The 250,596-nt window shown below is 41.8% G+C and overlaps 8 protein-coding genes across 34 annotated transcripts; 3 read left to right on the forward strand and 5 right to left on the reverse strand.

The window, feature by feature from the left end:
- Positions 1-481: 481 nt before the first annotated feature.
- Positions 482-60,837, forward strand: AGPAT5 (1-acylglycerol-3-phosphate O-acyltransferase 5). The gene is made up of 8 exons (XM_083831460.1): positions 482-941; positions 18,605-18,674; positions 18,882-18,997; positions 24,529-24,618; positions 32,949-33,039; positions 42,352-42,513; positions 56,445-56,568; positions 58,275-60,837. The coding sequence occupies exons 1-8, from the start codon at positions 723-725 to the stop codon at positions 58,498-58,500; spliced, it is 1,098 nt and encodes a 365-aa protein (XP_083687586.1). The 5' UTR covers positions 482-722; the 3' UTR covers positions 58,501-60,837.
- A 35,179-nt stretch (positions 60,838-96,016) lies between these two features.
- Positions 96,017-106,298, forward strand: TMEM14A (transmembrane protein 14A). Of its 3 annotated transcripts, XM_083832446.1 has the most exons (6): positions 96,056-96,259; positions 96,579-96,698; positions 98,136-98,221; positions 100,986-101,087; positions 104,604-104,691; positions 105,687-106,298. In XM_083832446.1, exons 3-6 carry the CDS (start codon positions 98,146-98,148, stop codon positions 105,724-105,726), a joined length of 306 nt encoding a protein of 101 aa, XP_083688572.1. In that variant the 5' UTR covers positions 96,056-96,259; positions 96,579-96,698; positions 98,136-98,145; the 3' UTR covers positions 105,727-106,298. The 3 variants fall into 3 exon arrangements, with proteins under 3 accessions (XP_083688573.1, XP_083688572.1, XP_083688571.1); XM_083832447.1 differs by lacking the exon at positions 96,579-96,698 and having other exon boundaries at positions 96,017-96,259; XM_083832445.1 differs by lacking the exon at positions 96,056-96,259 and having other exon boundaries at positions 96,543-96,698.
- A 1,039-nt stretch (positions 106,299-107,337) lies between these two features.
- Positions 107,338-118,949, reverse strand: LOC310898066 (glutathione S-transferase). Of its 2 annotated transcripts, none has more exons than XM_083832442.1 (7): positions 118,793-118,949; positions 115,923-116,028; positions 115,011-115,062; positions 114,617-114,749; positions 113,082-113,223; positions 110,212-110,343; positions 107,338-109,363 (listed from the first exon to the last, which is right to left on the reverse strand). In XM_083832442.1, exons 2-7 carry the CDS (start codon positions 116,007-116,009, stop codon positions 109,241-109,243), a joined length of 669 nt encoding a protein of 222 aa, XP_083688568.1. In that variant the 5' UTR covers positions 116,010-116,028; positions 118,793-118,949; the 3' UTR covers positions 107,338-109,240. The 2 variants fall into 2 exon arrangements, with proteins under 2 accessions (XP_083688568.1, XP_083688569.1); XM_083832443.1 differs by having other exon boundaries at positions 118,784-118,923.
- An 819-nt stretch (positions 118,950-119,768) lies between these two features.
- LOC310898067 (glutathione S-transferase-like) lies at positions 119,769-127,801 on the reverse strand. Its single transcript, XM_083832444.1, has 7 exons — positions 127,099-127,801; positions 125,917-126,030; positions 124,851-124,902; positions 123,209-123,341; positions 122,516-122,657; positions 121,517-121,648; positions 119,769-120,142 (listed from the first exon to the last, which is right to left on the reverse strand). Exons 2-7 carry the CDS (start codon positions 126,001-126,003, stop codon positions 120,023-120,025), a joined length of 666 nt encoding a protein of 221 aa, XP_083688570.1. The 5' UTR covers positions 126,004-126,030; positions 127,099-127,801; the 3' UTR covers positions 119,769-120,022.
- A 5,469-nt stretch (positions 127,802-133,270) lies between these two features.
- Positions 133,271-166,783, reverse strand: LOC310897482 (uncharacterized protein). Its single transcript, XM_083831132.1, has 15 exons — positions 166,562-166,783; positions 163,040-163,146; positions 161,626-161,677; positions 160,832-160,964; positions 158,590-158,731; positions 157,499-157,630; positions 156,625-156,767; positions 146,064-146,115; positions 144,125-144,257; positions 141,557-141,663; positions 140,888-140,939; positions 137,416-137,548; positions 136,945-137,086; positions 135,769-135,900; positions 133,271-133,557 (listed from the first exon to the last, which is right to left on the reverse strand). The coding sequence occupies exons 2-15, from the start codon at positions 163,124-163,126 to the stop codon at positions 133,432-133,434; spliced, it is 1,566 nt and encodes a 521-aa protein (XP_083687258.1). The 5' UTR covers positions 163,127-163,146; positions 166,562-166,783; the 3' UTR covers positions 133,271-133,431.
- Positions 166,784-167,984: 1,201 nt separating this feature from the next.
- CILK1 (ciliogenesis associated kinase 1) lies at positions 167,985-192,466 on the reverse strand. Of its 23 annotated transcripts, none has more exons than XM_083832432.1 (16): positions 192,329-192,466; positions 190,953-191,044; positions 189,915-190,015; positions 186,265-186,618; positions 184,578-184,632; positions 183,692-183,813; positions 181,648-181,727; positions 180,320-180,452; positions 179,699-179,870; positions 179,036-179,203; positions 176,355-176,651; positions 175,123-175,313; positions 174,481-174,632; positions 173,868-173,996; positions 172,037-172,150; positions 167,985-171,567 (listed from the first exon to the last, which is right to left on the reverse strand). In XM_083832432.1, exons 4-16 carry the CDS (start codon positions 186,363-186,365, stop codon positions 171,413-171,415), a joined length of 1,869 nt encoding a protein of 622 aa, XP_083688558.1. In that variant the 5' UTR covers positions 186,366-186,618; positions 189,915-190,015; positions 190,953-191,044; positions 192,329-192,466; the 3' UTR covers positions 167,985-171,412. The 23 variants fall into 23 exon arrangements, with proteins under 23 accessions (XP_083688558.1, XP_083688543.1, XP_083688563.1 ...); XM_083832417.1 differs by lacking the exon at positions 192,329-192,466 and adding an exon at positions 191,274-191,418 and having other exon boundaries at positions 186,265-186,444; XM_083832437.1 differs by lacking the exon at positions 192,329-192,466 and adding an exon at positions 191,274-191,418 and having other exon boundaries at positions 186,265-186,450.
- On the forward strand, positions 191,527-207,800 carry FBXO9 (F-box protein 9). Of its 2 annotated transcripts, none has more exons than XM_083832440.1 (13): positions 191,527-191,866; positions 195,616-195,693; positions 196,668-196,826; positions 197,458-197,515; positions 199,409-199,508; positions 200,029-200,159; positions 201,236-201,350; positions 202,021-202,139; positions 202,476-202,566; positions 203,506-203,601; positions 204,352-204,445; positions 204,939-205,093; positions 206,395-207,800. In XM_083832440.1, exons 1-13 carry the CDS (start codon positions 191,864-191,866, stop codon positions 206,501-206,503), a joined length of 1,308 nt encoding a protein of 435 aa, XP_083688566.1. In that variant the 5' UTR covers positions 191,527-191,863; the 3' UTR covers positions 206,504-207,800. The 2 variants fall into 2 exon arrangements, with proteins under 2 accessions (XP_083688566.1, XP_083688565.1); XM_083832439.1 differs by having other exon boundaries at positions 191,575-191,866; positions 195,620-195,693.
- Positions 207,801-219,238: 11,438 nt separating this feature from the next.
- Positions 219,239-228,517, reverse strand: GCM1 (glial cells missing transcription factor 1). Its single transcript, XM_083832411.1, has 5 exons — positions 228,295-228,517; positions 226,401-226,653; positions 225,248-225,360; positions 224,107-224,235; positions 219,239-221,352 (listed from the first exon to the last, which is right to left on the reverse strand). The coding sequence occupies exons 1-5, from the start codon at positions 228,394-228,396 to the stop codon at positions 220,789-220,791; spliced, it is 1,161 nt and encodes a 386-aa protein (XP_083688537.1). The 5' UTR covers positions 228,397-228,517; the 3' UTR covers positions 219,239-220,788.
- Positions 228,518-250,596: the final 22,079 nt, after the last annotated feature.

Here is a 250,596-nt window from a genome sequence, read left to right on the forward strand (position 1 = left end):
AATAAATAATTATGTGTGCTTGAGTTTAATGTGAAACTTCCTCTCCGGCAAAGTTATTACAGAGTTGTTTTCTACGAGACTCCGTGCGCTTTCTTTAGGGCAGCTGGTGCAGCTGCTGTTATGGGGTTCACCGGGAGCCAGAGGCCGGGGGCAGCGAGGCCACCCCCGGGGGAGACAGAGCTTCATTTACACCGCGCTGGGCTTAAATGAGTGCTGATTACAGCCGATAAGCGGGAGTGCCCCGCCTGGCAGCGCACCGCGCCGTGAGGGACCAGCCCCACAGGGGTGCCGCGGCCATTTCGGCGCGGGGCTGCCGGTGCCCGCTCCCCACCCGGCCTGGCAGCGGCGGCGACAACGCCGAGCCCCGTGCCCGTGCCCGTCCCCGTCCCCTGCGGCCGTGATAAGCGGGGCGGAGCCACCCCGGTGCCCGCCCGGCCCGGAAGCCCCCCCGCGGCCGGTGAGGGGCCGCCTTCCTGCCGGCGCCGCTCCTCCTTCTCCTCCTCCTCCTCCTCCTGCGGCCGGGCAACATGGTGGCGGAGGCGGCGCTGGGGGAGCCGTGAGCCGGTGCCCGCTCCCGGGGCACCCAGCTGGAGGCGGCCGCCTGGCGGGCGGGCCCGGCCCGGGGCGAGGGGAGGGGAGGGGAGGCGAGGAGAGGAGAAGGCGGAGCGGGCGATGCCTGAGCCCGTGCGGGTGTGTCGGTGAGGCCGGGAGCGAGCGGGAAGATGCTGCTGTCGCTGGTGCTGCACACCTACTCCATGCGCTACTTCCTGCCCGCCGCCGTCATGATGGGCACGGCGCCCACCTACGTGCTGGCCTGGGGCGCATGGAGGCTGCTCTCCGCCCTGCTCCCCGCACGCTTCTACCGCGAGGTGGACGACCGCCTCTACACCATCTACCAGAGCATGGTGCTCTTCTTCTTCGAGAACTACACGGGCGTGCAGGTGAGCCGGCTGGGACGGGACCACTGCTGGTGGCGGTGATGGTGGTGGTGGTGGACCTGCTGTAGGGTCCCCCGTGCCCACCCCGCATCCCTGCGAGGGGCCCGGGCGGTCGCTGCCAAGTGAAATCCCTGGGGAGGGAATCTGCTGCTGGCAGCAGGTGCAGGCTTCGGCCTTTCCCCTCCCAGCAAAGCCTCCGAGACCGTGAGGAAGACTCCCGCCCGCGTCCTGGCCCAGCGCCGCCCGACGATGCTCTTCGAGTGATGCTTTTCACGGCGTGCCGGTGTTGTGTTCGTTTTGCAGGTCGGAAGGCAGAAGGGACGTGACAGCAGTCATGCTCGGTCAGCACCCGAGTGGCAGCCTCCTTTGCACGCTTGAACCGCGCGGCCTGTTCCGCGCACCTGCGGTACTGCACTGAGAGTTGATAAGGAAATTGTAGCTAACCATAATTGCACTTCATGCATCTACAGGTTTCTAATAAATAGATTCTTCACCTTTAGATTATTACAGCTTCACAGTTCTCTTACAGTTTGCCCGCTGCCAGGTTTCGGTCCTTAAATTTTGGATCAGCCGTGGACAGCGATTACCCAGTACCCCAGAAAGCGCAGTCCAAAGTTTCAGGTTAAGAAGACAGAACTGGAGGCCTCTCTTGCACGACCAGGGGTTCATTTGGGTGCAAGTAATAATACCTCACTTAACAATTTTCTCATCACGTTACATATTTGAAAGGGCTACACATTTATTTGCAATTTGAAAGGTAAATAAGGAGACTTTTAATTCTGTATTTAGAAGATACTCACTGTGCCTCAACTTGATTTTCAGTGTTGCTGAGTGTACAGAAGTGTATTTGAAGTTAGTGTCAGCTGTATGTGCTTGGGAGTAAAGAATAACAAGTGTTTGCTTGTTGACTGGCGTGTTACAGAGCCGGTACAAATAGGTCCTTCTTGATATTTCCAGTTAAGTTATTCATCCACTGACTTATGAAATGTTTCTTTCAAACTCAGGCTGGGTCTCCCCTGGTTTCTGCTCCCAAGCTGCAGTTGTAGGCCTCACTTAATGGAAACCCACAAAGCCAGCTACGCAGAGAGCAGAATTGCAGAGTTTGACATCAGGATGAATAGGAAGGATACAAAAGGGAAGTGAGATCTTCTTTTAGCCTTGATTACTTTTTGACTGACTCAACTTGTAACTCATGTAACCTCACCCTTGTATCTTGTCCAAATTTGTTAACTTGTGTTGTGATTTACATCTTTTTATTTTTAAATAAAAAAGGGAAGGGGGAGCAGTAGTTCACAGGTTAAGCACTTACTGTTTTATCTGCCTTATTTCTTTGTCTAGCATCTTTTAATGCAGGCATTTTGATGTGTAGTAGCACACTTTGGTAATTAGCTGCTGAAAGCAGCAGTATAGTAGTTTAATTCAACCCCTTCAAAGATTGAGAGCAAGAAAAAAATCAAGATATAAATTGTAACAAGAAAATTGTTCAGTTTTCCTACTAACATTGTGCACAGAGTAGCAACCACTTTAAACTTGTGATAAAAAAACGTTTTCATAAAAAATGCCTATCGTGTAAGGGTACAGGATGGGCAAGGATAACCAAAACAGACAAAAAGGCAACCATTGTCTGTCCACCTTTGTTTTCTTTGGTTACATTGATAGAAATTCTTCCATACAAACAGAAGAGAGAGGCACGTACAGGTGATTAGTTAGAACAACATCTAAATAGAGATGCTTTGTCAGAGTGAGCAGCAGATGATATTAGGAGGAGAGGAGGTGATGCAGGCAAAGCTGAAATAAAGAATCACAGAAACAAAGAAGAAGGTTCACAAAACCAACCTGGCACATGTTGTAGGGTAAGTGAAATAGTAACTGAGACTCAAAGCTAAATAAAAACATGGAAAGTGTGATGCATATGTAGGAAGGTAAGAGGAAGAACCCTTAAGATTTGTGTTTCATTTAACTGGAAGAGATCTCCGATATACTTAGGGAGGAGAAACAGGGTGTCCTTTCAGACCTACCCATGCAAACACTGAACACGTTTAACTTGAAACTCACGGTGGAAAGTTAAGCATGTGCCTGAATGTTTGAGATTGGGATGGTAACCTGAGAGCTCCTGTGAATTGGCTGTTTTAAGGCATGTAATTAAATGCAGAAGCGCAACATCATTATATGCAATCTCCCCCCCCCCAGAATATAAGAATATTAACTTTAGTAGCTCCATAAAGGCAGTTATATGGGTTTACGAACATTAAGACATCATAATAGCCATAGGAGGGAGGAGTTCAGCATCTCTTTGGGGTCCGTTAATTTATTCAGCCGATTTAAGTTTGTTGCAATAATTTTTGTAACTGGATAAAAGGGAGGCCAACAACTTGATCCACCAGGATACCAGGACATACTGCCTAGTCTCACTGAAGTCATTAGGGTTACACAGACGCTTAAGTGATTTACTGAATCAAAGCCTTAAGTGACTTTCTTAGCACTGCCACAGTCTCACCCTATGCAAAAGAAAAATGTCTTTAACATTGTGTTCCGTTCAGCATTCCTTGTATTATTATGCTTAGAATGTTTGTGGTTTTTCGATACGATAACACTCCAAGGCTGTTGTGAATAGTTGAGATGTCTGACCTTAAAATAATAATTTTGTTGGAATTCCCATTTTTAGCGTCAGTGGAGTGTTAATAGACTAAAAGTTGGTTTGGATTTTGAACATAGATTATTTTTTGACTGAATGAAATAGTGAAATATCTTGATTTTTTAAAATTTATTTTTCAGGAAAATGATGTATCTGTGCATCAATGGCTTTTAGTCCGTAGAGTATCTAATCCTATCTTTCCCTCATGACCATACGTGCAAACATTTTTTCTTATTTTGTACTTGACTTGGGTGTTTTAAGCCAAGTTTATTAAAACAAAAACTCTAGTTTGTGCTAGGAAGACGTTTTATCTTTGTAGCACATACTTCAGTTGTGAAATGTAACCAGATAAGGTGATACTCTGAACTGTGTGTCAGGAAGTCTTGAAACAGTAATAATTCCTTTTCTCTTAAGTATTTGGCTTGAGATATGAAATAATTACAGAGCAATAATTGCTGTGAACCATTTCTGAGTATTTATATTCTAAAGAATGGTTCATGAAATATCTAAAAGGTTTTTTTTTTCATTTTCTCATACTATAAATACTTTTTAAGTTTTAGTCAGACCTGTTAATTTTTTCCACCAAAAAGATTTGTTTTGGAAAGCCTGAATAGAACTTGAGCTAAGATGGAATCGGTTTAGGTTTTCCAACAATATTAGAATTCTGTAAATGAATTACCAAAAATAGTCCTATTGCTAATCATCATGCAAGAGTTGGCTGTAGAAAACTGAAGAACCAGTATTTAGAGTAGAAAAAGCAAGCCAGAACTTGCCAATCCTGAAAATTGGGTAAACCGTACAAAAACATTACAACTATAAAGTGAAATCCTGCAGTGTTCTGGAGATTTGTCAGTGCAATTGCAGTTTGGCAAATATCCATGCGTTTTATTAAGGAGCTATAAATATATATAAAATTAATCTATACGTGGCATTGTGACAGTACTTTTCAACAACCTCCAGGATTATAAAGTCATAGTAATGAAAATCTGTAAAGGTGGTTTGTTAGGAAGTGGAACAGGGAGAAGGGCCCTGTTTTGGCCCTATGTTGCTTTGGATGGAAATGTAATTACGTTGAATCTCACCTGCCCTGCTGTAAGCTGCAGGAGTGCTACAGTATTTTCTTCTAGGATGAACATATATGAGATGCTTGAACTCTGTAAAGTGAGTAGGAAGTCTTAGAGAGCAAAGGGTGTTAATTTTACCAGCGATGAGCCAAAGCAGTCACTGACATAGACAGGTGCAGTTCAAGTGCATTGGAGGGCTTGCAGTTGCTTGTGCTAATTGTAGATTTGGCCACAAGTTTCCAAATCCTCAAGCAGCATGTGAACAGTGTGGTTGTCTTACAGCTTTTGTCTTTGCTGTGCTAGGGAAGTCCAGACTCTTCTATTTCATACAGCACAGACAATAGACGATTGCATCTTAACACAGAATGTGAAAACCAAAATGACTGCAAATATGCCTATGATTAGGGTGTTTGAAGGGCTGAAAAGACTAGTAATTCAATACGATGAGTGCTATCATCTCTCTATGACCCTTAGCATCTTATCCCAGTTGCTGTCAGGGTGATGAAATTAATGCCTATTGTGTTTGTGCACATGTTTCAGATCAGCTGGGATCAGAACGTTCTTCAACCTTTTTTGTTGTAATTGTGTTTGATATTTTGTATGGAGTGGCAGTGAAGAAATAATAAAGAAATCATCGCTTGGACTGCTTCCTAAAGGATCATTTTCCTTCTGAAAGATTTTGACAATTGCATAAAATCCATGGCTGAATTAATGTGCGTGGATTTTGTTCAATGCTTGTGTCAGCTTTCTCGCCCTACCCCTACTTCCTTCTGAAAATGAATTTTTGGAAGTGGTGCTTTCATTAAAGGCATTATGAAATTCTATTTTTCTTTGTCATCGCAGGGCTCTGGGAGGGCTGTGAGAATCAGATGCAACCTCGGTGTTGTTTTGCATAGCTGTGGTGTCTCTAATAATTACTTTAGAAAATATGTGAGATCCCAGCTACACAACAAAACATGCTTACTGGGCTGATACTGAAGCTTGGGCTGCTGTGTAGTGACAAGGTTGAGCAAATCAGAACTTTTCAGGGACACTGTTACTCAACTCTGGACTATACTGTGCTGCAGAGTGGAGCCCAGGCCCCAAGTCTTGGCTTCCTGGGAGGCCTGTGAGGAGAGCTCAGTGTGAGGTTGGGATGTGGATGCTTAGTGTCGTAGCCTTTGGGTTATTTGCTTTGGAAGTGAGAGGTATGAGGTCTGCACTCAGCTTTATTCCCAGGACAGCAGCTTTGCCAGGCTGGGCTATCTTTGCTGCAGGCACTCTCTGCTTTCCCGTTTGAAGCTGTTCCAAGGTGCAACAGGTAATGCAGAAGGGCCCAGCTGGGGAATGGGAGGCAGCAGAAGTGTAAGGGCAAAGCTGTAGGAGGCTCACGTCACAGAGGTGCTTTCTGTCCCTAGATACGTCAGGGGCTGAACCTCCTCAAGATGAGGACCTGGGCAGATGCCACTACCAGAAAGTTAAAAGGAGGTGCTGCTTTTCATCCTTCTCTGGTTGTATTTGCACAGAAGGTGCTGATAGTAGCACTTCGTGATCCTAACTTTGTAAATGTGCGCTTGAGGTCTCTGAGCTCTCCACCCAGTGTGGGCAGCCAGCCCGACAGCTTTGAGTGGGGGAGTGCTGGGAGGCACCGGAGCTGGGAGGCACAGCTCTGCCGGCAAGGCCAGGTGGGACAGCCTTGGAGAACTGTCATTTTGGCGATCCTGCTACTGGACCTGGCTTATAGCACACTGTGGAAATGGTATCACGGAGCAGCAGCAGCTCTGGTTAGGCGATGTGGCCACTTTGTGAAACTATGTTAGCTGGTGAGTGGTTAAGATAAATCGTGAATTATTTATGGTAGAAATAAGTCTAATGGTAGAAATAAGTCTTGGGGGTTGGAACAGTGCTGAGATTGAAAAGGTAATTGAGAATGTAGCGAGGTGAATCATTTCTGTGTGGTAAACATTTGAAAGAAGACCTGCTTTTTATAATGAAAATTTTTGCTGTTATACTAGCTCAATGAAGGCAGTTTACCCTGGCTCATCTCATTAGGGATTTTGGAAAGCAGCTTTCTCCAGGCGTATGTGTCTTTTATAGTATTACAACAAAGTCCTATCTGTTATTGTAGCAGAAATTAAGTGATACCTGCTAAGCCTAAGGGATGCTGCCTTCAGATTGAGACGGATGTCTAATTTTAGACTCTTACGTGCCACTGTGGTGTGAGGCAGCAAAAATAGGTACATTAGGTATGTAAGCTTTGTGCTCTTTCTTTTTTAGATATTGCAAAAGACATATTTGCATATATTTTAAATTTTGTTCTGACTGCATTTGGCTAGTGTTGTGAAGCTAGAAGTCCTTGGAGGTGGCAGTTCTTTTGGGTATCAGCAAGCATTTTTATTTGCTGCAGCTTCTGGCCCTGGGGCAATCTGGATAGAATATAATATGGAGGGACTCCTTGGTCATTGCTGGTCCTGATCTCCTCCTGTCCCCCTGATACATGAAAAATAAAATCAATTAGTTACAAATTAGTTCTATTAGCTCTTTCAGAAATCACCTATCAGTTACCCAAACCAGAACTACCTCTGTTTGGGTTCGTAATACAGAAACTTTGTGTGGAGATTTGCCTGGCATATATTTTCTAATTGGCAAGTCATGAGTGAATCTGAATTTCATATCAGCCTTATCTAATACTGTCTGCAATTTAAAACTAAAGTATATATTTTCAGTCTAAAAATAGCTATGTATACCTAAGAAAATCCTATAAACATAAGTATTTGCCAGGTAAGAGGAGCTAAGGAGTCAGAAGACGGTTTGAAAGCACTTACAAAATTCTGCTTTCAGTTACTTAGCCAGTGAGTTTTACAATACTGTAGTTTGATATTAAATTTTTTCTGGTTTAAGATATTCAAATTAAAATAGATTTATATTATATTCAGTTCTTAATGTAAGTCATCCTAATTTTGCCTGAGCTGTTGTATTTTGAAATACAGGTGGTATTTATCACTTCTTTCTTAACCTGCATGAGTTTTATACACCTTCTTTTTGAGTTTAACTCTGTTTTGGTAGATTCTGGGCCATGGAGTTTTACAGTGTTCTTCCATGCCCTTTCCTTCTTCTTGCATAATACATCCAGATGCTTTATGTAAGGGTGACTGTTAATTGAGAAGTTTTTCTCCTAGTACTATACCATCAGACACTGCTCTTGCTAAGAGAAGATTCTATTCATAGTTAAACATTTGAGTCCAATTATTTCCAACTATTTACCTCAGGCTTACAGGGTGTCTTTTTTATTCCTCAGTTTTACTTGCCTTAGATAAAGTAGGCTCAGATGTCAAGGATTTTGACATTACAATTATGAGGAAGCATAACTTCTCAGGGGAAAAATGCATTCTTTAATCTTTGTTCTGTCAATTTGAATTTAAGCTCTGAAGAGATTTGGGATGAAAAACAGGGAAATTATTTTCTTCATTTCATTTCTGTCACTTACTACGTGTCATCTTCTCTGTTACAGCTCCTCATTGTGGGTCTAGGAAATCATGTACTTCATGCTAGTTTGATTTTTTTTCCTTATTCTTTTAGATATAAAACTAGCTACCTGTGATTTGGTTGAATTTCTGTATTTGAGCACATATCTAAACATGAAGAAAAACAATATGACTTGTAACTGTATTGTGGTAGTTGCAATAATTTTTCCTCTTGAACTCACAGAATGACTTGAAGACTTGCTTTGTCCATTTTCTAAAGCTACTTGGGAATCAGAGGGCATGCGTGTTTCTCTTGTGTAAGCAAACATGGCTCACAGTACCAAGCACGTGCTGTGGTGGTATGCAGAGGTGTTAGAGGGATGGTAACTGTGGTTACTTTTTGAGGCTCACTCAAGTTTACTGTGTTCAGATCTGGAGCCAGATAAGTTGCAGCTAGTTCAGACACCTCCCCTCGTGTTGTCTTCTGCCTTGTCTTTACCTTTTCTTGAAAGTCTGTAATGCTTAAATGATAAATATTTATTGAAAATGATATGTGGAAGAGCTTTTGGAAATCTTATTCCAGTATCACAAGCAGAGAGCATGGAGTTTTTTTCATCTTACTCTTTCCCACACATCTTGACTCATTGATAACTCCACGCCAGTTCAGCCCGTACTTGATATAAACACTTGTATGAGTTTTACAGATAAAAATGTAATCAATTCTTCCTAGAAGTCCTTCACATTTAGAAGCAAAAATCCTATTATAAAGAGCTCTAGCTAGAGGAACACTGCAAATAACATTGCTGCCACAAGGTTTCCTGCTTCTGGCTGGTGAGATGCGCAGAAGATTACATTTTCAGAACATGCTTAATGTATCAAGGCATCAATAATTGCTAGGTTTTTTGTTTGTTTGGATTGGTTTGTTGTGGGTTTTTTTTGGTGGGAGGAGGGGGAGGAGGCGTTATGTACTTCCCACTACAGAAGAGTAGCAAAATATATAACAGCTAAATTGATGTGGGTCACTTTTTCCATTCTTTTAAGAAAATAAGAAAATTCTGTAGAAAAAATCTCCAGAGGTGCCAAAGGATTATGAGGGAGAGTGTTGCTCTCCTAATGAAACAGGTAGAATACTTCCATGCCCCCCCGGTTTTGCGTATTACCAAGATGCCAGATGTTCAGGACAACTCTTCTGTAGCAATCTCAGCTTATAAATAATCTCCTTTCACATATGTTTATGTATTTGAAATGTGCGCAGTACTTGTGGTTTTTGTTGTCTTAAAAAAGATGTAATTATTGGGCATTTATGGTAAGAATCATTTAGATGCTCTAACTTTGACTTTCCCAAATGATCACTGACTGTAATTGTGTGTCACTCCATGGTCTGTGTCATAGAATTGCGTTGTAATCAAAAGCAGGCCAATTGCAGAAAGATCCAGTAAATGATTTTGGCATTGGAAGTAGGTTTTATTGAGAATGTAGATGCCAAAATCTGTCACCAGTGCTGAAACAATTAAGCTATGTGGGTGCCTTTTTAATGGTTCCTCAGATAGCTAAGGAGTCCAGGTATGAATGAAATAATTGTGCATGTTTTAAAGCAAAGTGCTTGAACCATATATAACCCTGATCAGAATGCAGAAGCAAAGCTTCTGTATCGACAGAGTACTTTCAAATATGCTGGCAGAACTGGGGACCTCAAAAACAGTTTTGTCTCTTACTTTCTATTAAAAAAAAAAAAAGGAAGAAATGGTGATATTTCTCTTTAACTTAATGAGTGAAAGCACAAACTGTACTCGTGTGTTCCATCAGTTCAGCTCCTTCTACATACACATAGCCTCACCACTTTGAAAAGCTGATTTAGCAGTGTGTTTTCAGAAGAGAGAATCCGCCGTCCTTAGATGAACCTTCTAAAAGCACTGAGCAGTGTGTTAAGGCACGATGGGATTTAAGATCTGCATCTGCTTTTGGTGCTTTCAGTGGGCTATATCCGGGCAATTCAAAGCTGGCAGACTTGGTAGTGCAGGTCTTGTGAATCCTTTTCTGCAGCACTGAGCTCTCCTAGAAGCCAAGAGCTCCTTTGTCTGGGTTATGGTTGAATCAAGTCTGGCACCATTGCGTAAATAAATACAAACTAGCAGAACTTGCTCAATATACTATTTTGACAACTTACTCCCTCTGAAATTACTCTTTTGTTCAGGTTGGATATCTCAATTATTATGCATGTATCATAGAACTTTGTGCTTCCACCATGCCCCTTTTAGAAATACACTGATAACCAACTGAATTGCCCTCTGAAAGAGGAGTTCCAGAACTATACACATCAATCTCTAAGTGATGTTAGACTGGTGTGAATAAAGGTATTTATCATGTTATGTTGTAAATCACTACATGAGGCTTTGAGGAGGACTATAAATAAAGTCAGGTAATGCTTCTGTAGGAGTAAGTCTATAATGTCTAAGAACTCTACATAGCATCTGTGAAAGATGCAAGCAGATAAGAATTGCAAACAAATCTAGTCCAGTTAAACAAAAATGATATTGCCCGTCTGTTGACAAGTGTCTCCTTCCTCTTACAGGACTGTGGGATTTTTGTATTAAATAAGTATGGTAGTTGTTATTGCAGTTACTTGATTTCTTTTGGTACAATGATGGCAGTGAAACTACCAAGATTTTTCTTCAGACCAACTGCCTGCAGCGAAAATTACTTAATTCATTGTATAACTAGAAAAAGTAGGCAACTAATTTTTATAGCCTAAATATTTAAAAGTCTTTTTCATGCTAAAATACAAAAAAGTAGTCAAATGCACACAGAATAAGACTCTGAAGTTTTATTTTTACTGATACAGATATTATTTTATTGAAAACATTAACGTACGTTTTCATTAGCACACTAGGTAGCTGCATTTCCATTCAGGTTTCACTGATTCTGATTGTTTGGGAAGGAGCTTTCCCTTAATTAATGAGTGAATTCTAGTAATCTCTTTAATTCAACGGAGAAACTTTAAAGCCTTTATATTCAGCATCAGAACTATGCTGCTTCTGTACATGTAGTTGGTGCTGTGCCACTGAATGAAGCGTAACTGCTTATGTTTATAACAGTTCATCAATTTAGACCATCAGACCAAAACGTAGAATGAAAGCAAAAATGTACAGGCTTCACCCTTAACGTCAGATGGTATGATTCAGTCATACATAATAATGTTCCTAATATAGTCTTATTGCAAAAAGGGAATAAAATGGCAACAACTTCACATTGTGCTGTGGTTTTGGAGTTCTGGGATTTCTGGTGCGATCAAAAGAATGATTTAAAGAACAATCTATGAATTTCATATAGAAATCTCAATGTGTCCCATAGCTCAGTCTCTTGGCAGTGGTTCTCTTCACAGAACCCCAGTAAAATAAATAGCTGCAGAATACTTGAGTGAGCTATCTGCTCCAATAAAGTGGATTGCATTGGGATTTTATGGTTTGGTGCTGAGCCTGAGCAGCTGACTTCAGACTTGATCAGTTATGTTTTGAGTAGGTAGTCTCTTTGACTAAAAGACGTTATGATGTATAATTATAATATGACCATTACCTAAAAATTGTATGTGATCTAAAGGTATTTTTAGGAAGAAATATATTGAAAGGTAAACATTTTGCAGTGCTAGAGATAAAGCAGCTGACAACTAAATTGTGCAATTTTTCTTCTTTCTCATTCAAACTTTCATCTTCATGCATTCCCTTGAGCTTAGATGTTGCTTATGAAAAATATTAAGGACAGTGCAAAGTCTTGAGTCTGTAAAATGGTGGAATCCTTCTGTTCAGTGTTTGGGGGAAGATTTGTGTCTTTATGGTGTAGGCAAGTGAGACCTGTATTTGTTAAATGAGAATAAAAGTGCTTCCCTATCTTCTGTGAAGAAAAGCTAACATTTTGATATGCTTATAGTAGGGCATCTGAATACCTGAGAAATTTGTCAGCACCAAGTACAAGGCCCCCAGTTATGTCCTGCCTTGAGCCTGCTTCTTGTCAAACAGGGTAAATAGATCCTGTGATCTGAGATATTTTGTTTAGAATCACAGAATCATTTTGGTTGGAAAAGACCTCTAAGATCATCTAGCCAACCTTTATCCTAGCACTGCCAAGTCCACCACTGAACCATGTCACTAAACTCTACATCTACACGAAGATCTCCAGGGATGATGACTCAACCACTTCCCTCGGCAGCCTCTTCCAATATTTCACAACCCTTTCAGTGAAGAGATTTTTCCTACTCTCCAACCTAAACCTCCCCTGGTGCAACTTAAGGCCATTTCATCTTGTGTTATCACTTTGGTGCTTGGGAAAAGAGACGGATCCCCACCTTGCTACAATCTCCTGTAAGGTAATTGTAGGGTGTGATAAGGTCTCCCCTGAGCGTTCTTTTCTCCAGGTTAAATAACCCCAGCTCCCTCAGCCGCTCCTCGTAAGACTTGTTTCCTAGACCCTTCACCAGTTTTGTTGCCCTTCTCTGGACATGTTCCAGGGACTCTATGCCCATCTTGTAGGGAGGGGCCCAAAACTGAACACAGTACTTGAGGTGCGGCCTCACCAGAGCCAGGTAACTTCCCTAGTCCTGCTGGCCACACTATTTCTGATACAAGCCAGGATGCTGTTGGCCTTCTTGGCCACCTGAGCACACTGTTGGTTCATATTCAACTGGCTGTCGACCAATACCCCCAGGTCCCTTTCCACCAGCAGCTTTCCAGCCACTCTGCCCCCAGCCTGTAGCATTGCATTGGGCTGTTGTGCCCCAAGAGCAGGTCCTGACACTTGGCCTTGTTGAGCTTCACAGAGTTTGTCTTGGCCTGTCGGTCTGGCCAATCCAGATCCCTCTGCAGAGCCTTCCTACCCTTAAGCAGACCAATACTCGCACCTAACTTGGTGTCATCTGCAAACTTACTGAGGGTACACTTGATACTTCCATCCAGATCACTGATGAAGATATTGAAGTGGCCCCAGTACTGAGCCCTGGGGGACACCACTAGTGACCGGCCTCCAACTGGATTTAATTCTATACACTGCAACTCTTTGGGCCCAGCCACCCAGACAGTTTTTAATCCAGCAAAGCTTATGCCTGTCCAGGCCTTGAGCAGCCAGCTTCTCCAGGAGAATGCTGTGGGAAACAGTGTCAAAATCCTTACTGAAGTATAGGTAGACCACATCCACGGCCATTCCCCCATCCACCGAATGCGTCACCTTGTCCTGGAAGGAGACTGGGTTCATCAAGCAGGGCCTGTCTTTGATAAACCCATGCTGACTGGGCCTGATTTCATGGTTGTCCTGTAAGTGCTGCATATGGCACTCAAGATAATCTGCTCCCTGAGCTTCCCCAGCACCAAAGTCAGACTGACAGGCCTGCAGTTCCCTGAGTACTCCTTCTGTCCCTTCTTGTAGATGGGCATCCCATTTGCTAGCCACCAGTCTAATGGGACCTCCCCTGATAGCCAGGACTGCTGATAAATGATGGAAAGCTTAAAGGACTGCTTGTGTCATCAGGCAGATTTTTAGAAGAACAGAGAACTTCCCACAAGATACCTGTAGCACTAGAATTTGAGTACTGTTGCAGTAGATCTTAACAGAGCAGCAATGATGCAGAAGTCAGCTTGTCCTGGATTATGCATTGACTTCAGAAGCCATATCTAGTAGTTGCTTTTGGAGGTTTGTTGATGCAAGCTCCACCCTTTTACCACAAAATTATTTCCAGATTTTTTGACAAAAAGATGAGAAATGTATCCTAGGATACCAATTATTCTAATAAGCACTCCAGTTGTAGTAGAGCCCAGCTCACACAGAAGCTCTTGTTCCAAAGAGCATGCAGTCCAAGTTACTAAAGGAGTCAGGAAGAAATGGCAAAATGGAGAGAACTGCATGTTTTGAGGGGAGCACAGCTGAATACATGAAGTTTGTATAGTTGTTTTAAACGATTGCTGGATTTCTGGAATGTTCTGTTTCTCTTGTCTTCCTCCAGGAGAGGGAAGGAAAGTTCTGCTATTACCATATTTCTGTTTTAATCCTTTCTTCCGGTTGCTTTTGGCTGTGTGCTGGAAGCTGAGCTTTATATTTTATATTCCACCTTTTTCTCTGCATTGTGCCCCAGTGCACATCAGTTCTGTTGCTGAAGTAATAGCAAAGAAGGGAGCATTGTCCTGCAATTCACACCTGGTTTCCATGCAGAGGAATGAGGGGAGGGAGGGCCGTGAAGTCTGAGGAGCCAAGAATGAGTGTGCCAATGCCACAGGACATCAAATGAGATGGCCCAAGTTTTTACCACCAATAACCATCTGTGTTGCCATACTGCCAGTGAAGCAGAGGTGTGAGAACTGCTTGCATGATCACCCACATCCAATTACCACACTGAGGTTATCTCTTTGCCAGGAGTTTGATGTGGTCACCAGTCAACCTGCGTGCAGGTCTTCTGATAGTGTGATTACTTTTCTCTCTTGAGTTAGTTTGTCATGGCCTTATTTACTGAGACAATATAGCTAGGATGTGATTAAATGAACTCTTTCATTTTCTTTGGTATGTGCAGATTTCCTAATCAAGAAATCAAAATCTAATTCCACCTTGTTGCTGTGCAGCCTTGTCAAATTACAGTGTATTCAGGTGTGGCTGCCATGCAGGACTGTTTTGCATAGCTATGCAAGCTACTGCACTTGCACAGCCCTGGCTGAATATATTGCACTGGATACAGAAGCTGGTGTCACCAGATCACCCTGGAGCCCCCATTTGCATACCTGGCTCAGCGTAACGTTGAATTAGTAAATTCCCCCTTCAGGAGGGCTTGTGGTTACCTCCTGCTTGTGCATTAGAGCTTTGCCCTTGATGCCTCTGAGGCGTGTCTTGTGCCTGCTCAGCATGTGAACAGCTGGGTCCCAGCCCTTCCACAGAAGGGAATTCATTTAACATTCTCCTTCCCTTATCTGAGACCAACTGAATTGGTCTAGATCATCTTTCAAGGTCCCTTCCAGTCCCTAACATTCTGTGAGTTGGGTTTGATGGCACTGCTACATAAACAGATGTGAAAGACCCGTATCAACAGCAGTGGTATTACCTGCTATTGCGAACTGGGCTGTGAAGCATCCAAAACATGACTAAACTCGCAAATTTTAATGCTGTATACCCAAGTTATGTTTGCAATGGAAGACTATAAACCCGCATGCTGTTTTCCCTCAAATCTCTGTTTAATTTGGCTTGCTGTGTTGCTCTTTATTGTGCTTTTTTTTTTGAAGAAAATGAAAGAACACCTATTCAAATGGATAGGTTCCTCACTTGCTTCATTGTGACAGACAGAACATTTTTCCTCTCAGTCTTTCAAACCGATCGGTAGGTAGAATATATATGTATATATGCTGTGACATATCACTCGGGTGCTTGCCTGCACTGTGGTCCCTGGATATCTTCTGCACCAGCAGTCTGAAAAGGAGTTGGTTGCTCTTGCACAGTCCTCGGCCGCAGGGAGTTCTGTGGAGTTACAACTACAAGCAACAGCAGGGAGTCAAAGTGTTTCTGGAGACCATTAAGAAGAATATTGCATCACTTCCTTCTGCAGCTATAATGTAGGTTAGGTGCTCTGGTTCACCTAAAAGCTTCAGATCGCCAGAACTTGAAGGCATGCCCTGAATGCTTCCCCTGCTTATCCACCAGCAAACGAATTCCAGAGAGGAAAGAGGCAACATTTCTGCAGGATTCAAGGCTCTAACTTTTAACCGTCTATAAGTATGGTCTGCAAAAGTTTCCAGAAACACAAGGCTAAAACAAACATGCTTCATTCTCAGAAGGAAAGTTACATGACTGTTCACGGAGTAGGGGTGTCCTGTGATAGCTGAAGAAATCTCTAGACAACGAAGGCTCAAAGTTGCCACTCTTCTCTGGCTGTAATAATAGCTATATCGTATAATTTCTAGCCCGCAGTTCCTGGCCGTGAATGTTGAATATGTGAATAGCTGCTCGCTGGCTTTTAGCGAACTGTATGAGCCTTTTGTTGAGACTGCTGAACTGAACGATGCTGTGGTTAAAGCTGTGGCCTCCTCTTAGACTGAGCCATTCAAGCAAGCAAAATAGTTGTGGTTTTTTTTTCACTTTTTTTTACTCTTTCTTTCACTTTGAAATAAAATATCCTTTCTTGTGTTTAATGAGAACTAATTATAAATAGGAGAAGATAGATCCTTTCAGTTCTGTACAACTGCATGGCTGTGTGTTTTATCACAATTGAAAAATTTTGGTCTGTTACACATAAACATGTTTTGGCTGGCTGTTACGGTAAGACTATGTCGTACACAGAAATCTACTTACAGTAACAATGAGAGGGTGTTCCTCTGGGATTAAAAAGTGAACCACATCCAATCCTATTGAAATAAAAAGTAATACAGATTAACTGTTACATTTGGCAGACACAATCTTATATGTTTTTTTTAAGGGAATATCTGTTATATTTGTTTTTACTGATGTAATAGTCACAAGTGAGTGCTTTGAATTGTGGTTCTGATCACACAGATTTTGACTTTGTACACAAGAGAAAGCAGAAATTTTTAGAAGTTAAAATAATAAATTAAGTATTTCAAACCATGTTTATTTTTTTGTGTGGGCCAGCTCTTCCAGTGTCAAGGGCAGATTTTGTTTTCCTCTTGTTCATATTTTCTTACCTTTTATGAAAGCACAGACATCAATCAGGACCTTCTGTTGTAGTGACCTGTTGCATTGGGCCTTTTCACTTCCTCTAAAGCAGTCTTTGCCAGGAACTGCACAGTGGAGTCTTAACTGAAATTAAAAAACAGTATTTGTGGACCTACTGCATAACATCTCTGGCAGTATACACTTCAAAATGAAGCTTTCACTCTATAAGTGAGAGTAGGAAGATAATTTTTTATTTCAATGAAATCTTTGTACCTGAATTGTAAGAGCAGATCCTTTGATGCTACCTTGTACTAAATAGCATGTGGTAGCAAGACTGTCAGAAGGAAGGTTATAAATTCTCCTTGAACTTTAATGAGAAAATTACTCATACCGCTTTTCAAAATCTTGTTTGAATTTCTTGGAAACTGTTCAGAATATACTTGTCAACTGGCTGGTTACAAATAGTTAGTTAAATGTATTGTACATGCATTTTCTGGAAAAGAATTCAAATAAGTAATATCCTCTTATGTTCTCCGTACTGTATGCTGGATGATCTCTTGTGCACATATTTACTGAATATCTCAAATTGCCAATATATGGTTTCTTGCCTTGAAAGCAAATCTGATTATCAGTGCAGCTGCAAAGAAGCAACAGCATGATTGTAAACATGCAGCTTTTTGTGGGGTGTTTGCCTAGTGTTACCATACAAAAAGTTACCCATTGGTATAACAGGTTAACTGGCACATTTTCCAGAGCTGCTTCTAAATGTGCTTGTAAATGTGCTGTAAATGTAAATGTAAGGATCAATTTGAGACTCAGCACACTAAATGATTTTAATCAAGATCTGAGTGTTAGTTATATCTTCCTGATAAAATATCCAGACAGTCCCAACTGGGGAAGTAGTGATAATAAGTGGGTAAACCTCCCATATAGCGCTTTTGTTTTGGTGAAACCCATCACTTCGAAGAAGAATATGTCTTTAATACAGCTAATTTCTACAAACAAGGAATACAACCCATTAGTATTGAGAGGGTCAGGGGGTAATGCTATCTGGAAAATGCTGATTGGAAAACTAAGCTAAATTAGATAATGGAAGTGTTTATAATACACTGCTGTACAGATTCTTCAGTTGAGAATTGAAATGGTTAAATTCAGCTTCTCATTTTATATCTGAAATAAATTTGATTGAATTAATCCATTTTCAAAGCTGTTTGGATTGAATTAATCCATTTTCAAAGCTGTTTGGATTATGATTACTTCTTCTGCATCATGCTCTTAACTGTGCTCTCAGAAGGCTATTTCACTCCTAGGTAGTTACTTTTGAGGGAGGAAAACTGCAAGGTTAAAAAGGGATCTTTAAAGTAATGGAGAAGAACATAATGTAACAAAAGCTGAAGACCAACTTAATCTTTTATCCCTGCCCCACCGGTCTCATATTTTTGTTCATTCTTTGTGGTTAAAATTGTGGCAAATGGTTGAGATTTTTTTCTTGATCTAATCTAGGAAAGCATACAGCTTTAAATTGAACTGATCTAATAACAAGTGCCTGGCTGAAGCATATGCTATATGTTACTGATGTGATTTATGAAGTTAAATGATGGTTTTGTCATGGTTCCTTTTACCTTTAATTGCATTAGAGTAGGGATCTTGTGGTTATAGGTTGGCATCAATGGATCCCATTGTAAGGCTGAGGAGTAAGAACAGAACAGACTTCTTGTGCCCTAATTAATTAGTATTAACTTCCTTGTTGATTGCATGACGGGTTCTGATAAATTAATGGGGTTAATGGTGCTGGCAGTTTTCTTGGAAAACTGGTAATTACCTCACTGGATCTTGTCACTGACTAATACAGTGAATATAAACAATAAACTAACACTTTTTTTTTTTTTTTAGGTAATAATCTATGGGGATTTGCCAAAAAATAAAGAAAATGTAATATATTTATCAAATCATCAGTGTACAGGTTTGTGTGTTTTTTTTCTTAACGCTTCTAAAGATCTGCTCATCCTTTTGCTCTGTCCCTTCCTAGCCTTGCCCTAATGAGCTCTTAATTAGAACTTCTAGTTCAGAAAACTTTAACGATATTTCGGTATACAAAATGTGCTTTTTGTTTTATCAGTGTCAGTTGAGAACTGGTTTAACTGAACATTTTGGACTTTCGTCTTTACAGTTGATTGGATTATTGCGGACATGTTGGCAATCAGGCAGAATGCTCTTGGGCATGTCCGGTACGTTTTGAAAGATGGGTTAAAATGGCTTCCATTGTACGGGTGGTATTTTTCACAGGTAAGCCCATTCATTTTTTCCTTGCTCTTTGTGGGTCAAATATATATGATGTACGTGCCTTCTATTTATCATATGTAATGGGAAGATGGAGTTCTGAGCTGACAGTTGTTTGAACATGAAAATAGCTTCTTTCATTCAGTGTAGTTAGATGTGTATTGTAGTTGAGATACTGTTATTAAAAATCAGTTTACTCTTCTAAATTAATGCTTTTTATGGTCAGTATTTAGTACTAGAATTAAAGCTGTACAATCTGTTAGTAGCTGTTTCAGAATATTCTAATACTTTGTTCTTTTTACAGTCCAAATGCCCACTTGGCAGTAAGTGAAAACAGACTTTTTTCTATGGTTTTTTTTTCGGTCATGCTTCAAACTGTGTGTAAATTCACATTTTTAGTGTGCGTATTTATTTATTTATTCATTAAAACAATATAAAAGAGGAATTTAGGATGGCATGGAGGAGAGGCAGATCCCAGCCTCCATGAAATTGTTAATGGTTTTGCCTTGGGCTTCAGTTAAGCCAGAACTCTGTAAACCTAAATGAGTCTAACCATATTCCTATTACTACTTCTTACTTTCTCCTCTTCCTACGTTATGCTTCTCTTGTTCCTTTTAGTTTGAGAGCTCAACCTGATGTGACTCAAAGTCATACAATTACAGAAGAAACAGTGGGCCATGTTGATTGTACAGACGACATACTGAGTGATCGTGATCTTTAATCTAAAATGATGGAGAACAATGTAAATGACATTTACCTCTAAACTCCTCTCTGAATTTGTCATGTCTATTCTTTGCTTTTTCTGGAAGCAGGACTGTTTCTATATACAAATGAAACAAAATGTAGTTTAGGTAGGTGCTTAATTGTTAGAATAGAAATGGATTAAGTTTTGGATAACTGCTCCAAAGTGCCTGTTACACAAGATTCTTCCCCTTTGGCTTCCATCTTTGATCTTTACCTGTTCCCTGAACATTAATCTGTTTTCCTCACCCTTCAGAAAAAAAGGGAGAAACCTTAGAAAAATACTCTTGCTAGAATACTAAGACTTTGCCTCCAATAAGCTACTGCATAAAAATGCTACTACTATTGGGTTTAGAGAGTAATGGTCAAGGCGGGGTACAGATCCACAGACTGCCTCATAGGGGATGCTGAAGACTAGGAAGTGCCTCAAACAGTGGCCTTTCCCAGCAATCAAGATGTTCCCTTCTAGCTTTGCTGTAGGTGCCTACACTGAGTGCAAAGTCTTGAATCATGTCACCTAAAATGCCCATCTCTAGAGAGAGTGGACTCTCTCACTTTTACTTCAGAGCACAGGTAACGGTTGAGGTTCCCACTTTCAGTGTGTAAATGGTTAGAGTGTTCCTCTAGGTACCTACCGGCAGATCCAGGTTCAATGCTATTTTCAGCCTGACAATTGAAAATTTTTGTTGTCCTTTGCGTGAGTGCCATAGGCAGTGAGCAGGCTGTAAAGCTAGGCTGGAGCATGTGTGGTTGACATCTTTTCTTCAAAAATTGCAGTGTTTAGAAAAGAATATGCAGCAGAGAAAAGAAGAAGACCATATGTGATTTACTTTTATTTGTATAGGGGTTGCTCTCCCAGTTCCCTAAATAAGTACAAAATATCATACCTGGTTGTACCTCAGTGAAGGTATCCACTGGGAAAAAATGGACTTCTCTGTTGTCTAATAATAGTCTCCACCAATGACTTTAGTTCTCTTCATTTTTCTTCCACTGAAGAGAAAGAGACCAGTCTGTTGCATGGAAATATTTTTGCTGTTTGTACTTGCCTGTAGTCATTACATTTGTGGTGATTTAAGTCGGAGTTAATTAAAATACAGGCAGGATATCTATTCCATCTGCTATCGCTAGGTGTCCAAAATTGTTTTTTTCAAAATTTTGGAAAATGACTATTGCTATGTGGAATATCCGGTGCTCTGTTTTCTGATTGATATATCGACTGTTAACAGAAGGTTCCTGTGGAAATTAATCCGTATGTAGGCTACACTTTTAATCAAAAAAAAAAAGAGAACCTGTTCGGCGTCATGTTCCTCAAAATATAAAACTACTACAAGATGTGGGGGCTATATATATCTATATAGATAAATAGTTAAAATTATATAAAATTAATTCAGTGACACAGATGAAAGGCAGCTTACTGACAATGGTGATGCGTGTGTTTGAATTACGGATACGGGATGCAGCAGGACTGCAGCGCAAGCTAATAGGTATTTTTATTGTTTTTATCACACCAAACAGTGCAAAAACATAAAACACTTCCTGCCCTTCCTGTTGATGTTCTGTCAGTGATGTCACTTACACTCCACTAAAAGTTTCCAGAGCCACGTAGTTACGACATGCTCACGGAATTCATATTCCCTACCTCAGGTAAACATCCTGTTTGGAAATAAACGTGGTCTGGATGTCCAGGAGAGCAAAATTCAGGCACAAAGGAAGTATATTTGTAAACATAATCCATTGTTGACTGAGAGAGGGGCTTTTAAAGTACAGCGGAAAAAAATCAAAAACTTAAAAACAATACTTCCAGAAATGTGTTTTGAAAAGCGTTCATATATTTGATCTCTTACTGAAAAGGAAATGCAATACAAATTGGGGAATTTGAGCTGTATACAATTGCATAACTGACATTCTTCTTTGGAGGCAGATATCTAATAGCAAAGAAAAAAGGAAAAGAAACACTTAAATTAACCTGTTATGTTCCAGGTTTTATTTATTAGGTAGATGGATTTCTTTTCATAAATCTGGTTTTATTATTTTTGGGTGGATCTAAAATTTGCTTTGCCCTATCTTTCTGTGCCAAAATGCAGCCAGCTCTTATTCATCTTATACCACCTGGTGAGGCTAGGACATAATAGCGATAAATATTTTTGATATCCCAAAGTTTGCTTGACTTTTTAACATAGGAAGTAGGTCTTTTCTGTTATTCAGCATCAGCTCATGTATGCTTTTGGTTGTTACTGAATTTTATCTGATTATTTAGCTAGTGTGGCATCTTGCCTCCTTAGCTTTGTATCCCTGTGCTGCAGGGAAGCTGACATATATGTAGCTGGGTTTTGTGTAGTGAGCGGTGATCTTAAAATATGTAGTTTGTCTGTCCTTGTGTTAAGTGTCTGTATACTCATATTGACATGAGAAGTACAAATGTATTCCTGAGCAAGAAAGAAGTCTGAGGTGGGGACACTGAGATTGTCTTTGGTGTTGGGTGTCCATGAGCAAACTGTACAACAGTAACTTGATTTCTGTACGTTCACCAATTTAAAAAAAAAAAAGGAAAAGGTGGTTCAGTACTTTCCCATTTTACTGCAGCTGGTTAGTAATTTGATAAATAAGGGAAGACTTTGATAAACGAGGGATGGCTGGAATCAAAGCTTGACCTAGCTGAGCTCACACAGAACAATGACTTACAAATTATGTGGGAGTCTTATACAGTAGACGCATTGTTTCTCATACCACACTGAGTTTGCCTGTCCTGGGAGCAGTTGTGGTGTCACTTTCCAGCATAAGACTTCTACGTCCCTTTAATGCTGTCAGATCTTAAAAACAGCCTTGCATATGAAGTTTGTAGATAGCGTGTGCCTCTGTTTGCTGCACAGCTGATGGAAAATTTTTCTGTTCATGACATTATCTATCCAGGGCTGGTAAACTGCTAGCGTGCTGGGGCTGATACAATGCTCAAGCATCTGCTTAAGGCCAGGCTCAATGGACTGGGTGGTTCTGTTCCCTGCATAGTTCTGGTCTCCTGCCAGCCATAACCACACAGTGGAGCATTGCAGCTGCACCTTGGAGGGAAGCACAGATAATAATGCTAAGACAGAATATTTAATATGGAGTTAATGCACCGTTGACTTTCTTTCCTTTTCACTGCAGCTTTTGGAGAACAACTTCAAAGTCATGTCAAATATCACTATCTGAGCAGTTGCACAGCCATCTCTCCGCACCATGGAAAGCAAAGGCTGAAAGAACATTTTGTAGCCTGCTCCTCTGGCTGCCTCCTCCTAACCCTCAAGCTGTAGCCCTGTCCATGACACTCAGATAAGATGGTGGCTCCCCACACGCACATGCATCCACCACAACACCCCTGTTTCTGTAATGTATTGTATCTTTTCCTGAGATAAGATATTTGAATGAGGTTCAGCTCCTAGAAGTTTAATCTTATTGTCACCTTTCTGTTAACAGCATGTAAAAGCACAAACAGACACGAAATTACCTGATAAATCCTAATGCCAACAGTCAGGGTGGGCAAAGAAGAGTATGACTGAGTTAGCAATTGAGTTAGAGAATCCTTGAAGAAGATATCACTTAAAAATGAAATTCTGTTATTTGGGAGCATTTTCTTTTCTTTTTCTTTTTCTTTTTCTTTTTCTTTTTCTTTTTCTTTTTCTTTTTCTTTTTCTTTTTCTTTTTCTTTTTCTTTTTCTTTTTCTTTTTCTTTTTCTTTTTCTTTTTCTTTTTCTTTTTCTTTTTCTTTTTCTTTTTCTTTTTCTTTTTCTTTTTCTTTTTCTTTTTCTTTTTCTTTTTCTTTTTCTTTTTCTTTTTCTTTTTCTTTTTCTTTTTCTTTTTCTTTTTCTTTTTCTTTTTCTTTTTCTTTTTCTTTTTCTTTTTCTTTTTCTTTTTCTTTTTCTTTTTCTTTTTCTTTTTCTTTTTCTTTTTCTTTTTCTTTTTCTTTTTCTTTTTCTTTTTTTTTTCAGAATTCATTGTAGCAGTTTTTCATTTTGGACCATGTTTGTTTACAACCTGTAGTAGCTCAGCTGTAGATAAAGCAAAGTGATAGAAGAGGGAGGTATAATGAGGCAGATTTTACTGAAGTTTTTGTGATAAGTTGTGTGGAACAAGTCATATCTTTTCCAGGAAATGGTCTAACTTCTTTTAATGGTTTTCAGTAAAAAATACTTTTATAAAATCCTTTGCCTTACACGATTTTGGTCTCAGTATTTAATTTCATTTAATGTTTAGTTCTCTAGTAAAGTACATGAAAATGTTTTCAGGGCTTGTGATAGTTACTTTTGTGCCTTTCATGAATTCTGTATGTATAGGTACAATACAAGTAACTGCAGTATTTACATTAGTCACTACTTAAGAGCAGGCACATATGATTGAAAACATTGGCCAGTAACTACTTGTATGTGAGTGACTTCTGCTGTGGGATTTCCCTTGATCTACAAGTTAAGCTCCTTGTCTATGTTTTCAGGAGTAAATCCCTGGGGTCAGTTTCAATGCCATCTTCCAGTCAATTATTTTAACACCTTTAAACAAGACACTTCAAGTGTCTTACAATACTTTTTGTACATCTGATCCTCATATAAACAGATTTTGTGAACTTATGTACAAATATAAATTTAGTTTTAAGTGCTTTCATCCTAGGAGAAAATGTCTTGTGGGCAATTTGCAGCATGAGTCATAAGGGTGAATGTCACTGTCATCTTGTTTGTTCTTTTATCAAGTATTCTACATTAAACTATTTAAATATTTAATCCTTTTCTTTTTTTTTCTTTTTTTTTCCTTTTTTTTATCTCTGTTAGCATGGAGGAGTCTATGTAAAAAGAAGTGCCAAATTCAATGAAAAAGAAATGAGAGAGAAGTTGCGGACCCAGATGAAAGCTGAGACTTCGGTAAGATTATACTTTTCTTTCTGCCCCCCTTTCCTCATTTCATTGACCATTTTAGTGGCGAGGGCTTATAGGAGAAACTAGCCATGCCTCACATCCACAAACTACAAGACAGAAGTCATGGATTTGTTTTCTTTCTGTATTTTTACAGGTTTGGCGGTTTTTGTTTTTTTTTGTGATTAGAATGATCCCTCTAATTAAACTCCTAGAAATTAGACTAGTCCTTTTATGAATGATGCAAATTTCTTGATTCTGTCTGTAGAGGGCAGGGAGGATCTGATTGAAATCTTAGAACCTATAGTAACTACTGCAGTAACTTGCTTCGGCAGCCACTTCTAGTGTCTCCTGTGTTTCAAAAGAAAACATTCTGACTATTGTAGCGTTGCTTGTCAGACTGGTATTTTTGTATAATACCAGTTGTTTGATCTTCTGAAAGTCAAGAATCATTCCTATTAAATCTTCATTAGTCATCCCAATGATCAGTCCACTTTTAGTGGCAGTGACATCTTAGAACTGAGTAACTTTGTCTGCTACGCTTGGAGGAGAAAAAAAATCAAAACCAGAAAAACGGCTCATGATAATTTTCTATTTGAAGACTCATTGTTAGTGCCAAGTGACTTTTCTCATGACTCCCTGTATGGTTTGTGGCTCAGTGGTTAGAATCACTGCACTTTGCTTCCATTACTTGCTGTGCATTAAAATGTTTTTTGCCTTTTTGGCTAGGCTTACAGAAAACAACTCAGCCAGCCATGATATAGAACAGTTGCACTTTCCTTTTATTTAAAATGATGTGATTAAGACTTGCCACTCCAAGTAAGTGGCAAATCTCTTAAAGATGAAGCTTGGGTACAAGGAATATATAGATTGTTTTGACCTTCGTAATAATCTTTTTTGTTTCTTCTTTTTTTTCTTCTTTCTTTTGTAGATAGTATGTTTATGTTTGCACATATCAAACATGTTGAAAAAGTAAACCGGTCTTACGCTTACTGAATACCTCAAATGAGTAAAGCATCCCCACTTAAGATAGTTCAAGACAGAATGAGTTTGAGCACTAGGATTTAGCCTGAACATTGTGAGCTTTTTTGTTTTTAATTAAGTAAAGTGGATCTATTTCCTGTTTTTAGACTATAAGTTACAATGGCCAGAAATACATTACGACAACTTAAGTTTTTGCCCTGAGTTTTTGGCTAGCATGAAATGACGTCAGTTCAGTAGAATTCCACTTGTCCTTTTGGGGGGCAGCTCTTCCCAGTACACCAGTAAATAACATACATCTTCTGTAACAGAGCATAAAGAGGATAAGGAGACTTTTTTGGTTGTTGATATTTGCATGACCCTTCTGTAAAGAAGCTTAATTCTCTACTGGAGCATGCACATTTTGTGTTTATAAGTTCCAAATCTTGGTTTCAGTCATATACACAAAATGTAATCTTTATTAGATTATATCTCTGTGGCATTGTACTCTATGTTTAATAAATACTTCTGAAGTTGTTGGTGTCTTAAAAATATTTTTGCTAGTAGAAAATAGAAATTCAGTATACAACACAGCTTAACCACTATATATTTTTAGCATAGTAGTAAAGGTGAACGTACAAGTGTTATACATTGTATCTTCATGAAATGCGCTTAAAAAGTGTATAATTTCTTTGGTTTGTATGTTTGACAGGAAGAACAAATATTAAATCAGTATCTCTCAGTGTATCATCTGGGGCTGTGTTAGCCTGGGAATCTCTCCCTGAGGAGCTACTTGGATCTTCTGTGCTCCAGAGGTCATTGGCAGTTGCTTAGCTCATAAGAAGCATAGGTATATCGGGACTTGTCCATCTAATAATGTCCACAGGGAGAAGATGGCCATATTCAGTAATGATCATTTGTGCCAGCATTACCCAGAAGAGTTCTGGGATGTTGAAAAGATTGCTTTACATAAGTTATTTTCTGTGTGCAAGTGGAAAAGATTCTGCTTTCTGTAAAACTTGCAGTGTAATTGAATAAGCAAAGACAAATAGTAGGATGTATGAAATGTGTTTGAAGTCACTCCCCTAAGCAAAGTGCTGGTTCAGTTTGCTTTGGTTATTCCGGATGAAATCTCCTGGCAGGGTGTTTTCGCACACAGGCCCGTTGATTTCTTGCTAGCCAAATATGCAGCTTCTGGTTGAGTCCGGTTTTCTGTGTGCCCTCTGCATCCCCTAAAATGCAGGGTTTCGTTGTAATACTAATGTTTTGATTGTGATAAGAGTCTTGATTTGAACTCTGCTTTAAATCACTCTGCTTTATAGAAACATTTGGATTTATTTTTCTTAACGCAATCTTAGGAACACATGCCTGGAAACTCATCTAATTCTGCATCTCTTTTGGAAACCTGTAACTAGTGTACAGTGTTGCTCCAATGCTATAAATTGGCTCGACAGACTAATGCATGATTTTAGCCTAATTGAAAAGTAAAGGGAGGTTGAAGCATAAACCTTTTCTTTAAAGCTGCTTCCACCATGAGTTCTGCTTTTCATGGTGGATGTCCGTGTTTGATTAGTAAATGAAATAACTCCAGAAGGCTTTTTTTTTTTTTTTTTTTCCCTCCGGAATCTTCTTTCTTCTTATTCTTCAGTTGTATATGGATTGAAAACCTATACCTAACCTGTCTCAGATAAGGCCAAGTAAACTTGGGACCACCTGAGTACATTTAATTTTTGGTGTAATTTGGCTGCCTGGAAGTTCTGTGGCATTGGAAACAGGGCACAGAAAGTGGATGTGCTTACCAGGCCGTTGTTGCCATTTTCCTCCTGTTATCTAGGGTAGCAGCACGGAAGAGAATAGCGCGTAACTGCTGTTAAAGAGCATTGTTTTAAATCTCCTTTAGGCAAACCATGTAGGGAGGAACCTTTAGGTTTTACCAAAGCTGTCAAAATCCTATTTACTGGGAAAATTGTTTGCATCTGCTGGGGTAGAAGTTACAGACCACTGAGCTGTCATTTGAGGGAAGACTAAACTTCCTATAATCCACTTTATCAGAGAATTTAAATGTGGATGCCGTAAATGCTCTTTAACCTGTAATTAATACCGAGAGAAGAACATGATAACCTTTGTCCTTAATGCATTATTCATGAATAAACTTTGCAGTTCTGTCTTGCTGGGCCATTCACAAGCAACCATGGTGCTTTTAAAATGAAGACATTTTAATCAGTAAAACAAGTACGCCTTGAACTTGTCGGCGCAAGAATGAATTGCTGCAGGCTTCCTGTGAAAACAAGTAATTTACTACTCTGAATTTCTATTAAAATTATACACTGGATGGTGCAGATCAGAGTAGACTTTTCCTCCATTTATTGAGCAGCTGTGACTGTTTGGTTGTTCAATATGTGCGTGGTGGAGGTTTTTTCCTTTAATGTAGTGTTGGAGAAAAGTTTGCCTTTCAGCTGCTAAGGAAAGAATTATATGCCAATAGAGAGAGATGGAAGGGAATCTGTGTTAAAGGTCACTTGGTTATTTACAGTTTCTCTCCACATAGTGTTTAAACAAAAGAATCCAAATGATTAATGTTCAGTCTGTCTGGAGCCATCCCTGTTCCCATTAAGAAACCTAAGATGTGTAGGAAGGCGGAACCAGAGTCCGCTACTCTACTTAGCACAGCAAGCCCTTCAGTTGCTTTACTGCCTCATTTCACTTGGTTCCTTTTCTTCTTGTGTTAATAATGGAAAGTAAATTAGAGGTGGAATGCAAGCAGAAAAATAGGACTGCCTCTTGACCTCTCACATTCACAGTAGGATTGGGTCAGTGATCAGGTATGCCTGATCTCATGTTAGGGCAGTGGACTGCATGGTACAATTTTTCACCTTTCTTAGGATTTCTGCCTGCCTTCACCAGCCCCCATTTCTGCCCTGCTGCTCACAGGTGTTCCACCTTGCTTCCAAAATACAGCGAGGCAGCAGCAGCGGTTCAGCTATTAGACATGCACAAAATTGACAACAGACTGAAACTCATTTGTTCCTGTATTGTCTTAGTGGAGACCTTCAACTACTAAATTTTTCTATTTCATTCTTTCGTTTTAATTTTCAACTTACCGTGTAATTATACACACAAATGGTTTGTTATTGGGCCTTTCATTGCTAAAACTCACTTGAAACTGTGTGGTTTTGTTCAAAATGGCAGAAAATCTGGCTGATGGTTAACAAATTGCAGTCTTGTGTCTGGTTGTGAGAGCAGAGACTGTCACACACTTCGAAGGACACTTTTGTGTTAATGTTCTAATGTAAGCCATAACAAGGATAAATGCATTTCTCGGTGTAACAATATATCCAGCAGGCACTTGATACACTCAGTCTGCTTGTTTTATAGAGAAAGTTAACTCTTCTGAACAGCAAACTATTCCATTTGAAATGTAACTTGTGTGCCTGTTTATCATGCCTGAAGAGGAGGATATCTGCAATGTGAGATGGGGACACAGCCCAGTACGGCCAGTGTTTAGCTGGTTACTGTGTGTCTTGTGTTTGTAATTCATTCAGCAACAGAATAAATCTTTGTCCTGAGAAGCAGTGCCAACCAAACAGCAGAAACCTGAAGAGGACAGATACATTAATACAACTGTTATAAGGCTTGATGTTAATGTTATAAGGCTTATTTTGTCATATGGTTACTACTTTGCAAATCCCTGACAATTTATAAATCCTGTATGTCCTTGCTTGCTTTCATAGAATAGCTAGGGTTGGAAGGGACCTTAAAGACCATCTAGTTCCCATCCCCTTGCCATGGGCAAGGATTACACCCACTAGACTTTCCTCACGTTGACTTTTGTATTTTGCTCAAATTATACCAGATATGCTTTCTCACACCACATCTTTCTCAGTGATTGATCAGTGTTAATGTTTCTCATTCGGTTCACCAAAAGCATATCATTTAGGCAGTGGTCTAAATCGATTCAGATATGAATCCATCTAGTTGTCTGGATGCGATAATGAAAATAAGAAAACTGAGAAAATGCATTGTTTAATATGATTTTGAATATTATAAATAAAAATATTTCATTATTTTCCCTTTTCACCCTCCTGAGAACAGCACAGCAAAAGCAAGATATCTTTAGTCAGTAATACCACTTCTTGATGCCCCATGTTCTTCTGTGGAGTGGCCGCTACTCTCTCTGGGGACACCATCCAAAGCTCTGTCCTTGGTCAGGTTTTCCCTTTGGCATCTCTTCTCCCTGTGTGCTTACAGTATCTGGGCTGACTTTGTTCTGTGTTCCAGGGATTCGCATGTAGCTTCATGCCCCTTTCCCCTGCTCCAGCAATACCAGCTCCTTTTCTGATGCTGTTCTTTCTCAAGGTCTTCCTCAGCTGTTTCCTCCCCTCTTTAAGTGCTGCTTCTGTACCATTGCTATTTCTTTTTGACTGGCAGAACTTGACAACACTGGAAAAATGAACAGAGTTGCTATATGCATGAATACAGTTGTCATATGTTCAATTAATTTGTAGAATAAGGGGCAAGTCCACTGACTTTACACTGAAGACTCCTCAGGTAACCTCTGCCTCTTTTCTGGCCTTCTGGTTCAAACCAAAATCAGTAAAATTCTACTTAGGTGAACCCACTCCTTGTAACTTTTGAATTGATCAGAGACAGTGTCTTGACACTTACCTATTATACAGAAATAGGTACAAAAAGTGTAATATAACTCTGAACAGAGGGACCTATTCTGCCAGAGTTAAAATTGGTTTATCAATGAATTGGGGATTGTGGCAGTGCTAAATTTTGTGTGTCATTTTCAACGCAAGCACAGTATTTTGCATTCACTGCAAGAAACTGCAGGTGGTGTTTCTAGGCAATTAAAATGCTCCTACAGTTCAGCAGCTCTTAATTCAAGTTCAGGAGAGCTTATTTAGTTATTAAAATCTTAGAGATTTTTAGTTCTTATAATCTCTGGAAACACTGCTTAAGGATTTAGCTTCTGCTGCCCAGTTGTGCACATAGCTTTCATAGGCTGGATTGCACTAACAGAATATCTTTGTATTGCACAGCACTGTCCATGAGAAGAAGTAGGGCACCTATTTACATTCCTGAATTTTACTCAGGTAAAGTAGTCCTAAGGAGTTGCATATCAGCTGCATATGCTGAATTTAAAGCATAGGCCACTTCTTCGTCTTGTTGATGTGCTTTTTAATTCAGAGATGTTCAGATTCTGATCAATGAACTTGTTCAGCTGCTTGTGTTTTAAACGTTTACAAGAGCAATTAAAATATAATTTCTACCCCTGCTTTGTATTATACATCTAGGACTGGGGTAAGTAGCTTCTACACTCTGTTGTGTAATCAGCTTTCAGTGGCCGAGTCACTGCTTTGAAGGCTGTTAATGCTGCTACATGTCTTTAAGTGCTGATCTCCATACCAAGAAAGGTATTTCTCTCCTGTGTGCTTCACTTTCTTTTCTCTTTCAGTTATTACACGTTATAGCCACTATTCTACACTTTGGAGCTGAGCATTCATGCTTCAGCGAGGGAGGAACGATCCTCATCTTGGAGTACCATTTTAAGGATCCAAATTACATGGTTTGAATATAAGCACATTTATGAAAAGAAAAATGCATCTTGATTTGAATATTATGCCCTTTTCAGCTAATGCTGAAAAATTCTACTTTGTCACTTAAACATTTTCAACATGAAATGTAGACATGGCGATGGGGAAGTGTAAATTGTGACTGGGTCCGAGGATTCCTGTACTCATCCCTGTAATCAACCCTGTACTCATCCTACTGTCATATTAAGGAAAAAATGCAAGCACCTTACCTCTTAAAACCATTTTCTTTTGTTCTTTTTCCACAAAATCTGTATACATCTTGCCTTTCTGCTAATCCTTAAATTCTTGGACTTCACCTGCCTCTGCAATCTGCCAGTTTTCCTCCTCTGCAAACATGCTGTTGCAAGTACAGCCTTTCCTCTAGCTCTATTCAGAAAGTCTTGTGGCTCTTCTCTTTATGCCACTCTGCTAACACTGGTTTAGCCATTCTTTTTTTTTTTCCTCTCACCTGCCAGATTCAAGGTTATGTACTCAATTTTCCCCTTTCTTGATCACATGCTGGCCTCTCCTGTTGGTTAACTTTCACAGATTTTTCCTTCTCCACGTTTTAGTGCATCTTTCAACCTTCCTCATTGCAATAATTCTGGAGAGTTCGCTTGCTAGGTCTTGTCTTTCTGCATTCAACCTTTTCTGTAGCTTTTCTGCAATCATTACATGCAAATACCAGCACACTGATGTTTTGTGGGCCAAAAGCACAACCTGTTTCTCTCTTCTGAGCTTTTATTTTACTTTGCGTCTTTTCATGACGTACACTCCTACTTGTCCGGGTCTTCATGTACTCACTGGTAATCTTTCTTGTACTGTTTTGTAAATCCACTATCTCATTTCTTTCAAATATTTCTCAAGACTCATTTCTGCAAAGATAACAAAGTCTAGGTACAGTAGGCAAGATTTTACTACAAACGTGTCAGTTTATGTTCAAATCTATGCTAGTGAGTATTTGTAGCAGTAGCTTTTTCTTCTGCAAATGAACCCTCAGTACAAAATTTTCACAAGTAAGTAATGTTTTACATCAACTTTGTATGTAGGAGATAATGCAAGGGGAAAAAAGAAAGAGGGATGGAAACCTTTGTTGTGTTTCGAAAGCAAATGGAAAATTCCTCAAATTAGAATTCCTCTATTTGGGTACCTAATTTTACACTAGACATGCAAAAACTTTGGGAAAGTATAGCTGTATAATTATTTGGAAACCCGTAAAAGCAGTTATTGCTGAATAGTCAAGCAAACTAATTTACTTGGGAAATTTAACCTTGCAGATGCTCATACATAAAGGAATGTGACTTTCAAGATGAAATTTTGCTACACTATCTAAGTTCATAATATATGTAATGTCTCATACAGTGAGATGCATAAAGGCACATGTCTGATCTATCATAATTTCAATTAATAATATTTCTAATTAGGAATAGAATTAAATGTAGAACTCAATATAAGGAAAGATATAGATGGAAGATCTATATTGAACCTTGCTCTTGTTAACGCATGCTGTCTCCCTTCTGCAGTCACCTGGACACCTATGGTATACATTGAAAGAAAATTATTTTGAAATCCAAACAGAGAGCTAAGTTTTAAGAGCTAAGAAATTTTTAGCTCAGATATTCTGATTTTTCTTTGGATCCTTATAGATAACTATATCTTAGCTGGACCACCAACAGATGGTGTGAATTAAATACAATATCTTATCAAGTAATGTTAATTTATATAAAAGGAATCAACTTGCATTCATTAAAAGATCTTGTTTGTTTTGTTTTGTTTTGTTTTTGCTTTTTCATCCCACAGATGTATTTAGTGATTTTTCCAGAGGGGACTCGTTACAATCCAGAAATACCAAAAGTCATTGCAGATAGTCAATCATTTGCTGAAAAAGAAGGTAAGCAAAAAGTTTTTGAATTCTTTTGTTATGGTGCTAGCATGTGTTATATAAAACGTTATATAATTTGAAGATGATCTCACCTTAACTGGACTGTTAAGCCTGCCTGGTTGATACTTAAGCTTTAGACTAGAATAAGTCAGTGTTCCTCCTACCACAGAGTAAGATGAGAGAAGCTTGTATACAGACATTTCATGCATTTTACATTGTACAGGAGCATTAAGTCTCAAGGAAGTTCTCTTTAGTTTCTATCTATATGTATTCACAGACACTTCTTTTCCTACTTTTCAGGGACATAGGAATCACCTACACTGGATCAGGGCACTACTGATCTATCTAGACTGACATTGTAACTCCAATTGCAGTTGTTACTTGACATAAAGGATATTTTGAATCAGGAATGTTGTGCCTTAAAAGAAAGTCTTCCCAGCTCTTCCTTTTTAATTACTATTAATGCCACAATTTCTTTTGGGGTTTGTTCCTCTTTCATCTTCCAGTCTTACCCCTCCTTGGTTGAACTTTATCCTGTAGTTGCATTGATGAATGCTGACATCATAACTGCAGGTGGAATTTCATCTTTGGAATGGCTTGCAAAGGCTCCCAAGCTTTTTCGTTTTTCTCACATCATATGCACAATACGTAGAAACTTTTAACTCCAACAGTTCAGTCAACATATTTCCTGGTTTTGTTTTTTCCTGTTGACCAAAAGTGAAATAATTCATCCTGAAGGTAAACAGAGAGTAACAAATAGGTCTGGTAAATTCATTTCTGTGACACGCTGAAATGAATTCAGAAGTCTGTGAATCAGCCTGTTGATATCATCAAGCTATTAAGTATTGTTAGTTCTTGTCCAAAAGGATATACGCTTTTCTTCTCCTCCTTGGGAAGAATGGAATTTGTTTGCGTGTATGTGCAAGAGAGCTTAAGTCATAATGTATTTATTCATCGCTTCAGTTTCCTGTCGGAAATGAAAGTCAAATGTTTCATTGAGGTTGGCAGTTCTTTGAGAGTTCAGAGGGGGTGTTTGATATGAGGTGGGTTTTTTTTTTTTCCTCTCTCCTCCTTTTTCAGGGAATAGAAAGGGATCTCACTGTCGTTATTATTTTAGTAAACCTCTTAATTATATTTCCGCAATCCACAAAACAGTAAAAAAATGCTTTGTGCTTTCAGAGCACCTGTTTGTTTCTTCTAGTGCTTTTCTCCAATTATGGCCTGCTTTTGTCTTGTAAGGGTTACTCCTTTTAAAAATGCTCACAACAAGTATTTATTAAACAGGAAACTTCTTCTGTTCCAGCGTAGAATCCTCTTGATCTGCTTTTCCTCATTGCTGAATTCTTTCATTGTTATTGTTCACAAAAATTTGGTCTCTCCTCAACTTTTATACGGAGAGGGTGGGAACTGTCCCTGCAAGTTAATGGGAAGATTGATACTCACTTGAATTAGGGCATCCCTTGCACAAGAGAAGCAGGGATGGCCAGCCTGCCTGACGCTAAAAGCCACATAACAAAATATTCTTACGGCTAAAAAAAAAAAAAAGCCACAAGGCACAGACCACGTACGCTGGGGAGCTCCAAGGACAGGAAACTCCAAGCGGCCGCCGGCAGATGACAACTACTCCCCAGAGCCCTGCCATGAGCGGTGCTGGCCCCAGCTTGTGGCTTTTGCTTGGCAGCCCCAGTGCCACCACTGTCCTGGCTGCTGGCTGCAGACTGGGGCTTGGTATGGGAGCTGTGACCGAACGCCTTGCCCCACACATCATATTTTGTACAGTTTTGTGAAAGGTAGCAGTGCCCAGTCAGATGAATGAGGATGCATTGTGATTATAGCTTAAAATTTGTACTTCAGTCATTGTCAAGAAACAAAAAGTCTGATGATTTTGTCTTGTCTTTGATATACAGCATGGTGCTTCAGTGTTGGCTTTACAGACACACAGGGGATTATTTTTTTTTTTTTGGTATTTTATAAATTACATTGTGAAATGTGAGTAGGTTTTTTAGCAATTTTTTCCTACATTTTTGCACATTTTATGTGTTGAGGAAATAGTGCAAGTGTAATATTGAAAAAGTGGTTTAATTCCTAAGAATTAAACTTTCACTTGATGTTATTTTCTCTGACAGATAGGACCAGAGATATTGTACGCAAAGATAACAAAGCTATTCCTAGAGCACAAGCATAACTCATGTTTATCATGCTGTCTGAAATCTGAAATACTGTTTTTGACGTCTGTGTATATGTTTCAGTAGTTTTGTAGAGAGGAAGTATGAAAATATTGCATGGATTTTGTGTTTATTTTTACTCTCCATGGGCTGGATACTCTTCCAGAGAAGTTTCATCAGTTTAAGCAGAATTACTGATCTGAATTTAATTACCTGACATTAATGTGACCAGTTGATGAATTGCAACTCATATCTTGGTATTCTTTTTAAGAACATATCAGTCATGGATACAGTCACTGCCTCTTACAGGTGGTCAGAGGGCTAGTTCAGTAAAGCAAAAACCAACCAGCCAAACAAACAAACAAAGAAACAAAAAAAACAAATGCTTAGGTCGACATCCAAAAGCTTATTTTCATGTTGCTGGTTGCAGCTATTATGTCTTTCGTCATTGATATGAATATTTAAATAAATCTTATCTGTCTATGAATAGGATGAAAGGATATCAAACAGCAAAAGAATATAAAGGTGATTGAGGCCCCCCTTGAAAGAGAGGTAACTTTTTAAAAATACTGATTATACTTCATGTTACAGTTTATTCTTGTCTTAAGACTTGGGTTCTACACAAAATATTGACTCCTTGCAAAAGCAAATGGATTTCTTCTTTCTGAAACACCAGCAAATCAAACACACACAGTCTGTGAGTGAAGAAATTGAGACAGTGCTATAAAACATGGAGAAACCTCTAGGGAAGGAATAGTAAGCCTATAGTAAGCCTATACTTGCTTACTATTTTTAGAAGGAAATAAAGGTACTGTACAATAAAAAAATAAAATCCATGATCTAGTATTGCAGATTTCTCATTAACTACCATGCCAAGTTCTTGTTGAATGTACTGCCAGTTTTGTGATTTTTTTTAAAACCAAGGAATGCCAAAAAACATCTATAAAGATGATGAAATTAGGGCATTTATGTTCCTGGTTTTCACAATGGAGACTGACATGTGCAAACGCGCAGTAATTGTTTTCAGTGAGATGTAGAAAGTTGCTTACTGCCGGGGGTACTGATTATGTGGTAATAAATGGAGACTGTTGTCATCTGAGGGTAATGCTAGTACCCTCAGAAAATGAAGATTATTTATTCTACATGTTTTACAAGTGGTTGAAAATTCTAATCAAATCAGATTTTTACCCAGAATAGAACAGGCAGCATTTTAAACTGAAAATATATTTATTTCATTGTACTGGGGAAGGAAAAATGTGCTCCTTGAATTTTAGAAACAAAAATTACCCCTTAAAACTAAGTTGTTTGGGATTAATGCAGGAGCTGCTCATAAAACAAATTAAATCCTGTGGAGTTGAGAAATTTATTCCAGCATTTAATTTTGTTGTCCAAATTCTAATATTTGCTGGGGTTTCACAGCCGCAGCAAACCACATAAGCAATGTTGCTAGAATCTCTGATGAAAACATCTGTCAGGTTTTCACATTTCTGTCAAGTAAATGAAACCCTGCACTTCCAAGCCAATGGAGTCAGTGCCATGGGCGTGGATTTGAACATGATGATCCTTCTTGTCCTCTCATGATGGGAAATAGGTAACCACGTGAGATGATTTCTTGAGTGATTGCTGCTACGATGCTCTCTGTTTTTCTGTTTTTCTACATGGTTGGTTACTCAGGTTTCCAATGGGATATCTCCTAAGATTCTCATAATCAAAGGAAATGTTTCTCCCTGTAATGTACTGAATAACTAAAAATGTGAAGGCATGTTTTACCTCTTGTCTCCTGAGCCTTCCAGTTTCCACTACTTAAGCATACAGCATCTTAGAGTTTGCTTTAGTTTTTCCACTGTAATTAGTCAGCTAACATGATCAATTGTCATCTTCAAAATCTGTTGGGATCATTCAGTTGACATATAATGGTGACCCTTTATATAGTAGAGACTATATCTAGAGTCTGGTCAGCTGTTTTAGGCATCTTAAAAGTGTCTTGGTTCTTCCACACTAACCAATGGGCTTGAGTTTTGAAGTCTGGGGAATTTAAATTTGCGGGTGGCACTTTTATTTTCTTAGGGATTTAAGTTTAATCTTGTTGTAATATTAGAAACGGTATTTATTTATTTATTTCAAACCGTAAATCTTTCAAGGCATATTACTGGTTCTGGACTACAGAACAAAATTTCTACACAACCCATAAAATACATGATTTTTTTTTCCTGTACCAGCTTCTGGTATAAAATTTATTTCATTTATATGCTCCCACAATATGTATGTCTAGATTGCTAATAATTTTATAGGAGTTAGACCTTTGTAATGTTCCAAACAATGACAAATTTCTTAGGTTTTGTAGAATATGAACTTTATCCAAATGTTAAGGAAATGGTATTTTAAGGATTTGAAAATGAATAAGAATAATCCAAAGCCCTCCTACTCCTAATGTTGCTAACTTCTGAAAAGTCAAAGAGAACATGATAGGAAGCTTGGAGAGTTTAACTTGACTTGCTGTTGCTGAATGAAGACAAAACAATCTTCCCAAGTGAAAGGCATTTATGAAATTTTGTATTAATGTTTGATTTCTAACAAGGGTCATTTAATCAAGCAAATATTTCAGGTATTCATTTATCATCTCCCTGGGTTTTATGCATAAAAGTGGCAAATGTAAACATTTTTTAATGCTAAGCTTATCTTGCCTAGTATCATGCTTTCTACTAAGATGTTTGTGCGTGCAGGATATGCTTATCTCAAAATTGCTTTTACAGGTCATGTGAAAAAGAGGTATTTCAACGGAGCTAATCGAAAATGTTTCCCTTCTAGATCTTGGCATTGGTTTTAAATTGTATTTTAAAGCAATCTGAAGTATTTAATATCCAGAATGTTATTTGAAACTTTCTTTAGAAAATATCTTTTGTTAATATTTTTTCCACACGCTTTGATGTAAGCAAGCTTGGCGTAAAAGTGAAATGTGGAAAGGAGAGTAACATCTTTTAAAAAGTCATGTGTGGGGGTGGACCTTGAGTAGCATTTGAGAGCCAATACCCTTGGATTTCTGCTATGAAATGTTGTCCTTAGAAAATTAAGTTTAGGAAAGAAAGAAGCTATCTTATATTCTTAAAAACTTCTTTCTGGATACACCCATTATGGAAGAAGGTGTCCTGAAGCGTGGTGCCTCCTGTGTTGTGCTGTGGGATGGTTGTGCACAACTATCCTGGCTGGGGACCTGTGGCCAAGTACAATGTTGTCTGCTGGTTGGGTAGCAGATCATGCCTGAGAATACTGGAAACTTGAACCTTGCTACTGTGTACCTAACTTTTCAGTGGGGGGGGGGGAAGATGTTGTGTTTTGGAAGTGTTTTCTTATGTGAGCACATTTCTTCTGCAGCTTTCTTGGCAGAGTTCCTTAAAATCTATTCCATGAGAGAGGGCGTATAGGAAGCTAGAGATACTGGCAGCTTGGGAGAGGAAGCTCCCGCACGAAGATTGAGCACTCCACCATACGTAATTTTATACGTCTCTCTGGACCCTGGTTTCAGTAACTAAGCCACTGAGGTCACTCCAGTAGGCTGGTAGGAACGTAGTGTTAGGTGAGTGTGTAGGACACCCCAAATAACTGCAAAGCTTTCAGTCTAATACTACCCCTGTGTACACACATGAAGGCACAAAAGGAAAAGAGGAAAGAAAGACCGAGATGGTATTAAGCTTAACCCACTGTTTTTCACCCTATTTCAGTTTTTGTCTTACCATCAAGTAACATAGTTTCATAGGGGGAAAGAGACCTCTCAGATTAATCTGACATTCACTTTTAGAGAGAATATAACTTTTGTTGATTAAATGTGGCAGTGCTCATGCAATACACAGGGTATTTATAATTTAGAGCTGGTTGTTGTTTTTCTTGATTGTTTTCTTTTCAAATGAGGTATGTGCACATGTCAGGGTTAAAAAGATGACTAATGGTGGAGTCTGAAAATGTAGGTGGCCTGCCTGCACTGACCAGCTCTATGAGCTTTTGGCTTGGATGAAGGAAAAAGAAAGAGGAATCTTCTCCATAGAATTGTACTCAGCTATTACGTGTAACTTTACCCTGAGAGCTTAGATAAATCATGTTTTGTTTTTTTTGCTGTCATTGTTCTTTTCTGTTTGCATGAAGGATTCAGTTCTGGAGATGTTAATGATTTGTCTCCTTAAACTTCCCAGATTAAAACCTTACTTCCTTTTGTTCAGAAAGTCTGCAACAAAACTGAAGTAATTTTGCATCTTGTTACAGTCTAGTTAATGGTTGCCAGTTGAGGTACCATTGCTCACGCTATTTCTTTGGACTTTTGTATTATTTTAATGATTTCACCCTTGATATATTCTCTCACAGATCTGCATCAAGTTATTACGTTTTGGGGTATTTTATGTCTGTTAGTCATTTAAAAATCAGCTAACATAGAAGAGCAAAGCTATAGCATTTTAAGGTAGAGTATTACTTTATTAGACATTTAGTTTGTTTTCTTTGGCATTTAAAATAAAATCTCATGACCTCAAATACTTTGACAGAGAGTTCTAACTTAGTATTGCACAACATTAAAAACAGTTTAAGCACAGTGTGTTTTGTGAATTGGATGCAGGCCGCTTGCCAAGGTAACTATACTGTAACTACTTGGGCTTAAATTCTGTTATGTTGATTTTAGCAAAGATCATCAAGTAATTGCAAGAATGTGTGCTTAATGCTTTTATAAAACATATTTTAAAAGGATGTGTTGAACTCCTGTTATTGCTGCATGTTTGTCATACACTGGAGCTGTACTAAATAATGGATTATGGACTTTCTTCATTGGTTTTAGATAGATACATACTTTTTTTGAATCTAAACCTTCAAGAGTTCCCTTGTAGCACGTAACACAAGAGGGGCTTGTTTTACAATTGTACTTCACATATTGTCACTGACCATCTTCACCACAAAAACTCTCCATGAATTAATTCAAAAAACTCAGCACTGGGTAGCCTTCGACGTGTGTTTTAATTTGTCTAGAGGATTCAGTTCCCATTAAAGCCTTATTTCTCCTTTCTTTCCCCACAGTACTAGTATGGGTAGGGGGAAGATGAGTTGGGCAGGAAAGGAATGACAGCGTTTTTTGGATAAAATGAATGTGTTGTGGGATTTGGATCAGTATGAGTTGTGTTGGGTAGAACGACTATTGCTAACACAACACTAGAATATTCAGTGCTTGATTTACTGAGTAAACGTTTGGAAACGTAACATAATTAGCTGTTTGATGTGACAGTTCACAAGCTAAAAAAACCCTACAACCATGTTATGCTTCAAAATATTTACACAATCCACACAACATTTTGCATAGATAGTTATCCCCGTTGCTGGTAAAGCTTAGAACGGTGACTTCAGAAAGAGTGCTAGCAAAAAACCTTTTATCTCCCTGTTTGAACAAACACTTTCTTAGCAAATACTAAGAAATCAAGATAACGATTTATACTGAAAATTTCAACTATAAGAATCTTAGAGCTGCTTAGAAACCAGCATTATTTTAAAGTGTTCAGTAGATACTTACATAATTTTAGATCAGAGTACACTTTACCCAACAAGAAAGGAAGAGAAGTTCAGTACAAAATCAGGACATACTATATTGCCTTTTGTGTTGATTTTCCAAGTGGCAGTATGTCTAAAGCAATACCACAGTATTTTGATTTAGAAAAATAGTCCGTGTATCAGGAACCAATAGCACCAATGGGTGGATCTTTAAAACATATTGAAGAGTAAAACTATGAATGATAAGGCTAGAAAGCAATAATCACAATCATATTCTGATACTTCTCTTTGAGAAAAATACACATCTTATAGCCAAATAGTGATTTTTTTTGTATGCAATGCCTTTTTTAGAAGCACTTTCAAATGAATGTGGAATAGCTGTGTTGAGATCACAGAAAGGTTTGGGGTTTTTTGTTTTTGTTTTGCAATTCATTGTATATTAAAACTTTGGAAATTGAATAAAGTTTATACTTTCAAACCCTCTGTGCTTGTGTATTCTAAAGTGTGTTTTCAGTGGAAGCAATCAGCTGAAGCAAACATTGAAATGAAATACTGTTGTGAGGGCTTGCGGATTGCTGTTAAACTTGACAGTTTTATGTCCATGGTCTGGATGGTTAAGGTCAGCAGTGGATTTCTGTGACTATGGTTTTGTTAATAAGTCAGTTTAATAGCTTGTTGGCAGGGAAATTGAGAAGGTTTCTTCCATGCTGTTGACTCTGTGCTGTTTTCCCTCTGCCCTGCTTAGTTTTCTGTTAGGATGGTTTGTTGAGTCAGCTGGTGGGAGGGTGGTGCCAGAGCAATATGGGGTTAGTAGCTGACACAAGCATGCACAAAAGAGTAGTAGTCAAATGGCTGCAAGGATAAAGTGGAATTTCCCATTTTGATCAGCATTAAGTCATTGCATAGTCTTGAGTCTAACTGCTTTCTGTCATCTTTCCTCAAAGAGAGGACCGTCACTATGTGCCACTAGAAAGAGGAAAGTGAGAGCTGGGAAAAAAAATCTAAAATAGAAAATAACAAATGTATTGAAATATCTGATAGCGTGGTAGCTTTGGAGAAACGTTGCATCTTGTTTCAGCATGTGTAGTTTAAAACTGTTGTTTTATTACTGTGGGACAGTATTAGGATTCAGTATGTTGATGGAATTGGTTTGTCCGTTGGAAGTGAAACGCCGGATGAACATTGGGCATGTTTAAAGATATCTGTGCTTATGCCTCATTTACCAAACCTGTTTCTGAGACAGGCTATCAGGAGGTGATGTTCTGTTTGATAATTCTCAGCTAATTTTTTTTTCTCAATTGGACAAACATAAACGATGAGGAGAAATGCTTTTTCAGCACATATGAGCCATGTTAAAACTATCACTACTTTTAGAGCAGCAGCTGTACTGAGGACTCTTTTGTTGAGCAGCCTGTCTGTCATTAACGTCCTGTAAGATTTGTTTCATCTTCTACATGCATTCAGTAGAACAAATGCGATGTGCACACATGCTCTCTCTCAACTGAGAACTGGAGATTAAAAATAATCCTTTTGTGACTTTGAGTGGGGGTGCCAAGGTTGTTGGCATGATGTTCCTTTTGTGAGTGTAGCCCAAATTACTTTCAAACCCTGTAATATTTTTTTTCTTTTTTTTCCCTAGGACTTGCTATATTAAAGCATGTGCTAACACCACGCGTGAAGGCAACTCATGTAGCCATCGACACAATGAAGGACTATCTGGATGCAGTTTATGATGTGACTGTAGCATATGAAGGTACCGTGGACCACAAAGGGCAAAGAAAACTGGCGCCATCTATGACAGGTGTGTTGATTTATATTAGACATGCTGCAGACATGTGCTTGTTGATATACAAAAAACCACCACAGGTGCTTTGCAATGCTCGGAAGATAATCTCCACAGTGCTCTAGCCATCTTACCGCTCCTTGGTAGGGCAGTGTTGACTAGTGACTCAGCTTTATAATACCTACCCACAAGATCTACTGCTCCTTCTCTTCCCTACTCCTCACAGAGAATATATTTATGGTCAAATTCTATCTGCAGGTAGTCTTTGGAGTTCAAATGATCTTGAATCCATAGGCAGCAGGTGGTGTTCACCTTTGTGTTTCTTCTAGCACTGGCATTTGGCCTGATTGTAAATTCTCTCTTTCTCCCTGCTTTGCTACATGTGTGCAAATGTGATATAATTGCTGAAATGCATACATTTTAAAGGGAAAATATGTAGTAATATATTTTATTTGTAATTTTTCAAGTTGCTGAATATGCCCAGCAATTTGATAAACACTCAAAGCATTTTATGCAAGTGAGCTTTACTTGCTGTAGTACTTTAACCACTTATAGCACTTTAAGAGACTGGGGAAAATTAGTTGTACATACCTTCAGTTAACTCACCAAAAAGTTAAGTTCTGGAGTATCTGATGGGGAAAACTGGGACAGAAGGCTTTGGGGTTTGATGGGTTTTGTGCTTGGTGGTGGGTTGTTGCTGTTTTTTGTTGTCATTGTTTTGTTTTAAATAATTCAGTTACCTGCACCATCACTGGAGGGCCAAATAGCATCTTTCATTCCGTTTGTAGTTGATGGATCGCTCAACCATATATCTGCACAGCTGTCTGTTGCTAGCTGGCTCACAATGATACTTTCAAGTCTTTTGCACTACTGATACTAAGGGGAAAATATGCCACATTAGTTCACCCTTGTGGGCAAGGGCTCAGTGTTGTCTGAGGGGCTTGCAGGTAACTTCATAGCTAACTTCATTGGCGGATATAACTTCTTGAGGTGGTGTAAAGTTCATATGAACTCTGTCCAGGTGCATGTTCCTTAGAAGTTCTGGAATTGTCTGTTTTTACATTTTCACCCTATTTAAAATTCTGAATAGGTGAGAAATATAACCATTAACACCATGTATTAACTCAACACTTGTGTTGTTCTGTTAGTTCTTAGGATAGTTTTATGGTTAAGTATTGAAAGTGCTTTTTATGATTTAACATGTTTTCTTTTAGACATTTTTTTATCATAGTTTTGCAAATTTTACGATGTAAAGTTCATGACTTTTTTTCAAAATACCTTATGACCCTATTACAGACTCCCTAGAAGACTGGCAGCCTTACTCTTTTCCTGTCACCCAAGATTTCATTTAAAACAAATAGAATTATTTCCCCTTCTTCCCTGCAGCATATCTTGTTTCATGACTTGATTATTAGGCAGTTTCAACCACTTTCATGCTGGACTTTTCACTGCCTGATGGTTAATTAAGCTATTAAAATATCATTACTTATTGATAAAATGGCAAATGTTCAAATTCTTTACGAGCCCTCTTCACCTATTGAATTTTTGCATGAAAAATAGAATGAAATTGCATGAAAAATGAATTCAGTTTGCATGAAACATGGTATAATTATGTAAACGGAACTAACAAACTGATTTTCCCTGTTGGCTGCTTCTTGTGTCTGGTGTCAAGTGGTAATCAGATGGTTTTGGGGTGACCGCTCCACATCCAACCTTCTCAGGACTCCACAGCAGGACTGCACATCCCTCATGGGTGTATCAGCCTTGCTGGTAGGGCTGGGATAATTACTGTCTCAGACTTTGGTAACAATAAAGCTAGTAAAGCAGAATGAAGTGAAGCCAACCAGTTGTTATCCATTACAGAGTAGATAAATGAAATATCCATCCAGAACATTCCAAGTTATTGTGGCAGTCAAATGTATTCCATATAATATAAATTATGTAGATTAAGGACACTTTATAAATTACAGAGCGGAACATAGCTGTCATTCCTTTAGACCCTCCAGACACAAAATAGAAGAAAAAATAATTTATGTTCTCAAGACTCACGATCACTTCAATATTTGTTCTGCAACAGCCCTACAATTGGTCTGTCTACGAATATACTACAATAACAGGAATTGATTGTTAGACATTTAAGATTATTTATCATTTTTGCTCTGTACAGTACTACGACGAGGTATAAAATGCCTCTCTGGTGTGCAATTCATATGAACATTTCATATATGTGTCAGTGCTGAATGAAAATTTTGTTTTTCGTGCTCATCAGAACAAAATGGTAGTACGATCCTGGGGATTTTTAAAAGATAAGGTTGACGTGTCTTTTTCAGTCTAGCAACTCTGATTGAAATTTATTGCATGGAAAACAAACTTCTGATAAACTCAACTTTACTTGAGGACTCTGTTTTCCATAGTATGACATTTCCCATGTGAATGATATCTGAGTTCCACACAATGTGTTTCTTGACATGCATTTTGCTTTCAGTTCAGTAAATGTCAATTCTTCAGAAGAGCCGGTGTCACTTCTGGAAAAAAAATAAACAAAACAAACAACACCAACAACAAAACTACATACTTTTCCAGGGATTGGCTCTTGGCTACTGTCTTCAGTAGTAAACAGAGCAGGTTAAAAGGAACATTTTAGTGCCTGTAAGTTGTACTATCATGCTCTATCAAGGAAATAGGGTTAATAAGCTGAACTGAGAAGAAAATCGGAGGAAAAAGTAATTGCATTTTAAATTTTGTAATGTGGAACTCTTAGTTTAAATAGCTTGTCTTCGAAAAAAAATATTTTTTTTCACTCCAGAAAGCTTCGATATCATAATATTTACTTGTCCAATGGGACCGAAACAAAACATTATATACTAGCAACTGGGAAGACAACATTCACCATCCTTTCTGCATTAGTGCTTGGAGCAGTGAATGCCAGGAACATTTGATAGCATGCTGCCTTTTAAAACAGCCAAATTGTTATAGTATATTCTTTCAGATGTGTTGAATTTTTTGTCAATATTTATTCATTTCATATTTAGTTGGCACTTTCCAACTGGAAATTCTGTTTTAGAAGACATCAGATTTAATTAGTGGTTGTAGACAGGGATGTTGCTTTTTTTTAGTGCTTCACTTTCAATTGTAGCTAACGGTTGCATTTTGTGTTTTGTTTTGCTTTTTCCTACCATTTATCTATCGTTCATTCCTTTTCTTTCCAACAAGTTTGGATCTTGGTACATTTCCAGTGGAAGTTTGTCCCACACATGGCAGCCTTTCTGAAGAATAACACTTTCCCACAGATTTCTTCCCTCTCTTAGTGCCGAAGATGGTTTGTCCAGTTCATTAATGACAGACCATGATGGACCACTTAGGGAAGACCACGCTACCAGACTGCATTAATTTGCGATCATTAGAATAAGATCCATATAATCATATGAGCACTTAAGCACTATTAAGATGCAATTTAGGCTTAAATGCTGAAAGTACAATTTAGAAGGAAAAAGGAGAGGGAGAAACACTTGTGCTGGACTTGTTGATAATACTTTACTATACTATCACTAAATAAAATACTACCATTCTGTTTTTTGGGGGAAAAAAAGAAAGAACCTGATTTTCCTCCTTTCAAATGAATGTGCTGAGTGTTCACATCCAGCTTTGCCTGGTGTTAAGGGGTAGGTCTCACGGGACGTGGGAACTGTTGTCATTCTTGCACCTGAAAGAGTATTATGTACACATTTACATCTTTATTATTCTGCCTGAAGCCTGGAGGTTTTACCATAAGCAGATGGTATTTATCTGGCCTTTGTAGAAGAAAGCGTGTGTGAAATAGCAGCATGTGACAATGATAAACATTGAATAAAAATAGCAAGTACATGTAGACTCCGTCTTAAAGAAGTCAGAGGAATTCCTGAGAATTATTGACTCTGCTGTATATCAATTCCAGAACAAACACTTTGAAAGCGCGTGTATGTGTGTGCATTTCTGAAAATCGGTACATCACTTTGATCGGTATAATTTGAGGAGGTCAAACTGGTCTAACTTCTCTGGGGGAAATTACGCTTTTCCAAATGCCTGTACTTTTGTTAGGACCCAGTTAGACGCTGAAGTACAGAACAATAGCAAAGAAACTGGAGCAATAGAAACCAGTCTTTGTCTGGACTTTGGCCCAAATTTGATCGTATCTATTGTCTTTCAATATCCACAGAATGATAACAAGCACGTGGTTATAGAAGTGCTGAAAGAATTGAAAAAAAAAATTTTTTTTAAATGATAAACAATAATAAGAATATAAACCAGTCAAAAGTAAGATTTATAGCGATGAACTGACTAATCTGTTCAGATCTCTGCTAGCTGTCATCTTATTGCACAAAGAAATACTGAAAATTAAATGGTAATTACTTTAGAGCAATTGAAAGGATGTAAATTACAACTGAGGCTGGACATCAGCGTTGGTGAAATTTGTGTCAAGTATTAGATGGCTTTTTAACATTTATAGTAAATTTCATGTCATGAACTTGTCATACTGCATCTGTTCAAGCAAAAACTAACTGCGTTTCATATTTCATAATGTAATTTTTCCATTGAAATATTTGGAGCAATTTTGATAATAACCGGCAACATAGTTCTAGTGATATTCTGTCTTACAATTTTTCTTTAAAGGAAAACCCTGGTTTTATTAAGTATTAAAATATGACACGTTTTAATACAATGATTTCACCTGGTGCCATAAGGAAAGTAAATGATCAATCAGTTTTAAACTGAATGCATTTTCACTTGTCTTCCATAGGACTAGGACTATAGAACCCTTGTCATTTCCTATTAAAAGTAGTTTGAGTAGCATGAAAGCCTGTCTGTTAATTTTGGGATGATTTATTTGAAGTGACACCTTGAGCACAGATTTGCATTTGTGCATTGATACTCTGCAGATAAGGGCTGTCTTGGTAGATGAAAAGTCTTTTACTACTGTAACAGTTACATTGTAGTTCTGTTTGAGAATAATGACATTTCACCAAACAACAGCATCATTTCATGGGAGTACGGGCCTTGCTGTAGGTCTTTATAGGACTCCAAAAACCAGAGAAAAGTCTAACTGAGCATGAGTGCCAGAATGACTAGCACCTCTGTTTATTTACCTACCTCAAAACAAGAATAGAAAGGGATTTGGAGTCTCTGGAGCCATTTCCTGTCTCCAACAACAACCCAACTTGGATGCCTGAGGAGGTTTTTTAAGAATAAGACAAGCATAAACGATACTTCGTCTCCCCAAATGACAATCACTTGTGGATGCTGCTTCTGTGTGTTACTAGCAGCCCCTGAATGGGAGTAGTAACCCCTCCGGTGTCCCTGGGAGCCCAAGGAGTTTGTTCATCTGATCATAAACTAGGACCTTGTACATCTCCATTATTTTCAGGCAGCTCCTGCTGATTGTAGGTATCTGTAGCTTCCCTTTGGGAGTGTGTAATCAGAAGACACACAAGCATCTTCTAACTTTCGCTCCACAAAGAGGATTTTGAAAGTATTTACACTGCAGATTTACAGAACTGTGCTGCGCCATGGGCTTCATGCACATGTGCAAGGAAGCGTTCAGCTGCCCAGGCAGCATTTATGTACAACAGCTTGAGGAACTCCTGCTCTTTATACAGAAGTGTATTTAAACCCTGAGGATAACAAAAACAACTTTAACTTCTTCACACTGTCAGGTTTGGCCAGAAATATGTTGCTGCTTGGAGAGCCTGTGTTTATTCGTGCTTTTTTGTATGTGCATCAGAGTCCTTTTTTTCTACAATGTTTGTGGTACTGTTCCCTGTTTATCAAAACAGACTATCTGAAGAAAAGGGAAAAACATCAATACTAACAGTACTGGCATAGTTCCTAACAGATCCTGTTTATTTGCTAGAGATCATTGTTCTGAACTGTTCCAATCCTTGTATCTTTTCTTGCTTGTATGTGTGTCAAAACTGTTTTTTCCATTCCTGAAACTTCAAAAATGTTCCAAGGAAGATGCAAATATCCATACAGTGAGCCTCATAAATCTCCTTCTTTCCAGTTACCATCTGTGGAACCCTTTAGATGTTATCCACAGACCTAATCTGATCCAGGCTCTGTTGCTGGCAGCCTATTGATCAAAACTTTCATACTTTTGTAGGAAACCTCCTGCTAATTTGGCCAACATACAGTATTCACAAATCATTATGGAGCAGCACAAAGGCCAGAGTGCATCTGTTAGAATAACAGATTAAAACCACTCAAAGATTATTTCACTGAACTATGATGTGCGAGGACTATGGGTCTTCATCAGACACCATCTTGTGTCAGCAGGACTGAGTACAGTGACACTCTACTGCTCACCAGTGCTAGTACCCGTACAGAAAAGTATAGGCACCATTTTCTAATAGTAATTTTTAAAGGTTCTTTAGATCCGGATGTCTTTACGAAGGGAGAGAAGTATGGTTATTTACAGTTGAAACTGCAGGATTTGTTGAGATACAGTTCTTACCTGCCGTCTTCAAGATCTTTCGTCTATTTTTTCAAGTTTTCTTATCTTTCTCTCTGCTTCCCTTCTCCAAAATGAAAATTCAGCCTTTTTAATGTCTCCTTGTTTCGAATGCTGGTGCTTTTTATCCTTAAATGTTTTAGTTGTCCCTTTCTGCAGTAGCCTTCTCTAATTCCACCACATCCTCCTTGAGATACAGAGACCAAAATTGCAAACAGTATTTAAAAAGTGGATTCAATCTTTTTATGTAGCTGCAAAGTGACACTTTTGCCCTGCTCTCAGTGTCCTTGCTGATGCTGCCCAGTATTTGGGGGAATCTGAGGCATCTGCTACTCAATTGAGAGGATAATTTCAGAGAATGGTCACTGACCTCCCAGATTGTAACCACCAAGTCCAAGCTAAGCATCATGTAATCAGAGTTCCAATTATTTTCCCCCGTAATTATTTAGGCTGAGGCTCAGCTGCTGCATTTTTGCCCCATTTGCTCAGTTTGGAGGTCTTTTAGGTGTTCCTCACCACCAGCCTGGCATTTGACTGCCCGAAAGAGTTTAAGATCTTCTGAAAAACATCTAAAAAAATGGAGATTTCACTGTTTGCCCCTTCTTCAGCTCATTGGTCATGATGAGGAATAAAACCAATCCTAGCATCAGCCTCTGGAGAACTCCAGTTGCTGTTTTTTTCAGTCCTGAAAGTGATCATTAAGTCCCTCCATTTGCTTCCTCTCCTTTAAGCAGCTTTCGATCTATAAAACATCATTTTCCCTAATCCCATGGCAGCTTAATTTCTCTAATAGCCTTCAGTGTGGAACCCTGACAGAGGCTTTATGAAAATTCAAATATATCATGTCCACTGAATCCCCTTTATCCGCTTGCTCCTTGACACTGTGGTAGAAAGCCAGCAAATTGGTGAGACAGGATTTCCCTTTGCAGAAACCATGCCAAACCTTTTCCAACAGACTGTGATTATCTCTGTGCTTAGTGATCTTATTATAGACTGCTATCTTACCCGGGGATGTAAGACTCTTTGGTTTGTATTTCCCAGCATCATCTCTAAAGCCCTCATTTGTAGAAGGGAAACCCCCCATTTTTCTGGCACAGTGGCTGTTTGCGCTGATAGGTTACACATCTTTGTTTCTGAATTCCACATTTGAGAGCTTTTGGATGAATGCTGTCTGATTTTAGTGACTTCCTGACATCTAACTTGTTTATTTAGTCTAATAATTTCTGTGTGTTTACTTATTGATCTAGTTCCTTTGAGCAGTGTGGTACAAAGAATGCAACGGGCGTAGGAATCAAACAATTTCAGCAAGAAAGGGAAGTCTGAACAGGTATTTGAGCTTCTCTTACATGGTCTTATACGTTACCCTGAGTGCTGCTCTTCGCACCTTTGTCATCCAGCAGTCCCACTAGTGCCTTAGCCGGTTTACTGCTTTTGATGTATTCAAAAAGTACAATTATTAGAGCATCCTTTGGATTTTTAAAGTTCTTTTTCAATTCTCTTAATTTTATATTTGCATTTGACATGAGCTGATTTATGGTTTTCCTTTTCTGGACAAGCTTTCTATTTCTCCAACAGAAGGTAGGAATATAGCAGTAGCATCCTAAATTTTCCCATTCAACCATGCATGTGGGTTTCAGACCACTTTTTTCTTTGTTTGTTTGTTTTGCACATGTTTTATGTGGGTTTCTAAGTTTTGCTGGGGTTTGGTATTTTTTTAACAGTCTCTAGGCTGCCTTCCTTTCAACTGTTTCTTCTGTTGTGTTTTGCCACTTTTCTTTTTCTCCCTCCTATTTTCCCCCCCAACTATACAGTTCCTTTAATTATGTGTGTGTGTGTTCTACACTTATTTAGACTCTCTACAATGCTGAACGTAATTGTACTGTCTTTGCAGACCACTTTTCACTAATACTGTGCACAACTCAAGACCACATCAGGAGTGGCATCTTTTCTTGTGGGTTCTGCAAGTAATTGTTACAGGAAAAAAAAATATTTTCTTTTCTCTTTCTCTCTTTTCCCCTCTGCGCTTCATCCTGATGAAGCATTGATACAGTTCAATCAAGGTAGCTGGAATCACACTCCTGCTGGCAGCCCTGAAATTGCAGCGCTCAGTCTGGCTTAACACTTTCTCAACACTATTATCAAGCTTATCATCCATCACTATTATCGAGCTTATCATCTTTTTAATAAGATGACCTCGACATAATTTAATATATCTAATAAGTATTTTATTAGAGGATACACAGTAATTTAATTTTGCTTGTCGTCTTGTACTGTCTTTATACTATTACTCTTTATATAGTCCTTCACACATACTGCCATGCCCTTGCCTGTGCATCATGCTATGTCATGCCAGTAAATCTGGTAGCCAGTTAACATTGTGTGCTCCTTCAAGGTCACTGGGATACCTGCTTCATAGGGATAGTCTCTTGAGGACAAGAATTCTCGTCCTCCTGTCTTCATGTTTAGGCTTCTTGTGTTGGTGTAAAGGCACTTCTGAGTTTTGCTCTCACACTGAATTTTAGTTGCATCCACCTCATCTTATGTCAGCCTAAATGGTTGCTTTTCTTGACCTTTTACTTTTCCCAGCTTCTATCTGAAGTATCTAAGACCTTTTCAGTTGTCATTGCCACCACCCTGGCTTAATTAAGATTCATGGGACATCCCAGTTTTCTTGTTTCTAAGGGTCCTCCAGCTCCTAACATGCTTACTCCCTCCGCTGCAATCAGAGGCTCTGATCTCTGCTCACATCTCAGCCTCGCATGCGGGACTGCCGGTACTTCTGGGAGTGCTTTTCTCCACAGCCAGGCTTGTCTCCCAGTTTGAAGCCTGAATTTATCCTGCACAGCATCTCCTCCGTGCTTGCTTCCATCAGCAGCACCAGCAGGTGTGGGTGCTGCCAGCTCCTTCCCTGGTCCCCCAGGTTAACCTGGCTGAGCAGACTTCACTCTGCCCTCAGTGTTTGCTTTCCCGTCTAGTGCTGTTTTGTTCCACCACTGCTTTATTTTGTCATAGCAGGCAGGGAAATAGTTTTGTGGCAGCTCAACTTGAGGTGATGGAAAGCATGGAGCTGAGAAACAATGCAGCACTTAAATTTGTGTTTGTTTTGCCGATCGGTTGTTAATTTGGTGTACAAAATAAATGAAAACAGAGAGATGGGATTTCTTTCTTTAAAGGAAAGATAATTTACAAACTGCTTTGGTAGCTTAATGTTTAGGTCCAGACAAGATGCTTTCTTCACTTTTTAAATTTCCAATTCAGAGAAGAATATGGTTTTGCTGTCACGGTTTTGCCTGTAAAACCATATGCAACACAACACACAGTGTTTTGTTACTGAAGGAGGTGCATCGTTATGTGTTTGAAATATTAGTTCCTTAGAGTAAAAATACATAATTCAGATTTCAGTTTCCTGTGATACCACTTTCACCTTATTGCAAACATTACTAAAGTCCATTAAAATAGGAGAGAACTGGGGCCTGTTTAGGTGGACATGACCATGTCAGGCTTCAGTTTGCCCTTTCTTAATTTTGGAGGACTTTGGCAATAATTATGAAGCAATAAAAGAGTGAATGTGGGAGGATGAAATCTGAGCTACTTTAGTGCTGTCATATTTAAAGTGCCTGTAAAAATAGACTTCAATAGTACTTGAAAACTGGAATGTCTGAGTGCAACATCACTGTCAAGACAAATGAATTAGGGTGGTGGAATGAACTGTGATATCATTAAGGGAAAGGTGTTGTAAAGTCATTTATATATTCCTTCTCAGTAGCAGGTATGTTTATGTTTTGGAGCTTCTCTCTTTCCCTCACCTTCCCTGGTAATGCTGATAATTGAAAAAAAAAATGAATTAATTGGCTTTTGAAGGTGAAGACTTTCAAACTGACAGAATTTTGTGAAAGTCCCAGCAAGCAAAATGTGGCACGCAAAATATTTGTTGGAAATTAAAAAAGTCTGGGAATCTGATTGCTTTTCTGGAGGCTGTTGCATCCCTTACATTAATCCTAATTCTGCATTGATTCCTTCAGTCCTGGGTTAGTGTGTATTCTGTCCCACAGGAGGAGGGCTGGAAATCCACAGTTTAAGGACAAAAATGCACTTTTTTTATTTTGAATTCTTTCCTTCTGCTGTGATTGGTCATTAAAAGCATGATAAACATTCTGCACTTGGATCCATTATATAGCCAGATAATTTCCTAATAAAACTTTCTATCTCCCATATGAAAGTCAGTCCACTTGGCTCCCACACAAGTTGTTGGGGTTCATTTCGGCCAAATCATGGTTGGTTCTTGATTGACTAACACTGTCCCCAGTATGATGTTTGATTATAATGCATGATTTGCACTTGTGTTTTGTCTTTTGAAGGAAAATTCAGTCTTACTTGTTCCTGCTGTTAATTATAACAAATTCTGGCAAGTTCAGGGATCTGAAAAGCCTATCAGATGTTGGCCTTAAGGGCTAGTGTGCCTGAAGTTGGATGTAATTTGCACATAATAAATTGCTTCAATAAGATTTTGTTTCTTAGCTTAATTGCACAAGTCTTTTGGGAGTTAAGCTAATGTGAAATTGAGGGTCATGGGACCACCACAAACCTTTAGAGGCTGTGGTAATAAAATCCAGCTGTTTCTTCAAAAAAAACCAACCTCTCAATAAATTGTTCTTATCCACTGGTGTTCTTAAGCGGTTGCAGTGACATTATGCATCTAAAAAAATGGGATTAGTTGCATTAGACCCTGAAATGAATTGGATAATTAAAGACTAGTCAGATTCCCTGACTAGCTTGATTGAACGCGTTACGACGTCATCTGCAGATGTACTGCATGTCCAGGTTTTGGATAAAATATGCCTCGAATCGATGGGTGAGAATATTGGTCCTCTTTGGGAAGCACCTCTAGCTGCAGATCACACAGTACTGAGCCTCAGTTGAAAGGCTGTGGAGAAAGGCATTGGGATTTACGTAAGTGGGAAGTTAAGAGGAGGTTTTAGGATCTTCATGTAACTGGACTAAATTTAAACTGACTGAAGAAGACCAGCAAGTAGTAAGAATCAGGTTGTACTGGAATTTGGGAGTAGAAAAAAACAGCAACAAGGCTTAGGATTTTGTGGAAGGGTTTTTGCTTTCCAGGCAGGTTTGTAGAGCTGCTGCATTTCAGACTTTTGTGGGGGAAGGTGTTCCTTTTGAAATTTCTATGCTTATTCCATTTTTGTTAGCTTGAGCTTATTGCTTATATCGTACTCTGTTGCTATCTTTAACCAAATATCAATAGTTTTTAAGAAGCATAACATTAGGTTTTAAAATATCACATGGCTATTAACAATCCTATTAGATTTTTGTTTGGTAATTTTCCTTAATAATTTATAACTGAGATTATAAATAACATCAAGAAAGAGCTGTTTGTTCCTGTACAGATCAACCTATTTGCTACGAAGCAAAAGAAACGTACACTATACAATGCAGAGAACATTTTAAGTATACTCTAAAGCTAGGTCTGCAGCCACAGCTGAATATGCACAGCATAGATACTTTGTATTGTGCTACAAAAAAGACCGTATCATTTGGCTTCCAGGCATTTTTTTTCTATAATACAGTTTTGCATATTTTTAGAGTGCTCCACATAATAGGTAATACGACTCCAAAGAGGATTTATACATCAGTGAACATTTTAAGCGTTTAAGACATGGATAATATGTCCAACATTTTAAAATATTAATAGTATGCTTTTAGGTGCGCATAGAGTGAATGACCTTCATATGGTGGTTTCGATAGTATCCTCAGAGAAAATCCTTTCTTACCATTAAAAAAGCAAGAGGAAAAAGCTGTTTTCAGATACGTGAACTTTGATTTCATCTTGGTTAGGAAAAACATTGTGCATAAACCTGAGGACAGTAGTCTACACCTACCATCGTTTGGACTTTAAAATACGTCACTTGCCTGACATCTAATAGCTGTAGCTATTAAATGGCTTTGCCAAAAACTTCAAGGAAAGTGGTGTATTCAGTGACTGTTGGGCTTGTTGTGCCATAGCTAAGAGGTGGACCTGGTTTTGGTTAGAGCTCTCACCCATTTCTTGACTTGATGGTGCGTGGGCTGTGTTCTCTCTGCATGCTGAAGTGCAGTTCAGTGAGAGGCTCTCTCTGCCTGAGGACTAGACAGAGCTGCACAGAGCACCTTGCAAATTTCTGCAGCAAAATGCCCTAAGACTTTACTGATCCTGTTATCTCTTCTCCTGCCATCCCCCTTTACAAGGACACAAACACATTTGCATGAACATGCTCTTAAAATTCCTTAAGGCAATTTCTCGTGTATGATAAGGATTGCTTTTACAGCAACATCCTTAAAAATGGAATAATCCTGTAAAGAAGGAAAGAAAATGGGGAGACATCTGCTTTGGCGGACAATAATAAAGATGTACATGCAGTGACAATTATTTTTCACAGTCATTCTTCCAGATACCCCTCACAGTTATAGGTCAAAGTCCACCGATGTGAAGATCCTAAAACCTCCTCTTAAGGAGGTACATCTGCACTGCTGTCCAAAAAAATGTCAACAACCTAAAGGGACCACCCAGTCTGCATTACATTTGTTGCCCATCTGTATTGTTGGAAGGCACTTTGGGTCCCTTTTCAAAATACGAAGGTTATCCAGATTTCCAAGTACTTCTGTGCTCACATCATACATCTTTTTCTATTGGGGTGCTATTGTTAATACAATACCCCTTGCTACTGATAGATGCAAATAATTTTTAATAGGCAAATATTGGTGGGTTTTTCATGCCACAAATATTTTTTGTGGGCAATATTTTTACCTCCTGTTACTCGTAAAATACCCACAAAGTAATTGGCTTAATGCTTGCTTGCTAAATTTTTCTAGGGAGAAATTGAAATGGGGAGAGGAGAATGCAACAGGGCTGTGTTTAGCTTTGTTGATTCTGTATGACAGAAGAAAAATGGAGGTATGCAAACTGGAAAGCAACATTTTATTCTGAGTCTTTTGCCCTATTGCATACTTTAATTATAAGTTATTACTTAAACTGAAGCCCACTTCCTCCTGGAGATGGTTTGGGAAATCACTGTTGCTCAGATTTTGTCATCCAGGAGCAAACATAATTTAGGTTTTAAAAAAGACAAGGAAAGAGGATTGCTAACTCTGATCAAAATTGCAGGCTGGATACCTTTCTCACAGAGAAGTTATGGCATCCCACGCTGCAGAATGAGTTTTCATGCTGGTCTTTTTAGGACATTTTTCCATGCTGCACCTGATAGCAGGCCCTTTTTAACAGCATGTAGATCAGACAGCTTCTAAGTTGAGTGAAGTATTCAGGATCTAAACATAAAAATGGAAGGCTTTTGAAAACTGAAGTTAAACTTCCAAGACACTTACAGCTGTGAGGTCAGACTTTCAGCTTATTTTAGATTAATAAATGCCATACAGTGTTTCTGTAACTCCATCCTGTTGTTTTGCTCTCTTTCAGAGTTTCTTTGCAAGGAATGCCCAAGAGTTCACATTTTCATTGATCGAATTGAACTGAAGGACATTCCAGAAGAACAGATGTATATGAGAAGGTGGCTTCATGAACGTTTTGAAATAAAGGACAAGTGAGTAGCAATGTGCAGAACTTTCTGTTTCAAGAAGTTTGCGTTCTCCTTTTCCATTAATAGATATGCCTATGATTTCTGTGTTACCAGCAGTGCAAGCTATAGGGCTCTCGGAAGACAGGTGGTGTTGGTACTCCTGTGCATATTTTGTGTAATGCCTTTGTGATTAAAGCTTTTGCTGAGAAGGTTGGGATTCTGGGGTTTTAGGCCTTCCTTAGACTGAATAGCTGCAAAACCACGTTCTAGGCCAGACTCATCTGAATAGTTTCTATTTATATTCCTGAGTCTGAGTCATGTGCAGCCAGAAGCGTAAGATTCCCGAGGTAGGCAAGCAAGCAAAAAGGAGTTTGGTTCTAGCCTAGTCGTCAGTGTTACGGTTATACCTACGAACCTTGGTTAGTCTTGGCCTAGTCTCTTTTGCCAAAATTGGTTATGCATCTTCTGTCAGAATGCATAAGAACTTCTGTAATCCACAGATCCCTACCTTCACTGGGGAGATCAGGTGAAGTACAAGTTTTATCTATCCAAGCCACCTTTGAGTCATGGCAGAAGTACCTGGCTCCCTCCAGCACCACCGGATAAGGTCACTAATGAGCACAGCAACAGGACCTAGGGAACGAAAGTGAAGATGTGCCTGAATATGGGATTTAAGTATTTGTTTGAGAGATGATGGCTTAATTTGCCATGTCTGAAGTCCAGTTTAAGAGAGCTGAATATGTTTATTTTCTAAATCCCTGACTGCATGGTATGAGTTAGAAATTTGACAGGTTTTCCAGGTATGTTCTGCTTTAAGATTGTTCTGGCATTCCATGGAAGCAAATAAATGGACGAGTTTGACCTGTGATCTTTGAATCTATGTAAAAGTTAACATGCCTATCTGTGAACATGGCACTATTAGTAAAGTGACTTAGAGTTTAGGATCAGTAGGTAATTTTTCTTTTATTCCCTTCTGAGAGGCGAGAAAGTACAAATTTCATTTCATAGACAAGGAACTGATATGTAAAATAAAAGGCTGTCCAGCATCCCAAAAGTAGTCTTCTAGTGAAGACCAGCAAAACTGAACCATGATCATCTGTGTCTCATCATAGACTCCTGTTGACTGGTATACCCTTTCTGGGACCAAAGTAGTCTGTCATGCAAATTTAAAGCTGCTTAAAACAGAAATCTAGAATTGTCAAATCTATTTATTACTGTTTATCAAAAATAGAAAAATTGCTACTAAACCTATGTTGTCACATTTTACTCTAGCGTGATTGACTTCCAAAATGTTTTAAGTCTTGTGAGTCCTGGTTATTTATTAGCTTATTTCGCCAAGATACTTTACCTCCTACTTCAGTTTCTATTGATTAACTGTATGATATTTTATCTTACGATATTGCTTGGTACTCTGGTCTTATTTGCTAAATTCTAAATATGGAGGATAATTTTCAACCTTTATATCCAATGTTGAAATTATTCCCTAAGGAAAATCTGCTTATATTGCTCACAAGGGTTCAGATTGAGTACTCTGATGCATAACATCACTTTGAATGCATCATATTCTTAGAGCATGCTGATTGATTAACCTTGCTACAGATGAGCTGCTACTTACTGTTAAATTGTTTTTTAAATAACATGATTAAAAGTAGTTATTGGATGAAGTAAAGTTCTTTAAAACTTCTTACTCTAATGCGTAAATTTGACGATCTACTTTTCTCCACTTACAGGTTACTAATAGAGTTTTATGATGCAAAGGATTCTAAAAGAAGAAATAAGTTCCCTGGAAAAAGTGTTCATTCCAAACTAAGCCTCAAGAAAACTTTGCCATCCTTGCTGTTTTTAGGTGGCCTGACTGCTAGTATGCTTCTGACAGAATCTGGAAGGAAACTTTATGTAAAAACATGGATATATGGGACTTTAATTGGCTGCCTGTGGGTTAGCATTAAACCATAAGCAGATGTTAGTCTCCAATCAGTGGGATGTGCTGTCTTTTCTTGCACATTGCACCAAACTTTTTCCTGAATTTATAGTAAAAAAATAAAAAAGTGTAAATAAAGCCTTATTGATTGAACATTGGAAATAATAGAATTTGTGACTTAAGCCTCTGTGTGGTTGGTCTGGGGAAAATAAATCTAGTTTTTCAAATTTGCTACTGATTTTTGCTGGAATAATGGCAGATAAACTGAGTCATATGATAAATTGCTTTCCCCATGAACTAACATCCATCTCTATCTGCAGATTCGATGAAGTATGAGTTGTGCATAAGGGTGTCTTAAGTGGACCTGTGAATGTATTTACAGAGATTAATTTAGGTTATATATTTATTCCTCTGGTATTCATGTTGAATTTTCATTACTCTTTGGTGCATTGCAGCAGTCCAGTTGCACCTATCTCAGCTGTATCACAACTAAAATCAAAACTTGTTTTTCCTTTGGAATTTTGCTTTTCAGTTTTAGCTAAATACTGTGTTCTTGAAAAAAAGGGACTAGTAAGCTGGCAAATCATGAGATGTTCCCTGAAGCAGAATCAAACGTTCCTGAGAACTACCGTTCATGGGGAAGAAGCTCTGTTTATCTAGTGCATGATTTTTGATTATATTGCAGTATTAGCTGATTATTTTACATATGAAAAACATTAAATCTTACTGAGCAGATAGCTTATTTTGCGCACCCTGTATTTGTGCATAAAAGGAATGTATGCAGTATACTGAAATGTTAAGTTTTTATTTTGCAGCCTAACCAGACTGTAGCCTACCTTGTGTCTGCATTGTCTGTAGTGTGTCGGGAGTTTTGGCTGAGCTCACAGAACTGTAGCGTCCATGTGCCATAAGCAGCAGCGAACACTCAGAAGTTTCCTGTTACCTCACAATTTTCTGGAAGCAAACTGTGCCATTTGGGTAAAGCACAGTCTCACTACAGCTTCAGGAGTAGGGGTTATGGTAACGAGGAACCTTCAGGTAGCCCTGCAAAATCTGAAGCATGTGCCTTTTCCTACTAGTCTGATTTAGCCTGATGTTTCATAATCTGGCTATCGTCTCAGTGTTGTAATATCACACACCAGGTTTTCAAGTCATCCTAGGCGATGCAGACTTCGGGTGGATTGAAGTTACAGGGGTTGAAGTATAGGACTTGCACTACTGTAGTAGCAAAAGAAATGCATATCTTTTCAGTATTTCACCTGCTTGAAAATATACTTTAAAAAGCAAAATCAACAAACCCTTACTACCAGAAAGTCTGTGATTCACATGGCTGATATTTTTGTTGGGGAAATGCCGTTTCCTGATATCAAGGGAATAGTCTATATGTACAGTGATGGGGTAGGAAAGAGGATGTATTTTAGCTTCTTCCATTAAGAAAATCAGACTCCCTGTATGAAAGAAATAGAGAATATTTTTATATCACACTTGCAAGCTTTAAATGTGCATCTCTTTTTAGCTTCAGTATGATTTGTCTTGCATTAAAGCCCATCATGAATTAAAATATGTCTCTTAAAATTATAACAGTTTTTCAGATTCCATCATTGCCAATTAATTGGAGATACTGCTTTTTCTGTGGATTTTGTTGTGGTTTTTCTTATTAGAATAGTTCCACCTTAAAATCATTCGGTACAACTTTCAGGTTGCAGTTCTGTGTCCTTCCATAATGGATTTTGTCACTGGAGTTATTTATATCGGTGATTGATTCAGGATATGTTGATGAACTGTTTTAAAAACAATGACTGGGAACAATGTTGAAAAACAGTATTGTTATGAGGCTGTGAAACCAGAAAAAAAAGCCATTTTATGTAACAGCCAAATGTGCTCACATATAGTTCTTCCTATTCTCAGCTGACTGTTTCCAGTGGGTATAACCAGAAGGCAGTGTTTCTGTGTTAGTTTGATTTTGAATCATGGAATGAAATTTTACTCTGACATGATTACATTTCTTTGTAACAGCTAAGAATAACATTTAATTACACATCAAAAATAAATGCAAACAGCTTAACTCATTTGTAGAAAAAGAAATGCTGTTTTGGAGAGCCTAATTACCACAAACTATTGGACCTCTCTTGCTGTTTAATTACCAGGAATATAATTGACGCAGTGCAACAAACAGGATGTTTATTTTGAACGTTACTCTCTATGTTACTCTTAATTTTTTTTTCCTTGCAATTAATTTATAAATTTTTGAAACTGTAATTTGCTGATGTGTTTGGCGTTGGGAGTATCACATGCTATTTCTAAATATGCACTGATATTAACTTGAAATATTTCTTCATTAAAATAAGAAGAGCCAATGCTCATTCAACTTTTCTGTCGTGTCTACTTGTTCTTTTTTTTTTGTTGTTCATTTTTTTTTCTGCATTTGTATGTTTGTAACTTGGGTTAACAGGAACCCTTCACAAAAGAAATGCTGTGTGTGTGGTTTTAGGTCCTTGATGGAAGGGTTCATATGAGAAGGAGTCAATGAAAAGAAAACAACTTTGTCCTAAAATGTGTTAGAATCGATTTGTGCTTTAGGTTCTAACCCAACTAACATGCAGCCTGCTGGAGTGGACTAGCTTTTTCACCTGCACCAGTTGTTCCTTATTAATAATGGTTGTTAAGGTGCAGTACCACAGTGCTGAACAGGAATCCAGCAGGCTCTGCTGCAATAGGTCTTGTATAGATAACGCTGGCAGGCAGCATGACCAGGCTGGGCAGAAGCAAGGGATGGGAAGAGGTATTGCAAACAAATACATGAAGTGTATCTCACTAGCAAATGCCATGTAAGTTTTAGTGATGAATTAAACCTGAGGAGCGAAGTACATTCTCAAAAATGTATTATTTTTCCAGCTCTATCAGTGCACCTAATAAAAGAGATTTCACTCCACACAAGTATTTTCTTATGCATCAACCATATGTAAACATTTTATATTCAGCAACACACACCACCATGCACTGGTTCCAGGGTTTTGTACTTGGGGAACTTTTGTACTTTTGTGAAAGGGACTGGGCTAATAAGGAAGCATTAACTTAAATAATGGAGAACATAAAAAGTAAAGTGAGACAGAAAACTAAGGCAGTGATTGATGCTATGATGAATAAATGAATGAGTAGGACACGTGAGGGGAAGATCAATCGGGAAAGAAGAGAAAGGTCAGTCAAAATCAGAAATTTCTCCAAAGCTCTGTGCTCGGTCTTGGCTTTGTAGATGCTCTAAACCACTGCAGTCTTTTGCTAACTCATCTGAAGCATTTTTGTAGTGAAATACTTGGCTTTTCTCCATTCAGTAGAATGTAGCATACCTGTAAAAACTGTTGGCAGCAGCATATTCTTAGTACTTAAAAGTTGGCCTCTGATTATTTTGGCATTTTAGAGTGCATAGACTATATACTCACCTTGAGGAGGAGAAAGATATCTATTTTAGGATTGGATAATGAAGGGGAACAGGAGGAGGTTTGGGATTTTGGGCTTAGTGTTGCTAAAAATGAGAGACTTCTCCCTTCTCCAACCCCCAAATAAAAAACCCTTTTAATGGCACAAATTTCAGGTCAACCATACTCAGAAAGGCAATGGAAAAACAGTTAAGGGGTTCAAGATCTTGTCACCTTCTTTATAAAGTCTTTATAAAGGCTTTTCCTTTGTAAATAAGGATAACAGCGGTTAGGTCTAGGTCACTTTTTAGCAAATTGGCTCTGATGACAGGGCTCGGAGTGAACACAGTGGGGTTTCTCTTGTCCTCTCTCTTTTCATGTCCTTGTCTGTCTCATCAATTTGCAGCTCTGTGGTCCCAGTGAAGCTCTGTAGCATGTTATAAAATTTGCTAAGCATAAGAGAAAAAAATAAAAATATTATTTTAACTTTGTATAATGGCAAAAGTCATGCAGCTGAAACAAAATATGTAGCAATCCAGAGAAGGAAAAGCAGCAATAACCTAATGCAACAAGATTAGAAACATCAGCTCCAATCAGGCAAAATCACATGATTGATTCCAGGGAATATCTGTTTTCCATGTGGGGACAAATTTCCCTGTCTGCATGGCAAATGTTTCTCCTACCAGTCCTCTTTCAGTCCCAGGTCTGTGCCTCCACCCTTGATTGACTGGTCTACTGTTTTCCTGATGAGGAGTCCTTCATCACCAGAGCCTGATTTTTCAGACACTGCTGTGAATCTCAGGTTTCCTCCATTCTCCTCCCTGACCCAAAGTATTTTTGTATTTGTATTCAGCTCGATAAACTGCTAATGGTTCAGTAATTATATACCAGTACAGGCGCTTACCTCCTTCAAGCTACATTCTCCTTTTGAGGACTGGCATTGGGTGAGCAAAGCCTCTCTCCGTGCTTGTGATGAGGCTGAGATCTGTTGCTAGTGGACTAGGACAGATTTTGCTGTTGAGGGAGGTTATTTGTAGCTCTGCATTGGATGTGCTGGATGGGTTTCTCCTCCACCTCCACTGGAATGTGCTCTTCCATTGACAGGCAGTCTGCATGGCCGTAAGTAAATACACAGACTAGAAGCTCCCTTTAAAAATGATGTTCCTGACACATATTTGTAATATGAAAACTTTGTTAGTTACGCTTGTACAAATCGTGTTTCACAGCCATTATGCTTCCCTTTTATCTTGTGTGGGAATTCAGCGTTTGAATGACATTTTGATGCCTCGTGTTTGTCTTCCCTGCATGACTAATTCAAACCAGAATAGCTCTAACCTGTTTGCCTCATTGGGAGACTAGCCCAAAGATAACACAGAGGAGACAGATGCTGAGAGGGAGAAGTTGCTGTTAGCTGGCTGGATTGTGGGGTGGCATCCCAAACTCCTGCTCCGAGCCACCAGGCTGCCCACAAGGCCTGTGTAGTAGAGGGGCCCCTGAAGTCCCAGTCCCATCACCACATGCCGAGACAGGAATCACCCAGAGCTGCCAAGACAAAGGGTACAAGAGAGAGGCATGTCCTAAAATCCAGCCCTCTCGCGAAAGTAAGGGTAAGTCAGTCACAGAAAACATTTATTTGCAAAGTATCCGGGACTGGTGCTCTCTCAATCCTCTCCTGGCCTGAGGGAGACCAGAGCCACAGTGCTTCCCCACCACCCCAAGTCCCTAGCGAGGCCATGGCAGGCCTCTTTAGGTTGCTCTGGCAAAGATCTAAAAAGAAGTCAAGGTCTGTAATGCTACCATAACTGTAAATGGTGACTAAGGCACGTGGAGCTGTCATTCAGATGCTGCTCTGGGGTGTTTTCGTAACCCAAAAATGAACAGCCCAAGGGGCAAGTTGGAACCAAAGATTTTCCCTAAGCATGGTAGTGGCTGTATCCTCAAGGTTGTGGTTACAAAATGAGGAAAAGGGGAAGGGTTCTTCTCCAACGTGCTGTTCGTGTCTGAACGTGAGCCAGCAGTGTGCCCAGGTGGCCAGGAAGGCCCATGGCATCCTGGCCTGCATTAGAAACAGTGTGGCCAGCAAGATGGGGGAAAGGATTGTCCCCTCCTACATGGCACTGGTGAGGCCACACCTCAAGTACTGTGTTCAGTTTGGGGCCCCTCACTGCAAAAAGGACATTGAGTTGCTCAAACGTGTGCAGAGAAGAGCAAGGAAGGTGGTGAAGGGACTAGAAAACAAGAGTTATGAAGAGCAACTGAGGGAAATTGGAGATGTTTAGTCTGGAGAAGAAGAGGCTGATGGGAGACCTCACTGCTCCCTACAACTACCTGAAAGGTTGCAGTGAGGAGGGTGTTGGTCTCTTTTCTCAGGTAGCAAGTGATAGGGCCCAAGGAAAAGGTCTGAAGTTGCACCAGGGGAGGCTTAGATTGGCTATTAGGAAAAAATTCTTCACAGAGAGGGTGGTCAAGCACTGGAACAGGCTGCCCAGGGAGTGGTGGAGTCCCCACCCCTGGAGGTATTTAAGAGACGTGGATGTGGCACTAAGGGACATGGTATAGTGACGGGACACTAAAGGTAGGTCAGGTAGATCAACCTGTAGGTCAGGGTGATGGTTGAACCTGGTGATCTTGAAGGTCTTTTCCAACCTAGATGATTCTGCAATTCTGTCATTTTTGAAGCACCTTTGTTTAGAACGAGCCTGGCGCCTCAAGGGCACCAGCAAATGCCACCTTGTCACTGGTACGCCTGCTTTGGTCCCATACTCGCTGCACCAAGCCCCTCCTCCCCACCCCATCTTCTTTAGAGACTCCCATGAAGGCTGAAATTGCCAAAGTGATTTTGCATTTCTGGATGCAGTGAGCCTCTGACCGTGTGCAGCTGTGCAGCTATTCCATCCAGTTGGGACCACGGGGGAAACTGAGCGAGGGAAAAACTAATTTGCATTTGGCCAAGATGTGGGAGTTAATGTTAATGATCTCAAAAAGAATCAAGTGCTGTTCAACATCATTAGGCACAAATAAAAGAATATGCAGACTTCCCAAGACTGAAACCTGAAGTTCAGGTATTAAATTAAATTACTTTTCATGCTGCATGCTTAATACAGCCTGGTTAAATTTTTTCACTTACACTTTAGCAGACATTGACATCCCTTATAACACTGCATTTTTAGTAGAAACTTTATTGGCGTTGCCCTTATACTAGTTTGCACTCAGGTCTTTTAAAGTCCCATTTGATGAATAGAATATAAAAACGTACCTCTCCTCCATATAATCTATAATAATTTTTGGCTTCTATAGACTAAGAAATATTCACTTCCTGTCACATGAGGTATATGAAAAAGTTGTTTTGACATCAAAGTGCTTTAGTAAATTCCCCTTGACCACAAAGAGTTGCATTATTGTGGTCATATACTGATAAAAGTTGAAAAGACATTTTTAAAAGATATGTTTATTATTTTGTTTTGTTTTGTTTTGTTCTGTTTTTCTTTTACAAGGAGGGAAGATAATTTAAAATGCAGAATTATTTCTTTCGGAAACCACACAGATGTAGATAGGACACAACTGCAGTCATAGGCCTACCTGCTCTTCTAACAGAAGAGAAATAAATACAGGTGGATGACATAATCTACATTGCTGTTTAACAAGACAGAAAAGTAAAAATTGCTGAAGAAACTGTGTTTCTATTGCCCAGAAAATGACTGGTATTCCAAACAGCTGACAAAATAATTTTGCATAACAAGTAGTCCTACCGCCAGTACAGGATGTGTTATTGTTTTCTGTGTTTAAATAGTAATAAGAGATTTTGTATACGTATCCTGATACTGTCAGTTGTATTCCTGTCCTGTGACAGGAATGCAAGAGATGCAAAGAGTCGCAATATTTAAAAAACATCCTCTTCTGCACCGCCAGGCTGGAAATTTTTAGTGCCTGTTTTTGCTTGCTTGTCCTCGGCAGCCTCCCGAAAAGCTGCCAGGTGCTTTCGGAGCAGGCGTAGAGCGAGCAGATGTTCTTGGCAGCGCCACGCCTGTGAAAGAGGAGGTGCCGGCAGGGACACGTGCTGTTACTGAGAATGCCGGTCGAGGTGACACAAGCGAAGTGGCCCACCAAGAAAGTGGGAAGTGGATGCTGAAGCCAAGTGGTGGGACCACGGCCATGGTGAGCTGACAGCATGCCCCTCCGAGCAGAGGGGACTTCAGAGCTAGCGGCGGGTGTCAACAGCACAACCATGTTCTTCCACACACAGTTATGGCTTCTGTCTCCCTTCTTCCTTGGAAGACTGACTTAAAACTAAGCCTGGTTTGTGGAAGAATTGAGGACCTGAATGTGCTGTAGAAGGCAATAGAAACATACCAAGTGCAGCTACAGCAACAGAGAGGTCTCCTGGTAGAGCAAATGTCTTCATGTACTTCATGCTCTGATCGGGAAATGCTCTAGGCTCTGGTCTTCTGTTTGTAACACGATGGCAATGCCCTTCCTTACATTTCAAGGGTGTTCTATGAACGCTTTTATTTTTGTTTTGCAAAGATTTGGAGCATTTTTATCGAATTTACCCTGACGGCATCAGGAGGAAATGTATAATTCTGTCATCATAACCAGGTTTGTTTAATGTGCATTCGGTAAGGTATGGTCAGGCCTTCTGAGTGAGAACAGCTCAACTGTTCCTGAGCGAGCTCAGGAAAGCATGCACAGCGAGGCTGAAATGAGATCCCTCGCATCCTTCCCCTGTGCGCAGTTTCCCAGTTGCCTTGCCAGACTCTGCTCTTCACCTTCCCTCGGTCTTCTGCTCCGATTTCCCCCAGCCTCCCTGCACTTCTGCCTCTCCCAGTGCTCACTTTGTCTGCTCCAAGTCTGCCTTTCCAAATTATCTCCTCCTCCTGGACTTCTCGTCTCCTCTGAGTTCAGTTCAGCTGACGTCTTCATGTAGCCTGGATACAAGCAGGTTAAAAATAGTTTATAAAAAAAGTCACCATGCTTTCAACTCCAAATATCTGGACTTAGACCTGCTCTGGCCTGAAGCAGTGAGGAATTGTAATAGCTAGGGAAGTCCTGGTCCTGCGGCCCCAGCCCTGGAGCATGTCCCATGCTAACGAACTCACCGGAGAATGAACCCCGCAAGCTCTTGCAGGCTCTGCCGAGCATGTGTGAACGACAGCTGCTTTGGTTTTCTTCCAAAGCCATGAGAGTTGGCCAAATTGGGACAGACTTTTCGCCGAGATTACAGAAAGTCCATCTCAGCAGTAAGGTTACTTCTTTGTCCCGTTCCAAGTCCTCCTTCCAACAAAAAGCTCACAACAGCTTTTCAAAGAGGATTGCCAGAACCCTGGGAGGGGGACTTGGGCTCTTGTTTGTCTTAAACCTGGCTATGATTAGGTAAAAGGACGCTTTCAGAAATGTTGAATTGTTTTGGATGAAAGCTTTGAAGGGAAATCAGCCTTCAACACATACCTGGCAAGGAAAGCTTTGATGTAAATATGTTCTGATTGGACAAAGGTATGTGCAGTAAGCCCGGGATGCAAAAGGCACGATGTGTTGGGCAGCCCTAACCACAGCTGGCATACCAGCCATGTATGTAACCTCCACCTTTCCCTGCCTCAGCCTCGAACTTTTCGGAAATGTGGACACAAGGATCGGCGTGGAATCAGTTGTGGTTTGGGTCAAGTCTGGCTTATTGTTTGGTTTCAGCTGGGTCCCTTCAGTGAGCCCATTTTGTTGCTGTACATAGCTGAGAGTCTCCTGTCTGGCACTTCGGTCACATGAGCCAGACCCCATAAAGCACCAAGACAGCCTGGCCACATAAATGAGGTTGTAAAGGTTTGTGTAAACCAAAGGACCAAAGCAGAGAGTAGCAAAGCCATGTACAGAACAACTAAGTAAGTGTTTCGCTTCCTCATGTAGGTAAATCGTGTATTTTCTCCCCTGGCTATTAATTTTTCCTGAGCACATCTTCGTCTGTCCAGCACCACTGTGTTTCTAAAGCCATGCTCAGAACTGGTCCAGGTGAGGTCAGCAGGGCTACCACCAAGCTGCCTGCCTGGTGCTGCTGACTTCTGCCTGAAAATTTGGTCATTTCATTATAAAATGCCTTAGAAACAAGAGACATAAGGAAGGGGGGAAGAATGCACCCCGTAATTAAAAAGAAAAAGGTTTTCTGTCATTAAGCAGACATTTCTGCCGGACCCAGTTGCTTGGTCATGCAGCATGCCTGTACTGCATGTTCAGCAACAGGCACGTAGCTGGCACGTTCAGGCTCGTGGGGCTCCTTTTTGGGGTTTCAGCATCTTCCCCAGCTCCTAAAACAAGCAGTCGCAGCTGGAGTTTGCATCTTTATGCTGTGCGAGTAGGTCGTGAGAGGCGGTGCTGCAAGACCCCAGCGCCCTGCCAAGTCTCACGTCCCTCTGTTCTGGTTCAGAGAGGCCCTCTGACACCACCTGCGATCTGAGCGAGCCCACGGGGTCTGCAGAGGAGCAGAGCCAAGGGGCAGCTCCCTGCGAACAGCGAGGGTCTCGGTAGGCAGGCAGCAAGGACGAGCCGAGAGGCTTGTCCAGCGTTAGGACCGAATTTGTTCGCAACAGCAGCCGCTCGGTCAGCATCTTGGATTAAACCCCAGGGCTTGGGCCCAGCTGACCCCTGCAGCTCTTATTCTGGCAAACCTCCTGCGCAGAAGGACTGGAAGAGATATTAACATTGATAAACCGAGGGGTGAGTGTTGTCAGGAGGTAGCTGTTACCCTGCAGAAAGCAGGCAGGGAGGCTGAGCACACTCGGGGCCATGGTGCTGCACCTCGCCTCTCGTGGGGTCTGCAGCACAGCAGCACGCAGACACACGGGGGGATGCACGTGTGTCTGAGCATGGTGACTGGTGGCTGCCCCTGTTTTTCCATGTTTTTCCAGACAGGTTTTCACCGCAGAGAAAAGCTCAGCGCTGACTCTGCGAGGTTTCTACCGGAGCTTCTCCCCTGGGCCGCGCACAGCGTGGTGGCTGCCCCGGGGTGGCTGCTCCCACAGTGCTGGGGAGCGGGGCCTGGGGGCAGGCTTTGCCTGCTCTCTGCAGCAAAATTGGCTTTCCCACTGCAACATCAAGGTTCGTGTGGAAAACAAGGCCTGGACCCCCAGCACCACGCCGGGAGAGCACGAGTCCTGGGGGGACGGGGTTAACAGCCTGGGTAAGACTTTGACTACCCAGGCAGGGACTATAACGTAAAAAAGGTAAGGGAGTCAGGAGAGAAAATGGGGCTATAACGAAAATGGAGTGTGTTACGAGCGCTGCTGATGCCAGGCATAAATCTGTCGCTGCGGAATGGTTTTGGGAAGGGGAAGTGTGCGCTCACAGGGCCATGGCCCCGAAAGCAGCACAGAGCTAGCGTTTACCACCATCTCGTGGCGAAATGGAAGATACCAGCTCCTCGCCTTCTCCTCCGATGACCTGGAAGGGGAAGGGGCAGTGAGCTGATCCTCATGTTTTAGTGTCCTCCCAGCACAGGGGCACCCACCGAGCATCGTTAACAGGAGGGCGATGGGCAGCTGGGTGCCGTCCGTGCCCAGCCCGGAATGGGCCCGAAAAAGTTCCTCTGACAGAGCTGCACTCACCAGGCTCACAAAACTTTACAAAAAGAGATGAATTCCAGCCTGAAAAGAAAAAAAAAAAAAAAAACTGGGGCAAGCTCAAAGTACAGATTTGCAGCAGCAGACCAGGTTCGCAGCGAAAGAAAGGATGGAAATAGGTTCAGAAGACAGAATTGGAAGGGAGGGCAGAGGAGGAAGAGGGCTGCCCAAGCAGCAGGGAAGATTTATGATTTCCTACTGAAAATATGCGAAGCACTTTCTGAGCTGTGCTTTAGCTGTGCTCAGAGAGCAGTGACAGTAATACGCCTTAATGCCCTATGCATTATGTAGGAAACTCACTTAATGCACAGCGGAATAATTTCTACCCTGGAGCTTCATTCCAGCCCGATCATAAATCACGAAAGGTCTCCAGTGTGTGCCGCAGGGGTTAGCTAGCCGCAGTCTGAAGCAAACGGAGGGAGCTGAGTGAGCACAAGGGCGATGCAAGCCCAGCGGTGCCTTCTGAGTGCTCTCAGGGAGCAAAGTGGGTACCTAAGCCAACGCTCACCCTGTGAGCTGGGTGTTTTACACCTGCTTTACCCACACAGAGTCGTATCTTGGGTTTGATGTATTGACTCTCCTGTGCTCTACACGAGCAAACACCTTTTTTTCCTCCCAGTCTCCTACTTCACAGCAAAACCAAGGAGAGGAAGAGCGAGCCCTGTAGTCTGCCTTTCATCTCCTCTATCAAAAAAACGTGGCTTAGTCCTCCCATTATTTTGCGGGATCACTAGCGTGGGCTGTTCTGCCTCTGGATGCCATGCCAAGCTCCCTGCATTCCTCCTCTCCCTTCTTGGCTGTCCTGACTAGAAAGAAGGAGTCTGATTTTAAATCCGTGGGTGGTGATCAGCAGGCCTGGGAGCTACATCTGAGCAGACAAAGCATTTGGCTTCGCACTCGTCTCAGATAATTCGAGACATCCACGATATTCACAGCCACAGCTGACCTGGACTCCCTTGGAGGAGATAGAGGAGCCCAGACCCTCTTGCTCCTCCTTCCTGGGGGCTGTTAAAAATGATAGCTGAGCTGCCAAAGCGCCTCGCCCAGGCAACTGCAACGTGTGTGTGGTTTGGATTCAGTGTCTCGATGTCCTCACAGAGGGTATCCTGCCCTCCTCCCTTTTGGGGATGGGCTTGGGGAGAGATCTGCCCTTTTGGAGGGTCAGTTTTCTCGGCCTCTTTGTTTTCTTGACATCCAGCAGGTGTGGAGCTGCTTGTATTGTGCTGAGGAGAACAACAGAGGCTGTTATATTTAGCAATGCTCCCATGAAAAAGATTGGTCTTGTTAGGCAATGTCTGATGTATTTCATCTAAATGCCACACTGTGATCCAGAAATTTCCATTGCCCAAGCAAACAAGCAGCCTGGGAAGCGTAATTATGTGCCTGTGTTTGGAAGGAATAACCTAAACCACGGTGAGGCTAAAGATACCAGAAGCTCTATTCTTGTCTTACTTTGGATACTTCTAAAATGCACTTTAGGGCGGTCAGTGGTGTGCTGGTGGGGTAACCAAGACACCCCCCAGGTCTCACCACCACTGCCAGAGCTGAAGGCCCCCAGCTTCTCCACAGCATTTGGGTTCAGCACGTCGTTCCCTTGGGGTTCAGGGCAGATTGCTCCCGCCCAGTCCTCAACAGACTTGCATTAAACCCTCAAATCACTGGACAGCTGTAAGTTTTATTTCTCCTCTCAGGCAAGATCACTCTCCCTGTGGTGTTAATGATCTCCTGAGCATTCCTGGTGTTTAAGTTTCCATGCCGAGCGGTGCGTGACGAGAGCGGAGCTGGATTATATTACATGATATTAGCATTTCTCCAACTGATAAAATGAAATACCTGCAGTGGAGCCAGGCTGTCCGAGCATCCTGGTGGGTGCTCAGCAGCACAGCGCGCGCAGCTGTGCATATTTCTGTCTGTGCAGCCCACGGTCAAAGAAAACCGAGGACGAGCAAATGGAGGAATTTGTCTTGTCCCACGTTAGAGGACTGGGTGCTGCAGAGGTTTTTTTGCAGAGCGACTTGAGGCCTGTACTCTCAATGAGCTGTGGAAGGGCAGACAAATGGAAAAAAATGCAATTGCCTCTCAAACACCGGACTGTTGTTACAGCTTTTGTATTAGCTAATACGCCTACTGCACCCTGTAACCTGCTCTGTCTCCCCGCTGCACCCTTATCTTTGGGATCTTACACGTGCTTTTACTGCGTACAGAGCACATAACTTACATTGCCAACAGCTCGGTTTTTATCTGGTCGTTATTAAAAGCCGGGGGAAACAAATAAAAGACATTATTGGCTCTGAGAAGCTCTCTGCTCTGCAGGCAGTCAGATGAGATGACCTTGAGAGCTCCTCCATCGCTGGCTGCTGCAGCTATCGCTGCTGCTGAGAAAATGAGCCTGAACAAAATGAATTCAGCACACAATTTCGTTACATTTTTCTGCACTTGTTTTTATCTAAAAGCCTCCCACGCTCTCAGCTTTCAACTTTGTTTCTCTGCTGCTCAGTTGTCCTAGAGGTTTCTAGCCCCTTTGCTTTGTGTTGCCTTCCCTCTTTCTGTTTCCTCACCCTCCTTGTGGTTTCTGCATCACCGTTCTCCTAGCCAGACACACGGTGTATTCCTGTGTGTGCTCTGTTCTGGTACCCCAAACGTCCTTGCTGTATCTCTTGGTGTTACCCTGCACCTCCCCTCTGTACTTTTTTGCCTCCCTCCACTTTGGGTTACCTTTTTCCCCATCTGTTTTTGCCTCGTGCTTTAGTATTCTGGTTTATATATTGTTATTTGATATTTGGTCTGGTTCTTTTTTTTTTTTTTTGGTTGGTTTGTTGGGTTGATTTTTTTGTTGTTGTTTTGGTTTTTTTTGCATGTAAAAATAACTTCATGTCTTTAATCTTCTCTGTTATGGTCTCACTATCACTTACACTCCATCAACTTCATTGATTTAAGTGGCATGAGAAAGAATAAGAGGATAGTAAAATGTGGAAGAGATCAGGACCCAGACAGTACAAAGCGGCAAAATGAGGAAAGGAAAGGAAAGCCTAAGATAATCATTAGGGCAGATGCAGGTCTTGCATAGGGCAAACTCTGCCATGGGTATGGATTTGCTACACCCAGGAGCAGCAGAGGACCTGCAGGCACTCCACAAAATCACCCGAGCTTTCCGGAGCCAAGCAGCCGTCAGTTTGCCTGCACGACTTTCCAGCTTCCTTGCTGAAGGACAGCGAGTTCCTCCTCTAGCCACAGTCCCACAGCAGGCACTAGGAGTGAATTTGGGGCTGCAGATGCCAAGGGACGCTCCTGCTGTGCAACCTGCCTCCCTGTTCCCTTGTTCCCCAGCAGCCAGACAGCAAGCTCTTCTTTTTCCCATGTCTCTGGGCTGTGAAACCCAGTGAACATCTGTCCCTTTGTTCGGTGAATCTGCTGATGCATTTTTATTTTTTTATTTTTTTTTTTTAAGAGAGAGAAGTATTTGGACTGGGGAGATGATTTCTATTTATGAAAGCAGCACTCTCAGTCCAGTCCCTGGTGCGAGGCAGTTTGTACAGCACAGCAGCACCTCGCATCAGCTTTGTTTATTCCCTGGCTTGTACTCGGGTCAGCGGGACAGCCTCTTAATTGCCAGAATGTGCAGAAGAAAATGTGAGAGCAAAATTAAAGGACCAGACCTAATAACAAGGAGTGTTCAGGCCAGGCTGCCAGCTATCTCCGTCACCTTCCCGATGGCTGAACTCGCAGGGCTGGTAATGCTGCGAGCAGCGTGACGGCAAGGAGGGGAAGGCCTCCAAGCAGCAGTTCTTCCTGTGCAGTCATAAAAAGCTGCATCTAATCCATCTTTATTTAGTTGCAACGATTTAATATCCACAACACGTTCATCCTATATAATTCCCATTAGTTATGTTCAGAGCTCTTTATGTCTTCCCTTTCAAAGGCCCCAGGCCACAAGGACGAACGTACCCCCTCACTGTTTCCTCAGTTCCCATATACATAAGACCGTTCTTTTCTGGCTCCAGTTGAAGGACAATTTGACAAGTGCCCAAAGGTTCTCTCCCATGCACTAATTTAAAAATCAAAACAAAAAGCAAAAGAACAACGAAACAACAAAAAGAAGGACCATGCCCTGGATCTCAGACAGCCCCTGGATGCTGGGGAGATGCAGAATTACTGAATCACAGAATCGTCTAGGTTGGAAGAGACCTCCAAGATCACCGAGTCCAACCTCTGCCCTAACACTAACAAGTCCTCCACTAAACCATATCACTAAGCTCTACATCTAAACACCTCTTAAAGACCTCCAGGGATGGTGACTCAACCACTTCCCTGGGCAGCCCATTCCAATGCCTAACAACCCTTTCGGTAAAGAAGTTCTTCCTAACATCCAACCTAAACCTCCCCTGGCGCAACTTCAGCCCATTCCCCCTCGTCCTGTCACCAGGCACGTGGGAGAATAGACCAAGGCAGGGCTGTCTATAATAGACCAGGGCACAGCTGTCCCCAGTGGTGACAGGAATTAGTGGGGACCTCCCTGTGCACTTCACACTGCTCCTAACACACAGTCAGAATTGCTGTAAATGTTGAAATTGCTGAGAAAAAAAAAATGAAATTGCTCTGTGCCTGGCTAAAGGGTTTAGGGAAAGTGGCTAAAATGTGGAAGTGTATTAAGTCACATCTTTACAAATTGCATGATATTACAAATTTCTCAAAACAGCTGCACTAAAAGTTGTCTTGACAGCATTCCCAGTGAACATAGAGTAATTTTATTTATTTTACCTCGAGCAGATTATAACAGGCATACGAATATACCGTCTCTTAAATGGAATTGTCATCTCTTTCAGTGAAATAAATTACTCCTTTGCACTTTATAATGGATACATTTTTCATAGCAGGAATGTTTAAGACTTGATACCTCTTTCATTTTCCTAATGGACACAGGCAGGAGTATGGCTTCCTCATGCTGCCCTGGGGACTCAATATTGACTTACATTTCGTTGTCCAGAGCTGTCAAGTCTGTAAGTGCTGGCTGAGCTGCGCCTTGCAGTTTTGCCTTAAGCTTTTCACCTGTCTCTGTGCACGTCCTTGCCATTTCCCTTCCCTCCATCAGCTGAAGCTAGATCCCACGCCCTGGCCGGCAGTCCCCCAGCACCTCACTCCTGCAGCCCAGCAGCCTAGGTCCCTGGAGGCTGCCCATGGCCAAGTGTCTCAAGGAAGGTAATGTTTTCTCTTGTTTGCCTTTTTACAGAGGAAAAATATTACAAGATTTGCGTAGATTTGTGTAGAGGTGGCTCCCTGAGTCGCTTGGTGGGTCCCTCCATGCAGACCAACCCTTGGGAACTGACAGACCCTTGTTCTCCACCCTGCTCCATCGCAGCTCCTGCTGGGAGCCCGGCGATGTCCAGGCTGCAGAAGGCACGAGGCAGAGAAAGTGAAAAATGTGGACTGATGGGGGAAAAGCAGGTGTGAAGTGGAGAGAGGTGAGATAAGCCTAATGAAGAAAGATAGGAGGTTGGGATATGAGCTAGGGAGCCCAGAGAAGGAGGTAGGAAGAGTAGGATCCTCAACTGAGAGCAGGTTGTTAATGGGAGAGGGGTGCCTGGGGTTTACATACCAGTGTAATGAGATAGGATCTTATTAAAGGAAAGATGAGGTTGGAAGGATGTCTTCTTTAGTGCTTGTGTACAGCCCACCCCAGGTATATTTGCAGTCCCTGGTGACAAGCAGTGTTCTCTCCTCACCTTGGTCTTTCCCTGAAGCCTGAGCAGGCCAGAATGAAAAGGTCCCAGCCCAGGACTCTTTTTGTGCTGTCGCTTTTCCTCCCTGGGTTCTGTTTTTTTCTAAGCTCAGTGCTGTTAGATGTTCCAGCTGCGGTGATTTTTATCACTCTCCTATCAGGCAGGAAGCCCGATGCTCCATCAGCCTTTCAGCTGTGGACTGTTTGATCAGGTGCACAGAGGTAGCAGAGAGGATTCAAATAACGCTCCATCCATACAATAGCTATTGTTTCCTCTATCTCCCGACTCCAGAGCTAGAAAAGAAAGATGTTGTTTCCCATCTTTGCTTCTGAAAGCCAGGGTTTTCAAACAGCATTTTGATCTGACTTCCACTGACTGCCACGGCAGTGGGTTCCCAGCTTGCGCACAAAGGGCACTCGCCCTCCCTCTCCTACATACTTCATTAAGCTTCAGGGCCTAACTCATTGCTGTTGCTCGTTTCAAGTTGTGAAACACTACTGCTGCCAGGTTTATAATGCCTCCGTGCAATTTTTGGAAACGAAAAAGTTCCCAATGTTTTTGAAAACTTTGTTAAAGTTTCGTTCCTGCTTCCCAAAGCAACGTGTAAATCATAGAGAAATAGGCCTCTGGTATTAATTTCCTAATCAATCACTTATACCAAGAAAACCATCTCTCAGTCACGTCAACATGACTTAAAGTATGTCTCCAGAAACCAAAGCACTGACCATGAGAGCAATGGGCATGACAGCAATGGACAAGGAGAGAAAGCGGGCAGATAAGCCCAGTGGTCTTGATTTAAAAGCTGTGTGGATGTGAGATGTCTGCATTTGATTACTTTAAAGAAACCCATTCCTCTCATCTCCTCTCCCCTTTGCTCAGCCTATGGCAAGGGAGAAAATTCATCCCTGCTGTTAGCCAACTGAAGTCATCCTGATCTCGCTGTTTTTAATGCTCACTGCTGTGCTTTTTGTATTTATATGAAGAAATAGCAAAAAGAAAGAAAGAAAAAAAAAGGACGGAGAGAAAAATTAGGCAGAGTTACAATAACAAGTGAGATACCAAGCGAAGATTAAAGCAAGACACAAAAAGTTACAGCTCAGCATGGGGTCAAACACACAGAAAAGCAGCATTTTATCTTTAACTCTCCTCTTCCCTCTGTCTATACATTGTCTCATTAGGCAGTTTGTAATGAGCTTGACATCTCACAAAGGTCTGATACACTTTAAATCTTAAAAATGGAAAATGGAGGAGAGATGAAAGTTTGCTTTTAAATAAGGCGGATATACTTCATGCACAGCACATGAATTCCAACTAACACTGATGTGTTTGTGTAAAATACAGACACACTCCTGGGATCTGAGACCTCAGCTGGGATTCTTCCCCCAATAAGTCAGTGTTAATATCGCTGGACTTCACAGCTGTGTGCCTTTTTTCTTGTTTTATTTTTATTTTTTTCTTTATTGAATTACTGCCAATGATGGCCTGTCCTGTGGCACAACTTGAGCAGGAAAGTTGTCTTCCTCTCGTGATGGGTAGCTGTAGGAAGCACATGAGTAAGGGGCTCCCACTTCCTGGACCTCTGCTTTAATATTGCATTCCCCCCATATAAAATTCCCTTTTTCGCAGTATCATCTCACCCTTTCATGAGTTTCTCAAAGAAAAGCAGATACTTCTCCTCTCTGTGAGAAGCTCAGTGCATGACAGGGCACACCACAAGGAGCAAACTGAAGCTGGTGTGGAAGGGACACTCGCTTTCTGCTCCTGCTCTTGGTGAGACGAATACTAAGCGCTAAAATTTGCCAAGGCTTTGCTTATTCATCCCTGTTTTATATATGTGTGTGTGTGTGTATTTGTGTATATGTGTTTTTGCTTGCAGTTATGTGTGTTCGTGTATGTGTTTGTGCTTGTAGGTGCACACATGTATATAGGTAATGCTTTAAAATCAATAAGGCTACCATCCCATTGAATCTTCCGAAGTTAGGGGCAGAGAAAGAGTAATTTTCAGAATTGTAACTTCACATTGACACATCTAAATCTTGTCTATGTTCTCTTTTTGTCTGGACCTGAATCTCAATTTCTTAGTATCCAAGGTATTTATTTTACATGGTAACACTGCGTGGGGCTAAAGCCAGGGATAGAAGTGAATTTTTCTCTCATCTCCCTGACACTTTTTTTTTTTTTAAAGAAGAATAAATTGAACAGGTTAACTGACAATGGAAAATGGCAAAGTTTCAGGGACCCATTACGTTAATGAATAATGGCTAGTAATAAATAGTACATTTTGTCTTCCTCTCTCTAGTATCATCATCATTTACTCTTCCAACTGCAAAGTATTCTCACTACGGTCATGAAGAGCCTTGCCAGCAATAAGGGCATGCTGTATGCACACTTGGGGATATCTGCTGTATGGACTGCAGTACAATACAGAGATATCCATGTAAACCTCAGTTTTAGAAGTAACCGGTTACAATAACTCTGTGTCCCACGGTTGCAAAGCTCATGTAATAAGGAAGGTAAAACAGCAAGGTCGTGCTCACTGCTCGGTGTACGGTACCACTGCAATTGCTAGTGAAGGTGTTTGTAGCACAGCCCTGTTCTGCACAAGCACAGAGTAGCAGTCAGGGTCAGGCGTAAAACGAGGAGGCCATAGCTGGAGAGCTGCCACCTACATGCCAAACACTTCTGTTTTCTTCCTGAGGTAAAATTCCTGTGTTGTCTGGTTACAGCTGTGTTTGTGAGCTCAGCTAAGGACATCAGCCCTGATAAACGCATCAAAGCGGATCAAAGACAAGGCTCCAAATACGGATGTTGGTGGCAATACAGAGATAATAAAAGTAGATGTGTACCCAGCTTGTTGGAGAGGAAATACAGTCGTATAAACACGGCACTTGTCTTTGAACATAAGGTGGCCATCTAATCATTTAATAGACTTGCTTAGGAGAATGCCACCCTGCTGAGACATTTTAAAGATATTGGACGGCAGGTAGGATTTCTCCATGTGTACCTCAATAAGTCTCCAAATACAATGAAACCCAATCCTCATTAAAGGTAGGTTACACAGAGCACTGAAGTTTTAGTCTTGTCAAAAAGAGATGGCTAAAAACTCCCTTTAAATAGAGAGCTGCTGCCCTTCTTCTATCCAGCAGCCCCAGGTGAATAACAATTGTGCCTTCCTAATACCCAGGCCTTTCTCTCACGTGGCTTCCTTTACCTAGAGATCTTGTGGAGCCTCTTCCTTTACCTGCCCATTTCACCCACCATCATCAGTGAGCAGGAGCAGGCTGCAGCCACCATCCATCCAGCACAGGATTCCCCTCTACAGTGGCCAGCAACAGATGCACAGGAGCACAACGAGGACCATTGTAGGCTGAACTTTCTCCCAATACATCTTCTTGACCTTCAGCAAACACCAATTTAGGAACTTCCTGAGGTGAGAATTTCATCCAAATCCCTGCATACCAATAGATATATTTTCCATTAACTCATCTAATCACTTCTTGAATCCATTAGTACTTTTGGCCTCCACAAAATCTTTCACAATGTTATTATATACTCATGGACAAGTTTTGTTTGTTTTTAAACTTGCTGCTCAATCATTTTGTTGAGTGCTCTCTACTCCTTGTATTCCAAGAAACAGTGACTAATCATTCTTTTTTTAGCTTCTCCTCAATATTTGTCACTTCATCGGCCTGCAGAGCACCCGGATCCAGCAACTCCTCACATCGCAGAACCTAGACGATTTAGTCCTTCCTCACAGTGTTCTTCTCTGCATCTTTCTCTGTTCTCCTACAGCTATTCTGTAGCAGGGTGGGTGGAACTAAACAGAGCATTCGGTAACCCAAGACACAGGGGCACAAAAACCAGGACGATGTGTTCCTGTTGGCCTATTTCTCCAGCCTGCCTAGGTCGCTCTGAATGGCACTCCTGCCCTTGAGTGCACCAGCTGGTTTGCACCACCCCACTTTGGTGTCATCTGTAAATCTGTTGGAAGTGCCTTCCTTCACCTCCTCCAGGTCATTGATGAAGATGTTAAAGAGGAGAGGCGTCAGGACAGACCCTTGGGGTGCCCCACTTGTCACTGACAAGTGGAGGTGGAGTCCAGGTGGAGGAGTACAAACCACCAGCAGCTACCTGCTGATCCCAACCATCCAGCCAGTGTCTTTCTGGACTAAAGGATCCTTAAAAATGTACATCTGAAGTCTTAGGAAAACGTCATAAGCAGAGGTTTGGCAATCTGTTTCTGTGACTGATCAGCATTGGTTCATGAAGGTCTGGGGCTTTAGTTATGCTCGTTTTGATCATTATCACTAATGGAGGAATTCATTGGAGTAATTTTCACCTTTGGTTACCCTTATGTTCAGCAGAGAGAGAGAAAGAGCGAGAGCCTTTCTCGGGTGGGTGTAAGCAAGGCATTCCACCCACTCTGATACAGATGGGATAAATCTGTGAGGGCTTCCTTGTCTCCACCAAGGAAGGAGCCCGAGCAACTAGTTCAGTATTAAACGTCTAAGCTGAAAGCAGCTCAAGTCAGTGAGATGAGCCATACATGTGCTGTCTTTGTATTTTAATTCCCCTTCTATAAAATGGTGATGCTAATGCTTCCTTGTTCCTCACAGCTATTTAAACCATATGTACTAATGTATTTTGCCTGGTGCCCAGAATAACAACCGTCCTTTTAAGCCTCCCATTGGCTTCGTGCTACCACTATTCATGATGGAAGATGGAGCTTCCAGAACAGATTAATTTTGAGCACCTGCACACAAGCTAAAAAAAAACACTCACATAGAAGAGGCATGAAAGGAAAAATAAGGCAGTGAATTTCCATAATTTGTCATTCTCTCAACCTTTTGAACTGCTGCCAACTTCAAATCTAGATTGGCATATTTCTTATTTTGCTGTTTTTAACAGGAGATAATTATAGCTCATTGTTCCACAGCTCACTGTGTAAAATGCTGAGCAGTACTTCTGTCCATTCTCCTTGGCTCTAAGGAACTTTAATTACTTTTGATTTTGTGTCCCAGATAACCACTACTTAGCAGTTAAAAGTTCATTAAAAATGAGGCCAAACATAGATGAAAATGCCAACAAAAACATGCCTGAAAAGATAGATGAATAACATGGCATTGCCAATAGAAACACATTTTCTCACACTACATTTTTAAACGTATCTAACGAACATTTTATAAACTTTAAGTACATTTGATGAAACTGACTTTCTACAAAGTAATTGTACTAAGGATGGAAAATTTAAAAATGTAAATGATACTCTAAAGTAGCAAACAAAGAAGACACATTCTGCAAATATCCATGAGTGTTTCTTCCATGACCTAGAGTTCAAATTTCTCGACTGTTTTGCACACTATGGAAAGAAGCTTAACCTATAAAGAACAATTAAAATGAAGATGGAAAAAGCGTGTTTGGGTTGCACTCCTGCACTTTCCACAATTGGGAAAGCAACAGTTCCCTTCGGTTTTCCTTCTTTGGCTGTGAAGGCAAATGGCTAATGCTTCCAAAATGTTTCCGTGCTATTCCATGACATCAAGTATCTCAATGAAAGGAGGCTCCTTCTCCCATTCTTTTAAGTCAAACTCCAAATGAAAAGTACATCATTAGAGATCATTCTTTTAGAATTTCCTCTTTTTTTTTTTCTTTTTTTTTTATTTGAAGTTTCCCACATAGAAAAGATGCTCATAGCACCTCTTATCTCAGCTTGAGCTCAGTAGCATACTGAGATCTTCCTCTTTTTTATTCTTGTGGATTGGTAGAAAGAAACCAGTGCCTTTCTTACTAGCAAGAAAACAGAGTGGGTAAACAGGGCGCCAGAATCTTAGATTACGACAGAGATTCATCACTGCCAGATTGGACAAAGATCAAATCATTTCTTACTAGAAAATCTATAAAACAGTGAAGCAAACTTGGATGCACAAGAATGACCCAGTCTTATCAGCCTCAGAAACAGATTGCCAGCCTCTACTTATCACATTTTCACATTCAGATGCAAATTTCTAAGTATTCTTTAGTCCAGAATGAAACCAGAACTCTTAACCAGCTCACAGCAATAAAGTCTAGCTCTCTGTATTTAAAACTAACTCCAAAATACTAAACATTTATAGTTAGTGATGGAAGCAGCCTAAGAAGCTGGTAGTCAGGGGTGGCATACAGGCAGCAGGGGAGGAGGGAAGCCCGCACAGGGTAACAGCAGTGTGCCTCTATGTCAGCAGGCACACCTCACAGGCCAGCATGTTTGTGGAGACACACTCTCACTAGAGCCTGAAATAATTTTTGGAGCACAAAGTAGGGCAGTTCTAAAAGAGATACGGGCTCAGTATCCACCCCTCCACTAGGGTACTGGCTGGCAGGAAAAGGATACAGATAACCACTGATGTGAATATCTGTTAGGAGGGGAATATGTTTTATTTGCCAGAGGCAGCAAAAATCCCCATGAAAACTGCCGGTTCCCCATTCCTAACAGTTTACAGCATTGTTAGGGATGTCTTCCAATGAGAACCTGATGGTTCCTCAGACATACGAAACGAGCCTCTCTGTTCATGTTATGCTACGGGCTGATAAAAAGAGACAAACATCAAGTTCTTCAAGAATAAAAGAAAACCAGAATGTTTTCATTAATCCATCAGAGGCCTGACATTGCACCAAGGACCACTGACTAAATTCATATTTATGTTACAGGGTTGGTTGGGAATATCTGGACTAACATTGATTGGTCATTGTTTATATTGGGAAAATGTTATGTAATAGGAATGGCTAGGCACTGCATGGAGAACCAAGCAGGGCACGATGTAAATCTGTAAGGAAATGGAAAATCACCCATATGTTAATTATTTATTGTGGAGGAGATGAGATGTTTGAAAGCATGCAACTTCTGCTAGAAGTGCCAGGAGCTGAGCTCATAAGTTCCCTGTACCTTCAAAGCTTTTTCTTTCCTAATGTCATGGAAATCTGAAAATGTTTTTACATTTTCTTCTTTACTGATGCAGAACTTCAGCAACCCAGCCTCAAACTGCTGTGCTTACATGAACCAAAACAGAATAAGAAAAAACTTTCCTGGTGACCACAAAATGCCAAACAGAAGAGAAACAAATCATGCATGTACATATGATATAAAAATGAGGATAGGAATTATATCTGGCTATGTGGTCACCTTGATAATTTCAACAAAGAGCCTTTCCTGTTTGGTTTTCAGGCAATGTAGTGTTTTTCTCTTATTAAATAACTTAAATGATTTGTGGTCCTGTTTGTATGTTATTTCCTCCACTTTAATCTTCACAGGATCAGTGAAATGTTAGCTCAGGGATACTTGTTCTCTGAAGCACAACAGGCTTGGTCAACCTGTTGTGCATAAATATCTGAAAATACATAGACGAATTGACTTAACAAAGGCAGTACAGTATCTAACTTGCCCATTCCTTCCTGTCCCAAGATAGTAAAGATTAGAGACACGAGACACATTTATTATGTTTTCCATATGCTTGAACAGTTGTCATAAAAATGCAGTTCTGTTAAGTCAGTAGATTTAAAACCAAGGATACTTTGACTCCCTGTGCTTGGCCATCACAAACAGGACTTCCAGGGAAGAAAGGTGATCATGTTGGCAGCCAAATCCCACTGGGTTTTCTTCCTTCCTGAAGGACAGTCCGGTAGATGTGCAATGTAAGACTGAAATAAAAGGGGTGGCTGTAGATTTGGTAAATTGAGACAGTCCTGTTACTTGTTCAGGCCCTAAGATATATAGAAATAGCATACATAGCTCCTGTAGTTACACAGCACCCTCCATCCAAAAAAAAAAACAAACCCTCAGGCATAGGTGAATGCTTTCACACACTGCTGAGAGCCCGAAGGTCCCCAGCTGGAGTCGTGGGGCCATGCTCTGTGCAGATATAGGGACCAGCACATGCAGCTGGAGCTGCAGGAAGCAGCAGCAGCAGCAGCAGGTGGCTGCTCTTAACTACATCAGAGCTGGCTGAGAACCAAACATCTACCCTTAATTTATAACAAGGCCTGTGACATCTTGAACAACCACAGTAGATCGGGATGATGGCCAAGCCAGCATTCCCAGTACCATACAGGAACCTGATACACTTCGTGTATCAATTAAAAAACATTCTTTGGGCTTCAGTGTCCCAAACCGCGCAGCCCCAATCAGTCTCCCAGCCCTACCTGGCCGGGCAAACTGCACCAGGAGTACATTGGATTTGAAGACACCACACAAAACGTGTGTTTTCATCCTCCTTATGCTTGCTCTTCCTGAGACCTGATCACCAAATTTGATCACTCACAGGTGAAGGGCTGACCTGGGACATCCATCATGTACCTGACAGTTTTAAAAGCTCGTGCTGAAGGAAGAACACTAGCCAACATTGATTTGAGCTTCTCTGGAGCAGCTGAAGGGAGACCCTCTGTCAGCCCTCAGTGTCTATTCCAAAGCTGAGGAAAAAAACTGCTGACCATGAATCAGCTGAAAGAGGCACATCCATATCTTTGCCTGCACACTACACAGAGCCCCTGTTTTTACCCACTGTTATAGCTAAGATGGCTGAATTACAAGGTCACGTATTTTGCTGAAGGCCATATCATGAGTCATTTGATTAAAACTCTGCCCTTCCTGGCTCTCAGTCCTTTGCTCTACTCATTAGTACACACAATGTAATGAAATGTTGGAATATCCCCAGAAGGGAGTCTTGCTTAGACCACTTCCTCTGTAGTTCACTACCAGAGACCTCAGTTCTTGGCTTGGGCAGCTTTCCAGCTGAACTACATGATGCAAAATAACATTTTAAGTTAAATTTCAAGTGGGATAATGAGCAGATACAGAACTTCAAACTACAAACATTGTTCTAAATTTAAACAAAACAGCAAGAGGAATTTTAGAGAATATTCAAGAGAGTAAACAGTATAGAGGCTAAGCATATATGTAGTGGACTCTATTTGCCTTTCCTATTACCCATCTTGACAAGCATTCTTTGATGCATTTAGTAGCTTATGACCTCCATTGCCTTTTTTTTTTTTTTTTTAATTAAACCTTTTACCCAACTCTCTAACACAGGATAAAATGAACGCTAAAAAGCTGGTAAAATTAACCAGCTCTGTTGACTGCTGAGAAATTATTGATAACATTAGATATTTTATTAAAGTTGCATTAAAACTCTTCTATTTAATAAAAAATTAAGGAAGGCTTCATTTTATAAACTCATAGGGTGTTGGAATGAAAGATGTGATAGTTCCCATGTAACCTCATAAATTCTCTTGTTAGTCAGTCTTGAGTCTATGAGCTCTAATAAAATTCTCATGAGAACACAGTATCCGTCCATAAAAACTCCTGAACCCCCCATGGGAATCAGCTGGTTTAGAAGGGTTCAGAGGTTCAAGCCTGTGGTTTATTTATTAAAATTTTCTCAGTAAATATATCATGGTATAATAGATAACAACCACACTGTTCTGTGCTAGTAACATCCGTCCTCTATAAAATATATGAAAAGTGAGCCTCAAAAATAGGAATGGAGAACCTTAAGTTAGGAATAAATGCGGGTGCATTAGACCTTTTCTCAAAAAGAGACTGAAATCATAAACAAGAGTGAGAATTTTCTTCCTTAGTTTTCTCCTCAAAACCACAGAAGCAGCTCAAATCTTGCTCTATGTAAAGCTACAAAAGGGGATATTCAGATGCCCTGATCTTTTAACAGACCGGGCTGAGGTTAGATGCTTATAGTCCCAAAACATGATGATGAATTAGAGATAACATAGATGTAGTATTAGATGCATGAATCTGATTAGGAACACCATGTCAGTGCTAGAAATCAAAGCATTTTGTATAGTCTGTGGTTCTCAAACAACTTTACCTTTACCTCCCTCCATAAAGCCTCCAAACAAACCCTAAAAATGAGTATTGCAAACTCCTTCCTTTGGAGCCAGAGAAGAGCTGTAGGAATCTGTCAGACAACAGTAATTTCCGTAAGGCAATATAATACTCAAGAACTGCTCAGATACCATCGTAAAGGGTTTGACAGTCAGAGAATCATGGAATCATAGAACAGCTTGGTTGGAAGGGACCTTAAAGACCATCTAATTCCAACACCCCGCCATGGCAGGGACACCTCCCACCAGACCAGGTTGCCCAAAGCCCCATCCAACCTGGCCTTGAGCACCTCCAGGGATGGGGCATCCACAGCTTCTCTGGGCAGCCTGTGCCAGTGCCTCACCACCCTCTGAGTGAAGAATTTCTTCTTTATATCTAATCCAAATCTCCCCTCTTTTAGTTTAAAGCCATTACTCCTTGCCCTATCAGTACACCCCCTGACAAAGAGTCCCTCCCCAGCTTTCCTGTAGCCACCTTTAGGTACTGCAAAGCCGCTATAAGGCCTCCCCAGAGCCTTCTCTTCTCCAGGCTGAACAACCCCAGCTCCCTCAGCCTGTCTTCACAGGAGAGGTGCTCCAGCCCCTTGATCATCTTTATGGACCTCCTCTGGACACATTCTAATATATCCATGTCCTTTTTGTGCTGGGGGCCCCAGAACTGAACACAGTACTCCAAGTGAGTTCTCATGCGAGCGGAGCAGAGGGGAGAATCACCTCCATTGACCTGCTGGCCACGTTTCTTTTGATGCAGCCCAGGACACGGTTGGCTTTCTGGGCTGCAAGCGCACGTTGCTGTCTCATGTTGAGCTTCTCCTCAACCAAGACCCCCAGGTCCTTCTCCTCAGGGCTGCTCTCAATCCATTTTCCACCCAGCCTGTGTTTGTGCTTGGGCTTGCCCCGGCCCAGATGCAGGACCTTGCACTTGGCCTTGTTGAACCTCATGAGGTTCACACAGCCCCACCTCTCAAGCCTGTCCAGGTCCCTCTGGATGGCATCCCTTCCCTCCAGCGTGTTGACCGCACCACACAGCTTGGTGTCATCGGCAAACTTGCTGAGGGTGTACTCAATCCCGCTGTGCTGACAAAGATGTTAAACAGTGCTGGTACCAATACTGACCCCAGAGGAACACCACTTGTTACTGATCTCCATTGGACATTGAGACATTGACCGTGACTCTTTGAGTGCAACCATCCAGCCAATTCCTTACCCAGCGAGTGGTCCATCTGTCAAATCCATGTCTCCAAGTTATGTTGAGAAAATTTGCTTAGGTTGGATTATAAAGTTCTGGTTTCATATTTCAGTGTACTTCAAACCCTGTGGGACTGCAATTTTATTAAAAAAAAAAAAACAAAACTCTGTATCTTTCTGGAAGAAGCCAAACTTCCCCTGTTTGTGTGTGCACATATGAGCATATGTAACAGAGCCGGTTTCCTCCACACTGGCACACCCAGTAAATGTTTAAATGGAAATGTGTGTGTGCAAAATTCAACTGTTCAACATATAAAGTAACAATTAAAAATCTCTCTAAATTTCTTAACAGAATTAAGAGTTTAACCCTAGAAATTGTGCACACTATTATTTACCCTTAAATAACTCCAGATTTGCACATTCCTGAAATCTGAGGGCACAGTACCTACGCACATCTGCGCATCTTTTCTCTGGAATACAGCTGGCTTTCACATTTGCCAAATGATTTATACCATGATGATAAGAGAGTAAGGGAATACAACATTCATTGCCTTTTGCAAGGTAGAAACTAGATCTGAAGTCCATTACAGACCACACAAAACCCTAAGGCTTTAGGGAAAGCTTCTCCTTGCATTTTAGCCCCAGCAGTAATAGTGGCCTGTAATTTACATAGCACGTCTTTTGAAAAATCTCCAATTTACAAAGATTTATGGGGGGTCATTTCAGCCAACAGTGAACTGCAGAGATGGGGGGAAGTAAGTCTGTGACATTCAGCTTGGATATTGGGAGACATTTCTTTTCAGAAAGAGCAGTCAGGCACTGGAACAGGTTGCCCAGGGCAGTGGTGGTGTCACTGTCCTTGGGGGTGTTCAAGGAAAGGTTGGACGTGGTGCTCAGGGACATGGGTTAGTGGGTGATAGTGGTGGTAGGGGGACGGTTGGACCGGGTGATCTTGGAGGTCTTTTCCAACCTTAATGGCTCTGTGATTTTATAAAGGGATAGGACACAAAAGTGAAAGACAAAAGACCAAGAACACTGTATTGCCTTGACTAATGTAGAGGATAATACATGTAGAGGACTATACATTACGCCACTGGATTATCCTTCAGCTTGAAAAAAATGTCAAGAGATCCTAAATGCCTACAGATGGTCAGTGCCTCCACTGTCAGTCACCTCTGACAGATGGCCCTTCCCTGGTGCTGCTGTGCCAAGAGCAGTGATTAGAGACTGACTCAGAGGCACGAGCGGTGCCATGTTTCACAGCTGTATTTATGGTGTCACCCAGAATTTTCCTTGCATGTCTATCTGCAATTGAAAAATGCAGCCTGAAAACATACTGAAACAATAGCAGCCACATAGCTCGATCCCACACTGTTTAGACCACCACAAATTGCGCTGTGCTGCGAGAAAAGCTATTCATCAGTTAAATTAAGACCCCAGAACTTATCCTTTCTAGAGCTAACAGCTTTGTGTACACTTAATACATTACATTATCAATGCATCTCTCTTCCATTCCCAAAAGCTGAGGACTCTGTTATAGATCAAATCATTAGTTACGCCATTGGCCAGTAATCACAAAACCCAGGCCAACTGCTGACAAACCAAATCCATAACTGGCATCGATACTAAATTAATCATGTAACACGTGGCATTTGTTAGCGCTTTACTATGTTGTACACAGTCTGGTTATTTCCTGACTCCAGTTCCAGTTTCAATCTCAGCTCTTCATTTTATGTAAAACGTCCAAAAAATAAAATGATCCAAATGTCTGTATTACCTTGGAAAATGTAAACTGTGGGAGTGTGAAATGTAAATTCTTCACCATCCAGTAAAGCACCAGGCCCAGATGGCTGCTCTACGGAGTTTTTCCAATGATCCAATTTGCTGCTTCTGTCTCATTGATGATCCCTTTACTGAGAATCATAATAGGTATTCAAATGACATTTAGTAAAGCAACTGTTAATTTTATTTTGGGATTCTGGAGCCTGAATGGAGTCTGGAAATAGGTTTGCTTGTCCACTTGTTACCTTCAGCCGTGTGGGATGAATATCAAAGCCCCTTCTGGTTTGAGCAGCATCACCCATGTGCCTGAAGCCAGCTGCTTGGCTTTGTCCCATGCTGTACCTCCCAAGGACGGCTATGGACTTCACTATGGACCCAGTAGGGAGGCACAGTCCCCCTTTGCAAATGGCCAATGCAATGACAACTGTGAAGATAAAGATGTGTCCGAAGCGTGTGGATTTCACACACCAAAATGTCTGGTCAGCATTTGCCCAAACCGGTCGTGTTACAGATGATGACTATCAGCCAGAAGAAACAGGAATCAAGGGATTTACAAAGAGACTTGACATAAAGCTGGAGTTGGGCTGAAAAGAAGTATAAAAGTGTGAAAACTCTTAACAGGATGGAAAGGGGGTGCGGTATGTTTTCTTGCAGAGCATTGATACTGAATAAATTCAGATAAAGAACAAGTTCATGTTCAGCGATTCACCTCTAAGCACAGGTGAGATCCCGTACGATAAGGTGAGATCTGCACGCAATATTTGTCTCAAAATATTTATTTTGAAGTAAGGCATTATACATCTGGTTATTTCTCACCTATTTCCCGTGTGTTTATACACTGATGTTACACGGCGAGCTTTTGTAATTCTTAAACATGTTGACACTTCAGTCAGCACTCAGTGTTGCCACCTTGTTTTCCCTTTGAGCTATCTGTGAAAAGAATAAACTGGGCTGGACTTGGAGCTCAATTATCACAATCTGACAGAGAAGAAAGTCAGCCCCATTAAGTTAAGCCCTGTTAAAAAATTGAAAAATCAGAACCTAGCAGTGTGAGTGGTTTTTCCATGTTGCAGGGTTTCAGTAATCATATAACTTTTTTTTTTTTTTTTTTTTTACATAATTCAGAACTTCCTTTTTTTTTTTTCTGTAAGACGACAAATCTTTTCAGTCGTACCCATTTAATTGGCCTGGCCAATTCTCCTTCCTTCCATAGCTGTAATAACATACTCTAGTATTCCCCAAAGCCTGTTTTGCTGTGCATGCCTGGATATGCTAGTCAGTACTAATTTGCTATAACCCTGCTGTCCTGATTTTCCCAGACTGCACCAATGCAAGCAGACAGTTCAGTCCTGAGTGTGGACTTTGTGCTAGCATCACAGCCCCGAATATAGCACAGCACGGAAACACCAGCAGCGATAGCAAAATCTCTGTGCATCCTTGCAGTATGGATGTTGCCTAATCAGGAAGGCTCCAACACGGACTGAACAATGAATTTTGAACAACTTGGTCAAAGGAAACAAAAAAAATAAAATCAATTTCTTGGCTGAGATTATAGCTGGGTATCCCAGCCAAAGATAATTGCATTTCGCAAAATTACAAACCTCACATGAGGGTTTATAGTGGAAAAATACTGACAAGCCATTGTCTGCAATGTTATATTCACAATGCTGTAATTACAGCTTTACCATAACGAGTGTAACTCTGTGGTCAGAAAGATGGCAGGAATACAATATTTGTCCATGGAATATTTCTTCCTTCGTAGATGTTTGGCTTGAAATCTGGAGTTTAAGTCACAGTATTGTTGGCATAATTTTTCTCATATATCTATATTTTGGGGCTGTATACAAGAAGCCTTAACTTGGCTTCTCCTTTTAGGTGTACACATAAAAAATTACTTCATTTTTTCCATACTTGAACAATTGCTCATAAAAGTAGACATGTAAACCCCTTCTATTGTCTGATGTTTATAATCCCCCCTTTGCACCCACAGTGGTGCTCCCTCGGGTATTAGCCCCACTAGGATGAAGACAGCTTTCTTCTCTTTTTTTAAATTAGATTACCGCTTTTATTAGGCAAGATCCCCGAGGTCGCCCTGAGCTGTGCTTCTCCAGGCCTGGCTTGGCAGGAGACACATCCCAGCCCACGCTGCCTGATGAGAAGCACCATGAGATACCAGCCTTACACCCACCAGGGACTCCTTCAGCACATGGCTGTGGAAGGCTTCTGGCTCATTTGCACTGGAGAAGCAGCTAAAAAATCCTCAGCAGAGACCAAAGATCTGGCTCCACACTCAATCAAGCATGAAATATAGGATTGCCTAACAGACCCTGGTGTAGCTAAGTGTGGGATGAGCTTTGGAAGGAGGAAGAAAACGCTTGAACTGTTAAAAATATTACTCCTGAAGGGTCTAGCAAACAGTTTGGAAATTGTTCCTGGAGGCTGCTGAGCAGTGGGTGGTCCTCCTTCCTGGATGTCCCAGCTCTAATGATCTCTGAAGAGGAAACAAGGTCAGAATCTCACTGGGAAAGCAGAGGAACAAGAACATTGCTTTGAGGGCCCAAGGCTGCTCACCACTTTTTCTCAGTAGTACTTGTGTAAGCAATACTCCCAATGTTAATGTGATTAGCTAAAGGCAGAAGAAATACTCATAAATATAAAGGTTGGGATTCATGCCTAGTAATGTGTCTAATCTGGCACTCTCTCTCCTTCAGCTGCACTAGATCTTTTCCAGTAGAGGACTCTCAAATAATATATCCAAAATGCACTGATATCCTAGGGGAAAATTCTATGACAGCTTAAGAAATCTTTCCTGGGACAACTTCATCAAGTTCAGTGCAGACAGAGAAGGAGGATCCCAGGAGAAAAAGGCAACATCAGGAGGGCTACAGTTTAGTTCAAGGGGCCCTCTCTAAGTGCCAATAGTACGTGGGTTGTCCTAAAGCTACTTTTTTCCTCAACAGGGTACAAGGCAGTGGTAGTGGTCTAAACATCAGGTTTCACCGAGGTAAGAGAACCCTGAGATGTTACCTTTGAAAACAAAATGAAATACTAAGTCTCCTACCAACATCACATTTTTGCTCATAAGCCTCTGAACACAGTATCAGGGCCCTGTAAGAAACATGAGGGATGCCCTGGTGGGTCAGACCGACGTCCAGCTATCACCAGTATCTTTCCTCCAGTTACAGGAGATGCTATTTAAAAAGACCATGCAAGCCTGCCTGCTTCATGCATATCCCTCGTTCTCCTCCAGCATCCACAATCACTGCATTAGTGATGCTAGAGAGCACATCCCTACCCATTCCTTTGAGTATCTCTTTATGAACCTGTAGCCCATTTAATTCAGCTTCTTTTTCAGTCTGCTGACCTATCTGCTCCCCAAAACCTCTGCTAGCAGTAAATTCCACAAGTTAACAATCTGCCATATAAAATGCATTTCCTTCTGTCTTTTCTAAACCAATCTGCTATTGGTTTCAATAAGTGTCCCTAATTGTAGTAGTGCAGAACTTGGAGCATAACGGTCTGCATTCACCCTACCCACTGCCTTGATTTTGTAAATCCTGATCATATCCGCTCTCTCCAAACTGAAATCCTTAACAGTCCATCCGCCTTTCACTCCCCTCTTTCATGCAGGAGCAAGGATCCCAGGGACCATCAGCTCTCCAAGACTGCAATGCCAGAGCAGAAATGTCAACAGCAAGCGATGCCCTTTTCCAGTTTTCTGATGATTTATCATCGTTGCTTGGCATAGAATTCACGGAGTGCCAGAACTGGTTCAAGGGAGGGACCGAGAATGTGGAAGCCAGTGACTGAAATAACTTTAGTTATTGCAAAATCGCAGTTTGAGCCACTGTCTGTGCACCCCTTCAAAGCCAGGATCTCGCAGAGCTCTTCCCTCTGGGAGAGAGGTTGCATTTTCCTTTCCATTTTGGTGTGAGAATGCTCTGAAGGATGTCTATGATTTGGGAACACCTCCTCATAAGATCACAACGTTGTCCACGGTGGACTTGAGCAAAGGTAGAGCTATAACAGCGGCCATCAACTGATGTCTAGGAAAGAGTAAGGACAGGGGATGCAGATAAAAATTTTCGTCCTAAAACTTTCCTACCTTCAGGCTATTTTGCAGCTCATAGAAGCTGCCTTGAGGCATATACAGTTTTAAATATGCCTTGGTGCTCCTGCTAGAATTTGGGAAGGGCAAGGGATCCTGTGCCTGCGGGCTCAGGCAAGCTGTTGTCTGGCAAACTTGTGCTCAGTGTGTGAAGCTGCAAACAGCCCCTCCGGTACCAAGCATACAGCAGTGAGAGGCATCAGAGACCTGATTTCTACCATAGGACCACAAATATTGCAGGAGGGGTCTGAGAGCACACACACACACACACAACATTTCCCTTCTCCCTCCCAAGAAACTTTCATCTTCATGAGTTGCTTTCAGTCAGCTAAAAACAACACACAATGACAAACAAGCCGCTTCAAATGAGTCTGAAATCCCGTGGGGTTTCACTCTGACTCCCTGAACAACTCTTAAATCCACATATCTATTAAGAAAGATGGGAAGTGTGGGATATCTCAGAAGCACAGCACAGCTAGTGGTCCTAATCTGGATTTATTTAAATCCAGGATTCCCAAGGCACTGAAGGGAAAAATCCCCATTTCTTCAGGAGACACATTTTATCAGCTTTTGAGAACTCGGTCGGGAAAAGCAAACCACTGCGCTGATGAGAACCCAAGGCAGCTTGATCACTCACTCTTAACCTCTGCTACTGCTCTTTGACCATGCCTGGTGGGCAGAAAGCATTTTTTTTACACATCAAATCCCTGCGTATCACAATCACATTCTTCCATTTTGTCCTCCTTAAACCCTCCGGTACTAAATGTAGCTAGACCCAAATTACACCAGAGCCCTCTCCATAAAATCCTGTTGGATATTGTCAGCCTGCAAGGTCCACGTGGACATGTACCTTTATCGCACAAAATAAGGGACTGGAAAGGAGAATCGGAAACAAAGAGGCCCTTTTGGCAGCAGAGAGCCTTTAAATTAGAGCACCATCTCCACTTGATCCCACTGTCTATGTCATTGATAAAGATATTAAACAGTGCCGGTCCCAGAACACACCCCTGAGGGACACCACTCATCACCAGCCTCCACCTGGACATGGAGCCACTGATCACCACTCTCTGGGTATGGCCTTCGAGCCCATTCCTTATCCACTGAATGGTCCACCCTTCAAATTCATATCTATCCAATTTGGAGACCAGGATGTCATGTGGGTCCATGTTAAAGGCCTTATAGAAGTGCAGGTAGATGACACTGTTTGGTCTTCCCTTGTCAACTGATGCAGTCACTCCACCACAGAAGGCCACCAGATTGGTCAGGCATGATTTGCCCTTGGTGAAGCCATGCTGGCTGTCTCGGATCACCTTCTTGTCTCACATGTGCCTTGACATTGCTTCCAGGAGGATCTTTTCCATGACCTTCCCAGGCACGGACGTGAGGCTTACCAGTCGTTAGTTCCCCTGATCCTCTTTTCTACCCTTTCTAAAAATGGGAGTGATGTTTCCCTTTTTCCAGTCACCAGGACTTTTCAAATATGATGGAGAGAGGCTTGGCAACTACATCAGCCAGTTAGCATTAAACCTTACTTACAGCTACAAACAGTCTTCAGTGTTAATACAGGAAGACCAGCAAAAGCTATAAGCAGCTTATAGCAGGAGATGGGTCTTGTGATTCTTTCTGCCAGCACCCTAAAAACAGGTAGCCGAGCAAAAATGTTCAAGGAGAAGAAGATGAGCTGTTACATTTCAGCCCAAGCCCCTTAAAGTCTTCTTGTTTTATACAAAATACTTGTAAATCAAGTCAGAAGTGCAGCCTTTCTCTGGAGAGAGTATATACATTTGGACATGAGTGCAGATGGGTCTAAAAAAGGTATCGCATTATCAATACAGATGGAACCTGCTGGGCACTGGGCTGTAAAATATTGAGAAGCTTCCTCTCAATATTTTTAACCCTTTCTCTCTTCAGGTCTCATTTTCATGAAGATGAAAAGCATATCCTTGAAATTAAAGCGATTTACTTGCAAAATATGGAAGCTGTTTTTCCAAACCAGAGAGATGCTAGAAACTGTTCAATGAAACAGTTACGTTTATAATGGACAAAAACACGTATTCTCCCCTAAATTCATCCTTGTAGTTGGCTCAGCTGTTGTAAATGGAACTCTCCAAAAACAAAGCAAACAAATCATAACATAAAACAAAATAACCAAAACAAGCTAAAATAAAACAGCTGGAAGTAGACACCCAACAGGGAAAATTTCAGCTCAAACTGGCAGTTAGGAACAACTGAAAATGAGAATAGAAAGTGCTGAGCAACATTAACACTAGCTTTGCTGCAAGCTCTGTTATACCTCACTGTTAGGACTGCAGGGTATGATTTGCCACGCTACCAACAAACTAATTGAATGAATTCTCCTCCCACTAAAAACCTCCCCCAGGAGAGGCAATGGTTTCACAACAGACAGTAGTTTAAGTAACAGCTTAGGGAAAACAATACCAAATACTTTTCATAATTGAAAGTGTAGGAGAACATAATAAGCAGAGTGCAATTATGAGAATTCAAATTTAGCCCAGACTTCAGGGCTATCCAGTCTTCAGTGAGGAGTATCATTGAATCAGTAACCACAACTGGTCATTATCCTGTAGGTGCCAAAAGACACTGCATTTGCTCCTCTTTGGAGCCACCTCAGACAGAACTATGTGATTTTACTCAGTTTAATCCACTGTTTATTTTGCTGTGCTTTTCAAGAGCCGCAAGTCTCAGAATACATCATAAAGAAATCCAAGCTATCTGGACTTCAGCTTCACAAATCCACTTCTGGTTTGCATTTTGGAGCCGTCCTGCCCTCAAGTGTCCTATGCTTGTTTTCCAAAGTCGCTGTACCTTTCCTCTTCCTTCCCACAGACACTTGTGAGATAAGGAGAACGGTTCTGTTTTCCACTGGGCAGACACACTTGGACAGCTCACATGGAGAGGGTTTGTGTCACAACAATTAAATGCTAACAGAAAAAACAAATGGAACGTTAGTAGTGGAAATTAAGTACGTTAACCCTAATGAGAATACCGATTCACTTTCCAGCGAACTCTTTGGAGCGGAAAACTCCCACACCTTTAAGCAAAGACATCTAAAGGAAAAACAAGATTTTGGCAGGGATTTTGAAATGACCCCTAAAGAAGGCAGGTATCCAACTCCGATTACACGGCATTGTGCATCTCTCCCTGTGGCCATGCTTACGTTCGACCTGCTCGCAGGAACAATGGAAGCGTGGGGAATGTCATAGACAGGCACCCCTGAGCTACCGCTGAAGGACACGTCCCGCACCGGTCGAGAACAGCTTGTTTGAGAGAAAGCTAAAGGAATATTGAGCGGGGTGAGAAAAAAAAACATACAAAAATAGCCCGTAGTGGAATGGCTCCAACAAACAAGGCTAGCAGATGAGGAGGGAATCCGCTAGAATAACCACGTCAAACGGCTTCATAAATGAGCTGCATGTGTAGCATCTGAGTCTCGAGGTTTGGGTCTGTCGGTTTCCCTGGACAAACAAACATCCTCAGCATCCTGCCTGCGTGTCTGCCCGCGCGGCTCCATGCAGACAGCCCTCCAGTTTTAAGGATGCAGGCCAGGGACAGGGGCTGGTTTGGGCAATTAACACAGGGAGGAAAAGCCCTGTGTGAAGGGCTGCGGGCAGAGCAGGGACCAGCCTCGGTGCTGGGCCGCAGGGTGGCTCTGAGGGGGGTTCAGACTTAAAATCCCAAGTTAAACCCCTGCCACTGGAGCCCACGCAGCCCAGCAGCCCGAGGGCAGGTCGAGGACTTCCACCAAGCAGCAGACGACCCCCGCAGAGCCGGGGGCTGCCGCTGAGGGGCGCAGAGCCCCGCTCCCCTCCCCGCCACCCGGGCTTTGTCCCCGCATTTTTTTTTCCCCCCGCTTCGGCCAAGCTCCCTCAAAAGGCCGCTCCCCCCTCACGGCCGCCCCGCCGCCATAATGGCGGCAGGCGCCCTCCTGCTCCCTCGCTCCTCCTCGGCCGGGCTGAGCCCCGCCGAAGGGCAAAAACCGGGGAAGGGGCAGCGAAGAGGGAGCTGGAGGGGCCCTGCAGCGCCTCACGCCGCCCGCCGGGAGCGGGGAAGGCGGAGCGGAGCGGAGGGAGGGCGGAGGGCGGCGGGACGAGGTACGGGGAGAGCGGCCGTGGGGCGAGCGGGCGGCGAGGGGGGCTCCGCCGCCTCCCTGCTGCGGCCGGCGGCTGCCCCGCAGGCGGCTCCTCGCCTCCCCGCAGCGGCTCCGGGGCTGCCGCGGGAGAGCCGCCGCCGCCAGCGGGAGCTCGGAGCTTGGGGCTGGGGAGGCCGAGGCCCGGCGCCGGGCAGGGCCGCTGCGGGGAGCGGGGCAGGGCCGGGGACCGGCGGGCACGGGGAGCGAGGGGGCAGCAGGGGGTGGGTCGAAGGCCGGGCTTTAGTCGTGGCCTGCTACAACCCTGCGTCTTCTTTCCCCAGTGGGTTACAGCCGACCGGGGCTCGTTCTGAGCTGCTTGTTTTGATATTAAAAGCTTGGCGTGAAATGACGAGTGTGTGCTTTTTCCTGCTGCCGTTTTAACACCAGCCACGGTTCCTCAGGTGGGAAGAGGTGTGCGCTGAGATTGATGTGGGAGAAGGGAGGGAAAAGTGGGGCCTTCCTGTGGATAACGCGTACAGCTAGTTCTGTGCATGACACATCATGTTTTTCAGTAGTTCGAAGGTCGGTTTAAGTGCCACCTGTGAAAAAGAGTTATTTCTTAACACTACTGCAGGACCCGTGAGATGCTCAACACAAACCAGGTGGGACGGCTCCCTTCCACCAGGGCTGCTGGAGAGCCCGGCGCCTGCAGGCACCTGTCCCCAGGCTGGGGAGCAGGGCAGGGGCCAGGCAGCAGCAGGGAGCAGGGTGAGGGCTGTGGGGCTGCTTCAGCACCTGCCAGCCACTGCCCCTCGTGGCTTTAGTCTTGTGAGGAGCGGCTGAGGGAGCTGGGGGTGTTTAGTCTGGGGAAGAGGAGGCTCAGGGGAGACCTTATTGCTCTCTACAACTGCCTGAAAGGAAGGTGTGGGGAGCTGGGGGTCGGCCTCTTCTCACAGATAACAAGTGATAGGACCAGAGGGAATGGCCTCAAGCTGTGCCAGGGGAGGTTTACTTTGGAAATGAGCAGACATTTCTTCTCAGAAAGAGCAGTCAGGCATTGGGACGGGTTGCCCAGGGAGGTGGTGGAGTCACCGTCCCTTGGGGGTGTTCAAGGAAAGGTTGGACCTGGTGCTTAGGGACATGGTTTAGTGGGTGACATTGGTGGTAGGGTGAAGGTTGGACCAGATAATCTTGGAGGGCTTTTCCAACCTTAATGATTCTGTGATTTAGGAAAAAAAGGGGTCAGCGGTACAGGGACTTAAAAGTGCTTCTGGAGAACAGAAGCCCAGCTTCAGACCAGGTGTCAAAATCTAAAGGTGTAACAAAAGGGGCATAGACAGAAATAGGTTAAAGCTTCCATGTATATATATATATGTAAAACGTCCTCCAAATGCCCTGTGTTAACTGTCTGGAAACTTTGGGTAGGCTCTGAAAACTTCCTATTTCATGCTGGTGTTGCAGGACCCATGACAATCCGCTTGGAGTACACTCCGTACATCCTGGTTGAGAGAGCAGTAAGCTGTGCACTCAGTGTATGTCCAGATCAGCCATGCAGCACAAGTGTAACAAATCTGACACTTGGGGTAGTGTCGAGCTTATTGCTTGCATATGTTTTTGTTTTGTTTTGTTTTGTTTTGTTTTGTTTTGTCTGGGAACAGCCTGATAGTAACATGCTATACCTAGATACTGAGCTGTAAAGAAGAGCATCCGTTTGTGAAAAGGTGACACAACAGCTAACAGACGCACCTTCAGCCTTTGAATGTTTTGACACAGTAGTAGCACAATAATTGAACACAACTTACAAGAGTGTAGTGTTATTTAGAACACTTTACATAATGATTATTTTACTAGGAGGAAGGAACCTGTCTGTCTTCAGTTTCAATATGTTTTTTCTCCAGGGTTGGGACCATGGCTATTGACTGGATTGGATTTGCATATGCTGCACTGCTGGCTGTTGGAGGTGTTGTAGGATATACTCGTAAAGGTAAATACTGGTACATTGAGATTTGGCAGTCTGAGTTTCCTCTCTTACACACTTTGTGAAAAAGAAGTGGTGAAAGGCATGGAACCTTTGCTGCAGTGAACACATCTGTATCTTAAATCCAGCCTGCAATGCTATAAATTAACAGAGTCTCATGGGATTTACTTGGGTCAGCTTAAGCATAAATGGTCACTTTTTTCTGTTTATCTAACTAATGAGTTTGTTTTCAGGGCAAATAGCTGCTGTCATGTTATTTTGACACTCAGTGTATTCTGGGCGTTTTCATTTCCTTTAATCATTTCTGTCTTAAACAGAGTTGATTATCATTGATTAAAATTTGTTTTCTTCAGAGTCATCCTGGATTGATTCGGAGATTTCCAGATGCACACCAGGGAGAAAACCTTTTATTTGCTTATTCTGATCTGGTGGTTAATTATGTCTTGAATTTTTAACAATGTTAATTTTCATTCTAAGGTAAATATGTAGGCTTTAGATTATCATGTACACATTTCCTGTGTTCAAGTCATTTTATAGTACTTTCTGTGAACTGGTCCAGCTAGTGGCGTACTTCCTGAGCTGAGCAGAGCATCCCAGCAGAGGTCGCAGTGGTACTGAGGACAGGCAGCCTGAGCTCCAGGCTCGCTGCCTGTTAGCTGCCCTACAAAGAGCACGCCCCAGCAGCACATCAGTCTTGTTCACCGTGGCATTGCACCAGGAGCTGGTATCCAGCTGGTTATCCATCATGATTCTTGGGATTCAGGATCACTGTTTCCCTGCATAGTTTGTGCATGCTTTGGTCCTAGAGACATTGTTTTATATCTTGACTTTTTGAAAACTCCTTTTTCCTTTTTTTCCTTTTTTCCTTTTTTTCCTTTTTTTCCTTTTTTCCTTTTTTCCTTTTTTCCTTTTTTCCTTTTTTCCTTTTTTCCTTTTTTTCCTTTTTTTCCTTTTATTCCTTTTATTCCTTTTATTCCTTTTATTCCTTTTATTCCTTTTATTCCTTTTATTCCTTTTATTCCTTTTATTCCTTTTATCCCTTTTATCCCTTTTATCCCTTTTATCCCTTTTATCCCTTTTTTCCCTTTTTTCCCTTTTTTCCCTTTTTTCCCTTTTTTCCCTTTATTCCCTTTATTCCCTTTATTCCCTTTATTCCCTTTATTCCCTTTATTCCCTTTATTCCTTTTATTCCTTTTATTCCTTTTATTCCTTTTATTCCTTTTATTCCTTTTTTCCCGTTTTTCCCGTTTTTCCCTTTTATTCCTTTTATTCCTTTTATTCCTTTTATTCCTTTTATTCCTTTTTTCCCTTTTTTCCCTTTTTTCCCTTTTTTCCCTTTTTTCCCTTTTTTCCCTTTTTTCCCTTTTTTCCCTTTTTTCCCTTTTTTCCCTTTTTTCCCTTTTATTCCTTTTATTCCTTTTATTCCTTTTATTCCTTTATTCCTTTTTTTCCTTTTTTTCCTTTTATTCCTTTTTATCCTTTTTTTCCTTTTTATCCTTTTTTTCCTTTTTATCCTTTTTTTCCTTTTTTTCCTTTTTTTCCTTTTTTTCCTTTTTTTCCTTTTTTTCCCTTTTTTTCCCCTTTTTCCCTTTTTTTTCCCTTTTTTTCCCTTTTTTTCCCTTTTTTTCCCTTTTTTTCCCTTTTTTTCCCTTTTTTCCCTTTTTTCCCTTTTTCCCTTTTTTTTCCTTTTTTTCCCTTTTTTCCCTTTTTTCCCTTTTTTCCCTTTTTTCCCTTTTTTCCCTTTTTTCCCTTTTTTCCCTTTTTTCCCTTTTTTCCTTTTTTTCCTTTTTCCTTTTTTTTTCCTTTTCCTTGCTCCCATCTTCACTCACTGACTGTCCCATTCACTTGTTCTATTCTCTTTTTACTAGTTGGTCAGTCCTTGTGGCAAATATGATTTTTTTCTTGGTAATGATTTCTATTTTCTCGTAGATTCTTGATTAATAATATTCAATATAACAGGACTGGGAGGTATATAACATCTGGGGTTCTGGATTCTTCCTTTATAATCATTTTGGGATCAGATTAATCAAGATATTGCCAGCTGTACTGATTCTACACTTTTATCATGTGGTACCACGTAAAATGCCTATTCGGAAACCAAAGTATATTACTGAAACTCTAAACTTCATGAACCAGTTTTATAATGGCACTGTAAGAAAATGTCAAGTTAATTTAAAAAGCTATATTTTCTTCTTCATTGCCATCTCATTGTTTTTTATATATATATATATTTAGTTCTTTATTACTTAGATGTAATGTTAGTGATACTATTTTTTTGTCCAGGACTGATGTCTGACTGAAAGGTTTGTGACTAAATGAGGTGTTCAATTTACCATTTATATATATTGACATATTATGAGTTTTCTATAATTTTTCAGAGACTCTGAAGTGCTCTAAGATATAGTAAAAATCACCAGATAGCTCAGAGAGATTACAAAAATGCTTCTGAAGGTATGTGTGGTAGAAAAAATATCCTAGTTCAGATTTGTGCTTCAAAGATTATTCTTCCCAAATTACACGTATTGCTAGATCCTCATCATCTCCCTCTAGGTGAGAAGACTTTGGCAGTAATGCTATGCAAGAGAATGAGTAAGAAGGGTTACATAAAAATTGCCTCTCTATTTGCACAGGGTGAGTTGAGTTGGCTGCACAGTGGCAGAAGCAACTCTGTTTTTAAAATATTTGGATAATGCTGTGTAGAGAGTTACTGTGTACAGACTGAGCTTCAAGACATTGTGTTGAGAAATAACATTTGAATGTTTTCTTGCAGGTAGTAAAATCTCCTTAGCTGCTGGTCTTACCTTTGGCTCTGTGGCTGGTTATGGAGCTTACTGTGTGACACGTGATCCGAAAAATGTGAAGATATCATTGTGTAAGTGTTTTACTACAGTAAAAAAAAAAAAAAAGGAGTTCACTGACGTGCCTGTAAAAGTCTCTTTGAGAGCTGTGATCATGCTTACCATGCTTGAGTTTAAATGTTAATTTTTAAATAGAGTTAGACACTTCAGCTTAGCTTGCAGAATTCAAGAGCTTAGATATGGAACTGTTTGCAAGATACGGCAGGTCATTCACACAAAACCAACAGGTGTGCGCTACCACCTGGCAGCGCCTCCTTTTATTAGATGGTTACGTAACACTGTACATATTGTGAAATCCAGCTGGGAAACGTGAAAGAGATGTCTCATTAGAGATACCTGTGTTATTATCTCATTATTATTATCTCGTTAGAGATACAGATTAGAATTTGTTTTGAGAAGTAAAGGTGGTGCAGGATCCGGTCTTGCATGATGCAGCATTTCCTCAGCTCTCAAACAAGGAGATGACATGGCTTTTTTCTTCACTGCCAAGAAAGACAGGGTACAAGCCATGCAGTAATTGCCATCCTAGCAAGCTTGCCGTGAAACCCACGTGGAGGCAAGGAACTGCAGTCTCTAAGGGGTATGGCATTCACCTCACATAACCAATTTGCAATAGGAATTATTGGGAGCTTGTGTCACTCATGGGTTTAGTACTGATGGCTTAGGCTGTGGTTTCCCATGCAAAAATACAGTTAAGATACATTTAAGCCGGATTGTGTGAACCCACAATCACTTTTTCTGACCGTAGTTAGAACTTACAGTAGAGTGTTTCTGCTGGCTTTATGCTTTAAACCAACCATTGCTATAACAACTTTCATTTTAAAACAAAGTTGAATAGCATTACTAGCAAAGTGCATTCACACCAACTGGGTTTTTAGCAAAGGTGGTCGTAGCATACCTGATCTTCTCCTCAGTGTCCTAAAATCGGATATTCTCGTTTTGCAGTCGTGATCTTGCACATGTTACTTATCCCACAGTTAAAAAACGTGTAAATCTTTTTTGCAGTGAAGACACAACCTTAAGTCTACATAAATTTGTAATCGTTCATTGTGACATGCTTTTAAGCATCATCCAGTATTGTACTTACATGGGTCAATGAAACGTTAATTTGGATACAGAATTAGTGGAAGAGAAAACAGAATTTACTAAATGTTGCTTGTTTCCCAGTTCCCTGATTTTGAAAGGACTAATATAAAATTTCTACTAACCTGCTCATGAACATCAGATAATATTAAAATATTGTCAGTGGCAAGCAGTTCGTGTAATCGTAGGCACGGGAGGACTTTCAACTGGAGAAATATGTAGTACTCATTTAATAGGCATTATAGCAATGCAGATTAGATAGAGTTTACTACATCTGCACTAGAAAGTTCTTAATGCGTAGAGTAAAAAGAACAGAGACTGTTAAAAGAAAATCAGAGTGTTTTCACTTACACTTAACCTCCTGAAGTGCCCAAAGCAACTAGAGCACAAATGCAAGAGGGAAATTAAATGCGTGGAAGAAATTGACCACTCTGAACACAGCAACCAGTAGGGTAAATTGAATTGCAGCGTAGAATGAAACTAGTACCCAAACCTTTAAAAGATAAGGACATTTAAAAAAATATCTCCCTGAAAAATTACAGTTATCCACAATACCTTTCACCTACTCAAGAGTCTCCTACAATAATGTAAGTAGTATTTTAGTACAAGACCTTGACAGTAGGGTTCTTGTGACTTGTCCTACATGCAAAGAGTATGTGGCATACAGACTGGAAGCAAATTTCTTTAGTTGTTTTATAAATATTTTTTTCAAGTATTTTTCCACTCCTGTGAAATGAAGTCTGTGCTTTCTTGAATACTTCAGTGAAAGTTTATGTGATTGCAGTAGGTGTAGAAATTGGGACTGCAGTATGCAACAGTTACTGCTAGTGAGAATGCAACTTGTTGCATCTGATATATTGAATTTCTGAGTCTGAGTTACTGAGTTGAATTTGGCTTTATCTATTGAATTTCTTTGATTTCAGCTGAAATAGTGAATGTCTGGCACTTTTGAAAATCATGTCTAAAAGATTAACCTCTTAAAAAATCACTGGCACGTTTGAAAAGCTGAATATTAGTAACTGGAAGAAAGAACATTACAGGCTAGACATGCTTTGTAGCTTCTAATTAACTGTAAATATACTCAGGGCTCTAGATGAGACACGCTGTGGAACAGTCTACTCTCCAGACGTTCCTGAGAGGATCAAGACTATGGGACCAGAAAATAAGAGAAAGGGATAATGGTGCAGGGTGCCCTTAGTGAGCGCACGTGCTTAGCTGGTAGAGTTTTCTAAGATGTGTGTAGCTGGCAGAGCTTGTCGTATAACGTTGGAATGAGTTTAAAACTGATTCTTGGCTACTGTGAGCACAACTCTGTTCACAGGAGATAGTGGAGCTGGAAGAGAGTTAGCAAGATGGTTTAACTGCTCCATAAAAATGGAAGAGATTTATACAGCTGTCATTACTTCAGCTGCAAAAGTGATAAAACATAGCTGCCTGTGCTGCCTCTCTGCCCACTTCTAGGAAGCATTTCAGGTGACAGTTCTTTAACTAAGCTAGCTATCTTTGCAGTTTTATGTATTCTTATTAGTCTTCTCATTTATGTAGCACTCTGCAGTCATTAACTCAATTTGAAATCCCCACGCCCAGTTGCAGTTCATTGCTACCTCTGTTTTTAGGCAGAAGAGCTCCAGGAAGATAAAATTCCTTTCATGATGTTTGTTCACAGAATCACAGAATCATCTAGGTTGGAAGAGACCTCCAAGATCATCCAGTCCAACCTCTGACCTAACACTAACAAGACCTCCACTAAACCATATCACTAAGTTCTACATCTAAACATCTTTTAAAGACCTCCAGGGATGGTGACTCAACCACTTCCCTGGGCAGCTCATTCCTCTGCTGCTAACACTGCATCCGATGCCCTCTTGGGCTGCCCACCTCTTGTCACTGAGAAGGACAAGAGAAAGGCTTCCATGTGGCAAAGGAGATGTTGATACCCATAATCTGTAGCAAAAATAAGAAGCAAACCTTCAAATCTAGTTTTTAAGGCTTAGCAAATAAGAGCTAGCATTCTAAAAAGAAATTAGATAAAGTTGAATGCTCTAGCTGCTTGAACAGCTAGTAAGAAAAACAGCTGTGTTGGTCTAGGGTGGTGGGTTTTATGAGACACTGTACCTGTAACTCAGCATAAATGTTAGTGTTATGGTGAGGATTCTTCCTACTTTGTTGGTATCCCCACGAATGTAGATATGGAGGGATACACTTAACTGTCTGACAGACTTGCTTAGTATCTGCAGAGGATTTAGCATTCTGCTGCACCTGGAAACACTATGTGCAGCTGAAGGAAGTCCTGCTAGTGAATTTTATAGACTTATTTCTCTGACCTACTATTTTATTAAACTGCACTTCATATCAAAACATAACAGTGACCTTTGATAAATCTCCATGTTCCTGAATAGTTCACTGGGAAAAGTGAGAACGTAAATATACTGACTTGTCTTTTACAGTTTCAGCTTTTCTTTTGACCATTATCATGGGAATGAGGTTCAAGAGGTCCAAGAAATTAATGCCAGCCGGACTAGTAGCATGCCTGAGGTAAACATCTATTGAGGATCTTAATGTAAAGATTACACTGATTTTCAAACAGTTTTCACCCAACGTCCAGTTCAAGCCAGTGTCAGTGGAAGTTACTGTTGTCCAGAAACTGTGAAAACTAAGTGGAATTAGTTTGGAGGTCACACTCCTGTTTCCAGTGAACAGCTCTTTCATCTCACGAGGCAGATACATCAGATACGGACTTTCTCAGCAGAGAAAGGAGATGTCTGCAATTAAATATTAATGCGTATCAATAAGGCTTTTCAAAGAACCTGAGATAAGCCTCAGTGTTTCCAAATAGACATGCGTAAAGCCAGACATCAAATGTCATACAACATCTTAACAGCTTAAAAAAAAAAAATCCACTTTGGTGTCGAAGTACTGCATTCAGAAGTACTGGAAGCTCAGCACCTGCTAAAACTGGGATTTTTTTTTTAGCTGCCCTAAGAACTTTGGTCAGTGTTACTGCAAATTATGTTTCTAACCATCCTGATTTCTCTACTGCTGCTTTTTATTTTTTGGCATTCTGAAAAACTAAATTTTCTGTATTTAATGTTTTGGAATTAAATTATGGAGTAAGTTGAAACATTTTTTTTCCCTATGGGTGAATAATGTAAATTTTTTTCAACTCTAAATCACAAACTATTTTTTGAAGGAAGAATAACTGTCGCTTCATTGTCCCCAGACTTAATGTAACTCCATTAATTGTTTTATTTGCAATGCATACAGGGAGGAAAAACTCAGATGCAAATTGTCAAGATGCAAAAGTTTTGAATCGGGACTTAAACTGGAAAATATTATTTTCTGTTGTGGATCTCTTTTCAAGCCTAGGCAGAGTGTTTCAGTGGACACTGAGCTGTAGATTGAGACATTTTGAAAGATTGCTGACTAGAGGCTCTAGTGTCAGGTATTTATAAATGTGCTCTTATTTTATGATGACTTTCATTGTTTATGCACAGCCATACTTACAGGCTTTGTCGTGCTTTCTTTTACAGCCTTTTGATGATTCTGAGGCTTGTTTTTATGCTGATGTAGGAGAATTGAGCAACTTGAGAATCGAAGTATGACTGTCACACCCACCTAACAAAGAGGCAGGCTCTCCGTACTTGAAAGACAAGTTTGAACACAAATCTTATTTTGCTTTTATCTTTTCTGTAAATCTGTACCTGTAATTTAATTATTGGCACTTGCTGGTATTTTGCAAGTTTTTTAAAAAACTAAAACAAGTGTTTTGCTGATGATGTGTTTTGATCTTCCATTTAAACAATCTGTTAACTCAAGGAATCTTTACCTGTAAGTTTGATAGCTTTCAGAGGTGCTGAGCACCCCAGGAAATTATGTTAGGCTTGCACTGTATCTCTGAGAGAACATACACATAAATATATCGTTATGCTAAAAAGATTGAGTGTTCTGAACCGTGATTTTGTAACTTCTGTAATTAAGTAATCCATCCTAATCGTATTGTCAGTTACTAATCAATAAAGATGTGTGCCTGTACTGTCTAACAGTAGAAAACCCACATTCCTTTCAAACACGTGTATCTTCTTCCACTAATTCTAAGTGTAAAAATTTTTATCAGTGTTCAAATAAAACATAAAAAGTTCAAAGCTTCTCTCAGTTTCTTAGGCAGGCTGGTGAGCCAGTTTGTCGGTGGAAGTCTGGTGAGCTGCTGTGTACTCACTGCCAGTTTAAAATATGTACTGTACCACGTGCCACTGTGGCACTAAGGGACGTGGTTTCATCTCCCTATTATTATAACATTACAAATATATATATACTTATATAAAAATAAGTATATATACTTATATATAAGTATTTATACTTATATAAAAATGAGTATATATTATAAACATTACTATAATATTAAAAAGGCCACGTATCTCTAAGCACATACATCACATCTTAATGCTGCACAAATCCAGCAGAACACCAAGCTTGTTGATCTTGGCAGGGGCCTAGGTGGGAACAAGGTGTGAGCAGCTCAAATGTCTAAGGAATATCTGACCAAAAAATATTAAAAATATATCAACAAACTAACCACCAGCCTTGGCCCCCACCTCTGAATCTTCTGCTAACAAATGCTGGTACCAGTCACCTCTAGGTGTTGCCAGGTTTATAGGTGATTGAGCTGGTGTATTACGGATTTCAGTTTGGGACCTTGGTACGTGCAATGACAGCCGGACAGGAAAGATGCGGTTTTTTAATCCTGAATTAGAACTTTAAGACAGGCTGGGGGAATTGGACTGCCGTGTACTGTAATTACAAGCTTCGGTGACCAATGCTGATTTGGATATTTGTACTGTAGATACAGAGGGTCCCACCTTAGATTAAGCTCTACGAAATAGTTTAGGCAACCTAGCGCTGAAATGTGGACACCATCCTGCAGTTGCCTGCTAGTTCAGATCCTGAATGTAATAGGATTTTATATTTTTCAGCATCTCCAGAGTTGAGCCGTTTACACATCCTCAGAATTACCCCGTGGGGACAAGGGCTAGACTCCAAACCCAACTGTAATCCAGAAGCTTTTGCCTAAATTTCTGTGCAGCCCAAGTAAGTAGTGATCTCAGCAAGTGTACTGTATCCCTAGAGGATTTGTGTCCGTAGGGGATTGAGCATCGTCGCAGGCAGAAATGATGTGCACTTCACTTGGAAGAGAGAAGTAGCGATATGATTTATTGATATAAAGTAATGATTTAACAAAGCTTATGCGACTTAAAGATTCAGTGATGGCAAGGTACACCTGATTATAATTGGACGATACACTTAGTTGCACACTTTAAAAGACACTATATACTACTCAAAGACACTAAACGAAAGACATTATACACTACATAGAGACTACATGAGGAGCTGGGTTAGGCGACGTTACATCAAGGAGATCATCCCGTTGAGTCTGGAAGTTCAGAGTGGGCCCCCTTGCTTTCTAAACTCCGTGAGCTGAAGAGGAAAGGAGCCTAGAGAGGTGTGGCTGAATCCACTCCTGGCCCCAGACTTGGTCAACAGTTTATGTCTAAAGGTTTATATGCATTACACAAACCCTTTATGCTACTTAGCCAGTGTAAAGTTTGATCACAAAGCAACACTACAGCGCGTTAGCATGCTGTTACTTTCCCAATCTGCTTACCAACCTATCTGTAGCAATAAGGGTCTTCTCTTAAGCTGCAGAAGTAACCCTTGGAGATGTCCCTGCTGTGCCAGGAGAGGTCAAAAGGCTCTCGGATTGCTCACTGTTTATGGGGTGAGATGATTGACTCTTGGTCATATTTGCATCCAGGTGTTAGTTTGTTCCAAATTGAGCTTGACTTGGACTTCCTTCTTAATTTGGCCAGCACTGTGGTTGGGAGGGGGATGCGTTGCTCAAATTAGCCCTTGGCTATTTGTCTTCTGCCTCTCCTGAATCCAGGACACAGCCATCATGACCAGACATCCATCAGGACTGCCACTTGTCATCTGCTTAGGCCAGATGCTCTGCTCAAGCAGGCAGCTGGGGAGGGTACACCACCACAAGCACTCACAGAATGCAGAGGTGATGCCCTGTGTCAGACCCTGCAGTGGTTCAGTAACTATTGCATTGCTTTGGAACAGAGGTGCAGCAGTTCAAACTGCTGCTGCCAGCTAGCAGGTGGTTTTAATGTAAAAATGCTAGGAGCTAATGTGGGCAGTGACTAGGTGAGGGGGTTGTTCCAGGTTTGTACCTGAGGTACATTGTGTGGCTCCTACACAAGTCAGAAAAGGAGGTAACTTTGCTGGGCTAACACTGTCTCTACGCCGGTTTCTCTGCCTCACCAGTCTGAGTCCTACTGAGAAAAAAATAAAAACAAATGGAAGGAATAGTTTATGGCACTATTTGTGACAGTGATGGTTCCTATGAAATTAGGGTAAAGAATCTGAAACAAGTTTTATCTCAACAGTGCTTAAAGCATTCACAAACTCTTTTACAGAACAGGAAAGCAGCCAGTGCAGTTCTCTTTACAGGTACTTGAGAAGTAACTGGGGAAAGTGAAATCTTACCGAAGTCAAGCAGCATTTTCCTCGCTGTGGCCATCCAGCCAAGCAACAAGAGGAGGAGCAAGGGCGTAAGTAGCACAGATGAAAACCACATCAGACTAATTAGACACATGTACTTTGATCTTTCAGTGAACAAAATCTCTTCTAAGAGATTCATGTGAGGATTAAAATAGTTTCTTGCACTCACCCATTAGTCACGAGTTCTAATTTATATTATTTATATAGTTTTTAAACTGTAGCTCTGAAAGTACAGACAGCGATTATATAGAGCAGGGGTACGTTGAATTTTGGAAATACTGCAATTAAGCAAACACAGAGTATTAGCATATTTTACTTCATGTAGCTGGTTGTAGTAAAAAATTGTGGTAATAAAATGCAACCTTGTGAAATCAACAGGTCCTACAGCCTTTTATCCCAATCTAAACCGTCTTCTCTTTCAAAGATTAATACTACAGCCACAGAATATGTCTACACAGTTTACACTTATAAGGCACAGCTCAGGTAATATGCTACGGTTATGTTATCTTCAGCAGCCACATGATTAGATATTGAATATTTTCCTCACATTAGCAATGTACTTGTCATCTGCTGGTGGCTTCCTCTGGCTGCCAGGCTGCAAGAATTTTTTGATTGTTGGAATGTTGCTTATTCTTCCTTTAAAAGCCTGTAACAAGAAACAAGAAAGCCAGTGAGAGCAAGGATATTATAATCCTTTATAGCTTAAAAATCAGTTGACTTGGATTTTTTACTTCTCAGACATGCCTGTTGAGCAGAGAAATTTAGTAGCTATTTATAGCCTGCTCAACACTCTGCATTTTCAATTATATATATAGATATAATTTATATTAAACACCACAAAAGACAAGAAAGAAGAAACTTAACAGATTCTGTAACTGTATATGATTTCTTCCAAATGTAACTTTGCTAGCAAAAGCAGAAGGACAGGAACTGCAGACATAAGCCATGGACCTCCCCTCCTGATGCTCACTGCTGTGCTTGAAGACCAGGAAGTAGCAGTGACAGGCCTGAATTGTTAAGAGTCGGTAGGATATTAGGTTGGATATTAGGAGGATTTTCTTTACTGAAAGCGTTGTGTGGTGTTAGAATAAGCTGCCCAGGGAAGTGATTGAGTCACCATCCCCGGAGGTTTTCAAGAGACATGTAGATGCAGAACTTAGTAGCATGGTTTAGTGGTGGACTTTAGTACTAGGTTAAATGTTGGACTAGATGATTTTAGAGGTCTTTTCCACCTTAATGGTTCTATGATCTTATGGTAAGTGAATTCCTCCCAGCTAAGAACAACTGGAGGCAGCAGAGCTGGAGAAAGGTGAGCCCCCAGCAGCTCTGGGGGCAACACTGTGTGTGGGTTCAGCTTGTTACAGTCAGTGGTAGATCAGAGAGCTGCCAGTAACATAGCACAATGCTTCAAAAGATTTAAACATCAATTAGCTTTCAAACCTGGGCTGTGAAATTTGCTTGTTATGTTCTGTGTTGAGATCAGATATCACTAACCTGTAGCTGAGGGAATGCAGACAGTATGTCTGGCTTACATTCTTCTACCATTAGAATGGCTTCCAGCAGTTGGATGTCCGCCCAGCTAAATTTGTTGCCAACAAGATAATCATGACCATGGTCTTTTAAGGCCTACAAAACATGAACAAATAATATAAAATAAAAATAAAAATATGCAATAATTTTTGCTAGATGTTTTATTACAGACAGATTTCTACAAAAATACACAGCACAGCCAATCCATACAAGAACCTATGAAGAGAGACAGTAGTAGGTATTCTCGTGACAAAAAAAAAATGAACCAGAACTCATGTTTCAGTGTGTAGGGGCCTATCACTCACTCTAACCTATCACCCCAGGTCGCTGTCCCACAAGAAAGACTTAAATCATAGAAGAGAAGCAGGACTGGAGTAATTGGAAGAGGTAGTTAGGACAGCTTACCTGTAGTGTACTTTGATTAAAAAAAAAAGAAGAAGAAGAAGAAGAAGAAGAAACAGCACCTAAATTTCCAGATGCTTGAACTGTCCCCGCAGGAAGCAGCAGAATATTTAGCAACCAACCAGGGAAATCTCCAGAGCCTCAGATTTGGCAGCACAGCCTGAACTGCTGCTGCTACACCCTAACAATGAGCTATTTTCAAAACCAGTGAATGCCCCAGTTCAAAATCTTAGAAAAAACTATGAATGCCTGTGGGGTGGAGGAGTTGCCTGGTTGTTTCCAGCCAAATGTGAGACTTCTGCTTACAGTCTGAAGTAGGTCAGGAGCGAAGGAACGCAGCCTTTGCACCCTTCATCCTGTACTGAAAGATTCTCTCGTGGCAGCCTGCTGATGCCAGAACCACAGCCCTCCAAAGCTACTAGCAGCTGTAACACACAATTTGCAGCGAATGTTGCTGCACGGGTTCAAAGCAGTTACCAGCTCTCCAGCTTACCCTCCTCTTGAAGACCACCACCCTCGAAGCAGAAGAAAAGGCATCTGTGCCTACGCTGCGCTGATGCTACACTCCATTAGGGAGCATGCACTGAGGCTAGGACGTCAGCCTGTGCCCCCAGAGCCAATTCCTTCACTGCTCTTAGCTACAGAGGTCTTACTGTCAGGACTGTGTAATGGATGGACTGCAAAGCCTGCCAAACCAACGAATCAATGTGCTACTTAAGCAACCGGTACAGAAGGAAAATTATTAATCATTCTGGTGAAATTAGCTAGGTTAAAAATCATGCAAAGCCTAGCTGTGTCTAACGTCAGTGAATAAGGATTATTTTAAAGACTTTCCCCCACTAAGCAAACACACTCGATATACCATAACAGTTGCCTGTGGCAACTGGACACAGGTTTGGAGAATAATGTTATCTCATTTTGCCTTTTTTTTTTTTAATAATTTTTCTTTATGTTATCAGTCCTCAAATCTTTGAAAGATTGCTGTGTGCGATCAGCCTCTCCCAGCACAGCACTCCACAGGTATGGCAATGGATCTCTGTGATTACAGGAGCACTGGCTTATGTAGTTGATGTGCAGTCACATCACAGGGCAGCCTCTGTGGGTTTTGCATGCACAACCTAAGGCTCTGATAAAGATGCACACAGAACTGCTCCAAGTCCTGTTCTTTTGTTTGTTTGTTTTTAATAGTACATGAAGTAACAGACAGTGTGGTTTGTCCCATGTGACACAAATTAGAAATTTCCCAAATAGGTGCCAGATGTTTTCATGCAGGAGCAAAGACATTAGAAAAATTGCGTTTTTCTGTGTTTCAGAAAGTTGTATAAACAACCCTCCGAAATAATTCTGATTTCCCCGAGCTAGCTCTCAGGAGCAGATCCCGTGATGAATTTGCTCTTGAAACCCCCATCTGTCCCTGATCTCCTCTATAGCCTCTCCCCATATTCCTCCTAGGGAATGAGGGATTGAGCCAGGCACCCACCCCAGCTCTGAGCCAATGCAGCTGTGTACCCTTGGCACGGACTTGGAGGAAACTGCTACACTGCGAGAAAGGGCTGTGAGAAAGTCTGCACAGCACAGTCGTACAGGGTGCAAACAGGAGCAGGAAAGTGAGACGGGAATCATTGCGTGTGAATTCAAAAAGGTTAAATGTTAATAAACACACAGACAAAAATAAAAGATTCTGAAGGGAAAAACAAAACAACAAAACGAACAGCAAGTTGGTAGGAAATGGCAACACCAAGGCTATGTTCCCGGCAGCAGTGGAGAATTCTTCCCCTCCTGACCAGCTCTTGCCTAGCCAAGGGGGCTCTTCATGTGCTTCATGAGTGCAGTAAACATACTGATGCTTTACCTCGTAGCTCATTAGAGGCCATCTCCTTAGTGTGTGCTAGCCAGTAGATAATTGCTTTAATGCTTTTAAGCTAGATGCGTCCTGTTTGCAGAGCCTATTTGTTGCACGCCTAAGGATGCCCTAAAAGCGATTCAGGAAAGGACAATGATAATCTTTAGGTGAATTCTATTAAAGCAATGGGTTTGAGAAAGATCACAGAATTGGGTCGTTAATTATAATGCACAGTCAGATTTAACTTTGAACAGCAAGAGCTTGTACACTTTCAGGCAGTAATTTCTGAAGGCTGGTGCAGGTATTTAAATGGGGCATTTGTGCAAAATGCTGGAAGCTACCAGTTACTAAGCTAGGTGTAAATAATTTAGGTCCACTCCTCCCTTATAACAAGTAGAATTTGCCCTCTGAGGAGTCTTAAGGACAGCAAAGATGCTCAGTATTGAGATCAGCCCAGTATTACTTCGTGGCCCTCTTTTCCCATCTCTGAATGCTATTTCCATCACACAGCCCCAGGTGGTGTGCCACAACCTGCCTTCAGAGCATATGGGGAGGCTGCTTTGTGGACTCCTGCTGATTCATCTCTTACCTTTTCATAAACAGGAAAGTATCTGGTCTTAGCTCGTTCAATGATTAAGGCAAGATTCTTTTCTCTCATCTCGGCTGACTGCAAAGGGAGCTGCATGATCATTCCCATCAGGTCTGTTGTTCCTTCCACATACATATCAATCCTGAAACATTTTAATTTAGCATTGATCATCTGAACATTCCATGTTGGTTACTTTTCTGAAATACAATGCTGAATGGATCACTGAGTATTATGCTTATTAGTGAATTCAGCGTAAGATGCTGGTTCATTTTCTTGTTCTTCCATTTTGATTCCAACTCAGGTTTCTTTCTTCCAAAGTACAGATCTTTATAAACAGACTTACAGTGTCCGCAACACAGTATAAACTACAGTAAAAGTGATGTAAAGTGGAGTTCACGTTGTTTTTCACTGATATCCTATTTATCTATGCTGTGGGAGAAAAGAATACATACGCAAACCACTCTACAGGAAAAAATAATTTTGAGGTCTAATCAGAAAAGGATCCAGACAACAAATGGCTGCCAATTGCCAGTTAGAATCACAGAATGGTTTGGGTCGGGAGGGACCTTAAAGACCACGCAGTTCCAACCCCCCTGCCATGGGCAGGGACACCTCCCACCAGACCAGGTTGCCCAAAGCCCCATCCAGCCTGGCCTTGAACACCTCCAGGGATGGGGCATCCACAGCTTCTCTGGGCAACCTGTGCCAGTGCCTCACCACCCGCATGGAGAACTGTTTTCTTCCTTATATCTAATCTAAACCTACCATCTTTTACTTTAAAGCTATTACCCCTTATCCAGCCCTCTGATCATCCTCGTGGCCCTCCTCCAGACCACCTCTAATAGATCCATGTCTTTCTTATGCTGGGGGCTCCAGAGCTGAACACAGTACTCCAGATGAGATATTACTGTTCATAATAACCCCCACAGTCTCTGGAGCTGTCTCTCCATTTTCACCAAATAAACCCTTTACAGTCAGTGGCAGTTAATTAGGTTAAGGACTTTATTCTCCATGATTTATTTATTTAAGAGTGATGACTTTTAGTTTTTCATTAGTTCTTTTGACAACAGAAAGTATCCACGGTTTACATGGTAAAGTAATATTATGAAACAATGGGTTCAACTTTCAGGGACATTAAGTCACTGAGCATTTCTTTATTTTATTTTTAAAGCACTTCAGTTTCTCCAGGCAGCTGTAGTTTTCCCTACTGCTTTCCAGCTTAAAAAAAAAAAAAAAAAAGCAACCTTAGCCATTACAATTGCCTCAAGGTCCTCCAGTTGCCCAGCAACTTAAACCACTTCTGCTCTGTGAGTTCAAAGGAGTCTGAAAGCAGCCATAACTTTCTCATTATGTTGACAACAAACAATCATTTCTCAGTCATAAAGTCTGCTTACCCAGCCGCTGGATCTGAAGGGACTAAGTGCTAGCAGATTATTTGCATGTCTACATGCAGACATTTCAAAGCAATACGTTTTTCATGTATGTTAAAAAGAGTGGAAAAGTATTAGTGAAGATGGTGTGTACTGTTACCATACCAGGCTCTCTCCTTCAGGTCCTTCCCATAGAGGTTGTATTTCCCCGCTATGTAGTTGAGGATGGCCCTGGTCTGCACCATCTTCATCCCATCGATCTCCACCAGGGGCACTTGCTGGAACAGCAGGGATCCACCTGGAGAAAAAAAGAAGCAAACTTCTCATGCTGCTGTAGTACTACGTTAATTCTCAGAAAGATTATCTGTAGCATACCAAGACATTTCTAATGCTGAGTGATCTAAAGCTTCTGCAATGCAACCAGGTCTCTCAAACCTCGTTACAGGTCACATCGTATTGGAGATCTTACAGAATTCTCCCCTCAGGCTAACAAACTCAGAAGTACTCCTTTTGTTATACTGGTCTGAGCTTATGTTTAGGGGACTGTTTACAGACTCACCATTGCGTAGTTTTTCTAGGTGCTCATTTGTTTCTATGAATTGTTCCTCAAACTGAAAAGCAAAGACAGAAAACGTGTAACTCCAAAGACAATGGGAAAGCGGCAGGGAGTCTGGTAGCTGGACTCTGAAATTTTTAACAAGTTATGCCTCTGATATACAGTAGTTACCCCTCTCTTTCCCCTTGCTGTTATATATGTTTGTTTGTTTGTTTTTTTACTTTTTAAATGAAGAGGACAATTCAATGAGGGCAAGACCTCTGTTTCCTCAGCACTCGTGATCTTCAGCTTCTCTGTCAGCAACACTCACAATGAATAAGCACCATTAAAAATGCCATTTATTTCCAATGGAATATAAAAAGTTTCTGAGAAAATAGTTTCAAACCACTGCATTCAAACAAAAAGTGAGTGTAGAAATTAAGATGCTTTAGGACAGCTTTCAGTTGATGTAAATCCAAGATAGCCCTCCAATGGCTTCAGGGCAGCTTTGCTGATTTATCCTCATCAGGTCCTGACCAACAAAAGAAAACCACTTTGTTTGGAGATTGTGAAGTTCTTCATGTGGTATGCATGATCCTTCAGTGAAGACCAATCATAAGACATGGGGAGTTCAGAATTTGCATTCAGAAAAATTTATAAACAGTTCTGGACTGTAGCAGTGATTTAAGATCTTCTCGGCATAAAGTATCAAAAAGGAATAAATTATTCTTTTTGTATATTAAAATCAAAGAATATCTTAAATACAGTACAAGAGTATGTCACTGAATCTAAGCATTCTGCATCACAAAGTGATGTTCTGCATATCTCTAGGCATAGATGTAATTTGAAAATCTTTCCAAAACAGAATCCGTATTTTAATCACAGATTAATCGGATCACTTTATTAAAATAATGAATGTTGAAAAAGGGTACAAACCTCAACCCCAGCTGCTGCTAACAGCCATCGGATTGACTCCATTTTCCCCCTTCCACAGGTATAGTGCAGCTTAGGTTTCCCCGCCATGACTTCAGAGTTGTTCTTTCTGACAAATTCAAGAAGATATATTAAATGGTTTACTTTTTTATTATTATTTTTATTTGTATATAAAATGATCCATTCCAAATGACTAAATACAGTTGGATGAATGTGAAACTAGAAGGGCAATCAAGACCTAGATATTTAGGCTTGATGCAACCAAGGTTCCTGTGGATTTAGTGGAGGTAAAAAAACATTAGGACACGTTACCAGGAGAACATGCAGCATGGAACAACATGGAATCCTAACAGAATAACGTCACAGTGATACAATCTATTCAGTAGGTGTTGGGTTTTGTGACAGCATCCAAGTCACATCAGACTAGAAAATGTACTATGTCAAACTGATAGCTTTGCAAGAACATCAAGCCCAAGATAGCAGTTTACTTTTACCTCTCTCATTATGAAGTTTCAGGCTCATATGTTGCTGTGCCTTTACAAGCATGAGCTTATGACAGCAATACATATTCCACCAGGCCTGCTAATATCCATATTTAACTAGTTGTTTTGACCATTAGCCAAATCACAGTATATCCATTATAGGGCACATGGCCTGACTTCAAGACCTGTTCCAATCTTATGGATAACAGTTAAACTCAAACAGGGATGTGTATCTTACTGTCTCTGAGAACTTAAGGTTGAAACCAAACAAGTGAGAACATGATCTCCGTTGGACAGATAAAGCCTGATCAATGCTCCCAGCAGCAAGGCCACCAGATAATGGCATGGGGATTAAACATTGTCCTTCCAAAGTCTCACTAACACCAGGTACAGACACATGCCGTAGTATGAACCTGGCAGCCGAGGGGAGCTTGTCTGGTGCAGAAAACAAAGTTATCACTGTACTCTTATCACTAATAAGTCCCAAAAGATAAAAACAGATTTAATAATAGGGCAAAATCACAGACTGATTAGCAGAGTGAATCATTAAGCCAAGGTTTCATCTCTTTCCAGGCACGTTCAATTACTCGTGTACAGACTTTACAGCACCCATCTAAGCCACAAAGTGGAAACCCTGGCCATAATACCAAAGGTGTCAATGAAGATGCACAAACAAACACTATAACTGTGAGTGGGGGGTCTGCACCTCTGGTCTTCTCCACTGAAGTCCTTTGTGTTGGGTGGTACCTTCAACACTCCCTATAAGGAACAGCCATTGCTTTGCAAAACTGTGGTGCCCCAGTCCAAAATACACTCCTCAAAATCTCTGCTCAGTTTACACCCACCCCTGGCAATACCTCCATTCCCCGACACCTCAGTCTCTTCCAGCAAAGTTCTCCTTTAACATAAAAATGTACTTGATAATGAAGACTTGATTATGTCTTATGTTTAGTTTTCATCAGTCTACAGCTGCTAGATACCTAACTAATACCTGAACAGCAACAGAGTGCATAGACAAGGCATTTAGAGAAGTGCCTTATTGCAACCACCTTCCCTACATGCCCTACACTACATTTCTAGTTCCCATAAGCATGTGAGTTACACTACACCACGTAAAAAGCTCTCAAACCTTGGTACTTCAAAAATACTTCATTCCTTAGTGCTCAGGAAGTAGGTGATTGTATCAACTCAGCTCCATCTGAGAGAAGAGCTGCACTTGGGCCCCTCACAGCCTGCAGAAGCACCGGACAAGGACTCCCACCTCCAGCATTTGGAGTAAATGTGAGAAATGCACTGCAAGGACAGGCTTGCTTAAGCAGAAAGAGCAAAGTTCCCTGATCTCAAAGCAGAGGAAGAGCTGGTAAAAAACACATCCAAAGCCTTGCTTGCCAGTGTCAGCTCAGTGCCCCACTCCAAAAAAAAAAAAAAAAAAAAAAAGCTGAATAGCTGAGGACATGTCAGTAGGAGAAAGTCCTAGTATCAACATAAGCTGTACTTGCCCATCATGTTTCCTTTCAGAGCCTGGCCAAGGGCTGAGTCTTTTGTGCAGGTGAGAAAAAAGCTTAGATCTTCCAGGAACTGCACTGCTTAGGGACCCAGCTTTGGGGTTTAGGCTGAACACTTACATATGGTGGCAAAGTACTGCGGTGATTCTGGTACTGCTCTGCAACAAGCATTCCTCTGAGAAGCACTGAGTCACAAAACAGGAGCAAGGTTGGTAAATTATTTTTTGAATAACAATAATGGACTTGAAGAGAAATCCTAAACCTTCGAGATGTCCTAGTGCATGGGACCTTCCTCAGACCTCAGCTAGACAGGTGCCAGAGTGACAGCTGCTACTGCGATCGCTGTTTTTGGTTTGTTTGTTTTTTAAGTACAGTTATTTTGTCTCAAACAATTCAGGCACTGGCCTTCCAGTGCAAAGCACATATGCAAACTTTTGAGTATGTTCGTAACCTGCCTGATCTTAAACTTTCTTCCTAACTGGATGTGGCCCCCAGCCAGCTCCTCGCAAGGCCCGGTTGCTCGCACACGGCTCCCACACAGCACAGCCTCCTAACGCTGTGCCCGACTCGCTCTGCAAGCTGTCAGAAGACTGTAATTGCTTACCAGTGTGGGGTTTCTACTGGGCTCCAGGCCAAAAGCTCGGCTTGGAGAAATATTCCTCCCACCACCTAAGCTGGAAGAGACGCTTGCAAGAGGCAAAAGGCGAATCACCCCTGGAGATTTAAAAACTTCTCCGCAAACAGCAGCTCAGCTCTACGCTCTCTGCCCACCCTACCGAGCAGCAGACCCCTCGACCCTGCCATGGCCTCTGCATCCGACCCCAAACTGGGCCCACGTCCCCCCACCCTGGTCCCCCTAGCCCACCGCCACCCTTACCCTACGCACTGAGCCTCTGCTGCGCCGACTGGTCCCGATCCCTTTCCCGATCGCTTTCCCAATCCTGAGCCCGATCCTGAGCCCGATCCAGACCCCGCCGCTCCGCCCCTGCAGCCAAGGGGACGGGCTCCGGAGGAGGGAGGGATGCTTCTGCTGCCAGAGAGCAGAAGCTCTCAGTTATGCCTGTGGGGAAACCTGTGGTTCCAGGCATGTGGTGTTTTTCGTCGAAAATCAGTAGGTGAGAGATAGCAGGAGTTTTATTGCCCGGAGGCTGCCAATCTCAGGCTAGCAGTGCCAGAGTAATCACTTTTAGGGCGTTGGCAGCTGCATACAACAGGTTGATGTGGGGAATGCCTGTTATGTATTCAACTTTCTTGCTAGCCTGGATTTCAGTGATTGCAATGCACAACTCGTAACTGAGTTTAATATAAATTAACATCAGTCAACACAGAGTTCTACATGTCAAGGTCCTGATAGCGTAGGGATATGGTTTAGTGGTGGAAGGGGGATGGTTGGACCAGATATTGGAGGTCTTTTCCAGCCTTTATGATTCTATGATTCTGACACCAGCCAGAGCCCTCCTTCCTCCATTGATAACAGTTTTTCAACTTTACAAGCAATCAACTTTTCCATTGAATGTGTGCAAACTGCTCTTAGCTGCTGCAGCAGGCTGTCTGTTAAAGGAGATATTGGTGAAGCTACCATACAAGAGTTTGAACAGCTAGTGACAAAACAGAAGTGCGGTAGGACCCCTGATCCCAACATACTCCAAGCCAAGGAATATTAAGTTCAGAGGAAAGCTGAATCCAAACATTTCGTCTCCATCAAGCCAGAACCTGCAGGCTTCACTCAGCTTTTTCCAGGAAGGGCACATTGCCCACTGTTTGGGCTAAGCCCCCTTCCTATTCCAGCAACTCTTGGGTTGCCGGAAAGAACAAGGGATCCCTTTAGTATATAAGTAGCAGCAAGAACTCATTGAACATACTTTTTAAAATGTAAAGAGTGAGACTTTATTTCAGGTAATCTCTTAAGCATTTAAGACAATTTGTTTCATACAGTGTAGCCCCTAGTTCAGTTAATGATTTTATTTCCTGGTGTGTTCTTGTAGATTCACTTTGAAAGTGTCTGCAGTGGGCTGAAGAGTAATCAAACAATTTTTACTATTTTCATTACTTTTACTTTTCTATTCTCAGCAAATACAGAGACAATGATATAGTTTCTGTGGGTTTGGGTTGCTGCTCAATGGAAAATTTGCATCAGTCTTGGTATATCTTTTTCTTGGAGGGGTAGTTTCCTCTGGCTGCCAGGCTGCAGGAATTTCTTTATGTTGGGGATATTGCTTGTTTTTGCTTTAAAACTCTACAAAACAAAAAGAAAACAGCACTATATTAAGAACAATGGTAACTGTCAGACATTTAGATGCTATCCTTGCTGTAAAAGTAACATCACAGGTTGATCCTGCAGATTATAGTAAAGGATTGTAGTAAACGGGGTTACGTGAGGCTGGTGGCCAATCACTAGTGGGGTTCCCCCGGGCTTCGTTTTAGGCCCATTTCTCTTCGATGTTTTTATAAATGATCAGGACGCAGGACTCGAATGCATACTAAGCAAGTGATAGTAATGATAGTAAATTAGGAAGAGCTGTTGACTTCCTCAATGGTGGAGAGGCCTTGCAGAGAGATCGTGACAAATTAGAAAGCTGGGCAATCCCAACTGCATGAAGTTTAACAAGAGCAAGTGCTGAATTCTGCACCTGGGAAGGGGCAACCCTGTCTGTACGTACAGGTGGGGGGACAAGTGGCTGGAGAGGAGCCCCATAGAAAGGGATCTGAGGGTTCTGGTCGATGGCAAGCTGAACATGAGCCAGCAGTGTGCCCTGGCAGCCAAAAGGGCCAACCATGTTCTGGGGTGCATCAGGCACAGCACTGCTAGCCAGTCGAGGGAAGGGATTGTCCTGCTCTGCCCTGCACTTGCGTAGCCTCACCTTGAGTACTGTGTGCTGTTTGAGGCACCACGGCATAAGAAGGACATAAAACTATTAGAGAGTGTCCAAAGGAGGGCAACAAAAATGGTGCAGGGTCTAGAGGGGAAGATGTATGAGGGACAGCTGAGGTCCCTTGGTTTGTTCAGCGCTGAGCAGAGCAGGCTGAGGGGAGGCCTCATGGCGGCCTGCAGCTCCCTCACGGGGGGAGTGGAGGGGCAGGCGCTGAGCTCTGCTCTCTGGGGACAGCGACAGGACCCGAGGGAACGGCATGGAGCTGGGACAGGGGAGGGTCAGGCTGGGTGTTAGGGAAAGGTTCTGCACCCAGAGGTGGTCGGGCACTGGGACAGGCTCCCCAGGAAAGTGGTCATGGCACCAAGCCTGCTGGAGCTCAAGAAGCATTTGGACAATGCTTCAGGCATATGGTCTGATTTTTGGGTGTTCCTGTGTGGAGCCAGGAGTTGGATTCGATGATCCTTGTGGGTCCCTTCCAACTCAGGAAGATATTCTATCATTATATGATTCTAACAGTATATGCTTCATCGTATTATCCCTTTAAGTGCCCTGGTGGCTCTAGTGACAGAAGGCCGCAATAACTATCAATATTTCTGGTTGGTTAAAATTAGTTGTTAAAAATAACATAAAAATCAAATAACTCTTCTTTCCTTACCCTCCCGCTCCCCCATATTTCTCAGCCAATTTAAATCAGTGGTTCTGCTTTGATTTATCTTCCATTAAAACTGTCTAATTACCTGCAAGAGAGGAAATTTGGCAAGTATATCAGGCTTGGACTCTTCTACCAATAAAATGATTTCAAGTAACTGCACATCTGCTCTGCTAAGCTTGTTGCCAACAAGAAAGTCTTGTCCGTGTCCTTTCAAAACCTAAAAACAAGGAACAATGACCAGAAACAGATGTAATTTGTAAGTGTGTGATTAAATATATCTTCATAGTAAGGTCCTACACTGCATGGAGTTGTCCTTGAAGCAAGGAAGTACAATAAGAACATCCATAGTACAAACAGATAATCTGACCACACTGTCATCCTAGGCATTATACATCAGTCCTTTCTCTTCTTCATTTTTTTTCTGACAGTTCAGGTCTACCCCTCTTGCCTTCACTTCTGTAGCTCTTGTAATTAGAGCTGCTGCGTTGAAGGCTAGGCTTCGGGGAAAACAACCATCACTGCACAGTATTTGCAAGTTGCTCAAATTCAGCACAGGGCACAGTAAGAGAATCTTGTTTTTTTTCAAATTATGGGTAGCTCCCTTACTTCTCACCTGTTTCTGTTTTGATTTTGTGAATATTGCACTGGGGGTTAGTGTGCCTCAGGTTCTCCAACACCCACCCAGCTTAGCCATCCTCCCTTTTTACCAAAGGACCTCTAATGCTTCTTTTGTATGTGTGGTACAGTGCCTCTAACGGTCAGAGGGTCTTGTACTTCAGAAGGAAATTTCATATAAAAACCAATGCTATCATGGCTTTTGTCTGTAATAACTGATATGGACAGCTGGGGATTTCAGTGTGTCCTGGGTTGTTACGGCTTTGCTTATCTCCCAGATTTGTAAGATCTTCTGTCCCCTCTGTAGTGTCTTGTCTCCAGCCTTGTCCTACTCCCGTCAAAACCATGGAATTTATATTTAAGTGCTAATTTGTCTTTCTGTTTTCCTGAATAAAAATTGTTTGTGTAGATCAGGGACAGAGTTTCAGGAAAATAGTATTAATTGTGCTGCTACATCTTTGCCCCGTACCTTCTCATAGACCGGGAAGTATCTGGTTGTGGCCTTGTCCATAACAGTTGCAAGATGTTCTTCCTTTTTATCCGCTGGTTGGAAGAAATTGCTCGTGATTAACTCATTCAGATCTGCTAATCCTTCCACATACATATCAATTCTGGAAAGGAATAAATCCAGTTGGTCAAGTCAAACACAGGAGAAGTCCGAGTAGCACATAACCAAAAAACTAAAGGGCTGCACTTCATTTTTCACCAGGGGTGATACTCCACTGCATTAACTTTTTTCAAACCTGAATACAGAATTGGTATATGTGTCATCTAAACCCATGTTAAAAATCTAATCAGACATGTTCATTTAAACAGCGAGTCTGTACAATTTCTATCAATTATCTTGAAATGTGTTTACCTGGGCTGATCAACTTGAAACATTTACAAATATTTGAGGTAAAAACATGGCTCCCCTATACTCTCGACTGCTTTTTTTTCTGATGACTGTATTGACCTCTGATCTTCACAAACTCCCTTGCACCATTCTGCCTATCTTAACTATCTGGTTAATTAGTCATCACCAACAGTCATGCTCAACACATGCTACATGAAAACTTGCTGAATCACCCCGAGTCTAAACATGATTGGGGATATTCTTGTCTTACACAGAGAGGTAGCATGGGCTGTAGTCTAAGAAACAAAGGTAGTACTGGTACATTACAGTGCTCTCTCCTTCAGGTCTTTCCCGTAGAGATTGTATTTCCCTGCAATGTAGCTGAGGATGGCCCTGGTCTGCACCATCTTCATCCCATCAATCTCCACCATGGGCACTTGCTGGAATAGCAGGTCTCCATCTGGGGAAAAGGGGACAAGACAAGGAGATATTTAGTCTCTGAATGAGCATCACCAGTAGATATGTGGGAAAGTAACCAACCCATGTTATTTTTGATTTGTGGTACTCCTTCTCACTCTCATGGTGTGGAAAAATCTTACCATGAAGCCAGGAACCATTTTGAAATGTTAATAACTGACTATTATAGCAATCAGCTTCCTGAAGTCTGTTCACCTCTGATGAAGGACCCAAATGCAGAACTTTCAGTAGCCAGTGAAAAAGGCAAGTCCCGCACTGCATTGCCCTAACTCAGATTAATTTTTTATTTTTATTTTTATTTTTTTTGTGGTTAATACAGATAGGAAGGACTAAAGGATCTGACCCATGATGAGCCAGTTTTTGTTATGTGCTATTAAGTATTTTGGAAACCTGAACTATTAAAGTGTTTGTCAATGTATAATGTTAATATACATGCTAATATTTATCTTCTCGACTACTATATTTACTTTATACAAAAACAAACACCTGTACAGGCCTGAAGCAGGGAATAATGAATGGAGTTTCATATGATTCCAGCAAGAGCCAAATACTTCTTGGTGTGAGATTGTAGCAGTGTAAGTCCCTTACTAGTCTGTAGAAGTCTCATTCTAGGAAGGAAGAAGTCAAAATACTGCCCGAAACTGCTCAGAGCAGCACATCAGAGTGTTTGTTTCATGGGATCACATTTCTTGACTCAGCTAACTGACCAGCTGTGTCCACCTTTGTATCCACTGCAAGGCAGGCATGCACAGAAACAGCTTGCTATTAAAGATATCTTCTTTTATGCTCGTGCCTCAAAATACTGCTGTGCTTTTTGAAAGCTGGCAGGTGGCAGAGGGGGGAATCAATTCATTGTTCCTGAAGGATAGCAGGACTGCAAATGCCAACCCAAGCTCAGATTTCTTTGAAAAGCCGAGTGGACTGGAATGGATGAGCACAGACATGTCTTTTGCTTTGGAGGAAATATGAGAATCAGTCCCACAAAGATGGAAGCTAAAGATAGCAAGATGAACAGTTGCCTCAGGAAACAGGAACATGTCAGAAGTACACGTTAAACCCAGAAATATGGAACTCTGGTTTCACACAGATTATAAAACAACAGCTTTGTAGGCAACCTAAAATGCTAATGAATTTCAAGATGATCTGATTACAAAAAAATATATTATCATATGACAAGAGGCAGTGGGTACAAACTGAAACGCAGGAGCTCCCATCCGAACATCAGGAAGCACGTCTTTACTGTGCAGGTGACGGAGCACTGGCACAGGCTGCCCAGAGAGGTTGTGGAGTCTCCTCCTTGGAGATCTCCAAAAGCCTCCTGGACATGGGCCAGGCTCCAGAGGATATGCTTACTGCAGTGGGCATCTGTGATACCACCTGTTTAATCCAGTATAGATTATCCTTTGAAGAGACATAAATTTCCTTAGGTGTCCTAAGACAAACAATTATCTAATTATCAGTATTATCTAATTAAAAAGTGAAGGAAACTTACTTGTCTGTAACTTTTTCAGGTCATCCTTTGTTTCCAGAAAGGCTTCTTCAAACTGCAGGGAATAAAGAAGAAAAGTTATGTTGTTACTGCATGTTTTAGCTTCTGCTTGTCGTGAGACAATGAGGGTTCAAAAAGCTGCACTGTTGGGAATTTTCTTAAAAATATATATATATATTATTTTTTTTTCTTAAAAAAGGTAAAATTTCTTTAAAAAGTAAATCAGGTTTAAATATATATATATATATATTGCCTTTGCCATATACTCTCTTCATCCTTCTCCTCCATGATCCATAGTTCTGTGCCTGTAAGATTTTGGCTAACCCTGAGGTGACCAGAAGGCACAAAGCCCTGTCTTCTGAGCAAACAGCAACAGTGATTCTTCTGTTCTCAGTGCTGGCAGGAGATGTTGCAGGGAGGGGGACAGGTAAATTTGCACTGCAACAGTAGGTCCATGTTAGGGTTCCTTTACCACAAGCTGATGAAAGGAGGGATGAAGAGAAGAGATCGTGCTGCATGCGGCTCATCACAGTGATGAAAAAAAACGCAGCTCTTAAAACTCACAGATCCCCACACTCCCTCTCCAGTTTGATATCAGAAATCATTGCAGATAAAAACAATGAATGGGTGTTTTATAATACACAGTACTTCAGGGGCAAGCAACGTTGTAATAGTCATAATATATATGCTATTTGGACATGGGGATTTAACTAGAGGCCTTCAGAAGTCAAAGTGCTCGACTGCTGTGATCAGTGATTAAGAAACTAAGTTCTGCTGCTATGGTTTTAAATGTTTTGTCTCACTGGCTACAGGGGAGGTGCATTTATAGCTCTAACAGCAGGCTTGGCACGTGATGCTTGGAAGTGAAACAGCAACTTGTCCCCTGCTAAGGGTGTGCTTGTGGTCATTGTTTGCTTGGTCACTGCTGTGCACTAAATGCAGAACCTGAAACTGCTGCTCAGTCTCATTTTTGATACAGAACAGTAAAAATGCATATTTACTGCATGCTTATATATACTTATATATAGTGCATATATACCACTTTTAGTATAAAAAACTATAGACAAACCTCAACTCCGGCAGCCGCCAGTAGCCACCGTATTGGTTCCATTCGGCCTCGTGCATTGACATAGTGCAGCCTTGGTTTCCCAGACATGTTTCCAAGTGCCAAATCTCCTACTATCTAGAATAAAGAAGTAAGAACTAAAATGAAGAAGGTTCAGAATGCTGTGCTTGAGTCTCTAACTGGTTCTCAAGCATTGGTCAAAGCTGTTGTTGGAAACCAATGCTTGATGATCCAGGTCTGTCATCAAATCATCAGAGGAGATAAAAGTTAGAATACACTGAGAGGTTGCACTGCATCATTTTGCCTTGAGATGTCTTTTATATGTGCAGGTGAGTGGAGCAGAACTGTGAACCTAGAGTGACCGGCCCGTGTCAGAGACCGTGCAAATCATAGACCGCATCCAGCCCAAAGCCTTCTGTTCTGACCAAAGAGCAGGGAGCGCGATACGCACTGCTCTATTTATTTTGGCCTCAGTTCAGGATACAGTTTACTATTTAATCAGGCAGACAATATCAGGTGAATGATTGCCTCAGTTTCTCCGGTAGCCATTAGACACCACTGTGAAGTGACAGGAAGAATTTTTCCCCCACATATATGCATTCAGTCTCATTCACAACAGTCCCCACTCCCCTCATTTCCTCAGGCAAGCGTCTGAAGGCATGAAATTTAATTTTTACCTCGGTACCATCAAACTGGCTGTCACCACAGACAGACCCAAAGTGAAATATCTGCTCAGTTCAACCCCAGCTCTTGCTGGAGTTTAAAGCAACAGCTGTCCCCAGGCACACGGCATCCACCCCATTCAGAACCAGTGCACAGCAAATGCAGCGAACCTGCAGGCAGTGCCCAGTTCATACTCGCGTCATGTTTATTAACACCGTGTCAACAACAAAGCTGGAGCGTTAACAGCAGCAAAAAGCAAACGGGTACAACAAAACATATCCCCCTTGTAAGGAGTGTGCCATCTTCTCTAAAATAGGAAGCACTTCATTCACACATCTGAAATCTAATTTTTTTTTTTCTTGAGTCTGTATACCTAGAAAGCAGTTGGTTAATAATTAAATATCTGATGCACATAACCAAGTTAGTAAAGCACATTCAGGAATTTAATCCACAAGATCAATTCACTGACTTTAGTTTCAAGTGCACTAATTCCCCATGCATGCCAAAATCCCCAAAGCTTACCTTGTACGGAGTATATCCCTCTCTAAGCTCTCAGTAGCTTTGCCGTGATTATAAAGGTTTTAGCCCCTCCTACAATTACAGACACTTCTCTGCTGTTGGGAAATTCCTATTTCTCGAGCAAAGTAAAACAACTAAGTCTAATCACTTCTCACCTACAGGAAATAAATTTCTGACTAATGCTGATGGTGCACAAATGTAAGACTCACGAGAGGTCATGATTGTTTGGGAAAACTATGCTGACAGAAATTTTGTGCTTCTTAATTTCATTGTTTGACAGTCTGCAAGCTAAAAATAATCAGAGCTGCCAAAAAGCTCCCAAGATTTAAAAAGATGCTGTGATAGCAATCAAAATTTTATTTAAATTCTTTATGATTTCATAGTTTTGTACATCTTTATGCATGTTGTATCAGCTACTTCTGCTTGAATCCTTCATAACCTTCCTTCTCTTCCTTTAGTGATGGGGGATATATCTTCAGGACATTTTTTTTTTCCTGATGAATTTCATTCCTGGACATAGAAGTGTTCTTTTTTCTGTTTCTGTCAAAGATATTTCTCTGATTTGACCTGGTGAAAAAGGATGTAGCTGATGACTGAGGAGGCAGCAAACAGAGGTTGGCATCAGAAGAGCAAACCCCTGTTTCTTTTTGAGAACTCTGTTAATTCCAAAGAGTCAACCCAGCATGAACTCCCTTGCCCCGTCCTGCTGTCTAATCTATCTGGTTTATACTGCTGTAGGCATCACATGCAAGCAAGGTCGACGTGCTGTGTGAAAATCTGCTGAATCACCCTGACTCTGATTGCGAGCGGGGATATTCTTCTCGTGTTACATGGAGAGGGTTATAACTGTAGTCAAACAAAGAAGTGGGATGTTGCAGTACAGGTCTCTCTCGTTCAGGTCCTCCCCGCAGATATACTTTGCTGCTCTATGGCTGAAAATGATCCCCATCCCACCAATTTCCACCACCAGTGCCTGTTAGACCAGCGTGGTCCATGCTTGACAATAAAACAAACAGAATTATTTAGAGCTGGAACAGAAGGAAGAGTCATTGAAATGGTCACCACATCAAAGTCTTGTCTTTTAGGAGGCGCCTAGTCGAGGTGAGCACACCACAGTGTGTGTCCCAGGGCATCCACCAGCCTCCTGCTGCTGCTGCGGTGAGACCAGCTGCCGGCCCTGCAGGGTGTCCTGCAGCTCTGACCGTGCCTCAGAGAGCCCCAGATGAGAGCAGTGGAAGCCCACCACAAGTCACCCACATTTTGCTCATAATTTGTTCATATTTTATAATGAAACAGAACTCTGCATAAGAACGTTTTGCTTGCTTGCTTGAGAAAGGACTGCTTTCCCTTCTAAGCTTCTGGGAGTGCTGACATTTGCTTTTAGCATTTTTTTTTACGCGCTAAGCGGTGTGTCTCCAGCTTTGTTGGACAAATATGACTTATCACCCAGAGCCCTGGGGTAACGCAGGAGATTGAAGGTTTCTCTGTGCAGACCTATGCACTGAGGTGTGTCTGGTGAAGTCTGTGCACATGCCAACTCACTCTTAGGTAGAGTAGCTGCCCAAACTTTTGCAAGCCTGGCTTTGGCAAAGCCCAGAACTGTAGGAAATATCCCAGAAGATCTAGAGACTGTTCCTACATGGGCTTTAACTCCACTGTACTAAAAGAATGCAAGGTAAGAAAACATGAACTTGAGCATGAAAGCTGATCACAGTGTAGACAACCTGTGTGAAACTCATCTCACCTAACCTTGTAGACACTTACATCTAGTCCATCTGTCTCGCCTCCTTTAAATTTGTCTGCATCCAGGTAGGCGGTATCCCTCACCAATCACTTGAGCCACAGCTGATATCCAAACCAAAGCCAGCAGTATGCACTCAGAAGGTAGATGGATTTCTATCTTGCATGCCTGAAGGCATCTGATCTCTTATGTTCTTCTAGGTTCAGACTGATCATCCGGGAGTTAAGGCTAGGGGAAATCTCAAATATACCCTGATGATTTAGGAGTGAATATTCACCACAGCTGCTGCTGATGACCACCAGCTTGCTTCCATTTGGTGTCTTCTTTTAAAATAGTAAGGCATAAATAAATATATATAATAATCACATTTTTTTTCAGACATGACACCAATTTCCTGACAAAGCATAGAAAAACTTTGTGCCATCAGACATTGTGGATTTTCCTCTCTACATAAAACATGTCAGAATTATGTTAGTTTGGTTTGGAGCTACGTTCAAAATTATGAGCCAATATTTAAAAGGTAAAGGAAATAGGTGCGCACACAAACTGTTGTGTCTTACTGAATTAACAGGGGAAAGAGGGCTTGTAGAGGAGGGAGCCTCAGCCGGGACTAATGAGACCTGCAGAGATATGCCCAGCCCTGCCTTGCTGAAAATATAAAGGGCAGCTCTGGAGTTTTCTATGATTTAAAACACTTGATCATTGTTTTTCCAAACCAGTGCTGCATGTGTTCGGCGCACTCACACATTGTGTCCCATAAAACATTTCTCCACGCTGAGTTACACACGCTGAACCAGGCTGGGTAGGTACGCAACCAGACTATCTTATAAACCCAGGGATATGTTGTTTACAAAAGATAGCCTTGCAGTTATCCGCAAGATATCCCCGGGGTATTACCTGCTCACCGTTGGGTTTATAGCTCTCTCTGCACATTAACAGCACGCTGAGCTCCTGGGAAGCACATCCGCTGCTTTGAGATTTTCTTCCAGTTCCCTCTAGCTTGCTCCCTTTCTCTCTCCTGCTTAGTTTGTAGCCTTAGATTGTGTCTTCGTGGCAACTTTCAAGCTGTCCTCCTCACCTATGATTGTTCCCTATTTTCCCCTCCACATTTCCAACCTCCGGACCTTTCTCCTCAGTGGATGTGGTTTTCTCCCCATGGGAAGAGTCAGAATTCAAAAAGATAAAGTAGCATCTCATTGACAGGCAGGCAATTTTAGGATTTCCAGAGTATTTAATACCTGAAAACCCTCTCCTTAGCATCACCTTTTCTCATATCTTCTCAGCTTTCCTCCAGACGTCACAGAAAGGATCATAATATTTATCGAAATTCAAGGTTTTCTCAGAACACCGCTAGTAATGACTCTGAAATCAGGGGCAAGGGGGTTAATTTCCTTTGCAACTGTTCCTCCAAGCAATAACATGACACAAAACATCTCTGCTCTCAGATCACTCATGGCCTATGGTGAACCATGTCACTGTGTGCCCTACAGGTCCCCACTATCCCAGAGGGAGAGAGGTCACCAACCTGACTGCTAGCTCTTCCCTCGGGAGTCAGGAGTATAACAGCAGAGAACCGATGGGAAATACAAGTTCTGTTTTGAAACCCAAAGTGGGCATGGAAAGAAAGACTTCTGCACCAGGTAACTCTGCATTTGTCTGCCTGCTCCCGACAGTGCCCCCCAGCCCCTTGCTCTGCGGAGCCCGTAATGTCCTTATGGCTCCTTGACATGCTTGTGCCCTCTGCCCCACGTTGCTTTAAACCAACGCATGTCCTGTGCCAGCCAGCTCACCTCTGTGGGATATGCGATTTTATCTGTAAGTGCACATCTCCTACAGAATTAGGCTGCAAATGGGGTTTGTTAGAGATTTTCCAGCACACTTATTTTCAGAAAATTAACTCTCTTGCTTAACTTACCTATAGGCTTGACAGCACTACGGGACATGCTTTATTATCTTTTTAAATCCTTCTTACAATAGTAATAAAATTTTACAGGATAGCTCCACCTTACACACACACGTGAATAGCTCACATAAGAACATATTCTACTTGACTTCTCTTTATGCCTAAAGGTGCACTTGAGTGCACAATTTGCTAGCACTGGCTGTTTGAGATATAACTGTAATTAGGCACAGCCTTGGCCTCAGATGAAGAAATACTGCAAAAAAAAAAAAAAAAAAGTTCTGGTGTTTGCAGGTCATAGCCCCAGGGCTATAGAATTATACTAGAGATATCGGTAAAAGATAAGTTGCCTCTGACAAAATGCAGAGCATGTTCTGTTAAAAACCCCACTTCGTCTTGCTGCACCCTCACAGAAGCGATTGTCCTTCTGTTTTACTGCTAACACAAAGAGGAGCTGATGGGGAGCAGGTGAGTGGAAACAGATTTTTATCACTCCAGCAGCACAGAGAAGTGTATGCTTAATTCAACAGCTGCTTTTAGCTGTGATTCTGTTACTGCTTGTTTCTGCAATGCTTGCAGGAGACAAAAATTTTGAGTTGCCTGTCTCTGCTGAGGAAGAGACCGCAGCTACACATAGTGGCACCACTCTGAAGGGAGCGTGTAGTTTCTGCTAGCTGGGAGAGCATGGAGGGAAAACAAGCCATCTGCAAACAAAGTCCATTCTTCTGTTTTCTCTCTATCAGATTCATTTTCCCAATCTTTTGTAATTTCCTTTCTTTCTACACTTTTGTTGTGGAGATATTAAACATCAGGTTTTTGCTACTGAATATTTTATTTTTTTAATTTTGTTGAGAGATTTTCATTCTCAGACCCATTTCTGAGAGGTGTTATATTAGTTCTGTGGGGCTGATGAGTCCATTGGGGCTAAAAGTTGGCCAAGGCCACTGCGTCGGACAGCGGCACGAGCTGCCACAGGGCTGCAGGCTGGGCACATCTGCTCGATATTCCCTCTGTGCAGGTGCTGCCCTGTCACATCAAGCCCCACCTCAAAGCAGTTTTTTTCTGCCGTGAGTGTTTGTAAGCCCAAGTGTTTTTGTTATAAGTTGGAGTTCACCGGGGAGGAGGTCTCTGGGCACAGGCCCAAGTGCACTAGCTTTCTTGTAGGGACAGTAAAAGTCATTGGTTAGTGATGGGACTTGGTAGGTCATGTTGATGTTGGACTTGATGATCCTGAAGGCCTTTTCCAGCCTAGATGACTCTGTGATTCTATGTCTGGTGGCATGAAATGGCAATGTGCACCACAGCACCTCAGCCACACAGGTGCACCCCTGGCATTGCTAGCTACTAACAATTTCACATACCTTCCCTGTAAAATCCAGCCCTCTGAGCATCCAGGAGGCTCCTCTAAGGCTTCCTGTGATTCCCATAGGGTTAGGTAGTCACCACCAGGTAGGATGACCAGTTTTTTTGGAGCCAGGCGCCGATGCCAGCCCTACCCTGCAACGGCTGCCACTGTCAGGCCCTATAGCTCAGGAGTTGGAGAAGCCATCCGGTGTGAAAGCCATGCAGGTTTGTTCCTCCCTTCAGCCTGAGCTTCTGACCCTAATACCAGACCAGGGAATCTTTTGGGTGGGACATTCTTCATTGCTCACATTGGACCAAAGTCACTTTTCAAGAAACGTTAAATAGTTTTTGAGGATAATGAGCACAACTCACTAAATGATTAGTGAAGTTACATGTAAGAGGGGAAATTAATAATAACAGAAATTTATGCAACCTTATTGCATTTTTAATGCGCCTGAGTTGTCCTAGCCATGAAACCTGCCTGTTCCCTGACCCCACGTCTCCTCTCCCTTCTTCCAAGTCTTGAATACTTGCTGGTATATATCTGCACTTATCTCACAGGTGCTTACAGGATTTGGTGGCAGTTGAATGCGGGGACGGGTTTTAGAGTTAGGGGCTAAATTTTTTTTTAGCATGACATAAAAAGAGCAGTCTGCAATTTTCAAGGAGAGCCAAGAGGGGACACTCAAAGCAAGGAAGGGTCAGTCTGAACAGCACCAGAACAGGCAGGTGTAGCACAGCTTCTGGAAAAGAAATTTTGACTTTGTTTGTGACAGTAAGTGGGATGGTGACAGGGCACAGGAAGTACCCAAGGAGTATGCCACAGAGATTTGGCTTTGGTAACAGTAGATGAAACTAGTATTAATTTGTAAGTCTCACACAATGCTGTAAAAATAATTCAACATAGGGAGTTACCCAAATTGCTGTTGAAGCTAGTCTATTTCTTTAAAGGATAAGTGATTCAGCGAATCTTCAGCTCTTTTTTCTTTTCAATGGTTCTGATTTTGAAGACTATTTTCATACTGAAAATATTTTATTCAAGTTACAGTCTGTCAAACTAACACCATATTGGTCTTTTTTCCAAAGCAATAAACTTCCCTACCCTGATAAATGGTTCTTTGCTTCCATGGTCCTTTGTCTTCATGTTTTGCCAAGCATTAGATACAAATAAAGACAAATCTGCTGTCACATTGTCAGAGTAATCAGAATTTCAGGTTTTATTTATTTATTTATTTTTACCATTGGTTGTAAGTACAATGCTATTTTACTGAGCTTCCTATTTCCTTTAAGGGGTTTGGTTTTGTTGTTGTTCTCCCCGGTATTTTGGGCCTTGCTGAAGGTAACAAGGCATTCAGTTTAGATTAAAAATCGACATCACAGTTGCCACATAATTGTCATCTGGTGGGGGCTTCCTTGCGCTGCCAGGCTGCAGGAACTTCTTAATTGTAGGCACGTTGCTCATTTTTGTTTTGAAGGCCTAAAAAATAAAAGCAAGAGAGATAAATCCCAACTAATCCAGCAGCAAAGAGTGCTCCTTGCACAGGACACAGGACAACTACTTCCCCCTGCTGATTGAAGGGATCCTAGCATTCATTTAGTGTGCAGATCTAAGCAGCTTCCTTCTGACTAACAGGAGAAGGACCTGCAAAAAGCCTGCTCTTACCAGCAAAAGCAGTGTTGGAGCAGACAATATCTAAAACTCTGCTGCCTGAAAGAAACTGAAGGTAAAAATTCAACATCCAGGGCATCAAGGATTGTTTTTAAAGGTCCACGAACACTAACCAAGCTCGTGTCCTTTTTCTTTTCTTTGCTGGTTGTGATAACAACATGATTTCCATGTTTACCACATTATGGATGTATCTGAGCTCTGTTTATATCTAGCATGGCCACTGTTGTCACATTGTGCCAGCTCTTCTAGGATTGCATGGGTGAGGTGAAACGGCTGGACGCATCCTTGGCTCATCTCAGTTGTCCACTAGAGGACGTGTCCACTATGCGTTGCACATTAGGGTAGACAAACTATTTACACAGAGCTGGCAGATGTGACACAGGCCTTTGGGGAGACCTGTTCCCTTCTGGGGTAGTGTCTGGAGGCCACAACAGTGATTAAGGCAGACTTGGGCATCTGAGGTGACAAGAGAGGCCTGTGTCAAGCCAAGCTTCCTGAGACCTCTTACTGTAGCAGCTGGAGATCCCACGGTTAGTTGAGAGATCTCACATACACGAGCACCACCTCTAACAGTGGGGCTAAGGGAGAGGAGCTTCACCGAGTGACAGCTGTTTCTTGCTGGCAGATGTATAAACATAATTTCCTCTTCCTTAAAAGCACAGGAAAGATAAAGGGGAATGCAAGAAGGAGCAAGAAAAGTAAAAACTGCAAAGTAAGTAAACATCAATTTTAGAAACTTTTCTCTACTGGCAGTGAAGGAATCCCTTACAACTAAGCCATGGCTTCAGCAAGACTGTGACCATGCCTGGTGGCTAAGATATTTTCCCAAAAGATGGGAGATAGAGGCCACAATTCCTGAGGCCCAAAAAACTGCATACAGGTTGTAGTATGGCACATGTTGCTGCCCACTTTGTGGCTGAAGCACTTCATTTTGTCACTCTAAATTCAGACTTAAACTATTGGGGTTGAGATTTGGGGAAAAGAAAAAAAAAGAATTCCCCTTCTTTCCATTCTCCTCCCTCTCCTGACACCTCTTCCTTATCAGCTCCAAGCAGAAAATCTAGCTGCTGTAGTCTGATGCTGCACTCTTTCTTTTGTTAAGGGCATTAACGACAAAGTCTGAGTGCATCCTTCAGGTTAACAGTTTCTAAGCACAAAGAAGAATGACCTTAATGATAGAATTGTCAACCCAAATTTGCCTGATTCCTGCACTGTTTTATTTACCAAGATTACAGGCACAAGAGTGGACTACTGAACAGTATTTGATTTTTCCAATCTCAGACTATTTGGCTCCACTGTATCTCAATTCTTTATGACTCCTGCAGGCTCACCCATTCACTGAGTTCTACAGTGTGCTGCATATCTGGAAGCTTCTCATTTCTGGTCAAATCTCACTGCGAAAGTGCCTTACTTCTGCTTGGTTTCATACTTTGTATATAGCACAAAAGCAGAGAATTGATTCTTGATGATATTGAGTTGATTTTTGAAAGAAAATGCTGGGTAATGCCAGGGCTTGAGTTCCTAGTCATACTGTAGAAGTCAGAAGTGGTGAGGTTAATAGGATCCCAAATTTGTAATTCCAGCCAGTACAGAAAATGACACGCTGCACTGTACTCTAACATGTTGATCTATATCACAGCCTTAATTTGTTATCTAATATTAGATAGCATCTACAGGCAGGAAGCAGGAAAATGAAAACAGGGCAGCTTACATCAGTGATCCCCTTAGGTCGACATTAATTCTATGGAGAAGGCATACAACAAAGGGAGTATCCCTCCAAGAGGTATCCCTTAACAGGGTTAGCCAGGGGCACAGTGTCTTACAATGGATCAACCAAATCCATTCCCCGCTGTGTTCCATATTAAACAAACATAGACAGGAATAGTCTGTTGAACAGCCCACAGAATTGATTTACATAGAATGGAGAGATGATCACTTCAGGATTGTCCCAAAATTAAAGTTGTGAGGTCGTGGTACTGCACGGTTCCTGAATTCAGGCATGTTCAGTGACAAGATTACCTGCAGCTGAGGAAACCCAGAAAGCACAGCAGGTATTTTCTCCTCCACTGCTAAAATGACTTCCAATAGCTGAACATCTGCCCAGCTGAATCGGTTGCCCACAAGAAAGTCTTGGCCATGTTGTTTCAAAACCTGTAGAATACAAGAGAAGAGGAACTGCAGATGAGAACTGGATGTACGATGCCCAGCAGCTAAGTCTCATGGCACAGCTGTAGAGCTGAACAGCAATTGTAATTGAAATTTCAGCTTTTAGTTGCAAGGCTGTGAGCCCAAGTCACTTCATCAATGTCGGAAAAAAATCTTGCAGTATACAAATTACAAACTTGGGTCACTTGGTAATGATGAATGACAAAAGGTACAGGGAAAATGGACAAAACCACAGACTCGAGTAGGCTATTAAGAGTCATAGCATTAGAAATAGGGATAATGGAGGAATTAAAGAGTAACTCAGAATTTATAAAATGGCCATTTAGATACTTCATTTCAGGTTATGTCCAATGTCCAGGAAGCAAACTTAAAAATGCAAAATTACAATAGCTAACCAAAGAGAATCTCTGCCTTTGGGAGCAAGTTATTATAGTCATAAGACCTTCTAGGATGTTCAGCCTTTATTATTGTTTTCCATCAAAGCTAGATGGATGTTACAAAAGTGAAAAATGTTGCCAGATGCCTGAGTCATATGGGTTTGGTTTGTTGTCTCTAAAAGTGGGACGTGCAGAAATCTAGGATTTTTTTTTTTTTTTTACTAAAGGAGCCCTAATATCATGGTGTTTTTGTCTCTCTAATTTATTTCCAAGGGATTTTTCCATTCTTCTAATGAAAATGCTCCAAATAATATTAAGTATAACTGAGAGGTGTGCTATGAACAAACAGAAGAACAGAACTTTTATCTCAAGGAAAAAAAATCATACATGCTTGCTTTTACTTCAGTGAAAATATTTGCTGTGTAAGCTGCAAACATTTTGCTTTCTTTGCTTTCTAGCTGTTCAAATACTACAGCCCTGACAACACAAGATAACAAACGGAAAATTTGCTGTAGCATTTCCCCTTCTTTGTGAGAGCCAAGAAAGCTGAGGGATCGGATCTAGCCTGCACTACAAGCATGTTCTTATTTTTGGGAAACTTTTTGACAATTGCAAGTACAAGATTTATACGCAGATCCTCACCATCACTTACCTTTTCAAAGACTGGGAAGTATCTCTTTGTTGCCTTCTCTTCAATTGAGGCAAGATTTTTCGCCTTTGCCTCAGCTGGAGAGAAAGGCAACATCATAACCATTTGCATCAGATCTGTTATTCCTTCCACATACATGTCGATCCTATCGGAGGAAGACAATAGACGAGAGCATGGGAGTTATTTCATCAGTTTTCTAATTAACTAAGGCAAATTATAGGAATTGTATACCACCACCATAGTGCCAATTTTCACAGCCAATACAAATACGAACTAAAATGACTAGAACCCTATTTCTGTTGAACAGGATTTCAGAAGCTTTGGTTAAAACTTAACAAAGGCTAGAGACCCTGTTCTTTATTGTGTTAGCCTTTCTCACGCCTTTCTACTGGATTTACAGGATTACATCTGTTGTATGTAATGCAGCTATCAAATAACAGATTGCTCATCAAGTGAAAGGAAACGTTACAGTACAGGGCTCTCTCCTTCAGGTCCTTCCCATAGAGGTTGTATTTCCCCGCTATGTAGCTGAGGATGGCCCTGGTCTGCACCATCTTCATCCCATCGATCTCCACCATGGGCAGTTGATGGAACAGCAGTTCTCCATCTAGAGCAGAAAGTTGAGGAAAAGCTTGTTAGTTCCTCCTGGACTTCCAGCTGTACAGGAGAATGCACTTCTTTTGGAGTGTAAATCATTGACAACTTGCCCTTATTGAACTCCATGCAGTAATTTAACATTGTGGGAAAGATCAAATCCTGCTAATAGGCATCAGAGTTTTGTAGCTGGGTCACCACAGTGCAGCTGGGCCCCTCGCTCTGCAGCTCTGCCAGAGCTTCGCTGGCTGATGGGAACTGGCACCCCCTGCTCCTCTGCACTGCTGGACCCTGGCCCTGCTGGCAGGAAAAGACTCAGCCAGCAGTTGCAGCCCAAGGGATCGGTGGAGAATAAAGAGCCATGTTAAATCTGAACTTCAAAAAAAAAAAAAAAAATCACAAGTTCAATTATTTTGAATACAGATCAGTTTCTTGGCAGGACATAAAGACCACTGCCCCTGCCCTGGTAGTCCCCTTTTCTCCCGGTCCTGGAAGGGGTTTGGCTGATCCTTCATCGAGGCAGCGCCGAGAGCTCAGCTGCCATAAAGGTTCGGCACAGCAAAGCCAGTCTTTTCTACACCAGTTTTCTGCTGGACTAATTCCCTGTCTTTGGAGATACTCCCTGCTCCATGTACGCAGTCAGGGCATCCAAAGAACAACCCTGCCTTGTTAAAATCAGAACAAAACTCTGAATTTGAGTAGGCAGCTGTCACTTTGTACTGCTGAAAGTTAATCATTGATTTTAATTGCTTGATCTTAATCTATTCATTGCACCGTATAAGAATTTATTTGCACAGAATAAGAATTTATTTTCATAGGCACTTTTGCCTACTTTCTCCTCCACAGAGCAGCTAAAATGCTTTGCTAACCTCAAATAGATAAACATTCTTCACTCATTCTACTCTAGAGAGTTCAAATGCTCTCTCTGTGGCAAGGAATAGCCTGCGTTTGTTTCTCAGAAACATTCACAGATGGATCATATGTTATCGTATCCAGAACACACTCCTGCAGACTGAGGAAAAAACATCACCTGTAAGAACGCCCCCATCTAGTGCAAACACTATGGAATAGGAAAAACCGCAGCTACGCAAGGATACTTTTCAGCAGAAAGATGCACTAAGTGGATAATAACATCTGACTTTCTGTCCCTCGACAAAAGGTGTGATGTAGCAAATGTGAGAAAAGTGAATGCCTGGTTTGTTTTTTATCTACAGAAAAGAATTTCTCTTATGACCGGCAGCAGGCTGCCTCCCTAACGTTGCAATGAAAACCACTTCACATAAGCCCTGCACAGAATATTTTTGCAGAATTTAAATCAGTTTGCCAGTCATTTTGCTGATTGTATTGTGCTGTGGGTGAGCAACCAGAAAAAAAAAATCATCTAGACCAATCTGTCACAGAACAGCAGTGCTTCTTGACGTCGGGGTAGCAACTTGGGCAACCTGTGGCCAAGCAGATTGAGCCAAGCTACTTGCTGTCAGGGCAGGGGTATGGGTCTGGCCAGGAGGATGCTCCTGACGTCTCTCAGCCTCCAAGGCAGCTGGCTGGCTGCAGACTGCATGCTGGAAACAGCCTCTGGCCCAGGCTGAATCCTTCACAGTGCTGGGGAACTGCTTAGATCGTCAGCTGCCATGGGCCAAAGTCACTCCTGGACCATCGTAACAGCGCGGTGGTGCAGAGCACAGCATTCCCCAGCAAAAGGTGTATTGGCATGGAAAAAAAAAAGAAGAGGGAGAGGCAGTGGAGGGTTATTCATGTTCAGCCCTGCCTTGCACAGCTGGCAACATGCCAGCAGTCCTTTATCAGGTTGACTAATATTTGTCTTTCTCCAACTCATCGTACCAAAGCCCGCCTTTTCCTTTGTGTTCTCAGGTTCTTAAGCTCAATACACATACATGTAGAGGCTCTTGATCTTCTTTGTAGTATTTCCCTGTCCTTTTCATTGCCACTTAATTCTCCTCTCTGGCTGTGGATAGGCTTGGATACTCTATGCAGGATTATACCACCCCATCTGGATTAGGTATCCCTGAGAAGGAAATTCAGATTTGGGCTTTCACTACCTGAGATACCGTATTTAGAGCTCTATCTGCTGTCTGTACACTGCATGGCTCTCCCACATCACCAGATTCCCAACCAGATAGACCTGCAGCTGTAATTCTGATCTTACTGATACTGCTTTTGTTGGGTTGCTTTGTTCATTTTAGCTTTGCTGTCGCTCTTCTTTGAGCACAGCTTCCCCTTTCTGTGTAGGCAGCCAGAGCACAGCCAAGTCCTTTTCCAGGTGTCTTAGTATGTCTGGGCAAGTTCAGCCTGATGCCTCTCTGGTGTGCTGGGAGGTTTCTGTAAAATGTCTTGGTCAGCAGGAAAACTGTGGGACAGGAGCGCTCTCTAGTGCCCCTCACAGTCCCCGCTCCTTCCCCACCCAGGCACCAAGGTCTTCTCCTTCCAGGGTGGCTGCAGGGGGCTTTGCTGCTGGGTTTCATCTGACCAAGTCTGAAGGGCTGTGGCTGGGGCTATGCACTGGTGTTTGGGAACTGGTCTCCTTTCTGGCTTGCTGCTTTGACCACGTCAGGCTTCCCGCTGGTCTCTCTTCTGGCTTCCTGTATCTTTTTGTCTGGGGGAAGCTTCGTGGCTCAGGTACATCCTGCTCAGCTGGCCTGACACCTTATTGCCATGTCAAGCCCTACCTTAGACATCCAAAATTCCTCCCTGTTGTTTGCACATGAGGGTATACGATGTAAGGACTCTCACTGGTGTGCTCACACGGAACCTACTACAAAAGAAAACTCTTTCCTAGGAATTTTGTTGCCATGCAAGCCTTTCCACCTCCCCAAGGTTCAGATCCTACACAGGATGGGATCACACATCCCATCTTTCCTAGTTAACTCTACAACACCTCAGGCCAGCTGGCACAGAGCAGCCACGCTCACTCAATTCAGCTCTCTCTGCCTACACAATATGCTGGTCACAGCTAAAGGACATCTTGGAGATGGGCCTGGCCAGGTCCCAGGAGCTGCCTCCGAGAGTGCTGTGTGCCCAGGACCCATACTAGTAGTCCAACAGAATAAATAACCAAGTTGTACATAGGAATACAGCGACCCAAGTTGTACATAGGAACGTTTGCTATCCATGCTCAATGTATTACTAAAAACACAGTCATAGAAGCTGGGACTTCTAGCTTACAGGAGTTATTTAGCAATGCAAAGAGCATGTTACACAAAACTAGTATTTTGGTGTGCTAGGTGTGCACCTAGAATTTTGCATTGGTTTACGTAAACCAATTTTAAACCACAGATTTAGCTAAATTGGAGCAATTTTTTGACAGACAATGCCTCAGGTATCATATTCTTACCTTTGACTAACTTTTCTAACTGTTCTTTTGTTTCCACAAACTTCTCTTCAAACTGGAGAAGAAGAGAGAAGAACGTTACACGGCTGTACTTCAAACCTTCTTCTGTGAGTGACTGCACATAACCACGAGCAGAACAACCCAACCAAGCCGGGCACGATGAGCTGGGTCTTCAGCTGCAGATACCCTGAGGATTCCCCACCCGTTCCCACAGCCGGGAAGAGCGGAAGGGCCCGGCCACTTCTGCCTCAGCGCACAGGCGCAGAAATAATCAAAGCACAGGCATCTACAGGAGGAAGACAGGTTGCAGCCAGTGCCAAGGGAAGCACGGGGTAAATCAGCCAACACCACGCCCAGAGCATGGAAGCCAACACCACCTTTTTTTTTTTTTTTTAAAATATACAACTGGAAAACTCAGATTCATTAAGGGTCTTTAAAAAATTCCCCATCTTTACCCATTGTGATTACTTCAGTGGACTCTATAAAACTGTAAGCTCCACAGAGTTTGCATCCCAAATACCAGCCACTGATCATGGTAGGTCCAATGCCACTGGCCAAATAAATTTCACCACCCTCCTCCAGTCACTTACACTCTGTGTGCATGTTAAATCGTTGCATACAGTGTCCAGTTGGAAACATCAGCCTGGAACAAGATGCCAAGTGTCAACTAACCTCCACGCCAGCCGCTGCCAGCAGCCATCGGATCGGCTCCATTCGCCCCCTTCCATTAATGTAGACGAGCCTGGGCTTCCCTGACATGCTGCTGAGCTCCTGGATCCCTGAAAAATATTAAGCTGAAAACAAATGTCTCATAAAGCTGGTGTAAGCATCATTATTTCGGGGGGGGGGGAAGGAAAAAAGCCTTTTATTTTCACTATGCCTACTGGAATTGCCCATCCTCTAATTTAAAATATAAAATGAAAGATGCACCAGGGATGTGACACAGCCTGTGCTAGGAAAGGAAAGATGTGCAGACTGGTAAAGCCTTTCCCAGAGCTACTAGGAAGTCTTTTTTTTTTTTTTTTAAATGATGCAAACACAGACATGCTTAAACAAGCGCTATGGATCCTGAGCTACTGGGGGAAGCTTGCTGCATTACAAGACAGTTATACAACGTCACTGAAAATCCTGCCACATCCCCAGGGTAAGTTATTCAGTTACCCTCACTGCCATAGCTCCACTGAAAAGAAGCACAAGATGTTTTATTGCTAGGCTGGAACTCATCTGGCTTTGTTTGCCAGATGTCGGAGTGCCTTATGAAGGTTCACCTGCCATCCACTTCTTTCTTGAAGTAGGATCATTATGACCATAACGATTAAATGGATCATTAATCTTCCCTTTATTCCACGAAACGGGCTGAGCTTCCTTGGTGGTCCCCTTGAACAGCCCACAGCCTGTTCCCTTGTTGCTTATGGTCTCCCTTGAAACCAGACCTGGAGCCTGGCTGCAGGCTTCAGGTGCCTCCCAGGCATCCCCCAGGGCACCAGAGCACTGCTTGCCCCAGAGACATGCACCACCCCTTGAGAGGCTCTCAGCAGCTCATGTTTCCTTGCCCTGATTTCTAAAAAATGGGACGAGCATTCCCCTTCACAAACATGTTAGTATCATACTCTAATGACCAGGAGAAAAAAAGCTTAAAAATGGGTAACTTAAGCATGTCCAAATGTCTCAGAAACCAAAGAGTAAAGTGCCTGATTTAAAAAAAAAAAAAAAAAAAGGCAAACAAACCAACAAACAGAAGCCTTTACCAATGGTCCCAGTTTTCCCAGAGCTGACAGCTGAAGCTGCAATACCAGGTCTGTGGCACTGTCATGATTACACCCACATAACGTGTCCCACTGCCCCCACGTAACATGTCCCCAGTCAGGTTCAGTATGCTCTAGTGAAGTTTTCTTTTACACTTCTTAAAGTGTTCTTAAAGTAAGGCATGTTCAGAACGCACTTTGCCAAAACTTGATTTCAAAGAGCAATCAGATTGAGAGCTCTCCCTTGAGCAATTCTGTTACGAATTAAGTCCTATCTCCACAATAAACAAGGATACCTTGGGTGACTTTGACATGATCCAAACACACACGAAAGAGAAACGACCACCTCCAGTTTTAGAATGCAAACAGCTGCTGCTACTTGCAGTGCTTTACCTGTAAAACAGCAGCTGCATCATTTTCTGCACATGTTGTGTGAACAGCATTTACTACGTGACGGTGCAACTTAGCTCTGTAGTTCAAGGCTACTGAACTAGTGCCTCTTCATTATCACACTTATCAGAAACATCACACCCATATCATTTCTGCACACATTGCCCCAACTTGGGATGTGCAGAAACTTACAGCAAATAGGGCTTTTCCTTTAACTATCAAAACCAACGTTTCTGCAGTGCCAAGTATATGAAACATAATCAGCTTGGAAAATCATCTGTTGTTTTCGTAACGAAAGCAGAGGGAGTGAAAAGCATTAGGAATCATTTTTATCATTTTACATGAACAAGAAATTCTATGCAAGATTTAAATTACATGAAAAGAAAAATGACAAATGGTCAATAAAAATCTGCCATCAGCTAAGTTTTTAAAAATAAATAGTGACTATCATCCATAAGTGGACATTAATTGTTTTAAACTTCTGATGTAGAAAAAAATACTTGTTTTCCTGGTAGTCTTCTGAATCTTTAGATCCACTGAGTGTGTCTCCACCGACTACAACAGGACCTCACACACGCAGCTCACACAGACGCCTACATTTCGGTGCCTGGACCTGGAGCTGAGTCTTGACCGGAGAGCTCAATTCAGCTGGCTATGCCTGTGCATCTAATGCCACCCGAGATATGCAGATAGCACTCTGGACTTGCTGGGGCCCCGTTTTCCTGAAAAGTCAGCCTGATGCTTGGCAGGAAACCGGAGGTTCAGTCAAACTCTCGGCATCACTCCAGCAGAAACCCACAAAGCACTTCAGGTCCAAAAGCAAATGGATGTGTCTATGTACGTGTCTGCTGCTTTTGTCTAAATGCCATATTTACGTCCTATTCCCTCCCTCTGTGGTTTATATCCTGCTTTACTCAGCTCTGAACTACACCACAGGGCAGCTTTCTCAGCCCTGCAGCTCCCAGCTTACTCTACCCTGCACATGAACTTTAGAGAGCAGAGAATTCACATTACCTCAACAGATGCTCTAAAATACCTGGAAGGAGCTTCGCTAGAAGCAGTACCTTAAGTACTTAAAGAAAACAGTTTTGAAGTTAGCACTTACCTTCTGAGCTGAGCCTCCGCTGAACGAAGGCGCCTTCCCTTCCTAGTTTATCTCCGGAGCTCCTCCTACCCCTGGGGAGTTTCCAGCCATACCCAATGACAGAGAAAATTCGCCCATTGCTGTAAAGCTGGCACTACAGAGCTTAAAGGCGTACGTGTCTGAAAAGTGCCGTCCGAGGCAGAGACTCTCTTTCTTTTGCAGTTTGCTGGTTCACCTATACCATGGGGGTGGTTGCGGAGTTTCTCGTGGCCATCTATTCAGGCTCCTCTCGGAGTTACTGGGGTGCGTTACCCCAGTGCCTTACATACAGGAGCAAGACACTTCAAAACGTTGAGAACATTATAGATTTTTCTGGATCTTGTTTAGGGTAATAGCAACTACTTAGAAGTAACCCGTAAAATTTCTAGGCCTATCTCAGTACTTAACAGTAACCACGTTTTTTATTTTCTCTGTTATCTGGCCCAGAAAATACACACGAAGTATGGGAAAACAATGCCCAACTACTTCAAAATACAGTTTGCCAGTGCTTAGTGATAACTTGGTATAAAAAAATAGCTAAGCAGCTTATGTCAGAGCTGAACCCGTGTCTTGAGGCGATAGCATTATTTTGCAAATTGAGTGTATGTGGCAAATACCCAGGTAGAGATAAAATAAACTACGGTTTTCCTGTGCTGTTTCAGTGAGATATGACTGCCTCAGCTTTGCTATCTAGATGTCATATGAAATGACCAAAACTAACAGTGGATATGAACGGACAAAAGGTGGTCTGGCAGATGGGAAACAGGATTTTGACACCAAATATCAGGTCCTCTAGTGTAGGCTTGCACACGATGTTGGGCATCACTTTACACCTGCATTAGATATTAGTACAGATCATCTGAGGATCTGTTCATAAAACCCACACTGTTGTCAAAATTGTATTTATCAGTCTAAAGCCACGACTGTACCAACATAGCACCTCAAGATGGGGAATCTCAGGACAAAAATCTCTAGCTAGCTATCTGGAGGAAATCCCCCAAAAGCTGCTATTTTATTTTTTCCTCACATTTATGGTTTTGTGATGGTTTCTCTGTCTGAAAATTGCTGCCAGTCTCTTCCACAGGATGCAGTTTCACTAGAGGCTTCTTGGAAATTTGAAATTTATGCATTTCAGAGATTGATGGTGTCAGGAAAATATGACTGTATGGCTCTTCCTCATGCCTAATTCTCTCCCTCAGGTTCATTATCTAGTGAATAAAGCACAGCCTTAAATGTATGCTTCTGCATTGCTTCCATGTCAAACCCAGTTAGCCCCCTCCAGAAAATTCCTGAGTACAGGTCGTAAGTTCATACCTGCCTGCGATGGCAGCACTAAATCGAGATTAATCTATTCCTGCTTTTGAGGTCTCTGGTACCAGCAAGTACCTGAGCGCAAGGGTTGGTTCGGGAGCAGTGACCAAAGCATGCAAGTCTTCCTTGTCCTTCCTGCAGTCTCCAGTGCTGCCAAGGGCAGCAAGAGGGCTTGATGGCTAAGAAGAGGGGGTCCATTGTTCTCTTTTTATTTTGCTTTCAGCACAACCTTTCATAATGTAATTTCTAAAGCTCCTTTGACATCTATATCTGTTGCCTATGAGGTTACTTTCATCTATAACTTGAATAGCTGTTCTATGAACCTCTAGAGTAGAAAAGAAAACGATTTTCTTTTATAAAACATTTGGTAAGCCACACCTGTGAGTATTGAAGCAGCTGGCACGGATCCCAGGTACAACTTAAATGATCTTGGGTTGGGCATAGGTGGATTTTAAATAATACACGTACCGTACCCCAACATGTCAAGTTCCCACTGTGCTCTGCAGACACTTTTCATTGTGATGTAGCTTGGAGAAGTCCAAAGACTTCCCTAAAGGAACTTGCCTGCGATCCTCACAAGCCACCCTGCAGCTGGCCAGGGGGACCATACCTGCTTCCAGCTTCCAGCAGCATCCTGCCAGAGGCGAAGACAGTGTATACAGCTAAATGCCATGGGAGAATTAAGCAAGAGGGCTCGCAGATTCTCCCTTTGCTTCTGATCGAGCTCTTAAAGTGAAGCACAAGCTGTGATAAAAAATTAGAGTCCACGTGAGTAGCTAGAACGAGCCCTGTGTCACGCAAACCCAGACTTGCTGACTTTTCATAATGTAACCCTTCAGTGACTGCTCTGGTTCTGTCGTGGAAGCTTTACCGAGCTCCCAAGTACAAGGTCAGCCAAGCCCATGTTCACCTTCCTGCATATCCCTGCAAGCTGTTTGGCACCTATCCAGACCACCAGCACAGAAAAGTCTGAGAACAGAAATCCTAATCCTGATTTACGCCCATGGCGCTGCTAGCTAAGAGAGCTTAAATGGAGAGCCAGAGACGAGATTTATGCTAGTAGACAAAGAGAGGCCAGCGCACAGACCCCAGCACTGGCACGTGCCTCTCCGTATAGCAAAAGTTTCCTAACATAGCATTTACCTGTGCCAACCGGTGCTGTCCCACACGGCTCCCAGGCACCACGGGTGGGGAAGCATAGGCTTCATAGGTCATTTCCAATAACTAGTTCAGGTGTGGCCACCCTGCCTTGGGGGCTGAGACTGGTTGTAGAGACTTGAGCTTCACCATGCCAAGGGCTGCAAAGTCAGGGAACTCTCCTGGAGCAATATGACCAGCACAGACATTGACAAATAACAGACTGATTGTTTGAGGGGGTCTGGACAGAACCTAGAGCAGCATTTAGTGATGCACGAGGAACGAGGACAGTGAGGACAACGTGAGGGTAGGCTACAAGCTAGTGGGCAGGGAAAGATGCCTTATGTGACTTACAACTCTGGGCAATGTCAGGGGCAAACCTAAATACCAGTTACGCACGTGCCCCAAAGGAGCATAATCTACAGAGATATCTAGCCATCAATTTGTAATACTTTAAAATAAGTTTAAGACACGTCAGTTTAAAGAATGTTACTACTTGGATCCTTTACCACTTATTGACTGCTGACCTAAGTACCTCAGCATGGTCAAAAGGCTCGTTACATAAGCATGAGATATGCAAGATCGAGGCTTTAAAGCCAACTGAAAAGTAACTCTAATCCATATTGCGAAATATTTATCTTAAATAAGTCAGGTATTATAATGACTTATTTCAATAGCAACTTGTGTAAGTGTATGTGTCCTCTGCATGGTTTCTGGCATGTGCTGTAAAGACTCCCAGTTTATGTGCATTGTTACAACCTGAACAGATAATAACCTAGTTTAGGTTTAAAGAATCTGTCTTCAGAAGGGGATGTTGGGAAGTAAGACAAAACTTTCAGTCCTATTTTTATCTGATGTTGATCAATCTGGACAAGAATATTTTTTGATTAAAAGATAAAAAAGGATTTCTTGAAAATATTTAAAAGCAGCACTTATCCTGTGAGACATTTTTTTTATTTGCTTTGGTCATTGTCTTTATAAAACCAGATTTATTTATACAACTCATATAAGGAGAAACAGATTTTATTGACAACAAAGACAATTTCTTCTCTTATAAAACAGCTTTGTTTTTATTGAAGTTAGTGTTTCCCTGGAGATCATCAGAATTTTCATAAGACCCAGTATTCTTTATACATATTTTAACCTTAGTTTCTCTTCAAAGACAAATATTCTCTCATTTCCTTAGACTCGTCTACACAGATCCGTCAGCAAAGAAAGATTCAATGAAAGAGCAATGACACATTATTTATACAATCTACAACTATCTGACTTTTAAGATAATCTTTGTTCAGTGTTTTGTGTCATCTTCAAAATTATAAGATACATGTGTTTTAATGATACTTATGAGTAAAATTCTACCTCTGCATTCACCTGTCTTACAGATACATTCAACAGTAAATGTAATCTCAATTTGAGATTTTTTTTTTGTCCCTGTTGCATGTTCAATATCATATAAATCTAGAACAAAAATCAAGAAAAGTTCAACTAGGAAAAGGGGCTGAAAAATGACTGCAGATGGAACTTGGCTTCATTTTCTGTTGAAAATTCTTTGTGTTAATGCTACTGCTTCTTCGTCTTGTGGTGACCTTCTTGTCAGGTTGGAGGATATTTTTAATTGTGGCAATGTTGCTTTCACTTGCTTTAAAAGCCTAAAATTGGAAACAATTCAACTTCTAAGAAGTAGGGTGGGAAAAGTTCTAATGACAAGCCAAGACTTGTAAAATAAGCCTCATCAGGTGGTGGTTCAAAACTGGGAGGGGGCAGTTTCCTAGAAGTAGATAATACAACCTCAGAGAAAAGTAGGTACAAGTCAGATGGTACAAGTCATAGAATCATGAATGACTCGGGTTGGAGGGGGCCTTAAAGACCATCTAGTTCCAACCCCCTGCCATAGGCAGGGATGCCACCCACTAGATCATGTTGCTCAGGGCCCCATCCAGCCTGGTTTTGAACACCTCCAGTGGTGGGGCATCCACAGCTTCTCTGGGCAACCTGTGCCAGTGCCTCACCACCCTTACAGTGAAGAATTTCCTTCTAATGTCTAGTCTAAATCTATTCTCTTTTAGTTTAAGACCATTCCCCCTTGTCCTATCATTATCTACCCAAGTAAAGGGTCCTTCTCTAACTTTTTTATAAGATTCCTTTAAGTACTGAAGGGCAGCAATAAGGTCTCCCTGGAGCCTTCTATTCTCCAGGCTGAGCGTCTCCAGCTCTCTCAGCCTTTCTTCACAGGAGAGGTGCTCCAGCAAGAGAAGGTGTAAAACAATGGAGTTTGTTTTTACAAAACATGACCAAAAAACTGGGATAATCTGCCTTTCAGAATTTAATCTTTCAGAGCTAGAGAGCTGCTTAACCCCTGAAAGTTCATGATTACTTCCAAGATTCCACAGCACTAATTATTATATACTTGATATCACTTTTATCCTTTCAAGTTCATTACCTCAGTGACATCCTCTAACAATGATTTCTGCAGTCCTAGCGTGAAACTGTTGCCTTTTTTTTTTTTTTCTGCTTGTATTTTGCTGCTTTTAATTTGAGTGTCTTATTCCACTTATAAGACAGGGAATATGAAAACCACCCTCCCTCTCTTACTGGAACCACAAACATAAAAAATAATTTATATAATAGTTTTGTTTTTTTTTAAACACATAGGACCATAATTCACTTCTCACATACATTTCTCAGCTTTGCTTTTACTTATTATTACTATTATTTTATATTCTCTGTGCTTTACTTTGTAGACTGTGTTTCCCGATCCTCTCTCTATTAATTCTGCATTCCAGCAAGGAACTGCCGAAGTATTTTAACTTCTCTTCCACAAAGCCTGGAATGAATATGACTGTCTTACTATTTGATTTAATTACCTGCAGCAAAGAAAATTTGGAGGAGATAATGTGGACGCTTTCACTTCTGCCATCAGGATTGTTTCATCAGTTGGATTTCTGCCCAGGTGAGCTGGTTTCCAACAAGGAATTTCGAGGAATTCCAAGGAATCTTTTAAAATCTACAGAAAGTGGGAGAAATTTTCATATATATCAGCATATTCCAGTCTCAGCTAAAAGATTATTAAAATATTTTACCTTTACCCACCTTGTAAAGTAGGTGTTGTATATAAACAGGAAAAACCTGATTATTTTGGCAATGGACAACATGGGCGAAATCCTTCTCTTTGACTTAAGACAGTGTACCTAGGGAATGTACTCAAAGCAGAATTAAGATTCCAAAAGTAAGGAGTGAGCACAAGGAAGTAGGAATGAGCACATTGCACTCACCTTTGGAATGGAAGATACCTTGCACTGAGGCTGTTTATTGCCTGGGGCTGGGAAATTCCTACCTTCTTGTACAGCTAATGATGGGTCTCATTAATGAATTAATGAATGTGATTCAGGATCCACTTCTGCTCCTCTCCATTGACTGCAAAGAGATTTTGGGTCTTGGTAGGTTTGATTCAGTCCCCAGTCTCTTAAAATCTGACAACACATTAAGAACTGTGCTGTTTGCTATCAAACATGCAAACATACCAAAAGGAGGTACTTAAGGTTTAAATACAGGTCATTGTTGGAAGCTCTCCATCCAGTAAGACTTTTAGCTCAGACTATCATCTGGAAGGCTTACTCTTGTGTTTCAAAACAGGAAAATGGACATCCATCTCTTCTGTATGCCCATTCTGTGATTATGGGGAGGTGGTCTGTCACCTTCTGCCTGACCATTAAAGAGCTCGCTTTTTAATGCAGATAGTACTATAATTCAAGAAAGTGACCCACTCCTCAGTACTGATAGACATAAAATTGTGACTAGCTTGATTCAAGAGGAAAATAATTTCTAAGAATTTAAAAACTGAGCAAAAATTGAGTCATTAAATACAGAGTTGATGGAAATATTCATGACCTAAACCTACGTTTCAGGATTATTTCTGCATCCCTGGTCAGGAATATTGAAAAAAGGCTTTGGGGTACTTGAGAACCAGGGTGATGCTGTGTATAATCTTTATATACAAGGTAATAAATCTGTAGCAAGTAAAACAGTGTAAATGCACTCACGTTATAAAAGTGGGGCTATGTTTCAATGTATCTCCCAAGGCTGGTACAAAGTTGGACTAGGTGATCTTTCAAGGTCATTTCCAGCTGAAATATTCTGTTTTATAGCAAACACGGGAATCTATATTAGGATAGTGTTTTTTATTACCAGGAATGTGTATTAGGAGATTGTTTTTTATTAACTTACCTCCAAACAGAGTTTGGTCATGATAGCCAAGTACATAACCTTAACCAATAAAATTGTGCAACATTATACAAAAAGATGTATGAATCCTTCTGTAGGTTAAACTTTACCATAGGCTTACATAAATGATTTAATAACTACTAACCAGACATTTCCATCCACATGTTTCATGTCTATAAGGTGCTTCCTGTGGACACCTTCAGCAATAAAATCAGCACTAGCTGCCCTAGTGTTGTAGCTGAACGCAGATATTCCTAGTCTTTCTCATAAGAATGACCAGAAAAGACAGATCAGTCTTTGAGGCCTAAACCTATACATTTGTCTTCAATAGTCCAGTTTGGAAAGGTGTGCCTCTTGCTTCAGGGACCAGGACACCATGCAACCCATGAAGTCTGTCCCTTTCCTAGTGCAAAAACAATTTCTGGATCCAACAGAAGTACTTTCTCCAGCCTCAAGCCTGCACGGCTTCACATTAACACCTGTTACTATGAGCAAGAAGGTACCATGGCACTAGAAAAATAAACAATGTGCTTGTTTAATTAAGGTTAAGATACACTCATGTTGCACCTTTTTTCATTTTATGTTGTGTGGGCAGGCATACTTTGCATGTGAGAACTTGAACAACGGGATACTCTGCAACGTGTGAGAGCTGCGCCTTTCATTGCAAGGCTGTCTCCATGCAAGCCTGTCTTAGGCAAACTTTATCAGAAATGATTGACCAAAAGGTCAGCCCGAAAGTAAAGACCTCCTACAGCAAATCTGCTGACTAATAGCAGAGTTTGATAAGGTAGTTACTTCCTTGACAAAGGGTGTGGAGGGATGATCTGTGCATGAGCTAATGTGTATCTGAGTAGGCTGGCACAGCTGGGATCGTGAGCTAAGCTTGGGAGTATCAGGCTGACGGATAAGGTTAAGCTCCTTCTGCCTCTTGCCAGAAGGAGGGTAATGTTTCCATTCCATCTACGCTTGGGTGACCTTTCCACGTGTGAGTTTGAAGGGTTCTGCTGCAGTGTAGAAATTGTTCTGAAATGGAAAGTATAATAGGGCAAGCAACAGAAAGGAATTGGAAGCTACAGCATTGTTTATTCATTTTCAGTGTACGTACTGATTCAGGTCACCAAATCTCACATTTCCTCCCTCTTGTCACTTTTCTGTTTTATCTTCTGCAAACTTTGTTAATTTTTCCTTCAGTTCCATAAAATGACATGAATAAAATTTTACATAAAATGTCAAATTGCAAAGTGCCGAGGATATAACTGTGTTCAACTATCTAACGTGTAGTTACAGAGAGGGCAGGAACAGACTCTTCTCAGAGAAGCATGCTGAAAGAATGGGAGAGAACTGCAACAGAAGTTGCAGCATGAGAAATTTTAAACAGACAAAGAAGAAGAAAGTTTTGCAATGACTTGGTCAAAACCTGGAGGGGCTGCTGGAGGTGTGTATATATGTCTGATTTCTGCTCCGTACTCCTAGGGGGCTTGCAGATGCTTCCAGTCATATGCTGGAAGAGGTTAACCATGCCTTACAGTTCGGATAAAGTGCCATCTGGAGATAGCTATTTCTTTCCGCTGACTATAAAAGTAGTCATCGTTCAAAATCATGCACATGGTGCTTATAAGTCTAGAGTTACTGTACCAGGCTTTGTCCTTCAGGTCCTTCCCATAGGGGTTGTGCTTTTCCTGCTGTGCTGCTGGGGATGATTCAGGGCTGCACCACCTTCATCCTATGTCTCCATCATTTTCATCCCATCAGTCTCCACCATGGGCACTTGCTGAAAGAGCAGGGCTCCATCTAGGGACAGAGGAAAAGTAACATCAGGCTAATTCAATGCCTTTTGTGTTGTTGGAAAGGAGCTCGTGCTACAACCTAGTAGTTGCCTAGGGCAGAAATTTTCCCCCAGAGCGAACAGGATACAGAAGAGCCTTCACTAAGAGCAGGATCTTAAGTATGATGTTAACAATAAAACACTGATCGGCATGGGAGAGATATTGTGGCTGAGCAGTATCCTATGCTGTTGTCCTCTTCCCTCCTTAGGGAAATGACTTCCTCAAAAAACCCATGTCACACTCAGGATGTGTTTATGAACACTTTGTAAAGGTTAAGAGATTCTGTAAACATGTTTCAACTGCTACTAACCACACAAAAATGTTTTATATGTTGCCATAAATATGCAGGCACCTTGGACTTTACAATTCTTGGGTTACCATTTTAATAATAAACAAATAGGTTGCTCAACTCCTTATTTAAAAGATGCGTGGTGGCACCTACTAAACACTACTCTCTGGCTTCCCACTTTGCAGCAGCAGTAACCTGCCAGCTGTCTTTGGCATCTTCCACAAAGACAAGCTTTTTGAACTGCATCTCTACAGGGGATTGACTTAATTCATGCCAGTTGTCCCTGCTGGGGCTGTGCATCAGAAATGAGAGAAATAAAGCCAAACAGCATGTTCCTGCCTCAGCTTTCCTACGACTCATTGCGAAGGGTGAGTGTAAGTCCCAGCAGCCCTCTGAGGACTCCTCTGTGCAGGCTGTGCCCAAGCAGGAACATGCAGCTGATACTCAGATCCTATGTATCACCCCCAAAATATGAACCTTCCCCTTCTGAACCTCAAAGCAGTGGCCAATGCACACAAGCGTTCATGCCGAGGCAACCAGTAGGTCCCAGTAACCCCCAAGGCCTTTCCTCCTCTTCCTTTGCTCCTTCCTTCAGTGAGAATTTTCCTACTGCTTTCAGTGGGAATGGACTTGCAATTCCGCTGGTGGCCAATGTTTTAAACCCAAACAGGTCGTGTAGGATCACAGCACTTACTTCCACTAAGCACAACTTCTGCCTGGCTATCAGAATGATGCTGCAAGCTGCTTTGTGTATATATATAGGTCTTGCCAGAGCAAGGGTTGAAAGCAAACCTAAGTCCTTGCAAAATACATCAAAACTGTCAAACAGTTAAGTGCTTTAGGACAGTTGAGAGTGAAATTATTCCTAGGATCATTGTGCATTGTGACAATAGGTATTGGGCCAGCAGCACTGGGAAACGTAGGAAAGATGACAACAAACATCTGTGTATCTTCTTTGCTTACTACTGTCTTGAAGGCTGGTGAGAGAACTGAAGTACTCTGCCTTAAGAGTCTTTAGAGCATTATCAAAGTCTGCTAAAGACCTAAGTAATCACTGCTAGAGCCCTGTACAAGGACTCGAGGATACTCAGTAAGGAGGCATTTTACACTTCTTTGGCTATTAGGAAACTCCTGCAGAATGATGTCCCCTATATGTCCCCTCTACTTCTCATTAGGTTTACAAAAGACTTAGATCTAACTGATCTCTCTGGTTTGCCCAAAATTTGGAAGATCCCAATAATAGTCTATAGACCTGTCACTCTGTGGAGGCTAAAAACTAAACTGACAAACCTGTGTGGAAATATCCAAGTAAGAAACACACCATCCTTAGAATTATTTTCTATTCCTTCCAGTGACGAGGAGCTCAGAGCAGACCCTTGCCCAGCACTGTTAATTCCCTTGGCAAAAAAAATAACAAGCAACCTACGATTCAGCTCACCCTAAAACATACGACTAATAGCCAAGTGGCTGCTGTTCTGCTGCTGCTCTGAAGTGTTTATTGACTGGGTTCGGTTTGATTTGCTGCACAGGAGCACCTAGTAATACCTCAGATGTCCTGTGTCAGCTGTTCCAGAAGGCCAGGAGTCTCCAGTAGTGCCTGTGTCACATCATGCAAGCCTGTGATGACAGTGTAAGTGAAAAAGGTGGTAAGTGGAGGGGTACACACTGGTTTATATATAAACACACCTAGGTCTTCATCTCAAACCAAATTAAGAAGATAAAAAAAAAATACAAGTTCTCATCAACCCTCCCTCACAGAATAAACTGAGATTTACTAAAACGTTGGGAAATAATCCATCAGCTGGGCCAGATCTGAAGCACTACAGGGTGTATCTACATTAGAGGTCTGGAACAGAATGCTTTTAAAAGTGCATTTCTTGACTGTGCTTCGGCTCTCACCACATTTTGATCTTGCAGTGCACAAAATGGATCTTTGCTGGGTGAAATTGAACTGAAAATTGTGCTTTCAGAGTGCAGTTTAAACAGCATTCAGTCACCACAACCACTCAAGCTAGGCTGAAGTAACCCCACCCCCAAAACCACACAGCACTGATGCCAAGTTTGCAGTACCGACTGTCCTGTTCAACTTCATTGCTACCGTGCCATGCTGTTTGCTGACAGACACGGCTACGTCCTACCAGGCTTAGAGCTGACAAATTCCGTCAGACAGACACCTGTTTCTTCTGCATCCTCACGTGTGGAAAATTCATTCAGCATCACACCGCACCTTTCCTCAGATTCTGGAGAAAAAGTTCAGCAAAGGAATGTAGATCAACAACTACAGAGCTTTCCAAATTTCCTTATTAAACCAATCTGAGAATGTAATTGCAATTGACGTCAGGAAAGCAGGTGACAGATAAACCAGCATAAGTCAGTACAAACCCTGTATTCCCACAACGAGATGAAACCATTCACAGTGCTGAGAACTTCAGTCGCTCTGAAGCTGGGAGATTGATGAGCTCTCAAGCAGGCAATTCATTCACCAAATATTACTCAAGAGTATTCACTGCATTACAAGGTCAAGAAACACCCCGTTTCTCAGTATATAGCCAGGAATTAAACAATGACATTAGGGATTGAGAAATCTTTTAAAAAATCCGTATCATTAATATGGAACTGTAAATAACAAACATGAAGCCCCAAGATAACAGCTTACTGAGCAGCTTTTCAAAGCCCAGGTGCCATTTATTTAAGTGATTAAAAACATTTACTTTTCCTTTGTAAACTCATCTGCCAAAACCATGCACTGAAGAAAATAATAGAGGAAAAGAAAGAACATTTTGAGTATGGGAGTTATTAAAGCTTGGACAGGAATTAACACCAGGTCTGTGTGATGGTTTACTACCTCTCCTTCTCATCTCCCTTCCTTGGTTTAAAAATGCAAGAGAAATGTTTTTTTCCATGAGCTACGCAGGTTACCGAGGACCCCCTTCAAGTCAAGTCTTTGAGGATACATTCCGCATATAAGTAAGTTAATGTTTGCAAACCCCATTCTGCACATATCTTAAAGTTTACCAACCCCAACTTTCATTCATGAGACAACACTACAACAAGAACATATAAGAATAACAAGTTTATTTGATTAGAACAGGCCCTCTAGATACACCAGTTATACACGTATGACAGGTGGTAGTCGTTTTATTTCTTAAATCAGTAATGAAAATGTAACTTAGTTATGAAGGCACAATGCTGGTATTTCAGACAAGTCACTGACGTCCAATAGAAGCACTGGCAAGAGAAACACCTCCCTCCTACTTTCTTAAAAACTCTTATTTTACTAAAGTGAAGTTAAAAACAGTGAAGACCTGAATCATAACCAATCACACAAAAATCTGATCTGGATTTCAGCAGAAAGTCCTCGGAGCCAGTATAACACGCTGGAGCTGTCAGTCAGCAACTCATATTTCCTTCTCTTTTGCTTTCCCCTCTTCCGGTGAGCTTCCAGGAAGGCAGCAAGCCTGCTGCCATTTCAATTGCTTAAAATTACCAGAAAAATCTCAAGAAGAATGAAGGAAAAACCACAGGTTAATAGTGAAGTATAATTAAAAAAATTACATACTGTACTTCGTATGAGAGAACACATGATATTGTTCACTGAAACTCTATTCAAATGTATCTTCACCTTCGCTGTGCAGTTTATTTGTATGCTCTCACAGTTTTCTTCAAACAAGCATAGATGTTGCTTTAGACATGCATACTAATTTGCTTTTATATCATAATACATACGGAGAACTCTCCTCACAGTCTCCACATATTTATCATCAGGAACAGGTTTTCTCTGGCTTCCAGGCTCTAGAAACTTCTTGATTGTGGGGATGCTGCTTATCCTTCTTTTAAATGCCTAAAAGGTAAACAGTAAGTACACAGTAGTTAAAAAAAAACACAAAGTAACACAAGAAAAACAACTGTTAAACTCATCTGTGTAAGTAGATGATTTAACTGAAGAGGGCAGCATTTACAGAAAGAATTAAGCAAATAGTGTCTGCTGCTACTGGAGAAACTACTAACGATATGTATCCAGAACTGTTCCATCAACAAAGGAAATACTGGTAAGAGATGTGCCTGTATTCATCTCAGTCTTCCTAATGGAAGTCACTAACATCCTTTAAAAAGCAGCATGAGAAGGCAGTACAAGAAATACAGTTTTAGCCACGGATAAAGTTTACTCCCCCTCACCCCAAACTCATTATTTTGAATAGTAATAAGACAGCCCTCCATCTTGTATTGATATAGGTTGAAGTAGAAACAGTTATCTGTGGTTTCAGATGTGTACTTTATTCAAATCACAGCTTGTGGTCTAGAAATATTTTCTGTTTTAGGCATCACAGAGATGTTGAGAGGATACAAAAAAAAAAAACAAAAATGGGGGGTTGCTTCACGTCTGTATGAGAATTACTCTAGAAAATAATAAATTCTGTACATGAATCCTATTAGGAGTTTCTTCCTAAAGCAAGCAGAGCAAGACTACAATAGTAGTGACAAACATTCCTGTCTTACGTAATTGTCCACACATAACAGAAATATCTTTTATCATATTTCCATCTATATGAGAGTATTGTTAATGTAAGTTACCTGTAACTGAGGAAAGCTCGAGAGAACATCTGACTTCTTCTCTTCTACCATTAAAATGGCTTCCAGAAGATGAACATCTGCCCAGCTAAAACTGTTGCCAACAAGGAAGTCCTGCCCATGGTCTTTCAGAACCTGGAAGCACCATAAATGAAAGCGTTCAGATGTGGATAAGTAGCTGTGGTTGATGTTTACAAAATACTCAGGCACACCTCCTTTGGCAATACTTATTGCCTCCTCTTCTATTCACCTCTTTTTGTCCCCAGTCCCTAGGGATACTGCCAGTGTGGGAGATGTGAGCTCAGTGCTTACAACCACCAATCATTTATCCATGAGCAGTCCTCACAGCAGTGATCTAGAACCCCAGTGTTTCTCTTACCCACCCTTCCTTACATCCTATAGCCCTAGGTAACCCCATGTACTAGACTACAGGGTTAGATCCCTCCTTGGTTTTCTCCCCTTTCCAGCCTAATAATCTCAAATTTTTCTGCATTTGGTTACAGCTTCAGTGGGAAAATAGAGATCAGCCAGAAAAAAAAACAAGATCCCAGTATGGCTTATGTAGCAGGATGTTCACATTAGAAGACTTCTGTGCCTCCTACATCTGCCTGGGGAAACTTAAAACACTGAGGCATCTCCAGAACTGTGGTTTATAAACTGTGGTAATAACTGCTTACTACTGTGGTTAAATAAATAAATAACATAAAGACATAGTTGAGATGTTAAACAAAGTTGACAATTAGCTATTTTAAAATTGCATCTCCTTTGCAATGTAGATTACATAGTTTCATTTCTCCTAAAAGCAGGAAGCTGCTATTTCAACTGTGTATAACCATCGTTTACACATTCATTGGATCAAAGGGGTACCTGGATCTTTCAGTGTCAGCGGTGACATTACTCAGACCAGATCTCATTCAGAACTTTCTACATTTAGCCCACCCCCAGTTCTCTTACACAGCTCTGACCTCCCTCTCATCTGTCCAGCCTGGTGACAGGATGATGTCCAGTTTAAAGTACTGGGCTGAAACCTTCCTATTTCCTCTGCTTTTCATAAAATACCCAGTGTTTCTGCTGTTAGAGATCCTACTACATACCTTTTCATATACTGGGAAGTACCTGCTGGTGGCCTTCTGAACTATAACGGCACGTTGTTTCTCTTTATCCTCAGCTGATAAGAATGGGAACATCAAAATAAAGCCCATAAGGTCCTCAGTTCCTCCAACATACATATCAATCCTTAAAACAAACAACAACAAAAACAACAAACGTAAATAAGAAGGCGCCTCCATAACCACAGATCTGCATTGTGATCGTAAAAGTTGAACTCCCCCATCACACAAATTATTTTTCTGGTTAAAAAGTAGAGACATGTTGGGTTTATGTGGCAAGGGCTTGGTAGCAGCGGGCTGCAGATGGCCTCTGTGAGCAGAGCCCAGCAGCTGCCCCATGGCAGATCAGAGCCAGCTCCAGCCGGCTCCAAAAGGGATCCGCTGCCGGCCAGAGATGGGCCAGGGAGCGACACTGGGTGGGCCTCTGGGAGAGCAGATTGAAGAAAGGGGAAAAAACAAAGCAAAAACAAATAAAACCACTGTGTGACTGCAGAATGAGGAGTGAGAAGCAGCCCTGCAGCCCCCAAGGTCAGTGCAGAAGGAGGGCAGGAGGTGCTCCAGGAATGGAGCAGCAGTTCCCCTGCGGCCTGTGGAGAGGCCCCTGGTGGAGCAGGCTGTCCCCCTGCAGCCCAGGGGTCCCACAGGGAGCAGATCTCCACGCTGCAGCCCGTGGAGGAGCCCAGGATTAAACACGATTGTACAAGGACTGAAGTTCAACTTCAAACATCAGATTGTGTAAACAACCACTTGGGAATCACCAAAGAAACCCACAACACCACTGAATGATTAATTCCAAACTAGCTTAATTGCCTAGATACATCCCACCTTTGGGGTTTCAGCCAAAGTCCAAGTGGTGTCAAAGGAAGTAATAATGCGGCTGAAAAGCTGAAGTTGTCTATCAGGTCCAGCACCTAGCTAAATTATTAGTAAAGAAGTTTTTCTTCTCAGATAGCCCCTTTTATCCATTTTTTTTTCCAGAGCTCTAACACCAGGTTTTGTACAGGAGACAAGACTCAAATTTAAATTAAGTCCTCATGAATATGAACAAAACATCTGGTAAAGTTGTTTATCAAAGTCTTCTAACCACCCTACATCATAAGAGTCTTATTACACAGCAGAAACCTCAAACAACTGCAGTTGCTGTTGTCAGGCAACAGCTTCTCAAAAAGGTCTCTGTAAGGATTAAATACTATGAGATGTTTTCAGATATTCCTGCAAGGTTTAACATGTATCAGATTCACCTGTCTAATTTTCCAAAACTGCATTTCTACGCTACAGAAGACCAGTTATCCAAATGACTTCAGCCTGGGCTAATCGCAGTAATCCATCCTCAAAACACTGCCCTCAAGAACAAAGCAACAAGTACCTTTGAATTCTATCTTCTGATAAACAGAAAGAATAGGCCCCAGACTAAATACACAGCTTGATGGGAAAGGATTCTGTCTGCAGGAAGAGGTACTCAGGGAATAAAAGCTATAGGTGATGGCTCATTAACACCACAAAGAAGCTGGTACACTACGACTAACGCTCCAGACTATTCTTCCTGTTACTTTCCTGAACCAGCTTCAGCCAATTCACCTAACTACTCACACTTCTGTGGTATTCTACCCACTGAAGTTGGATTCCTTACTAGTTAACCTTTAGTTTTCCTTTATTTGGAAAACAATAGGAAATGGGCATTTAAAGGCCACAGATATCCCAGAGGCATCTTTTTCCTTCACACAGACACAGCATGAAGACCTGGATTTCGTTTCACATGAAAACAGAATTCTTTCAGTGACTTTTAGCTGCCTTTTCTCCAATTCCTCAAGACCTAAAAAGTAAATTTTTTATAAAGCTGAGGAACACCATCTAAACGCAGGTAACATCACTTCCAGGTCTTATTTTGCAAACAGAAAAGCTAAAAAATAACCACTGCTTTCCAAAACGTTTTCAGTTTACAAAAGTAGTTCAATATTTACACTCCAGTCAGTTCCCGAATACCTGTGGCAAGCTGTACTAATGTTTTACTAGAGCACAACGGACTCACACATCAGGCATTTTTTTTATGTAAAGATAATCTAATCAGAACAAATCAGCTGGGTTGCACTGAACTGCGGCTTGTCAGTCTTACTGCATGTTGTAAACCACTGAAGCACATCAGTGATCGTCTGCGTGCGCAACTATCCTGTTAATTCTACACATATCTAAGCTCCTGTAACACATCCAAGAAGAATAGTCACAGTACAGGGCTCTCTCCTTCAGGTCCTTCCCATAGAGGTTGTACTTCGCTGCGATGTAGTTGAGGATGGCCCTGGTCTGCACCATCTTCATCCCATCGATCTCCACCAGGGGCACTTGCTGGAACAGCAGGGATCCACCTAAAGATGGGGAAAGCAACGCGTTAATGTTGGATCTAGCACCTCTGCAGCAGATCTCTTGTCCTCATAAAGGCATTACTTTTATGGTGAGCTTGCTGTAGGGAGCCGTTACATTAAACTGGCATCGTGCAAACAGTAAAGAACAGATAAATTAACGTGAAGAATGGACTCATTGGGGATTATCAACCTTGCTTTAAAAAACAACGTGCACAGAAGTTGCAGTCAGGACTGGGTTCAACAGCTTTTATGCTGAAATTGAAATACAATCGAGACAATCTTCACACTAAACACATTAACTGAGTAAGAAGTGCCTAATTCTGTATACGTAAAAATATATTTGTATTTCACTACTTAAGAGACAGCTGAAGCAAATTTTAAATTCCAAAATTTCGCCCTCATTACCAGTATCTTTCGCTAGATCAGGACCCTCAATGAAGTTTTAGGATAACCTTTTGCAAATCACTGTGAAATTCCACAAGCTGGAAAGACATTCAGTTCTCAGTGTGGACAGATATCCACACACGGGGAAGAAAAATAATTAAAAATCAGTCTCTGAAAAAATCTCTGCCATGTGGGAAGTCGGTCCCACAGTCTTTAAACATCTTCTCTGAGACTACGTAAGGCCTGCTCACACTTCTTTTGAGGTTTTATATGCACTCACTTTGCAAGAGCTTCTCATACTGTTCTCGTGTTTCCAAAAACTTCTCTTCAAACTGAAAAAATAAGCAAACAAAAAAAGCAAATAAGGAAGAACACGAAACAAACATCTTCTCACATTTCTAGAATAGACAAACTTCAAACCTGGATAGTGCTTATCAAGGAAGAGAATACAAATCTTGGTCCCTACATTCCAGACATAACTTTAAGGGAGAAAATGCAAGGGGCAGAAACACTGGCAAAACCTCTTGGTCTATCATATCTGACAAATGCTGCTAAAGGCAACCCTAGCAGAAAAATCAGCATTAAGACCTGGAGTGATGATGGTTTATTTTGTATTGAACAGGCAATTTAATGTGAGACAGTCAACAATATAGACTAGGCTGTCCTTAAAATGCTTCCTGACATGTGGAAAAAAGCTCTGCTGTGTGTTATTTTGATTTGGGAGCTACACAGGAACAAATTATTAGAAAGTGAAAACAAAAGCTTTCACAAAATAACGTTAAAGTATTATGCCAAGCAGGAAAATTAGTGCAGAAGCATATTTAGGACACCTGAAGATGAATTATTCACTAGATGAGAAACCCAAAAGACACAGCACTGCCCGTGATCAGACTGATTTACTTATATTCAGTATGGTTGAGGATGGCTGGTACTTACAGAGGAATTCAGTTCAAGATTAAGGCACCGAAGTTAGACATTTACATGTACGTGTGCCATACATGTCTAAGGTGCCATTACAGTCAATGTAATCCATTGAGACTAGAAAATGATCGAGCTTACCAAGCACTAGAAGCCTCGACATGAACTCCCAAGGGTTCTTCCTCAGTCAGCATCTCTATGAACGCATGTGACGTGTGTTAATAATTAAGATTTGCTATAGCAGGGAAAACCCAGAAAGTTAGGCATACAAATACACAACTAGAGTAAGTGTGATCACGTAGGCTAAGATAAGCTGTTAAGTCTATCCACATGAAGCAAGCAGGACAAAACACGTTTCATGCTGCAGCTCATTTTGAAGGACGCAGCCAGTTGAATGAAAAAATAAAAAACCCTGTACGAGCATCCAGCTGAAAACAGACAGATGGGAGAATGCAAATTCGTTGCTGTTTTACTTGGCACAGATCATACTTGTTATGCCAGGAACACATGTATTGTTCAGCTCAATAGCACTGGGTAAGTCACAGAAGGCTTAATTAAGCGATCTTGCATTAAGCAAGAGCCTGGCTTACAGTGTCTCAGAAGACACGAAACTTGAAGCCATACTTTTGTGCACCTAAAGTAATAGCATTTAATCATGCTGAATAACCAATACTTATTTACTATTGCATCCTGGGACAGTTTTTCTTGTTTGGTTAACGACCAGTGTCCTGACGAGCTTAAAATATGCAGCTTAAAGTTAAAATGGTGAAACAAACCTCAACCCCGGCTGCAGCTAACAACCAGCGAATGGACTCCATTTTGCCTCTTCCATCAAAGTAGTAAAGTTTGGGCTTTCCAGCCATGACTTCAGACTTCCAGTTACCTAAAATATTTATAAGAAATACATCGATAATGATTCAAAATACTGATGGCTATTGGAATAACGGTTCACAGGTCACTCACAGGACAATAATTTAAGTTAATTTAAATCATTTAAATAAAGCTTCCAGTCTAAACTGATTTGGTTTTATTGCAGCACAGTCAAGTCACAGTTATTTTGTAGCTGTCTTCGTTCCCCCCCAAATTCAGAAAAAGTAAGCATCAAGTTGTTAATCAGGAGATAATGGGAAGGAAAAAATAAAGTCACCACTGAGGAAATCATTAAAAATTTTTACAAAATGAAAGTTTTAGCACTAGAGCTACTCAATCCATCGCCACCAAAAGCCATGTTTCAACAAGAGAGGAGAAAAGGGAGCAGACGTGGTTTTTTAAGTCCTTATATTGAGGGACTCCATAAGTATCTAAACATTCATTCTACATATGAGGCATGGAAACACGTTCTCAAAACCTCTCAGTTACCTTTCTAGCTGTGGTGATCCAGGGTATGTGATTCTACACAAGCAGTAACAAAATTAAACAGATAAATAGATAAAGACCAGCTTCTTCTGTAATAACCCAGACTGAAATACTTAGATTCAGACTGCTGTACTATTTATTCTTCTACTGGTCTCATTTCTTTCTATTAATAAACCTTATTGATAAGCATAACTTTACAGAGCTTTCAGTTTATCAGATACACCACGCTTTGCAAGCAGAACTTTAGTACTTCCATAAAGGAGGCTATTACTTATTACTTCTAGGATAGATGCATTTTGGTTCCAGAAGGAACTGGATTCCACTGCACAGCCATAAGGCAAGGGAGCACTGAATTTTGTCATACTAGCACTGCGTATGCATAGATCTGAAATAGTAACCCCTCGCTGAAGCTGAGGGCTCTTTTCCCTCTGCAGGGAGATGCCTTGTCACTTTAAGCAGCAGTTGAAGCAGTCCTGGAAAGCAGCCTGTTGGCATGCGAGCACTGACTGCCAGTTCTTAATCTTGCAAGCACTCCAGAAGCAGAGGGGGGGCGGGGGGGGGGGGGGAAAGCAACCTCTACCAGATCTTGAGCACAGAAGCAGCACCAGGCAAGATAGCGAGGGGAAAAAAAAAAAAAAAAAAAGACACGAACTAAAAGGCTGCTGACAGGAATTCAAAGGAGCAAGGTTGTTCGGCCCTTCATGCCTGCCGAGGGGCCTCTGCTTGGCATGGGGCTGCGCAGTGCCCGTGGCACCATGTCACACCAAGCGGCAGCAGGATGAGCCCAACGCCTACCTGAGCGGCACGGCAAAAGGCTGATGAAGACAACGAGCAACACGAGGTGCAGGCAGACTGCAATAAAATGGGGCAGGAAGGCAAAAGGATGCTTTTTCAAGAATAGAAATGGCTTGCAAGACAGTTAAACTCACTAAAGAGGGGAAAAGAAGGCGGCCAAGGTGATTGTTAAATGCTGAGGTATTTAAAAAAAATAAGAGAGCCTTTTGTTCAGCATGCCCTTCCCAGACATGCCTGAAGCAGGCCAACCTCGCACAATCACAGAATCATTAAGGTTGGAGAGGACCTCCAAGATCACCTGGTCCAACCATCCCCCTGCCACCAATGTCACCCACTAAACCTAAGCACCAGGTCCAACCTTTCTTGAACACCCCCAGGGACAGTGACTCCACCACCTCCCTGGGCAACCCGTCCCAATGCCTGACTGCTCTTTCTGAGAAGAAATGTCTGCTCATTTCCAACCTGAACCTCCCCTGGCACAACTTGAGGCCATTCCCTCTGGTCCTGTCACTGGTTATCTGTGAGAAGAGGCCGACCCCCAGCTCCCCACAGCCTCCTTTCAGGTAGTGGCAGAGAGCACTAAGGTCTCCCCTGAGCCTCCCCTTCTCCAGACTAAGCAACCCCAGCTCCCTCGGAAGCCCCCCGAGCGGCAGTGCCACCCCCCAGCGGCACACAGCGTAGGGGCTCCTCGGGCTGCACCGCTCAGGTGAGGCAGGACGCGCACGTCCAGCCGAAGGGAACGCAGAGCCGCAGAACATCCCGAGCCGGAAGGCACCCACAAGGAGCACCGAGCCCAACTCCTGTCTCCACAGGGGACCATCCAAAAATCGGAATTGAGGGAACCGCAGCGCAGCAGCAACCTGTTTCTGCCCCTCACCTCCCGCTCACCGCAACGCCAGCACGCAAAATGTCGGCCACCGCCTGCCTGAGCCGAGCCGGGCCGAGCCGCCCCCGGTCCGCCCGCCAGGCGGTGCCGAGCGGGACAGCCGCCAATAGGACGGCGGTAATTTGCATAAACCGCAAAGGCCTGTGGGAGGAACACGGATCCTGGAAAAACGTTAACGTGCTTGTAGACGTCTTGGAGAAGACGTGTTTGGGGCAGAAGTAAGACGAGGAGATGATTCTTCTGTTTATAAAATCGATTTTTTGACCCTCATATTTACTCACCATAACTTGAAGGAAAATAGTAAATGGAGCCTTATATAGGGGACGGGCCCCATGCAGCCGTGGATGTGAGGGCGATCTGGCTGCGACATCTGTCACCCCATTGATCGCCAGGGTTGATTCGGCTGATCTGGCTGGCTAGGCGGGTGTCCCCTTCCTCCCTCACCGCTCCATGTGCGTCCCTCCCGAAGCTGCGCGCTCGGTCGAAGAGGACGACCTTCCCCGATAGAGGCGTACCGTTCATCGGTCAAGGGTATACGGTAGCTGCGCTCCCCTGCTAGAACCTCCAAACAAGCTCAAGGTCCATTTGTAGGAGAACGTAGGGTAGTCAAGCTTCCAAGACTGCAGACACATCCAAGTGAGGCACTGCATGGGGCAGTCTGCCATTGTTTTGCGGCGGGACCCGCCCCCAAACCCCCTCGCGGCACCAGGAAGCTCCCCGATTAACTATTTCACGGAACAGGAGAACCCTCATTTCAACTTACACCCCTACGGGCCCTGATCACTTCGTGCCTGGTACCGCTTCTGTCACCTACGAATCCTTACACTCCGCTCTTTACCCACAAAATCAAGTACTGGCACTTGTACCCATATTTTTCATGCAGTTCTCACTCTCACATCTAGTTCTGCTCCTGTAAAGTTCAAGCCCACTCGAAGTCAGCAAAATAGCTGGATATTTCAGTTACAGAATCACAGAATCGTCTAGGTTGGAAGAGACCTCCAAGATCACCAGTCCAACCTCTGACCTAGCACTAACAAGTCCTACACTAAACCGTATCACTAAGTTCAACATCTAAATGTCTCTTAAAGACCTCCAGGGATGGTGACTCCACCACCTCCCTGGGCAGCCCATTCCAATGCTTAATAACCCTTTCGGTAAAGAAGTACTTCCTAACATCCAACCTAAAACTCCCCTGTCGCAACTTTTGCCCATTCCCCCTCGTCCTGTCACCAGGCACGCGGGAGAACAGACCAACCCCCACCTCTCTACAGCCTCCTTTCAGGTAACTGTAGAGAGCGATGAGGTCTCCCCTGAGCCTCCTCTTCTCCAGGCTGAACAAGCCCAGCTCCCTCAGCCGCTCCTCGTAAGACTTGTTCTCCAGACCCCTCACCAGCTTCGTTGCCCTTCTCTGGACTCTCTTGAGCACCTCCATGTCCTTCTTGTAGCGAGGGGCCCAAAACTGAACACAGTACTCGAGGTGCGGCCTCACCAGAGCCGAGTACAGGGGCACAATCACTTCCCTAGACCTGCTGGCCACACTGCTTCTTATACAAGCCAGGATGCTGTTGGCCTTCCTGGCCACCTGAGCACGCTGCTGGCTCATATTCAGCCGACTATCCACCAATACTCCCAGGTCCTTCTCGGCCAGGCAGCTTTCCAGCCACTCATCTCCCAGCCTGTAGCTCTGCTTGGGGTTGTTGTGCCCCAGGTGCAGGACCCGGCACTTGGCCTTGTTGAACTTCATGCAGTTGACCTCAGCCCATCGGTCCAGCCTATCCAGATCCTCCTGCAGAGCCTGACCAAGTTACTTCTACTACTTCTACTACCTTGAAAGAAACAGGAGAAACCTGAGGAGATAGCACTTACATTAAGAACAAGTACATCCTGCTAAAAGATTAACCCATCTGTTTTAATTCTGTGTTGCACTTAACTTCAGATTTGGCATCCAAGTTGGACTAAGTGATTAGATTCATACAAAGCTGACAGCATATTGCAGCTTGTTGTGGTTTAACCCAGCCGGCAGCTCAGCACCACACAGCCCTTCACTCACCCTCTTCCCCTCAGTGGGATCAGGGACAGAACTGGGAAAGAAGTGAAAGCTCATGGGTTGAGATAAAGACAGTTTATTAGGACAGAAAAGAAAGGAAAATACTACCAATAATGATAACAGTACTGCTAATAATGATGTGTACAAAACAAGTGATGCACAATGCAATTGCTCACCACCCGCTGACCGATGCCCAGCCTATCCCCGAGCAGCCGGCCCCCCACCCCGGCCAGCCACCCCTATATATTGTTTAGCATGACCCCAGATGGTATGGAATACCCCTTTGGCCAGTTTGGGTCAGCTGTCCTGGGTCTGTCCCCTCCCAGCTCCTGCTGCACCCCCAGCCTGCTCGCTGGCAGGACAGAGCGAGAAGCTGAAAAGTCCTTGGCTTGGTGTAAGCACTGCTCTGCAACAATTAAAACATAAGCGTGGTATCAACATTATTCTCATCCTAAATCCCAAACACAGTGCCATACCAACTCCTAGGAGGGATAATAAATTCCTAGCTGAAACCAGGACACAGCTACAAAGAGGCAATACTCATCTGAGAAGGCAACAAATGGAAGGCTTATTTAAAAAAAATAAAGTGCTGTTATTAAAAACTCAGTAGAAGATAAAAGACACTAGTCAGTCCATATTTCTTCAATAGTAACTTTATTCTGGGCAGGAGACTTGACACAGAAGGAAAGAAAACATTTGCAACAGTTTTGAACAAAAATACTGAAGGAACAAGAACCATTACTTCTTTAAGATCGTGTTCACATCAACAATTCCACCTCTCCTTCCACAGAAGCTCAGAAACACTCTCCTTCTGGAAGATCCTATTCACAACAACAGCCTTATTAGACATGGAAATACCATGGAACGGGTGGTGTGGGTTTTTTTTTTTGGCTAACATCATGGCACTCACACAGACTTTTATGAAAACCTGGATTACAGAGGTGAACGATCCACTGTCAGGCTCCTTTATTTCCAACAGCCATTACATGCTATGCATAAGGCAGGGAAAAAGTAGACAGCAGAATTCGAGCAACATTTTGCACAAAGATGCTGCTAAACGTTAAGACACAAAGTAGTAGACTACATATGATAAATTCTGATATGCTGCTTGCCCAGATTTCAGTGTAACAACCAGACTGACGTCTTTCCCACCTGTGCTGCACAGTGAGAGCACAGCGCGATATGCTGCTCAGCCAAGTCAGTCCTTGCTCAGAAAGAACTTTCTCCAACATCTGTAGGAATCTGCTTGAGTAAAGGCTACAAGAGTGCTGCCAATATACTAATACTTCACAAGTTTTCCATCCAACTAAGTTAAAACTAGAAATCATTCTGAATGTCAAAGATTATTAGCTTTTTTCCCTCAAAAATAATGGCTTTTTTCGTTCAGGAAAGGGGGAGTTGTGCCAAAAAAAATTTAATACTATTTTTCTAATACTTTCGCTGGGCTGACAAACTTGAATGCCATATTCAGGTTCACTGCTGCTGGGCTGATAAAAGTTCAGAGATTACAGGCCAGCTCCAAATTCACTGTGTACCATCTTAAGCATGCTGAGTAGTCCCCATCGTTAGCGGGGAGAGACCCGTGCATATCCAGGGGGCTACTAAGTTCTCAGGTGAGCTGAGTTTCTTGTGAGTGATTCTCACTTACCTCTGGTTTAGAGAATCAGCTCATGCTTGGGCACCAGTGGTTAGGTAGGATGAATCCCAGCCTCTGCAGCCCATTCTTGTGACTTGTCTCCTGCTCCCACTAATAGGAATTATATGCGTGAAACAGACTACTGAAATTGCCTACTTAGGTCTAAGGATACTTAGGACAGGTTCAGGGTATTTCCTCTTGAACTGATTATTCAGCGATAAAATAAATTAAAAGATATCTAGACATAAATACGGGTATTTATTTCCAACAAGAGAAACAACTATCTTTCCAGTTCTAACACAAATATACGTATTTCCCTTTTCACTCAGCCAAGACGACATCAGTGTGCGCTCCAGAGTTGGAATGGCTGCTTTAGGTCACTGCTACGCGTTGGCATCACTGCTCTGGAAGCAGTTACGTATGGTTTGGAGTTAGTACTTGTTCGTAACACGTAATTAGGGTAGCTGGACATGTCCGTAGCACATATAAGTCTTATATGTATACCTTTATAATGCATAGAGCCTTCTGCTCCTTTTTTGCCTTGCACTGTCTCACTGTGGACTGAGTTTGTTAAAGCAAACAGTGTCCAGTGCCCCCCACGGTCCCCCCGTAGCGCTGAGCCAGCAGCCTACTCTAGGGTCCTGTTTCCTGAGTCCCGTATGTTCTCCACGGAAGGAACTGAAGATGCCAGTGCATTCCACCAGCCTCCAGTCCGCAGCGGGTGCCCCTTGTGGGTGCAGGCAGATCCCACAGGGAGGATCGCACTCACACACTAGCCCTTCGCCTCCTTCAGATGGCTTGCTGTGATCCCTTTAGGCTGGACCTAAGTCTCCCAAATTTAAGATCTGCCCGATCTGTTCACAAAATGAGTTCAGGTGAGGTTTCCCAGAGCTAAGCATTTCTATACACTTCTGCGGGAAGATGTGTTTTCACAGCACACTTCAGCTTTGACGGCGCTTTTCCAAAGCGCAGCTATAAAAGGCGTTCTCCCACAGCACTGTTTTATCTACAGGGCTAACCTTCTGCGGAAGGAGCTGCAGGAGCACCCAAACGCTGACTGTGATCAAAATGAACCTTTTGCTGCTGGCTGAACTCTGGCACTCCTTTCCAGTGCGGAAATAACCCAGGCTATGGGGCTATTCTCCTTTGTCTATAACCTGCTCATTCGTGCTCTCCTATAAACTGAGTTAAATTGTTTCAGTGAAATCAATCACAATTTTAAAATGCTTTTTAGTAGGATGAGGTAAGGTCCCAGTTTTTCCCAGTAGAGCCCGGGGGCCTAATTTACAGAACGGAGGACATACTCTTCACATTGCAGTGAAGACCTACTGAAAAGCAGAACTGAAGCTTAAACCGATTCATTTCCTCCAGATTTATGTTTTTCCCAAAAGTGATTTAAAACAGTTATAAAAATTAAGTCAACAGAATAGATACTGTTTCCTTAAACTCTGCTGCTGGTATCTCACTAATACTTTGTTACTGTGAAACTAGCTTTGTAATTGTCAATACTGTCTTAAATCTGTCTTTGCATCTTATATTCCCAACAATGACAAAAAAGCAGAATCTACTTTTTCTCCTTAGAAGTCATTAGGAAACATTTAGATGAATTTAACAGAGGTAGGTCCACATTCTATTTCATAGTGAACAACACCAAGAGGTAACTTTGAAACAGGACAAACAAGCATCAGAAAACAAATCTACTGAGTACTCTTTACTAAAGACGACTACCAAGATTTGGTAAAAGCAAAAGAATGGGACTAGAAAGGTGGACAGCAGTCCAACAAAAACCTTGTAAAGGTAAAAATAAATACAACAACAACAACAACGCTTCCCACTGACTTCCAGCAGTCTCTCAATGGATGCAAAGGAGAGTTTAGACTGTTACTCATCCCTACTCATTGATGTCAATACAAAGCAAATGAGTGTACAACAACAGCATGGCATCAGGATGTGGCACTGCTGAAATTATAAAGCCTCATTTAGCACATAAACTTCCAAAAATATCTAATGAATGCCCCTTCCTCACCACTCTTCCACTGGAATATTGCACCACTTTGCTTTTTTTTCTTTTAAAACCCACTTTTATAAAAAAGTTGAATCCAATAAAGGAAAAGTTAAATTTTAAAAAAGTTTCATATAAAAATTTATCATATAAAAATGCCAAGACCCCTCAACCATATATACAAAATGATTTTGTTATGAAAATAACTGGACCCAATTATATAACAAAACAATTTCATACAAAAAAAGTACAAGATTGCATCCAAATTAATACAAATAAAAGTTAAAAAAACGCCTTCAAAAAGGTCTCAACCATAGAAGATCTGTTTCTTTTAAATTTACAGGTATACAAAACAATATAAAATTGTCTTGTGTTAGTCACCATTTCATGGGAAATATACACTGGTTTAGAAAGATTTTTCCACACGTCACCGGTTAGCACCGTACTTTGCGGACCAGTCAACGCGGCCGTGGATCGGCTGAGCTGGTGGCGGGAGAGGCATTAACCTTGGTGTGCTTTTTGATGGGGAATTGAATGAGGGCCGTCCAGGATGGGGTCCTACCGACTTCGGAGAAGCATAATCTAAGGGGCAAAAGAAAACACCGGGAGATAAAGGTTCGGTGAGTAGCTGTCCGCATTGGAAAACAACTGGATGCAGGTCTAGAACATCATTTCTTGAGGAAACAAGCATTCTTTTTTTGAATAGAGTTTGCTGATGTCAAACACCAGTGGATCCAATCCCTAAACCCTTATCATACAAGGAGTATCTATGTCTTGGATTTGACAAGTGTGAATTCCGTGCCAGCTCTCACAGCAGACTCTAGGATCCACTGAAATATGCTTACTGGCTAACAGCTGTGGATAAAAACACGTAATTCATAAACCAAAAAATAAACCTTCTCCATATGAAGTTCAGGAAGACTATGAACTATTGTTCCAGTCTGTCAAATATTTACAAAGTAAAGCAAAGATACGTAATTCAGTGCTGCATGTATACAGCGTAACTAAGCTAATGAGCAAGGGACCGAGACGATGTTGGCACTATACTTACTAGAAGATGGATCCGCAATTGGTGCTAACTGAACCCTCTGCCCAGCAGAGCCTACTTCCTTCTTCAGAAACGAAGGGATATAACCACTACTTAGACCACTTGATCCTATGGGACCTGAAAGAAATGGCAAGAAACATTGGAGGTTGATACAACAGATCTCCTTTACTACCACCTGATGACAAACGTGTGAATTAATTGGCCATATTTGAGATCAAGGTTGATCACGGACTGACGGAAACAGGACCTTTGCTGAAGACAGAAATCCACAGATCCTCTGTATGTCTGTGTTCAGGAGAGTGTCAGCCACAGACTGTATTAAAGACAAAACCAGGTACAAACTGCACTCCTGGTAAGGCTATTTCTGCTTCTCCCTGACATCCCAGCTTTAGAAATAGATTAGCACCTTTTTTCAAGGTTTCTCGAAACTTTCAAGATCCAACATTTCAGTTGGAATTACTTTGGCTTTCAGCAACCACTCTTGATTTCTAAGCTGGATACAGAGAGTCTGGCACCCTGATGCTACCCAAAGCTTCTACTGAAGCCAGCAAGAGTGCCATTTAATAAACTGTGGTAAATTCATGTTCCAAATCTGGGAAGTCAGATACCAAGCTTGTCCTTAACATGAGCAAGAACAGATTTGACTGACCCCTTTAGAAAACCTTTAAGAACTGGAACAATAGTTATAAATAAAACCCTCTAGACCCATACCACAGCTGGACACTAAACAAGTTAGCATGTACAGACCCATGGCACATAGTCCTACAATTTTACAGAGCAGTACAGCCGTGGCACAGCATATTGTGGGAAATGATGGTAACGAGGAAAAAAAGGTAAAAACCTAATGATATCCTATACAGCTACAAAAGAATCAAAAGCTTATAGAAGAGCCAGGAAGGAGCCATGTGCTACATATAGAATGGCTCTCACATAGTTTAGCCATTTACATCTCCCACCTTAAATTTTAAAAAATAATTTTCTGATTAAATTACATCCAAAATTTTAAGGGCGTTTTTATTTTTATTTTTAAGAGCTTCTAAAGGCCTCAAATATTTTTTTTGACCATGAATCAACAGAAAATTTCTCAATCTAACGTTTTCATAAGAACATACACAAAACAAGTACCACACTGCAGAACTGTAACATCATGTGAAAACATGAAGACAGGAGAGATTAGAGAGGGGAAAAAACAGGTACAATTTAGGAAGATCAACGCGTTTAAGTATATCTGGTAAAATCTAATGTTAAAATCTACAAAATAATTACTTCAAATCCAATAATAGGTATTAAATACCTGAAATACCAAATGTCAAAAGATACTTGAAGACAAAAAATTGAAGTGTTTTGCTTTTTGTCTTATTTTTTTAAAGCTACAGTTATTCCACTATTTTAAACAGCATCAATTAAAAGACATGATGACAGATGATAGATTACTATTCACATAACAAGAGTGGTGTGTATGGCTATTTCAATTTGGATCAGTCTTCTCCTTTGTGATAGTTACTTATACAACAGCTGGGCTAAAATAACTCTGAAACCTGAAAATATGACTTACAAAAACTGGCCAAAAGAAATTAAAGAGATGAAGTATTTCAGGTTGAACAGACCAAAGCTGTCCATCCTTCTATGCATGTGGTACTTCAAAACAGACTTTCAGGGATTCATTAGAAGAAATGACTATGGTTTAGTTTCATGTGATCTCCAAACCAAGGAGCACTGCTCATTACTGGACCTAAGAAGAACAGGCCCAGCAGCAAGTATCCTTGGAGATGACAACGTACTAGAAATGGCTGACCCCAATATACAGCTATTTGGAATTGTAGAGACATCTTACCTGAATTTATCCTGTTAATACTTCCCCCCAAACCTGAAGCTTTCCCAGGCAAACCAGAACTGGGCCAGGGATTAGATGGAACAGACTCTTTGCTCGAAGTGGAGACTAAGCTATTCCTTGTGTTTACTCCTATTGCAAAAACACAACAATTACCACACTGAAAATCTCTGATTACACAGGCTTGCATGCATTCCATCTGATACGCAATCTTAGAGCAATCGTTTGGTTCCGTGAACATTCATGAGACAAGTTAAGGGCATTTTCTCTTTCAGCCTAGAAGGTCAGTCATATCCTTCTTAGGGAACCAGGGAATAGCCTGGCACATTAACAGATATTTTCTAACACACTTAAAAGCATAAAAGAGCATGTGATAGGAGGGAGAAATATCAATAATCCTATCCCTCTTCATGTAAGCAGGACTTATCTCAGTTGCTAGACTGATCAAATGTAGTTGGCATTATTGGCCAACTACATTAGCAGGAAAGCTCTTCCTCTCCTCGTTTTCTTTAAGTAATAGCTCCCCCCCACCCCAAGTTCAAAGTATAAAGCCTAATCTATTTCATACCATTGTTGGAATTACAGGATGAAAAAGAAATAAGTATTTGATACTAACCAGGTAGATACCTAGAATGTCTCAGGTAGTGCTGCTTTGCTGCAGAAACTCGCAACGTGGGAGTGTCCTGCCGAGGGAAGGTAACGTGGGAAGGTGCACTGCTGCCAGAGCCAACAGCATCCGAAGGCTTCAGGTCCAAAATGCTTTCAAATCTATAACCCAAAAATTGCTACGCTTAGTCCAATACTTATAGCATATGCTTATCCACAGTTGGCCTTCTCTCCTCCATCCCATCTCCAGGAATCACTTCCTCACATTGTGTTTGCTACAGCATAAACACACAGACAACAGGGAATATTTTCAGCCTGAAACCATACAAGTGCCCCTAAAATTCTGACCTACACTTCTAGCTCTCTTACAAATTGCTTTCTTGTTTTTTATACATCACCTAGTAAGTTTTTCTCTACTGTGTCTGATCCATGGAAAATGCAGCTTAGAGTCATGTGATACAGTTTATATGTGTGAAATACGTTGAAATGTTTCACACGGGAAACAGAAAATATACATTCAAAGATGAACTTGGAAAGACTTAAGCATTATTTTTAGAGTATGTATGTTTCTAGATCCACAGAAAGCATAAACAGCAACATTATGCAAAAGGTAAGACCAAATAGCACATGAACATAATAAAAAACAACTCACCTACAAAGAGTTTCATCATTCTGCCTCTTTTTGTTTTTCAGGTCAACTCTTGTGACAGAAGAGCCAAAATCAAGGTCTTCTAAATCATCCCAGTCTTCAGAACTCTTTACTGTTCTAGCAAGATGCCCCCATCTTCGCCTAGCTTTTGGTTTAAGTTCACCATTTATGTTCTCAGTTCCAGCAGATGTTTTCTATTACAATAATTGAAAAGAATAAAACCCACACAGTTACACCACAAACCAGGTGATAGAACCAAAGCAGCTTTTCTTCCTATCTGAAAGGGCAAGAGTGATAGCAGAGCTGTAGCAGAAATCTAGTCTTTCTTTGAACATGCTAAGAACACAATCTGCAGCCTGTAGACCTTATTACTTGTCTTCTCCATTTCATCCTATATTAAAATATCTTACATTGACAGAAGAATAAATTTCTTGGGTCTCATTTCCAATTCTACTTATCTTTCACTGTACAACTTCTGAACAACTAGCTCATACTTGATTTTTATTCCTTAATCCCTCTTGGGAGTACAAAACCACATGTACATTTATGTTTCCACTAGCCTGTACCTGCACATTTATAGAACATATTTTCCTTGTGGGACAGTGCAGATACAAATTTACGTCTCCTCAGCTACCTAAGCGTATTTGTACATTTCAACCTTGAGCAAATCAGTACCCAGCCAGTACAGATTCTGCTTAAGACCAATTGCTTATCAGAAGTGTTCACGCTGCTTTAGTCATCTATCTTATGCATCCATCCTCCTTGTATAATCAGCATAAATGGCAGGTTCTTACTCTGAAAGAATCCGTCGTCTTCCATGGCCTGTACAGAAACCCAAAGGGTTGTCTTAGTTACGTAAACTGGATGACTTAAATGGACTAAGCTAACAGACCCCCAACGTAATTCAATACCATTTAGCTTAATAGTTTTATTCCTGGCATCAATCACATTAATATGCTCACCCCTGTACATCATTTTACTCGTGTAAAATCATCCTTTATAACAAAGGGAAGTGTAGCATGCTTTAAAATAAGAAATCAATTTGCTTGTTTTATAGCAATTGGATTTAGATTTCAACAGACTAACTTCCAGTTTACAGCAGAAAGTCGTAGCTGTTCTTTATTTATATCACCTGTACTTTTTGTACTTTTGTACTTTTGTATGAGAACCTCATGCAAGAGAGCAAGAAAAAATAAAACAGTTAAGGAAAATCCATGTGCTAGATGGACCTTTACCTGCTGAGGAACCTTATTGTGAATTGCAGGAAGAAGAACCTGGTTAGACTTGTCTTCCTGTAAATAGTTACTGTGATCAGTCCCGGAGTTGTCTGTCTTATACGGATAGACCAAATGATGAGAAGCCTGGCTTTGTTGAAATGGTCGTGAAGAAATACGTGCATGGGATTTTGAAGGAGGTTGTGGTGGAGGGACAGGCTTAATATGCAGAGATGATTTGTCATGGAGTTCCTTTTGTTTCGCCAGGTCCTGAACACCCAAGGCATGCCCAACCTGGAAGTATGGATATCGAAGTGCCTAAAACATAATGAAGAGGTTAGGATCCAACTTAGGAAACCAACATTTCTAACTTACCCTAGCCCTAAGAAGACAGTACAAATTTTATTTCCCCTTTTCTGGGGTAGAAAACAGCAGAAGGTGCATCTCTCAACACCAGATCCTAGTGAGCACAATCCACCTCAAAATAATGCTGCAACAGTAAAAAAACCTCAACAGATATCAAGTAATCAGATCATCTGTGAACCTCCACAAAAGGAAAAGGTTCTGCAGAATGGTAAATACTTAAGCAGGAACGTGTAATCTAGAGGCATGTTCCACTGTTCTCTGTCTCTGTGCATGTGAACATTCCTATGTGGAAAGGCACGAGCAACTGTCATCACAGATTCATCCATCAAGACTTGAATGACCCCACAGACATTCCATCTCTTCCATTCTTCAGTGAAATAGACGTATCCCTTACGAAAATTAGCATTTCTCTTTCTTGGAAGATATATTGGTAAAATATCTTTATCCTGCCTTACAAGTAACTAAGGAGTTGTCAGTAAAGGCAATTAATCTCTGCCCACCTTGCTGTTTCAGGTATACTCATTTTCTCTCCCTAAAGACCTTTCACTGTAAAAACCTACTAAAAGTCGAGATTCCTCACCGTATTTGTACCTATTGCAAAACAGGTGCTAAGAACTATTTGTTAATGGCTCTTAATACCAAGTTATACTCAGTGTTTTTGCTTTTCATTACCTCTGTGGTTTCTTGATCTATTTTAACTGCTTTAATTAACTTTAAAGCTTTTTATTAGAATTTGTACTGACCGTCTGATATCGTAGAGGTTCAACTACAATCCTACTGACGTCAAATCAGATTTGAACGCAGAATAATATCTGTTTTTCAAAAGGTGCCCTGTGTATTTCATTAGTTGAGCACTATCACTACGGCACTGTTATCTAAAAACCACTGGCTACCACCACCAACAGCACTGCTGTATATGCAATACCTGGACTATGTTTATATATGACATGTTGGGACATATTTACAGTGCAATCAAGCCCAGACTGTCCTTCAAACTGCTTTGCATAAGCTAGCTTTATCTAAGCAACAGTGGTCTGGATGGATTGGGCAACAGTGAGGTGAGCTGAAAGCTGGCTGAATGGCTAGGCCCAGAGGGTGGTGATCGGTGGAACAAAGCCTGGTTGGAAAGCAGTAGCTGTCAGTGCACCCCAGGGGTCACCGATCTGGGGGGAGTGGCTGATACACCACAGAGTTGTGCTACAAGAAGAGGGACCTTGACGTGCTGGAAAAATGTTCTGACAGGAACCACGTGAAGTTCAGCAAAGGGAACTGCCAAGAGCTGCACCTGGGGAGGGAATGAGCCCAGGCACCAGTATGTGCTGGAGGTCACCTAGCTGGAAAACAGCTTGGCAGAAAGTGACCTTGGGGTCCTGGTGGACACCAAGTTGAACGTGAGCCAGCAATGGGCTCCTGCTGCAAAGGCGGACAACAGTGTCTTGGGCTGCAATAGGACTGTTAGCAGCAGGTCGAGGGAATGATCCTTCCCCTCTACTCAGCCCAGGTGAGGCCACACCTGGTGTCTGGTTCTGGGCTCCCCGGTACAAGAGAAAGACCAACAAAGGGCCACAAAGATGAGTAAGGGACTGGAGCGCCACATATACTCAGAAAGGCTGAGACCTGGGACTGTTCCGCCTGAAGAAGAGAAGGCTCGGGGAATCTTATCAATGCCTACAAATACCCAAAAGGAGGGTGAAATGAGGATGGATCCAGGCTCTTCAGTGGTGCCCAGTGACAGGACAATAGGGAATGGACACAAACTAGAGCACAGGAGCTCCCATCTGAACACTGGGAAAAACTTCTCTACTGTGAGGGTGACCAAGCACTGGCACAGAGGGGCTATGGATGAGTCTCCGTCCTTGGAGATGCACAAAAGCTGTGTGGACATGGTGCTGGGCACCCTGCTGTAGGTGTCCCTGCTTGAGCAGGGGGGTTGGACCAGATGTCCTCCAGAGGTCCCTGCTAACCTCAACCACTCTGTGATACTGTGACACATATTAACAGCAATGAAAGAAAGCACAGCACCATACTATATGTTCCAGCATCCAGACATCCTACCTTCAATCTGCTGTAATTCACAGTGACTGGGTTGTACTTAATTCAGGTGTACATTGTATCATTGAGGACACAGCCCATGCAGTTCATGCTGCATGCAACAGATTGATTGCTCCCTTTTAATTACTCCCCTTTGTCTTGGAAATCGTTCTTGGCTTATGCACTTTTCCCTTCCGAGAACTGAATCCCTGAGCAACTGTTAAATGACTGCCTACAAAAAGTGACTTGCAATAATGGAAAGAAGAGTCACATATGGAGATGAGAAAAAGAAAACAAAACCAAACCTGGCTAGCTGTTGGCCGCTTTTTGGGGTCCCACTGCAGCATGTCTCTCATAAGCTGCACTGCTTCGCTGCTAGCGTTAGGTATGAGGGTTTTCAGGTTGTTAGGTACACACTGAGGCCAGCGAAAATTCATGGAGGATGAAAGTTGGTAGCCTTCTGGCCAGTCATTCTGGAAGAATGAGATTTCCAAACACAAAGTAAGTTCAAGTGTAAAATATCATAGTGCCTAAATACACTAGCGTATATTCTCCAGTCAGTAAAAGACTGCATCCAGCTATTCTAGAAAGTTTCAAGGATTTCACTAGAAAGTTTCAACTCAAAACTCCAGTGGGAGGTATGTCTTGTTTTATATCTGATCACGACAAAGGCATAAATGTGAGCAAGAAAGGAGTTCTGCCATGATTCCAATTTTTATCCTCTTAAGGCTTAGCTTTATATGCAATATGCAAAAGATAAGGAAATTTCAATGTCAAAATAAATCAGTCTGATGACTTTGCTGTTCAGGGCTCTATTTCTCCTCCTCTACACTTCAGTTTTTATAGTATAATACATATATATATATATATAATACTTATGTAGAAAGCATAAAGTAAAGCTAAATTGATTATTATTAATTGTAGAATACCTCTACTATTATTGCAGTGTGGAATGTCACTGTACCCACCTTCTTTGGTGTCCCCAACACCTGGCAAATTTTGAATATAGTATCAATTTCACTGGCACCTGGGAAGAGAGGCCTCAGCGTGTAAACTTCTGCCATTATACAACCAACAGCCCAAATATCTATTGGAGAACTATAGCTGGTGGATCTCAGCAGGACTTCAGGAGCCCTGTACCTTCAAGAGAGAGGGGAAAAAAAATAGAGAAACAAATCCTAACAATTGACACAATGGAAACACAGTCATACACAAAACCATTCTGCTACTCTTTTTTGTTAATAGCTCCTTAAAAGCTCCTATCTTTTAAGACTTCTTTTTTCCTAGAAAAACGATTTAAAACCTATATATAAGCTCTTGTAAATTCTCTTATGCCTTCCTGACATGCAGCATTCCTAGCACGTACCACCTGTGTTATCAGGTCCCTCTCAGTTTGTGTGCTGGTGTCATCTGTAAACTGCCTTGCACTAATTGAAGCTATTTGAATTATGCCAAAATTAATTAAAAGTTTCACAAAGAGGAGGAATCAAAAGAGGCATTATATTCCGCTCTGATTTTACGCTACTTATTTAAAGGCTTGATTATAAGACCTGCAGATTCACGCAATATAAACAAATACTTGCACTTACCATCTTGTGGATACGTAATCGGTGTAAGGAGGTCTAGATCGGATTTCTCGGGCTAAGCCAAAGTCTGCTATTTTCACAAGTTCTGGTCCCATGCACAGGAGGTTTTCGGGTTTCAAGTCTCTGTGAAAGAACCCTAAAATTCAAATGAAATATTGATGTGCATTGCGATGCCACACCCAGCTGTTCCTTTTATTTCCCACCTGGATTGTTTTGATTTAAGCCTTATTGCTGAAGCTTGAATAGCTGAACACAGAGTTCAGAGACTGATATGGTCAGCAGAGCTAGTCTGTATAATGCTTGTTCACTCAGACTCTGAAGAACAGGATAAACAAATCAACTATTTTATAATAATTCAGACCATTTAGTCAGGTAGCTATCTTTCAAGTGTTGCTTCCTTAAAATGGAAAACAAACAAACAAACACCATTTAATATTAGCTTTATTCTAATTATATTAGAAATTGTGCAATGAAACCAACAAAAATGTTTACCTAAAAGATATTTCAAACAATAGAAATTAAAATGTAAGGTGTTTTTTCTGTACTTTGAAGCTTTTTTTTTTTTTTTTTAAATCTGAGAACTTAACTCTGCAAGCACTGAGTTACTTGTCACCCTATCAGGCAGCAGTTCTGAGTACATTTTATTTTTTGAGATTTTTGGGTATTCTGGTAGGTTGTGATCCATTTGACAATCTGTAAAAAAAAATGGTGGTTTAGATTTTTTTTTTTAGAAGTAAAACATGGTGATGAAGGTATCTTAACGATTAAGATTTTTTTTGAGTGAGAGTAGGATTTTTTATTATTATTATCAGTTAAGCAGGTCTCGTCACTACTAGCTAATACATCAGCTTTAGCTTTTACTATCATTCTAAAAATTAAGTGTAAAGCCACACAATGAAAGGTGTTTGTTACTCAGACTTTATTAAGTGTATCTTACAGAGAATGCGCATTTTATACAGACACCTGTGTGTACCTTGGGAGTAAAGAAGGGAATAACATATCCTTTATTCTCAACCTCAGAAGACCTCTAAGTCTATCAAGAATATGGCCATTAACATCAGATGAGTTTTACAGGTGGCCAGTTGCCAGTTTGAGAACATAGAAATCTACAGAAAAGAAATAAAGCAAACTTCCAAACTGAAACATCAGGCAGCTATAAAACACGGATGCCTGCTTTCTATTTTCAGTAACCTGAATCTCTAGTTTAGTGCCATTCTTTTGACCGATTCCTCTAATAAAGTTATTATTATTCATTAAAACAAACAAACAAAAACCTTACACAGACACTGTTTGCTCTAATTCAAAATGTTTAGAGCTAAAACACAGCTTACCATGTTTATGGATAAATGCAAGTCCTTGCAGGATCTGATACATAATATTCCTAACTGTAGACTCAGGAAACAATTTGTTTCTGTAGGACAAAAAAAAAAAAAAAGGAGGAAATAGACATTAATGATTAAGTTCACACATTAGCTTATGCTGTCTTTATGAACCAAAGGTAAAAGGTAAAAATGACAATAAAACTACTAGATATATTTTAAGCACTTTCGGGTAGTTTATTGCTCCAAGAAGACTTGCTCACTATTTGTAGAACAGCCATATTATTTTACGTTAAGACTATATGGCACAGTGAATTAAAAAAAAAAAAATTGGCCAAACAAACTTTAACATGAACAGGTTATCAGGCACATTCCTCAAGACAACAAGGGTTCACGTTAATTCAGTAATTCTTCCAGCCTCTCCTCTAAAGCATATACAAATCATACTTTTCAATTTCCCTTGCTCTTATCTAACAGCCGATGTATTACTTCTTTCCCTTCTGTTATCTGAAGAAAGAAGTCTAATCTCCTACCGGTGAAAACAAGAGGCGCTTCTCATAAGATTTAGACAAGATCAGCCACAGGAGGCGTTTTAACGATGGCCCCTCTTACCGAGAGAAGATTAAACAACCATGGACCAGCTGCCTCTGCACGTGCCAAAACACAGCTGAGATGGTCTGGGGGCAGGGGATGACCAAAAAAATAAAAATGAAAATAAATTTAAACAGAAAGGCCCTAATAGGGAATGAAGAAGGCAACCTGGGCCTTATTCAATTCCTGAGCTTGCTTCCTCAAAAAAACGGATCACCACATATTTTGAAAGTGAAATCACCTATTACAGTCAGCTGTTCACAACTTCTTGCTTATTTTTTAAATTACAGCAGAAAAAGAACCAAATTTCCTCTACAGTCTCTTCAAGCAAGGCTGGCAATTTTAACTAAGTCTTCAGGAAATAAACCACATTCTTAAAGGCCTGATTTATGCAATGCCTAACCAGTCTGAGGCCTAGCTAAACTGCAGAGAATATGATGTGCTGCATACCTTTACAGACATTTGCCCTTTTTGTCTTCATAAGGGGGTAGAATATATTAAGCATTTCTAAGAATGTTACCATAATTCCTAGAGATAATTGGTTTGTTAGACACTAGAATTATTTTCTCAAGGTTCATTATTCCATTTAATTAAAAAATCAGCATCTACATACATGGGCACAATTTAGTGAAAGTTGTTCTATGCCTGTGCATGCACAGTAAGTATTTCTATTCTTAAAAAGGTATTTTATGAAGTATTTATGAAGCATTCACAGAGATGTAACAGTAATCTTACTTGGCTAAATGGAGTAAGATCACTATCCTCCCACAGGCTGATTCTACAGTCCATAGAAAGAAAAGGACTTCTTCAGAATTTCAAAGTAGGGACCTATTTTACCCCAGGTTATCCTCTGGAGGATCCTATCGTGGTCCAAAGGCTAAAATTAAGACTTCGTTAATGCTCCAGCAAATATCAAAGAGGTAGAATTTGCTGAGAAGACTGACAGATAACAGAGGTATTCTCTGGACATGTCAGATCAAATTTCAAGAAAAACAAACAGTCAAAAAATTCCTAGAAGCAATCCCCAGTTTGACCTCTCATGATTACTACATCAACCACTTTTTATTTATTTGAGGAAGCCCTATTAGAAGGGGTGGTAATATCTGCCTCTAATAGAAAAAGTGTTGCCAGTTGGAGTACTTCCCTAGAAATCAGAAGTTCAATATTCAATGCCTCCTCAGCCTGAGGGATGTTAATAATTCACTGTTCCTAACTCTCAGAAGAGTGCCCTACTTATCTGTCAGGCTAATCTGAGAAGAGACACTGGGAACTCTCATTAAACTGTTTGGAACTTGCTCACAGGTGAAAGCCACAGCTCCTGCTGTAACACAGGTTTAAGCCACAGCAATCAAAGCATAAACAAATGATCCAAAGTCCCTTGAGAAGTACCTGAGGTGTTAAAAGTAAGCAGAACGAGCACATTAAGCACATTACACAATTGGGAGTGGGCGATGCTGTTACCTACCTTTCTTTCATTAACTGATAAAGATTTTCCTTCATGTATTCAAACACAAAATACAGGTGATCATTTTCCCTGATAACTTCTTTCAGCTTTACTACATTGGCATGGTTTAGTTTCTTCAAAGACTAGAAGTAGAAAATACAAACAGGATTTTAAAAGGGCCTTACTCTAACAGAAAGAAAAAGACTGTTTCACTGATGTAGAAAGACTTGGCTTCAAAACTTTAGTATTTTAAACAATCAGATGGCTCTGAGAATAAAGACCAGATTTGCAAATATTGGCTGCTATATAAACCCTGGAAATTCTTGTTGGTTCTTCATCTTTCCTTCTTTTTACATTTTCTACTCTACATTCATTCTTGTTGTAGCAACACAATTGTACTGCAAGAAAAGTGACCTACGTTTTCATTTGCAACAGTAACAGCAAAGCCTAGAAATTAAGGGAGAGCCCTAAAACATTTTCTTTAAAGGTCTGGTAATGTCTGAATTTCATGCTATGTCTCCAAACCAATTATCCAGAAAAAAACAACTGCATGTACAAAGGTTACTGCTGAGCGAAAGGCATGTGTTCTCAAGCTCTGCAAAACACACTGATCAGCTCCAGGTTTTGTGATATGAAAGCTGTCCCACTCACTCACTCGCCACCCACTGAAAGGAAGCAGCAGCTCCATACAACCAAATGATTTTTTTTTTTGGTAAAACTACAGAATTTTGAGAAGACTACAGACACCCTGTTCAAATGCAAAGCCAGGAAAGAGAACTGTAAGGACACATTCCACAACAAATTTTGGGGAGATTTTTTGATGAAAGGGGTGGAGAGAATTTTGTGTTAGCCAAAAACGTAACAAGGTTCTTTAATGTTTAAGTCAGCCATTGAATGAAGCAAGTACCTTAACCTCTCGAAGGTTCATGCATTCCTCCCAGGAATAAAACTTTCTCTTCATTCTACAACAGAAGGGGGAAAAATAATTAATATGTGGTCAACACCAGCTACAATCTTAGATCCAGAAGTCTCATTACAGCTTAGCAATTCAGTTTCTTCATCTAAATATAAGGTGTTATCTCCTTTGTCGAAGAACTTTACATCTCTAGACAAAGTATGCTCTAATACAATTTAAAAACATTACTCTCATACAGGATTGCCTTATTTTGTATATGTATCTTTCTGCAAAAATGTTAGACCTGTCAACACATCAGGGCATGCTATTTTTCTTTCCGGTATACACTGTGATGAAGCATTGTCCAACTGTAAGAATAAAAAGGGCAACAACAGTTATGACCGAGTCAGACTAAGTTTTGGAACAAATCTACTGAAAACCAAGTTAAATCACATCACTGGGTCTCCAATTTCATCATATTCTACCTGCTCCTCTCCTCTATATTTTGATTTATTTGTAATTTTTATACATTTCCCCTATAAATTTTATTTCTTCATTCTACAGTGTCCACTACTCCTTGATAGTTTCATCTATCAAGCCAACTGCTTTTCAAATTTTGCCTTGCCTTTCAAGCTTACAAGCAACTCTGCTTCAACAGGAAGAAACTGTGTGGCAGATCTTTTCTATCCTAATCCAGGATATAACTGTACAAAGCAGATTTTAATAACAAATCACTACCTATTACTATAGCAATTTTCCAGTTTGAAATCAGTGCTTAGAAAATTTTAAGTATACTGACATGGTGTTCATTTCTTGAAGGCTTTTACATTTTTTGTTTGCTTAAGCAGCGTTTATGCAGTTACTGTCTTGTTCTTTCAGCCACCAGTCCACTTCTGTTCTTAATAATGGGTTGGCATTAGCACGTAAGCAAACAGTTCTATCTCTTCGTTTGTTCTGAACCTTATGAGTTTCCACCATGTTGCAAAATGAAAATCAGAAGTGTTTCTGACGAGGTTTGGTACAGGAAAAACATCCTCAGCACAGAGAACTTGTAAAGTTGCTAAAGCCAGCTACTGACTATTCATACAACACGACATTGTAGTGAAAGCTCCTTTGACAAGCATGTCTCTGGGTCATGGCTGGTATTTCAGAAAAGTATTTCATTGCAATGTAATGTCTCTTACCACAACCAGGACAAATAAGTCTTTTACAAACTGAGGTCATTGCTGAAGTGGCAGACAAGGAATATAAAAATCAAGTGGGCTTCTCAAGGAATTTCAAGAAAAACTTAAGCTGAAATGACCAGTGAGTAATAGAATATAAAGATAAAGCCAATTACACTGCAGTATTAAGATGAGACTGGAAATTAGACCATGAAATGTATGCTCCATGTAAGCAGCAGGGAAGGGGCTGCAGATTCCCAAACAGCACTGCAGAATACCTAATATACATAGTACATGTTTGACAGCATGCAGTAGCTGAGCACTATTATAGTACACCTACACGTCTCATCCTCTCGTGTTTCTTCTGGGGCTTTGGAGGATACAAAGGACTTGTATTGAAGCAGCAGGCAGGGCTCAAGCAAGCACACGTGCCGTGTGGAACCTGAAGTGCTTAAACCAGCACCAGCAGGTGATGCAGATCACAGAATGGAGAAATCCAGACCATGCACCATTAGGTAACACATGAAAATACTTACTTTTTAATGGCTATTAGCTCCCCAGATTCAATGCTTCTCCCTAGGAGGACAGAGCCGTAGGTCCCATCACCAAGCTGTCTGATAGTTGTGTACCTATTCATGATGAGGATACTTTAACTGCAAGCGCATTTCAGTCCTTAGTGTTTCTTGTGTTTCTCCTCCGAGTGTAACCAGTTCTTTCTGTGGCTGCATAAATACAGAGCACTCAGGACAGTGTGAACAGTTGCAGGAATCATGTTTTCAAGACTTAGCCTTTGGTCTGAAAGCACAGAACATAATCCACTTGATTTCTGTACCCTTCCGAGATCGCTCGTTTGCAGACTCCACTCTCCGCAGAGAAACAGTCCCTGTAAGCTATAAACAAACACTTGTCTTGGTTTCCCAGCGAGCAGCAGTCAGCCTTTACCTGGAGGTAACTGGGTGTGTTCCCCAAGTACTCTGTCACATACAGCTAGAAGCACTTCACAGCAAGGTTGCAGCCAACCCTACTGGCACATACTATTACTGAAAGCACAGGATGAAGTCTCATAGTTTGTATTTTGAAATATTATACTCATGTCAGGTAAGGCCAAATGCATTTCTGCACAGTAGCCCTCGGCATCAGTCTCTGGTAGTGGACACATCAGATCATCTATCAGACTGTCCTGACGCTGCTCACATGAAAACCAGAATGTTAGACAATAAAGCAAGAAAGTTCTTATTCCCTCGTTTAATCTAATTGCTGCTGATATTTTCTAAAATTTATATTACTTTAGGATAAATGGGATCTATTCTATGTAAGTTAATCACACATTTGGAATAAAATAGAGTTCCCCTGCAATTAGGGTCTGGTCCCTGCTTTCTTTTTTGTCCAGCTCTCAGAGGACAGCAACATTCCTGGCTTGTGACTTTTGCCTTCTGTAACCTGCATTTCAGCAAGACTTGCACATTTTTTGTGGCTTCCTTAATTCTCTCCTCCATCTTGCCTTATTTCACAAGCCAAATGATGATTTTAAAAGTAACGGGACTATATTGTCTAAACATTCTGACTGCCATCAGTGCAAAGTCACAACCCTGTATACGCACGATGTCGTGAAGATTCTTTGTTTTCATCTTCTAGGCCTATCAATCCCATTAATACTGGTACAAACAAACAAAAATTAGGAAATACAATGACAACACACTTTTTGACAATCTTATACATCATGTATGAAAAAGAAACTGCCTGCCTCTGCCTACCTTAGACACCAGGAAGCGTGTAAATCTGGCAAGAGGAACTGCCCTCTGGCAGTACCAGCTTCTCCCCACACACTGCCTCAAGGAACCTTGGCTGAGCAGTTTATGTTGGAGACCTAATCCCACTTTTGTACTGCTTGCCGAGGAACACAGAGCCTGACTGAATGGCACTTTGGGGTACCAGTTTCTTTTTGTGCTTTTCCAGCACAGAATAAAGCTATGTTTAGGCAATGCTCAGCATCCAGGTTAAAAAGCTTTGGTTACCCCAGCTGGTCAGTGACTGGATGGTAACTCAGAAGCCCTTGCTCCCAGGCATTTATTCAGATCCTTAGTGCAAATGTCAAACAGCAATAAAGCTTTGAATGGTCTCCCAGTCTGAAAATGTAATGCTGGTTAATATCCAGACAGATCATTTTATACAGTAACTTCAAACTAAAACAGATGAGACTCGTGGATTTTTCAGCACATACTCCCCTCGTGAAAGGGTTCTGAAATTGTAATCATAACAGATGCAATGCCTCGCAGTTCACGAACTGTTAAGCTCCCCTGACTCACCATCCACACGTCCCTTTCCTGGGGACTGTGACTACGGACTGGAAGAACATCTTTGCCTTATGCGTGACAATCACAGCTAACCAAAACTACTGGTATCACGGGATGCTGCGAGCAATAACCTGCAATGGCTGTCATCAATGGCTACCGTTTGTTTGCTGCCTCTTGAATAGGCGAAGTGGTGAACATAACTGCCTTTTCCTCACTGGGGATACGAATTCAAGCCCCTCTGCTTTTAACAGCCACCGATTTCCATAGAACTTGAAAGAAATTATCTTTCAAATTCCAGCTCTGCTGCTGAACGTGACCAGAACAAACAAATTAATTGAAATGCTGCTGGAGCATACACGGGAGGCAGTGAACCTGTAGAGAAAAAACTGTCTGAAAGTCAAGATTTAAATGAGGAATGCTTGTTAAAAAACATGCTAGGATGCACAGAAGTTAGCACGGCTCCTATGAAAGCCCAAATCCACCTGTATGAAAATCCTCTAGGCAAAAGCTTAATAATGTATTTTTGGTTAATTTTATCAGTATCGTTTATTGTTGAGCTTATTAGTGAAACTGGTTTAAAAAACCTATTTTCCTTTGCAAGATTTACATTCTGTCCTTATCACCTTCTGCTCTCACCTTAAACTACTGGAATGATCTAAACCTTAGCCTTAAAACTTCACAGAAGTGGAGTCCTGCTGAAAAAAGCACACAGGTCTTTGACGAGCAGTTTGTAGAGCTCTGACACGTACAAACTATGCCTATGCACAAGCTCTGTATTCTAGTCTAGGTCTGCAATCCAGACAGATTCACAGTGTTTGAGGATGTAAATACAAACTGCAAAATCTTGGAGTGGAAGACAGTTTCGCTAACTCAATGTCAAGAAGCCCTTCCCCATCTGGATACAGCAGCGTTACCTCTGCAGTTCCACACACTCTAGCTACCGGGTTTGAAGCGCAGCAGCGCTGGGAACTGAAAGCGAAACTGGCTCCCTTTTCCTGCCCCAGCTGGGAGACGCCACCAGCAAGCAGGCAGCAAATGGCTTTCCAGATTTGTTCTGCGTTTTGGCAATAATCTAGAGGCGCTACCGGCAGCGCACATAAAGAAAGGTGTGGTTTAAAGACCTAGGCTTAAAACCATGCAGTCCCTCTGACTGCTGCTTATATTTGTTATCAATGGTGACGAGGTTCCCCATTAGAGGGAAAACTATGCGTAAGTGATGGGGAAGACTCCACCAGCAACAAGGGGGCCCAGGAGGCTTTACAAAGCCATCATGACACAAGTCACAGGCTCCACATGCCTCCTCTGCCTTGCAGCCCCGATGCAAAGGAGCAGGGGCCGCTCCATCCTGGTGCTCAGACAGAAGCGAGGAGGGCTCTGCAGCTGCAGCTCGCCCTGCCGGGCACTCACCCACCCACCTCATGCCATACTCACCGGTGGGCGGTTTTGCCTCCTTCCACAGGGAAAAAAAAAAGCCCCACACCAGCGGAGAGAGGCTGGATGTGCTTGGGCCATTGGCCTGGGGGTAACGCCTGGTGGCAACGGCTGTGCTAGGCCAGCACCATTCCCCTCACGGGCAGGAGGCAGGGAGCGAGAGAGGGCAGGCAGGCAGCAGGGCTGCGGGCATCCATGGCCCCCCAGGCACCGGGAAGGCTCCCGGCTGTGCCCGAAAGAGGGGGGGCACTGAGGGGGGAGAACGCCGGCTGCAAGCCCAGGCTGGCAGCCTGAGCAGGGATTAGGGCCCAGCTGGATTTTAGTATAATTACACGAAGATAATCCCCGGGGGACTGGCCTCACTGCCATCTCCGAGATGAGTTTAAATAGCAAAACAGTACGGCCACGCAGGACTGCGGAACTGCTAGCAAACAGCAGGAAGAGAGCTGCTTTCCCGTTACCGCTCAGGCATCCACAGCGCTGTCCCCCAGCTGTAGTCTTCCTGCTACTGTGCAGAAGGCCTGATCCTGCCCTTCCTGAGCACCGGAGGCTCCTGCTGGCTCTAGCGGGGTCACAGGGACGGAAGGAGGAGGCACACAAGGGAAACAAAGAACAAAAAACAATTGGCCTCAAGCAACCGACTGCCAGACCCAACTGTAACAATAACTCTGTCCTACCTGCTTTTCACACTCCTTCACTTCGGTTTTAAAAGTACATCACAAAGTTATTTCCCTGGGGCCTGGGGTTTACAAAACAAAGTGAGCTGGGCTTGGAACTCAGGAGCATGGCACACGCAGCTCCTCCCCTGGGCAGTATGCTGTGCCAGGGAATCCTACAGCGAAGTGCACTCATTTAAAAGGAGGTTTGTTTAAAAAGCCTGAAAGGTCTGGATGCCCAGACCACGCATCTAAATAGAAGCTGATCTTCAGAGCAGTTACATTGCTTAAATTAAAATAATATTTCAAGAGAACAGAAAAGAGTTAAATCTCCTTCTATAGGCATGCATCACTCTCAGTGAAGCCAGCTGGAGCTGGGTGTACTTATTCAAAAGAGATTTCTGCTTTAAGTCATCCCTATTACATCTTCTAAGCATAAACGCGTACTTGTGTCCAACCCCGTGACAGAGCACCCTGTTTTTCTGTTGTTAGAAGCAGGCTTCCCTCACTCCCCGATGAACAGAGACACACCCAGGCAGGAGAAAAGCCTGACAGCTCTGCCTCCAAGCCCAAACTACAAGCCCCGTTACAGACAACCCGCTGTAGCGGTATGGAGCATCCGAAAACCTCAGCCGCTCTGCTACAACCTCAACCCCTCGCCCTCGCTGCTCCAGACCACGAACTCCACGGGTGTGCCTGCAGCCAGCCCCGTTACTTCTCCCTCTCCTCCCCACGGGTGTAGTGGGTGAAGGGCTGGTTTGAAAGCTGTGCCACCCCCCTTACACTCCCTCTGGTGACTCTCTCCCCGTTGCCTGCCCTCGCTGCCCAGGCCCGAGCTCTCACCTGCCTGCCCACTACAGACACACATTCCTCACGGCTGCAGGCATGGATAAGGGTTAACAGCTCACGTGTAAAGACACACAGACGGTATTTTCCTGAAAACAACAACAAAGACTGTTATGCAGATTTAAAACCCGATTTCCACCCAATTTTGGAGAACCTGACCGCGCACGCCACGTACAAACACAACACCCCCCGCAATAAAACCTTCTCACTGGGGCGGGCGGGCGAGGACACGGCACGATGAGAGGCGCACGGCTCGAACACCACCACCGCCACCCCTCCCCTTCGTTAGCCAGCTGCTAATTAGCCCGGCCCACTCACCCATCGCCCACAAAGGGCCTCCAGAAAGGGCAGGGCCCCCCCGTGCCGGCGGCAGCAGCAGCAGGGCGCTGGGCCGCGGCGGCCTCGGGCGGGAGCCGGGCCCGGCCCCAGGCCCGGGCCGCTCGCCGAGAAAATGGCGCCGCCCAGCGGGGACGGAGCGCTGCCGCCGGACTACACTTCCCGGCAGCCTCTGCGCCGGCCGGGGCCGGGATCCCTGCTGGACTTCATTTCCCAGCAGGCACCGCGCCGCGGCCCTTCATGCAGGAGAACGGCGGCGGGGCCGCGGTGCGCGCTGGGATTCGTAGTCCCCGCCGCGGTGGCGGCGCTGTCTCCTCAGAGCGGCCCGCGCGGCGGGCGGCGCTCTGGCGCGGCGGGTCGGTGTGGCGCCGTGTCCCCGCCGCTCCCGCTCCGCCGGCCCCTCACCGCCGGGCAAGATGGCTGCCGTCCGCAGGGCCCGCCGCGACTCCCGCTGCGTGGTGCGCTTCTCCGACCGAGAACTCTGCTAAGTGCCCCCCGCGGGGACCAGGCGGGACGAGGGAAGGGGGGCACGGACCCCCGGCACGGGACGGAGCCGCCCGAGGGCCGGCAGCATGGTGAGAGGGGGCGGCGGAGGGCGGCGGGGCCGGGCTGGGGGGCGGCCGCTGCCGGGAGCGGGGGCTGCACCCCTTAACGCGACGCCTCTGAGGTGATCTGGGGGCAGGCACCCCGCTCGTTAAGGGTTTGGGGTCTGAGGTGTCAGGAGGCTGGGTCAGGGCTGCTTTCCCGACAGCACCGCCGGGTCAGTTCAGCTGTCCGCCCTGAGAGCCCGGCCATTCAAACCCAAGCCGTTTATATCCTTCAAGAGCCCTCAAAACTCACCACTACGACTTAAAACACCAATTTTTGGACATAATATCACTCCAACCACATAGACAAAACCATGAGCTACTCCTCATTTCCCTACAGTTCAAGGAGAGCGTTGGCCATCGGTCACAGTTTTGCAGTGTCATCCCTGCTTATTCTCCAATTCCCAACGATTGGCACATAGCCCTCTTGGGCTTTGAACTGTTTCTTACCTTTATTTTGCTGAAGCAAAGATCCGGAATGCTCAGCTGCAGTGCCGAGCCCTCTAGGAAGTGGCTGTTGTGCTCGGAGGAGAGCAGCATGCAATTGTTGATTGCAAGATAGTTAAAGCTAAGCCACACACACGTAAGCTAGTTTTTGCATTTGGCAAATATTTTCTAAAGCTTTGCAAACAAATCAGAATCAAATTGACTCAGCAGACTTCTTTTTGCAGGTCACAGGCTGGCTCTGATGTTTGCTGTCTCCCTGTTGACCTTTTGGATGCTTGGTTTGCTGCCACTTTTCTCACGGCAAAAATCATTTGAGCTGATCAGCCTGCACTGAGGATGGCTCGCTTTTTAAGCAGGATCGAGTCGCTGTTACGTAGGACGCCTGGCTTGTAGCACAAGGAAGGCCAATAGCGTAAAGATGAACAGGCTTGATTTCTTTAAGCTACTAAGTAGTAACAGTACCTGATTCTGTGAACTTGAGGAGCTATAATTACAGCTTAAGTATTACCAGAATGCAGGGAAGGAGCCAGTTTTTACAAGTCAAAACCTGCCCTGGGTACGATCTCATGAGCTGCCTGCCAGTGGTGATGCCTGCTTTACCCGTGTGTTTACGTGTTTGTACTAGCAAAACCATGGGGATTTCACAGATCAAATAAAGAGCAGAAAGGTTGTTAATAGAGAACAGTTTTCCAGTCCAGTTAGCTGTTCAGTAGCAACGTGAAAGAATTGCATTACTGATAAATTTGGAGGGATGATAGCTTGTGCTGTCACTGCTGACAGAAGACAAACCTGTCATATGAGAGACTGCAGAACAGACGTGAACTCGGCATAGAAGTAAAGATGAAAGCCAAACTTTGGTTGTAAAGAATTTTTTAATGCTTTCTGTTTTTTTGTACAGCTGTTGGGCTTTGGAGTAGGTCTCCATAGTATGGTATATTTTTATTTTTATTTTTTATTTTGGATTGAGATTGAGAGCACGTTGAAGTTTTAAAGAGCGTTGAACCATATTTTGGAAGCAGTTGGTCCAGAACCGTGGCTGATTTTTGACTCAGAAATGAAAGAGCAGGTAGGGCAGTTGAAACAAAGGCAAGGGGGAAGAAAATCAAGACTCACGAAAAGTTACTGACACCATGTTTTTGAACAGTAGGTAGAATCATAGAGTACCCCGAGCTGGAAGGAACCAACAAGGTAGACTTCAGCCAACTTTAAAACGCAGATAATTCTAGCTCTTATTGGCTTAAAATAGCTTATTTGCAGACTTTGTAGTTTAAAGCTTTTAATGGGTGTGCCTTTATGCGCAGGGAGATAATGTGTTGATTTAGTTGGAAATAACTTTCCTAGTCTCTGCATTTTGCAGATAAAACCAGGCTTCTTCTGCCCAGACTGAGAGCTGCCTGGACAAAATTCAGCTGCAAGCCAGAAGGCTTGTGGCTCTGCACTCTGTGCAGGCAGAGGTAGGCCTTGTTTGTGCCAGCACCGTGCCGTAATAACGCAGATACAAGACATGCGTGGCAGAGCTAGCTTGTTCCTGCCTATCTCTGCCCGGCGTAGGTGTAGCCCCTGTGTGCCGAAGTACTCTGCTGATAGGTAGGTCTGCTGCAACTTGTACAACGTTAACAGCCTGCAACCAAATTCTGGAGTCAAAAACCATGATGTTTCTAAGTTATTTACTCCTTGCTCAGACTTAAGGCTTTGGTACATTCTGGCTTACCTACTTCCTCCACTGAGAAATTTAAAATACAAAACCTTAAGAATCAGTGTAGAAGCAGACACAATGTCTTTTTTAACCAACCAATGCTGTTTGCACATTGAATTGTAAAAGATCAATCAACCAACGTATCAGTGAAAGCACATCTACAGATGACAAGCCAGTCCAGTAAGTCTGTGGTAGTTTAGGGAACCAGGGACAGGTGCTACGAGCTGGACTCCAGGGATGTGCTTGTCACCAAGACAAAGAGATTAAACTTTTGCCCATCAGGTTTGCCAGTGTTCTGCTTGATTGTCAGCATCCAGGTGCTATATAAATTCTGTAAACTTTCTGAATGCAGAAATGCTTTGACAGCTGCACTGATGCTGTGCAGGAGATAGGGATTTAATTACGAGAACTCCAAAGACTCTCACTAGTAAGTTTACAGGATGTCATTTTAAGTCTTCGAGGGCTACCTGCAGGAGGATGGAGGGGGACGCAGAGCTTCTATAAGTAGTGCTGGTAATCTTAATGCCAGGTTTACCTTCTTAATCTCACTTTGTGTGACATACTTGCAGAGCTAGATGTGAATTTCAGCACAGAATCTTATAAAAACTGGGATGCCTCAGAAGCAGGAAGAACTTTAAACAAATGTCTCAGTCTTTATTGATTTTTTTTTTTCTTTACTGGCATCTTGCTGCTGTTTTCATTGTGGTGGCTTGTCACTGATGCTCGGAGTTTGTTTTATTTTAGCACAGATTCTATACAGTCCAAGTATGTTTTAGCAATGAGAAATTTCCCTTTCTGAAGCAGGATGGGGGAAGCCTTTTTTTTTTTTTCTGTTTTTATTTTTTTTTAAGAAGGGGTGTTTTTAAGTTCTGCTCTTAAACTAGCTGTCTAACTGGTATGTTGGGCCTTGTTAAGTTCAGTAAAAGCTTTGTCTCATTTAATGTCTTATTTGTTTAACTTATCTCACAGCAGTATTGTAAACAAAACCAGCTGTCAAGCTCTCATACTAGCTTCTTAACTCCTTTTTCAATAGGGCGGGTACTTTATATTTTCGTATGTAATTTTTTGAGATTGCCCTTACTGTCCCATCATTTCATAAAGCAGCTATTGTTACTCTAAGAACTTGTCTTTTCATGCTTTCATAAGTATTAAATCAAAACTATTGGTTATCTTTACAATGAGAAGATAGTGATTATTTTTGATTTCCTCTATGAATCACACCACGGTTTAAGGAAGTTTTGGTTCTGTGTTTTGATGTGGACACTGAGTGTTTTTATTTGGGTATCATGGCAGCGTGCTCGTGTATGTGAGCCTTCAGGTGATACATAACTAGCCTGTGTTGGATCGATAGGGCTGAAGGGCAAGAAACATCTTCATTGGGTTAATAGGGAAGTGCAAACAATACCGGTTAATTTAAGATTAATTTTTATTGTCAATTAAGATTGACCAGTGGGAGTGGACACGTATGATGTGGGAGAAACGGTGTGTGTGTGTTTGTTTTTTTTTTTTTTAATGTGTATCCATGATAGTTGTGTGTTATGAAAGTTCTGTAGGGACTTGCACTCTGTAATCACATCTGACTACTCTCTACTAGGCAGAAGCTGAAGAAGATTGTCACTCTGATTTGGTAAGAACTGATGACAATGAAAGATCTGGTGAAGCAAATCTTCAGGTACGTTGTATACACTAGCATTTTATTTTGAACGCAGCACTGCTGTGATTTCAGCTGCACTGTTTGTGTTCATCTGGTTATCACGTATTTGTTGATATGACGTGTGCTTAATGTCTCTGCCCCTCCAAAAGTGAAATTTTACATTGTGCTTCAGTAAAGTCAGCCGTCAGGTAGCTGTACAGATGGAAGTTTGTGGCAGATCTGGAATTTCTTTGAAGAACTGTGGAAATCAGACAGCAATTTCTGTATTGATTAAACTCAGGCGTAATGTGACACTTTCTTCTGGAGCAGAAAGTTGATAAAAGGAGTCTGATAGAAAAACACGTTTTCTTACATTTGCTTGTTTTCTGTGTTGGTGCTCCCTAGCAGTCTTGACAACTGCTAGAAACACTTAAAGTGTAACTTCAAAGATGGTGAAGAAAATGCACGGCAAGAATAACTTGTCTTGTTTCACAAAGCGTAATGCTTTCTTTCTTAAAAGAGAAAGGAATGTAAGGCCTCAGTTGTATTTTATCTAAATGACGGCCTTGATTGTCGTAAAGCTTAGTATGCTTACGTACAAAAATGAGCTTTTCTACATTTTCATTTCAAGAATTAATTCGTGCTTAAGGTAGTTCTGCATGAATAAGAACACATGATATCTCTCAAAAGCATATTTTTCTATGGAGTCTTAGGTCATAACCATACTACTAACAGCCACTTCTGGGAACATCCCAGTTTTTCTTCTGAGGTAGACAGTCCAGATAAAGGCAATTGTGTTACTGAATGACATTGAACAAATACACGTGCACTTTTAAAAAATGTTCTATAGAACTATTGCTAACTGTCCATGTTAACAACCTTGGAAGAACCAAGACTTGGAAGTGTAACGCATAATTTGGAATTCTTTTGTGTGTTAGTACTGTATAATCTCTGCTTAGAAGGCGTACTGTCTGAATATGTGATACTAAGTCGGAATTAATTGGATGTTTTAGGCAGAGCTCCAGATGTTCAGAGCTCAGTGGATGTTTGAGCTTGCCCCAGGTGTGAGTTCTAGTGGGTTGGAAACTCCGCCATGCAGAGCATCACCAAGAGGACTTGGAGTAAAGTCTGCAGATACCAGAGGGAAACAGGAGATAGCAAAAGAGGAAAAGGTACAAAAAATGAATGTGTGGTTCTGTTGTTATTTTCCATCCCAGTGTACCATTGCGTTTTCTCCTAAATATTTCAATACTACTTCGATAATCAGTGTCTTTTATTTCCTAAGATGAGGCTTAGACTATTTTTTGGTTCTTTTCCATCTCGTCATCTCCTTTTGGAATGGATAGCTATCTGTTTTTGTAAAGCTACAAAGCTTTGCAAAGCATTGTCATAGCTGCAAGTCCACCTGCTGTTCTAAAGGAGTCAAAGTACTGAAAAGAATTAATTTATATAACCCTGTGAAAAGTGAGTCGCGATGGAAGTATTGTGATCCAGTTAGAATAGTTGTGTTAACTTTCTACACTTCTTACACCTCCAGCACCATGCTGTGATCCAGGTGCAGGCTGGTGGGACTTTTTTTTTTTAACTTGTTTAAATCTTTTTTTAAAGAACTTGGAGAAGTTGTTGTTTGGGAATTTCACTTCTGGCTTGTAGCTTATGAATACGTTCTATCATTTTGTGTATAGAGGTATTTTGTACTCCTTTGTAGAGTATAGTAGATAAGATGAAAAATAATTTAAAATCAAATGGCATTGCTCTTGTATTTACAACCAACTTAAGTGTTCTGTGTAATTTATTCTGCAGGCAAAAGAACTTTTCCTGAAGGCAGTAGAAGAAGAACAAAATGGGGCCCTTTATGAAGGTAATAGGAAGTCTGCAGTGAGTGTCTTTGCAGAGTAATTTAACCTACTAATTTATGAATAAGAGTGCATGATGACAGTGAACTTAAACTGAAGGCTAACAGTAATTTGAGAATTATTTGGATAAGCAAACAACCTTGCTGTAAAAGGAACCATTATATCGCAGATCTACGGTTGAAAGAATCAAGGAAAGAATTTCTAGATTGTGGACAAAACACGAGAGTATTTTGAAATCTAAAAATATTCGCACTAGCTTAAAGGAAAAAAAAAAAAGGCGTAGCCCACACAGAATCAAAAGGAGAAAACAGTTATTCTCCACTTCCCACCAGCAAGTGATGCTCAGCCATGTCATGAGAAGCAGGGCCTCGATAAGTGTAGCAGTTGTTTGGGAGGACTGTTCCTACACATACATCCATATGAGACCTCAGTAACAAGGTCCTACACCAGACAGATAAATTACTGAGCGTGTGTTGGGACATCTGTTTTCAGACCACACTTTTATCTGCTGACCTGGCCCAGTTCGCCAGAATCCAAGTGACTTTTTAAGCCTGCTTCTGGTATCTGCTGATACCTGACGTTTGTGAGGCAGTTATGTGAAGCAGCTTCTTTGTGCTCAAGTACAGTACAGGCCTAGCTCGGAGACTGAATGCTAAAGTTGAGGCTGATCTGTTCAGCAGAGGCTGCTGCTGTTCCCTATCCTCACCAGCCACAGGATGCTAGCTGTCAGTCAGCAGCACTGACAAGTACTCAAGGGAACATGAACACTTACTTGTCCCAGACTCAGGCTTCTCAGACTCATTAGTGTATCAAGTTCTGAGCTCCAAACTCACTGACGGTTTGGTTTGTCTTTTTAAAGGTCCAAGCTGAGGGAGAATGGCTATCCGGTCTTAGTATCATCACGTGGGAATAATCATGTGGGGATATAAAGAGGCATATAAATACATTCAGTCTTTTTTAATACTGGTGTTAAGGTCATGTATGCATGTACACTTTTGCCATTGCCTTCAGAAGGATCCACAGAGTTAACTCAGAAGAAAGCCATGCTGCAGCTTAAATAACAGTTCTTTCACACAGGGTTTTTTTCCCTTGCCTCTTTCTCTACTCAGTGTTTGTAGCATCTTTGGAGTGTTAAAGGCAGAAGTACTTTCTCTGAGTGCTGGATGAAGCCCCAGCTGTCAGTTCTCTCTCACATCCCATAGTCTTTTGTTTGCTTTCTGAAAAGGCTTCTTTCAAACCAGTCAGGTTTCTCATCCTCAGTGTTTTGAGTGGCTTGCTTCTGTGCCTTGTGTAGCTTCCATGGTACCATGGTAAAATTTACTTGTTTTGGGTCTGTTGTCGATGTTTTTTAAACGTACAGCAATATTTTTTGATACTTCACCTATATAATGTTATGTATGTCTGAATATTAGTCTGTACTATATTGGGAATTTAAGGTATACCTACATCTTCTTTCAAATTCAGTTTCGTGTTCCTTTTGGTTATTTATGACAGCAATGCTTAAAAATTCTGTGGCTTGCTGGAAAAACTTCCAGTCCTATGCAACAAACAAAATCAGGACTTTAGCATAAAATAGCATTTACTCTAAAATTTTGTACTCCACAACTGATTTTTTTTTTATGGTTAAGGCAAATCTGTAAAAGCTGAAACATGAGAAATCTTTATTATGAAGGAGTATATGAAGTTTTTAGTTTTGACAGTGTTTGATTTGTTTTTCTTCTGTATTGAATTTACGCCTAATCAGTTTAGATTAAACAGGATTTACTATGCAAAGACATTTTCCACGTTTTTCAGTTTTCAGTACTTCTACTTGAAGTCATCTCTCTGAAACAAGTCTTTGCTTTGGTAAGCTAATATAGGCATCAGACACATTTAAATATTAGACCTTTTGTTTGCAGCCATCAAGTTTTATCGTCTAGCCATGCAGCTTGTACCTGACATAGAGTTTAGGATCACCTATACACGGTCCCCAGATGGTGATGGAGTTGGAAAGAGGTGGTGAGTACGAAAGTTTACTAATTAAGTGCATAGGAGTATTGAAACCTGAGTAAAATGATTTACAGTGTGTCCTGTAGGTCCTGGGGCTTTCCATCATAGTCATCAAAATAAAGGCAGGTTTGTTCAGTGTAACATCTTACTATGGTTTTAGTCACGACAGGCCCAAACATAATTGTCCTCTCTATACGTTTTAAAACCCATTGATAGGTCTGCTAGTTGCAGGCTGGGCTCTTTATTCTCAGCTCATCCTATTAAGCTTGTCTAGAGTAGAATTAAGTGATACTAAAAAGTGACTGGAAGATCGTTCAACAACTTTGTATCCCAACGTAGGAGAAGGAAAGTATTTTGTTATGAGATTAAGGAGAGTTGTGTAGTCTGTGGTTACTTTGTGCAAGCAAGCATGAGCCTGTTAAAGGACCATATTGTGACATGCAACTTAAATATGATCCAGCAAATTGATGCAAAGATAAGGACACCTGTTGTTATGTCTGATATCAGTTTTGGCATTCCCTCTTCCTAGTGTTGAGGATAACGAAGAGGATGGCAAAATGGCTGATCTCCTGTCAGATTTCCAGCAACAGTTAACTCTTCAGGACTCTTCCGTCAAACTTTGTCAGCCTGAGCTTGACGTTAATCAGACCCATATCTCAGGTATGAGTTAAGATGGACTTCAGGAGTTCAGGGGAAGAATTTTTATAGATGTTTCACTCTGACTTTATTAAAACATTTACCTTTTTCATTCTAAAGGGAATTTTAGAGAAAAGTACACAGTATCTCTTTATTTACTTTTATAGTTATATCTAACGATGTCGTGGATGGTTTTGCCTTAAACCTACAACCTTTTTTATGTAGTATGTATGATTTGTGCCTCAGCTATTTTCACCTGATCTCAAAGCAGTTATACTGAGGAAGGTCATTGAGTCTTTTGTGGATGTGGTGTTACAGGTCAAGCCGTAGGCTCCAGAAAGCACCACTTGTTGAAAATAAATGAAATGTAATTCCTAATAATAGAAGATCAGTGAACAAGACTATTTACAGCTGAAACAGAGAAAACACAGGGAGGCAGGAAGTTATAAGAAGGAAATGAAGCCAAAATTCTTAGGGCATTAGAAATTCAGTGAGAATGCTAGGAGAATTCTCATATGATCTTGTGGAGCTTTGATGAGGATTCTGTCATTATCTTATATTACATTAGAAGACGTTTTAAAACAATGCTATGTGATAACATTTTATAACATGTGATAACATTAACATTTTCATAACACCACTGGACTTGTACCACAAAATACAGAGTGATGTGACACCAATTTCGTAGTGCATACATTGTTCTTAGGGTGTTTTATCCATTACGGAATGTGATCTGAGCTTGTCTTGCCAAAGCAGTGTGCTTTGAGGTAATGTTATACATTAGATGAGATGGAATAAAAAAGCAGCTTTACAGACACTGTATGTGCAATGTACCTGTGGAATTTGGTACCTTACAAGTACTCGTATTTGTAGTCTAACACTGCATTTTTGTCCTGTTGTTTTAACATAATGCAATTGAGTCTTAACTTCTGATTTTTTTTTTTCCATTTGTTCTTGGTAGCTACCCTGGTATCCGCCTGCAGTGTGGAAAAATAGATTTATTTTTTTTTTGTGGAAAGTCAGAGTGTCAGTAACTGAAGTACAGACAAACTATTGATTTACACATTACAATCTAACAAGAAACTGTTTTCTATTTGCAGCGTTGCCTTTGGAAGTACTAATGTACATCTTCCGATGGGTGGTTTCGAGTGACTTGGACCTAAGATCATTAGAGCAATTATCTCTTGTTTGCCGAGGATTTTACATTTGTGCCAGGTATTGTAGACAATTTACCTAGAGTAAAGCTTCTATCTGCTCTAAGGAAGAAAAAAAATTGTTTTATGCACAAGCATGTATAAACAGCATGTAGAGGTGGATAACAAATTCATAGAACAAAATTGTCAGTATTGAAGGGGTCAGGTTTTTTGTTTTCTTTCATTGGTTTGTTTTCATGCAGGCCACTAAATTTTATGTGTAGGACCATGTCCTGCATTTTCTTCCCATGGCAAGTCCCATGTTACGCTCCTCACAGTGCTAATCAGCTTTTGAGTATGCCACTGATCGGTATGTTAGATGACTTCACTGTAATAAAAGTAACTGAAAGTACTTCTGCCCTGTTTGCAAGGTCTCCAAAACGTTTGTCGTGTCGTTATCCTCATGGCCACACAGAGGAGTGCCAGACTGCTGAAATGCTCTTCTGTACTTGGCTGAAAATTACATTGTGTTCTTGGATTTCTTGGGGAGAAGGAAATGGCTTTCAAATGCTCCAGGATTAAGGAAATTAATGACTTTAAATTATGCTACTCTATGAGCCACAGTAGCTCAAGAAAGCTTCTTTCAGTTGCATTCAAACCAAATAAAGGCATTTGTTGTTCTGATACATAAAAGATGAAGTTTGCAGGAAAGTTTTGAGTTAAAAGTTTTACTTTTTTCTTATTTTTACTAGAGATCCTGAAATCTGGCACCAAGTCTGTTTGAAAGTATGGGGCAGGAGTTGCAATAAGCTTGTTCCGTATTCCTCTTGGAGGGAAATGTTTTTGGAAAGGCCTCGCGTTCGATTTGATGGTGAGGTGTACTTTGGGCAACAGATTTTAGTTACTGCATGTAACCATGACAGGAGCAATCAGATGGGTTTTATGTTTATGACTTTGTTAGACCTGATCTGAATTTATTGGGACTGGGTAACCAGCTCTCACCCTTCCAACCTCAACCGTTCTGTGATTCTGTGGGCTTTTGAATCTGTAGAATATCTGTAAAAACAAGGGGAGGGTGTACGGGACAAACAAAAACTTCCACGTATTTAAGTAACAAAAACTCAAAAGTTTCGGGTTACCATTTTTAATCTTAAGTATTGTATACACTTCGTTTTTGTTCATATGCTTGTTTCCTTCTTTCCTGTAGGTGTGTATATCAGCAAGACAACGTACATACGCCAAGGAGAACAATCTCTTGATGGTTTCTATAGAGCATGGCACCAAGTGGAATATTACAGGTAGAACTGTAGTACAATGAGTGAGTGAAATGTTTCTCTCTTAAGTTCTTTAGATCCAGCCCTTGATATCTCAGACATTAATCACTCTGTAAAACCCAGTGGAGCTATTACTGTGTGCAAGGCTATATATTTTTTTTTGAGAACAGGTCTTAAGAAATAGTCCTTGTTACAATAATTAGAGGCGGACTTAGAAACACATTTCATGTTTGGTTATACTGTTTCATGGGGATAGAAGTTCAACAGTAATAACATTAATAGACAGATTTCATTCCCCAAATCACTTCTGTTTAACATTTCTGATATAATAATTGCTTTTAGCAAAGGGAAAACAAGTGATTATATGAGAGCTGTTTATTTTAACTCATTTGTAACCAGTTTTACGTAATCAAGAGGCTGAGCTTTCTCAACTTGCTGTAAATACGTTCCCATTGGTTTCTTCAGGCTATTTTTCTTTTGTCCTTCATTCTGCTGTTCACTAAGTTTGTTCCACTCCACTGTCTTTTCTGAGGCTGGAAACTTAATAGAAATTGTTGAATCTCATGGCTATTTATAGAGTCTCCCAAACATCAAGATGGTATCTGAGTAGTGTAAAAGTTAATCAGATCCCAGAACCTGAAAAAGACCATATGACATTGTCCATTCCGTACTAACACTCTAATTAAGATTTTATTGCATTTCTTTCAACGGGTGCTGGAAATGGAGAAAACTTACTTGAGGTCAGTTTTGACTCCAGAATAGCCTGCTTGCTTTAGTGAGAGCTGGCAAAGCTCCCCAACTGCTCTCCTTTTGCATAACTCCTCATAACTTGATCTTTTAATCTTCAAAACTCTCTTTTGTGTTTTGATCTCTTTTTCTGCTATCTCCTTCTGTGAAATGTCCAGTGATTTTTAAAATAAATAAATAAATCTAGATTTATATTGTGTAATTATATTTTTGCAGGTATTTGAGATTCTTTCCAGATGGTCAAGTTATGATGCTAACAACTCCTGAAGATCCTCAATCTATCGTTCCTCGCTTACGGACTAAAAATACAAGGTTAATGAAAGAAAATATTTAGCCGTACAGTTTCCCTACCGCTTCTATGTGGCAATTTCTACTTACTTTTGCGTCCAATTCTGTATCTGGGCTTAGCAAGACAACAGCAAAAATGTAATGTTATTTTTGTTGTAGGAAAACTACTGGGAACTACAAAGAGTTTTGGTCTTTATGCCAAGATACCCTTCGCTTTAAGGTCCTGGTATTATAAGTAGATTTCCTCTGCAGGATACATGTTTTTGAACTTTTAAAGGAAGTAAATGGAAGAATACGTGTTGTTAGATTGGTGGCTTTAGTATACTTTTAAAGATACCATTTTGTAATTGACTGCTTTCTCACATTTCCTTGGCTGTGTTTGTGAAGGACAGTGAAGTTTTTGGTGGGACTTGTGTAAATTATTGCTTGATTTCTTTTTGATGTTTGTGTGGTCTTATTAAAAATACAGAAAATCATTTGGGACTTCAGAACAGGCTTGGACTGTTCACCAGAAACCTGAAAATACTTAGCAGTAGGCTAGATAGGACAGTAAAGATAAGTTAATCAGTTCTATCTGGGAAAATTTAAAAGCAGCCTTCCAAAATGATTTCCTAATTTTGTACTATGAATGAGCCTGGTATTTACCAAATGCAAATAAAAACAGGTCTCCTGGATTATGATACATAGTCTTCTTTTCATTACTGATATTTGTAGAAGACTTTTGGGACAGCAAACTTCTTTGCCCTTGACACTGTCTTCCTCTTAACCTTCCAGAACGGATGCAATCTTACTTGGCCATTATCGTCTTTCCCAGGAAACGGACAATCAAACCAAAGTATTTGCTGTAATAATGAAGAAAAAGGAAGAGGTAGGTAGAATACAGAATAGAGAAAAATAATTTAAGGAGAGGGCTTTTTAATAAGGTTTTTCTCAGACTGAATATTTTAAGGCACCCGAAGATCTGTATTACACCAGAGGATTGAAAAATGAATGTTTAAAAATGTTTAACATAAATACATAAATGTGATGAATTGTCTTTTTTCCTCAAATCTGTAATAATCTTTATTAAGACAGATAAATATTTGGTTCACAACTGGGCAGTGGTTCTCCTCTTTAGGCTTAATTGCTATGTGTGGTGCTGTTAGGTAGTTTGTAACAGACGGGGGAAGGGTGGAAGAGGTCATTTTCTGAGATCATTTTTTGACTGTGTTTGTGTAGATGTTCCACAGCATTAAATGAAAATAAATGAGTTAGAAGTGTTACCTTACTTTACAGTGAGTTTATGTAGTTTGGGTGGTGTCCTCTGTTCTTATTTTCCTGTGAAAACATCTAAATTCAAAACTTTTTTTTTCTTTCCACAGAAACCAATTGACTACCACAAATACAGGTATTTCCGTCGTGTTCCTGTACAAGAAACAGATCACAGCTTCCATGTAGGACTGCAGTTGTGCTCCAGTGGGCGCCAGAGGTTCAACAAACTGGTTTGGATACATCATTCTTGTCACATAACTTACAAGTGAGTAAATGCAGAGCGAGATCAAAGAAGGATACTTAATTGTAAGAATACATGCGACATGAATTTGTCCAGTGCTAAGTTCAGAAAATGTGTAGGCTCTGAGACTGATGAGGCTCTAACAGAATGTCCTGGGAACAGTAATTGGTCCTGATTTGATGTATTGTAGCGAACTTTAAGAAATCCCAAGATCTGAATAACTTTTTCTAACGGTATGGGAAGCACACGGAGTAGTTGAGTTGCAGCATTGTAGCCATTTAAAGGATTTATGCACAGCGTTCAGGTGACTCCAGTGTGATGCCAGTAAAAGTGTGTGGCAAGCTTATATTCATTAAGGTATATTTCTGTTCCTCTAACCGTGCAAGCTATAAATACCGTTATGAGAGAGTCACTGCACCCGCTGTGTGGGCACTGTGGTGCTTGCAGACCGCAGAATCCAGCCGTGCAAGGTACAGGTGTGTGGCCAGCTGTCCTCATCGCTAACCCGGCAGGAGCTTTAACCCCCGTTCCTGCACCTTCCACTCTAAACTGTGGGCAGGTTGGCTGTCCAGATGTTTGGCATTGGCATTTAGGGTGGATCTTAGGTGGTCTTGTCTTCCAGTCTTCTTAACCTCTGTATTCGGTGCTTTTTTATAGGGACAAAATCTAAGAAGTAAACTACTAGTGGTTGGGAGTATAGGTAACTTACACAAACAGAAAAACAGCTTTTATAAGAACAAATATTTGCATACCTCATTTTTCAAGAAGTGGCAGTATCGAAGACATTCTTTTCAGCTTGAAATTCCTGTTCGGGTAGGGTTCTGCTTTATCTGTCAGTATCCTGGTGTCCTTTTGAAACTAGAATAAAGATGAATATAAGACACAGATAGGGGACATGCACTTCTTCTTTTTTTTTTTTTACTAATATTCAGAAATACATGGATTTCGTTTTTTTGTATTGTAAACTTACAGACAAGTTCTTGCTGTCACTTTATGTTCTGAATTCATGTTTCTAGTTGAAACAAATGAAAGGGGATTTTTTTTAAAGACTAATATGATGGCTTAAGTGATACCCTGCTCTTTTTCAAGCTTAGGAGCTAGAAATAAAAGCAGAAGGGGAAGTGATTTCTTTGTTATTAAAGCAGAAGTGTATTCTGTATGGTGTGACCTAGCCAACGTTCACATGCTTTTAGAACGAGGCGGTGTGAAAGATACGTACATTCCAGCTGTAGTTTGCACGTGCTGTACTGTGGAACTTGACTGCATAACTGAGGGAGTTAAACAGCAACTTGTGTCTGATATAACTTTTATAATGCTCTTTGCAGATCGACTGGTGAGACAGCAGTTACTACTTTCGACATTGACAAGATGTACACCCCTCTGTTCTTTGCACGAGTGAAGAGTTTTACTGCATTTTCAGAAAAGCCGCTCTAAGAAACACCTTTTCCTCTCACAACTCTTGCATGAATAAAAGTTTGTAGCTAATGAGCACTTAAGTTATAAATGTGTATATATTTGGAGCATTTTAAAATTCTGGGGTTGGTGGTTTTTTCTGTTTCTTTTTTCTGAAGGCAGTACGTTCCATTTGATTATGGCTGGGGATTTGTTTTGAGATCAAGCTTATGAGTATAAAACACCTTTACGTTGTGACAAGAATTTGATAACAAAGTTTTTATTTTTTTTAAACAGATTTTATAAATCAGTCTGCTTAAAATGTGAGTCTTCATCTGCCTGGACACTGGTTTGTCCAAAAGGAATTGTTATAGGAAAATCTCATTGTCCATGGGACAGTGTTTGTGGTCTCTGGTGAAGGTTTGAAATGTGAAGGGGAGAAAGATGTCTTATATTTGTTAAGCTGTGTGACTTAAAAGAACTTCAAATAAATGTTTTCTTTAAATTAAATTTATTTTGTTTGCCTTCAAGATCTGGCGTTATGTCAACATCAACCTTAAGGAAAAAAAACAATCCAGGGCAAGCAGTCACGAAGTGTAACGTTTAAATGCAGAGGTACATCCCCACCAATGCAGTGATTCCAGCTGGTCGTAACTGTAACTTGAGCTTTACACAAGTTCAGTGGAGCCTGCCTTCTCAACGGGATGGACATAAAAGGGAGAAGGGCGTGGGCAGCGAGCTGTCCTCCTGTACTGTAGGCTGAGTTGGCAGGGTACATGGCTCTGCTTGGGAAGTGTCACAGCGCAATGGTGAAATGCTTGTGTGTGTACTGCTTATGCGTTGGCAAGGTCTGATTGCACGAGTAAGCAGGCCTCGCTTAAACGTGTTTGTAATGTGCTATAACCCTTCATCTAACCTTGCTACAGATGCTGTAAATCCTTCGAGCATTTGTTGTACTAAGATAAATTTTGAGGCTGCTGTAGATGTTCAGGTGCCGTGTACTGCTAAATCATGAAGTGTACCTTGAGATTGGTGCAGGTACTGTATGCTGCTTCTCCTGCATATATTGCTTGGGGGTGTAGTGCAGACACTGTAATACAGCTTATCATATGTATGTTGGGTTCTGAAAGAACTGAAGCTTTTTAGTGTAGTTTTTTTAAGCCATTTTGCATAATTTGCCTTTGAACATCTCATGTCGAAATACTGACCTGGAGTTGAGGACTGAAGTCTGAAAGAGCTGCGGAAAGAACTATTCTTGTTCCATAATTTATAAAGTGTATCTTTGCAAGAAGCTACACGATTAAAAATACATCAATAAACCATGATTTTGAACACACAATCCCTTGCAATTTCTTATTTTGCCAAGAAAACATTATTTTCATACAATAAAAGATGACTACTTGGGAGTTACCGTGGATGAACCGCGTGTTAGGCAAGACTGACAGAATTAATCTCTTAATAACTTCTTATTATGCCACTTAAAGGTTACCAGAAAAGCAGAGGAGCTTTCAGGTACATGAGTTCTGGATAAGGATGTATATCTAAAACTTCTTGCGTTCTGTAGCTAGTCTTTTGTAGCTAACTAATGAGACTTTGCCTACAACCCTTTGGCCGATGCCCTTAGGCTCCAGGGCTGCACTTGCACTCTTACTTCATACAACAGAACATTTAATGAGCGTATTGTGCTCTTGTAATTGTTGAAGGGAAACACAATTGCTTGGAATATCAGCTTCATGCTTTGAAGATAAGTAATGAAATATTGCCAAATTTGTGAATGAGGAAAGATGTTAGTTACCTACCCTTCTATTGATGGTGGTAAAGATCTGATTCCGTCTTCTGAGTAATGTATAAAGCTTTTGTGACAAGAATCAGAAGATGGTTCTGATTATTGGCTTTGTTCAGTAACTAAATTCCATGTATTAGAACTCCCTTTCAATTCAAAGGCCTTTTCATATCGAGATTTCTGCTGCTTCTGAGCTTTTTTTTTTTCCTTACCTTTGTCATATGTTTGAAATATACTCTGGCCACAAAGGAAAAACTAGCTAGTGTCTTGTTATACATTGAGATCTTTTACAAATTGAGATCTTGGTTCAGCGGAAGTCTTAGGCAATTATTATTTTAAGGTTATATGAAATACTCCTTCACCAGGAAACTTATGCGAGCCTCCTGTGGGACGGAGCTATGACTAATATGCCTGTTCATCTACGTTTAGCAATAAGAGAGAGTCAAGCTAGTTTGCCTTTTGAAATGGTTTACCATTGGCAAACACTATTACTGTCTGGTCACGTGCAACTGTTAAAATAGTACTTCTTTCGGCAACAAAGGGCGAGCGGTTGTTCTTCCTTTGGTCTATGTAGGAATTTTTAATAGTCCAAGGCTTTAATAGCAAGAGGCTTTGTGTTCTTACAATAAAACTAAATTGTCCTTTTAATTACCATATAAAGACACTAGTTGCTGTAACTAGTTTACTGCTGGCAAATTGTCCTTGGCTAATTATATTAGTAACAGTAATGAAAGAATCAGGGATACATACTTGTGCAGTCCTTTTTCCCTAGATTTTTTTGGGGGTGAGACAAGTCCACTTGTAAATGGAGGGAGAGCTACAAAAGGGAACAAAAGCATAATTTTCAGAGCTGTTGATCTGTGGTTTTTTTTTGTTTGTTTTTTTTTTGCATTGGCTTGAAAACAGCAAGCGGCCTTTTGTGCTGTTGAAGAGGTCTTTGTGGCCCAACATTTTACTGACAAGGAAATACTTCCTTGTCCCAATAAAGAAACTCTACAGAATAATGTTCTGGAGCCTTCAATTCATGCTAGCAAAAGTGGAGTCTAGCCAGTTGTTTCAGTCTGTGCAATTTCTGCAGTACACTGGAATGAGCCTACAGTTAAACACACAATGCGTTTTTGCTTTCTTTAGCAGAGATGAGGGAGTAAAACAGATTATGGCACTGCCAGAACACTCTGGTCACACCCCCACTGTACAGTTAAACAGTCTAAATGCTAAGCAAATCTTGTGGGGGGAAGGTGCTCAGATGACCAAATGCCATGCTAATTGGGCTTGGTCTAATCAAAGCCAATTACACCTTTGTGTGTAATGCTGGTCTGTAGAGGTGGGGAGAAGGAGAGAGAGTGATTCAGTGCTATTAGCAAAAGATCAGCTGCAGACACTTTCCAGTTGCTGAGCTTAGCTCCTCTATCAGAAAGCTCGAGCCAACCCAGTCAGAATTTCAAAAACGCACCATGCTTACACAAGGTTTTTAAAGAAAGAAAGAAAACAATGGACTCAGGTGTTTCTATTTATTTATTTTAATTTAATTTTAATTTTAATTTTAATTTTAATTTTTATTTTTAATTTATTTGTTTAAACCCAAGAAACTTCCACTGGAATGTATGCCAGTATATTTGGAATCTTGTCAACATTGAAAGGGCAAGCATGTACTTCTCCGTTTCATCTTCTGTTCAAGATGAGAAAAATATGAAGGCTTATATACATTCACAAAACAGTTTGAATCACAGAAATGAGCATTGCATATGTTATCTAGTATTAATACACGTAGAGAAAACTTCCACTTGATAGTCACTCAGTTTGGAGTTGCACTTTGTCCCTTATGCTTAAGACTAGCAGCTTTCTCGGTCAAGTGACTTGCGTAATGGTTGAAACAGTGACTTGCTTGAAAGGAACAGTTAGAGCTCTGACGTATATTTATCCTGTCCAGAGATTAGCTTCTGAGTCCTTACAAGAATGTTTAAAAGACCAAGTGCTAGATAATATTGGTTGAAGCAAAGGATTTGAAAGAGGAACTAGAATCTGTTACTGAATGGGAACTTTTGGGATGCATAAAAATGGCATTTTCTCTCAACTAAAACTTTCAGCTCTGATACTGTAGCACGTAGTGCTTCTGAAGGTAATATTCTTACCTATTTCACGATTGGCAACCTTCTTACTTCAGCAACTGCAGGTATTCCGGCATCTTTTGAATAGTTCTGTAGCACATTTATTAATTTAGCCTCAGAATGCTCTGTGAGAAATAGCTGGGTAAGATGCCGAGCTAAGAAAACTGAGACTAGTAAATCCTGGAAAATTAAATTATTCTTCAGTGTGGAAAGCCAAGATGAGTAGGCACCTTTTCACACATTTTTGTTTCTGAATTAATGAATCTTCCCTTGAGAAGGTAAGTACAAGTGCAAAACCCTGCATGTTTCCAGGCTAAATTTACACCCCAAATAAATTTCTTTTCAATAATTCTACCTCCATTACGGTAACAGAAAAATAGCTGGGATCCTATATAATAGGATGAAAAAACTACTTGTCACAACTGTTGCTTTTATAAGAGATACCTTGTCTACGAGCTGGTAGGACATGTGGTCATATGTAATGCAAAGAGTAAATCAGAACGAAAATGCTGAATATTTGCTTTTGATAAGATTATTGACAGCATATGCATGATTTTATGATGGATTAAACAACAAAATTGTAGAGAGCTACATGGAATTGCTTTTTCACAAATATTCGACCAGTGGAAAGGTGATAGTAGAACTGCATCTCCTCTGTTTGAAGACCACAGGTAGACTTTGGAAAAGATGGTAAATAAATTATATTAACAAGTATAATCCACAAATAAAGAATGAAACAGCATAGCACGCAGGTCTGTTTAATAACTAACCAAATATATATATATATACACCTTTTCTGTTAGCAAAAGTTGCTAAAACAGAAATTCTGAGCGATTTAATTTTTTTTAAATTTTTTTTTTTTTTGCAAAGAAATGTTCTTGTTTGATTCCCCACCTCCACCCCAGTAGTGGTACCCCTCCGTGCAGGTGGTTTATAAGGAAGAAAAGCTTTGGGGTGCGGCTTTGTGGCGTGTGCTTACTGCTGTCAGCGCCCAGTGATGCTGCTTGGCCATTAGGTGGCACACCGCAGTGGGAAGTGTTCTTGGGTGCTTAGTATTGATTTTTCCTTACATCTTTAAAACTTGAGAATATTCCAGAAAAAAAAAAAAAAAGAAGAAGAGAAAACGCAACAAGCTGTAGGTTTAGCCTGCCAGGCGTTCAGCTCCTTGCCTTTCTGCACTGTAAGATGTCCGTGATAAGACAGCCGAATGGGGGATAAACAGGTAAGCCAGCTCCCCAAAGGGATTTTAAGTGTCTGAATCCAAGTGGAGTTTTCAGTCCTGAATTTGCTTCCCAAACTCCAGAGCAGCTTCTAAATGGGAAGCAAAGCAGCTGATGTGCTAAATGGGAACATCCTCAGACGATGAAGGATGGTACGCTGTACAGAAGTGCGATTTCAACACTGCCACTCGGAGAGCACAGAACTTAGGTTTGGCTCCAGTACTTCACGCTTCAGTGTTTATTAACCTGGGTGGACAATTGGTTACAGAGAAGTTAACCTTTATCAGCTGGCAGTTACACATTTGAAAGAAAGAGACAAAATATTGGATCATTTTCTTCTCTTTTCCCTAAAATCTGCCATCCTTGTCTCCTGACTGGAACTGTGGTCACACAAACAGGTGACTTTGCTCCTAAGACAATTAGGGGAGCAGGCACCTTTAGTGCAGTTCTTCCACCTCACCATTTTTTAGGAGGGGGCAAAAGGCAAAGACAGCTGCTATTATGAAACCTTCCAGAAGACCTTTGAAGTTCATGGTACTTCCCACAACCTCTGTATGCTGGTTTCAGTAAAAATCGATGAAAAGGTCTTTAATCTGTTTTCGATGATGTGACATCTGCCCTAAATGACAAATACAAATGTAGTGGGTTGGTTCGGTACTGCCGGGAAATTTAATCACACGGAGAAGAAAATATTGAATACCCTTAAACTCACCTTGAGTACATATATTAGTAATTGACAGTGTCTAGACAGATGGTGATCTGGAAAGTAAAGTCTGGGCAAAATAAACTTACAGATATTAAAGTCAGCAGCATTTCCCAGTGGTAATAAAGTGGAAAGAGGCTGGGGGGTGGGGGTGGAGCATTAACTTTTGTAGCAGTGGACAAAAGAGCTGCCAGCAGTTTCATTTGGAACCCGTCCCCTTTTTAAAGAGTGTGTCTTTTTAAAAATTTCACATAAAAAGAACAAACGAATGAACAAATGAATGAAAGAATGAATGAACAAAAGACGAAAGAAAGAAGGAAAGAAAGAAGGAAAGAAAAGAAAAGAAAAAAAAAAAGAAAAAAACACAAAGTTTGTAGAACCTGAAAAACTACAGCAAAAAGTAAGCTGATGATAAGATGAATATTTGTCTGGGTATGTGCAAAGCTGTGAATCAAGTTTTTCTTCTTTCCTTTCAAGGGACTCTAATTTAGAAACATTTTTATGGGACCCAAACCATACAGCAGATCGTATGTGATTACTGTCCCTCACTGGGACAAAGAAATAACAACGGTTCCTGTTGATCAGCTGGTGATCTCTGAGGTTCCACACAGCAGCATTTCTGACTGTCTTATGCTAAAATCACATCTATTCTGCAGAGGTTTTAAAGTGATAAAAGATTGAAAAAAGTGAGTAAAAGTAGGAGTCTTAAGTTTTTCAGGAGCCCTTGTGCTGCAGGTGTATTCAGAGTACGCCTGCTGATTTGGGCATTGTCCATATGGCGACAAGGAGGGTAGGCTGGAGCACAACGATGCCAAACCCACATCTCTGCATGCTCCCATGGCGTGGGGACAGGGCATCCCTGGAGCTGTGGGGGCAGCCCACGCGGTGGGTCCCACCCTGTCTCTTGCTGTGCAAGGCGCAGGGCTGTTCTCTGGGGCGCTCTGGCTGACTGGCTGCCCTGGCACTGGCTGCGTGCCTTTGTCATGAGGCGTTTTGGGGTTAATGATGGAGAACCTGGCTGGCAATCCCGACTGCAGCTACGCCCAAACTACCCACTTGGCAGGTAGAAGTGATCTAGAAGTGATCTTGGCCGGCACTGAGATGTGTGTGAACTAAGCTTGCTCTCGTTCTGACCAGGAGCTTTCCTGAAGCCCAGGCCTGGGAGCAGGCGTGAGTGCTTGAACGGGAAAGAGCCAGGCACAGAGAATAACTTATTTCCAAAACTGAAGGAGCATTAAGTTGTAGTTATACAGCTACCATCGACTATATGCAGGAACAGTGAGTTCCTTGGAGGTAGTTTCAAACTCCCCCAACTCTGTTCCTACTAAATAAGAGCAAAGAGCCTGCATGGCTAGGATAAGGTAAATCAGGACTTTTTGGGTCACTGGCACTTAGAAATTACATTCGCTTCCTTAACAGTTTTCCAGAGGGAGTCTGTCTCAACTAACTGGCACTCCTAATGCCACTGTGCCATTTGCAGGGCTGTGACTAGCATTTTATGGAAAGAGAAGGGAGATCCTGAGCAAGGATCTTAGTGAGAGGGGTTTTTGCTCCCTTTCTCTAAATGTGCACTTAGCTATCAACAGTACTAAGATGGGATAACAGCTGGTAATGTTACGGTCATCACGGAGATGAGGTGGGTATTATGATGGAAAAAAAGCCCATGTTATGTAGTTTGTTTGGACAATCACAACTACTTGCAGCAGCAGCAATATCTGCTGCACTCACTCTTCGGTGAACTGGTATTGACGTGTGCTTGGACTCCAAGCCCTGTGAGTGCAGATCAATTTTTAGCCAGCTCTTCCCCGACACCCTGAAAAAAACAAAAACAAAAACACAACAACAACAAAGTATTACACAGTCATGCTGTCAGTCAAACCATTTCCATCAATAACTTTTGAACCCGCTGACCAGGTAATGAATAAATGTGACCAAAGATTCAATTATACTGGGTTCAGACAGGTTTGATGGTACCCACTGAGAGTGTTTAAAAGTATCTATTTAGAAAAACTTGAAGCTCGTTGCTGCGTAATGAGGTTTGCATCTCTTACTGGAACAGAGCTTCTGAGGGACCAACCATTTAAAAATACCGAAGCGCTCCCTTGGCACCCGGGAGGGCCCTTTTCGAGAAAGCATTGGGTTTACAGGAAAGTTCGAGTTTTACCGGAAAGAGCAAATTGCGTGCTTTATTAAGGGGTTGGGCAAGAGCAGGGAAAGCAGAAGGACAAGCTTGAGGGGGGCCGAGCGCTGTCTGCCTGCAGCAGGATGCCTCATCCCTGCCGTGCCGAGAGGCTGCAGCCTCACCAAGCAGAGGAGGGCCACAGAGGGCTTCTTGTTTTTGAAAGGGCTTCTCCTTCAAATCATGGATATAGAGATTTACTTCTTTTGGCTGAAGATAAGCCTTGCTTTCTTACATTTGGCAGTACAGCTGTGTGTAAAGGTTAACTGCAAGTTTAGCAAACAGTTTTCCACGACGCCTAGTATTTACAGTATCCACAGGCACTAGTTTGGTCACAGCAGCGTACGAAGCAGCCTTTACTCACTGCTGTCAGGGCCTGCATGCTGCCTAAGCACCATCCAGGTAAGGCTGGGATGCCAGCACCTCACCCTGCCACCCCTGGTCCCACAGGAGCCAGGGTTGGGGCTGCAGATGTGCTGAGAGCAGCACATGGTCGCTCCTCTGCTCCCCACCTGGTGTTTGGGGCAGGTGAAGGCCCCACCAGCTGCTCCCCACCATGCCCTGGTAGGGACGCTCTCTTAGGGACAGGGGGTGAGGGACCTGATCCTGCTTCAGGCGTTTGCTATCCCCTCCAGAAGCAAAAAGGAGCTGGATGCACAGTTGCCTGTGGCTCTGGCCTTTCCCTGACAGTTTCTGTCAAGCACAGAAGGCAACAAGCAAAAGAGGACACTGCTCGTGCTGTGGTTTGTAGTACTTATGACTGTCTTTAGAAGAGCAAACAGATTGGGCAATGCTTGGTAACAGAAGGCGTAAGTCACGTCACTGATGATACAACTGCCAGACAATGTGAGGAATTGCAGTGTGAATCTTGGCATAACTGGTTTTGAGAAATGAAGAACACTCACATCTGAGGCAAGCCCTCCAAGGCAGTTTTGTGTCTTCATTTACTAACTTAAAACAGGAGGAATAAACTCAGTGTGAAAAGCTGGTCAGAGACCTTCCTGGCTTGCTCTGTCCTCTGAAGGGACTGCCTGTGCCTCAGGAAGTACTTGCCATCCAGAAGACCATCTTGTGTTGCTCACAGAAGTCAAGGAATCCAACAAGGAGAGCAACGGATTCTTACGGTGTTCAGATCGCTTCTGCTGTTCACCGCAGGGCCACAAAGGCCTTGTCCTGCTGCCCGGGGATGATCCTAGCAAGTCAGGCTGCTGGATGCCTTTTCAGATGTGCCACATGGTACGTGGCTAATTCAAGCAGAAGCATCTGGAGGCTGCAACTGGCTTGAGAAGACCTCCATCTGATGGAGTAAGTGTTCCCAGACTCACAGAACGGCTGAGGCTGGCAGGGCCTCTGGAGCCCATCAGGCCCAACCCCTGCTCAAGCAGGGACACCCAGAGCAGGGTGCCCAGGCCCATGTCCAGGTGGCTTTTGAAGGTCACCAAGGAGGAGACTCCACAGCCTGTCTGGGCAGCCTGTGCCAGTACTTGACCATCCTTGCAGTGAAAAAAAATATTTTCACGTGTTCAGACTGAATTTCTTTTTTTTTTCTTTTTTTTTTTTTTTTTTAATTAGCGTCCGTTGCCTCTCATCCTGTCACTGGGCACCAGTGAAAGGAGACTGGCTCTGCCTTCTTCATTCCCTGCCCTCAGATATATATATATATGTGCACTGAAAAGATTCACCCCCTTGAGACTTCTCTTCACTAGATTAAAAAGCCCCAGCCCTCTCAGCCTTTCCTCAGATAGCAGATGCTCCAGTCCCTTAATCATCTCTTTGACCTTTCACAGGACATTCCCCCCCTGCCCTCAGTATGTTCCTATCTTTCTTGTATAGGGAAGCCCAAAACCAGACACAACACTTCAGGTGTGGCCTCCCCAGTGCTGAGCAGAGGGGAAGGATCACCTCCCTTGACCTGCTGGCACCACTTCATAACACTGCCCAAGAAGGCTCTTAGCCTTTTTTGCCACACAGATACATTGCTGGCTCATGGTCAGCTTCATGTTCACCAGGACCTCGAAGTCTTTCTCAGCAAAGCTGCTTTCCAGTCATCTGGTCCCCATTCCCCCTTCTCTGCAGTTCCCCAGATCTTCCTTCTCATCCTTCTTGGAGGTAGGAGTGACATTTGCTTTTTTCCAGTCTTCAGAACATTGCTTGCACAAGAGCCAGGTTCAAATTTTTAGGGTTTTCAGATGTGCAGCATTAATATCCTACTTATGCTCTGCCTTGATTACTGATTGCATCCATTTTTAATCTCACACCAGCAGACTTTCTTCATTTGTAACTCTTAAATATACAGCATCACCTCCCCATCCTCCCCTGCCTCTCCTGGGCCCCCACCCTGCAGCTGCTACCTTGGCACGGACAGGCTGCCCCCCCTGCTGAGACACACCGTAGGGACCACTTCTACATTTTGTGTGCAATAAAGTAAAAGATTAGATGGTCCTATTCTAACTCCATGGCTATAAGAACTTAAAAAGCCCTAAGTGACTATACTGAGGTGAAACAGAACAAAATTTCCATGAGTACCAGACACACCGTTTAGTAAACCTCACAAAGGCGAAGAGGAAAGAAAATCTTTGATAAAATTACTTGGAGTGTATCTCCTAAACTTTACGATGCTGGAGTGCTTTCTATCACCAGCATTTTGACATACTTATTTTGTTTAGAAATATAGAGAATGCGTTTAGGAGCACATTTTAGAAAGCAGCCCATAATCTTGCACATAGAAACAGTTTATAGCGTCACTCTGCCAAAGGCAGGGGATTTTGTGTCAGTGGTTGAAAATGAAAACATCTGATTGTGTTCAGCCTGATTTGCAATTCTTTTCATGCACAAAGTTAGAGGAAAGCCAGAAGAAACCGGACAAGGTCTGTGCCCAGGGCTTGGCAGATGTGGGTCAAATCCATGTTCTGCATTTCCATCAGCCTGTCAGCATGACTGATACAGAAGCCTTTCCCTTTCTTACAACGATATTCTGAGGATAACAAAAAACAAAAAAATAGAAGCATCCAACTGAATTTTATTGCAATACAACAATAACAATAAACTAGTTCCCCCTGATTACATGTCTAGAGTTCATCTTTAAATGTTGCATTTAGAGGGACCAGCACTATTTAACATCTTTGTCGATGACATGGGCAGCGAAATTGAGTGCACCCTCAGCAAGTTTGCCAATGACACCAAGCTGTGTGGTGTGGTCAACACGCTGGAGGGAAGGGATGCCGTCCAGAGGGACCTGGACAGCTGGAGAGGTGGGGCTGTGTGAACCTCATGAGGTTCAACAAGGCCAAGTGCAAGGTCCTGCATCTGGGCTGGGGCAATCCCAAGCACAAACACAGGCTGGGTGGAGAATGGATTGAGAGCAGCCCTGAGGAGAAGGACCTGGGGGTGTTGGTTGATGAGAAGCTCGACATGAGCCGGCAAGGTGTGCTTACAACCCAGAAAGCCAACCGTGTCCTGGGCTGCATCAAAAGATGTGTGGCCAGCAGGATGGAGGAGGTGATTGTCCCCCTCTGCTCTGCTCTTGTGAGACCCCACCAGGAGTGCTGTGTTCAGCTCTGGGGCCCCCAGTGCAAGAAGGACGTGGATGTATTAGAATGAGTCCAGAGGAGGGTCATGAAGATGATCAAGGGGGTTAGAACTAGATGATCTTTGAGGTCCCTTCCAACCCAAACCATTCTGTGATTCTGAGTCAAACAAAGAAAAAAATGAATGAAATTCAGAAATATTATGTTCCTGTAAGATACAGTCTGGCTCTGTGTGTCATACTGAGTAACTGCTGTGGTGTCTCTGATGGCCTAGAAGAGCCCTTATATATCAAAATACTTGCTTTAAAGCAAGCACTGGGACTACTCCCAAAGAATTACCCTTTAGACACTGAGGCCAGGGTTTTCAAAGCTAAGAGCTTGGGAAAGCAGTGAGTGTAGACTATCCATGCCATGCAGGGATGTTTACATAAGCTTTGGCAGTAGTTACAGCTGGCTGAAACTCCTGTAAGCTGGAACAAAGCCCTTCATCTATGTAATCATTCACATCCTGATCTCATAGATTCTCTGCTGTCTTCCTTATATTTTGCTGCAGCTGCACCTTGCAGAAAAACATTTTCTGCAGCAGAGAATATGGTTGCAGTGTTACCTGCGGGTATATCCTTGCATATAGATCAGTGTGCCTTCATAGATCTAACCCAAACTACCTCAGTATTCAGGATATTTTCTTCAAATTGCAGGGTAAAATGCATCTGATGCCATCTTTCACCTCTGATTCCTATCACTGCCCACAGACAAGCACAGTACCTTAGAAGTGGTTAGGAGAGGCTTAAAGCAGAGAGGTACATACATTTCTTTTCACATATCCCAAACATGTTGCAAAAAGTCAGTCTTGCAAAGTTAACAACTGGGATTAGTGTCTTCATATTCTGAGCCAAATGGCTATAAATCTGGCACCAGAATTGATCCAATGTACAGACTGTACCAAAAAATGGGGAGGGTTGCTGCCAACACAGAAGTCAGTGCAATAAGGTCAGACTGACCCTGGCAGCATGCAAATCTGGAAATCTTCTCTGTGCTTTTCCTGAGAAAAACCCTGTTGTCACTCTGCGTGCTAGTTTCCTGCTTTCAAAAGGGAACACTGCTCTATCCCTGGGCCTCGAATGTGTTTAACTTGGAAGCATGCTTGGTGCAATGAGCGCTGTGCGAATGGGGGCCGTGGGTCCCCCCATACTGGGGGTCAGTCCTGGGGCCTGGGTGCACGGGATTATAAGCAGAAGCTGCAAGATGTAAGGAATTTGGAGGAAAGGTGAGACAAAGCAGAACAAGATGTCTGTGGGCAGGGTCGCTGCTGGTGTGGCCGGTTGGGCAGCCACAGAGGAATCTCAGCTATGGGACACGAAGCCTGATGGGATCTGTCTGTCCTGTCTGCATCTCACCTCTCGGAGCACCAGTGCTTATGGCTCTTACTGAATTCTCTTTTGCTGTCTTAGAGGTTTTTACTGCCCTTGATGTTTATGCCTAAGATACTGAGCCGTAATAAAACATAAACCATAATAAAACCAAATAGAGTTTGGTATTAGCGGAGTTTGATAGTAGCATGGGAGTAAATCAAAGTTTGGAGAACCGACCCTCAACTAGAACAGCGGGCTGTTATTTTGTGCTCTACATTTAGATTTTTTTAAAATCACTACACATAGTCTGTTTCACAAATTTCAATAAACATTTCGAAACACTCTATAAATATAATTTGTTCTTGTCTCATAAATGTCTCTAAACTCCACCACCCTTCATAATTAGAGCCATTTCCCTAATAGCTAATGTATTCCCAAGTACTTAAAAAAAAAAAAGACTAAAAAGTTGAAAACAAGCAGGAAAAAAAAAAAAAGACAAATGAGAAGACCGAACCTGTTTTGATGGACACCAGATATGCTGCAGTCTGAGGTACTGTGAAGTTTTTATTGCCACTTGTTTTGTAATACTGTCCTCCCAGACTCATCCCAATAAAAAAGTTATTTCGCTCAGGCATGGCTTGCTCCACAGGTAGGGGCCGGTCGGGACTGCCAATGCTGTATTGTACTCCAAAGGGTGGGCAGTGTGTGGAGCCATGGATGTTGAAGGAACCAGCCATGAAATGTGGCTCCAGACTCGACGCCCCTCATCTCTTCCTTGCAGAGTTGGCAGTGGGGACGTGTTGGTGCCTCCATCTGCATGGTGTGGGCTGGTGGCCCCTGAGACGCAGTGCAGAGAGCAAGAGAGGTTGGGAAAGTCAGATATGAATTATGGGAAAAAGGTAAAGAAACCTTTGCCAAAGATCTCAAAGACAGATCACTAAATTCAGGCAAAAAAAATATATTTGGCACGCTATGTTTTTTAAACAGATGTTAGGGAATGGATATCTCCTGATGAAATACAGCTTACAGAAGTGGTCAGAAAATAGGGTGATCTATAGGAAAGGATGCTGAAGGATTTGTTACAGCTTGCAATGAAAGACCTGAAAAGTGGATGGAAAAAGCAGTGAGGCACCTTCAAAATACAGGTCTGAAACTGGGTCAGGCAGTATAGTCATAGGACTGGTGGTATGAAATGCTACCAAAATGCGATGGTAGCGAGGTAGTTTGTAGAAAGAGATGATGCTTTTTATTAGATCAATGAATTAGTGGGGGAATTTTTAAATTTTATTTTTTTTTTTAGGAAAAAAAAAAAAAAGAGCAGAGATGGGTCTGCAGGCACGAAAGCCCTTCCTCAGGTCTAAAAGAGAAGATAAAGAGGGAATCAGCACGGTAGCCGGGGATGGAAAGCTAGCCCCATTGCCAGAAGTGTAAGACAGAGAGGAAATGTTAACTCAGTCACCGTAACGGGTACAGGTTAAAAAACATGTCGTTGTTGCAGTAGCTGGGGTTTGTACAGTGCTTTGCCTCTTCCTCATCTCGTTGGCTTCCCTTGAGGAGCGCTGGGAGGTGATGGTGGTGATGGTGGTGGTGATGGTGGTGGTGGTGTGACCCCACCAGGCAGGGCCCTTGCTGAGGCGGGGGGTATGGTGGAGGAGGGAAGGTATGGCAGCCGCTGCTGTAGGCCAGAGGGCCTTTTCTCTTGCAGGTGTCCTCCCCTGAAGGACCAGCACCAGGCCTGAGGGGGTTATGGCCACCCTTTGTCACCGGTGGCATGGCGGGGACCTGCTGGGTGCTGCTCCAGGCCTGTGTGCACGAGCCGCCATGGGCAGGGTGCGCCCGGCCCTCCTTGTCCTCCCCAGCCACCCTCAGGTACGGCGGCTGCCCAAAGCAGCTGCTTGGCGTCTGCTCTGGAGAGCGTTTGCTTAAATGTCCCCCAAAACTGGCAGGTAGCACGTAACCGTCCGGCTTGGAAAGCAACAAAGGCAAGGCCTCCTGGTTGGGCGTCTCACCTGTCAGAGACTTGGAAAGGAAGGGTTTAGTGAAACGCAGTCCAGTTTAGCAACATAAAACAACAGCAAGTCAATGCGTTCGAAAAGGCATTCAATTAATGTGGGTAATGAAGCAGGCACGGCAGCAGGGCCTCCTTTCAGAGTAGTGCCTGGGGGCTCTGGGACAAACCAAACAGGGGCTCTGATGTCACGGTTGTGGGCTTGGTTCATCAGTTTGCACCCAAATCCTTATTTAATATTAAATAACCACTAGATCTTACATTCACAGCTCTCAGGATATACTGAAGAAGCACCTGAAAATGAAATTATTCTAATATTAATTCTAATTCGCTTCCACGGAATTTAAATTATTTTTATAGAGTTTCAAAAAAACTGGAAAAGATCTTTGTAACTGATTGTTTTGAAGTGACCTTTCTGATCCAATATTATGATCCAGTTTTTTAAGAATCTTTACTTCTATTTTTAACTGTTTTTTTTTCTTTCTGGGTGCCACAAACAGATATTTCATTCGAGGAGGGAACAGTACACTGGAATTATTCTTCTGAGTCATTTTTTTTTCCTGGATAATTTTCAACTTCTTTAAATGCCCTAATTATTGGATTATAATTTTACACACTTTAATTCCTTTCACAACACTCACTCTGTGCTATCATTTCTGATTAGTACTTGCAGGTCTCATTTCTTTGTAATCCTGCTTTTGCATACATTTAATTATAGTGATTTTCTGACTTGTTGACTGCCAGAGTAGCAAAGCTCCTTTAAGCTGCTCTCCCCTCACCAGGAGGAGAAATTCCAATGACCTGATGTAGGACCAGCCCATCTTCAGCTAAAAAACAGGTGATGCCATAGAGAAAACATCCTACATATCACTTTTTCTATTTTGGACTCATGTATTTTCTACAGTTCTCCTGTCTCGTATCTTGTGAGCACATCAAAACTGAATTTTCTAAGGAGAAAATTCAGCAACACAAACCCTGCATGTGAAATCAGACTGCTGAGTATGTTGTATTACATCTGTTCATGGCAAAACCAGGAATACAAAGGGTCATTTCCAAGACAAACCTGCCTGAGAGGAATGAACTGAAAAGCCAGCTGAGGGTAAATGCAATCACCCTGACTGCATGGAGTCAGAGCAGCTCAAGAGTGGGCTGTTAGATATTTATTAGATAGTTAGATGTTTATTAGGTGATATGTAGGAGTAGTTCCTACTTGTACACAATATGAAGTAAAAAAAAAAAAAAAAAAAAGAACAGGAAGATATTGCAGAAAGATGTTGTAGAAAGAGAAAGACAAAGAGGGTGCTACCCTCTAGACATGTAGACTTGGGAATAAAAGCAAAAAATGCCATGTGGTTCAGTAAGTGAGGATTAATTCAGTGTGATTGTAAGGACAAAATTAAACCAACAGTATGAAAATCATTGTTTCAGTATATGTTAGATAATAACATGGAAGTTCATCTCTTTGTGTTCCCATGCACTTGTGTCAAGATGTCACTGTCTGTCCGTCACATATTCTCCAACTGTCTGATCCCAAGTCAGAGTGTCTTCATCAGCGTCACTCCTTATCTGTTTTTTAGTGTCTTTTTTAATACTTCCAGCAGAAATAGGCTCAGCTTTTAAATTCATATTCCATTCAAATGGATTTGACTTCCTCTGCTCACTCTTTATCTATTTCTTGGACACCTGGATTCCCCAGCTTCCCCATGTCATTTAAGAAGGCTGTCTCCACCCGGTCCTATTATCCCTTTCCTCTGTGGACGAAGGGGCTGTAAGTACTATCCTTAACTCCAGGCTGGGGAGGATACACCATCTTCAGCACATCAGAAGACAAACTGCATGGAAAGACTGGTGGTGTACAGGGGAGTGTAACACAACCTTTGCAAGGAACGTCACTAGAGGCAGCCTCACCCTCACTGCTCTACATGGTTCCCTCCATCAGGCACACAATGGTCTGTGGGATTTGTGTAGATGCTCTCTTCCACAAGTGCTTCCACACCCATACTCAGTATAAAATAGACATACAATATAGGTAATATTGTATATTGTATTCAGTTGTAAAATAGTATGCAGTGTGTTTATGTGTGTGTACACACACACACACACAAATCTTCCTCCTGAGCCCAGTTATTGCCAGTGCCCAGTTTTTGAGTGTTCATTTGTTACAATTTTCTCATGAGGCGCTGTAATCGATACTATAGTTAACTCCAATTAAAACCCACTAATATTCTTGTTAAGTATCAATATTGGTTAGACCAAATATCCAATTACTTTCTTCCCAGATTTATTTATAAATAATTTAATTTATGGGGCAGCATTAACAGAACACTTGTAGGAAAATTTTCTGAAGAGAACTCTTGCATTTTAAACCAGGAAAGAGATGGAGTTCCAAAGCTACGTCCACACCACTAAATAAAATGAGGCCAAGGACTGTCTGCAAGCATGAGTTCACACTGGCCAAAACCATGCCAAGGGCCATGTGAATGGTGAAGTGGTAGTCCTCCAGCCCTGCTTTGTTTATCAGTGTAGAGGTAATCTCCTGCTGCCACCAGGCTCGAAGGGGCTCTGGCTGGGGAATTCTGGTAATCGACAGCAGTGCTGAGCTGAGCAGGATGCTCAGGACACCCCTGTTCCTACTTCACCTGGTAGTATGCAGAGACCTAAAGCCTGCTCCCACCAAAACCAAAGCCTAGCTAACCTCCTCAGTACAATGTGTTGGACTTTGGATCCCTCACCCTGCAATTTCATTTATTGATAATAAAAGTTACCTTGATCTCCCGGAGTCTTTTTAACCTTGGAGAAGGTGGAGAAAAAGCTGTCCGTGCTTTTTGGACTGACCTCCGTGCTTCGGCTTCTAGTTTTGTTTCTGGACGTGGATGGTCATGAGCCCCTTTGGACTTTAGAAAGTAATCGTGATATGTTAAAGTCAGCAGCAACCTTGTTATTAATATAAAGGGAGCAGGATATTTTTTTCCCCCACTGGCCAAAAACACACACGCTGCCTAGTTTAATGATTTGCATTATTAAGACTTATTTAACGTGAGCTCAAGTAACAAACAGATCTCATATAAGGTGTGATGGGGCAGAAATTTCCTTAAATGAGTAAAAGCACAATAAACCAGTACACCGCATTTATATGCAGAAGAAACACCCCACACTGGAGACCCAATTGAAGCCACAATGTCAGCCGAAGCCTGGCTACAATGCCCCTACAGTCATTTTCAGTCTTCTTAGACTTCAGACAAGTTTATCAGGACATTAATTTCCATTAGCTTCCACTGAGAATTAATCTTTTTTTAACTTGCATGTAAGCGAAAGACAAGTGTAAAGATTCAGAAGACTGGAAAACAGGAGACAAACCAGCCTTTGTGGAACTAAACTGGGAGTATGGCTTCCCAAAACAGCGCCCATTATATAAACATTTGCATGCACTTTTTTTCCAGGTATAAGTTGCATATAATGCATAGATGGCATTTTCCATAGACAATCCCTTGGGATAGCCTCATACCTATACATGGTATCTCAGAGAGGTTGATATAACATGGCAGTTCAGATTCTTTGAGCATTTGGTTGTTCCTATGTACCTGAGGCAAAGGGTTTCAAAATCAACAGGTTTTGGTGAGAGCCTAAATGAAAAATGTAATGTGCTGTAAAATCATAGAAGCATAGATTAATTTAGGTTGGGAGGGACCTTTGGAGATCTAACTCAACTTCCTGCAGGGGTACCTTCAGAGTTAGACGAAGTTGTTCTGGACCTTTCATACTCATTGTGAAAATTTTTGTCCTTACAACCACTTGACCTTGTCATATTCAATGGCCCTTATTTGTTGGAATAAACTATGCCCTTAATCAATATAAAAAATAGTATTTAAAATTAACCTGCATAATGTAAGGTAATCTTATACCAACCTGAAAAAATATGAACTGGCCTTCATGCCTCCAGAAGTTGGTAACGGGGTAACCACCGTGGCCTCGGCAGGAAAGGAGCCGCAGGGGTCCGTTGCAGTTTGGGCAGCATTTCCCTGGAGCAAAGACAGTGGGCAATAGTTCCTATGAAACACCAGTCAGATGAATCCCGTCTGATGCAATGGTTTCATTGGTGGTGGATTGCCACTTCTAGTCTGGGGCTTAGAAACTACACTAGGGAAAAGCTATGTAAAAAAAAAAATCAAACATAAATAAAACTTAATGTAAGCAAACAAATTACCTTCATTCTGTTTAATTATTAAATATAACTGGCAAAGACTATTGCTGCTATAGCTTTATTCTAATTTAGTGTGGTCATTTATTTCTAAAGAAAGGGCTTTTACCTTCAAAGTTTCACTTTTTTTTTTCTTTCAGTTCTTTTAATTTGGAAGTAGAATGTCAAATATGTTCTCGTCTGGTTATTTTAGAGGACATCATTCTGACCTCAGTGAGTGCCTGAGTAAAATCTTTCTTTAGCTGAAACGTTCATCAGTTTCAGAAATCAGTATGTGCTAGCTCTAGTGAGCAATCAAGAAGTGCATGGAATAGTTTCATTAAGAATGTGTCCAGCTCATTTTCTCTGTTTGCACTGTTTTGTCTCTGATGACGTGGGTACGAGGCCTATTTTCCAGTCATCGTAGTTTACGAGCATCTTCTTTCCTGCAAGACTCTCCTGAGTTACTCTTGGGCCCATGAAATAGTGAAGCCACCACTCAGGTCACCAGGAACAGCACAGCAGGAAGCTGCCTATGCTGCACAGCCTTCTCAGGAGCCTCTCTCATGGGCCTGAGAAATCAGCCTCTAACCAATTTCCATCAGAAATACAGATTAAGAAATATAGAAAAAAAAAAAAGAAAGGAAAAAAAGAAAAAAAAAGAAAAAAAAAGAAGAAAAAAAAAGACACAGGCAAAGAACCTCCCTCTCCCCAGCAGTATGAAATGTGAAATGCATTCTTCCGAAATCAAGAGTTGCATTTGAACGTAAGGAATGGCACAGGGAAGGCTGGATAATCCAAAGGGTTTCCTCTACTTTGCTTTGGTTTATGTTGTGTTCTCTCATCAACTGCCATTTGAAGAGCAGCCGTCCTCATACTCACGCTGCTGTTTCTGCCTAGCTTTATCACATATGGCTGGCCTAAGGTAGATTTTCCTCCCATCCAGGGTCGAGCAGTCGTTGCCGCAGACCACCACCCCAAGGCAGGACTTCTTCAGGATGCGCGAGTTGTGGTTGTTGGTGTTTCTCATTGCCCAGCTACTGTGGTGCCTCTGAGCGTTTTTATCCTCTGAGCTATAGATATGTTTCACGTAGGAATCCGGCCATTCCTGAAACCAGTCTGTCTGTCTCACGTCCTGCAAAGAGACCAGAGCTGGTGTTAGGCCGGGGAAGAGAAGAGCTCGTGGAGGAGCCAGCAGACCTGGTCTTCTGCTGGGTCTCCTCTAGTCTGGGTCACTCTGGCACTGCAGCAGCAATGCAGGCTGGAAGCTCAGCTCCCCGGAGAAAGTGGCAGAGGGAAGAAAGAAAAAAAATTCAACTCCCCAGGGCTCCTCGCAAGCCCAAACCCATCAGGAAAGCCTGGCCAGCAGGCTGCTCTCACCCACCTGTGGGTCCAGCTCAGCGCAGGACTGCCCCAGGAGGGGAAGGTGGGGCACCTGACGTAACATAGCACATACTTTCCTATTTTGCCATCCAGGCAGCATTACACTGAGTCACTTGGCTTGATTTGGCTCGACTTGTTGGAAAAAGGGCAAATACAGAATCGGACTGAGGCTATTCCCACATCTGTAGGTCTTTTGGTCTAGATTTTGGTTCCTTTTGGCCTGAGTGCCATGGAGGACTTACCAGCAAATTTTTTTTGAAGTCCAACACGAAGAACAACTTGGTTAGGTTTTATTTTCACTACTGTGGACTAAGCAAAGCCAAAACAAATGCAGTAAGCTGTAAAGCACAAAACATACCCTCTGATGTTTTTGGAGGGAAAAGGCTGATCCTAGGAGGGGTACAAAAACTTAATAGGACTTTCTTTAAAAATGCTGATCCCAGCCACTGAGAGCCATTACAGCAGTAAGGATATGAACTGAGAAGAAAAAAACCTGTGTTCCTCCAGGAGCCATTGGAGAGCACTGGGAAGGGTGTGGGGGAAGCCTGCAGGCTGAAATGCAGGTGAAGGTGACCTTGGGGTGGGGGACAGTGCAAGAAGTAGCCTGGGACATGGAGGTTTTAGGCAAACAGCAGTGACACAGTAGGGAAGAAACTGGGATCAGGTAAGAAAACAGGGTTGAAAGGTGGAGCTGGATGGTGAAGGAGCCCAGCAGAAGAATCCGGCACAAATGTGCTAAGGCAAGAAACAGGGAGATGACACTGGGGTTGTGGGGTGCCGTGGGTTTTCCGTGGAGAACATGGATGAGATTTTGAGGTAGGTGGACAAGAAAAGGACTGAGGGAAGGAAAGACCACTATGCTGCCTCTCAGCACATCTCTGCAAAACAGACTTCCAGCCCACAGCAGGCAAGCTTCTACTAGGTGCCCAAAAGGCGTGTTGCCCCATGCCGAAAGCCAGCTCACTTGACTGGAGCCTGGTCTGCAGCAAGGCTGAGCACACAGAGCTGCAAGGCGCTGTGCTCTTCTCATAACGCACTTCCCACCGGAAAAATCAAGTCCCAGGTGTCTCCAACTGAGCATGCAAAGCAAGAGAAAATTTTTCCCACCTTCTCTGCATCTGATCCACCAATGGACTAGAGGAACAATGAATCTGTAGCATCGCTATATTTACTGTATCAACAGCTTTTTCAATAGTATATTGAAGGGAAAATGCGTGGAAACTGATATTTTACTGGCTATTTTCTAGCCCTTCAGCCAAACAGCGTCCCATAACTCAAGGTGATAAAAAGCATAAAGGCAACAAGATGCAGAGGAAAGAGAGATTTTGAGGTTATTTTTGAAGTGGAGAAGACTGGTCAAAACTGGCTAAATTTCTAAGACACGGACACGTACCTGGGGAAGTTTGATGTCATTGATATCCCAACTTGTCATTTCTCCATTTCTGGAAGCAGAGCCCTCCTGCTCCATAACAACATTGTCTGCAGCCCTCAGCATTTTTGAGTCCCTTCCCAAACTTTGCAAGAAAGTCTCCACTGGCTGCTTTTGAAGTTGACTGGCTGTCAGCGCTCTCAAGCAGTTTACAACCAGGAAGCTGTTTCCTGAAGCTAAATGATAGAGAGGCTGCTCATTAAAGATAAAAATCAGTGTTCTTCTGCCAGAAAAACTTGTTCCATTAAAAGTTTTGCAAGCCAGCAATGCAGTGGAAAATATAGCTTAGAGATAGACTGTGATGTTACAGAGGCACGGTTAATAGCAAGCAAATTGTGCTGTTGTCTGCTTTATTTTTCTGGGTCCCACCAGGTTTACAGTGTTGTAAGTCCTCTGACAGACTCTTTGACATGTGGTCTAACTCTGGATGAATATTTCCAGAGAGAAACTGATTGAAGAACTCGGTGGCTGCTAAGGGTGCTTTGAGTTGCTGCTTACCCGGTAGGCATTTCATGTCCTGCACATGAGAGAGGTGACCAACAAGAGGGGACTGCTACATCATGTCAAATGAGATGGCTCTCAGACATTTCGAAAGCTGTTGGCATCTCCGAGAGCTTATCAATTGCATGAGGGAAGTGTGGAAAAGGAGGTTGGGCTACCTGCATTTTCCTTCCTCAGCAGCAGACAAGTAAAAACAAAACAAAACACCACCACAAGCCAGCAGAGGTTCAAATGAGATGTTAGACTGTAGGAGAAGGGGACATCACTGCTTAAAAATACTCAGGTACTCATATACATTCACATAGGAAACACCAGATCCTCCTGTATTTTCACATTTCATTTCAACAAAGATGGAGTTAGTAAAGTCAGGAAAAACAACATACGAGCTGCATTGGAAAACTAGGATGAATTTACTAAATATATAATTCCTGTACTATCGTGTGCTCCAAAACATGAAATATTTTGTTATATAATCCAAAAATGACAATCCCATTGCTTTTTAAATTACTTTTCAAACTGAGATGGCTTAGAAATTGATTTTTAATTTCCATCTTATTAGAGAAAATAGAATATTTCTTCTTTTATGTTACAACGATAAAGATAAAGCCATACTTAAATATTAAAGTTTAATGAAAGACACAGATAATTTCATAATAACAAAAAAAACCACCCAAAGTTACAGTGAGTCATACATATCTAGTTACTTGCTGGCAGAAGCTGAAATAGTAGCAAAAACTTTGAGCAATAATTATGGGATGATGAGGCATATTACATTTCTTTTTTTTTTTTTTGTATGGCTTTAATTATTACTAAGGTGTAACAGCTTGAAAAATTGTTAGTTTTGAAATAATCCTTTTCTTTTTTTTTCCCCATTCCCTTCCCTTCCCTTCCCTTCCCTTCCCTTCCCTTCCCTTCCCTTCCCTTCCCTACAGAGAGACACTATAATGTTTTCCTGGGTTTGTGAAGTGCTTGAGAAAGGTAGGTCTAGTAGAAGAAATCTGTCTTCGGCTCCTCTTAGAGAAAAAGTTAGATAAAACACCAGTGCTGAATTATTTTGATTTGGAAAAAAAATGTATGATAATTATTCTGTTATGTATGCCGAAAGCAGCACCTCTGGCACTGGGATGTGGTGGAATTCTTCGTCCTTGTAAAACGCTGTCATGTTTAATTTTCAGTTGGATTCCTGCCCCCAGCTAATGCAGAGAGACGCACTGATTCCTGTTGTGAGTGTGAACTGGATGTCTGCCTGTTTTGCCCCAAATACTTAAGCCAACCATAGAGCATCTCCAGGTAGGCCCTTAAAAGTCAGTGATTTTGGGATAGGCTTCTATGTCCCCCAGAGATGCTATTTTAATATAAAGAGGATTTTATGAGATTAATTGTGATAGAGAAAGCAGTATAGTTCTTCTCCTGCCCTTTAGTTTATTTTTGTTTTCTTTTTCTTTGTAAATACTCATCGTTACAGAAAGTAAACACCAGGATGTAGCAAGATTCTGGTTTTGGTCCAATTCTTAATGTGTCTGTTGATGATCTGGAAGGGAAGAAAGAAAAAAAGACAAAAAATGCACAGACTGCAAAAATGTCTCGGAACTAATCCTATGGCAGAACCCAACTATATTTCACCCTGATAAAGTAATATACAAGGTACTTATTTCTCTTACACAGCTCTAATTAACTTATTGAAGTGACTGAGAGATCCAAATGGGCAGTTATATAAATACAAAGTGTCAGACATAAAAAGCAATTAGGCTGCTAGGCTACAGAAGGATTGACGTGAAGAACCATACAAAAATTATGATGTTGCCCATCACAGACCATCATTATTGTTTTCAGTTATGATACTGTGCGGAAAGGTCGGTCCTCCGCAGAAAGAGAAAGGGCTCGGGCATAGAAAATCCATAAAAGCTGGGACTGTTCACTCTAGAAAAGACAATTAAGCAAGAGTCACTGTAAAATAACTAAAATACGGAAGGGTGTAGAGGAAGCAGGGAGTGCTTCCTCTGAATGGCCCAAGAACCTGGGTGCACAGAATAAAATCTACTGTCAAATTCAAAAGAGAAGCAAAGAGACGCATTTGTCATTCGCTATATATAATTAATATCAGTTGATCTGGTGAAAGCTATTTCCTCTCCCTACAAGCTTTTTCCCACATTTCTTTAGTCCCTTGTGTTATAACACTACTACTGGTGTTGTACTACCTCATGAAGGTTGAACACTAGATAAGCTTGAAAAAAAAGATCAGAAATGTAGAAAATAAATAATAAATGAAGATCTGCTTTTTATTACTTATATGGGTGTAACATCTGAAATATATCAGCATACATCTAGAAAGAGATATTAAGCCTCATATTTCACAGCTTATGACATTTTTTTACTAACGAGGATTAAGAAGGTTTCTTATATTTTCCTTAGAAGTACTTGGTGTCGACCGCTGCTAGGAACAGATTTATGTGTTTCTAAAAGACACTGTGTGTACTACCAATTTACGTGAGCCAACAGCTTGAATTAATTTAAATTCAACCCAACCTGCAAGCTCTTATTTGGAAGGATGGCCTTTCAAACCACAGCCACAGATGGATCTCAGGGGTTCTTCAGTCATCAGCAATGACAAGAAACATTGGGATGGAAAAAGAACTGGAGACCAAAGCAGCCTTTTGCATTTGGGTTCAGGCCCCAGAAGCAGCCAGCCAACCCTGCGGAGCAGTGCCCAAGGTGCAGCCATCTCTGCATGCATTGCCTGCCGCTGCCCTTTGTTCAGGTGCCAGGCACTGATGAAAGACGATAGCAGGTTGGCAGAGACGCCTGCAGGTAGGCTATTATGGAGCAGCCACCAGATCAGGCTTGTGTTGCCTTGCTGCCACACAAAGCTGGTGCTTCTGTCAGTGCCACCATCAGCCTTCCTTTTCATAGAACCACAGACTGGTTTGGGGTGGAAGGGACCTTAAAGACCACCCAGTTCCAACCCCTGCCATGGGCATGGAAACCACCCACCAGACCAGGTTGCCCAAAGCCCCATCCAGCCTGGCCTTGAGCACCTCCAGGGATGGGGCATCCACAGCTTCTCTGGGAAAAAAAAATCTCTTTTCCCCTCTTTGGCATCATCATTCAGCGATGACAACCTTTAACTGACCTCAGGTGCAGTCGGTGGCCCTTTACATGGGCTGAATTACCTGTCCTGCCAACAGTACCTGTTTCACTCTCTTCCATGGCCGCACTTGTGTCTTGCCTTCAAGTGCATGGCTTTCCCTGATCTTGACGCAGAAGGCTCTCCTCCCTGCACTTACAGGAGCACTGTTACCTCTCAGCCACTGCAGGCATTGGCTTTTGCTTGTCTCTCGTCCTGCTTTGGTCCTCCTGTTATTACTGCTGAGTTTCACAGTGCTGCACCACAGGTACCAAGGAACACACGTATTTGGATGACAACACTATACCAAGATGCTACGATTACTCCTTGTGCAATAGTTTTTTAAATTGGCTGGACAATTTGTTTTCCTTTGATTTTTTTTTCCAACTGCATTTAATAGACTTAAAAATAACAATTTTATCTGCCAGTTCAGCCTTCCTATTTGATCAGCTGTGGCAGCAGGATGAAGTAATATGATTCAATTCCCAGACACGGAGCACAAACTCACCACAAATAGACATGTCTTTTGTAGAGAGAAGACAGTTCTGGCCTGTGTAAAAGTTTGCTGAAGATGCTTATTTTCTGGAGACCCAGGCTTTTGTTCCCAGACGGCCCTGATGTGTGCTCAAGTTGCCTGCCTCTATACCCAACATCATTTGAAATGCTTATACTGTCCTCACAGTTCAGTATTTAAAAGGGATAAGTAAAAGCTTCTCCCTTGTAATTTGGTTACTTTGAAAGAAAGATGGACACATTTTGAAAACTTTGCTTAGTTTTGTTTGTCCTTTGTTTCCCTTTCATTTTTTGTCTTGGAACTGTTTTTGTTAATGCCCTTGATATCAGTACAGGTGGATGATCTCATATTTTATCCAGTTACCATATTTCTGAATTCCAGACTGCTCTGGATAAGAAGTAGGTAGTGTAGCTCTTATAGCTTTGTTATTTTGGTAACATTCAGGGAACACTTTTTTTCCTTTCTTTTCTTTTTTTTTTTAATTTCAAAGTTTAATTTCCCATTCCTGCCCAGACCTTCTCTTTACAGAAGTGCTATATGAAGTGCCACATTCTGCGGTGTTCTCTATTGGCCACATTGTATAAGACAGACTTACCTACATTGTAGGTTATAAAATGGACAGACCAGCCCAGAATTCACCTATGAGCTTAAATTCTGATGAATGTCTTGGACTATTTTTTTGCCAGACTACAAAAATGTAGTGTTTTGCCTTTATGAGGATTAAGTCACAACTCAGTACAGACTCCCATGGGAGATACTGAGAGCCAGTCCATATAGCACAGAACAGACCATTGTAACAACTTATTAACTGGATATTAAAATCCTGCTGCTGGGATGGCAATTTCTTGAACTGCTCTGACTCAATAGCTTGAGTGCTTTAAATTTTGCATAAACTTAAATGCATAAAGCATTTTTCCCCCGTGACAGTGTTTTAGCATCAAATGCTAGGAATATGTCTTGTTCTGCCATATAAAGAACATAGCTCCAATTGTAAAGCTGGGGGACTGAGCTCTTTTTAGTGATTTCTTTGGGGTGCTTGAGTCTATGCAAATAGATGTTTCACTTTATTTCTTGGTAATTCTTTATTAAAGCCGTGAGCTCTAATGCTTTGGCAGTGAACTCTAGCTTTTCCATTAGCTTTATTGATCTTCTTAATTTGTTTCTCTTAACACATCAGACAGTCTGCAAAGCAAGTGATGTTCTAGACATCTGATTTCCTTCCTGGGGTAAAACGGGTGGCAGCCATTTCACAGGCGCAAAAACATCATGGTGATATCAAAATGGCATAAATATTGGGATGTTCTGGTGGACTCAACTCTGGATATTTATTTTTACTTGTTTTGCTTGTGCATTTGTCTTGTATAAAATATTATTCCTGTTTTTATTTTTTATTTTTTATTTTTTCATTAAGATCATGAATTCACCTGCTCTCATTGAAATCAGTGGCTTCTGTGGATTACCTAAAATTTTAGTTAGAATGCTTTCTGTGGGTCTTGTGCTTATAAATTACAATATCTTAGTGATGGTATTTTCATGTAGTCTAAAAATGGCTTTAGTTTATGGCCCTTCTGCTTTCTTATTTTACCAGTCTCCATAGTCTAGTGCATTCACGCATATCCTCTCTTGATTTGACATTCAGTTTCTCATCCTGTCTTTGTATCTGGTGCGAATACACTTAATTTTGTTGTTCTTCATATCATGAACATTGCACGCATGCAAAATTCATCTTACGGATTGACACTTGCGTACTGAACATGGTGCTTTTTTCTTCCTTGCAACTTCATATTTTTCCCCTTTGTGATCTAAAGAATGTCTAATTGCTAAATGCGTAGTCTTTCATGTCCACCTGCTTCAGAACAGGAATTTGGTATGTCACTATAATTATTGTTTTCTTAGTTCCTCGTAGGAACTGACTCATTTCTGATATCTTTGACAGCTCTTTCTTCTCTTCTCCAGGGTCAGGTGGAGTATCATCTCTGCTGAATCCAGCCTCCTCTGTAGGTAATTCCAAAATGAATTCCTATCAGTTACTCACTCCCAGACTTCAGAACAGCCACCGTTGCTGGTATAATCAGTTGCTGTGGTGATCCAGTATGCACACATTGTTCCAGTTTCTACAGACTACACCTTCTCACAGACTCACATGTCCATGCAGATAGATGTTCTAAAGCCTGGACTGATTTGGTGTGCTGTGCAGTCAAGAACGAGTGGAACCTCTCCACAGGCTGGACGACTGAAAGGAGCACCTTGTGGGAGAACTAGAATTTCCTTCTGGTCGCTTGCTTGGCAATGGGACTTAACTTGCTTTGCCCCTGAGAAAACATAGCTGCTCCTCCAACTGGGCTGGTCTCAGTGTCCAAGTGATTGGTGGAAATTACAACAGTGACACAAGATCTGGCATTTTTCAGCTTTCAAAATGCCAAATTACACTTGGCTATCTGTTTTATCCCAGGTCCTCTCCCAGTTGCTCTTAGAAGAGAGGTTCCTCAGCTATAGGCCCAGGCTCGGCAGTACGGTGCGGCCTCCTAAGACGGTTTCTCTGACATCCCTTGGAATCCCTCAGCTCCCTCCATGTGCCTCATTGGCCTCGTCTTATCCAAACCAATAAAATCATTTCCAATATCCTTTATTCAAAAGTTTTCCCTTTGGTCATCACAGCAGCCTCCAGCAAAGATCAACAAAGACCAGCTTCACTTCTGCCTCACATCTGAACTGGGAACTAGACAAACCCAGACAGACATCCCACCAGCATGGGCAACCCCTGCTTGTACTGATGAGGTGATAATTGTTGCCTCTTGCCTTGTCAAAATCATAGCCAACATGCTCTTTTTTTTTCATTTTATGTCCCATTGCTAAAATTCATCACATTAGTATATTTCTAAGCTTATCTATTGCTCAAGACTGACCTGAAAAATAATCTGCTTCTTATGGGTTTTTCTTGTCCTTGCTATTGTGTCTCACACAGGAGGAAGGTACATAACTGAGTTTCTCGGGCTTCTGAGCAGGTGCTTGTCACCAACAATTTTCCTGTGAGCAGGAGAACACCCACAAGTTCACTTTCCTTTACAAAAGGCCTGTCTACCCCCACTATTTTCTCCTGGCCTTTCCCGGTCCTAGCTGTGCTAGCCACTTTGCGTACCTTGCTTCACTGGCAGCATGGATTCGTACTGGGACACTGGTAATTCTGACAAGATAATCCAATGGCACTATGACTTCATCTCAAAAATTCCAGCCAGGTCAGCCGCAGCTGGAGTCCTCACACGCTAGCAGGTGAGTTTCCTGTAAGGGGAGGCAGTGCTGGCTGCCTTGTGAAGCCTTCATGCAGCCTGCTCTTCAAGCTCACTGAAATCTGGGTATGTCTCTACAAACCAACGTAGTTGGTTAGGTGCTGGAAGCTGTACAGGGTGCTCTGCCAGGGTTAGTTAGCTCTGCTGGCTGTTGTTTTTCCATCTTGCACTACATCGTGACATGGAGAGTTTCCTTCTGTCTTTCTGCTCAGTTTGAGGGAGGTCTGACCGGCCTTGCTACGAGTCCATCCACAGAAGCAGCACGTTATTGCAGGTTGCTCTGAATCTGCTCTGAACAAACCATTACCCTTTCAGGAGACGGGCCCTGTGTTTGAAACTAAATACAGTACAGTTTCCAGCGTATCTAATAACGCGGTGCAGCAATTTTGTGGTAATCTGATGACACGCTCTGGTGATTGCCTACATACCCACTGCTGTGCCACAGCACAAACTGCAGCGGAGTTTAGCAAGGATCACTGGCTTTTCTTACACCTTGTGCTCTTCTCAGCACAGAAGGACAAGCTTGTCTTTTCCTTCCTCTGTATTTCACTTATCCATTTGTCCTTCGTGAAGAGGAGTTCCAGAAGCTTTTTCAGACAGGCTGTCACTGGATTAAGGCCCCCAGATTTGTAACTGCCTCGGTAACACCAGTGGGCGAGGGCAGTGCACAACGCAGTCCTGCCCCACGGATCTGGGGGAATTGCTGTTGACTTTAGAAACTGAAAAGCAGAGACCAAGAACGAAAGGTACAGTGCGGCTTATGCTGAGCCCTCACAAGTTGTCACAAACTGCGGCAGGAATAATTCAGATCATACATTTAGGAGAAGACTCCTCACCGTGAGGGTGGTTGAACTTTAGAGCAGACTGCCCAGAGAGGCTGTGTGATCTTCGTCTTTGGGAGACAGATACTCAAAACTCAACTGCACAAGACCCTGAGCACCCTGAATTAACTGTGACGGTAGTACAGCTTTGAGCAGTGAGCTGGGCAGGTGCCCTCCTGAGGTTCTCTCCAAATTGTTCTATAAGTCTGTGTCCAACAGTGTCTTTTAACTGCTCATCCTGTTTTCTGTCTTACTCTAGAAGGTGTGGTTTTAATCAGTCTCAGACATTCATGTGAGAGAAGTCACAGCCCTCCCCTCGAGATGTTATCACCCTTTCCTATTAACTAATGAGATGGGACCTTCTCCGGCCTTCCTTGTTACTGGCAGTGTTACTCTGTGATGAATTCTTAAGTCTCTGAAGTCCTTCACCAGGTTTATGATTACATGAAGACTTGTGCTTCAGTTCAGTCAGCCTGTTAAATGACACAGAAAAATCTTCCTGTGAAGCCCTGTAGCCCCTGTCTGGCAGGAACTCCTGCTGGCTCTGTGCTTGTATTTACACACCTGAAACTTAAGGAAGGAATGTACCTGTGGTGTTATCCACCTCACACCAAAGACCTGAGGACAAAGTTATTTTTCTGCCGTGTTTTTTTTTTTTTTTTCCCTAGCTTTCTTATATGTATATATATATATATTAATAGTTGCATTTAGCTAGTTGCTTCTTTGGGGATAGCTTTAATTTTGTGGCAAAATGCCTTTTTATTGCTGTTGGTACGTGTGAAAATTGCTTCTAACATCCCCTTCCCCATGCAACTTGAAGTCTGCTAAGTAAAAGTCCTTGCAAAATGAGAAAGTCAGGATGTTCTCATCTCTTCTTCGCACAGTACGTGCATGCCTCCAGCTCACCTTGACAAAAGAGGCAAATTGATCTCCATATGAGGAATTACAGCTTCAGAAGTGCTGTTAAAATAGCCTTGTCCTAGTACATCAAACTGGCAGCAGTCTTCATACCTCCTGGAAACAGGCACAAATTCCCTCTACCTCCTCCTCACCAGGTGAACCCTATGTCCTTTCAATATGGGTGGGCTATGCTTTAGTCTTCTGCTTTTGGAAGTGATGCCTGCCATTCCTAGCTGCTGTTTGCCCCCTTCATTTTGCTGATCCTCCTTCTTGAGTTAAATGCAAAATACATTAAAAGTCTAAATTTTAAATACGTACAAGCAAGAGATGCTCTTATAAATTCCAGAGGTGATGTCTTTTAATCCTACTGCTACTGTGCATATTTGGGACATGAAAGTTTTCCGGTATGTACTTTCCCTTGAGGCAGTCAAATCACTGAAAAGAGTCTCTGAAAGTTTCTGTATAGAAAAAAAAAAAAACAAAAAAAAACCAGAGAAAAGCAACATCAAGAAATGGGGCAACACTGACTACTGGCACTAAGAACTGGTTCTGCAGCCTGTCTTGGACACACATGGAAAGTGCACACTGCAATTGCTTATCAGGCCTTTAATGAGCAATCGTCACAGAGGTGGAGGCCGCTGATGTCAAGCAAAAGCTGAGCTCATTACATTTTTTTTTTCCTGAATCATACAATTCAGTTATTTATGTGTAAATGATTTGTGCAAAGGGGCTTTTCAGACATAGCTATAGAAACCACTACCACATTTATTAGTCACTTAACATCAAAAAAAAAAAAAAAAAGCAGAAGTACAAAAATAGTTGGAACCCAAACTTTAAGTGGTTACTCGTTCATGGGAAGTTTCTTCTTTCATTCACATTCAGTTAAGTCTTCAGAGGAAAAAAACCAGTCATCTGGTTCAGAACAAACATCTTCCTGAGGAAAACGATCAATGAGTGAATGGATTTTGGGATAAACATCTACTATTAAGATCATACCTACCATTCTGGGCAACACGGAGAAAAAACACAGGACAAGAGAAAAGGCTTCATGCAGGTGCAGGACACACGATAAGTGCTTACACATTGGTCTGGTCCATTTTCTTCTGCTGTTTTTGACAGCGCATGTAGTAAACTCATAAGCTAAAATGACTTCCAACCACTTTTGGACCATTCCATTGCTAAGCAGGCCCACTAAGTATCCCTGCTTAAAACAGTGGAGTGAACAGCTGCTGGTTTTAGGGTTTTTTTCTTCCTTTTTTTCCCTTCTTAGTGGTTCCTCATTTCTATGCAAACTGGAGCTCTGTGTAGTCTACAGGCAGAAGACGTGGCCAGACTTTCAGGGTCTTGAGAAATCACCAGTTTCCTCTGAGATTGCACAGCACAGACCCTCCATGCTGCAGACGCACGGCCATAACTTCACATTCAGGAATCATCGTTGCAGCTGAGCTTTGCAAAGGGCACACTCCCATTTGGATCAGATGGGAAGCGGAAGTGGATTTGAAAGGGAAGTTTGTAAAGTGGTCACATTTTCCTGGGGAGAAGACACTGTCTGCCCGCTCCAAGTATTACTGGCTCCCCTTTCGTGTGATGTACCTTCATATTCAGCAAAACAAGATGAAATTAAAAAATGTTCCAGAGTCATAAAAGCTGGAAATAACAAACTTTGAAAGTCACCTAAACCTACTGCATCGTAGAACTGCTTCTTTCTGCCCCAAGCCAAGTGCAGTTTTTGCCTGTTTTTCCAGTTTTTCCTTAATGGTGTTTGTTGTTGTTGTTTGTTTACTTTTTATTTTTTATTTTTCCTAGGGTAAAGTGCTCTGTGGCAACCCTAATAAATGAGAAATGGACACCTATGCTACAAAAGATCTCAAAAATTGCATTGAAAGTTCAACACTACACAGCTAAGGTATATTTTACATTTTTTGGTGGCAACTGAGCACCAACCTTAAAATTATTTGAAAATCTCAAGGAGAAGTTGCCAAATACTTTCAGAGAGTTGAAAAGAGTTGTGCATTCGGCGATCAGTAACAAGCCCAAGAGGAGCTTTATTCGGTGCAGTTTCACATCTATTAGACTATTCTGCCCTTGCAGCAGTCTCCAGAGAGAGCCTCTGGCTGCTTCTTAAGGGCAGTGAGTCATTTTTATACAATAAATGATCTCGCTAGCTGGAAATGTTGGAAAGGCTCCCGGCTCCTCGGTGTCCATACATCAGTGAGTCACGTTAATCCCTGCTTTCACGGGTGAGAATGCACCCCACCCAGCCTGCCCCCAGCACTTTATTTCCTTTGTCTTGCTTTGTGTTTTTTCACTTTCCTAGGAGCATTAAACTGATACAGATCTGTGTATTTTTTTTTTTTAGTCTGTGGATAGAATAAGAATAAAGACAAAAAAAAAAAAAAAAAAAGGCAAAAACCTACCAACCATGATTCAGATTCCCCGCTTTGGCTTTGCCACTTGTAGGCACTAAGCAGTTAGCGGTGTTCCCACAGGTCCCTGGCAGTGCAGAAGGACAAGCTGTCCCGGGTCAGGAACAAAGCTGTCTTCTGCACACCACAAGGCTTGGAGACAGCAAGTGTTGACAGTCAGGACGCTGAAAGGCTTACTGGTTTAGGCCCAGGTGACACACGTGGTGTGGCACGCCGTGTGATCAGTAGCAGAAGGAATAGTTGGCACCCGGAGGCGTGACTCCAGCACAGAGCGCAGCGGCATCTCTGAGCTGCAATCCAACAAACGGCATGGAGGAAGCAGACCAACGTATCTTTGACAAATGCCCTTATTCCTCCTGGTAGGAGTTAGTAGGCACTTCCCCGTGTGAAACATTAGCCTAAAACATAGCCTGCAAGCCCTCATTAACATCTCTCCTTACTTCCAACTCTACAAGACATTTCTCTTCCAACTTTTTTTTTTCTTTAGTTCATCACTATTGCTTGTTTTTCTTTAAAGCTGTTTCTATTTGACTTAATCCCTGCAGAACATAGATGCAAGTAAACAGCACTCTGTTAGTAATAGGGTAATTCAGTAGCACTGATTACAAACCAGGCTATTAACACTTTTTCTTCCATGCATTATAGCACAGGCAAGCTTTGATGAGGTTCTTGGGAGGTAAAGTGGCTTTTGATGGGGAAGTTTGTCCTTACCTGTAGGAAGCGGAATGCAGAATAAAGGCAAGAGCTCATCAAGGGAGCAAACAGACCAAGTACAACCTGACTTTTTGGTAAAATGTTAAGGTAGCAAAGCAGGGACAGGACAAATAGCAAAGGGTTTAGGAAGCGAGGGTAAATTTTTCTGATAGTAAGTATTAACAAACATGGAACACATCAAAATGAAGGTGGGGCTGTTTGTCCAAGAAGTTAAGTTTTATTTGTTTATTTAGCTACAGCTTAAAAAGACAGGAGAAAAGCATGTTAGTTTAGCATCTATTGTGCAAGAAATGGGGAAGTTTGAGGGGTGGAACCCGATACAAAGAAAAGACATAAAGAAAACTCAGAAGAAGTTTGCAAAGACTTGAAACAGAGGGCTGCAAACATGAGAAATGACCATCACATGTTCTTGAGTGCATCTTCCCTGAGCTCCAGAGCAAAGGTAAAAGCTATGCTGCAGCCAGTGGGAAAGATCCTGTACAGAAACCCCAGAGACTGAGGAACACTTGCTTTGGCTAGTAAATATCCAGCTAAGTTTCAGGTTGTTTGAAAATTGTAATTTAGCCCTCATGGTCTGTCCTCAAATGAAACATTCAGGAAGAGGAGGCCTGGTTCTGGAGGAGAATAAGGTAAGGCTGAATATGAATGTCTCCAAGGATGGAGATCCCATGGTTTCTCTGGGCAGCCTCTGCCACTTTCGACCGCTCCCTGACAGGGAATTTTTCCTTATATCTTGTCTGAATTTCTCTTGGTGCAACTTGCACCTTTGTCCTTCCACTGCACCCCTTGTTCTCTTGCAGTGACCCTCCACTAAGATCCTGGCTCTTCCTCCTCTGTACCACCCGCCAGGCGGCTGAGGACAGCGGAGAGGTGTCTCCCCTCTACTCTGCATCTCCCTGGCAATCTTGGTGCTCCTCTTTAGTCGGCTAAGAACCTGGAAACACAGATGCTTTGTCAAGACACCCTCAAAAAGTGAGGACAATTGGAAGACTTCAACCTTCTTAAACTTTAAACTTAAAAAAAGTGCAAACAAACCACATCAAATTATCTCACGTGGCCTAAAGGTCGAGTGGAGCCAGTGAAAATAGTTACCGCCACCTGTTGTTAGTGGGCTGGCTATCCAACCTCACTCAATTAGAGGTTAACACGGGATGCTGCCTTCACTTGTTCAATTCTTACACTGCTAATGTAAGATTGGATCTGAGATCTTCAGTTTCAAAGGACAAAAGAGTCAAGACAGAGCGTCCTCTAAGTTTGCATCTTGCAGACCTCTTCATTTCCTAACTGGATTACATTATTTTTAGAATGTGTTCAGTCTCCTTGTGACCTGGTTTCTTCCCATTATAACACGAATGATTAACGTATAACCTTTCCCTCAGGAAGAGCTGGCATCTCAACAGCCAGCAAAATTATTACAGTTCTGCAACTCCAGCACACTTCTCATCCATTCGTCATTATTTTGATAGGAAGTTGCTGCATTGAAGTGATCTGATCTTTCAGCAGCCAACAGGATAAGACTTGCCTTACAGGTTGTTGCTCTAGTATAGCAAACATCAGGCAGGCTCGCAGACACCCGGGACCGTTCCTCTTTCCATTTATCTTTTAGTACTGCTAATAGGAAAGTGTTTTTATTTTGCGTTTCTCCATAAAACATTTTGACAGAAATGGAAGAAAAAGGACAAAAGAATGACAACATTTCTTTCAGCAAAAGATAAAACAAATGGCAAGAAGATATTGGCTTAGGATCTCAGTGGTGATGGATACAGCATTCTCCCAGGGAGGGTTCTCAGGCACTTGCCAGACCACTGCAGTAATTGCCTGTGAAGGGGCAGTATTTCGATGCAAGAACGTCATGGAGGTGGGAAAGTGAAAGCCCAGGAAGACTGAACTAGGCTAAGGTAATATAACTACAGCTCTGAGTAGGAACTAAGGTCTGGGATGTTAGATTTTAGACAAAAACTTAAGTTACTTAAAAACAAACAAACAAACAAACAAAAAAAACCCGCTGATTTTTCCTTCCTAATTTCAAGGATTTCTTAGTTGAAATCCCTATCTTTTCTTCTGAATAGCAAGCGGTAAAAAAAACAAACAAACAAATAAAAAAAAAAACAAAAACAAAGGTAGCTGAATCTGGGCAAAAAGCTAAATAGAAATTGAACCTAGTGAACCCAGGCTGTGGAAAGCTAGCCAAATCCAAACTGTGGAAAACAGCAGCTACCGCTCTGCTCTTTCCTTGAAAGCAGGAGTAGGCATGATAGGCATGGAGAAGTAACTCTGCAAACTTTGAAGTGAAGCCTATGAAGAGCGTTAGGAAAGAGACAGCAGCGTGGCCTGGGGCGAAGGCCTGATGCCAGGAGGGAGGCGTTCCTGCACGGCCCCCAGCTATCTGAGCTGCTCGGCCTGAAGCACTTCATGAGCTAACGTGACTGTCAAGAGCCTCAGCTGCCATTTCAGGATCAGTACTGGGATATTCTTCATGCTGCTCTGAATGTTGATTATTTCTCTATTGATATTTTAAATGACCTTACTCAGCAAAAACCGTCGAGACCTGTGACAGAAGAGGTTTCAGTGAGCTCCATTCCTAACCTACGCCACAAGGCCGTACAGCACACAGCGACATCAGAGTACGTGGGCCAGGCCCACCTCCACAGTCCGTACAGATGAGGGGACAAGAGGCAGGCTGGCTGGCAGCCCTTGGACTCAGAACAACACCTCGAGAAGCAAAACTGTGCCCAGATGGTGAATGTGGCTGTGTAAAGGAAGAAAGGATGGAGAACACATCCTACTGCTACCCTAGGGAAAGCCATCCCTGCACGGAGCCTGCTCTGCAGGTATCAGGGCTGTTACTGGGTGTGCTCTAAGCTCCTACTGCTGAGGCAGCCGATCAGGGTGCTGATCTGGTGTCGTGTTCCCATCTATGCAGAATCTCCTTGGCCTTGCTGAAAATGAGAACAATTCAGCTCATATTCTCCAGTTTCTTTCCTTGTCCCTCTTCTCCTCAAAACAGTCACTGGAGCAATCTCCTTCCTTGCCCACTAGAGTCTCCCTCTGCCTTGTTTTTTCTCTCTGTCAGTTTATGCATTTTCTCCTTCCCCTGAATGTTTTCCACTGAACCATGTTCTCTCATTTTTACCCTAAATAGTCTCCTGCTTTGCCCAGCAGGAAGAACATACAGTGGTCTTTCCTCACAGATGAAATCTCTAGAGAACTGCAAGATCTTAATTACCATTGATTCTAATTAACATATCCCAATCCTTCCATGCCTTGTGAAGCTGTTTTGGAAGCTCACACTTTTTATGCTCCTGTATCTGTGAACATTTTAATTTGTGATCACATTGAGGTGCCAGAGCAGGGAAGACAGTTTCTTCTGCACTACAGTGGTGCTGCTCTTCTGTCACCACCTTTCCTGGTGCTCTTCCAAGGCCAGACTTTTCGGGATTTGCTCACCAATCTTCATCTAGTACAAAGCACCATATTGAATGCTATTAAATAATTACGAGCTATCTGTATGTATTGATGATGATGTATTATATCATTATTGCAGATTAACATTTAGATGTGTTTGATTTGAGATTTAGGCTGAGTTTAATGAGTTCTTTCTTTTTTTCTTCCCTGCCTGAACATATTCCCTCACCTCTACCTGTAAAATGCTTTGAAATTGTCCTGGGTACCAGAACAAACAGATCTGCAGTCTAACCATTTTAATCAAAACAGTGCCTGTGTTTCCCCCCAGATCACCACTACTGAGCTTACTTGTGTAATCAAGTCAGATGCAGCACAAAAGCCATTAAGATATGCTCGCTTTTAACCTCCTCTTCCTTTATGACCCCTGTTTTCACACAGGGAAAAGCAATAGCTCTTGATTGCAAAGACTTTGCAGCAGTGAAGTAAAGGGCAATGTCATTTTATTCTTGTCTCCGTTATGCAAAACCACACTCTGATCTTCCTTACTGCTAGGAACTCCCGTGTGGGTGTTCCAAGTATCGGACAGGAGACCCGTTTACCTAAAACTTCCCTTTCTGTTCAGTCCTCCTTTTAAAAAGGGTCTAGACATGGCCTTGGAAGAACATAGCACAGCGCAATTGCCAGGAAAAAGTCTCTGATGGAAGACTGTGAAGTCTGTGTTACAGTGTACATATTTATACGCCATTCTCGCTTGTACCAAATGCCGGTACATTTGTCCCTTGTGCCAGCTGCAGTTTTTGTTAAATCCTGGTCCTACCGTGCAGGCAGGCAGCAGCCTGTCCCCACCTGTCTCCTCACACGTGCTGCCAGGAGAGGGCATCATTTTATAGTAAATCTCAGACCGAGTTAACACCACTTTTTTATACCCACTTACCGTGATGCTCACCCAATTTACCAGGTTTCGCAAGGACCTGCTCTGCTTCTCCTTCTCGAGCAGGCAGCAGGGTGTTAAAGGAGGTTACGCCTTAAAGGGGGTGTTAAAGGGTGGATTTTTGGCTGCGAGAGGTGTTTGCTTTTTTTTTTTTCCTTTACCTTTAAAATAAAATCATAAAATAAAATCTCACGTTGGCTATCACTTTTTCTAAGTGCTCTTGCCGGCTGGAGCCAGGCAGTTGGCTCAGCACTTCTTTTGGAGATTTCTGAAAACCTTGTAACCTCGCTTCCTTTCTGACCCAACTAAATGGGTGTTAGCCAATTCTGATTTTCCTGTGTTACAAAGGAACTTAAATGAAATATTGCATATTGAAAAAATGTTGACGAACCAGGCAGACCACTCATCACCAAATTGCCCAGTCTGGCTCCAAGAGTTCCCACTCCTTTCAAAATCTTCCTGTACAGCTTTGTAACAGGGGGAATGGGCAGCAGTTTTCCCCAACGTTTCCTGCTGAGCTGTACTTACTGTAGAAACCAGAGTGAGATGTTAAAAAGACTTCTTAGCTCTTTATTTAAACTTCTGAGGATAGAGGGGCCTTTTTCATGATGACTTTCCAAAATCTTAAAAAAAAAATGAAAAAGGAAACAAAGCCGGTAATAGTTACGCCATCTGTATGCACAGCAAGTATGCCCTGGTCTTTTCTGCAAACTCATCACTATTCTGGTGAGCAGGAGTTCATTTGCATCGGATGTCTGAAGCCTGTAATAGCTCAGTGCACCAAGAGCGGCTCACACTCTTGCTCCCAACGCCAAGTGCTGTGGGAAGCAAAGGAAACCGATAAAGTGATCTTTCAAAGAGGGAATCCTATCCAAAGGTACACAAACACGTTGGGAGCTCAGCCCTAGAAGTGCCAATGGGACTCAGGTCCCATTGGTTTTAATGGAAGCAAGATACTTAAATAAGTACACAGGCTAAAGCTTTTTAAAATTTATTTATTTCAAAAAGCTCCTTTTTATGCTATATGATCTGAGATGCCGATTTCCCAAAGCAGCTGGTAAAACAGAACTAATAGCATTTAGTAAACATTTGGCTTCTAGTGGCAGATAGAGTAGCTCACGAAGACAAGTTTCCTGCTTGCTCAGTGGGATGTGACACCGTATGTCTAACCAGCTACATAAATACTGCGATAACCTTGCTTCAGTATGCATGGAAGACATTTCACTTGCTTTCACTTTAAACACCTTGACCATGCAATTTGTCATCACATAGCATTAACTCTGTGCTGGCTAATCCTAGAGAGAAAGTTGCGAATAAGGCAGAAATAGTAAAATTGTGCAATAACGTCTGTACATTCCCCTTTACACCAAATCAGGAGAAGCAAAAGCACAGATGGATACATCTCATACAGGATTGCACTTTCATGTGAACAGATTCATTTCTCATCAAGCTTTACCTGTTCCCAAACAAAACGCAATGAGACTGATTCTCCTTTCCCACTGCTGCCCAGCCCGTTTGAAAATCAGGGCTCCAGCTGCCTCTTCTCAGTGTGAGGCAATTCCTATCTTGGGGAAATTTAGGAGGTTTCTGCAGGCCATGGGCTTCCTCCGCACATGGTGCCCTGTGGTACCTGCCCTCAGCAAACAGGAAGTTCAACCATCGCCTTTAAAAATTTTCCAAAGATTATAGGCCAGATTCCTGGAATAGAAGTTGCCTTGTCATGAATTAGACTTGGAAGAAACAAGGTAAAAAAAAAATAAAATAAAATCCAGTTGCTTCACTCCAGAGAGCACAGTTTCCCAAATTACAAGAGCTCCAGCTGTACCATGGTGCTTGATAATGCTCTTTAGGCCTCCACTCTCTCACTCCCTCAACAGGGCAGGGGAGAAAGTAAGATGAAAAGCTTGTGGGTTGAGATAAAGCCAGGGAGATCACTTACCTCTTACCCTCATGGACGAAACAGACTCAACTTGGGGAAAAATTATTTAATTTATTAGCAATTACAATAGATTTGGATGGTGAGAAACGAAGGCAAAACCTAGAACACCTTCTCCCCACCCCTCTTCTTCCCAGGCTCAGTTTCACTGCCTTGTTCTGACTCTCCTACCTCCTTCCTCCTCGAGCAGTGCAGGAGGGATGGGGAATGAGGGCTGTGCTCAGTCCGTGACAGCTCCTCTGCCACTCCTTCCTCCTCATGCTTCTCACCTGCCCTGGCATGGATCGCAGCTCCTTTGGGATAAACCTGCTCCAACGGGGGCTCTCCATGGGCCGCAGCTCCTTCAGAGCTTGTCCATCTGCTCCTAGGTGGTCTACCATGGGCTGCAGAGTGGAGATCTGCTCCCCTGTGGTCTTCTGGGGGCTGCAGGGGAAATCTCTGCTCCAGCGCCTGGAGCACCTCCTTCCCCTCCTCCTCTCACCTTGGTGTCTGCAGGGCTGCTTCTCTCACTTTCGTCCACACTCCTCTTTCTGCTTGGCAGCGATTTGCTCTTCCTTGAACACGCTTCCACAGAGGCATCACCATCTCCTTTTTGCCAAAACGCGGGGGGGACACCGTGGAGTCCCATCCCCTGGTCCTACAAACCGAGCTGTGGTTAGAGCCCCATCCAGAAACTGACGGATACCGACGTTAAATGTGACCAGTGCCCCATCTTCAAGCAATCCCCTAGGCCTCCACACTACTCTGACTGGAAAACTGCTCCAGAGCCGTATTCCACTAACAAAAATATTCTTCCGATTTCGAGCCAAAGTTTACTCTTGGCAAGCTCATATCCATTTGTGTTGTGTCAACACAATTAAAATAGCTCTTCTTCCTTCATGCGGCCTGCTGTCATGGTGTGTGTGTAGGCGCCGATGGCATTCCTTCACAGCCTTTGTTTTGCTCCACTCTCACTTTGCAAGACTCCGTTCCTCAGACCATCCCAGCAGCTCTTCTGTACGGCTGATCTTTTAGATGCAGTTTTCTTGAAAATGGGTGGCCACAGTCAGGGTTGGGGAAAGTGTATTCTTCAGAAGGAAAGCTACCAGAGCCTCACCCTTCTGCTGTAGCACATTCCTGTTCCTACTAAATACAGACTGGTTAGCAAATGAGATGTTTTTCCTTCTCTTTTTGTAGCAGCAGCTGCAAGTTGTTGAGCAGAAGATTATTGATTTTTTTTTTTCTTTCTCTCCTCTTCAGTCATTTCCAACGAAAACTCCCAGGGAAGCAGTTGAAATTCTGGTACTGGTCCCTGAGGGTGTGACTTAACACTTACACTAATCCCATCTCTCTTACTGCAGCCACCGAGGACATCTGTTGTTGTATGTAATCCCCCTTGGCACCAGCGCTGCTTCCTAACATTGCCATCTGCAAACAACGCTGCAAATATTCCTACTTGGTGTAGTCATTACTAAAAACATTATTAATAGGCTCCCTTCAGGCTGAAAGCATCATCAAGACAACCCATTTTCCCATCAGCTTGACCCTGGCTGGTGTGTAGAGCCTGTTGCTGGGTCACCTTACCCTTTAGTTAGATAATCAGGTCTGAGATCGAAATTTTTACCTATTCCCAATGGATGAAATACGTATTTCCTTTTAGACAATTATTTTTGTTAAATAATATCGGTAAGTTATGCGCGAATCACTTCCAGAAAACCATTTTTCCCATTTTCTGTTTACCTCTATGGACTCAACCACTCCCTCCATTTATTCTGAAGCCTTGCATCGTACTGAAATCAGGCTATGAAGCCTACCAGGTACTGGGTACCACTACTTACTTTTTCCCTACAGAAAATATAGCATCTACATTATATATCCTTGAAACACAAGACGTGTATTTTTTTTATCCTTCTCCCCATCCCAGCTTGACTCAGTAATAATTTTTTTAGACTAGACATTTGTTACTATTTTTTCCCCATTTTGAGATGATTTTAGCACCTTCGACTTAAGATATAATGCCTCTTCTATTGCCATGTCTTTGAAGCCCCTGGGCACTCAGCTTCTCCTGCTTATCCAGATTTATTCTACTGAAATCAAGACACACACAGACCCTGTTTTGTATATCCTTCAACTTATATTAAATGGTTTGAAAGTTTAAAATTGGATTCAAGTAGTTTCGTGGGTTTTTTTAGCCCTGTTCTTGCAATACCTTGGTAATTACAACTATTCACCTTTGTTGGCTAAACAATTCTTGGCTGGAGGGTGACAGTGACAATACAAAGTTAATCTCCTGTACCAACACAATTCTCAGCAGCATTTATCTAGCAAGAGAGAGATATCTCTATCCATAATTTAATCACCTCCTGCTCGGTTTCCAGCAGATTCCCAGCAGAACCCACACTGTCAAAGTAATTTGGCCTATGATTTATTTACGTTTTCCTTCAGCATCCAGCTTATTTCTACATCTGTTTTTTGAATAATGCATGCCTTGTAACAACATTTCGGTCACACACAACACACACATTTGTATCTGCTTGTTCCTCATCACAGCAACCAAACATCAGAGGTAGAGGCAACCCCTAGAAGGCTCTCCATAGGGCTTTAGGGGCCTCTGCCCCAATTTTGGTTGTAAAAGTCCTATCAGAAGCTCCAGCACTTTTTGGTTGTAAAAGTCCTATCAGAAGCTCCAGCACTTGTTTAATATCCGCTTTGTGTTAAGTAAAACTAACAATGAAAAAGACTTCCTAGATTTCCAGAGGTGTTCTCTGCTTTCCACTACCCTCTGCAAGCACCAGCAACCCCAGCACCCGGTGACCCCAGCCCTAGAGGTGGCTCACACTGCAGCAACACAGCACTCAAGGTACTTGCATCAGAACAGCTCTAGGAAAGGCTACGTGATGGACATCCAAGGTTACCTACCCCAAGCACAGTTCAACAAAAGCATTTGCCTCCCTCTCCATCATGAGGAGCTGTAGGGTCCAAGTACTGGAAGCTCGGTCAGCTCTTGATGGAACAGCCTGAAGCTTGGCCACTCCCTTTGCAAATAGCTACTGAAGTGTTTTGTTCTCCCCAGCCTGCTTTTTCTCCAGGCCATTGGCAGCAGTTGGCCCTTTTTTACCTCTCCAGCCTTTACAACATGAACGGTCTGTTCAGAGGACTCTGACAATCCCGAGCACCCAACCACAGCTGTATCTATTAAGAGAAGAGCAGGCAGTCAGGAAGCTGAGGCAACCCAAAGGCCCCAGGTCAGGTAACTGTAGAAGAGTGCCAAGGAGCCACAATCTTCTGGCCTGCAGCTGTGCACGTTACTGATGCTGTACCTCTTTCTGTCCATGGCTGAGCTTGGAGCGCAGCTGCCCGGTCTCCTCTGGCTCCCTGAGCAAGGCCAGGTTGGTGCTGTGGCTTCTGCCTTGCAGGTACAACCTGCCGATTTGGCTCAGCATCCGAAGAACTGCATTGCTCTTGGTAACCCTCCTGAGCCCTGTTCAGAAAAAAACTCAGTTTCTTTCTTGTGTACTTGCAAATTCGACTGTGGAACTATCTTAGCAATCATCTGAAGCACCTGGAGCTCCCTTCCAGGAGAGACCAGAATAACACAAAACCTCTGAGACTTTCAAACAAAATGCAAAACGCATTTCCTTGGTCTACGTTTCTTGTATTAAGAGCCTGCAAACTCGAAGACAGACAGCTATGTAAGTAGTTCTGCTTTTGCTAAGTCCATCACCAAG

Source organism: Anser anser (assembly GCF_964211835.1).
Source record: "Anser anser genome assembly, chromosome: 3".
In the NCBI taxonomy this organism is placed as follows: domain Eukaryota; kingdom Metazoa; phylum Chordata; class Aves; order Anseriformes; family Anatidae; genus Anser; species Anser anser.

Bases quoted from the DNA above. Each gene is read 5' to 3' on its own strand.
- LOC310898067 (XM_083832444.1), bottom strand. From the start codon at position 126,003: ATGTCTGGGAAACCAAGGCTGCACTATGTCAATGCACGAGGCCGAATG. The intron at 121,649-122,515 runs GTACGGGGCAAA...CCTTGTTTTTAG, and splicing joins ACTTCCCGGTCTATGAGAAG to GTTTTGAAAGGACACGGACA. The intron at 120,143-121,516 runs GTAATTAGACAG...TTTGTTTTGTAG, and splicing joins CCAAATTTCCTCTCTTGCAG to AGTTTTAAAGCAAAAACAAG.
- LOC310898066 (XM_083832442.1), bottom strand. From the start codon at position 116,009: ATGGCGGGGAAACCTAAGCTGCACTATACCTGTGGAAGGGGGAAAATG. The intron at 113,224-114,616 runs GTATGGTAACAG...AAAATGTTTCAG, and splicing joins GACCTGAAGGAGAGAGCCTG to GATTGATATGTATGTGGAAG. The intron at 110,344-113,081 runs GTAAGAGATGAA...CATGTTTTGTAG, and splicing joins ACTTTCCTGTTTATGAAAAG to GCCTTAAAAGACCATGGTCA.
- GCM1 (XM_083832411.1), bottom strand. From the start codon at position 228,396: ATGCTGAGGGCTGCAGACAATGTTGTTATGGAGCAGGAGGGCTCTGCT. The intron at 226,654-228,294 runs GTACGTGTCCGT...GTCTCTTTGCAG, and splicing joins ATGACATCAAACTTCCCCAG to GACGTGAGACAGACAGACTG. The intron at 221,353-224,106 runs GTAACTTTTATT...TTCCTTTCCAAG, and splicing joins AAAGACTCCGGGAGATCAAG to TCTCTGACAGGTGAGACGCC.
- AGPAT5 (XM_083831460.1), top strand. From the start codon at position 723: ATGCTGCTGTCGCTGGTGCTGCACACCTACTCCATGCGCTACTTCCTG. The intron at 18,675-18,881 runs GTTTGTGTGTTT...TCGTCTTTACAG, and splicing joins ATCAAATCATCAGTGTACAG to TTGATTGGATTATTGCGGAC. The intron at 24,619-32,948 runs GTAAGATTATAC...TTCATCCCACAG, and splicing joins AGATGAAAGCTGAGACTTCG to ATGTATTTAGTGATTTTTCC.
- CILK1 (XM_083832428.1), bottom strand. From the start codon at position 186,365: ATGAATAGGTACACAACTATCAGACAGCTTGGTGATGGGACCTACGGC. The intron at 180,453-181,647 runs GTAAGCTGTGTT...TTTGAATTTTAG, and splicing joins TGCATTTATCCATAAACATG to GGTTCTTTCACAGAGACTTG. The intron at 172,151-173,867 runs GTAAGATGTCTC...CATTTCTTTCAG, and splicing joins TATTAACAGGATAAATTCAG to GTCCCATAGGATCAAGTGGT.
- TMEM14A (XM_083832447.1), top strand. From the start codon at position 98,146: ATGGCTATTGACTGGATTGGATTTGCATATGCTGCACTGCTGGCTGTT. The intron at 101,088-104,603 runs GTAAGTGTTTTA...TGTCTTTTACAG, and splicing joins AAATGTGAAGATATCATTGT to TTTCAGCTTTTCTTTTGACC. The intron at 104,692-105,686 runs GTAAACATCTAT...TTTCTTTTACAG, and splicing joins GGACTAGTAGCATGCCTGAG to CCTTTTGATGATTCTGAGGC.
- LOC310897482 (XM_083831132.1), bottom strand. From the start codon at position 163,126: ATGGCTGGAAAGCCCAAACTTTACTACTTTGATGGAAGAGGCAAAATG. The intron at 161,678-163,039 runs GTTTGTTTCACC...TTATTTTTTCAG, and splicing joins TAGCTGCAGCCGGGGTTGAG to TTTGAAGAGAAGTTTTTGGA. The intron at 137,087-137,415 runs GTACTGTAACGT...TTCCTCCGATAG, and splicing joins GACCTGAAGGAGAGAGCCCT to GATCGACATGTATGTGGAAG.
- FBXO9 (XM_083832440.1), top strand. The intron at 202,140-202,475 runs GTGAGGTGTACT...TCTTTCCTGTAG, and splicing joins GCCTCGCGTTCGATTTGATG to GTGTGTATATCAGCAAGACA. The intron at 204,446-204,938 runs GTAGGTAGAATA...TTCTTTCCACAG, and splicing joins TAATGAAGAAAAAGGAAGAG to AAACCAATTGACTACCACAA.